Genomic DNA, 288358 nt, shown 5'->3' with positions numbered 1-288358 from the left:
CAATGCATAAGTTACATTCCTCAGAAACTGTGGGTTTTAGAAAGACTCATTATACCAGAACAAGCTGTAGTTACCTCGTAAGCTCATATTGTGTTATGACCAATATGACTTATGGAATGCCAATATGATGTTCACTAATCCATCAATCATATTATAACCAATTTGTATCATGCAAGCATACATTATAGCTGAACTATTTAGGTGTTAGTTATGGGAATCCATAAGACATGCCAGCCTCAATTTTGCTGTCAGCATTGATCTCAAGAATTAGTACTTTATCAATTGAGTCTTCCCTACTTCAGCATGGCTTTGAATATGGCACCAGCAACAGTGGTCAGATCTAAGAATTCTCATTTACAACAAACCAAGAAATAAAAAACACAGATTAGCTATTTAAATAATTTTACTGAAATGAAATAAAGAGTGAGAAAACACATGGAATATCAAACATCATGGAATTCTCTGCCCAATGAAGCAGTGGAGGCTACCTCTGTAAATATAACTAAGACAAGGTTGGATAGCTTTTTGCATAGTAGGGGAATTAAGGGTTATGGGGAAAAGGCAGGTAGGTGGAGATGAGTCCATGGCCAGATCAGCCATGATCTTATTGAGTGGTGGAGCAGGCTTGACCAGATGCCTACTCCTGCTCCTATTTCTTATATCATGTTAAAACTAAAAATTATGGAAGTGATAAGATTGTTAAATGCTGTCTTAAGGAAATGGCCATCCATAGTTTTGAGACAAGAAAAGTTGTTTATCAGTAGTCATGCCTTAGTAAGTCAGCAGCATCGTTTATTTGCCTCAAAAGGTGCAGCTTCAGTACCATCTAGGCCAACCAGCCTGGTTGATTGGCACCCCATCAAACTCTCTACACATGAATTCCCTCCATCACCAGCACGTAGTGTACCATCTACAAAATGCACTGTCATTACCCACCCAGGCCTGTCTGCCTGCACCTCTCAAATCTGTAACCACTTCTGCAAGAAGCACAACGAAGCACAGAGGAACACCAACCCTCAAAATCATAAACCATCCTGATATGAAACATGTATATAAAATTTCATGTTTGTGTCCAATGATTGACACAATTCATTTCCCACATGAATTGCATGTGGGAAAACTACAATAGCATATTTTCAAAATCAAAGTAAAATTTATTATGAGTATATACATGTCATCACATACAACCCTGTGATTCATTTTCCTGTGGGCATACTTAGCAAATCTATAAAACAGTAACTGAAAAGAGAATTAAGGAACGACAAACTGTGCAGATGCAAGTAGAAATAAATAGCAATAAATAACAAATATGAAATATTAAGATAAAGAATCCTTAAAGTGAGACCATTGGTTGTGGGAATACCAGAAATAGAGTAATTGTAGTAATCTCCTTTTGTTCAAGAGCCTGATGGTTGAGGGGTAGCACCATTCTTGAACATGGTGGTGCAAGGAACACACAACATCCAGCTTTTCTCTTTAGCCTTGCATGTTAACATCAGGATTTTCTGTTAAATTTGTAGATAGGCAGCACAGGTAGTTTTGACTTCATGACCACCATAAATACCTAGCCATTTATTTATACAATCATAACTACCACAGCTAAGTTTCTTGAACAATGTTTATTTATTTACAAGGCTGTTCTGAATGGTGTTCTTTGATTTGATGCAAGAAAACCTAGGAAATCAGATAAAAAGCATAAGCCGCAGACTGTGGTATTTAGCCTAGAAATTGTTTTGTCATCAAATGTGGGCAAAAATACAAGAGTGACTTGCAAAGCTGTTGAACGATGTCAAATTGGTCCTTTCACTTCACAGGAAAATAGAAAGAGCTATAGGCTTCTAGATCCTCAAACATACCTCACCATTCACTATCTACTGCAAGCCTCAACTCCTTCTCTGGGCAAGATCCCCATAGCTCTCAATCCTGTCTGATCTTTCAAAAATGTATCAATCTCCATATTAAATACTTCTAATGATCTCACCTCCACAACACCTGAGGGCAAGGAATTCCAGATTCACTACTCTCCATGAAGATCTTTTGCACTTCTGTTTTAAATAACTGGCCCCTTATCCTGAAAAACACACAAAATGCTGGAAGAAATCAGCAGGCCAGGCAGCATCTATGGAAAATAATTTTTCTTGTGCCTGTTATCTTGAAGCTGTCTGCTCATTTGAGATTCTCCTACTAGTGAAAACAGCTCTATTGCCCCCCCTAAGGATCTTGCATGTTTCAATAAGATTTCTTATCCTTCAAATCTTCAGAGGATACAGGTACAACCTGTTTAGCCTCTACTGATAATATAATCTGGTCATACTAGGAGTTAGCCTGGCAGATCTCCTTTAGTCTGTCTCCAATGCTATTATGCCATTTGTTGGGTAAAGGGCCCAATCTCTGCCCAGGAGTCATGTGTGACTTCAGCAGCACCTAGTACAATTGTAACAAAACTAACCCGATTTCGAACTTCCAACCCCTTCGTAGTAAAAAGGTTGAACTATTGTTTGCTGTCACAACTTGCTCTATGTGCTTGCCAATGTTTTTTTTTATCACTTATGCACTAGAACAAGAACACCTGTCTGTACTTCACTCACTTGAAGTACTTTTTCAATTAATTTATCTTCTGATTCCTTTTACCACGACCTCAAGTTTTTCCCCACTAAACTCCATTTGCTAGTTCTCACCTTCTCATTCAATCTATCTATATCCCATTGTAGAGTCACTACATCCTCATCATTTTCCCTTCCACCCAGAGCCACATGTCACACACCGCAATTGCTAATGGCAGAAGTATCAGTGAACTCAGAATGAAGGAACCGTGCCAATCAAGGTTCTGACAGATAGGTGGGGAATGGGTAGGATTGATGCTCCTCCTTGTTGTAAAATTTAGGAAAAATAATGCTACTGCATTTTTGGTGAGAAGCCACAGCAGCCATTTTAAAGTTATGGGATGGGGCAGATTCAGTTCAACTTCCAGTCAGAAACAAGTACCATGCCCTTCATTTATCCAAATGATCACATATACACCTTATTTCTCATTGCTCTGGAGATTTCTATTCTCATGTGAATTTTCCAAAGCTAGCAGCTTTCACTCTTTTCATTCATATTTTACTAAATTTACTTTGAGATTGCCATATTTAAATAGGAAACTTTCAATAATTTATACATGTATTTATTCACTTTATCAAGGGCTACTTACTGCATCTGTTGTATGAGATACATAACAAAATGAAATCAGAGAAAATCACTTCCACATAACAAAGCTTTTAATCACATTTACCAAATGAATTAAAAATATTAAATATTTGCCTTTTTGATCAGTAACAGATTTTGCAAATTAGGAAAATCTAATTCGAACAATAAACAGGTATTTATTTCTGAAGTTAATACATCGAATTCTTTGACTTCATTCAATTCCTGTACTTGGTGTGGACCATGCAGCTGCCTGGGTCGAAGTTGGTGTGTGAACGTGGTATTCAGTCTAACAGTGAGTGATTGTCTTAGGCACTTTTCTTGTGATCACAAGACCCTGTTGGACATTGGTACTGTGGAATGCTGTAAATCCAAATCATTGGTTTTTTGGCGAATGGCAGGGTGAAGCTGTTGCTGTTGTCCAGGAGAGAGGCAGTGGAATCAGTGAATGTCACAGTAGTACCACAGGACCGCTCTTCAGTGTTTGCTCGGCTGAAGACAAGCTGTACTGTGTTTGACTGAAGACAGCTGCGACATTCATGGACTCAGACTTTTTTTTTGTATCACAGTTTTGCTCAGCTGCATTCGCATATGGTTGAATGATAATTAAATTTAAACCCCACTGTTGCTACCAGAGATGTATTTTTTCTGTGGTAGAATGAGAAAGTTTCCAGTATATCGATCTAGCAGTCAGTCAGGCATATTACTTACCACAATAATCGTCCATGCAAGATTGGTTAAATTCACAAGAAGATGGACTTAATATGGAAGATATTTCTTCTAACAAGAGCAACTAAAAACTCAAGTAATGCCCATTTGTGATCTGAAGTACACCTTTTGCTGAGATTATAATGTCTTCAGTCATTAAAACTAAAATCAAGGATTTGGTCACAACTAAAGGCAGGATGGATCAAAAAGCAAAAGGGATTTGATAATACTACTTGTGCAATTGCTTATTTCTAGACATTAATTTAAATATTACATTCTTGCATAAGCAGTTTCTCATAACAATCATCGTCAAAATGTTAACCAGTTTTGATAATGCAAAGCTCTTCTGTTTCAAGTCTGGTATTTGAGACAAGAAAAAGGCAAAGAAAATCAATTTTTTTCCAGAAAAATAAAATCATCACTGTTGGAGGAATTCAGTGAGTCAAGCAGCGCCTGTGGAGGAAGGACATTTTATATTGAAACTGTCCATCAGGACTTTCTCATCATTTGGTAGTTACATTTCATCACATCAAATTGCTTTGTAAACATAGTGGGACAGTTAAGATTCAGTAAGGGTTAAATACCCCGGTATGAGAACAGATCCCATGAAGGGTGATTCAAAAAGGTTCATTTAATTTGAACAAAATTATCAATTTATACCACATGGTGGAGCTACAGCTTCAGTACTTTAGCCAAATACACCATTGCTGGCAGATACATAGTTCATTTGTCGCATTGTACCATTTTCACCATTCCACGTTGATAATTTTCCCTGATCTTGAATTTTCCATTAATATAACAGCCAAAGCTTTTAGTAGAAATGTAACTCAAATTTTTAAACCTTATAATACGTCCTTGCTTTCATATTAAGAATCTTGCCTTTTCTTCCACACCACACCACCCCCCCCCCTCCCCCCCCCCCCCGCCTCATTGGAATTCGATTCCTGACCTTCAACCTGAGAATACTGGAACAGTTAGCAAAAGGGAGAGAAGTCCAACTACACTTGTTCTGCTTTGGATCAATTCTGAGAGAAAGCAGATCCATAACTTATTAGAACAAGCTTGATGTTTTAAATATTGGGACCATTGTAATTTATTCAGATAAAAAAAGTCACCAAAAAATAGCACAGGCTAAATAACTTTAAATCTGGAACTAATTTATTCTTATTCAATTTTCTCATTTTTTTTTTAATATTGTTCCCTTACAAATACATATCCATTTTTCTGTTAATTTTTTCCATCTCAACACCTGTTAGGAATAAAGCATATTTATTTAAATCAATTTCTACCAAAATTATAAGTTTAAAATAAGCACGTCCAATTTGAAGCTGAACAGGAGGATATACAGTATATCATATATAAAATCAAAATACTGAATATACATAACCAACCAAAATGTTGTCATTAGTGCAGAGGTTTCTATAACTCTCAGGACTTAAACTTTTTTTTATTGGGGTGGTCCTTTCTGGGCAATTATTTAACCACTTTGTACTGCCAATGATGATCTAAGACCTGATGGGGATATGCCAATGAAAAGGCCAGAGATCTAGAATCAGCATTGTTTTATATCTTTTCAGATCTCCAAGTATATATAAAACACTAACATTGATTTCAAAATATAAAAAACATACTTGAGATTTTTAGAGCAAATTTTAAAACTTCATGATGAAAATATCAAAAATAATTCAATGTGATATTTGTAAACAGAAACCAAATATAGATATGGGAAATGTGACCAATATGTAAATTAAAACTTATGTAGAATTTTGGGATACAGTAAATTTAGACAGCATATGGCAATTGTATCTTGCATGCTGAGGTATCAGGTGACTTTGGACTTCTGCCTATATTACTAGAGATTGATGGTCATGAATAGTCAAGCTTTATTGCATCATGCCAGATGGCAGAATACAAACCAGATGGGCCTTCATACCTTTCAGTTCAGCAGCTTCTAGGTTTCTAAATATACTGTACCAATGTCTCTCAGTGCATCACAGCTTCCAATAAAAAAAATAGCACTCATTACAATTAGACATTTGATTATCAGGTCCGCGGGTGGGGTTAACATCTGTAAAAGGCAAGTAATATGAGAAAGGTCCTAGGAATGCTGCATTAGCCAGGCTGTTGTCCATGTGAATGAAGGATCAGCGATCTCCCATGGGCAGAGGGTTTCCTCATTAAATTACTGAGTTGTTTGCAAATGTTATGTGCAAATAGTCACAAACACATTCAAAATATTTACTTTTCAACCATTGCCATTCTTGTGTTGGAGACACAAGAGGCAGCAGCAAAAAAACCCCTCATTTATTGAAAGAAATCTTTGCCAAGTAAACAATCTTGTACAGCAAAGCTAGTTCCATGGGACAACAATAACACCTTTGCACTCTGGAACATTGTATGTCATCTCACAGCTTTTTTCTTTTGCAAAAAGCTTTTGCCAGCATCTGCCCATTTCTGAATGTATTTCTGGAAGATATCCTTACTAGTAGCAAGTTGCTCACTCTACAATTCAAATAAACACAATTTTACCAAGCTAAGAAAGAAATGGCAGGGAATTGTACTTCTCAAATCCAATAAATTCAAAACATCAATTCTTAGAGATGACCGAACTCAACATTAGAATTGACAAGTGAAGGCACACAAAAAGGAAAATATTGCTATTTTGAAAACTAACGTTAAGTGAAAATAGGATCTTCATAGACTAAAGAAATCATAATTTGGCTGGTCAGGTTTTATAAGACCTTTTGATTTATAATGACTTTAATGAATTGTGCATTTGAAGGGAAAGGAGGACAAAATGACATTTTTTCAACAATGGGTGGCCACTTTAATAAGCATCACACAAAATGGAGGAACTCAGCCGTCCAGGCAACATCTATAGAAAAAAAGTACAGTCTACATTTTGGGCTGAGACTCCTGCTGAAGGGTTGCTGAGTTCCTCCAGCATTTTGTGTGTGTTGATTGGATTTTCAGCACCTACAGATTTTTTCTTGTTTGCGATTTAAATAAGCATGTCAGTTTAAAAAAAAATAAAAAACAGAGACCTTTATAACCATGTCAAATCCCATCTTTTGAAAATGACTATTATACAAAGGATTTTCCCACCCCCATTCAATCTCAAATCTATTCACCAGAAAGTGAATTCTGTAAAAGGGACAAATCGATTGTGTCAATTCTACCATTATCAAACAGATCCAAGTATTGGTTTGGAAAAGTATTTTTCAAAATTTTAAACTTGTAATTTTAATGTCATTACTTTCTAAAACATGTAGAACTCAAGGTATATTTTTGAATACTGAGGTTGATGAATATGTCCTGATGCAGTATTTTGTTCTCCTCCCCTTCCCACCCCCCCACCCCCCGAAGACCTCTTCTCTACCTCAGCATCATCTCTTTACTTAAGTTGCAATCTTCCTCCTCCCTTTGTGGCCATAGTATTGTGGGAAACATTTTATCCAACCCTGGAGGAGACAGCTCTTTAGTGTGAAACCCAATTCTGAGAAGCTATTGCACAAAGTTACACATTACTCTATTGTTTGTAGAATGGAGGTAATACTAAACCTTGGATAGAGATAAGATAAATAGGTCAGTTCCACACAGCCATTTCTTTCACCCAAAAATATTACACATTTAATTGTATTGCATCACTTTTAGTTAATGGGTTTGATCAATTAAAAATCAGTTTGTAAATTGAATTGTTTTTTGTTTCCAATATTCTTTACCCAGATTCTCAAATTTGTTTTGTATATTTCTTTTGAACAAGTTCTGTAGAATTAAAATAGTATAGTATAGAATGAGATTCGTGCTGTCCCTTGTGTCCATTACATTAAAACTGAAAATCTGGTAAAAATGCAAAGTGAAAGATTAAAGAGTGACCTAATACTGACCCAAAATAGCATTTAATTTTCATTACTCCCTTATTTTGCTACTGTGCAGTTTACTGCTGCAACACCCAAGCTACTTTTGTACCATTGGTTTGGACCACTAGACAGAAAGCCACATTTATACTCTTAACCATGAACCATTTATCCCTGCCATGAATGCATTCTGTACATGGGTATTACATGTAAGGTTACAATGCTAGAGCATTTTCATATGTTGGCAAGTAACAGACATAAACTTATTTACAACTTCAACACCACTTGAATCTTTTGACAGACTTGAGACTAGCTCTTTAGATCTAACACTTCATTCTAGAATAAACTGGTAGTGTGTAAACCAAGCTCTGTTGCAAACTTCTGTAGGAAGTTTTCTTTTGCCACTTAGCTGAAAATTACTCAAGCAATATTGGGACAACTTGCCCATTTTATTAAAAGATGTAAAGGTGCACCCTAAACTCTTCTCTAAACAGAGTACAACTCCAGCCTTAGCTTCTAGAATGCTAAAGTAATATTTACATCAAACTACAGCAAACTTAGGAAAGGGTACTTCACACTGCAATTGTTACCATGTCCATGCATTTCTTTCAGAAATGTATCCTAGATTTATCAAATGACAATTTAATTGTCATTTACAAATGAATTATATACAAAGTACATTTAAGAATTAAATGTTATGTCATTGGAAGGAGGAAATAAAACAGGCTGGCACACAAATTAATGAATACAGGTTTATATTACAATGTGTCTTGTTCTGGTACAGTTGTGTCTGCTTCATAAAAAATAACTCATGGGTAACTTTTATTACACAGCTCATTGAAGGAGTTTATGTGGGCACAAAGCAGTATCTGCATTTTATGTATATTTTTGCAAGAAATATTAACTACATCTGAGACAGTGCATGTCAGTAAAGCATAAACATTACTAACCATATTGAATTATTTACCCATTAATTCAGTATTTTCTGTCCCATGTCATTTACCCCTTGAACAGTATATCTCTATGGAGAATAAAGGCAAGATTGGAAATTAATGTGGAAATAACTGCAATCTATGAAGGGATACATCGTAGATATAAATGATCAATAACCGTTCACCTAAATAAAGGTAATGGGAAGGAATAGGCCCAATCTGTTAAAATTTGCTTCAATCCTCAGCAACATAATATGAAGCAGAAATCAAAAAAAATCTAAAAAAGGCATGGTCTCACCCTGGTACTGTAAACAAATATGGCAACTAAACATGATGGCTGTACTGGATGTTTTAGAAAGGGAACATACATTAAAAATGAAAACAGTCACATGAATGTTAGAAAGGGAAATGCTGCATTGAAAGCCATGTGCTTTGTGCACAGTAAATCTATCATGAGTGCTAATGGTGTTCAACTGAAAGTGTATTAAAGAAAAAGATTATGAGGCAATTTCCCAAATTATTTATAAATGCAGTTCAACAATTTCACACTTGTGAGACCAGACCTTTTTAAAACAGACACGAAAATTATCCAGTCATGCGAAACTTCCTCTTAAAGATTTTGCATTTCTTTGCCAATCTTGTAGCTCAGGATTTTATTCCAGTCGATTTTGGTGCGGGTGACTGGCAGTTGTCGACGCAAGGCTTTAAATGTAGTATCTGACATGGTCTGATAGTTTTCATTGATAGCAGTCTATAAAAAGTAAACAGATTTAAGGTTCTCTGAATAAAAATATTAGACTAACAACACAATAAATGGCCAGGGCATTTACAAATTAAGTACAAATGAACATCAGAATGCATCAAAACCTGAAATTCTGATCAGTACTACCAGTTAACCAGTTTGCAAGTTATACAAGTCTGCCTTCTTTATTGCAACATACAGGTGTAGAAATCAGGAATGAGCTAAAGGTCAGATATTGATATATCTGAACTTTGCTCACTCAACTCAGCACTGAATCCAAATGTGACTCACAAAAACAATGATCTGAAGGATGGCTGACACAATGCTCAACTTATTCATCTGAAAGTCGTGTGACATAGTGGTTTTTTGTTAGCTGGGACACACCAGTACCAAGTACATTCTGGCCCAATTAGCTGAAATTTTATGGAAATAGTTAAAAAGTTACAAAAAAAGGCAAACTATTTAACTCAGCAAACATTTATGTATTTAAATGAACAGAACAAACTCTCCCGCACAGGTTTCCTGTTAACGTCAGATAACTATTACTGGCAGTGTTCTAATTTGTTCTGTATTTCACTTAAATACACAACTTGTTATACCCTTTTTAACCATTTCAATGAAACTTCAGCTAATTGGGACAACTGCTTAATGAGCTAAAGGGTACTGGTTCCCATGTGTCCCAATTAACTGGAATCCACTGTATTCTTGATGGATAACTTTACAGCAGAACTGCCTAATTCTAATGCAAATAGAATAAAACAAGTTGTATGAAATTGCTGAATTCAATATCAAATTCCAAGACTGCAATGTGCCCAAATGGAACATGAATTGCTATTCACTGGAATAGTCTAGGGTGCTGCAGCTAAAGAATTTAAGTAAGGGTGTGTCATGGAGAATTAAAGTGACAGGCAAATGGAAGCTCAGGATTGTCTGCAGACTGAACAGTGGTGCTTTTAGGTCACCAAGAGACATTAACTAATCGGCTTTTCCAGAATTCTCCTTTTGGTTTCAGTCTTCAGCTCTGAGCTGCATTTAGAGCTTTAACATGCTACCCAGTTTGATTTCAACGCAAATATAAAGTACAGCAATCCAGGAGGTTGGCATGGGTGATATTTAAATATACATTTTAATACACTAGATTTTACGACTTGTTCACATTAAATTGTAAACTGTTTTGAAAATTCAGAATTTCTTGGATAAGATCCAATTATAAACAAATCAAGCAATTTAACAAATCACCAGTTGAGGTCAAATTTAAATGCTGTCCATACTTTAAATCTGAATCCTGAAGTTAATTAGAAGCTATATAGTAATATTGAAAACAATTAGAATTGGTTTATCCCCTTCACATGTACCAAATACAGTGAACAGCCTATCTTGTGTACTATTCCATAGACTTACAATACTTGGCTAATTGATATCAGGTTTATGAAGATAATGCAGGCTCAAATTTGAAGTTGTGACCTGACTGGTGAGAAACTGGTCAACCAAAATAACTACTTAGTTATCTGGTAAATTGCTTCTTTTACCAGAAAAAAATTGAAAACCAGTTAGAGTCACAAATTAGATTATTTAGGACATATATATCAAAGTTCTGGTTTTAAAAATCCAGAGAGAGATACCAAACGTGTGCACCTGACAGCTGTAATGTCTATTCTGGTTTGATTGATTGAATTGACAGAATATTATTTTCCTGCTGATATTTACATTTTGGTGTCAAACAGATTTCCAAAGGACAATGCAAATACAGATCTGGGAATACAAGTATTTAGTTCAAAAATCTACTGGGGGGGGAAGAAAAAAACAAGTATTCAATAAAGAGTTCATACCTGATATTCATTTTCTACTACCTCTACAAGTTTTGTAAATTCTTTAGCCATCTGAGCTTCATTCTGTAAAAGACAGCAGAACAATCTAGATGTTTTCAATAAGCCACTGGATAAAATTACGACTTTGAAGGGATTTGATAGAAAGACAAGAGGAACGGAATGATTAAAACAAAACAGATGGGAATCTTAGGAGGGAAAATGAGAGAAGTGTGTACAAGTCATGTAGTAGCAATTGTGAGGAGGCAGAATCCAAACTTGTAAAAAAGGTTGAGTCAAGGCATTTTTATTTCTTTGGGAGTGGAGAAGAGGATACTCTGGAGAGAAGAAATTATACATAGACTGGAATATGGCAGCTAGCTTACGTTTTCTATTTAAGATGAGGGGAAAAACAAAGAATTGTATACTAATGAACTTAATATCTGTTATCAGGATATTATTTGTCTAATACAGTAAATTCAATTATTGAATACATTGAATGTTTTCAGTTCATGACATTTCAGCATTTCTTCCAACAAATGGCAAAGCTAATTTAATTTTTATTTTGAATTATTTGAAATAGGAGCCAGAACAAAGTCTATGGTTCTAACTTGTAAGAATTATTGGAATAGAAGTGGGGGAAAATAAAGGAGGCAAGACTTAGCTAAAATCGAACCTCAGGGAAATGAATGACCCAGTTAAGAAATCAACTAAGTAACAACTGGAATAAGTAGCTCTCAAATTTATAACATCACTAGCGGGGTCCTGCAAGAATATATTGAACTCAAACTTGTCAACATTTTATAAATCATTTAAATGATATGAAAAAGTCATATCCAAGCAAGACAAAACCAAGAGGCCCTGCAAACAGCACTGATGGAATTATATTTCAAGGAAATGTAAGCAAATCAAAATGGGCAAAACAGTAACTAATGGACTTGCGCAGCTGTTGCTCAAAATAATGTAACTGCCTTTGAATCACAAAGAAATGCTCAAATTTCTGTGGACCTCCATTCTTTACATATCTGTATGAACTGCAGTATCATGTTAAACAACAAAAGTCAACAGAATGCTAGCCTTTATTACAAGTTCTATCCCTTGTACTCATGGCTTGTCAGAAACAAAGGCCAAGTTAGATTATACCACGGATTTTGCAAGGTGCTTCACACTATGTTTTAAGTAGATGTTGCTCTTACAATGAATGCAGTACAAATTTACCATAATTAAATAAGGTTTAAATTACAAATAAAGATTATAGAAACTGGGACACATTGCTTGGAGTGTGATTTACCAAAAAAAAATCACTTGTGCAATGCTGATACAACTGACATACCATAATTACTCATTCTTAATTATTCCTGAGGTAATGAAGTATTCATAATGTTGTTGGGTAACGCCAAGCTGCAATGTTGGGGGTGGGGGGGGGGGGGAAATAGTCATTATAATGCAAACCTTTCTTTTTCCTTCTAGACAAGAGGATACAAGTTCAAGAGATGCTCTTGTTAAATAATGGCATATCCTGCAGATGGTACACAATGTATCCTCAGTGTGCTGCTGGTAATGGAAGAAAGGTGCAAGGGGTGAAGTAGTCTGACTAGAACTGCATTTATTTAACCAAGTATTTCACAGACTCCTTCGTGAGGTCTCACTTAAAGCAGTGGAAAGTAACTGAAGTTTCAGTGTTTCAAGATACCAGTTAAGTACAAAGATAAAATGTTTCTACATGCTGGATGAAATCTGGAACAAAGGAGTAAATTACTTAGTTTTTTTTAAATTTTAAAGCAGACTAATTTATTCATGACAACCAAATATATTAAACAAAATGGAAAAACATTAACAAAATGGGGCATGGACTGTTCATGATCTCACTAAATGTTAGTAGTCTCCATGGACAAACATCTATTTCTACCCCACTGTTAAAAAAAATACCCTTTGGAGAATTAACTTTATCTTTAATACAGTGTACGTGGATTTGGTAAACCAATAAGGTTTGATTAGATTAAAAGATATTCCTGATAACCCAAGTTTTATAGAGACCATTTGGTAAGATGTACTGAGTTAGCTGGTCTAAACACGGGCTCTACTCTTGATCTAACGAAGTAGTGAAAATATATGGCTACAGCTCCAATTTCCATCTGCTATTCAAAAATCCTTACTGGAATGTTCACATGATGATAGAAATGGGTGAGCCTCAATTTTTTTCCTGGTAGAAATTTTCAGCCAATACAGTGTATAGGTTTACATATCATTAACAGTCTATTGGGCAGGATTTCTGAGATCTGTTAGCATCTCTTAATGGCTGATTGTAAGATAGTGCACTCAGTAAAACAGCAAGGTGAAAGGGATAAAGCAGCAAGGAAATGTGTGGTTTGGTGGTGGGTAAATAGCCAGGATGCATCGTTATGTATAATCAATACATGCAGTACATACACTCAAGAGCAGACCGACAAACCAAGATAAAAAAGCAACTTATATTCCCCCATCAGAATGCTAAACAAAGGTCTTACTTACAGTGACAGACAAAGTTTCCTGTACATCTTTATGGCTGACCAGTTGAACATTGCCATCTTCATAATAATGAACCTAAAAATCATGAAAAGTCTGCATTTTCAATTCTAATATATCAAAATTTAACATTGAAAATCAACTTTCTCCCACCCTGCCCACACCACTATTTTAATCCATATAAAGATATACAACTTTCCAATAAATAAATTTAGCAGCAGGATAACCTAGGAACTGAAGTTAAAAGCAAACATTCAAGTCAAGTCACATTCTGTAGGGAAAAAAATTCAAGCCAATACCAGAAACCATGGATGAACAGCCTCAAAGCCTGAGATTCAGCCTTCGGGTCTGGAGACAGGGAGGCTTACAGTTCAGCCAGGGCCAACCTGAGGAGGGGAACCTCTCAGGCTAAACACACAGAGAATCAAGAAGCATTTTAACTCCTCAGACCCCTGGTGCATGTGGCACGGCATACAGGTCATTACAGACTTCAAACCACCTAGTACTGTGCCCCCTTCCATCTCTGCTTCCCTCCCTGATGAACTCAATTACTTCTACGCTCACTTTGACAGAGAGAACAAGGAGGTCACCCTCAAAGCGGATCTCTCACCCTGGTGAACTGCCTCTCTCACTTTCCACCTCCAATGTTTGCGCCACCCTGAGCAGGGTGAATGTACAGAAGGCAGCTGGTCCGGATGGAATATCTGGTTGTGTGCTCAGAGTCTGTGCAGGGCAGTTGTCCCCACAAGCTTCAAGATCGCCACCATCGTGCCAGTGCCGAAGCATTCCATTGCCACAGATCTGAATGACTTCCACCCAGTTGCACTCACGCCCATCATTGCAAAGCGCTTTGAGAGACTTGTTCTATCACATCTGAAATCCTGTCTGCCCATTACCCTGGACCCCCATCAATCTGCCTATCACACCAACAGGTCAACAGAGGACGCCATCTCTACGGTACTTCACTCTGCCCTGATCCACCTGGACAGCCCCAACTCTTTCGTCAGAATGCTGTTCATTGACTTTAGTTCAGCATTCAATACTGTGACTCCCTCCAAGCTGATCGCCAAATTTCACCAGCTTCGTATCAGCTCATCCCTCTGCAATTGGAACTTGGGACTTTTGACTCACAGACCCCAATCTGTTTAAGTTAAGACAACCTCTCCTTCTCCACTCTCACCCTGAACACCGGCATGTCTCAAGGCTGTGTGCTGAGCCCTCTTCTGTACTCCCTTTTCACCTATAACTGCATTCCTGTACATGGTTCTAACTCCACAATCAAGTTCGCAGACGACACCATGGTGGCTGGCCTGATCAGAGGGGATGACAAAACGGCCTACAGGGACGAGGTCCAGCACCTGACCGCGTGATGTGCCGATAACAACCTGGCTCTTAACACCCAGAAGACCAAGGAGATCATTGTGGACTTCAGGCACGCTAGGAGCCACACTCATGTCCCCATCTACATCAATGGAGCTGTAGTGGAGCGTGCATCCAGCTTCAAATTCCTTGGTGTCCACATCTCACCTAGTCCTTGAACTCGTCCATCCTGATCAAAAAGGCGCAACAGCGCCTTTATTTCCTGCAGAGCATCAAGAAAGCTCACCTATGTCCCAGGATACTGACGGACTTTTACCGCTGTACCATACTCACCATCTGCATCTCAGTGTGGTATGGCAATTGTCCCGTATCGGACCGCAAAGCACTCCAGCGGGTGGTGAAAACTGCCCAGCGAATTATCGGCACCCAATTGCCCACCATTGAGAACATCTACCATAAACGCTGCCTGGGCAGGGCGAAAAGCATTATCAAGGATGCATCCCACGCTAACCATGGACTTTTGACTCTCCTCCCATCTGGTAGGCGCTACAGGAGCCTCAGCTCCCCCACCAACAGGCACAGGAAGAGCTTCCTCCCTGAGGCTGTGACCCCGCTGAACCTCACACCACAGCGCTAAGCAGTACTACACCCATATTGGACAGTCTCAGTACTTTTATATTTGTGTGCTGTAGCACTTTGTAATTTGCAGTTATTTTGTAAATAACACTATTCTTTGCATTTTTGGTTAGATGCTAACTGCATTTCATTTGGCTTTGTATCTGTACTCGGCACAATTACAATAAAGTTGAATCTATTCTAATCTAAGTCGTGTTGAAAGGGCATCAACTTGAAGGGTTGTAATCCACAAACACTACCATGTACTTTCAGATTTCTGCTGCTTACTGTATTTTGCTTTTGTATTGCTGTTTTCTATGAAGAATTAAACTGCCTTTCAAATAACCTCAAGCACTAATTTGCATTGCCAAATAATCTCAGTATAGATTTATTTGCAATTACATCCTGACCACAGTACAATTTGGCCTTAAAACTAAATTGAATAAATGGATCCTTCATTGGACTTTAAAAGCTGTATATTGTGATTAAAGCTTTGATTTTAAAAAGTGAAATAGGCAACACTAGTGATTCCGTCTTATAGATGAAAGCACAAACCTCCAATTAAGAAACCAAAATTTCAAACAGTATCAATAACCCTCTTGGTCAGTTATTACCACAAGAAATCATAAACAGAGCAAGCATAAGTGCTTATTCTGATTCAACTCTGACATCCCATCTAAAAGCTAGAATCTACTCCTACCATTTTTCCATTTTTGGTAGTCCCAGTGACAAAATATCAATACAGAATTTTGAGAAGACCAAGTATAAAAAATAAACTTCGATATAAAGACAACCCGAGAAATACAGATCAGAAAGCAAAATTACAATGCTGCATATCCATGTAGCAAATCAATTTGGAACATGGGAGTAAGGAGATTCAAAATATGTAGTTTTATTAATTTTTGAAAGTCATAAATAGAGCCCTAATGCAATTGGTGCATCAATCAGATTAACTCAAAAGCATTAAAATAGTTCCTTTAGAAGTCTTGAGCAAAAATTATTTCAGTGTTTCCGAGTTATTAGAACATGAGTCATATTGCCCAGTATCAAGACCGAGTGACTCCAGCCCTCTCAATCTATTCCTATCTCACCAATGATGACCTGGTCTTTTAAAGGGGAAAACTGAGATTGGAAAATAAATAACTTGATTTCCCCATCTCTTCACTTCAACCATCCTGGAACTTTATACAATACTGATAGCTAAAACATCAAAATAAGGCAAGTCTCCACTGCAAGGGCAGTAGAATCTTATAGAGAATGGACAAAAATTGTGGAAGTATTGAAAACACCATAACTAAAACCATCAATGCTGCAACAATACACATTTTCAAATAAATGAAAGTGCCTACTTGTAACATAATAAATATTAAATGTGAAGTAAAGAATACCCTCATGGCGGACCTGGATCTTCTGGGTCATGAAAGTATTACAAAAGACAAAGTGGTCAGAGATGTTTAATCTATTACATACCATGGGAAAACAGCTCTAACAAATATGAGGAGGTATTTAACACTGATTTTTACATCTTCAGCATTAAAAAATATTCTGTTTTGGGATAGATCCCTTGATCTGGGGAAATGGCAGGAATACATACAATTTCTTTTTTCCCCTTTACTGCAACAAACACATTTACTTTAAAGTAACATACCTCGAGTTTAGTTGGATTAAGTATGCCCCAGACCCATTTAAAAGCTATCACTAACCTGAATCTTCAAAATGCCTTCCACCTGAGTTGATGAGGAAGTGATAGTAAACTTCCACTCTGATCTCCAACGTCCATTCCTTCATTAACGGAAATGAAGATAACATGCCATCAGTGTCACAAATATGCAATCTGTTATGAAATCAATATATAATACAATTTGGAGATTCTGGAAGTCAGACTTATTGTAAAAAAAAATGACTACTTGGATAGTATTCAAATATTAATAAAAATAAGGCAATAAAAATGACAATATATAAAATGAGCACAATTTTTACAGTTGTAAGAATTATCTTTCATTTGCAATCTTGCATGAGAATAATGCCCTTCACTGTATGACCTACTTACTCACCTGAAAAGGGATGAAAATTGTATTCTGCATAAACATACCATAAAGCTCTTAATAATTTTTTCCCTAGATGATCTACAGAAAGCCTACAAATGCTTTATACACAATTAATAAACAAAAAATAAAATGCAATATATAGCATAATCTAAACAGCATTCACAGGTGGTTGTATGATCAGATAAATTCCCCCATGTAGTTCCCAGTATATGCTCTACCATTCCTCCAGATTTTGTCTTAAACAGCAAGGCATTTTATCAAGAAGAATCTCTCCATCATTCTTCCTCAAGAAGGCTTACACTCAGTGGTTAATTTATTAGGTACCTCCTGTAAAGTGACATCTGAGTGCATATTTGTGGTCTTCTGCTGCTGTAGCCCATCCACTTCATGGTTCAATATGTTGTATGTTCGAAGACCATCTTCTGCACATCATTATGTGAGTTACTGTTACTTGGACATACTCCTCTAACCTCTCATTAATAAGGCATTTCCCCCTTAGAACTGCTGCGCACTGGATGTTTCTACGCCCCCCCCCCCCCACACCATTCTCTGTAAACTCTAGACACTGGTGTGTGAAAATCCTAGGGCATCAGATTTGAGATACTCACTAACAAATCATTCCATAGTCAAGGTTACTTAGATCACGTTTCTTTCCCATTCTGATGTTTAGTCTGAACAATGGAACTTCCTGACTATGACTGCATGATTTTATGCACTGAGATGCTGATTAGATATTTGTACAGGTGCACCTAATAGTGGTCACTATGTGATATTACCTTATGTAAAAAGTAATAACACTAAAACTAAATAAAGCAGTTCCACTCCGCACCCCCTCAAAATCTGGACACCCTGAGATACTGAAAGGATTTATACAAATATTTTTTTCTAGTCATTTTTATTTTGGCATTATGTTATGTTATGTTATGGTCATTGACAACATGAGCATTTTGCCCCACAGAATTTCTAGATCACACAAGAATCAAGCAGGGCTGCTTGAATATGCTTTAAATCACTGTAATGTCAATGCTTTCCAAGATGTCATTTATGGTAAGACTGCCAAAAAATAGCCTCTATCTATTCTGTCAGAATTAGACAAAACATTGTGGGATTAAGTTCAACATACCAGAAATTTTTGGGTTGAAACTGATGGCTCTCAATGCATACTATGATAGTTTGATGCCCACCAATCGTTTTCCCATATACCTGGAAAAAGAGCAAAATTGCATTTGGAATGGCTTGAATAAAATGTGAATATTACACAAAGCCAAGTGTTTTACTGAAATCCTAGGCTTTCATGATGGTTAAGTGAGCATGATGATCAAGTATTAAATCCAAAGCTGCTGGGATGCCTGAAATAAATGTTCTGCTGACAGATACATTTTGACACATTCCAGGAAAAATATCCTTTGGTGATCAGGAAAGCGAGTGGCAACACATCCAAATTCAGAAATGAGATTTCCTTCACAAAGTGTTTGATAATTTTAATTCAAGGACTTCAAATTGGATAAACTTTTTTGCCTTGGAGGCATAAATTTCAGTACAAATAATCTCTACTTTTTGAATGAACCTAGCGATAACCTAGAGACTTAAACCAAACATCATGAGTGCTGTTGATTTGAAATACAAATTACACCAGATATATGCCAGAAAATGGTGACAATACTTTGAAGTTTGGGTCTACCCATGGAGAAAAAGTTAATATTTGGGGTCAATGACTGCCATCAGTATTGCAGATACAGGTTATAATTTCTAGAAGAGTGCAAGAAGATTAAGTGACAAAGGAACTGCAGCAAAAGGAGAAAAGAACTTCTGATGTGAAAGTGGGAGAAGCAGTATCTTTATTTGAAGTACATGAGTAAGTAGAGGCTAGAAGTTAGAAATGAAAACTGAATCGTCAAAATAAATCACTATTTCAACGAGAAAGTGTTGAGGTCTCAGACAGTGGGAAGGACAAAGGTACAATGGCACATGGTACATTTGGAGCTGAACAGAGAGCCAAGTGGATAAAAGACAGCATTAAAGCAGAAGGAAGCAGTATGCAGAATAAGCAGTTACTTGGGAAAAGAGGGAAGAGGATATCATCTTAGGGGATGGCAATTTGTAAGCTGCATAGAAAGGAAGCAATATTGCATTTACTATCTAGTGAGATGAAAGACAATTTTATCCTGGTTCTCAGATGAATAAGAGAATTGCAATAACAGATGGTTGGGAGCCATGTCAACAGTGAAGACCTGATGTCAGCTGAAGATAAGGCCAGAAGCACAGGTACGAAATGGAATGATCAAACAGAGACAGAAAATAGGAGAATGGAAGGAATCGTTATAAAAGTGCAGTCAAGGTGTTGGTGGGGGGGGGGGGGGGGGCTAAGAGAGGAAAATCAACTAGCATTGGTACCAATCAACACACACAAAATGCTGGAGGATCTCAGCAGGCCAGGCAGTATCTAGGAAAAGAGTACAGTTGATGTTTCAGCCTGAAACCCTTCGGCAGGGCACAATCACTCATTTACTCCAAAAATGGAGGTAAAGTAGTAAGGAAGAAATAGCTGGACATGACCCATGCAAAGGTGCAGGATGGAGATCGGCAACAAATATTTAGATAAGGGAAAAACATCAATGCACCAAAAAGGGCTGGGTCTCAAGTTGATCAAATGTCTAGCAGTTACAGTAGGAAATCATTACTCATAGATCAGAGGAAATGACTTTTCAAGAAAGAATTTATGCAGTGCAAGAACAAGTTCAGAAGGGTAACAATAGGGGCATAGGGAAAATATAATGGGCCTTTGACGAAGACATAAAAGTCCTCCTGGAAGCTTGTGAAGGGAAGGTAAATATCTACAGTGACTGGCCACATGTAGTCAAAATGAGACTTGCAGAAGAAACTTAAAGGCAAAAGGTATCAGATATGAGTGGGAACAGACTGGGTAAGAGCAGTAAAGAGTATCAAGATAGGAAATGGGGTAAAAGGACAGTGTTGGGTCTATGAAAGCAGGCTTCAAAGTAAATTTATTATCAAAGTACATATGTCACCACATACAACCCTAAGATTCATTTTCTTGTGGGTATACACAGTCAATCCAAGAATCAATAAAATCAATGAAAGCCCACATCCAACAGGACAAACCACCAATGTACAAAGACCACTGTACGAATACAAAAAAAAGTTATAATAATAAGCAATAGAGGATATGAGAAGAAGGAATTCTTGAAAGTGAGTTCATAGTTTGTGAGAAGAAATCAGTGAAGGGTTAAGTGAAGTTATATCTTCTGGTGCAAGAGCCTGATGGTTGAGGGTTAATAACTGCTCCTGAACCTGGTGGTGTGGGTCCTGAGACTCCTGTACTTCCTTCCTGATGGCAGCAGTGAGGAGGGAGCATGTTCTGGATGGTGTGGTTCCTTGATGATAGAACTGCTTTCCTCCAACAAGGGTCCATACAGATGTGCTCAATGGTGGGGAGGGCTTTACTTGTGACGGACTGGGCTGCATGTAATCAGACAATATACTCTCCATCACATTTATAGAAGTTTGTCAAAGTTTTAGATATTAAGCCAAATCTTCGCAAACTTGTAAGTACAGGGGCTGCCATGCTTTATTCTTAATGACACTTACGTTCTGGACCAAGGACAGATCCTCTGAAATGATAACACCAAGGAATTTAAAGTTACTGACCCCTCCACCTCTGATCCACTGATGAGGACTGGCTCATGGACCCCTGGTTTTCTCCTCCTGAAGTCAACCATCAGCTCCTTTGTCTTGCTGATGTTGAGTGAGAGGTCACTGTCGTGGTACCACTCAGTCAGATTTTCAATCTCTCTCCTATATGGTGATTCTTCACTAGCTTTGATTTGGCCAATGATAGTGATGTCATCAGCAAACATAGCATTGGAGCCTCAGTCATAAGTATAAAGCAAGTAGAGCAGGGTGCTACAAGCACACAGCTTTGTGGTACACTTGTGCTGACTGAGATTGTGGAGGAGATATTTTTAGCCAATCTGAACTGACTGGCATCTGCAAGTGAGGAAATTGAGGATCCAATTGTCCGAGGTATTAAGGCCAAGGTCTTGAAGCTTATTGATTAATTTTGAGGGGATGATGGTACTTAATACTGAACTGTAGTTGAAAAAGAGCATCCTGATGTATTCATCTTTGCTATACAGATATTCCAGGATTGAATGAAGAGCCAAAGAAATGGCATCTGCTATGACAGTCGGAAAATTGGAGCAGATCCAAGTCACTATGTTTCATCATGAACCTCTCAAAGCACTTCACAGTAGACGAAAGTGCTCCTGGACAATCATCACTGAGGCACATTACCACGTTCTTAAGCACCAGTATGATTGAAGCCTGCCTGAAGCAGACTGCCAAAACGAGACGTTAAAGATATCAATGAACATTCCAACCAGTTGATCAGCACAAGTCTTTAGTTCTCAGCTAAGTACCCCATCAGGGTTGGATGCTTTGTGTGGGTTCACCCTCCTGAAGGATGCTCTCACGGCAGCCTCAGAGATGAAATCACAGAGTCATTGGGGCCGTGGGAGATTGTGAAGGGTCCTCCATGTTTTGATGGTCAAAGCAAGCATAGAAAGCATTGAGCTCATCTGAGAGTGAAGCCTTGATGTCACCAATGTCACTTAGTTTCATTTTGTAAGAGATAACAGCATTTGATCCCTGCTACAGCTGGTGAGCATCCTTCGATGATTTAAGGTTTGGTGGTCCAGAGATTCCATGCAAGTTGGCTTTCAGGAGCTAAGTATGTGGACCTCTTATATCTTACTTGGTCACCAGAACTGGCCCCCAGCAGATTAAGATTCTCATTGGTTATTCGGTGATTCTGTTTGGGAAAGAATCTGAATGATTTTGTAGGGATACACTCATCTATGACTGTTTTTATGAAGTCTATGACAACTGTGGTGTATTCATACAGATCCTCTGAGTCCTTGAACATGGCCCAGTTGACCGACTTGAAGCAATCATACCACAAACGAGAAAATCTACAGATGCTGGAAATCCAAGCAACACACAAAATGCTGGAGGAACTCAGTAGGCCAGGCAGCATCTATGAAAAAGAGTACAGTTGGCATTTCGGGCCAAAATGTTGATTGTACTCTTCCATAGATACTCCCTCACCCGCTGAGTTTCTCCAGCATTTTGTGACTGACACAATCCTATAACCACTTCTTGCCTCCCACGACATCCTCTGTTATCCTGAACTCTGGAGCCTTGCACTTTTAGTCTCTGCTTGTATGAAGGTAGGAGGAAAGCCAAGTGAACAGATTTCCTAAAAGGTGGTCTAGGCATGGAATGCTAGGCATTCCTAATTGTAATATACCAGTGGTTGAATGTGTTAGGACCCCTGGTGCTTTAAGTTATGATGATAACTGAGCAGATTTCTTCAAACAAGCCCGAATGAAGTCCCCAACAATGATTTCAAAGACTATAGGGTAGGCTGTTCCTTGCTTGCTAATGGCAGCATTTTCTATCTTGAGTGCCTGCTTAGCATAGCTGCAGGATTACTCGCTGATCCAGCAGAAAAGGAGAAAGTAGGCTGTTTGTAGTTGGGAGATTCATTAGAAACATAGAAAATAGGTGCAGGAGTAGGCCATTCGGCCCTTCAAGCCTGCACCGCCATTATGATCACGGCTGATCATCCAACTCAGAACCCTGTACCTGCTTTCTCTCCATACCCCCTGATCCCTTTAGCCACAAGGGCCATATCTAACTTCCTCTTAAATATAGCCAATGAACCGGCCTCAACTGTTTCCTGTGGCAGAGAATTCCACAGATTCACCAGCCTCAGTTTTTCCTCATCTCGGTCCTAAAAGGCTTCCCCTTTATCCTTAAACTGTGACCCCTCGCTCTGGACCTCCCCAACATCAGAAGCAATCTTCCTGCAACCAGCCTGTCCAGTCCCTTTAGAATTTTATCCCCCCCTCAATCTTCTAAATTCCAGTGAGTATAAGCCTAGTCGATCCAGTCTTTCTTCATATGAAAGTCCTGCCATCCCAGGAATCAATCTGGTGAACCTTCTCTATACTCCCTCTATTGCAAGAATGTCTTTCCTCAGATTAGGGGACCAAAACTGCACACAATATTCTAGGTGCGGTCTCACCAAGGCCTTGTACAACTGCAGTAGAACCTCCTTAGTATACATACTAAGGCAGAAATATCTCAAATTGAGTCAGGGTCAGTGACTGTTTAGAAATCTGTGCTTAGTAGTTCACACAGATATGGTGTCAAGAAAGAGGACTTTCAGATTTCAAGGTAGAGGTTAGCTTCTCCATACAACACCACTGGCCCCATTGGCAATGTTGGATTGTGCTTTGTGAATGGAATGCTACACGTTTAGGGGTGAGCTAAAGTGGTGTAAAACATCTATAGTCAAAGTAAGTTGGACAAAAACAATAATTCTGAAAAGTTAACAGCACAAACAGGGAGTAACTAGGATAAGAGGTATTAAAAAATGGTCAGCCCAGGGAAGAAAGTCTTTGTCACATGATACACAAAATCTTGGAAAGAAATCGGCTCTTGGATAAAATATTGAAAGGAAATTATCTATCCAGGACACATTTTTTGAGATGTATTACAAGATTACATTGAATAGATCTCATATCTTCAGCTTTAAAAAACAAAGACTCAAAGTGACAGATGGACAAGTTGAGAAGTGAGTTGAAGACAGAGGGAAATGGTTGTAATATAAATTCATTACTACTAACTCAGAGCAAGTACTGAATGAAATACTTACAGTGCAGACACCATTTGCATAATGTTCTTTTACATATGCTCTCATTGCAGTATCCACAGCACTTCGCCAAGATTCCAATGCATTTTCAACATCATGGGGCTTGGGATCACTTGCTTCTTTTCGTAAATGGTCAAATTTAAATGAGATCTTGTTCCTGGGATCCAAAAATCTACCATTGCCAAGATCACCATGTTCTGTTATTAAGACCTGTAGTGTGATATTATTGGCATGTTAAGACCATCTGAGGAAACTAGTATTTCCTTTCTTTAATTATGCATGAATGCATTTTCATCATGAAATTATTGATCTTGCATTAACAAAATATATTGAATATTTGGAGTATCAGCACTGGATTGATGTCAGATTTCATCAATGCATTTAGGAAACTTGAATTGAGTTTTTAAAAACGAAGGAGATTCTTGCTATAAAATAAACTGGCTACTTTGTTAAAATTTCATTCCACTTATTAAGATTTAGACCTTTCAAACAAGATCATGCCCCAATTGAGCATACATCTCAATGTTGACCTATAACAAGGCATTTTGCAGGTTATCCAGATGAAACACATCAATGTATAACATAAAACAGAAACACCCAAGTTCACAACATCAAAGAAAATTGAAAACATTCATGTACAGAGGCATGCAAAAGATTTGGACACCCCTGGTCAAAATTTGTTACTGTGAATAGCTAAGTGAGTAAAAGATGACCTGATTTCCAAAAGGCATAAAGTTAAAGATGACACATTTCTTTAATATTTTAAGCAAGATTACTTTTTTTATTTCCATCTTTTACAGTTTCAAAATAACAAAAAAAGGAAAAGATTCAGAAGCAAAAGTTTGGGTACCCTGCATAGTCAATACTTAGTAACACCCCCTTTGGCAAGTATCATAGCTTGAAAACACTTCCTGTAGCCAGCTAAGAGTCTTTCAGTTCTTGTTTGGGGGATTTTCGCTCATTCTTCCTTGCAAAAGGCTTCTAGTTCTGTGAGATTCTTGGGCTGTCTTGCATGCACTGCTCTTTTGAGGTTTATCCACAGATTTTTGATGATGTTTAAGTCAGGGGACTGTGAGGGCCATGCAAAACCTTCAGCTTGCACTTCTTGAGGTAGTCCATTGTGGATTTCGAGGTGTTTAGAATTATTATCCTGTTGTAGAAGCCATCTTCTTTTCATCTTCAGCTTTTTTTAAAAAAATCAGACTGTGTGATGTTTGCTTCCAGAATTTGCTGGTATTTAATTGAATTCTTTTCTCTACCAGTGAAATGTTCCCCGTGCCACTGGCTGCAACACAAGCCCAAACCATGATCAATCCACCCACGTGCTTAACAGTTGGAGAGGTGTTCTTTTCATGAAAGTCTGCACCCTTTTTTCTCCAAACATACCTTTGCTCATTGCAGCCAAAAAGCTCTATTTTAACTTCATCAGTCCACAGGGCTTGTTTCCAAAATGCATTAAGCTTGTTTAGATTTTCTTTTGCAAACTTCTGATGCTGAATTTTGTGGTAAGGATGCAGGAAAGGTTTTCTTCTGATGACTCTTCCCTGAAGGTCATATTTGTGCAGGTGTCATTGCACAGTTGAACAGTGCACCCCACTCCAGAGTCTGCTAAATCTTCCTGAAAGTCTTTTGCAGTCAAACAGGGATTTTGACTTGCCTTTCTAGCAATCCTACGAGCAGTTCTCTCAGAAAGTTTTCTTGGTCTTCCAGACCCCAACTTGACCTCCACCGTTCCTGTTAACTGCCATTTTCTAATTACATTACGAACTGAGGAAATGGCTATCTGAAAACATCTTGCTATCTTCTTATAGCCTTCTGCTTTGTGGGCATCATTTATTTTAATTTTCAGAGTGCTAGGCAGCTGCTTAGAGGAGCCCATGGCTGCTGATTGTTGGGACAAGGTTTGAGGAGTCAGGGTATTTATAAAGCTGTGAAATTTGCATCACCTGGCCTTATGACAGTGAACAAGCCATAGCCCTAACAAGCTAATTAAGGCCTGAGACCTTGGTAAAAGTTATGAGAGCTCAAGTCTCTTGGGGTGCCTAAACTTTTGCATGGTGCTGCTTTCCTTTTTTCCCCACTCTAAAATTGTACAAAATAAAAATAACCAATTTTGCTTAAAATGTTGAAAAGAATGTTTCATCTTTAACTATGACATTTGGAGATCAGTTCATCTTCTACTCACTTAACTATTCACAGTAACAGAAATTTTGACCAGGGTGCCCAAACTGTTGCATGCCACTGTAAATGCAAAATGCTTTGCCAATCACTGCATTGAGTGCCCAGTACAATCACCTTCTCCTCCACAAGTATACAGTAGCTATGTATCATTAGGGTACACTGCAGAAATTTGTTAGGTCATCGTCAAACAAAGCCTGCGATCGTGATGAGTTGTAAAAGGGCTGCAGATCTTTGAAAACTGCACTTGCACTCATACATTGTTCTGACTTGGAATGATACTATCCTTCCATCGAATTGGAAGCTGTCTAGATAGCTGCTGCATCGGAGCATTTGTACCACTGAGCCTGCAACAGTTTGAGATGGTAGCTTTCTGGTACCTAATGGAAGCATGTTAATTGCAGCCTTATCAACAACACCTTTTCAAAAGTGATTAAAAATATCAAACCTAGTACATAAATTTACTACTGATGATGCCACTTTCTTCCAAAGTTTTAGCACTTTTACAGGTAATAAAAGGTCCCAATTTTCTAATTTATTTTAAACTACATAAGCAACTACATGGAGTAATTATCAATATTCTAAATTCAAAAATTAGTTTTATAATTCAATATATTAATAAACAAAAATTAAGTGGAGAATCTGAAACTCTAACAATTTCATGTTATTTACTCTTAACAGCAAATTGTTGACTTTACATCTTTTAAAAGCAAAATGGTCACAAAAATAGTTAGTAAATTTTTAATATAACATATGGTTCACATTTACAAAATAATGCAGCATCTAAATTACCAAGCATGAATATTGTTAGGGAATTTTTTTTTATATAAAAGAACTGTAAACATTATCCAAGTACCTAACTCTTGCCCAAATACAACCTAAAAAGGTCACAATGACTCTAACCAAGTTAATTGCTATTAGAGTGTATTTAGGAAATTACAGCACATGCATACATCAAGATTGAGTATGGTGAGTTGGTTTTCCTTGAAACAAAAGAGGTTTAAGGAGTCCCTTGATAAAGATATATACAAAATTATGAGGTTTATAGGGCAAATATTGGAAAAACCTTCTCTCACAGCAGAGAGTGAACTGGAGGGCAAAGGTTAGGGCAGGGCTCTGAGGAACAACTCTTTCATTCAGAGGGTGGCTGGGATTGGAAATATTACTTAGTTGGTAGTTTGATAATATTTTTTAGGTCAGCATTTAAATTGCCACGGTGTAGATAGCTTTAGACCAAGTGAGATTAGTTGGTATCGGCTGAGATGCATGGTAGTTATTCAGTATGGACATTGTGGTCTAAAGAGCCTGCTTTTTACATAATAGTGTTGTATTTACAGAATAGTTCATATATTCTATCATACTAATGTCAACTTAATAGCAATTGTAAGACCAAAAGTTATTTCATACCTGATCATCATAACCATCAATTTTTGCTGGAGTAAACTGGTCCACATTATACTGTGCAAAGGCACTGAAATCAGAAGAAAACGAAGATTACAGAAAGTCCAAAATTCCCAAGTAGAGCTAAGATTCCATACGTTTATAAATTCTGTTGATGGGAAAGAATCTAATTAAAAAACTAAATTCCCATAAGATTACAATGGTCATTAGGATAATGAAGTAGGAAAAAAAAACTTTAATCCCATGTAAAGCACAGGCAATTTCTACCAAATGCATTAAAATTACTAAAAACTTTGCATTATTCTGACTTGCTGCAAAGAATTTGCTGAACTAAAGTTGATGTTTACATGTCTGCAAACAAATAACCAAAAAAAAACAACAAATGTTTACAACCACAGCACTACATGCACTGATTTCAGTGTTATCAGGAAATATATAAAGCAAAATTGAAGGTCATTTAATGCAAATTGTGGGTCTTTAGTGTAGATGATTACACTTTGCCAAAAAACAAAATTGCTGTAATCAATGTAGACTTATTTAAATGACTAAACCATAATTGTACTTACTGTGCTGTACCCTCCCTAAGAAGATTGTCCTCATTGAGCAGCAACCGCACATCTGCAGGAAAATTTTAAGGATGTGATACGTTCATTAGTGAGCAGAAAAAGACATTCAAATATAACAGGCAAGTTAAGCTAACTGACTGTAATAAGCTTTCAAATTTGTACTGTGCAATTAAACAGACTAATTTTTGTTTTCACTATTTCATGTATTGCCTAGAGCTGCACTTTCATGTTGCTGAGATGCATCCAAGGATGCAATGGGTCACATCATTAGTGAAGTAACCCAAGGTCATCAGGTGTTTGGGTCTTTCAACATCAGGCACTCTTGCCTAGGCGACCCAGCCAGGGTTGATCAGGGCGTGGCTTGTAACGTTGGTCCACAGGTCACACCACTTGATCCATAGTTATCAGGAGGCTCACTCAACAGCCTCTGTGATGGTCTTCATGGCTCTTTTCTTGGCAGTCTCCATAATGCCAAAGAGAGAGCAGGTTCTGCACAGCAAGCAGCCAGCAAAACCTCTACATCCCACCTCTATAGGCTCGCATTGTACTCTCCACCTGTCTCGGGCACCAACCCCTGGTATTTGGCTTCCTTATGCTCAAACACCATCCCATTGTGGTCTTCCCAAGGAACTGTCAATTCTACCATTACCACCTGCTTTGAGGTTTCTCACAGAATGACCATGTCAAGCCTCAGGAACTGATAATGATGTAATGAAAGTCAGGAAACTAATTGCTTGCCAAGGTAGACTTTTAGTTGCCAGTCAGATGCCTTGTCGATGAGGCCTGCTGCTGATCTGGGCTGAAGTTGTGGTTGGTCTCCAGCTTTGACGAAGGCTATGGGCTTTTTGGATTGGCAGAGGTGCCTAACTTTGTTAATGGCTGAGGGGATACTTTTGGCCACTGCCTTCAGCACCTGGTCATGCAACCAGCAGTAGCATCCCCAAGACTTCTGGGTAGTTGTGTTCCAGAGTCTCTCTTCCAGGGCAGAGGACATGATGGTACTTCACTTTCTCCCCCAAGCAAAATGGTTCGCTGGACTGGGTAGGATGTCATATACAGCCTGGATCATGAACTTGATACATTTGGGTTCTGCCTGCTAGTTGCTGGACCAGGAGATCTGCTTCAGTGCACACTCCCACTTTGTTCAAACTCCTTGCCGACCCATTCCTACCATCCTGATGACACACACTTACTTGACAGCTGCTCTCACCTCTTCCTGACAAGTTTGCATTTGAACCTGCCCTGGGCCTGGTAGAACTGCACTTTCAAAGTATCTTAAAATAAACATCCCCATCAGATTTTTGCAGTGAGTGCCTCTATATTAAAAGGGTTATATAAAGATAAAATGGATACTCTTAAGGAAAATTAATAACATACAAGAAACTAAAGTGAATGACATTTATGGTGATCTTGACAAGCTTGACAGTCAGAGTTGTTGACATACATGAACAAATATTTCTTTTCCCATGCAAAAGACCAAAATAAAAGCCAGATACTAGCAACTAACTCTTTCAACTTTGCAGAAACTAATATATCAATTTTTCCAATTTGCTTGGGCAACCAAATTCAAACTAAAGATTGAATGAAAGAACACAGTTCGATCAAAGTAAAAGAACACCCATCCTAAAATGTGCAATATTTCTATTCTGATGAGAACACAATCCTTGTTCTCTTTCAGGGAGTACAGGGTTTTGCCCTCAAATGTATAATTACACACTGCAGTGCAAAAACTAAATTGAGATCAAAAGCCTTGATGCAAAAATGTTGATTGTCTATTTTTCTCTATCAATGCTACCAATCATGCCGAGTTCTTTCAACACTTATTTTTGCTCCAGCAACTGCAGTGTCTTCTGTCTGCAAACTAAACATTATGTCCTTTTCTCACCACCAAACCCCATCCTACAAGCTTTCCTTGCTGTAAACGTTGAATAACCAGGCTGTAATTCCTTACCACTTGATCATAATTAAACGACAATGATCAAATTTTTAAATTAGGACTTAGAGAAAAAAAGTTACATTATTAGCAATTTAACAGAACTTACCATTAAAAACTTCATTGAATTCTCCTGGTGGAGCATGAATAATGAAGTTTGCTGCTATGCGCACCTGTAATTAAAAGAGCGTTTCTAATTAATTTTCATTCTCAACTTGCAGTAAGGTCAAAAATAGCTCTTTAGCCTTCGACAAATTTAAATGTGGAATTTTGCTTTAATTGGAAAAGAAAATTCCATTAAACCAACTACTTTGAATAAGTGGCTATTTATCATTTCACAAACTTCAGCAAATTATATGCAGCTTACCAAAATAAAGAGGAAAATGAATCAGGTTTAATTTAGAGGTGTAAATTAGAGCTTTCAATGCTGAAAATATTGCTCATCTTCATGCAGGATGAAAAGTACAAGGCAATACAACACCCCAAAAGGACATGTATTTTCTCAAGTGTCCAAAGCAGGCTGAAGACAATGCAGTTAATAGAATCATTGCTTTGGTATGGAGTAAACATTGCAAATTATCCACAAAATTTGGCTTTGACTGAAGTTCAAAGTTTTGCAGTAGTTTTTAATTCTAAGCAATGCATTTCTATATGTTGTTCTATTCCATTTTTGAAATCAGAGTTGGAGTTAAAATTAGTAAGAGTAATTGCCAGTTAGATATTTAGCAGAGAGGAATAAAGCAACAATTTGGCATTTCCAGTTGATAGAAATGCACTACTACAGTGCTACTGTTGGTTAGATGGTGGCAACATTGCTTACACAAATAAGAAAACCTGCAGTGTCTTGCAGCTAATAAATTACACTGTAGTTTTCCTGGAAATTCAACAACTAATTTCTACAAAGTGGAAATCTGCTAAAGATGCTAGTTAAGAGAGATAACTACTGGCCAAAACAAAGTCTCCATTCTAGTTCAAATTGCTTGCCTCCATTGGAGATAAGAGTGAAATTTTGTTCAACATATCATGCTGTAAACGTTGCACGTTCTTATAAATGCTCCAGATTACCTACACTGGCATTCACGTCTTTGGTGTAGGACTTGTACTAATTTTCTTAAAATTCAACAAACTATGTCCAAAACTCATAATGCTTCATAAGTATCCAAGTAAATCAAATTTCTGATTTCTAATTTGAAACATACATAGTACACACGTCATTTGTGAAGAATTCAATGATTCAAAGTACATTATGTATGTATTAAAGTATGTATGCAGTATACAACCCTGACATTCATCTTCCCAGACAGGCACTGAGTAAAGAAACATAGAACTCAAGAAAACATCAAATATCCAACTCAAAAAAAATTGCGCAAATGATAAAAAAAACGAGCAAACACAGAATATTAAACATCAAACTGCAGTGTCATTGAAACAGTCAAGGAATGTTCAGTTCAATTTAGCGCCGTCTTCTGTTGACTGCAAGCCACACAGCCAGTCTACCTATCAGAATCGCACCAAATAGCAGTTAAAGATCAGCAAGAAATTGAGCCGATCATGGATTCACACTCCATTAGGCTACAATTCCATTCTCAAACATGCAGAATTCCCTCAGAGATTGCAAAAGCACCAGATCGGTCAATCCAATGACACATATGACAGGTTCCAATTGCACAGATTAGTAGTAGAAGTATACTTAAGCAATTCTCAGATTAAAAGTGATTTGTTCAATTAAATCTTCAAAAGAATTCCAGATGTTTGATTTACAATTACAGTGTAACTTGAACAGAACAGATGTTGCTAATATTCATCTTGGGCTTAATCTTGTTGCTCAGGACTGATACATGCACCAAGTGTTGGAATCTTAACTATTCTGACAGGTTTCCAAGTGATTCATCCATTACTATGCTACACTACACGTGACCAACTTTATTTGTTTTTAAGAGTTGTTGATTGCTTCCAAGTATCAGGAGGATTCAAAAACACTCCAAAAGCTTTAAAGTTTTGACAATGTTGCTGATGTTGCTTTGGCATAGAGCACAGCACAGCACAGAACAGACACTTTGGCCCAACTCAACTATGCCAACCAAGATGCCCATGGAGGCCATATCCCTTTAAATGTTTGCTTATGCAAGTACATGTTTAAGTGTCTTAAATACTGTAAATACATCTGCTTCTACAGTTTCCTTTGGTGGTTCATGGCATATACCCACAAAAATCTTGGATGTACTTTGCTGACAGTGATGGAAACTATGTAAGAAGCATACCATCTACCTTAGTGGTTCCCAAAGTGGGTGACACTGTCCCTGAGGCAGTGTGAATCTCTGAGGAAAATGCACAGCAGCAAGGGGCGCAGCTGAGGGATTACAGCCTTAAATTAAGAAATGAATTACTAATTACGAGGCATTGAGGATCAAATGCTAATAATTGATTACAAAGATCACATAATCACCTTTGTAATCAATTATTAGCACTAAAGCATGTTATAGCTGCTGAAAAGCAATGTAACACTTCTGTATTTGGCACTTCATGGGAAATCTGGACTGAAAAAAACTAATTTCTGGACCTAGCCCTCATATTGCCATTCAATACTGTAGTAGTGTCAGCTAGTACGATTCCCATACTCTAACCACAATGTGATACAATTCCTGTGAATTAGGATATGGTGTTCAATGGGGTAAAGTTATGCCCTTTCTGATGGTCTTGACCACATCTCTCTAATCCCCAGCCCAACCGAAATATTGCTGCCCCACTTTATGTACCTTCAGGCAGTAAAGGTTTTGCCTGAGCCATTACAGTCATAACATTCCTCTTTACTGATCAGAGTGCTCAAGGTTGGACATAAAGAATAGGTGATTGACTGTGGTCATTAATCCATAATGAAAATAGCAGAAGCAGACCAAAAAGTGTAGTCAGTACAGTGTGGAGCATCTGAAATATAGATCTATACCAGCACCAAGCAACCATGTGTGTGAAAAATGAGGCAATGAAACCATCCAGACTCCTTGAACATTTGAAGAGAATACACTGATAAAGCAAACAGGAACCATACTTACAGTCACTACGTGAAAACTTAGAAACAAAACACAAACATGTTTGCCAGCACTTGCCGAAACAGCGATGGTTTGTGTGCTTCATGCAACATTTCATTGCTCACTGCTAAATCTGGAAAGCCCCATACAATTGAAGTACCGATTCTGTCAGCAGAAAGGGAGGTTTTGAGAACAAGTTGCATCAGACCAAATAACTAAAGTGATTCTGTTCAGCAATAACTCTGTTCGGTGAACAGATGAATGGTATGAGAACGTTGAAGACCATTGTACCTAGGACAACATAACTTGCAATGCAGTTGGACGAGTCAACTTTGCCAGATAACAAATCTTGCTTTTTTTAAAAAAAAATTTTTAGTTTTTCAAAACATTTTACAAAATTAAAAACCCCAAATCCCAATGAGGAGCATTAATACAGAGCAAGGTTAAGCATACAGTATCAATATGCTACAGAGGAAGAGAATTTAACAAAAAAGCACCTAAATTAAAGACAAGTGAGCTTAGTGTCCTCCCCAAACCCCACAACACAAGAAAAAAAACCAATTCCAGACCAACCACCACACAATATAGAGAGTATAAGTCCGGACAGTCAAACTCCCAGACTGTGAATACGCTTAGCAACAGAGGATAATAATGCCGACTACCAGAAAAGAAAGGGAGCTGAAAGCAAGGGACCGAAAAGAAAAAAAAACCCTAGTCAAGAGGAAGGTTATGAAAGTACTCGATAAAAGGCCCCCAGATCTTATGGAACTTTAAATCCGAATTGAGAACTGAATAATGAACGAATATGAGTTTTTTGGAGGAAAGCAATGTCAGCTTTGAGTTGTTTAATATGTGAGAATACCTTCCTCCTTTTAACAGGGTGGTTCAGTCCCTTTACATTCCAGCTCACAAATTTAAGTGCACTAGCCATTATCAATTACTAATGCATAAAAGGCAGCAGGCATATAAAAAATCAAGCGGTACAATAGCAGTCTGGGAGCAGAGATGTAAACATAGATTCGTAAGGTCAAAATATAAACATGTCCTAACCAATAAAGAAATGTTGGAACTGGAAAACTCACCCCACCCACACAACCCAAAACTAGACGGCTACCAAAACAAGTAGCTAGCTCTACCAAAGAAATTAACCCAAATACAACTTCCAGATCTGTGTCATTGACAGCAGTTCCGTATAAATGCTATAACAAACAGTAACTAGTTTATGCACTAGGAAACATAACTACAGATTAGAACACCTTCTGCCAAGATATACAACTTAATACAGAGAAAATCGGAAGAAAACCAAAACTAATCTACCCGTGAAATATTATAGAAGGATAAAGTAAGAGAAAGGGAAAAAAAGGTAAGAAGGAAAAAGAAAAAAAGAGGAAGGGGAAAATTGTAAATTCAAGACGAGTATTTATCAACCTTTTACCGAGAAGGGAGAAAAAAACATTCAGAGAATGGAAAAAAAAGGGGGTGAAGAAAAGAAAAAGATAAAATAAATAAGTATTTAAAACAGAGGAAAAATAAATCAGCAGTTGAACTGTGAACCGACAAACAGGGAGGCCTTCACTAAAGACTTCAAACCTCCAAAACAAGTTAGATTTAGTTGTAGAACTCTGTAGGTAAAGTTATACAGAGGTGTAAATAGATTACACACATACCAAATCCCGGGAGAGATTGTCAACAGCCTTTAGAGTTTCAGTGAATAATGTCTGAGTGATTCAAGTGAATTCCGAGTCCAGAGAAAGTGATTTTACTACGAGGAGTACTTATCCACCATTTTAGGAAGTCCGATCAGATTCCGAAGATGACTGGATAGCCGGAAGACTTGCCACAAATGCTTCGGCTTCCCTCGCTGATTTGAACCACTTGAATTCCCCGGTATTAAACTTGATTCTTAGGTCAGCAAGATTACGAAAGGAAGGTTTGAAACCACGATCAAAAAGCACTTTCATTATGCCTTTATACTCAGCGCGCATCTTTAAAGTCTGGGGTGCAAAATCTTCCACAAAGCGAATGGTTGTATCCTGGAAAGAAAAAGAGCCTCTGCGACGTGCCTCCACAATCAGACTGTGTTTTACCTGGTATTGATGGAAACACAAGATTACTGGTCGCGGACGGGTGCCCAGAATTCCGGGAGGTACGTTAACTCTGTGTGCCCGTTCGAGCTCGGACGGGTTTGGAAGCAGATCCTTCCCGAATATCTCACAGAGAAACTCGGCGAAAAACTTCACGGTTGACCCCTTCTCAGTTGCCTCTGGTAATGCTTTTTTTTTGTTATGTTTACTTAATAAAAGATGAAAACATAATTCAAGAGTTGTTATTTCCAAGGGGACTAGAAACATGAATGGGTGTCAATATTTCAGATTGTCGAGCAACTTTTCAAAGAGAAATACATCTTGCTCACTAACAAATAGGGCACCGTCAATGCCAGGATGCCACCATTCTTGAACAAGGCTGTACCTAACATATTTACCCTTCACTGTATAATTCAGAGACATCTTGTTGCAAAAAATGATCGATGGCACAAATAAATACTGTTATCACAGCAGTAAAAAAAATCAAGACCCATGCTCTTAAGTCTTAATTTTTTCAAGAGCTTTGTATTGAAAATGATTAACAGTGATGAATATTTGCGGCTATAGGGCTCTCAAAAGGAAACTTGCCGAGAAGCTTTTATGTGCATTTTGAAACTGTGATAAAATTCTTTGAAGAGTTGAATGCTTCATTCAGTAATCAACTGAAGCTGTCCTCGCTGAGTCTCAACTCCCCCCTCTGTAACTGGATCCTGGACTTAAGGCCTCAGTCAGGCCACATGGGTAGCAATGTTTCCAGTCTCATTACACTGAGCACTGGTGCTCCCCAGGGCTGTGCACAGCTCGCCACTGTTCACATTGGTCACACATGATCGTGTCTCAGGATTCAGCTCAAACCATATCACGTCTACAGATGACACAACTGTGGTTGGCTTCATCAACAACGATAAGGAGTCGGAGTACAGAGAGAAAACAGAGCGGATGGTAGACTGGTGTGAGAAAAACAACTCGTCCGAACATGAAGATCATGGAAATGATTGTAGACTTTAGGAAGGTGTAAATGAACCATCCCCCTCTGTAGTACATATATGGCTCCTCTGTAGGGAGTTAAGTGCACCAGATTCCTGGGAGTTCACATCACAGATGTCCTCATCTAGTTCTCAATGTCACTTTCCTGAATAAGGTGGCACAGCGGTTGTCTCCACTACACAACCACCCCCCCCCCCCCCAAAACTTAACCTAATTTTACAGAGGCACCTTGACAGCAACCTTACAAGCTGCATCTCCATTGGGTTTGGAAGCAGAGCATTGGAGCAGAAGTCCCTACAGAGGACTGTGAGAATGTCCAAAGGATCATAGGGGTCTCCCTATCATCCACTGGGGACTTTGACCAGGAGCACTGTGTACGTAGGGGCCGTAGTATTATTAATGAATACCACCCATCCACCCTGCATCCTCTGACATTCCATCAGACAGGAAACTCAAAGACAAGAATGGTCAATATGGGAAACAGCTCCCCCCCCCCCCCAAACAAGGCCATTAAGCTTCCAAACTCCCTGCCACATCGCATTTGAAAAATCACCAATAATTTGTATGTATCCTACAATACTTAAAGTAAAATGCAAAAATTATCTACACTCAATTCATTTGTAGACTTAATTCTTAATTTCCTAAGTTATTGTGTATTATGTGTACTATGTGCTTTACACACCGGTCTAGGGAAACACTCATTTGGTGGTATACATCTATATAGAGAAATGACAATAAACTCTTCTCAAATATTAGTCATGGCATTGCTTATTTGTCAGAAATATTTGCAAAGTTTAATGAAATCAATCTTCAATTGCAAGGAAATTTGCGTAGTAGGGGAATTAAGGGTTATGGGGAAAAGGCACATCAGTGGCGACGAGTCCATGGCCAGATCAGCCATGATCTTATTGAATGGCAGAGTCGGCTCAATGCGCAGGTGGTTTATTCCTCCTCCATTTCTTATGAATCTTATCAACGTCAATTCAGTCATCTCCATATTTCTATCAAAGTTAACCCTATGCAAGTGCAACATTGGCCGCCATGACTTTTTCCAATTTGAGTGAGTTGGGGGAGAAAGGAATACCAGATGATCTCAATGTAAACTGTGTCCAACTGTGTGAGATGCATAAAGACATGTCAGAGATTTCATGATCTTCTCTCTACCCAAATTCCAGATTGGGTAATAAATTTATTACTGAATTCTAATGAAGAGTTAACAGGAAGAATGGACGAAAAACTGATTGCAACAAAGTGACTGAACTAAAGCAGAGATACAAAAATTCATATCAGGAATTTTGGTTGCAGAAAGGAATCCCTGAACGCTAGTGCGCAATGTGGAAAAAGGTCAAAGTGTTCTTTATTGCTTTTCCAACATTCTACTTAGTGCAGCACAGTTTCAGCGTTGTCCAACTTCTTTCAAAGCAACAGAAAGACTACAAATGACTGAATGTGGGATCTGAGACTGAATGATATTCAGCTCAATGTTGAGAAGCTGATATCACTACACCAAGTTCACACATCTCATTGAAAAGTGAAAAACAATGAAGTACTGAATAGTTGCACTACTAATATAAGCTCCAAGATTACTGATGCAAATTGTTTTTTCAGAATCTGGTTTATTATCACCGGCATGTGACTTGAGATTTGTTAACTTAGCAGCAGTTCAATGCAGTACATTATCTAGTAGAGACAGAAAAAATAGTAATAAATAAAATAAATTACATATATTAAAGAGATGGTAGCAGTGAGAAAAGGGCCCTGGGTGTTGGAGGTCATTAATAATGGACGCTGCCTTTCTGAGACACCGCTCCCTAAAGATGTCCTGGGTACTTTGATGTAGCTGACTGGATTTACGACCTTCTGCAGCTTCTTTCAGTCCTGTGCAGCAGCCCCTCCATACCAGTGATGCAGCCTGTCAGAATGCTCTCCATGGTACAACTTAAGTTTTTGCATGTATTTGTTGACAAGCTAAATCACTTCAAACTCCTAATAAAGTATAGCCGCTGTCTTGCCTTCTTTATGACTACATCAATGTGTTGGGACCAGGTTAGATCCTCAGAGATCTTGATACCCAGGAACTTGAAACTGCTCACTCTCTCCACTTCTGAACCCTCTATGAGAATTGTGCTCATTAATTACATATTTAATGTGTAATTAAAGAGTTTTATTTGTAGCTTTAAATAGACATAAATAAGTTTTGCAATTGTTTGTCAGCTTTAAATTTACAGCTTCTATTTTCTTTCAAAGTGCATTATAAATCAAAATTCTTTATAGTTTTTATTTGATGACCGGAAAGGGGTGCTGGTCTGAGCTTTTAAATAAAAAGGTTTGGGAACCACTGGTCTTGATCGCTTTCCAGATTAGCTAAATTGTCCCCTCTATGATAGAAATGAAGAAAGTTATTCAGAACTTTTCTAGCTTTAGTTATCAAGCATTTCAAAATCAGGATTATTACCACTGGTGTCATAAAAAAATTTGTTTTGTGGTAGCAGTGCAGTGCAGGACAAAATTATTAAGTTACAATAAAAATAAATATTGTGAAAAATGATTAGTGAGGTAATGTTCATGGGTTCATAGTGTTCAGAAATCCAATGGCAGAGGTGCTAAAACGTTGAGTGTGTGCCTTCAGGCTCCTGTACCTCGTCCCTGATGGTAGTGATAAGAGGGCACAGGTTTTCTTCTGATTTTCGTTTCTGAAGTCCACAATCAATTCTTGGTCACACTGACACTGATTGCAATGTTGTTGTTGCGACACCACTCAACCAGTTGATCCATCTTGTTCCTGTACACCACCTTGTTGCTATACGAGATCCCATATGTAACTGGCAAATTTATAGCTGGTGCTTGAGCTGTGCTGAGTGTAGAACAGTGGGATAAGCATGCATTTTTGAGGTGCACAATTCAAGATGGCGACAGATTAAAGACTGTGTGCAGCTCCCACTTATTTAACAATTTTAATAGGTAAATTCCATCCTCGCCCTTAGTGCCCTCTTACAATCGAGTAATTTCACTTGGACTTGTGTAATCTGTTTGATGTAATTGATAGTACTACTGAAGCTTCACATAAAACAAAGATAGATTATTGATCCCAAGGAAATTGGTGTCACAGTAGCATTACAATTGGATGCACATTCACACTGTCCAGGCAAGAGTTGATAGTAGTATTGCACAGGGTGCCCACTACAGGCAGTCCCCGGGTTACAAACGAGATCTGTCCCTAAGTATGTCTTTAAGTTGAATTTGTAGGTAAGTCGGAACAGGTACATACGGCTCTTATTTACCGTCAGTCAAATGTTTGTCTTAGTAAATAGTATATATTTTACCTTTCTATGCATATAAAACACTTAAGAAACACTTCCAAATACACTAAAACATCTTAAACATAATACAATACAGTAATAAAAGTTACTACATACAGTACTGTACTGAGGAGTGTGAATCTGTGTGTGTGTGTACGTATACAGTACTGTAAAAAGCATTAAAGAAACAGTTCTTAAAACAATTTAGATAGAGAAAAAGAAAAAAGATCTGATTAAAGGTTAACACTTACTTTCATTCCATCGACATCTTGCATACCGGAAGGGCATTCATGAGGTAATATTATAATAATTGGATGATGCAGGAGAAGATGGAGAGATGGCTACTGTTGAAGATGAAGGGCCTGGTGTTGGAGAGGATGGCATATAACATTAGCCTATCCTTCGATGCCTTATGCCCTGGTGCACTTTTCTCCTCTTTTGAAATGTAGGTCCTTTCAGGCAATTTTTTCCAAAATAAGCCAGTCTTGTCTACATTAAGTATTTGGTCTGGCAAATAATCTCCCTCAATTTTTTTCAACATTTCAGAAAAATAACTCGCAGCACTTACATCGGCACTCACTGCTTCACCTTGCACTTTAATATTATGTAAATTTGCCTTCACTTTGGAACAATTGAACCAAGCCCTACTCGCAACAAATTCTTCATCACAATCACCTTCACTTGCTGCACATGCAGCTTTTAAATCATTGAAAAGGCTTTGAGCCTTTTTGTGCACTAAAGGCTAATAGGCATATTACACTGATTTTGATTGTCTAACCAAATTATCAATAGCCTTTCAGTTTCAATAATTAAACCACTGTGTTGCTTAGTAATTATTGTAGCTTTCATCGGGGCAGGGCTTTTCACATGCTCCATTACTCTCACTTTATCCTTTAAAATAGTTCCGATCGTTGACTGACGGTAGCTTAACGCTTTTCCAATGACCAATGACGTTTCACCTCTTTCCGATCGCTTTATTATTTCCACTTTATTTTCAATCATGATCGTTTTCCTTTTCTTTGATGCATCACCAGCACTTGCATTGGATTTACACTTTGGAGGCATGGTTACAAGGGTAAATAAGACAAAACTTTAAGCCAAATACAAAATTACACACTCACAGTGTTAACGGCAAAGTGATCCGACTTAAAATGGCGGACGGTGTTCTCCTTCCCTGAGCCAATGAATCGCTGAAGCTGCACAATGTTCTCAACTCAAAATTTTAATATAATAGGCTTTATGCCAGACCGTTCGTAAGTACGAGTTGTCCGTAAGTCGGACGTTCTTAACCCGGGGACTTGCTGTATAGCAATGCATGGTAAATAAGCTCTGGTAAACAGAGGTTAATAACAGTCTAATAGGAGGAGTCATCATTTCTTCAGCTGTAGTTTGACTCATTATAGAGCCTAATGACTGAGGGCAAGAAGGACCTCATATAGCGTACTTTGGAGCAGCACAGTTGTCTTTGTCTATTATTGAAAGTGCTCCTCTGTTCAGATAAGGTGGCATGCAGAGGGCAAGAAACATTGTCCAGAATTGCCAGGATCTTCTGGAGGGTCCTTTGTTCTACTACAACCTCTGGATTGTTCAGTTTGACCCCTATAACAGAGCCAACCTTTCTAATCAGTTTATTGAGCCTGGAGACATTAGGCATATTGATGTCATTGCTCCAGCACACCACCACATAGAAGACAACACACTGGTAAAACATGTGAAGGAGAGGACTGCATACTTCAAAGGACCCCAGACTCCTCAGAAAACAAAGATGACTCTGGCCATTCTTGTACATAACCCTTGTGTTAGTGCGCCACTTAAATCTGTCATCCAGGTACTTTTAGGTCCTCACCACCAATAGTAACAGGATTGGTCTTCTTAAAGTCCATCACCATCTCCTTTGTCTCACTGATGTTGAGCTGCAGACGATAGTTTGCACCATTCGACCAGGTCCTCCACCAGGGCCCTGTGTTCTTCCTCCTGTCCTCCCTTTATACACTCAACTATTGCTGAGTCAGAGAATTTCTGCAGATGACACGACTCAGTCTTGTGTCTAAGGTCCGAGGTATACAGGAAGGGAGCCAATACAGTCCCGTGGGACCCTAGTGCCACCTATAGCCATGTCTGACACAGAGCTCTGAGGCCGCACAAACTGTGGTCTGCCAGTCAGGTAACCCATTATCCAGGATACAATGGAAGGGCCAAGCTGCAATGAACAGAGCTTTTCCACGCAGCTATGAGGGTGGTATGGTACTGAAGGCACTCAAAATAAAAACACATGATCCTCAGAGTGCTGCCCTGTTTACCCAAGTGGGAGCATGCTCTGTTCAGCAGGTAGCTGATCAATGTGCTCCTGGGAGGGGATCAAGAGCTGATCGGAGCAGGGATGGGAGGCCAACCAGGACCAGCTTCAAATAAGAGAAAATCTGCAGATGCTGGAAACCCAAGCAACACATACAAAATGCTGGAGGAACTCAGCAGCCAGGCAGCTCAAAATGTCAATAGTACTCTTTTCCATAGATGCTGCCTGGCCCACTCAGTTCCAGGACCAGGCTCTCTAAGGTCATGATGTGTGAGGTCATAAAATAAGAACAGAAGTAGGCTATGTAGCCTCTAATGTGGGCCTTGCCATTCAGTATGATCATTAAAATGAACACTGAGGCAGGCTTCAAGGGCTTATTACTCTCTACTCCTCGTGCGCTAGTTGCTTACAGTCCTCAATTCTCTGATCTTTCAAAAATGTACCTGCAGCCACTTAATTACAGCTGATAACCTAACCTCCACAACCCGCCAGAGTACAGAATTCCAGAGATTCACCAGCTGCTCCAAAAAGAGAATTCCTATGCACACCACTGATCCCTCTAAGCTGCGTAAGTGCATGGCTACACAGAAACCGAGGTGCTCCCGTGCACATAGCATTTGCTGTTGCATAGTTGGAATTCTGTCAATTCTGAAATCTAGTTTTGGAATACCCTATAATTGTGTTAAATGAATATAATCTATAAATGTTCTAAATAAACATGCCATAGTCTTTACTTTGAAAGATCCTGGAGCTTCAACCTATTTACAGTGTTAGCGTTTCAAGTTACAACACTGTTACAAATTGTAACAATAAACACAGAATGGAAGTCGGTAACTCAATGGTAATAAACCACTGACCAGCGGAACACTAATGCCATCTAGTCAAAACATTTTACTTTCCCCATTGTGCCTGTCAGTTGTTTTGACTGCCTGACATCATATGTGTTGAGTCGTGGTTTATGTGAATATCACAAGAACATTTAAAATGCCAGGCAGTTTTCAGGCCGTGTAAAATTTCACGCTTAAGAGTAATGGCTGGACTGTGCAGATGTAAAAAAAAAGCGGGCACACTGGCACACCCATTTTAAGCAAGTTACCTGTTTAAAATAGTTATATTGTAACTATGACCTTTTCCAGCAGTGAAAACACTGCCACCTTTGTGTGTCTAAACAAATTCGGTATCTTTCTGTCCATTATTGGCTCTTTGATAAAGGAATACAAAGGAATTTTCCATTAATTCAAGAATTCCCTTTCCTGTCCTGGCAAAACTTATTACCCCTAGTCTATTTCTGGTTGTTAGTATCTCAAAATACCAAAGTTGATTTTATATCATTCAACAATTCTAGATCAAAATGTCTGATAAACAGCATTTTGGAGTAATTTTTGTATTAATCTATAAATGCAGGTCAAAGGGGATTGTTTTCAATTAAGACTCAATACTTGAATTTGTATACAATCCTATACCTCCTTCATTACAACCGTCTTTAAATTATTTGTATTTGTTGTCTTATCACTTCAAAAGTATAGAAATAAAACTAAAATTAATTTTAGAAAAAACCAACAATATCAATCCAGATCAGTTTGCTTTGCAAGTGCAAAGAATTCAAAAGGTCCACAAGGAAGGAAAAACCTGGGAGGATACCTCCTATGCTATTACCATAAAAAAAAATTGAGGATACTGAAGAAATTACAACTGAAACTAGTTCACCAAACATGTAGCAGGATGTGTCTACTCGTGGCTTATTTGGAAGGGGTTAAGAACTTAAAAAGGGAACAGCTATAAATAAGTTCAGGTTAAACTTAACATTTCTAAACCCAGTATTTTTACTACTTGAATATACCCAATCCTAAAATATCTCATAGCCAAATGTTAAAATGAATCTAAAATTATAGAATATGTTCAAAATCCTCAAATGTTTCCATCATTATGAAGTACAGTCACAATTTTGATGTAGAGAAATGGAATGTTGCACCCAACAAGACCTTAATCAGCAATGAGAAAATGATTAATGGTATGCCTGAGACACAATAATTGCCCTGAACATGGGCAAGTGTCCCTCCACTCTTCACTAAATAGTGTGAGAGCCTTTTCCCATTAGATGTTGCACAAAGGATCTATTTGATATTTCATGCAAAATCCAAACGCAGATACTTCCAATTTCAGTTCATTTAACTACGTCAATTTAATCAAGCAAAGTATTTAATCAGCAACCTACAATGCATAGTCCAGGAACATTGCTGGCCATATTGCTCATACAAATTTGAAGAGACCTGATCACTCGAGTGGAAATTCTTTTAATCTACTGGTTATCCAATACTTCCACTGATTGACCTATAAAACACTTTATATTTCCCAACACATTCTTGCCCCTTTCACTGGTTCCAAATCCCAAAAATCTTTGTCACTCGAGCTCTTGCCCTCTAATTTTTATATCTGTAATTCATCAAAATCAACTTATGAACTACATTCTACTTTCGCCAAAACTACACTAACTCTTCAACCAAAGTTTGAATCAAAGAAATCTTCCAATATTGAGATCAAAGATCTTCCATGATCTCAAAAATACTTTTTCTATTTATTACCGAGGTGAATAATTGCTATACCCAAATATTAAATAGAGAATTCTTACTGTATACTGGGAGTTGACTCTATGATACCTGTTCAATCAATACAACATATCTAACAAATCGACCAATTTAGGATCAACATTTTAATTAATGATGGTAAATAATGAAATTGCTCCTGCTTAATTTGTTATTTTGTTCAGGCAAAGATAATTAATTTTTAAGTCCACATCTCTATAATGAACAAAATCCATCTCTTCAGCTTGAAGGACAACACTTATCTACTTATCAATCCAGTAGAAACCTATGAGGCTCAGTCTTGTAGCATTCCATTAACCTCTATTTAGTACCCTTTACTAAGAGATCTTCCAAGATTATTTTCTCTCTTCCCCTGTTTCATACAAAGACAATTTCTAAATAAAAACAAGCATAAGTAAACCCTTCCATTCCAAACTGCTTTCACAGGTATTTGTTGAGGTGAATGACGTGAAAGTATTTGAGAAGCTGGATCGCAGTTTGTTGTGCTGATGAAAGACGGAAGTTGACATGGAGCATTAACTCTGGCCAAGATCTTCAGAAATAAATGATCTGCTTAATGATACTTTTCCCCACCCCCACAGTCTGTTATAATATATTAAAACCTTTACCAAGCATATGAACCAAAGAAAAGATCAATATTTGAAGGCAATTCCTATTTAATCATTAATAAAATTCTAAACACCAGTTCTGAGTGTTTATGCACCTACACTTATTCATTTAACTATCAAACCATCTTTCTCCATATGTTTATGCACCTACACTTATTCATTTAACTATCAAACCATCTTTCTCCATATGCCTTCCTAAGTTAACCATGAATACATCTTATTTGGCTCAATTATTTCCTGTGGCACAAAGTTCCACATTCCAATTACTTTGGATAAAGAAATTACTCAATTCCCTATTAAATTTATCAACAGACCCCATATCCTATTGACAGAACCTTATGTTTACAGTATCTAACTCTCTTGTAATTTTAGAGTCCTGCATCCCAGCTTAAAATCAAGTATTTTTAATAAGCATAATTTCAGCTTCAGCATTACTTTGTTGCTCTTTTAAGAATGGCTTTATTAAACTGTTTTCACTTCACCTTGAGTACCAATATTCAAGGTCCCTTTGCTTTCTAGCCCATATTATTGTAAAGAATAGCATGGATTCCCTCTTAGCAAAATGCACCTCAAATGAGAAACTGAAGACTATGAATTACATTTGCATTCCATAAGTTTGTCTTATTGGCCACATCCAGCATGTGATGTAAATCTTACATAAATGAGTGAAAGGTTAAGTGTAAGTGGGGAACAAGCATGGTTGCAGTACTGACCCTTAGCATCACTGGGTCATCTGCAGCTAATCTTAACTGTTAGTTTGATATTCATTCTGCTTTTGGTCTTCTGACTACACAGGTTTTGGTTACAACTGCAACTCTATGGAGTCTTCACTGGACATTTTTTGAAAAAATCTAAATATAACATTATATTACCTTGATTTATTCTCTATTTCTCCATCAAAGACTAATAAAGTTGTTTGGGTTGTCCTCTTGGAATTTGAGCCTTCGAAGTACCTTCCTCATAAAATGATCTGAGACAGCATTCCATGTCTTTTGCTGCTGGTCCTTGGACATGTACATTCACATTAGTCATTTATCATTTCTTGGGCACCATTCCCAAAAGTTGTGTGTGCAGTAACAGTTCTGCCAAATATTCACCGCAACATGAAATCCATCCTAGGATTCATACTGCTTAATAACTTCAATGGGGAAAAAATCTAGTTTTAAGGAAGAGGGAAACAATGTCCAAAGAGGCAAATCATGAAGTTACCCATGACATGAGCTCCAATGATCAAATCAGTTCATTCTTATTGCTATGCATCCCAGGTTTTTAAAGAGTTTGTATTAAAAGTTCAACTGTAATTCAAGTGTGCAGTTCAATTACTAATTCAACTGTAACCAAAAATAATAAACAGAGTGGTAGGCAGGGAATTGAATGAAGATGCGCCATTGTATTTTGATCACTATAGCAAGTGCTATCCAGAATCAGTAACACAAATAAGGAACGCCAATAATGATTCTGGGAATACTACAATTTGACAGCCATAGTGAAGGATTAATATTTAATTCTCTGGAAGACTAGTGAATTACCAGAAATATAAAGTGGGTATTACATCAATGGGTTTTGGTGATTCACCATACAAAAATGTGTATAGACAACTCAACTTTCAAATGGTCCTGTGCTTCAAATCCTACCTTACCCAATATTACAAAAGTATAGTCACAAAATCTACTTCTATCATTTCATAGTTGAAATTTTCTTGCTACAGGTTGAGTACCCCTTATCCTAAATGCTTGGGACCGGATTCTGGAATATGCAATGAGATAGCATGGGATCACTATAATTCCCAACTCTAATACCAGTAAGCAGTATTAGTCTTACACTTGTTCATCACATGTATGCACTTAACAGTAAAAATTACTTGCCATTAATATAATGAAAATATAATGTGTGCAGAGTTACAAAAACAGCACAGCAGCATCAGAATACCCAAATCAGATGCTGAACAGCAATTAAAAAATAACCAGATTTCAGTATCACCTACAATGTCATATTATGATTAAAAGGTTACAGAGCACCATTTGTATTTTACTTTAAAAAAGGTTTATGTAAGGTGTAAAAACAATTAGCATTGTAGACTTGCTCTGGTGTTTGAGTTCAGTGAAGAGTTTTGCAAACTTATCAGTGCTTCATGATCAGCAGACACTATCTTTAAAATGCTTAAGATCTTTTAAAAAATGCAATGCAGTGCCTTTTCTTAAATTTCTGCAACCAGCCTGCTGAATATTCACAATTACATTAAATTTGCAGTTTGTCAGAATAAATCTTCCCTTGTTTCATGATCAGCGTACCAATAAAGTGGCATATGTTCATTCCGACACAGACAAATGTATTCCTTCAATACACAATCGAGATCTTCATTTTTCACTTTATGCAGCAGTTTTGGATTGTTCATTAACTTCTATTCAACACACATGCAAGGTCACTTCTCAGAACAGCGTGATGCGCAAGTATCTGCATATTGCCTGGAATCTGTGCGGATTAGTGATAACATATCCTCCTACACTAGTAACACCTAGTGTAGATCAACACTAGTGCACTTCAGGGTGTGTGCTTAGCCCACTGCTCTAATCTCTCTGTACCAATGACTGTGTGGCTAGGCATAGCTCAAATACCATCTATAAAACTGCTGATGATACAACCACTGTTGATTCGCAGATGGAGACGAAAGGGCGTACAGGAGCAAGATATGCCAACTTGTGGAGTAGTGTTGCAGCAACAACCTTGCACAGTAAGATGAAAAGAGCTGATTGTAGACTTCAGGAAGGGCAAGATGAAGGAACACAGAGGGATCAGAAGTGGAGATTGAGCAGTTTCAAGTTCCTGGGTTTCAAGATCTGAGGACCTAACCTGGTCCCAACATTGATGCAGCTACAAAGTAGGCAAGACAGTGTCTATAATGAAGTTTGAACTTAGGAGTTTGAAGAGATTTGGTATGTCAACAAAAACACTCAAAAACTTCTACTGGTGTACCACAGAGAGCATTCTAACAGACTGCATCACTGTCTGGTACCGAGGGGTGGGGGGAAGGTGAGGCAGACTACTGCACAGGATCGAAAGACGCTGCAGAGAGTTGTAAATTTAGTCAGCTTCTTTTTCTATATAACATATAGCATTGAACTGCTTCCGGTGATATAAACCCAATTCTGATCATCCCAGCACCTTGCACAATTTCCCTTTCATGATGTTACATTAGTAAACAAAAATAATTTAGCTTTTGGAGATTTTTGGATTTTCGTATTTCAGATAAGGGGTACTCAACCTGATTTAGAGCTGCCAAATTATACAGCAAAGAAACAAACATGGTCAACTAGTCCAGGCTGACCATAAAGCACCCTTTTAAATTAATCCTATTCATCCCTCATTCCCAATAACACAAGTGCCATAACTTTGGGAGGAAACTGGAGAATCCAAAGTAAACTCCTCAGGAGAATGTTGCATGGAGTGTACATTGAATGAAGAATGCTGAAGCCCTCAGGATACAGCTCCACTGACAGTGTCACTGAGTAGACACACCAAATTCAGGGACTCCTGAATGACTGGAGATATTGAGACCTTGGCAGGCAAAAAGTAGGAAACTAGATATGAATTAATCCCTTGATGAATATAAAAAGTTTAAGACCAAGCTTAAGAGGGAAAACAAGAGGACAAGAATGAACTTGGCAAGCTTGATTAAAAATAATCCTAAGTGATTCTTCAGTTATACGAATGTAAGAGGGTGACTAGGGAAAGAGAAGGTCCCCTTAAAGACCAGAGCTGCCCATGTGCCGAGCCATTGGAGTTAAATCTTAGCCTCCTGATTTATGAGAATTCCTTTCCATGTGTTTTACAAGTGACTTTTCCCCCATATGCAATCTCATTGCCTTTATTTATGACAGCTTTTCCTCTCAGATAAATTATTCTGGATGATTACCCTTAAATCTGTTACCTATAGGATAGTTGTATTTGTTTAGCAACCCCATCCCACTTAGTTTAGATTCTCCGTCAATTCCTTTCTTAAAGCACATGTGCAATTTCCTGTTAAAAAAACAGGTGCCACCACCCACAGCCATAGATCAATTTCTAAACTGTCTTGCTTTGCTGAAAACAAATAGTTACGTTTTGCCTCTGGTTGCATCTTAATTTTTATCTTACAGGAACCATTTGCTTTTACTGTAATAATGAGCAACATGCTCTTGTACCCCCACATTTCCACCCCCACCCCCCACCAACACTTGTCTATTCCTGAGCACAAAGACAACAAAGCATCCAGGTCAGACTGTACCTGAAAAACAGCTAGTCCTCCTTAACTACTGCATTTCTAGCTGCATCGCTAATATTTAATCCTTATGCTCATTCACTGGTGTAACTGTTAATAACTGAAAAAGGACATGTTATAGAGTAATACTGCCCATTCAATTATTATATTGTTAGTTTTGATATCTATAATTGAATAGACGAAAGATCTAGAAATTCAAATTCACAAAAAATGCCCATATTTTTCAGCAATTGGGTCAACTATGCTCAGAAGGACTATAAATGTCACATGATATATACCAGACTAGACATAGAATACTTCTACTACAAACCCAATAGCAATTATCAAATTAATTACAGTAGTATTTTTTAATCAGTCTTTATGAAAAGTACATAGTAGGATGGAGGTAAAAAAACAATTATTCTGTTACTATTTCAGTTTAAAAACAAATGATTTTTAAAATAATGAATGAATGTATGTATTGAATTCCAAACAGTTACCTGTGAGCAATCACAAACCACCCTAATTTTGGTCACTGTGTAGGAAATCAACTTCAGTGCAGATAAGATTTATTTAATTTGTTATCTCTTGAAACACTAAATCAATCTATGGAAAACTCAGTGTCAGGCAGAGCGAGATTCCACACACCCCTCCCCTTCCCATAAAATTATCACCAAGAACAAAAACTTTTTGCTTCCTTGAGGAAAATATGGGCAAAGGATATTAGGAGAGGCTGTGTATTGGAATCTAGGCTCATTGGAGTAACAAATGACATGGAAGGATCTAACTGGGCCGAAGAAAACAAAGATGTAACTTAAAGCTATTTTATCCTCAAGAAACTAAAACAATTCATAAAGTCTATAAATAATCTTGTAGCATTCCGTTCCAACATCTATACCAGCATTTTCATTCAGATTACATTTAAACCCACAATATCTGGATCTTGAAACACAAACGAAGTATCCATAAACTTTCAATTCAGCTAAACATTTTATCACCTTACTGAATTCTTCATTATTACACAGATTATTTTGTGCATTAAACCCAACTTTGGTACAAAGTACAAATGCTCAGACAGACTTAAAAATAACCACTGTAGATTAATGCATCTTTCTAGCTGTAGTGACAGTTGGCTGAGGCAGAAATTACAATGTCATTCAAACAAACTGGTAAGTAACGATTAAAATGTAGTATAGCTAGAGAAGTAAACTCACTTCATTTGCACAGAAGTGTATTTCAGACTGAAGAGGATGAGTGGCACCTATAAAACATTCTAAATTGATAAACAGTGTATGCACACAGTTTACCAAATTCCCAGGACAACCTCCTCCATCCAAAACCTATCCTAAATATTCACACAAATGTTAATACCTATAGACTAATTTAATTTGAAAATTTCTAAATAACTACATTCCTATCACAAAACAAACCTGTGAATACGTATGTACTTGTTAATTAAAACAAATATCCTTTACAGCTTTTTGGCATATGCAGTGGATTTCAGTTAATTGTTTAACCAGGGCAGCCATTTATTTGCACAACTCAAAGAAAACTAAAAATCGAAAAAATAACTGGGATTCCCTTCATTCATTTGGGATACTATGCCACTTAATTAAGGCAGGAGACCATTGTTGAACAGTTGCATGTACATGCGTGGCCAGTAGACAGCACACCATGCCTAGAGCGATCAGTTTTAAATAGAATCAGTTGTATGTGGCTTGTGTTCAAAAAGCAATGATTATTGTCACTGGTAGTTGAAAAAATAAGCAGGAAGACAATTTGGAACCATTTTGCTCACTAAAGTTTCAGCATTCAGTTTGGAGATTCCAGAAACAGCTGGGAGTGAACTACTTCAACAAATTAGGAATTACAAAGAATTTGAAGGTATTAACAATCATTTTGAATGTTACAATGAAAATGAAGATTTGGAGGATTCAGTCTATTATCTGCACTATGTGCCTGCGCTGATTTGTTCATTTACAATCAAAAGAACATGTCAGATGAATTCTTCTGTCAATAACTATTAGGAACTAATAGAGTCACATAGTACTGAAGAGGTATCAGTGTTCTGATATGTTCTATATTCATTTAAATACACAAATTGTAAGATACATGGCAGTTTGGCTTTTTTATACCTTGTTAACTATTTCCATGAAACTTTGGCTAATTGGGACAGCTGCTAAATTGGATGAAAATGTACTGTTTGAATGTGTCCTAGTTAACCAGAATTCCACTGTCGATGACATTGTACTGAGTCACAAATTTAGAGATACAAGTAACAAACCTCAATGAAGTTGTATAGTGGCATTTCAGAAGAACAAAAGAAATAACAAGCCACAGTCTCTTAAGGTTGTTCAACCATTTAATGAGATCCCCAATCCTGCGCAACTGCCATGAGTGATAACAAATACACTAACCTGAAACCACAAACATTTCTTCAACCAAAGATGTATTTTCAGAATACTCAGTTTAATTCCACCATATCCCACTGAATTCCTTGAAAATCTAGAAATCTATCCACCTCAACTTTAAATATAGTCATGGGAAAATCAGAGCTCAAAACATCTGCTCTAAATAGCTGACCCTGTATCAGTTTCCAGGTTCTTTGCAGACAGGGATAACAGCCATTCAAGCCCTCAACTGTATATTTCAATGAGATCTCAAAGACTCAATTTGCATGAAATAGGCAATTTAATCACAAACATGAGAAAATCTGCAGATGCTGGAAATCCAAGGCAACACACACAAAATGCTGGAAGAATTCAGGTCAGGCAGCATCTAAAGAAATGAATAATCAGTTGACGTTTCAGGCCAAGATGGCATGTGCATCAATTTCTTGAACTTCTGGTAATTGTCCCCCCTTCACTATTTCCATTTCCCCATCTCACTCATTTCCTTACTGGCTCATCACCTCCCCTCTGGTGCTCTTCCTCCTTCCCTTTCTTCCATAGTGTTCTACCCTCTATCAGATTCCCTCTCTTCTACCCCTTTATCGCCTTCACCATTCTATTTCCCAGCTCTTTACTTCACCCTCCACCTCCTCAGTTCACCCATTACCTACTACCCTGTACTACTTCCTCCCCTCCCCCCCCCACCTTCTTACTCTGACTTATCTTTTCCCCAGTCCGAATGAAGGGTCTCGATCCCAAATGTCGACTGTTTATTCCTTTCCATAGATGCTGTCTGACCTGCTGAGTTTCTCCAGTATTCTGTGTGTCGCCATCCTGTGTAATATCTGTACTTTGCTATAAAACTGCACAACTGCAGCAACCAATTAAATGAATGTTTGTTACAATACCTCCAAATCTCCTTAAGATAGAGAATGGAAGTTCAAATAGTACTCCAGGTGCATTTTCAGCAAAGCTATGTAGAATTGCAACACAGCCTCCTTACTCTTGCACTTCAACACTCAATCAACACCGTTGATTAATAGACATCCAAATCAATTACTATACCTGTCTCGATTTGTCTAACAAAGTAGCAAATCAATTAACACCTGAACATTCATGATTTACAAAAACATACTGAAAGCAGCCAAATATTTATCTTCGCCAACCTGTTAATCAAGTAGTCCTTTTAAACACCTTGGTCATCTACTGTTGTCTAGTTCCCTCCCAAACCATCAAGAGAAAATGCCCATTAGATTAGACATTTGCAGATCAGAAGTCATGAAACTGTACCTTCTTCAGCAGATAGAAAAAAATTAGCTTTCGTACACTCAATCTACATTGAACAAAATGGAGGCTCACAGGTCTGCCGTTGTGTGAAATTCATCAATCTCTTTTACATCATGTAACAGGAATAAGAATACAGGTACAGACTGATTAAAATTCTAAATTATGAGAACAGCATAAGGAAAAAATGTATTAGCTGCCCTGACAATACTTGTGTAGGCCTGAAATAATTTGCATCGAACTCCAAGAAAATATTACTGTAGTGATCAATGTTGAAAAGTGAAGATGAAACTGACATGACTTCCGATAGAAAGCCAAGTGAAGTATACGGTAATGTTAAAACTCAAAGATATCACAAAGTATTTAAAACCAAAATAACTGATGCACTGGACCCAATAGAAAGAACCTTCGAAAATTATTTGTGCGCCTAGTTGTTTTGAAACTTACAAGGACGTGTTTTGAGTAAAACACTAATTCATATCAAGTTCAAACAAAATTACAAAAGTTCTGTTTTCACAGAATGAAATGTGTGATTACAGGCTGATTGGCACGGCACTCCTTGGAAAGTTAACATGATTCAAATGTAGACTGTTTACTGAAGGAGATGATTTTAAGCAGTTTATTTCTAGCAACAATGAACAAAAGACGCGAAACCTAGAGTCGGCAACAGATCATAACTTTGCCATCTTTACCAACAGGAAATGCTTTAAAACATATAAGAGAAAGATAATGAGAAATAGAGCCTGGATATTCTCTCTCTCGCCAACGCTTAAACTAACATATAGAAGCTGGTATAGCAGACTCGGGGAGGTGTTTGGACACACAATTCCTACAAAGTGAGTGCTGCGGCATTGGGAAAGGACAGCGGCGACCGGGAAGGAGGACACCGGCCATCGGTTGGGAGCTATACCGTTCTGCGCTCTGCCCTCCCCGGCTCCAGCAGCAGTGTCAGGTCGTCGGCCGAAGCTGAAACGGCGAAAGCAGCCGGAGCCAAAGGGGAACGAGAGGCGAGGGGAGTCCGGGACCCCGCCCCAGTCTCAGCCCTGGCCCCGCCCGAGCTCTGGCACCCACCCCCCGCCCGAAGGTGCGGGCGGCACAGTCGGCTTTTTTTGGGCTGCCCCAGGCACCCGCCATTCAACGACCCTACAAGGACTGCGGGCGGTTTGCACCGAGCTAAAAATAAAGCGGCCCTGCACTAGCACCGGGCAGGGCAGGGCCGAGACGCCCCGGGCACAGCCGGCGCACACGGCGTTCCTGTCGTCAACCGGCAGGGTAGACGCCGACAAAGCTAGCGCAGTGCCTACACCCGTAGCCAGTGCCTTAGAGCAGCCAGATGTCGCGAATTACCCCTCACCTTCTCCTCCTCCGAGACCTGCTCCTCATGATCCGCCATCTTGGGCCGGGCTGTAAATAACTGAGCGCTTCTCGCGGCGCATTATGGGTAAGGCGAAAGACCGGGGTGGGGGCGCGCTTGGAGGTGCGGGGGCGCGCCCAGGTTTGGGAGGGGGGAGCGGGGGAGCGGGGGAGCGCGCCCTCTACAGACTGCCCCAATAGCACAATAGGTGCAGGAATGCAATCGAAAAAAAATTATGTGTACTTTTGCATGGTCACAATCGTTATATCTAACTCTAATTAGTAATTATTCATTCCCTATACTACTCTGCTTCGAGTACACTCTGTGTCAGATCTTGCTCTTAACTCCATCTGCAACTTTGCTCAAGTTGCCACAGAAGTGGGCTATATCTCAAATACGACGAATTGGAATACTGGAAGGAAACAGAGAGCTCGGTAACATGCGTTATATTTCTGCATTCTGTTACTGTTTTAGCTCAACACACTGTGTATGATTTTTTCTCTATTATCATGCATTGCCGCTGTTAATAACTTTCATGACATTTGCTGGTGAGATAAAATCTGATTCTGTATAAACGGTATGTAAGACAAAACTTTTCACTGTACCTTGAAACATACGCCATTAATAGACCAATCACAATTCAAATTTTCCTGTGCAATCAGATAATGTAAGTTGATATAAGACCGTAAGATATAGGAGCAGAATTAGGCCATTTGGCCCATCGAGTCTGCTCCACCATGGCTGATCCATTTTTCCTCTCAGCCCCATTCTCCTGCCTTTCCTTCATGCCCTGACAAATCAACAATCTATCAACCTCTGCCTTAAATATATGTAAAGACTTGTTTTTATTTTCTTTTACATAGAATGGTGGTAGCTGGTTACGGTTTCATGAATGCAGTTGAAAATGAGCTTAGCTTTAGAAATATATTGTGGGTGAATCTCGTACCCCGCCTATGAATGAATTTGAACTATTGAAGAGTGTCACTCACAAAGAAGGCAAGTCAGGGTGTAGACCTCATCATTAACTGTCAAATGAAACATCAGCTTAAATCATTGCTCATATATATGAAAGAGCCTGTGTCCTTGATCAGCAAGTCACTGAAAGCAAGCGTGCAAGTGTAACTAGCAGATGAGGAGGCAAATGACACAGTAGCCTTCATTGCGAGAAGTCCTGAGAACAATAGCAAGGATGTCAAAAGAGAACTAATCTCGTTTTTTTGCGATCTGCATACTTGTGAGGTTGAACTTCCATTACTGAGGATATTTCTAAGTGTCACTTGGTCCCTCTCCCTGGTGCCTGTGTGTTATGAAAACTTAGGCATCTGGAAAATAAAACCTTTTCCTAATGAGGGGAAGACCTAAGTACAGAGTGGGAGCAGGGCTCAGCTCTGAGTGACAGGTGCCTTGCCTAGAAATCCATGTGGTCCCGTGGCTTCAGACTAAGAAACACCAGCTCCAAGAGTCAAAAAAGCGTGGGAATTTGTCACAGGTACTATTTGAGCCTGTGGGATTCAGGAAGCCTCCGAGTTAGGATGATGGTTGCCAGGGAGATGAATGGGATCCTCAGCAAGCCACTTCCCTCTGAACACCATTTCCACAAAGTAAGCTTAAAGCTTCCAAAACTGATATAAAACAGGAGGATATTGGAGTTGGCCTTAGTGGTGCCTCTGGTTTTTGTTACCTGTGAGAATTCTGTGCCCGCATCCTTCTATGATATCAAGGACTGCGTCTATGCAGGGTGTTAGAGAGCCGATCCCTGGAGAACTGTCTGCGGTTTGGGTTCATCTCCTGAGAATGGATATACTTAGCATCAAGGGGATATAACAGAGGTTCTGCAGACTGATTCATTGCCATTCTGGAACTGTCATATGAGGAAAGATTGAGTCAACACATCCTGTGTTCCAGAGTAGTGAAAGGCACAGTACATGATTCTGAAAGGATGCAGAGAAAATCTTTTCCTGAGCTATGGCTACATCACATTATATGATTTTGACATAAAGAACTATATGATATTTACATTAAGAAGAAGATGGTGCCAGCGAGCAACACACCCAAAGGCAATGCCCTTCAGACAGTTCACAAAACTTCTTTCAAGTATAATTCTGCTGCTATTGGAACCTATGACTTGCATTTTGATGGTGTGTTTTCGGGTCAATTGAGCGATCTGGTGCTTTGCCGTCGATAAGGTTTGGAGTGAAGTCTGTGGCCTGGAGACGGGGTGCGCACCCATGATCGACTCCATTTCTCGTTGATCTCGCAGATTAAAGTGGAGAGCAAGACTGAAATCAACGAGGGCAAGAGCAAAAGGCGAATGGATATTCAGCGCCATCTGACTGCTTTTGAGCAGTCTCTCTCTCTCACTCACTGATCAGAGGAAGGAACCAGAGACTTGGTATGATCAACATGGTTTGTGGATTGGACTCTGTAGTTCATGTTATGACGTGGTTACTCATTTTCCTTCCGCAGTTTTGTGTGATTTTGTTTGGGCCGGGTGGCTCTGCAACCTGCAATCAATGAGCGACACGGCGCTAACCTGAACTGAGCCAAACTTTACCAACATTCCCAGACCATTTCAATGGTTTGATGCTTCATATTCTCACTTTTCGCCACTTGCCTGATACGTTCCTTTCTTCTGTGTGTTGGGTGTTTGATGTTTTTCTTTGAACAGGTTCCAAGGTGTTTCTTTGTTTCGTGGCCGTCTGTGGGGAGGATGAATCTCAGGGTTGTATACTGCTTCCATACTTTGATAATAAATGTACTCTGAATCTTTAAATTATGTAATCATATCTCCGGTTATGAAGATATATGGTTAGGACAGAGATATGGAAAAATAATTCAGTGAGTGATGAACCTGAGGAATTCTCTACAGTAGAATTTTAACCTGGGATGGGGCCAGATCTGGAGAAAATGACCATTAAATTGCTGCTGGGGTCTACACCCTGCTACAGATTCACTTCAATAGTCGAACGTGCAAGTATTGACGCCTCATGCCTGGTAGGTAACCACTAAACGAGAGGTGAATCCAAGTTGCAGTCATCCTCTGGCTCTTACCCACTCAAAAAATTGTAAAACTCAATAAAACACTGCTTAACAGCACTCAGATAAAGTAAAGCAAGTAAGTGGACAGCCTTCCATGCTGTTTCTAATGAATGGCTAGATACTTTTCACTAGATTATTTTGGTGTCTTTGGAAGGCATATTGCATGTCACTTGTAGAGGAGATAATCAGAATCAGGTCTATTATCACCGGCGTGTGACGTGAAATTTGTTAATTTAGCAGCAGCAGTTCAATGCAATGCATAATCTAGCAGAGGGTGAAAAAAATAATAAAAATAAACGAACGAGTAAATCAATTACATATGTTGAATAGATTAAAAAATGTTCAAAAACGGAAATACTGTATATTAAAAGAAAAGTGAGGTAGTGTCCAAAGATTCGATGTCCATTTAGGAATCGGATGGAAGAGGGGAAGAAGCTGTTCCTGAATCACTGAGTGTGTGCCTTCAGGCTTTTGTATCTCCTACCTGATGGTAACAGTGAAAAAAGGGCATGCCCTGGGTGCCAGGGGTCCTTGATAATGGACACTGCCTTTCTGGGACACCGCTCCCTGAAGATGTCCTGGGTACTTTGTAGGCTAGTACCCAAGATGGAGCTGACTGGATTTACACCCTTCTGTAGCTTCTTTCAGTCCTGTAAAACAAAATCATAGATTGTTTCCTAGAAACACAATCATAGATTTTTTTATTAATGAGTAGTCTTCCTTGTACCTGCCCTACGGCCTTCCCTGGCACAAGGCTATGCTCTGGGTGGGAAGTGCAAACGGAGCACCTCTTGAGGAAATCACTGCCCCATTACTGAGCTGAATGGTGGCCCAGTGGAGGAGTAGATGGCCGGGTGCAACAGCGCCTGGTGGCTTTGGCAATCGTTTAGCATGATTTGTTCCATGGAACTCTACCATAGCTTGCAATTTAAATCGCTTTGCCTTGGTCTAGCTGATTGTGCTGAGACCTGGCTGGAAAGCTAGCAGAAGCAAAAAGATGGATGGCCTACCCTGCTATTCCTATTGAATGCGAGATAAATTTTTCACTTGGTTGCTCCAATGTCTTTGTATGTCACACTCATTTAAGAGGGCTTAAAAACAAAACTATAGACTTTCCTTCTGACGAAGGGCCTTGACCTGAAACGTTGACTCTTTATTCCTCTACTTGACCTGCTGAGTTCCTCCAGCATTTTGTGCATGTTACTTTGAATTTCTAGCATCCGCAGAATCTCTTGTGCTCATAGCTTGTCACAAATAGGTAGAACACAAAATAGTAAGATAAAAAGTCCTTAAAGTGAGATAATTGGTTGTAGGAACATTTCAATGATAGGGCAAGTGAGTGTAGTTATCCCCTTTTGTTCAAAAGCCTGATGGTTAAGGGGTAGTAACTGTTCTTGAACCTGGAAGTGTGAGTCCTGAGGCTCTTGTGCCTTCTACCTGATGACAGCACCGAGAAGGGAGCATGGCCTGGCTGTTGGGGATCCCTGATGTTGGGGATGCTGCTTTCCTACAACAGCGCCACACTGTCAAAATCAAGGCCGCACTGTTAAAATAAAGCTTTGCCTTTCTGGACTGAGATAGAAACAATTTTTTCACCAACAGGAAATTGGACCTTCTGAATTCCTCATTGAATACAGAGGTCATATGGATTGGATAATAAATGATATATGTCTAGTGCAGTAAAGCATTATTAAGAAATCAGATCAGATTTTATTTGAATGGTGAAACAAGCATGGGAAGTTGAAAATCTCCTATTTCTGTTACTTATCTCCTGTTTTATAGCCACAATGTCCCAACTTCTATCTACGTTTTCCTGAACAACCTTCTGTCATTCAACCTCCTCTGTTGTCACCTCAGGGTGCTTTAAACTTTTGAGGCTACAGTGGGCAAAATATACCCCCAACATTGATTTCATCAGTATACTGTAAGTATTGCAGAGTAAATAAATGATCTTTTGCAATGAATTTGCTAGAACCAAACTGCAAACTCAAGACTACTACTTAGATCAGGGGTTCCCGCCCTGGGGTCCATGGGCGCCTCATTTAATGGTAGGGGTCCATGGCATAAAAAAGGTTAGAAATTTCTGACTTAGATGATCTTTGGCAACACATTCACTGCTGCTGCATAGTTTATTTTATAAGTTGCTTTGCAGTAGTTCAAATGTAGCCTTCATCATTATATTGCCCTCTAATTTTCTTCCTCCTTCATTTTCCAGAAGTCATTCTCCATATGTCGATCCATTTCTAATGCAAGTTGATGAGATAATTGACCATGGGAATGAGCGAATCCCATAAGATTGTATGTAGTCAGTATTTGGCCTTTGTCCCATCACACTAATTGGAGCGATTTAGTTCTCCCAAATGCATTAATGCAGAAAACTCTCTAGAAAGCTGCACTCCAACTGCAAAAAAACCTTATCTTTTGTTTCTATTCCTTTTTTTGTATTATTTTTTGAAATATTGCTTAATCATTTACAATTTAGCCTTTTCTTTTCAAGAGTAGCGCCCACCCAAAACTGTACTTTCTCCTTTCTTTTAGATATCTCCACTGATGTTTATCTCCAATCCTCAGCAAACATCATCGATTGAAATAAGACCAAAAAAAATCTACAGATGCTGGAAATCTAAAATAAAAACAGAAAATGCTGTAAATACTCAGAAGGTCAGGCAGCATCTGTGGGAAGAGAAACAAAATTAATGTTTCAGATCAAAAATATCTGATTTGTAACATTAAATCTGTTTTGTTACCTCAGGTACGACCTGACCTGCTCAGTATTTCCTGCAATTTCTGTTTTCATTTTAGCTAACCAGAGACCAGTTTATCACCAGGACCCCTAAGTCTAAACTAGCCATAAGCTATGCCTTCAGTGACCTCACACTCCCAGTATTGAGAATAAGAACTAAAATTTGAATGTTGACAGCCATGAAGTTAACCATAGGTACTTTTTGCAAACTGTGAATGATAATGTTGAATTAAGTTCTAATTGGGAGGATAACCATGTCCTTAAGATTGAAATTGACAGAAAATCTTGCCCAACAGATTGCATGTGAGTGACATTTGGGTGTAGTGGCCACTTTAACCATGAGGTCTGAAGTGTTGCCAAGATTCGGCATAATTTGTTTATTTATTGACCTACAGTGCAGAATAGGCCCTTCTAGCCTTTCGAGCTGCACCGCCCAGTAATCCCCCAGCTCTGATCCTTGCCTAATCATGGGACAACTTATAATGGCCAATTAGCCTACCAGCCAGAGGAAACCCAAGCAGTTACGGGGAAAACGCACAGACTCCTTACAGACAGTGGCGGGAATTGATCCTGGGTCACCTGTACTGTGAAGCGTAGTGCTAACCAAACACGAGGAAATCTGCAGATGCTGGAAATTCAAGCAACACACACAAAATGCTGGTGGAACACAGCAGGCCAGGCATCATCTATAGGAAAAAGTACAGTCGACATTTCAGGCTGAGACCCTTCGTCAGGACCAGCATGTTTTTGAACAGAACAGAGAACAGAGAACAACTCAGAGTGGTGCAGGCTCTTCGGCCCATTATGTTGTCCTGACAATTTAACCTACTCTGAGATCAATCTAATCCTTCCCTCCTACTTAGCCCTTAGAATTTTGGCTGCTATTTTTTTGAATCTGTGTTTACTAATCATACGGTTATTCTGGAATAAAATGATGGATTTACACCATCTCTTACAGTGTACCTGTGTGTCTGATTTCAGTGTCAGATACAAAGTCCTACACATCTTTATCTGAGTAACTTTGACAGAAGGATATCCCTGCTATGATCTGACCTCCATTATCAAAATAAAAACTGGGTGGACAATTTCATAAATTTCTTAAACAGGCATCAAAATTAAAGGGGCACTGTTGAATAACTAACAACGTGCTAATCAAAATATTCGTAATTACTGAATTTCTGCGTAATTACCCCTCCTGACAGGAAATGACAAGTAGGAGCATGCACACCGGAATAAGCCAGTCCCGTGCACCATGAATTTGCCTTCAGAAAGGCAGGAAAGTATGTTACAGTCTCATTCTCAGAATGGTTTGCAGCATGTCATTAACATAAGATGATGAGAAAACGTAAAATTAAATTGGGCATGGGTAATAATTAAATAATACATGTATTTTATAATTTTTTCTTATACAATTAGTTGAGACAATATAGCAAGTAACATTTTAATATTTTGTTCACATGTTTGGCAGTGTCTTGATAGTTTATTTCATGTGAGTGGATGTCGAGCAGATACAATCACAGTCTTGAAAACAGCAATGGGAAATTCATCATGATTACTTTATGACACAGCACATAATGAGAATGTTGATGATAACCATGATTATTATCGTTTTATTCCTGTTTATTTCATTGCAGCTAAACATGACGTTCCTCCAAGAGGATCACAATCTTGTCGTGGTTTGGAGGCTTGCGTGCCTCAATGTTGGCTGGAGTCAGGGCTTTATGCTTTGGCTCTTGGTTGCGTCACCCATGCTACACAGGTCAAAGGGTAGAGGCCGGACTAAGAGTGGTCCATGTTGTCCTCCATGTTCACGGGTTCAGCTTAGGGCTAACAACCTTGATTGGTAAAACAAAAGTGTTACGGAAAGAGCAATGAAGAAATCTTCTACAGCTGAGTGCAACGGTATTCCTGGCTGACAGTAGTGAAAACTGAGAGGAATCTATTGAAATGGTGAAGAAATTCCTGAATGCCTCCAGAGATGGAGGACCTTCATTGCTGCCCTAAGCTCCAACGATGTAACGAGCAGAAAGTCAGTAGACTTGACATTGGACATTCTATCTACTAAGTGTCAAACTAACTTTGTTTTGAACAATGTTATAATTTGGAATCCACAGTACAAAAATGCTGTGGTATTGCAGCACTTTGAGATTGTTTCATGCAATGTTTAAATTTTTATCGTCTTTATTTCAGTACATCCAACTCAGCGCTGAAATAACCTCCCAAATACCAAATAGCTTTACTTGGATTTTTTAAAGTCTTTTTATTACATAGTGAAGCCTTTTCAGGTGGGAGAAATTTTCAGAAATTGCTCCTCGAAAAAGGCAGTTTCTCTTTTGCCATATTGACAACTGCAGTAGATTGCACTGCAGGCAACATTATTTACTCTCAGCTGTACCTTTTCTTTGAAGAAACTAAAGCACAGGATACCGATTTGCAATGGCCACATTTCATGTGTGCTCTGATAACTTTTTCTAGGGTCCTGACTTTGCTGGCAGATTTGTGCAAAAATGCCTGAATTACTCTTCATAAATTTCTCTACATCCTGAAGGTGGAATCTCATGTGGATAGGGTGGTGAAGAAAGCTTTTGGCATGCTGGCCTTTATAAATCAGAGCATTGAGTAATAGGAGTTGGGATGTAATGTTAAAACTGTACAAGGCATTGGTAAGGTCAAATTTGGAGTATTGTGTACAGTTCTGGTCACCGAATTATAGGAAAGATGTCAACAAAATAGAGAGATTTACTAGAATGTTACAGAGGAGATTTACTAGAATGTTACCTGGGTTTCAGCATCTAAGTTACAGAGAAAGGTTGAACAAGTTAGGTCTTTATTCTTTGGAGCGTAGAAGGTTGAGGGGGGACTTGATAGAGGTATTTAAAATTATGAGGGGGATAGATAGAGTTGACGTGGATAGGCTTTTTCCATCGAGAGTAGGGGAGATTCAAACAAGAGGACATGAGTTGAGAGTTGGGGGCAAAAGTTTAGGGGTAACACGAGGGGGTATTTCTTTACTCAGAGAGTGGCAGCTGCATGGAACGAGCTTCCAGTAGAAATGGTAGAGGCAGGTTTGATTTTGTCATTTAAAGTAAAATTGGATAGGTATATGGATAGGTTGGTGGGACTAGGTGAGAGTAAGCGTTCGGCACGGACTAGAAGGGCTGAGATGGCCTGTTTCCGTGCTGTAATTGTTATATGGTTATAAATGTGACGAAGTTTGCATTCCCTACTCGTGAGCTCAAATGTGGAAATCCAGAACGTGCTGGCAACAGTTTGATGATGAGTCCTTGAATGTGCTCTGATGTTGTCATTGTGATCAGTGGCACAAACACTGGGAAATATATATATATATAAACCTGCAGAGACTGAAATGTAAACACTCTTCGTTGATTTTTTTTGAGGAGGTGACAAGAGTGCTTGACAAGGTGAAGGTAGAGTAAAACATAGGTCCCTCACGGTAGGTTGATTGAGAAGATAGTGATGCATAGGATCCAGGGTAAACTGCAAGTTTGAATTCAGAAGTGGCTTGCCCTTAGAAGATCGAGAGTAGGGTTGGAAGGCTGGTGTTTTGTCTGGTCTGTGGCGTTCTGCAAGGATCGGCGCTGGGACCTCTACTGTTCGTGATGTACAATAAATCAATAGTTTAGTTGACAATGTAGATCGGCAAGTTTGTCAACAACACTGAGATCAAGAGCAATGAAAAGAACTATCAAAGAATAGTGCAGGATGTACAGCAGTTGCAGATATGGGCAGAGAAGTGACAGATGGAGTTTAATCTGGGCAAGTGTGTGGTGCTGTACTTTGGAAGGTTCAATAGGTACATTTAATGTCAGAGAAATGTATGCAATATACATTCACGAAAACAGAGGAGTTCTCAAATTATTTTCCATGACCTGCTGAAGTAAAAAAACAAAACTTCAAGATTCATTACATTCAACACGATACAGCAATTCTCCTTACCAGCTTGGTATTTCCATATTTCTAACAACTTAAGTGTCACTGTGCTGCTTTAGTATTTCATAAATTCCTGATATAGTTAACCTTGTCTTTAATGATCTACGTCAAGTTCAACAAATAATTTAATAGACAGTGATGTTGATGATTTTCAACCAGGCATATTTTCAAATAGTAAAGAGGAAGATAAATAGAAATAATGATGTATGATGATTTTAAGAGGTATATGAACAGGCGGGTTGGTGCAAACATCTTTGGCCAAAGGGCCTACACTTTACTGTGCTGTTCTCTATGCAGATTTATATACAGTACGTTGACTCATTTTGTTCCATGTTGTATGACGTAGGTCTTTCCATGACCATGATTGTTCTTGGCAAATTTGTCTACAGGCTTGCCATTGCTTTCTTCTGGGCAGTGTCTTTACAAGACGGGTGACCCCAGCCATTATCGATACTCTTCAGAGATTGTCTGCCTGGTGTCGGTGGACTTGTGATATGCACCAGCTGCTCAAATGCCCATCTACCACCTGCTCCCATGACTTCACATGACCCTGATTGGGGTGGGGGGGCTAAGTAGGTGCTGCACCCTGCCCAGGGGTGACCTGCAGGCTAGTGGAGGGAAGAACTGCTCTACACCTCCTTAGGTAGAGATGTATCTCCACCTCGCCACCCTATATATGTTACACAAATTTAATTTTGTAGCCTATGATTCATTGGTACCTATCCACAAGAAAGTCAGGAAGGCTGAATAATGCAATGCACAGAAAGCTGGAGGAACTGAGCAGGTCGGACAGCATCCACGGAGGGAAATTGATAGTCAATGTTTCAGGCTGGAACCCTTCATTAGGACTGAATATTGGATAACTGAATAACTTTGGACAGTCAAACCAGAGAAGAACTGACATAGTGAATGGAAAAGCACGGACAAGTGTTGTGGAACAGAGGGATCTGGGGGTACAGGTGCACAGTTCAATGAAAGCAGCCACACAAGTAGACAGGGTAATGGCGGCGGTGTTTGGCATGCTGGCCTTTACCAGTCAGGGCATCAAGTTTAGGAGTAGGGACATTATTTTGCAGTTATATAAGTCGCTGGTGATGTTGCATTTGGAGTACTACGTACAGTTTTGGTCACCCTGTCATAAAAAGACATTGTCAAGCCAGGGAGGGGGCCAAAGAGATTTCTGACGATGCTGCCAGGACCTGAGCTATAGGGAGAGATTGGCTACGCTGGATCTATATTCCCTGAAGCATAGCAGAATGAGGGGTGTCCTCACAGAAATTTATTAAGTCATAAGGGTTATGGACAAGGTGAATAGTGACAGACATTTCCCCAGGGCTGAGGAGCCCAAACCTAGAGGGCATAGATGTAAGGGGGGAGAGATTTAAATGAGACTCAAGAGGTAACTTCTTTTCACAGAGGCTAGTGAGTACCTAGAATGAGCTTGCAGAGGTGGGTACAAATGAAACATTTAAGAGCCATTTGGTTAGATACCTGGATGGGACGGGAGGGCATTGGAGGTTTATAAGCTGAACATGTGCAACTGGGACTAGCGGGGAAGATGTGGTGGGCATGCACCAGTTGAGCCAAAGGGCCTGTTCTATGCTGCATTGCTCCATGACTAATCTTTTATCTCCAATCTCCATGAAAACCTCACCCCGACTTTGCATAATATTGACCTTTGAGTTGTTGAGCTCACTGACTCTCTCCCATCTTACACGATCTTTTCTTCTGCTTTCTCATGGTTGACTCACTCTGATGACTGACTTTCAAAAAGACCAAGGCAGAGAAAATCTAAAAACTTCGAAAGAGCTGCTATTAAAATTCACTATGGTAAGGTACAGAATATGATTTATTTTAAACATACATGGTTGAATGTACATATTTAACGTGTTCCCTTCAAGACAAAGATTCACGGTGCTTATCTTGTATAAATATTTGATCATTTGTGCACACCCTCTCGATTGATGCCAGTATGGTCTGTGTTAACAGACACATGCAGTCAGCAAACCTGAAATAAAATAAACTTCCTCCAGGACGAAACTCAGTTTCATTTCTTGCATCTTGAGATATAATACTTATGTATATATAAAGCACACAGAGTGTCCATATTGAGTACATCTATATGGAGAGCCATCACAGGAAGGCAGCATCCATCATCGAGAACTCCCACTGTCCAGGCCATGCTCTCTGCTCACGGCTGCTGGCAGGAAGAAGGTAGAGGAGCCTCAGATCCCACACCACCAGGTTCAGGAACAGTTATTATTCCTCAGCCATCAGGTTCTAGAACTGTGTTTAACTATAACTTAACTCAGCCCATCACTGAACTGTTCCTAAACCTATGGACTCACTTTCAAGGATTCTTAATATTTATTGCTTATTTGTTTGTTTGTTTATCTATCTATCTATCTATCTATCTATTTATTTACCTATTAATTTATCAATTGATTTATTTATCTATTGATTACAATTTATTATCATTATCACTATTTATTTGTATATTTATCATTTTAATTAATTATGTATTATTTGTTTAATATTATCTTTTTTAATTTATTAATTGATTCATTCACTCTTTTGTATTTCAGATTCAGATTCAGTTTATTGTCATTTAGAAACCACAAATGCAATGCAGTTAAAAAATGAGACAACGTTCCCCCAGAATGATATCACAAAAGCATATGACAAAACAGACTACACCAGAAAATCCATATAACGTTCGGCAATCCCCCATCCAGAGTCCGGAGAGGCTGCTGCGTATTAATATCCCGCTACTTGTACAGTTTGTTGTCGTCTGTCCTGGTGGGTGAGGTTTTTCAATGATTCCATTGTATTTCTTCTGCTTACTGTGTATGCCCGCAAGGAAAGGAATCTCAGGTTTGTACATGGTGACACATATGTAATTTGATAATAAATTTACTTTGAACCTTGACATTCCCCTTCTCCTCTGTTTTCTGGTTTCTGAATGGTGCACGAACCCATGAATTTCACCCCTCTATTCCTCTTTAGTGCTATGCATTTATTTTTAATATTGTAACCTCTAGTGATTTCTCCTATGGCTTACACTATACTACTGCCACAAAACCCCATATACCACAACTTATACTGGAGATAAAAAAACGGATTTTGATTCTGTTTAAAGACAAGGCCTCACTTTGACCAGGCACAACTGTCAGAAAGGTGAGTTGCGTCGACAATTAAGCCTTGAAAGCAGGCAGAGATATTGTAGTCCACGACTACTCTGGGTTTACTCACTGGAACGCAGGTCAGAGTTGTGCTATTTTATTTGAGTTTGCAGGCAAGCCATTCATTGTTTGAACACATCAACAAGAAGCTGAAGGGTGTTAAATGTTGGCAGTCAGCATCTCTTCTACGTAGTTGGGATAGGTGTTGGAAATAATTTCAGAAAGATTCCTGTCATGTGAAAGAAGGAAAATGGCTCTTCTTGTCAGGGAAGTTCTGTCAAGTTCAGGATCAGAGGAAGAAGTAGAACAAAGAGGAAAGTCCTCTGCCTGTGGGACGACAGGGGCCCTTCTAGACACATGCTTGGAGGAGGCAGCAGGAAGAGATCACAGTAGATGCTGATGTCAGGATTATTGTTCCTTGAGCATGGATGTAGTGCAGAAATACATTCTCACTCTCACACAAGGTGGGTGAATTTATCCTCAAATTACACAGGCTACCACTGAGCCCTTCCACTGCTCAAACACAACTCCATTCATCTTCTATTGATAATCTCTACCCACTGGGGTGGCACAATTCCACATCCATGTTCTTCACCAATCTCTACTCCTTTAGTACGTTGAAAGGCTCACACACCCAGCTCACCCATGTCCACACTGGCAGCAATCCATCCTTAGCTGCATATTATTTAATACATTACATGATACCAATTGGTACTCTTCCAACTTCTTTAGTAGGAGAACAAAGTGTACAATGGTAGACAGCCAGTAAGAGCTGAAGGATGACCCAGCACCTGCCTTCCACACGGGAGATGCACATCACAAGGTAGCCGGTCACAATGGGATTAACCAGTGGTGATAATTTTTGTCTATACTGTCAGGATTGGACTTTATACATTTGGATTTTAATGTGTGCTATCTACAGATTTTTAATACGTGTGTGGTAGGAAAGAACTGTGTGTTAGTTGGAGATTGCATAACAGGAAAGGGTGTGGGAATGTTGCTGATTGTGATTGAGATCTCTGCATCATTCACAAAGAATCTGATTATTTATTTATTGGGATACAGCACAGAATAGGCTCTTCTGTCCCTTCAAGCTGACTGCCCAGCAACCCCCGAATTAATCCTAGCCTAATCAAGGGGCAATTTACAATGACCAATTAATCTAGTAACCAGTACGTCTTTAGACTGCGGGAAGAAATTGGAGCACTTGGTGAAAACCTTCGCATTCCACAGGGAGGACGTGGAGATGATGCTGGAATTGAACTCTGAACTCCGATGCCGCGAGCTCTGATAGCTTCGCGTGGAAGTTGGTGTTGAGCCAGGGCAGAAATAGATGGTTGGCAGTGAATTTGCCCCTTCTTTCTATTTCAGTGCTTCTGGGTGGACACAATGGGAAAGCAGTTTCAGTCCATGTGATGCCACTAGGAGTACAATCAGTGGTGTTTAGCACCATGCAGAAACCTCAGTCTGTGTAAACTCTTGTGTTGGCTATTGCCATATCAGCAACAAGAGCGAAAGATAAGGAACATGTTTCAGAGACATACATAGTCAGCACATTTTGCTCCAGTCTATGACTGAATATCAGCTGTTCCTTTTATTCACAGCAACATCCTGGAACAAGCCATGCATATAAACGTTGACTACCGCAATGACTTTGAAAGACTGGCATTACAGAACTTGCCCTGCTATGGGACTGGAAATGGGGCTGCATCTGTTTGCAGATTTTCACCACAATCAAGCATACATGCCTCAAATATTCACAAGAACGATTCCGGGAACAAAAGGGTTAACATATGAGGCGTGTTTGATAGTTCTGGGAATATTTCCTCCTTTGTAGGCTGCCTCATTATTATTTGAGATTAGGCCAATCAGTGTAGTATCATCAGCAAATTTAATTAGCAGATTGAAGCTGTGGGTGGTGACACAGTCATGGATGTACAGAGAGTAAAGAGGGGGCTTAGGACACAACCCTGGGGGGGCTGCTGTGTTGAGGGTTGGAGGGGCAGAGGTGAGGGAGCCCACTCTTACCACCTGCTGGCGATCTGACAGGAAGTCCAGGATCTTTATAAGATCCTTTTAAGATTCTTTTAAACTGGAGTTTAAAAGAATTGGGCGGGGGATCTCACTGAAACCGATTAAATGTTGAAAGGCCGAGAGTGGATGTGGATGGAGAGGATGTTTCCTGTGGTGGAGGAGTTTAGCATCAAAGGGCTCAGCCTCAGAATAGAATGACATTCCTCTAAAACAGAGATGTGGAGGGATTTCTTTAGCCAAAGGGTGGTGGATTTGTGGAATAAAGCGGAGGTTGATAGCCTCTTGATTCCAGCAGGCCAGACTACATGAACTGAGAAAGAAGTGGCAGAGCCAAAAGCAGCATTACATCCTTGCTTTTATACTCTAGTCCTCTCAAAATGAATGCTAGCATTGCATTTGCCTTCCTCACCACCAACTCAACCTGCAAGCTTACCTTTAAGGATCCTGCACAAAAACTTCCAAGTGCATTTTCACTTATGACGTTTCAGTTTTTCTCCCCATTTAGAAAAGTCTATGCCTTTATTCCTTCAACTGAAGTGACCGTACACTTCCCTACCCTACGTTCCATCTGCCACTTCTTTGCCCATCCTCCCGTCTGCGACCTCCCTGTTTCCCTGACACTTCCAGCCCCTTCACTTATCTTCATATCATCTACAAACTTGGCCACAAAGCCATCAATTCCATCATCCAAGTCATTGACTTGAAAAGAAGCTATCCGAACTCTAACTTTTCTGGAAGACCACTCATCACTGGGAGGCAACCAGAAAAGGCCCCCTTTGTTTCTACTCATTGCCTCCAGCCAGTCAACTAATTTTCTACCCATACTAGTATCTTTCCTGTAATACTATGGGCTCTTAAACTGTTAAATAGCCGTATATGCGGTACCTTGTCAAAGGCCTGAAAATCCAAGTAAACGACATCCACTGATTCTCCCTTGTCTATCTTGTTTGTTACTTCCTCAAAGAATTCCTATAGATTTTTCAGGCAAGATTTCTCCTTAAGGAAACCATGCTGACTTTGGCCTATTTAATCAAGCGCCTTCACGTAACCCAAAACTTTATCCTTAATAATGGACTCCAACGTCTCCTCAACCCAGAAGTCAGGCTAATTTCCTGATAATTTCCAATTTGCATACAAGCATTTTTTGGATGGAAAACATGCCCTGAATCCACTTTCAGTTCTTACTTACTGCTTAAGTTTGACAATTAAGCTGAAAACATAGCTCCCTATGCCAATACAACCTCCTGCTGCATGCTGCGTCTACAAACAACTTGTTCTGCTCCGTGTGTGCCTTGCAAAGAGAATGACATACCACAACTAACAGCAACACACAGAAAAAGGAAGAACTCAGAAAGCCAGCTCCCATGCTGTCTGCTTTACCCATCCATTGAGATCTTCCCACAACCAACGGTCGCACCTTAAGGACTCTTTATCTTGTTATTTCATGTTATTTATTGCTATTTATTTATATTTGTATTTGCACAGTTTATTGTCTTCCGCACTCTGGCTGATCTTTCATTGATCCTGTTATAGTTAGGATTCTACAGATTTGCTGAGTATGCCCACGGGAAAATGAATCTCAGGGTTGTATGTGGTGACCTATATGAACTTTTTACAATAAAATTTACTTTGAACTTGAGTTCCTCGGGTGTCTTATGTGTGATGCTAAACACTTACGGCATTGGTAGAATCTCTTATACTTGAGACCATGTCTAACAGCGATTTGTTTCAGCAAGAACTCTAATTGATGTGTAAAAAAAAATTTACTCTGACATTAGGCAGAAGAATCCCTGTAGAATACTGAAATCTTGAAAAGTAACATTTGGAATTTTTCTAACTGCCGGGGAAAAAAAATAAGCTGACAATATTGTGGGAACAGACACACCTCAAGGACTAAGGCAGTTGAAGAAGACATCTTCTCAAGGGCAACTAAATGCTGGCTCGGCCAGCAAAGTCCACATCCCTCAAATGAAGATAAAAATAGGGTTATCAGTTTGAGAATTATCTACGTAGTACTGGTGGGCAATTCTTTATTCTGATTTATGTGGTAATTTTAAGGTTGTAGTACCGGGCTCAAATCAACATTGCGCATTTATTGAGGTATCCGGCAGATGCTAGAAATCCAGAGCAAGACATACAAAATGCTGGAGGAAGTCAGCAGGTGAGGCAGCATGTATGGAAATGCAGAAAGAGTCGATGTTTCTGGCCAAGACTCTTCGTCACAATCCTGATGAAAGGTTTTGGCCGGAAACATCGACTGTTTATTCATTTCTATGGATGCTACCTGACCTGCTGAGTTCTGCCAGTATTTTCTAAGTGTTGCATTGATTAATGTCACAATCTTCCTGCTCTGCATTCTGCTGGCAGTCATTAAGTGCCAGTATGCATTCTCCTTTACTAAGATGAGTTGTTTTTTAAACCGTTCTTTTTTGGCGGGGGAAGGCAAATTAGCAACTTCTGAATAGATGTCATAGAGCCCAGTTTCTCTGCTGAAAATCTATATCCCAAGGCAGTTGTTTGAGGATAAGCAGGTCTATTTTCCATGCTGAATATGTCTTTTTAATCTCAAATATACCATGACAAGCTGGCAGGATCATGGATGATGCTGTCTTATCAACTTCATCTGGATTCATAACCAGATGTAAAGTGGGTATTGATTAACTCATTACTCATTATTTTACTTGTGAAATTTCCTCATAGACAGTAGCATGATAAAGGTGGATATTCTCCAATGTTAGATTGTATCTATAGCTTCCAATTACACCAATGCCAGAAACAGATTTAACATCACTGGCATATGTTGTGAAATTTGTTGTTATGAGGTGGCAGCACATTGAGACACAAAATGATAAAAATTGTAAATTGCAGTTTATGTATATATATTACAAAATGTTAAATACAGTGCAAAAAGAGAAAAAAAAGTCATGAGGTAGTTCCATGTCCATTCAGAAATCCGATGGCAGAGGGGAAGAAGCTGTTCCTGAATCATTGAGTGTGAGCCTCCTGTACCTCCTCCCTGATTGTAGCAATGAGAAGACGGCATGTCCTGGGTGTTGGGGGGGGGGGGGTGGTCCTTAATGATGGATGCCCCCTATTTGGGGCATCTCTCCTTGAAGATGTCCTGTATGCTGGGGAGGCTGGCGCCCATGATGAGCTGACTGAGTTCACAGCTCACTGCAGCTTACTTTGATCCAGACGGTGATGCAGCCAGTTCGAATGCTCTCCACGGTACATCTGTAGAAACTCGCGAATCCTTTGGCAATATACCAAATCTCCTCAAACTCTTAATGAAATGTAGGCACTCTCGTACCTTCTTTGGAACAACACCAGTGTGTTGGGCCCAGGATAGATCCTCAGTGATGTTGACACCCAGACCAGCTTAATATGCTCTGTTTTAGAAATTCACACAGTTTAAAAGGACACACGCTGGTCTGTTAAGCATCTGTATTGTCATGTCTCAATCCTTTCCCCATAAAGACAAATTATTGACTGCCAATGAAATGGAACAGAACCAACCTGAGGTGAATTACATCCAAAATCAGTTATTTTCCTCTCGTAACACAGGATTTTGAAACTCCATTATCCCTTGCCACTGGTATCCAGGATTGTGTGATTGAGTTAATAGTGTAATTACTGCTCAAACAACAGAGCAGCTGGCAAAACCACACTGTAGTCTTGTAGTATACCAATGTAGATCATGTTAATTCCATTGCACTCTCAAGGGTTAATCCACTTTAGGGGCATTGTTGAATTCAGCATTGTTTTGTAGTTAGGAAACGGTCAGCAATGTGTCTGCAGAGTTGCAGAGATCGTAATTATGTCAGTAGACTATCAATCAATGCATAGTAAACCAAGATATTAAATAATGAAGCCCTACAGTGATTGAATGATGTTATTTATCCTCCTGTTAAAAAACAAACAGCAGAGATTTAATTTTCTTTCCATTTTATTTCTCTCTGCGTGAGGATATCGGAAGGCTTTTGTTTTGCCCCAGAACACGGTAGAGATAATCTGCAGATTTAACAGTAGTAACGGAGTTGTAAAGAAATTATACCTATAAACAATAAATAATGAAGTAATACTATATGAAATAATGCACAATCATGAGTTCATAAAGAGAAGCACATTTTCTAAACATAAACTATAAATTATAGTCATTTTTAAAAGCCTCAGCGAGTTTTTTAAAAAATATTCAGTTCACATAGAACATTGGCCCCATCTAGTGGTTGCTATGTGCAGAGCAGTTCACCTATTTTAGTACCATACTGCAGTTTCACAAGTATGTTTGAAATGATTCAGCACTGAGCAATGTGATGCCCCGGTTTATGAACAAATATGTTCTTAATGCATAATCACACATTTCATTTTACTACCGATCTCCCAGCTGTACATTGTATTTTTCTTTTACTGTGGGTGGGGGTTGGAGGTGGGCAGCTGGTTAGAAATGGAACTCTTTTAATTTTTGTTCTTGGCAGCCGTGGCAGTAAATGGTTCAGTTTGAGGGCTAAATGGTCAGGCTAATTACTGAGAGCAGCAAACTAGATTGCTAGGTAGCACATGCATGTATGGGCATGTGACGTTCCTGCCGATCTTCGTGATACACCAGGAATGTTAAATTAGGTCCTGTCATAACATTCTCCATGCCATTAAGCAAATAGGTAAAACCTATTATTGAGTCATGGGTGAGATGCCCGCTCGCTACCCCACCACTAAAGAATGGTCTCTTACTTGTACCTTACCTTCAGGACCAAGTTACCATTGCGGGGAGTGGAGAGTTACAAGAGCGCGATGGCTGGGCCTGTTGGCATTGAGGTGGTATTGGTTACCTCCACCATGTTTGAGCAGATGGGCTCCAATCACCGGGACAAGTGTTGGAGTTGGACGCCTTTAAGCTCCTCGACATTACACTCAGCCTTTCTGACTGGGATAGAGAGTGCTTTAAACAATTCGCGTTTAAAGCCCATGAAGGTGCTCATCTGCACTTTTGGGAGCAAAACCCCAAAATGACCCACCCTCTGCCACACAGGTCCTTCCTTTCTCTTTTGGTACTGTTACCAGATCACGTCTGGATCCTGGTCCTAATCTGATATTTAAATCAGAGTGTTGCTAGTGATCGTGTAACAGGGTGGATCACCTCTACCCCAACATACTCGCTGGGTCTGCGGGCCCCTCGCAAGCAGGTGGGGTTCCTGCTTCTGCTCCAATTACGGGGGAGACTCTCTTCTTCAAGGTACTGAATTGATACAGGCACTCAACATCCAGCGATCTGCTGCTGTTTTCTGTGATTGGGATTCATCTTTCCAATGAGTTTGCCATGGTATAGAATTCACAAGGAAGTTCTCCCCATTAAGCTTCAAGCAATATCTCCAGGAACAACAGGCAGTCAACCAAAGATAATGCTGACTTCTTGAGGAGGCTAAAGGAAAAGGGCAGAAGGTCTCTGGCTAGGAAACTCTAACCCCTTAAGTCTTCTGCAAGTCATGTCCTTACGTGCAAGTGTCCATAAAACAATAGATTCAAAGCTTAAGGATTTGTCTAGCATTTCTGAGTAGAGTTAAATCCTTTTATCAGCCAGAGCTCCTGTACTATGCCCAGGTGGATAAAGGACCTCAAGAGTAGAGTTACTGTCAGACTCAAGTTATTATTTTAAAAAGCAAACATGAGGAAAGCTGCAGATGCTGGAAATTCAAGCAACACACACAAAATGCTGGTGGAACACAGCAGGCCAGGCAACATCTATAGAGAAAAGCACTGTCGACGTTTCGGGCTGAGACCCTTCGTCAGGATGCTGCCTGGCCTGCTGTGTTCGACCAGCACTTTGAGTGTGTAGCTCAAGTTGTTATTGTCTGGATATGTGTAATATGTGCACTATGGCCATGTGCAAAAGTTCGCTGATGACACGGCCATAGTGGGGTGTGTCAGGAATGGACAGGAGGAGGAGTATAGGAAACTGATACAGGACTTTGTGATATGGTGCAACTCAAACTACCTGCGTCTCAATATCACCAAGACCAAGAAGATGGTGGTGGACTTTAGGAGATCTAGGCCTCATATGGAGCCAGTGATCATTAATGGAGAATGTGTGGAGCAGGTTAAGACCTACAAGTATCTGGGAGTACAGTTAGATGAGAAGCTAGACTGGACTGCCAACACAGATGCCTTGTGCAGGAAGGCACAGAGTTGACTGTACTTCCTAAGAAGGTTGGCGTCATTCAATGTCTGTAGTGAGATGCTGAAGATGTTCTATAGGTCAGTTGTGGAGAGCGCCCTCTTCTTTGTGGTGGCGTGTTGGGGAGGAAGCATTAAGAAGAGGGACGCCTCACGTCTTAATAAGCTGGTAAGGAAGGCGGGCTCTGTCGTGGGCAAAGTACTGGAGAGTTTAACATCGGTAGCTGAGCGAAGGGCGCTGAGTAGGCTACGGTCAATTATGGATAACTCTGAACATCCTCTACATAGCACCATCCAGAGACAGAGAAGCAGTTTTAGCGACAGGTTACTATCGATGCAATGCTCCTCAGACAGGATGAAGAGGTCAATACTCCCCAATGCCATTAGGCTTTACAATTCTACCGCCAGGACTTAAGAACTTTATAAAAGCTATTATTAATGCTTTTTGAGATAGTGATTTAGATGCATATCATATTTTTTTACTGAGTTAAGTATTGTATGTAATTAGTTTTGCTACAACAAGTGTATGGGACATTGGAAAAAAGTTGAATTTCCCCATGGGGACGAATAAAGTATCTATCTATCTATTCAGTTCGAAGCTTGCTACTGCATGTGGAATTGTAGGGTTGTTCGCCAATCAAGATGGCACCAAGCTATGGTCTCTGACCATAGTTGTGGCTCATAGTTGAGGTTGTGGCTCGGACTTAGTTGTGTTTTAGGTTCATAGGGATGGTTTTAGGGACAGAGAGGGGAGTTAAGGGTTAGGATTTAGGGGCAGGGGTATGGAGGATTTAGAGGCTCGGCTGGAGACCAGGCCTCTGCTTCATGATCTGTGTTCTGCATTTGAAGGCCAGTGGCGTCGGACATCAGTGGATGGATGTTGGGCCGGACGAAGACCTGAGAGGATGGAGACTGGTGGCCTGCCAGATCGGCCAGTCGCCCCAGGTTGGCGAGTTCCCGGGTTGGAGGTATCAGGGCTGGCGAACCCCTAGGGTGGTGAATTAGTGAGTCTGGAATATGAGGCCTGGAGTTCAGCGTCCCATCACTCGTGAGTCTCTGGGTTGATGCCGAAGATTAAAACCCAAAGTCGGGGGTGGTTCTGGAAGTTGTAGCCCAATGGCCAAAGTCTTCAGTCTGTGAGTCTTCTGGGGAAATCAGAGGCCCGAAGCAGCCTGTCCTGAGGTTGGAGGACTGTCTATATGTGTGACTGGGTGGATGGATAGGAAGGAGGGAGGACATGGGCTTGTTATGCTGTTGCTGTTGTTTTCATTGCTTGTGTTGCTCCACTGACAAGGGGAACATGCTAAATTGGCACCGGAATGTGTGGTGATGATACACCCATACATCCTCAGGTTGCATAGCGCCCTGAGCTGTGTCAGCATTCTCAGAAACCACCCCTGCAGTGTGCGCGGCTGAGTGTCGCTCCTGTTGCCGGGGACAAGGAAGCACGTAACCGAGTGTGCGGCTGGCATGGTTGAGTAGGTCTCCAAGTGGAGAGCATGTGAGTGAGGACGTGTCTGGGTTTTCAGGTCGAGTTTGTCCATGTTTCTGCTCCCTTTGAGGAAGTATCCATGATCTTACATTTCTTGGAGCAAGTTCTTCAGCTATTATTCTGGACATTGATCTGTTAGGTCACCATTTCTGTGTAAGGGCTCCCTGGGCCCTCCAGTGACCATACCCACTCTCAGGACTCCTAAGGTGTATTAGAATGAAGTGGGGTATGCACCATGGTGCTATGGCAGCCTTGTGCTCTCCTCAAACTGTACAATCATTTCCAACAATTGTTGGATTCATTGGCCACCTGCCCTTTGAGACATACAGTGTGTTATCTGCTTGTGGTCGGTTTCAACAGGTGGACACTGACATTAGTTAAGCTTAATGTGTGGTCACAGAAGCATCAGGATTTTCACCTCCAATGTTTGCATGCTATACTGGAACAATCGACTTGTGGGGGAAAAGCCTCCTCTGTGCTGTTTAAGCAAATATATTTTTATGGGGTTTTAGAAATGTCCGGCTCACAGCCTATCTATATAGCCTCCAAAGAAAAAAAAACCTAGCCTCCCAAAATATTAAACCATTGAGATGCAAATGATCTGTGCATTTGTTAATTGTTTATATATATTTTCACATTGAGAGCAACTGTTTTGTATTTAATAATTTAATACTAGATACAGTAAATTGCAGAAACAGGAGATTGCATATACCACAGTGGTTATTTAACATCTCACTTTCACTGGACTCTGAAAAAACAATGCATTACTAGTGATCCTGGGAGAACAAGTATATTTCATTAACAGAGGTACACAGATGATGCATGAAATTAAGAAAAAGCATTAATTTATAAAAGGTTTTGTACACAATAATAACATGGTCCAGTTTTACTGTTGCTATTGATGGTTAATCAATTAAAAATAAACCTATCTTTATTAAAAAAATAGAACACTCCATTAAATTTTCAGGATGGAACTTGTCTTTAGATCTATCATGACTTTTTTTTTTCTCCTGCAGTCCACAGAACAGCCTTATTCTACAGCAGAAGCTACGGACAAGATTCCCAATGACAACAATAAAACCAGAAATGGTGAAAGAACTCAGCCAGCCGAGCTGCATCTGGGTAAAGAGAACTCATCGATGAACTCATCGACCTTCCTCAGAACTGGGTGGGGAGGAGGTGGTGGAGCCAAGTGACTGCAGATACTGAAATGTGGAGGACATAACGACCTGTTGGATTGACTTAGTGGGCTGAGCAGCACCTGTGAGGCAAAGGGATGGTCGAGACCCTGCATCAGAACCGCAGTGGAGGTCCTCACAGGTTTCAAAACAGAGTTCGGGGAAATGAGAGAGGTTCAAGGCAGAACAACAAATGGCGATAGGTTTAGAAAGGGGTAACCCATGGAAAATACTCAGCAGGTCAGGCAGCATCTATGGAGAGGAGTAAGCAGTAGATGTTTTGGGCCAGGGCTCTTCATGAGGACTGGAAAGGAGGGGAGAAGAAGCCAGAATAAGAAGGTGGGGAGAGGGGAAGGTGTACAAGTTGGCAGGTGAGAGGGGAGGGCCAATGGTGAGGAATATGAGTTTCAACTGTCAGTCAGACATTTAGAAGAAATGGGGTGACCAAGGGGCAGAGGCATGGTAATGGTAAATGATGACAGAGGTTTACCATAAGTTAGAAAATTAATTCACTGTTCATTCCAGTGCCTGGAAAGCAGACAAGATGTTGTTCTTCTGGTTTACACTGTGGCAGTGGAGGAGGTGGCAGGCAGCAGTTTGGAAAAGGGTTGGGATTGAGAATGGAACAGGAACTTCAGGACATCTCCTGACAGACTGAGTGCAGACAGTCTGCTCTGCCAGTAGCCGGTCTGGCTTCGGTTTCTCCGAGGCAGTGAGAGCCACATTGTGAAGACTGACTCGGGTGGGAGAAGAGTAAGTGATGTGCTGCTTCATGCAGAATGATTGTTTGGGTCCCTGAATGGTGAGAAAGAAGAGGTGAATGGACAGTTACAGGGGTCAGGAAGGAAGTGGTCCCAGTGGAATGTAAAAAAAGAGAGAAGATATTACCAGTGGCAGCATCATGTTGAAGGTGGTGGAAATCGGGAAAGACAACGTGTTGAATGGAAAACTGGTGGGGTACGAGCAGAACTTTATCTTTGTTCTTCTTTGGGGGAGAGGGGGTTCATTTCTCAGCAATGGCAGACAGCTTTAACTGGAGTTCATCTCTGTCACTTCGTTCTGCAGAGTTCATCACAGTTGATACCGTTGAGCCAGCAGCACATTTAATATAGGGCTTCTCCCTTGTAATGGCTGGAACAGATTTCTTGCATTCGTCTGCTGATAAAATATCCTTTCCAGAAACCCCGCCTTCCATCATGCATGGGCATCTCTGTCCTCACTGTCTTGAGATGAATAAATGGGTGGATAGGGGAATCCACTGTTTAGGTTGACATAGGTTGTATTTAACTGTATGTAGTGATCTCCAGTAATCGTGGAAAGAATTGATGACAGATTTGAAACAATTTCCAAAAATGTTGGCCGAATTTCCTGCTTTGGGTTCCAACATTTTAGCATTATTGCATACCTGTAATGAGGGAAGAAAACGAATTAATGTTCTGAAAACGTAAGTGAACAGATGCAATGCACAATGCTCACAATCAGATTTAATTTCACCGGCATATGTTGTGAAATTTGTTAGCTCTATGAAATACATGATAAATAGGTATAGAGAAACAAACTGGGTTACATTAGTGTGTGTGTATATAAAATATATATATTATATACAATATATATTAATGTAAGCTAAAATTAGTGCAAAAAAAAACAGAAATAAAAAAGTAGTGAGGTGGCGTTCATGGGTTCAATGTCTATTTATAAATCAGATGGCAGAGGGGAAGAAGCTGCTCCTGGGTTACTGGGTGTGTGCCTTCAGGCCTCTGTACCTCATTCCCAATGGTAACAGTACGAAGAGGGCATTTGGAGATGGTGGGGGTCCTTAATGATGGACTCTGCCTCCCTAAGACACCGCTCCTTGGAGATGTCTTGGATATTATGGAGGCTGGTACCCATGATGGAGCTGACTAATCTGACAAGTTTCTGCAACTGTAGCCCCACCCTCTCCCCAAACCAGACGGTGATGCAGCCAGTTAGAATGCTCTCCACGGTGCATTTGTAGGTTTTCAAAGGTTTGAGTTGACAAACCAAATCTCCTTAAACTCTTAAGCTCAAGCTTCTTCTGACATCCAAATATGAAATATTTCCTTTAATAATGAAGACTGAGAAGGACATCACTTTAACTGGGACACCACAGAGGTTCTGATGCAGGCAAACACAAAGCAGACACAATAATTTTTAGAAGCATGGTTCTCTTCTGATAAACAAACATTTAGGAATAGACACCATCTATGAACCCCTAAGAGCAAAAGAAATGTGGGCCAATAGAATTCAAAGGTCAGATGTAGGGGTAGCCAATCAGGACCGAGGCAAGCGATCGAGGGGAGAAGGGGGAGAGCTATATAAACGCCAGCAATCCCGGAGAGAAACACCAGCAACTGCACGCTGAGGATGTCATCTTCGACGGGTGATGAAGCATCTGTAAGTCATTTGCCAAGCTTGGTGAACACCACAACATCAAACACCTGTCGTAACTCCGAGCAATCTACTTACAGCGAATCCGGACAGTATTCAGGTTGCAGCAACCTTCTGCCTTGTAACAAGTAAACAGTGACATCAAATGAATCGACATCGGGATAAGGTGGTGCTCCCCGCGTCATCAGCTCCCACAGCAGTACACCAAAAGACCACTGTTGGAAACAAAATCAATATTATTCGCAAAACTCAATTTCAAAGAATGAGAATGACAATGCGGTACTTCTTTTTGAAAAAATACAGAGCTACAAAGTTCTAAGAGCAATAGATTAGCACTTAGGAAGTCATCTAGGCTCAGCATTTGACGATTCTGGTGAGGTGAAGGGTCTTGATCCAAAATGCCACATGTCCATTTCTCTCCACAAATGGTATGTGACACGTTTAGAATCATCCAACATCCTGAGCTTTGCTAAGTGTATGATATGGCCCATCGATGTTTTTCTCTCTGCCTCTAAACGTTAATCTGTTGACTTGATATTACGATGGCAAAGCGTTTTTAGTCAATGGAGCTTTGATTATATTCCTAACATAGCTGGAGAAATTTGACTTTATTTAGTCCAAAAGGAAAACTGCAGATGCTGTAAACCTGACATTGCATTTACATGGCATCATCAATGCAGCAAAACCTCCCAAGGTCATTACTAAAGAAAAAAAAACGATAGATGGAATGAGAGAGTGGTTAGCTACCTTGAGGCAGAAGCAGATCAGTGTATAGCCAGCAGTGATAAACCAATTAAAACTGAGATGATTAAGAGGCCAGAGTACAAGGTTCTCGAAGAGGTAACAACTCAAGGGTACAGAAAAAGAGAGGAGAGAATTTTTAGAGGGACTTAAAATAAGAATGAGGATTTTAAATCTCAGACAAAACCACTTAGGATCCAATGTAAGTCAATGAGCCCAAGAATGATTAGGGTAATGACTCTGGCTGGGTTTAAATTAAAAATGTCCAAATCATAAAGACAAATGTTATTTTTGTCACATATTTAGATTTTAGATTGTGAGGACACTCAGTCCTTGTTTATTGTCATTTAGTAATGCATGCATTAAGAAATGATACAATGTTCCTCCAGTATGATATCACAAAAACACAAGACAGACCAAGACTAAATGACAAAAACCACATAATTATAACATATAGTTACAACAGTGCAAAGCAGTGCCATAATTTGATACGGGCAGACCGTGGGCACGGTAAAAAAAAGTCTCAAATTCCTCGATAGCCCACCATCTCATGCAGACGGTAGAAGGAAGAAGAACACTTCTTGCCATGAACCTCCAGCGCCGCAAAGCTTCCCGATGCAGCCTCTGGAAACATCCGACCACCGTCAACTCTGAGTCCGTCCGAAAAGCTTCAAGCCTCCGACCAACCCTCCAACACCGAGCACCATCTCTGCCGAGCGCTTTGACCCCGGCCCCGGCCGCCAAGCAACAGGCCTTCCTCTCCGGAGATTTTTCGATTGCACAGTAGCAGCGGCAGCGAAACAGGTATGTCAGGAGTTTCACCAGATGTTCCTCTGGGCTTCTCATGTCTGTCCCCATCAAATCAGGATTGTGCACGGCCCCTACTTACAGATAATAGATATTCATTCCTGGAGTGGCCGCGCGCGCTGCCACTTTCTTTCTTATTGAAACGAACAGTGAAAAGCATCATGTGTGTCAAATCAGATCAGTCAGGATTATGCTGGGCCACATGCAAATGTCGCCACGCTTCTGGAGTCAACATAACACACCCACGACTCTCTAATGCTAATCCGTGCATCTTTGTTGCAATGTGAGATGCAACTGTAGGTCATGGGGAGAAGGTACAAACTCCTTATGGGAATTGAAGTCTGACTGGTGATTGGTGACGCGATGTGCTAACTGCTATGCTACCGCGCTGCCTCATGGTGCCATGTGCATTGGCAAGATTAGTTTTGTGGTTCAGTCTTGGCTTGCTCCACTGCGGACGTGCTGGACATTGTACAATCCAGGCATCATGGGGCTTTGTGCAGGAATGAATTTCTGTAATCTTCTCCCATTTTGGACGTGGCAGAGAGTTATAGGAGCAGTATTGGCCCACTGAGTTTGCTCCACCATTTCATCACGGATGATCCATTTCCCTCTCAGCCCCAATCTCCTGATTCTCCCCATAACCTTTCATTCTCTGACTTACCAAGAATCTATCAACTTCAGCCTTAAAAATACCTAATGACTTGGCCTCCACAGCTTACCTGTGGCATCAGATTCTGCAGATTCACCACTCTCTGCTTAAAGAAATTCCTCCTCACCTGAGTGCTGAATGGATGTCCCTCGATTCTGAGGCTGTGTCCTCTGATCTCAGACTGCCCCGCCACAGGAAACACCCTCTCTACATCCACTCTAATTGAGGAAAGTCAAAGGGAGGTTTGAGATTGAAGGAAGGGACAGGCCGGGATGACTTGTGACCTGGGCAATTGGGTGAAGAGATGATCTGGGTGTTATGGTCAGAGAAAAGACCAAAAAGAACGATGCGATTCATAAGTGTTAGCAGTAAAGGCGGCAGGTGCTGTGGTTGGTAGGAAGTGACCTCTGAGGAGGAAAAGGAAAGGAAAACTCATACTGGATCTCCCCAGATTATGAACATCTGACCAACGCACACACATAAGAACAATGACAATGTTTAAGAGACACTTACACGGAAAGGACTGACTCAGAGGAACGTGGACCAAATGCAGGCACATGGAATTAGTGCAGGCAGCTTGGGAAAGTCGGGATGGATGGCCTATTTCCATGCTGTCTAGCTCAATAAACCTATTTTATGTAATATCGTATATCTAGGGACTCTTGTGTCCATGGAAATGCTGACAATATTTTTTAAAGACTAATTAAGGGTAAAGATTAACTTTATTTCTCCTACATACAGTGAAATGCATTGTTTCTGTCAAGTCGAGCCAGTGAGGATTGTGCAGGGCGAGTGTCACCATGTTTCCAACGCCAACATGATATGCTGACATACTCACTAAGTATGTCTTTGGAAAGTGGGAGGAAACCGAGCGGCCGCATGAAGCCCATGTGGTCACGGGGAGAATGTACAAACGTGTTACAGACAGTGGTGGGAACTGTACGCCGATCTTAACGTTGTAATAACGTTTCACCAACCGCACCGCCCATTTTCGTGAAGCCCATCGAGAGTGCAACTTGAGAGTAGCTCCCTCAAGCAAAAAGCATTGAGCATTCTTCATTAAATATTAAAGATAAAAACTGCTCCCTTAAACTGCAGAGGAAACACACACGAAAGACAGAGTCGTTCAGGCTTCACTTCATGCTGCGTGAAAAACGACCCTTTGGTCAGACATCCATGCTGATCGAGATGCAGTTAAGCCTATCAGCCCTTGTATAATCCATTTTTCTACACTGGCTTCTCCCCCCCTCCCTCCTGCTACACTGTTATTTTGAGTCCCACCTCCCTGTATCACGAGTTTAAACCATTTGTTTGTTATGTGCTGTGTCATACAATGTGGGCAGTCTTGCTCTTTCCACGACCATAACTGTTCTTTGGCAAATGTTTCTACTGAAGTGGTTTCCCATTGCCTTCTTCTGGGCAGTGTCTTTACAAGATGGGTGACACCAGCCACAATCAGTACTCTTCAGAGATTGTCTGCCTGGCATCATAACCAGGACTTGTGACATGCACCAGCTGCTCATACGACCATCCACCTGCTCCCATGGCTTCACGTGACCCTGATTGGGTGGCTAAGCGGGTACCCATGGGTGACCTGCAGGCTAGCAAAGAGAGGAGCGCCTTACACTTCCTTTGATAGAGACGTCTCTCCACCCTGCCATCCAGCATTTAAACTATCCACTTGTAAACTTCCCTTCCAGAATGTTGGACCCCTTCCATTTTACTTGCAAGTTATCCTTCCAATTGCTTCAGAAGAGGTTCCAATAATTCAAATATCTGAAGCCATGCCACACATTTAGCTGTTTCTATTCCTACAGGGAACAATCCTGAGCACTCCTGCTATATAACATTCTACCTAACTCCCTTTGCAGGACCTCATCATTCTCCATTCCCATGTTAATAGTATCAACATAGACCACAACCTCTGGCTGCTCACCATCCCCTTTCAGAATGTTCTGCATCCACTCAGTCATCCCCTTGACACCCCGGGGTCACGTCCGCAGCCACAGTAATGCCTGCCTGTTGCGAAAGGGAGCATTTTGAAGCCTCTCCCAGTTTTCTGATTAGTGGGATTTATGTCTGCCCAAAAGGAGGTGAAGTAAAGACAGCAGCCATTGGAAGGGACAACAATTGTTTGATTTTCAGAGCATTAAGGCTAACAAGACAGAATTAGAAAAAAATTGCCTTTGTGCAAGAAAATTGGCTTTTATATTTCATAGCGACACACACAAAATGCCGGAGGAACTCAGCAGGTCAGGCAGCATCTATGGAAATTAATAAACAGTCGACGTTTCAGGGCGAGACCCTCCTTCAAGATTGTTATATTTGAAAGTCACATCAAGTTGACTATTGTATTTGATAGTCTGAGCAGAAAAGCAAACGTTGTTCACATTTATAACCACAAGAGGTTCTACTGATGTTGTAATCCTTCAGGAACACACACACACAAAATGCTGAAGGAACTTAGCAAGTCAGGTAGCATCAGTCTTGGGCTGAGAACTTCATCAGGATTTGAGGCATCGACTGTTTATTCCCCTGCCTGACTTGCGGTGTTCCTCCATCATTTTGTGGACCTTGTTTACATTTAAATCTGCTTTTGTCTCAGACATTTTCAAAATCAAATTCCCATCATTATACACCTGCATAACATTCTTCCCCCTTCAAATGCACTGTGCGTTAATGGAAGTGGTGACTTCTATGCTGATTAACCACAAAAGAAGGTAATTTTCTTTTCCATTATGTCACATATATTAGTATACTGTATTTTACAATGTGCCTATTTGAGATATTACTCGGTGAGATTGTACATTACCACATCAGACTTGGTTGTGAATTTCTGAGTCTGCAGACTTTCCAGTGCCATCCACTTCACTGGCAGTTTGGCACCACTTTTATTATTAATGCTGTAATATTCCTTCTCATAGATATCTCTTGCAAGCCCAAAATCGGCCACTTTTACAGTATAGTTCTCATCCAGCCTGGAATGGAAATATCATAGGGTTTTATATTGATGTTAGTACACAGATTTATTGCTTTGTTTCATTAATTCTTTGTCACATTTTAACATAATTACTCCCCAAGAAAGTTTAGAACATCTGAAAGTTACTCAGGTATTTTGTAAAGTGTGTGTGTGTGTGTGTGTGTGTGTGTGTGTGTGTGTGTGTGTGTGTGTGTGTGTGTGTGTGTGTGTGTGTGTGTGTGTGTGTGTGTGTGTGTGTGTGTGTGTGTGTGTGTGTGTGTGTGTGTGTGTGTGTGTGTGTGTGTGTGTGTGTGTGTTGAGTGGAGAGAGGGTGACGTGTTATCTTCAATCTAACAGAATGGCCCCTTCCGAATGGACAAAATGTGAATTTTTTCTTTTGGAACTAATTTTCATCTATCTGGAAGTCAAAAGCAACAAAAAAAGTTATTGGTTTTGTACCCTTCCTGTTCATTTAAAAAAAACTATTATGTAACAAATGTGAATTTGTGCCATTTATCCCCGTTCAGCAAACTCTAATCCAGCCATTCTCACGACATGAAACAGAGTCTATTTACAGGTTTTCAGGTTCAGGCTTACAACAGAGTTGCTTGTCTGTTTTCTTACTATGGACTCTAGGGTATAGAGAAAGGAGAGCCCACCAAGAACGCACCAACATCTTCCTTCAGGCTGTTAAGGAGTTAAATTTAAGACCATTCCCATTGTGAAAGAGATCGGCTATCTGCATCAACTTAATCCTTCTACTGAAAAAGCATGAATTATGGATGAAAGTAGAAAGTAGGACAGACATCTGTGTTATTTGTGGGAAATAACAGTCCTCAAAGTCAGTTTCAACATACCCTTAGAGGATACATTGCCAAAAGGCTAAAATCAATATTCTTCTTCTGTAAGAGTTTTGTTTTGTGTAGAGGAAGAAAAATTGCAAGTCATAGTCTATTTATCAGGTTGCAATGTAGAGCATATTAATAATTGACAGTTAGTTTAGGAACTTCTTTAACTTATTTAGCAACTTTAATAGAGGACACAAGGAGGACAGAGGGATACCGAGCAGTAGTGGAATTATCTGGGGAAACAGCTATGGTAGTTTTGGCGTGATGTAAGAAATGGCCTAAGGAGAAGCACTGGAGAGTTGGGAGGGGTGGGTGGGATGGAGGGATGAACAGGGGGAGGACTGCCCATTAGCAATGGAACTGTGGAAATATTAGACTGGAAGAACCACCAGTAGTCCAAACCACTTGAGTACGTTGAGTTGCAGGCGTCTACAAAATTAGAGAACAGTAAGCAGGAGAGTTTAATTGAAATAAATGGGCTGGGATGTGAGTCAATTGGAACAATTAGGGGAGGAGGTGAATTCTGTCGAAGGGCAAGCTTGCATTTTAAAGGAGGATAAATTGGGATGTGTCTTGAACATTTATAGGTTAATTAGTACATCAGTGTGTCATTTACAGCGGTGTAAAACTCATGCTGGAAGCACACAGTTCATCATAATCAATCAATAGCTGTCCTTGATTTGTGCTTTAAACAAACACGTGCACTTTAAACAAACACAGATGCTAGTTAAGTATAGCAAACATTTCGAGCAACTACTGGAACACAACAATAGTAGAGCCCACAGTTCTGGCAAAAGAAACGTATCTGCTGTAACATGCAAAGCATATTTGATTTTTGTACTCACATGCAGTTTCTTGCTGCAAGGTCTCTGTGAACAAACTTTTTGCTTGCGAGATATTCCATCCCTTTTGCAACATGAAGTCCAAAACGAATAAGATCCTTTACTGTTGGATTCTGTGACACAGATTTCTGCAGTTATTAGTTATAGGCAATGAGCCAAATATTCAGTGGTTTGTAATGGTGAATATTCTTAGGATTTTGTGGTTTGCTGGTCATGGTTAGTAAGTGTCTCACCTTTGAACCACATGCTTTGCATTCAAAATCAACTCTACCTGTAATTAGAGTATAATCTAAACTGGTATTTGAATGAGCCATATACTTTGCATTCAAAGTCAATTCCACCTGTTATTCCAGTATAATCTAAACTGCCATTTGAATGTAATGTAAACAAAGTTTAAGATGACTACAACCAGAGGTCATGGGTTAAGGGTGAAAGGCAAGAAGTTTAAGGGGAACATGAGGGGAAACTTCTTCACTCAGAGGGTTGTGAGAGTGTGGAAAGAGCTGCCAGCACAAGTGGTGCATGTGAGTTCGATTTCAACTTTCAAGAGAAGTTTGGATAGCTACATGGATAGTAGGGATGTGGAGGGGTATGGTCCCAGTGCAGGTCGATGGGAGTAAGCAGTTTAAATGGTTTCGGCAAGGACTAGATGGGCTGAAGGGCCTGTTTCTGTGCTGTACTTCTCTATGACTCCATGACTCTATGAGATTTTAATGCAGTACTTGGGAAGTATTCCGAGTAAGCCTATGTCAGCACTGGGATTTGTGTTCGAAGAGGGACAGTTCTCGCTGCTGGCCAACATTCTTCCTAATCCTACCTTCAGCATCAATCTGCTTGAGGAACTCGGTGGGTAGAGTAGCATCTGAGGGGGGGGGGGTGGTGGAAGGAGGTGTTGACATTTTGTCCTGGAACATCAACAATTCCTTTCCCTCCACAGGTGCTGCTCGAGTTCCTCCAGCAGGTTATATGTCGCTCCAGATTCTGCAGTCTTCCACATCTCCACTTCCTACCTGGGGTTGGAGGGCTATGTGTGTCTGGGAGGAATAGGGCTGGTTGTGTTCCATGTTCTCTGCTGACCATGGTGGGCATTCTATGCTGGTGCCAGAATGTGTGACAACACTTATGGGCTAGCCCCAGCACATCGTATGGTGTGTAGGTTGTTAACAAAAATGATGCATTTCACTGTATGCTCTGATGTACTGTACATACTGTATGATAAACAAGTCAGAATTTTGAATATGGGCAAAGCTAAAGATGGCACCAGATGGTGATTTCTCCCAGCTCATCAACAAAATAGTTAAATTCTTCCTATTCTAATGTCTGTATTTTCCTTTTCAGGGCGGCTGGGGTCCTATCAAGATCTGTGATATACAACGCCACTCAAAAGCTGTATTTCTGCATGACGGCATGTTCCTGTTCTCGGAGCTCACCGATTGCCCACGTTTCAGTATGTCCAGGTTCGGTTTGAAGTTGGGTGACCTTGGGGCCTGCGTGGCCCCGTGGACATGAATTCGCTCTCGCCAGTGTTGTGTACCGAGCCGGAACATCGAAGACAGCCAGAGTGGCTGACAAAGGATTTTGCATTCAGTAATCGATTTGCTGACTCTCGAAAAAGTGCAAAAGCAACGCTTCGGACTGACTGCGACATCGAAACAGTGACTGTTGCCTCCCCTGTCACTGTGGAAGAAGCGATATCTGTCTCTCCCTCGTTAGTGAGAGAGAAAGCCTGTGGGATGTTGGAGTAAAAGGTTAATTGTTGACAGACTATTGGCCATTTTCTTTCGTTGGACTTTGCTGTTGCTTGCAAGGTGGGTGGTAGGAATGCTGATGTTTTATGCTAGAATAATTCGGGGAGGGGAGGGGGAGGGTTGATGCTGCTTGTGCATGGGAAGGGAGCAGGGGGCTTTGGGGCTCTTACGTCTTTTTCCTGTCATTCATTCTTTGGGTTTCTTCTGTTCTGAGGGTGTCTGCAGAGAGTAAGAATTTCAGGATGTATACTGTACACATTCTCTGATATTAAATGGAACCACTGAACTATTGAAAATGATTTGCAGAATCTCGTTGAGTGTAATTTGGGAGCAGCTTCTGTTTATATTAATTTCAGTGACTTAACTGCAGAGATAACCTAAGAGGAGTGGAAACTTAATGATACAACACTCGATTTAAGCATATATTTAAGTTCAATGAAAAAAAAGTGACTTGATTCATCTAGCTAATGCCTTTCCAACCACTGAGCACATCTACATGAAGCATTGTCGTAGGAAAGCTTCATCCAACATCAAGGACCCCCACTGCCCAGGACATGCTCTCTTCTCGCTGCTGCCATCAGGAAAGAGGTACAAGAGCCTTAAGAACTGTTACTACTCTCAGCCATCAGGCTCTTGAACCAAAGGGAATAACTTCACTTACCCTGTTATTGAAATGTTCCCACAACCAAAGGACGCACTTTCAATGACTCTTCATCTCATCTTCTTGATATTTATTGCTTATTTATTTATTATTATTGTTCCTTCTTTTTGCATTTGCACAGTTTGTTGCAGCCTGCCCTCTGGTTGAATGCCCTAGCTGGATGGTTTTCATTGATTCTGTTATGGTTACTATTCTATAGATTTGTTGAACGTGCCCATAAGAAAATGAATCTTAGTGTTGTAAATGGTGACATATATGTACTTTGTGTTACAATATGCACCCAAATGCGCCAGCTTCCGGGGCTTAGATGTTCCAATACTCCAGGATATGGATACCCTTTAAAGATTCAGGCCTGCCCCGCTAATTGGCGGCCATGTTTTGGCACCATGATTTTAATATTTGAAGAGCATCAATGACGTTTGGGAGCTCAATGATCAGCTCTGCTTGGATTCTCATCCAGCACCTAGTTTAGAACCCTGTCTTTGTTTCAGTCTCGTATTGTGTCTCGATTCTAGTCTCGGACTTTCCAGTACCTGTGTCCTCACCATCCTCGCCTAGGTCCCTTGTCATACTTCGATAATAAATTCACTTTGAACATGACTATGCACACCAGATTTCAAACAAACCAGGTGTGAAGTGATATCTATTTAGTGCATTTTGTTCAAGCTTTCCCAATGCATGGACGTGATTCACTTACATGACTCTCATCTCTGATAAAGTTCCGTAGGTCACCATGTTTCATGTATGGCAGAACTACCAGAGGTGATCCTTGGCTCGGAAGGCAGATCCCAAGCAGGGAAAGGACATTAGTATGTTTGAAATCTTTCATTATTAATCCTTCCCTCAGAAATTGGGTAACTTGTTCTACGCAAGTGATTCCTGTGCAAATAGATACCATATATTAATGTTTCACATAGAATGCTTTACAACTCAAAGTGAAGAGCTTACTAGAAATTTGCAGTGTTGCAGAATATTCATTGGGAAAATTAAATTTATAGAGCAAGCAGCTTGTTTACTTACTGTTGAGGCATTTCACTGCACAATGTACATGGTTCCCATCTGGAGCAACAAGAGTTCCATGGCATACACAGCCAAAGTGGCCTATTAAATTTTGAGGTAACAAGGAGAAAAAAGCTTTATTGAATAAACATAGAGTGATTATGAGCATACTTTACTGTAGAAATACATACAGTAAGCTTCAATTTGAAGAACAATAGTTAGATGTATTGAATCACTGCAGTCTACAAGATACTTGAAAGAGCATGTTTGCCCGGAGAGCTTATCAATTCTCCAGGGAACCTAAGGCAGCCTTTACAGAGGCAAAGTTATGTCCTGTTCTGTTGAGAACAAGAGCAGTGGCAAAGTTACCCTGAGAAGCCCTGAAGCCAACTCCAGTTTTTTTTAATCAGTTGCTATAGGCGAGTATCATTAATTTCTGTCAAACATCCATCCCTAATAAGTAGATGGCAAACAGCTTATTTGCCCGAGTGCAGAGATTTTCACACGCACATCTGGGTCCGGGGTAGGGCGTGGGGACTTGCCTCGTGATCAGAATTCCCTCAAGTACAACCCTCACTGACTACACCCACATCACTGTGGGCTTTTTCACCACATGCTGTTGCTCGTTTTGAATCTCCACAGAAGTTTGATCCCGGATGGAGCAAAGGCATTTTAATTGTGTATGATGACTTTGGGCCAGGCATGGCCTTCAGAGTTCCCTGTCACAGTTACTAGATTTGATTCTGCCTACCGCCATCGTAGTAGGCTGGGAAGCCAATTCGCGCCTTTACAATTTTGGGCTGCTAGCTTTGACCAAGTAATTCCCTTCTTAAACACTGTAGCAATGTCTTTATTCTTCTGCTGTAAGCTGCAGGAAGGGGAAACTTGAATAAAACAAAGTTAAGAACCAAGGGGGATAGATGCAGGCCCAGGCTGTATGGCCTTTTTGACCCGTCTGCCAATCAGACCTGAATGGATCTTGGCCTCTAGATAGATAGATAGATAGATAGATAGATACTCTATTCCTCCTTCATGCTTGATTCTATACCTTTTGATTGGCCTGTCGTTGTCTTAGTCAATGACTACAAACAGAATTTCAGGCTTAATATTCCCTCAGCAGGCTAAAGAAATTCTGCACGCCAGTCACCTTTACAATGTTTTTTTATTGATGCATTCCATAATGGCTCGGCACGGCATCTGTTCTGTGTGTGACCGCAAGAGCTGTGGACATGGCTCAGCGCATCATGGAAACCAACCTCCCTTCTATGGACTCTATCTATACTTGTCACTGGCTCAGTAAAGCAGCCAGCATAACTGAAGACCCTACCTACCCTGGGCATTCTCACTTTTCCCCTTTTCCATTGAGGAAATGATACAAAAACCTGAAGGTCCATACCACCAGGCTTAAGGGCTGTTACTATCCTGCTCTAATTAGACTATTAGGTGGTAACCTAGTATGATCAGGTGAACTCTTAACCTCACAATCTACCTTGTTATGATCCTGCTCTTTATCGTTTACCTGTAACTGCACTTTCTCTGTAGCTTTTACACATTATTCTGCATTGTTACTATTTTAATTTGTTCTGCCTCAGTGCTCTGTGTAATGATCTGATTCATATGAGTAGTATGCAAGACAAGCTTTTCACTGTGACAATAATAAACCAGTACTTTTTCTTCTCTGCCCATTCCCCATATTTCCAGAGCAAACATGAGGAAATCTGCAGATGCTGTTAATTCAAACACACACAGAATGCTGGTGGAACACAGCAGGCCAGGCAGCACCTATAAGGAGAAGCACTGTCGATGTTTCGGCCTGAAACCCTTCATCAGGTCAGGCCCAAAACGTCGATGGTGCTTTTCCTTATAGGTGCTGCCTGGCTTGCTGTGTTCCACCAGCATTTTGTGTGTGTTGTCCCCGTATTTCCAAGTATTTTCTACCATTAGTAAAGAAAAGGTCAACAATCCTGCAGTTTGCTGCTATACTTATGGGTCACTGGTAAATGCAAACCACGTGGTGGAATTTAACCAAAAAAGGAAGTGCAAGATTTGATTCCTGATCTATGCTAAATGACCAAATCTCCACCAGCGTGCCACAAAGACAACATTTAAACAACGTGGCAGTTATTTTTACCTGCTAAAAGAAATGGAACGAGTCTAAAGACATACTAAAACATTCAAATATATTTCCCCGGTTTGCTATTAAAGTCAGGATCTGCTTGAAACTTGCCTCGTCCTATCACCTCTGTGGTGTGCATTGTGAGAGCATCGGTGCTGATAACCATGTGTTGCACTTCTTTCAGTAGTTCCGAGTCCAAGCTGCTGAAGCTGATGTTCACGTCGCCCTGCAGTAACGGCGCGGCTGCATCCAAGTCCCCACTTGACAATATGCAAGTCAAATCGGAGTGTGAAAACTGGGCCTGCCTATATGATGCTCCTTGTGTCAAGTTCTGAAAAGGATCTGTAAGTGAGAAGGCGTTAAGTTATTTTCATGGAACATAGAACAGTACAGCACGAGAATGGGACCTTCAGCCCGCGGTATCTATACTGAGCACGGTGTCAAATTTGACAGATTTTAAAAATATATTTCACAGGTATTTACTAAATAAAAGTCAGCATGATGATTTTTACTCTCTTAGCTTCAGGGAGCAATTTCATTCTATCTTTCGGCAGCATGGATTTCGCAAACCTCCCCTTAATTACAGATGGATGAAGTAATTTCATGGGTTTGGAAGCTCTGAAGACAGAGTGTTGCAACTGAATTTCTTTCAACGTTAGACATTGTGAAGGGGATTACAAATGCTTATTAATTACTGGCAGTATTTGTTCTCTGCCAAGCAAGTCTACAGTTAGCTGAAAATATTGTTTTATTATTGATACCAAGCAACTCACATTTTCTTGTGTCTCCCCCCAACACAAGGAGAATTTAAATTAATGTGAATTTAAACAGTCTGACCTATTTCCACACTGACATGTCTACCCTTGGCCTCCCCTACTGCATTTCATATTCCACCCGTGTAGTCAGCACAAGTATTAAATTCTCTAATTTCAGGTAAACTGCTCCCCCCCTCTCTTTCTCTGTCCATTCTCTGGTCTCCAGCAGGTGGTGGTAGATTTTTTAAAAATGATTTACCAAATTCTTTTCTTTTTGGGGAAATCCAGCAAAGTTTCTGACACTGACTGATATCCCGCGAATTTTAATCATAGCTTGTGTGAAGACTTGTTAAGGGAAGGGCGGGATTTCACCGGTGAAATAGCTGTATCTTCTTATTACCACATAGCAGTGCTTATACGGACATCTTCAAACGACGATGCCTCAAAAAGGTGGCATCCATCATTAAGGACTCCCACTACCCAGCACACTCTCTTCTCATTACTACCATCAGAAAAGAGGGAGAGGAGCCTGAAGACATGCACTTTACGTTTTAGGAACAGCTTCTTACCCTCCTCCATTAAATGTGTGAATGGGCAATGAAATAGCTCATTATTTTTGTTCTCTTTTTGCATGACCTATTCATGTTTTTAATATATACATATTTCTTATTATAATTTGTTGTATATTTTATGTATTGTACTGTACTACTGCTGCAAAACAACAAATTGCACGACATAAGTCAGTGATAATAAACCTGATTCTGACTCTGATTCTTAAAATGAAGAACAGTCACTTGGGTCAGGCATTAGAGAACAACTAAAAGCAGAGCATGCGTTTAAGATTTTGGTCTCCGGAGAACGCAGAAGATTGCAAAGATGTGCCTCAAATTTAATTTCAGGTATGGGCTGGATAATCATACCTTCTTGAAGGGTTGTTCGATAGTCAGAGGATTCATGAGAGATCATTTCTGCAGTGATACTGTTTCGTGCTCTTGTGTTCACAAGCCTGTCCAGGTGCAGTGTGTGCGTCCCTCCGTCAAACCGCGCAATATCTGTGTTTAGATCTATCAACAAAACAAGCTAAGCTTATAGAGTGCAAACGGAGAACCTTGCAGCTTAAATTAGCACAAGACCTTATTGGCAAGAAAGGTGATTCTTTAAAAAAAATATATACTGCTGCATGCATTAAAATTGTCCGACAATTGAAGAATGGTGTGTACCTTTCATCTGTTGCTTCTTGTACCTCCAAATAAATATTCCAAGTATCAAAAGAAGCAGCAACATTATCACGACCAAGCCAACAAGTGCAATAATGTTCTTATTTTCAAGGATAATTACTTTTCCCAAATAAATTGATGAATTCGCTTTTTTCCACTGGAAAGAAATATATTAACAAAGATATTATTTATTACATTTGAGTGAAACTGATTCTATTTGCTGATTTAATGGAAGCTGGCCTAGAACTTTATGTATCCAATGTTTCAAAAGAATAAATTTTACTTATAGAATGATACAGCACAGAAATATTTTAGTTTGCCATTACGCCCTGCATAGACATCATGGACTTAAAGGTATATTCCTGCGCTCTTATACTCTAAGACAGCTTATTAGCCTATTACATCCATGTGGCCAATCAAGTACCTATCTACACTAATCCCATTTTAACCTGCACCTGCGCTTTTATGTCTTCACTTTGGAACAGTTTGTAAAATATGCTGAGGTTTTCAAATACAATGAAAGTGGCCTCAGATCTGTTTTTTTTTTAAAGGAAATTAAAGGAAATAAGAGTTTAAAGAACAAGAGATGAAAGCTGAGGCATCCCATGATAATGCCTTGAAGGGATAGGAAGACAAGTGGTGGAAAGGCTGCAGGTGACAAGATTAGAATTAAGTTGGAAGGTTCAGTAATTCTGACAAATTAGAAATTATTCAAAGGGTTGTAAAAAAAATAGTTGCAAGAAATTTTAAACGAAACCTTAATTCTGACACCAAGTAAGAAATAGGATGCTTCTAATTTTTAACTTAAGCTCTGGATATACCAGGTGGAACGTTGTATCATGAGGACAACATTTTAAATCAGTACTTTATGGTCTTTGTGAGCAGTTTCCCCCTATTTAACTTCTCAAATCTTTAATACAAGTGTTTAACACACTGGTAGTATCACTGAATAAATTATACTTGTAATTAATGCCAGCTTCTTTCACCATTTCTTCACCGCCATGTTCAAGAGTATAAATTAACATCACACAGAGAATATAAATAAACAACTAGACTGAAGTTTCTGTCACATGATCATTATATTCCAATGGTCTGATAAAATCTAATCATGCAAGTTTGAATGTTAAAAATCTCTTACTTCTACATCAAATTCACTTCTTGAAGCCAGAAGTTCCTTGGGTATGATACAGACTAAAGTATTTGGCCTCAGGTGAATATGCTCACAGCTCCGGTTTCCAATTGTCAGTATTTTACCATCAATAGCTTCAGCTTTAATCTGTGTTCCTTGAAACTTCAAACAAAAAAATTCTAGGTAATTTGCTATTACTATTGCAAAAATGATTGGTTATGCATTAAACACTTTTGGACAGATGCACAGCTATAAACTTCAATCCACTTCTTGAGAGGAAAGCCCCAGGCATTAATCAATAGCAATGAAATCCCAGATCCATTAAAGTTCTGCTATAATGCAGCATATGAACACATCTCCCTTTGACTGCAATGAGCCACTCTTAGGGCCTTAGCATAAGCCAGTTGTTTCGTCACTGAGAGAGAAAACGGTATTTTACTACTGATCTGTTTCAAGGTGCAGGGACCAGAAAGCAGGTTATTTATCTGGCAACTCAGTTCTAGACAGAAACTATGGAAAGGGCTTTCAATTTTGAATCAATGAATGAATTAATGCATGTTGGTACTGTCCTTAGAAAGATAGGTTTTTTTCCTCTACAAACTATTTTGCCAGCCAGTGAGGAATAAAATGAACAACAACACTGCCTGACATGGATCTCCAATGCACAGGATCAAAGGAGACTGCACAGGAGCTTTCAGCTCTTTTAGGCTCAACCTGCTCTATTCTAATGAGGATAGTTTCAAGAGATGCTGTCTCAAGAAGGCAGTATCCATCATTAATGACTCTCACCATCCAGGGCATGGCTTCATCTTGTTAGTACCACTGGGGAGGAGGCACAGGAGCCTGAAGATCCACACTCCAGGTTTTATATCAGCTTCTTCCACTCTCCCCGAGATCTCTGAACAGTCCATGAACCCAAAAACACTACCTTGTTAATCCTCTCTTGCACTCTAGTTTTTGAAACTTACAGTAATTTTTATGTCTTTCACTATACTGCTGCCACAAAACAATAAATTTCACAACATATAGTATGCCAGTGATAACAGCCCTGATTCTGACTCTGAATTATGTTGGATAGTGATCAGTGAATATGCATCTGCTCAAAGTTGATTTCAGTATTTTTTGATATCTTGTAAACAGCTATGTTCCGTTTTATCTGGTTTACAGTTGTATACTTTAAAAGATGTTCCTTGTAAAACTCATTAACCACATTTCTTAGGAGTCTTTTCGAGAAACTATTTGAAAAATCATCATTTCAGAAGTAAGATCACATAAAGTCATACTCAAGTCTCAATGGTTTGTTTACAGGCAACATATGCTTAAAAATAAATGATAAACATGTTTAGATTCCATTCCACTTACTTTAATCTCAAGGGCATTACTGCCGCTCTTTTTGATCTCCTTGGGTACTTGAAATGTCTCAAACAGAGGATCTTCTGCATATCCAAAGTCAAAGGATCCCACAGTGACATTGTCAAAGATAAAAGATGCCTTGCCCTGCGTAGGCAGTGTGAGTTTAAAGCGATTCAGAGAGGGAGTTGGACAGTAGATCACCTGCATGTTAACTTCATATCTACATGCCTAGTTTTGGAACAAAATGTAACATGATTCCATGAATTAAATGGAAATGCAAAGCTTCAAACACGACCCTGCCTTTAATGACACATTGACCTGCTGATGCTTTACAGTTTTAAAAAAAAATCAGGAAACTTAATTAAATCTGAAGCTATCACTACTTCTTTGCAAAATAATTTCACGCTATCTGTTTCTGATGAATGAATCAAATGATTTCAATATCTTATCATCATCGTCACGTGCTCTGTCACAGGATGCAGCAACCATGGTCTCTCATCTTTCTTTAATCTGCCCGTGGTGAAGACCCCCTTCATGCAACACACACAAAATTCTGGAGGAGCTCAGCAGGCCGGGCAGCATCTATGGAAAAGAGTGAACAATTGACGTTTTGGTCCGAGACCCTTCAGTGATGAAGGGTCTTGCCTAGAAAGTGGAGTGTTTACCCTTTTCCATAGATGCTGCCCAGTCTGCTGAGTTCCTCCAGCATTTAGTGGGTGTTGTTTTGGATTTCCAGCATCTACAGATTTTCTCGAGTTTGCAAAACCCCCTTCATGTTTTTATTCTTTGTATCTGTGGCCATTAGTGTTCTTGGCAAATTTTTCAGAAGTTGTTTGCCATTGCCTTCTTCTGGCCAGTGTCTTGACAAGATGGGTCACCCCAGCCATTATCAATACTCTTCAGAGATTGTCTGCCTGGTGTCAGTGGTCGCATAACCAGGACTTGTGATATGCACCAGCTGTTCATATGGCCAAGTACCACCTCCCATGGCTTCACGTGACCCTGATCAGGGAGGCTAAGCAGGTGCTACACCTTGTCCAAGGGTGACCTGCAGGCCATCAGAGGGAAGGAGCGCCTTACACCTTCTTGGTACAGACACATCTCCACTCTGCTACCCAAAACATAGGCAACATTTAAAATGTGTAAGCAAACTAAAAAATGTCCCAAATGCAGTACTTCAACTGCTAAACCAAAATAAAAACTATGAATCAAAGGCATTAAACTTTATATGGAGTGACAGCCTAAAACCCCTTTTCACAGATTCTTAATATAGTTTTGTTTATTTATAAATAACTTGGAGTTGGGGCAGAGTTTTGAAGTTTGCTTATGTTACAGACCATGGCAGTGACGTAGAATGCACAGGTAGTTTTCAAGGGGACAGAGTGAGATAGCTAAAATGAATAGTGGTCTAGCAGACAGAATACAATGTAATAAGTGTGAAGTGATCTCCTTTGGTACAAGATAGTATGGAAAGGTAACATAATTTAACTGAAATAGAGTAGTGGAGCAGGATGTTGCCATGTGTGGAGGATCTGAGATATGTGGACAAATTAAACAGATTAGGACTTTACTCCTCGGAACACAGAAGATTGAGTGGAGATTTGACAGAGGTATACAAAATTATGAGGAGTATAGATAGAGTACAAGCCCGCAGGCCTTTTCCACTGAGGTTAAGTGGGACTACAACTAGAGGTCATGGGTGAAAGGTGAGAAGTTTAAGGGGAACACGAGGGGAGACTCCTTCACTTAGAGGGTCGTGAGAGTTTGGAACCAGCTGCATGTGAGCTTAATTTCAATGTTTAAGAGAAGTTTAGATGGGTATACGGAAAGCAGAGGTATGGAGGGCTATGGCCCCAGAGCAGGCCGATGGGAGCAGGCAGCTTAAATGGTTCAGCACGGACTAGATGAGCTGAAGGGGCTGTTTCTGTGCTGTACTTCTCCAGACTTTATGACTCTAATGGTTCAACAGAGGAACTGAGATGTACAATCTTTTTAAGGTGGCTGGGCAAATTTAGAAGATAATGTTCATGGAATACTTCACTTTGTAAACATAGATAACAAGTACAAAAATAGATTATACTAAGTCCTGTGCATATTTCATGTTGGCCTTCACTTTGAATACTGTGTCAAGTTCTATGCGCCACCACTTAGATAGATTTTACAGCACTAATTTCAGAGCATGGTTATCAGAATGATACCTGAGATAATAGACTTCAGTTCTGTGCACTAAAAAAAAGTTGAGATAGTTCTCTTTTGAACAGGCAATGGTTATAGGAGACCCTGACCCTAATGATATAATGTTTGTAGTTTGTTTGGAGATAGGGAAAAACTATTTTCTCTGGCAATTGAGTGAGCTTCATAGGTTATTGATTGTAAAATAATTGGTCAAGGAGCTGAAGGGATTAGGATTAAACATCTTCTTATTGAGGGTTGTGAAGATCTGAACTGTAGTGCATGATGGGTGGAATTAGCTACCAACATTTAAAGGTGATTGGATGTACTTACGCCAGGATAATTTTCAGGGCATTGAGGATAAAGTTGGGGTGCAGTATAGCTCCAAAACACACAATTAAGTATTTTCATTAATTCCTTAATTGCCTTCAGAAGTTGCTCACTCATTATCAAATGTTTGCCTGAATGAACCTTAGGTCCATTAGCTCTTGCCCCTGCCTATTCCCCATGAAAATTTTACCAGTTTGAGTCATCTAAACTTAGTCAGGTCCATCATGGGCACTAGCCTCCCAAGCATCCAAGACATCTTCAATGCCTCAACAGGCTGCATCCATCATTAAGGTCTGTCCACCCAGGATACGCCCTTTTCTCATTGCAGCCATCAGAGAGAAGCTTGAAGGCACATACTCGACCATTTGGGAACAGCTTCTTCCCCTCTGCCATCAGATTTCTGAATGGACATACAGCATATACAAAGGGTGGTTGATAAATTTGTGACTAAGGTAGAAGGAGTCAATTTTAGAAAACCTAGCACATTTATTTTTCAACATAGTCCCCTCCTACATTTACACACTTAGTCCAGCAGTCGTGGAGCATATGGATCTTGGACTTCCAGAAAGTGTCCACAGCAGGGGTGATTGATAAGTTTGTGGCCTAAGGTGGAAGGAGATGAGTTATACAGCTCTCATTACATGCACGTGCAGTTCAATTCTTTGAGTGATTATGCAGAAAGTTTGAAGTTAATAGCTTTTGTGGTGGTTCTGTTTCAGATAATTGAAAATTGCAAGTAAGCACTGTCTGAGAAAATGGACAACATCGGCCTTCGTGCAGTCATCCGCTACCTTGGTCTCAAGGGCTTGTGAAAAATAAATGTGCTAAGTTTTCTAAAATGGACTCCTTCTACCTTAAGCCACGGATTTATCAATCACCCCTCATATATACTTCTTGGGTGGCAGAGTGGAGATACGTCGCTACCAAAGGAGGAGTAAGCCACTCACTCCCTCTGCTGGTCTGCAGGTTGCCCTTGGGTAAGGTGTAGCACTTACTTAGCCCCCTGTTCAGGGTCAAGTGAAGCCATGGGAGCAGGTGGTGGATGGTCATATGAGCCGCTGGTGCATGTCACAAGTCCCGATTATGCAACCATTGAAGCCAGGCAGTAATTCTGAAGTGTATTGGTAATGGCTGGGGTTACACCTCTTCAGAATCAGAATCAGGCTTGAGATCACCGGCATATGCCGTGAAATTTGTTGACTTTGCACCAGTAGTACAATGTAATAAATAAGTAAGTATATGTGTGTATATACAAAACAGAAAAAGACACTGCTCAGAAGAAGGCAATGGCAAACCACTTGGCACAGCACATATCGATGATACTTACTATAATTTATAGTTTTTAGTATTATGTTTTGCAATGTATCGCTGCTGTGTAACCGCAAATTTCCAGTGATAATAAACCTGATTCTGATTCTGACTTTATACTTATTCTGTAGTCAGTTTCCGGTAGTCTCTCTTGGGTCCTATGTCCCATCTACTTTGCCTTTGCTCATTTTACTAGTCTACTGTGCCTTTCAGGACAACAATCTTGAACAGCCGGTACAAGTGTGATATCTTCCCAGCCAGGAGCTCTCCCCATCTTTCAATGTACATTCTGATTTTCAGCTAATAAAGAACTCAGTTCTCCTCTGCATTTGTTGACCTTGGTTGCATGGAGGACAATGATGAAACTTTTGAAATTATCAGATGGTTTTCTTTGTCCACACATAACGAGGCTGATGTCCAACCCACCCACAGTGTTTGCTGATCAACAGTGCATCTCCTCCATTTCCCAGACATCCACACTCACCCCATCTTCCCACTGCCTCAACAAGAATACAATTCCTCTTGTCCTCAGCTACTACCCAATGAGACTCCGCATCCAACACATTCTCTGCAACTTCCACCTTCTTCAACGAGACCCACCACCCAATTCGTCTTCACCTCCCCCCCCCTCCCCACAACACTTTCTGCTAGGATCTGTAATTCCCTTGAATATTCGCCCGTCCCCACTAATCTCCCTCCCGGTATTTATTCCTGCAAGAGGCAGAAGTGCTATTCCCCCCCTCACCTCCATTCAGGTCCCCAAGCAGGTTTTGTCGGTGAGGTAACACTTCACCTGTGAATCTGTTGCGGTTGTCTACTGTATCCGATGCTCCTGATGCGGCCCCCTCTACGGTGATGGGACCCGAGGTAAACTGGGGGCCCGCTTTGTTGGGCCACCACCATCTGCAAACATTGCCTGGCGGCCAAACATTTCAATTCCTATCCCCATTACTGTTGCAACATGTCGGTCCATGGCCTCACCTGCTGCCATGATGACGCTACTCTCAGGTTGGAGGAGCAACACTTCATATTCTGCCTAGGTAGCTTCCAACGTGAGTAACATGAACATCAATTTCTCCCATTTCTGATAACCCTTCCCTCCTCTCTTCCCTCTCTTTCATTTGCTCACTCTGGCCTCTTACCTCTTCTCGTCACCTGTCTGTCACCTCCCACTGGTGCTCTTCCTCCTTCTATTTCTCCCTCGATCCACTCTCCTCTCTAATGAGATTACTAATTCTCCAGCCCTTTATCTTTTCCACCTATCACCTCCCAGCTTGTCACTGCATTCACCCCATCCCCCACTCACATGGCTTCACCTATCACCTTCTAGCTTTTCCTCCTTCCACTCCCTCCACCTTCTCACTCTGACATCTTCCCCCTCCCTTTCTAGTCCTGATGAAGGGTCTTGGCCCAAAATGTCGACAATTTATTCATTTCCATTGACACTTGCTGACTTCTTCGAACATTTTGTGTGCTTTGCTCTGGATTTCCAGCATCTGCAGAATCTCTTGTGTTTAAGAAGGCAAGACAACGGTTATATTTCATTAGCAGTTTGAGGAGATTTGAAAACTCCTACAGATGTACCATGGAGAGCATTCAGAGAGGCTGCCTCACTGTCTAGTATTGGGGTGGGGTGGGGGCAGGACAGGACAGAAAGAAGCTGCAGAAAGTTGTTAAATCAGTCAGCTCCAGCTTGGGTACTAGCCTTCACAGCATCCAAGACACCTTCAAGGAGCGGCATCTCAGCAAGGCAGTGTCCATTAAGGACCCCCATCACCCAGGACATGCCCTCTTCTCATTTTTACCATCAGGAAGGAGGTACAGAAACTCAAAGGCACACTCTTAATGATTCAGGAACAGATTCTTCCCATCTGCCATCTGATTCTTAAATGGACATTGAACCCATGGACACTACCTCACTTTATTTTTAATATTATTTCTGTTTTTGCACTATTTTAATGTAACTATTTAATATACATATATACTAACTGTGATTGACATATTTATTTATTTCCCCTATATTATCATGTTTTGCATTGTACTGCTGCTGCAAAATTAACAAATTTCACAACATATGCTGGTGATATTAAACCTGTTTCGGATTCTGACTCTGAAATACTTAAAAAAATTCTTTCCCTTCTCCTTCATCAACGGTAACAACCTTGTAGCCCCTGACTCATCTTGAGCAAATTTATGCACTGACATAATATTATTTAAAAAGCTGGTCTTGGACTTGCTTATTTTTCTTGATAATCAAAAACTCCACCTAGTTACTATGCAACTGAATCCTGAATATTTTTCTTGTAAGCTCAACTGCTCAGAAATTTAACCTTTAAAGATAATTTTAAGTCATTGGGCTGTGACGGTATTTTGAGCTCTGGAATAATAGATGACAATCCTTTAATGATAAGACCAAAGGAAAATGGTAATTAAAAAGGATTTTGGAGAGGACAATCATTGTATTAATGAAAATTTCCAATAGGGTTAATCACTATTTAACATGTATTAACCTGAATATTAAGCAAGGTTAATTATAAACCTGCCTTACATTTCTCCGAATCTAGTAGATTTATTGGAAGCCCTTAAAATTGTGGAAGGTTTAACAGTGAGACGGCATGGTAGCATAGAAATTAGCACAACTCTTTACAATACCAGCGACTCAGGTTCAATTCCCATTGCTGCCTGTAAGGAGTTTATACGTTGTCCTTGTGACCAGCTGGGTTTCCTCCAACAGTCCAAAGATGTACCTGTAGGCAGCTTAATTGGTCATTGTAAATTGTCCTGTGATTAGGCCAGGATTAATTCAGGGGATTGATGGGTGGCGAGGCTCAAAAGGCTGGAAGGGCCAATTGTTGTATATCAGTAAAGAAAAGATGCAGAGCAGATAATTTTTCCTGTCAGAAATTCAAAACAAGATGATAGTTTGAATTATGGATGGGCCTTTCGAGAGTGAAAACAAAGGACATACATGAATTCTGCAGATGCTGGAAACACGGAGCAACACACCCAAAATGATGAAGAAACTCAGCAGATCAGGCAGCATCGATTGAGAGGAATAAACTGCCAATAGTTCGGGCCAAGGCCCACCTACAGGACTGGAAAAGAAGATTACACATGATTGTCACGACAATCTGGAACTCTCCCACCCAACTAGATGTGGTGGTCAATGGATACAAACTAATCCACAGCTTATTACTGGTAAAGTTCCAGGGGGGAGATGGAGCTGAGGGAGACAAAAGAGATCTGACTGCCTTTCTACCAGGACCTAATTGAATTACTGCAAGTGGTTGAAATGCAAACAATCAGCATATTTTCTTATTTTTCTTGGTAAATAGGCATGGTTTGTCAACCGGGGTGAAGGGAACACTTACCACATGAAAAGTCTTTGATATTTGTTGTACCGTGATTACCATCTGGGGCGATTGCACAAACTTCAAGTTACTTCCTTGCACTGTCACTGTGCTTCCTCCACTGTCATGAGCGAAATACAAAGAAAGCTTTCACTGTGACGCTCTTAAACAGGAGAACAGGTTAGAAAGAACATGGCTCTGTCTTACCTGCTGAACGACCAAGCTGGATGGATATTAGTGACTGATGGACTTCCCACATACGTGAAACAATCTTTGAATTCCCGGACGGCAGCATCAACTTTCAAAACTACAGAATACTTCCGCAGGGATTCATGGGCTGGAGTAACGCACTGAATCCTTGTCTCGGAAACGCTGGAACGAATAGATCGAGAGAAAACAGCAGAGCGTGAAAGGTTGGCTTTCAGAGTAGGCTCCCTGTGGAGTACAGAATACCGATACCAAAGAAAAACCACAGAATTCCAGGTCCACTTCATTGCCTGAGTTAAGAAAATCATGACTCACCAACATCTTGGGTAAGGCAGGAAAACCCCAAAAGGTTAAAAAATCTTTCGCTTTTGATGGCTGATCACTCACTTCTACAGGAAGTTGGCAGGGAAGTTGAGAGATAATGGATTTGTAATCAAGGTGATGAAGTTTTATTTGGATAAGTGACATTCTGCAATGGAACTGGGGCTATAATGATAAATGCCCTAATAGAGAAAAAGGGGTGAGAATTTATTCTTCTCTGATATGGATTTAGGCAAAATGGTTATATTGACTCCTGGGAATGAGAAGCTTGTCCTATGAGGAAAGAATGGCTTAAATTATTGGAGGTTAGCAGAATGATAGATATTCTAATTAAATGGGTACCATTTTAATTCTACTTCCCATTCCATCAGTCCAGGGTTGAAACTCTTGTATTTATCATCTTCTAACTGGAAAATATAAACTTAAACACAAGACAACCTGCAGATGCTGGAAATCCAAAGCAACACGCATAAAATGCTGGAGGAACTCAGCAGGCCAGGCAGCATCTATGGAAAAGAGTTCTCTCCTTCCTTTCCAGTTCTAATGAAGGGTCTCAGCCTGAAACATTGACTGTTGACCCTTTTCCACAGAAACTTAAGAGAGGTATTGGCAGGGGAGATGCTGAGCAGTTATTTCCTCAGACAGCTAGATGTGGAACTGGGCGGTATTACTGCAGGGGTTCCTCACCTTTTTTTTAATGCCTTAGACCCCTACCATTAACCGAGAGGTCTGTGGACCCCAGGCTGGGAACCCCTGTGTTAGAGGAAGTGATCAGTCCCATGTGACTGAGATGAAGAGCGTTGATTATCTTTGAAATCATTCATTCATGGGGCTTGCAAATGATCAGTTGCTGACTATGTTTGAGGCTAGGATTGAAAGAATTCTGGTCAAGACAGAGAACTCGGGGACATAGCCTTGAGATTCGGGGGAGTAAATTAAGGATGGCGATGAGGTGGAACTGCTTTTCCCAAGGAGTTGTGAATCTGTGGCATTCTCTGCCCAATGAAGCAGTGGAGCTACCTCAGTAAATTTATTTAAGACAAGGTTGGATAGATTTTTGCATAGTAGGGGAATTAAGAGTTATGGGGAAAAGGCAGGTATGTGGAGATGAGACCATGGTCAGATCAGCCATGATCTTATTGAATGGCGGAGCAGGCTCGATGGGCTAGTTGGCCTACTCCTGCTCCAAGTTCTTATGTTCTCATGTTCAAGGAATATTGCAATCATGGGAGAAACTGGACTCAGGGCCCAGAGATGGCATTTCCATTTTACTTTATGGTGACAGAGACACCATAAAGAGTGGAGGAAGGCCATTAAATGAACGCTGGCTCATGAAACTAAGGCATTTTCCACCAATTTTCTGTAAAATCTGTTCTCTTCATTTACCAATTAACTCCACAGATTCTATTGCTCATCCACACAAGGCAAATTCAACTGCCATAAAATCTGCCAATTACATCCCTTTGAGATGTGGGAGGAAAGTGGAGCACCAGGGGAGACTCTCACAGTGATTGAGAGGATATTTATTTATTTACTGAGAGACTACGTAGAATAGGCCCTTCTGGCCTTTTGAGCTGCCTCACCCAACAATCCCTCTGGCCTAATCACGGGACAAATTACAATGACCAATTAACCTACCAAATGGTGTCTTTCGTCCGTGGGAAGAAACGGGATCACCCAGAGGAAACCCACGCAGTCATAGGGAGTACGTATGAACTCCTTGGAGGTAGCGGAGGGAACTGAAGTCACGTCACTGGTACGGTAAAGCGTTGTACTATCCACTACGCCATCGTGCCGAGCTAGGATTGAATCTTAGTGGGGGTTGCAAAAGCCAATGGCATTGGGAATTTGAGAGTCAGGTACAAATAAAATGTGTTGGCAGGGTGGGGGGGGTTAGTTACAGACAGGATGGAGGCATAGAGAGTTGGAAGATGGCGGGCTTTGAAGTTGGAGGTTCAGCCATGTGTTCAAGAAAACAATGTGCTTAACATTGAATAGCTTTGTGGAGAAGGACCACAGTATAGGGAGCTTCTGCTGCTGACAAGGGAAGTGGTTAAATTGGGTGAGGAAGCCCCTCTGTTATTGTGGTAGTTACCACCCGGGGGCCACATGGGTGGCAAATGTTCTATTGGTTTTAAGAAATGTAATAGAACAAGACTAAAAGCATTGGCTATGAATGTAAGATGGAAAAGAGACTGCATGGTTTTTTTCTGATATGTAATTTTGTATTATAAATATACTTTATTTTGATATGGAAGTGTTTTTATAATGTCTCCATCAGACAGCTTATCAGGGATTGGGGCTGGGGGCGGTGAGTGGTTGGGCTCAGGAGCCCTTAGTCATCAGCTGTGAAGCTGGGATGACGAGTTAAAATGGCAGTGAATAATATGATACTTGAGGAAAAAAATGGGTGTGCCTGGCTCTCTGAATGCTGGCCAGGCAGTCTGAAAAATGTCTCAGTGTTCAGGTGAAGGCTCAATTTACTGTAAGCCACTTCCCAGAGATATTGGAATTTTGAACAATTAATAAAATATCCTTTGCACATCCTGGTGGGCTCTGCATTATAGGCTGGATTTGGTACATGTTTTCAAAGTTCAAAGTACAAAGTACATATATGTCACCGTATACAACCCTGAGATTCATCTTCTTGTGGGCATACTCAATAAATCCATAGAGGAATCAATGAGAGACCACAACAACTTGGGTGTTCAACCAGTGTGCAAACGAAAACAAACAGCATAAAAACAAAAAAAAAAATAACAACAACAACAACAATAAATATGGAGAACTTGAGTTGAGGAGTCCTTGACAGTGAGTCCATAGGTTGTGAGAACATTTCAATGATGGGATAGTGAAGTTATCCCCTTTGGTTCAAGAGCCTGATGGTTGACCAAAAGTGGTTGACAATGATGTTTGGCAATTGGGGTTGGGATCAAATTCAATCAGAGAATATGCAAACATGATGCATTACACAACAGAATTACCAGACCTCTATAAATAAAAACTGACAATATCCAAAAACAGCATATATTAATGACCAAACAATTTTCAAAGATGGGATTTAAAAACAGAAGCTCAATTGTGGACTACACACTAGCACACAAACAAATGCTATTATTGTGATATAAATTACAGAATACATTGTCGTGATTGCACAATCTGGCGAAGTTCAGATGTAGGCTTTCTGATCAGCAAATTAACACAGAGAAACCCTCAACCTTTATATAAAACAATGCTGTTTATTTAAATGGAAAGTAAAAGGCTTGATTTTTAAAAATCATCACTTTAACTACAATCACGAGAAAACCTTTCCCAGATAAAAGGTCATGCAGAATAAACTCTGAGCCAACAGATATAATTGATTGCTGAGGACTTCTTCAGGACACTGAAGTGATTTGTAAGTGATAAAAGTCTTCAAACTGATATGTTCTCTGTTTCTCTTTGCACAGATGTACTGAATATTTCCAGCATTTTCTGTTTTTCATTTTAGATTTCCAGCGCTATTGGTTTTACAGAATGAAAAGTATTCACCTCCACTTACCATGAGACCATAAGGATAATCTGTGAGAGTTCTCTGCTGGAACAGTAGATGGAGCCATTGGGTCAGCATCGGGTTTTCCACTTTTATATGTGGTTCCAAAGACCACAGAAGACTCGCTATCTGGCAGAACAACTTGTTATGAAAACTGCTTTGCTCTTCCCAAAATGCTCTGGTCTGCAAATCTGCATTTTTCTTTTAGTCATTTACAGCTCAGTAGGTCACATGAATATATTGTCAGTGAGTACAATGTACCGACAGCAATGAAAACAGAAATTGCTTGATACACTGGTTATAGAGAAAGTATCTTTGGAAGGACATTCAGAGTTAATGTTTCATGTCAATTGATATTTCATGGATTTTCTGAATAAATTTCAAACTCCACCAACTACAACATTGTGTTTGTGCATTAATTATACCATATTCAAATTTGTGCAAATACATAAAGAATGGGAGGCTAAAAAGTTGGATCTTGTGCTCTAAATATTTTCTTTTGGGAACCACTAAATGTTTTTTTAAATGAAGAACATACCTTTTGAGATCACACACTTTTCCTCCGATTAAAACTTCCCTTCTGCTTCCGCTGTCCAAGTACTTTCCCATGATTGTTAGTATGGTTCCTCCTGATTTTGAACCATGATGGGGAGAGATGCGAACAATAGCTGGATTCTGTTACCCCCATCCCAAAGAAAAGAAAGCTGTCAAACTTGGCATCCTTTGTAAGGAAAATTTAAACAGTTGTCAACCACATTTTTAAGAAGTGTTTGCCTGTATCTGTTCATCAGTCTTTCTACTTTTTAGAAGATAAAGGAACATGAAAGCTTGGACAAGTAGACTCCTTCCCCACTGCTATCAGACTTCTGAATCAAACTCCTCTTTTATCTCCCTTTCCTGGAGGGGCTGCCATGTTCTCAAGCCCTTCATTCTACTCTCCTGCTATGGTCACTTCAGCATTTCTCTTTTGCACCAATTCATTTTGCGCTACCAGAATTTGCACCATCATTTCTTTCTTTATTGAGATAGTGTGGGAACAGGCCCTTCAAACCACACCGCCCAGCAATCCTTCGATTCAGGCCTAGCCTAATCATGGGACAGTTTACAATGACCAGTTAACCTAATTAATTATTAAGTTAACCTACCAGCTGGTACGTCATTGGACTGTGGGAGGAAACTGGAGCACCCAGAGGAAACCCATGCAGTCGCAGGGAGAATGTACAAACTCTTTACAGGCAGCAGCGGGAATGGAAACCAGGTCACTGGTACTGTAAAGCGTTGTGCTAACCACCGTGCTGCCGTTTTGCACATGTCATTGTACTATATTGCTGTACTAGTTATTACTATGTATACTGTTTATTCCGTGTGCTTCATGTGAGTAAGGACTCTTGTTACATTCTGGTGTATATAATAATAAACTAACTTGAATCTTTTCATTCTGAAGGCTGATTATTGTGGAGCATGGATATTTGCCAGCCTCTCAGCCAAGTAACCATTCTCCTCAAGAGGATCTTTAAGTCAGTATTCATCTTGTTATTCAACAGTAGGCATCACATCCCTGGTCGCTACCATCACTGCATTTGCAGCAGGATATACTAGATGATGTCCCCTCTCCATTTCAGTGATGATGAAACTAACTGTAATGGATAAGCTCTTGCTCTGGCCTAGAACAACAAGCTTAGCCTGGAGAGGAAGTATGGCAGGTTCGGGCCTGACTACCGGATCACAGGGGTACAGAAACTCAAAGCTTTACACCTCAAATTTATTGTAAACACGTACTGATCATTCAACATGAACAATCTTCAACTGAAAATGTGTGACTATTGTAACAAGTGCTCAAAAACCAGCCAATGATACTCAAAGTCTGAAGAGAAATAAGAATCCATTGATTGATCTCTCGTGTATTGTAATTCTCTCATCCTTCTTTTGCGGCAGTTTAGACAATTTGTAGCAAAGAGGTTAATTTGGTCAAATGACAATCAGATGTTGCTAGCTTAGTGGCCGGTTCAAGCCTTTTGAAAAAAATCTATCTCACTTTGGAGGATACTTTCACCAGCTTCCAGCTGCAATATGTGCATTTTTCTAATAGGTTTCTGTTAAGTGGCGATCTCTTCTGAAGTTAGCTCATTCTTTTACTGGCAATCTTAACATCATGAGACAGGTTTGTGCTCGTTGAGTTCTGTACTCTGCATCAGATCTGCAGTATTCCAACTTGCAGAGGGAAAATAACCCATATATAAAAAATATTTTTGACGATAGCTCTGCGAGGGTTGATAGAGGCAAATACAATCATTAGACCATAAGACACACTGTAGGAGCAGAATTAGGCCATTTGGCCCATCAAATTGGCTCCACCGTTTCATCATGGCTGATGTATTATCCCTCTCAACTCCCGCCTTCTCTATTAATCTTAGCTGCCCTGACTAAGCAAGAATCTATCAAACTCTGTTTTAAATATACCATGGTCTCAACGTTAACTCTTAACTATTTCCCTTTCTTGGAAAAGTTGTATTCAAATGAATAAGGTACTATCTTGCCAAAGAAACATGGACCAGTGGCCAAATGCTTAATAAAAACAGCTTTGTATAGTCCTGCCTGCAATTAACATAATTATCAAAAGCTCAGACTGTCACATTCCAAAAGTGTAGAAATACTTAAAAAATGAAAAAAGAAAACTTTTCTTACCACAAAAGAAAAGTTGTCTGCTCGTGTTGTCAAATTTTTGTTCAGCGTTAAATTAATACGGACAGGATTATAATCTCGTGTGGTGTTAAATGCTTCCAATACGCAAAGAAGTCTTTAGAGAAAAAAATGTTAACTGACGTTACAAAATAGGAAACAAGACATACTAATATAGCTTAGTTATTCTTTATATTCTCCAACATTAACTAAAGTCATGCATGATAAACTGATTTTCATTATTTATCTGAATAAAACACTTTTTTTATTGAGTCTCAATTAGATGAGTTGGATTTCACACAACCATTACTGCAGACATTAAAGGACAAAAACAGAAGGAAAAATTAACATCACAAAAACAGAAAAAGCAGGAAAGCTCAGCCAGCAAGCAGCCCCTGTGAAAGAAGAAACACTTTGGAGCAGGGGCACTTTACCAGAACTGGGGGAAGAATAGAGAGGTTACATTTCTTGGGTGGTAATGGGCAAGAATATGGTGTATATTAGACTACTGGATATGGAGGCTAGTTAAGACCAATCTAATGCCAAGCATGAGGACTGACTGATGGGGAGACATTTTATGGAAACAAAGTGAGAAAGAGGGATAAGCATGATTATGATAATAAATATAAGTTATTCTACAGATGCTGGAAGTCCAGAGTCACACACACACAATGCTGGAGGAACACAGCAGGTCAGGCAGCATCTATGGAAAAGAATACAGACTCAACATTTTGGGCCGAGACCCTTCATCAGAACTGGGTGGTGTGGTAATATGATACTGGACAATATAATGTCAAGCCAGGATACAGGGAGATAGAGAAGAGGCTACATTTTTACACTCTCTCTGCTTCCCAAGATTTTCAGCTTTTTTGTCAAATTGAGTTCATTGTCGTGTACAAAGCATGGTGAGGTACAGGTTCAATAACAAAATGTGCTTGTAGCAGCATTACAGGCATATCAGTACAGGCAACGTGTAAAATCTAAATTATACAAGACAAGAGAGAGGGAGAGGGGGGAGAGGGGGAGAGAGAGAAGAAGAGAGAAAGAGAGAGAGAGGAAGTGAGAAAGAGGAAGAGAGAGAGTGGGAGAGATGGGCAAAAGAGAGAGAGGGGCGTGGGTGAGGGGGAGGAGGGGACAGAGAGGGAAAGAGTGGGAAAGGGAGAGGGAGAGAGAGAGAATGAGAGAGAGGAGAGAGAGAGAATGAGAGAATGACACAAACTGAGACAAGTCCATGGTAGTTCAGGAGGTGGTCTGCAGTGCTCCATTGCTAAGGTAGAGTTAAGGTTGGGCATGTTGGCTGTAAGAAAGAAGCTGGCCTGAACCTGGTGGTGTGGTACTTCTGTCTCCTGTATCTCCTATGTGATGGTGGCAGCAATGAGAGGACACGATCCCGATGGTAGGGATCCTTGATTAATGTTGCTGCCTTTCTGGAACATCTCCTGTACTGACATGGAACACGGTTTGGTAGTGACAGTATAATGGAATACATGGGTTTTGGAACAGAAGACATGTATCCTAACACAGGTAATCTGAGTTTCATTTTAATGCCATCAGGCTTAATCTGTCCCACACTCAGAAAACAGACAAGCTATGTAATGGTTATGCAGCCTAGAACAAGACCTTAGGCAGCAGGAATTTGTCAGTAAAAGTTGGAGAGAATAAACCCTTGCATTGTTTTAACTCATTGGGTGGAGGTCTATTGAAGCATGATTTAGCCCAGGACAGATGAGGCCGATAATTTACTTGTTTGACTGAGCTGAAGCCCACAGACTGCTCCAAACCCACATGAAAACATTGCATACAAAATAAAAATATAAATGTTTTAATTGCAGTCTTCTGTGATTGCATCCAAACTCCCAACAACTTTCCCTGTGGGTTCATAGTGCTACAATCTGACGCGTGGTTCCTGAAGTGCAATGGCCAAAGATGTGGTGTGTGTAACGAGTGGTCCCAATAATGCACTCTGCACTGAAATAAGTGTCAATTTTTAAAAATTCAAGCTGTGTTTTCTTGCAAAAACTATAACTAATTTATATTTATCTTGTGAAGGCTGCTTAGGGCACCTTAGCATAGCGTGACGCTATCACAGCTTAGGGTGTTCAGAGTTCAGAGTTCAATGCTGGCACCATCAGTACAGAGCTTGCAAGTTCTCTCCATGAGCACATGGGTTTCCTCTTATAGTCCAAAGACTATAATCTGTCATTGTCCTGTGATGAGGCAAGGGTTAAGTAGGTGGTTTTCTGGGTGGCACAGCTCATTGGGCCAGGAGGGACTGTTCGTACTAAGTAAAATAAATTATCTGATGCTAGTGCCTGTAATGCTGCTGCAAGTAAGTTTTTCATTAAACTTGTGCACACATGCAATTGTGCATATGACAATAACCTCAACTTTGACTTTGAACGAGCTGGTCTATATACAGGTGACACTCAATTAACTTTGGGAAGTAGATTTTAACCGTACATCACACAAACATGTGCTAGTGTTTAGTCCTGTAAATCTGGGGGAAACCAGGTAATCAGATTCAAGGGATCATTTATCTGACAGAATAGAAAATGTTATAATAGGACTGTCTTATGTATCTCATTAGAACAGTTAATATTTAGCCACAATTGCAGATTCTTAGAATACCTGTTTCTGTTGCTTTTGGATGCCTCCAATTTGCAGACAGCATTTCCAACAGTAATGGAAGTCATTTTCGGATTTATTTTACTTTTCGTTGATTCAAAATTCCTTCCACAAATAGTCAGCCTTGTTCCACCCTCCAAAGGCGCAGTTAGCGGGGAGATCTGGAAATAGTTAAAGATAGTGAAAAAAAACAGCAGGCATTTGCAAACACTTTGAGTCAACTGTTGAGAGAACTTGGCCTTTTCTCCTTGGAGCAATGGAGGATGAGAGGTGACCTGATGGAGGTGTATAAGATGATAAGCATTGATTGTGTGGATAGTCAGAGGCTTGTTCCCAGGGCTGAAATGGTTGCCACAAGAGGACACAGGTTTAAGGTGCTGGGGAGTAGTACAGAGGAGATGTCAGGGGGAAGTTTTTTTACTCAGAGAGTGGTGAGTACGTGGAATGGGCTGCCAGCAATGGTGGTGAAGGCAAATACGATTGGGTCTTTTAAGAGACTTTTGGATAGGTACATGGAGCTTAGAAAAATAGGGGGCTATAGGTAAGCCTAGTAATTTTTAAGGTAGGGACATGTTCGGCACAACCTTGCGGGCTGAAGGGCCTGTATTGTGCTGTAGGTTTTCTGTGTTTCTATGTTTCAAAAGCCAGAAAAAAAAAACAGAGAATGTCCAAAAATGTACCATTCAGAATCAGAATCAGGTTTAATACGACTGGCATATGCTGAGAAATTTGTTAACCTAGCAACAGCAGTACAATGCAATACATGATAAATTATAGAAAAAATCTGAATTAGATATGTATATTAAAGGCAGTTTAAAGGCAGAAAAAAAGTGAGCTAGTGTTCATGAGTTCAATGTCCATTCAGAAATTGGATGGCAGAGGGGAAGAAACTGTTCCTGAATTGCTGAGTGTGTGCCTTCAGGCTTCTGTACCTCCTTCCTGATGATAACAATGAGAAGAGGGCATGTCCTGGGTGATGGGGGTCCTTAGTGATGGGGGTCCTTAATAATGGACAGCGCCTTTCTGAGGAACTACTCCTTGATGATGTCTTGGATACTACGGAGGTGAGTACCCATGATGGAGCTGACTAATTTTACAACTTTCCGTAGCTTCTTATGATTCTGTGCAGTAGCCCACAGACAGTGATGTAGCCTGTAGAATTCCCAATTCTTGGGGATGCTAAATAAGTCCTTTCACATTGAATGTTCAAGGGATTAGTACAAGAAGAAATAAATATTAGTTATATAAGTAGCCTTGTTCCTTTAGTGTTACACACAAGAAACCTGGAAATTTCTAAAAAGGAATAGGTTTTTAAAGATTTTTATGTTGAACTGCACCACTCTAGAAAGTAAACTAGCCACTTTCAACACTGAATCATCATTATTTGTAATGTGCTGTGTCCATGATTGTTCTTGGCAACTTTTTTACAGAGTGGTTTGCCATTGCTACTTTCTGGGCAGTGTCTTTACAAGACGGGTGACCCTAGTCGTTATCAATACTGTACAGAGATTGTCTGCCTGGCGTCACTGGTCGTATAACAATGACTTGTGATATGCACCGGCTGCTCATTCGACCTGCCACCATCTGCTCCCACACCTGTGCTAATAGTGCAACTTTGAAGTCAGTTGCAGATGCAGACACAGGAGGTTTAGGGACGATGGCAGCAGGAGGTGAGAAGACATAGTCTGTGTCTGGAGGTGGAAGCTAGTTATACTGGTCATAGCATGATGGTATAAAACCCAAAGGGCAGAGAGAGATGGACAACAGGCCCAGTCACTGAAGTGATTACTGGATGAAATAAATGATCACTTCAAAGAGGTACTGGAAAGGGCTGCATTTTCATCTCAGGCTATTTCCCTCCTTCTGTACCCTGTCAATGCTGAAGGACACCTTCTCTGGGGTTCACTAGGTAAAACCCACTGTTTTATCTTCTTCAGCTTATTAGCAGTCCCTTGAGATCAAGAATGATTTATTTCTACTCTGCTTTTGTAGGATATGACTGCTGATACATGCCATGGAAACCAGCCTTCCCTCCATGGTTTCTGTCTTTCCTTCTCACTGCCTTGCTAAACCAGCCAGCGTAATCAAAGACCCCATCCACCCAACGTTCTCTCTTCTCCCCCTTCTATCAGACAGAAGATACAGAAACCTGAAACCACCCGGCCCAAGGACAGCTTCAAACCCATTGTTATAAAGCTATTGAATGGTTCCTTTGTACAAGAAGATGGGCTCCTGACCTCGTCATGATCCTGCACTTTATCATTTACCTGTACTGTACTTTCTCTGTAACTGTTACACTTTATTCTGCATTCTGCTATTGTTTCACCTTGTTCTACCTCAATGCACTGTGTAATGATCTGATCTGTATGAACAGTATGCAAGACAAGCTTTTCATTGTATCTCAGTACGTGTGACAATAATAAACATTGGAACCGGAGCTAATTCCAATGTGACTCAGTGCAGAAGAGGTGAGAGCAGATGTGCTTGAGATGTCCTTTTTGTTTCTGAACCGTGGCTTCCACTCTACCATGATTACCATTGTCCTTGACTGCGTCTCATCCGTTTCCCACAACTCTGTTCTCATCCTCCTCCTTCGATGGAGCAAGGTCAAGGTTGGGGTCACAGTAGCGGAGCATTTAGCACGATACTACTATAGGTCGAAATGCTCTGGAGTTCAGGGTTCAACTTTGGTGCCATCTATACGGAGCTTGCACATTCCCCACATGAACCGCGTGGGTTTCCCCTGCGTGCTCTGGTTTCCTCCCACAGTCCAAAGATGTACCAGCTGGTTGGTTAATTTGTTATTGCAAACTGTCCTGTTATTGGGCTAGGGTTAACTAGGTGGGTTGCTGGGCCAGAAGGGCCTGGTCCACACTGTATCTTCAAAAAAAAGTAAACTGCTTTATTGTTATTGTCATATGTACAGACGTACAGTAAAAAAGTAATCTCGTATACTGCCTATTCACATAGATCAATTTATTACAGGTAGTACAGGTGTCCCCCGCTTTACAAATGTTTGCTTTTCGCCGCTTCGCTTTTACAAAAGACCTACATTGGTAACCTGTTTTCGCATTACAAAGAGGATTTTCACTTTTATGAAAATTTTTCCCATATAAATTAATGGTTCTTCGCTTTACGCCACTTCGGCTTGAGAAAGGTTTCATAGGAACGCTCTACCTTTGTAAAGGGGTTGGGCACCTGTATAAGGTAATATGATCACAGAGTGAAAATAAAGTGCTACAATATAGAGAAGGCACAGTGCAGGGAGACAGCAAGGTGAAGATCATAAACAGGTAAAATGTAAGATAAGTATCCATCTTATCATACTAGGAAACCATTTTTACAGCTGGGTAGAAGCTCTTTTTGTGCCTGGTAGTGTGCGTTTTCGGGCTTTTGTATCTTTTGCATGATGTGGGAAGGAGAGGGGAGAAGAGAGAATATCCAAACTGTGTGGGGGTCTTTGAGTATCTGGCAGCTTCACCAGTGATGCAGTGAGAAGTGTAGACAAAGTCCATGGAGAGAGGCTAGTTTCCGTAATGTTCTGAGCGGTGCCCACACCCATCTGCAGTTTCCTGCAGTCAATTAATATTTTATATTTAATTGGTCACAGAATAATTTCCTTTGTATTGGAAGCATCAACAGATGATCAATTGAAAGGTTTGGCGTACTTTCTGGACTCTGTGTAATAAAGGGCTTTTGCAAAGTTTAATTCCTCTTTATAGCTTATGGCCTCTCTGCCTTTGGCCTCTTTAGAACAAAATCCAAAAAGAAATGTGAAGGCCATGATTTCATCCATAAACTCTGGCTTGACACCAATATCCCCTACATTTACATCATACGTGGGATTGCTGGTAGAGTGAAGTTTGCTATCTGATGATGAGTGGGCGAGTTGGCCATGTTTCTTAGGGTGACGGGAGATAATTGAGTATGGTAGGTGAAGATCACAAGTAGATAAAGCACCCTCTCTTTTGGAATTTTCTTTTATTCTGACCTCTAAAGATTTATTAGCAGTTTTTTCCAAAGAGGAATGTGGATAAAATTAAATGAATAAGCAAAAGAACACGAGAAATGGAACAGGGTGAGAGCCAGAGAGCTTTACATGCATGTACCCAAACTCATGGAAATTTGTTACAAATCCACACTACACAAAAACAAAAAGTTTCCAACTTAACAGATATCTTTAAAGAGTAATTTATAATGCAGTTGTTTTAAAACAAAGGCTAAAACAGGAAGGAAGTTCAAGCATTTATCTTGTGCTCTTGGACACAAAGAGATGAGGATAAATCCAATTTATTTACCATTGCAATTCTTAGATTTTGGCCTAAAGATTATTTCCTGCTGGGGACGGAAAGTTGAAATGACGGAGCACAAGAGGCTTCTGGTAGGTTCGTCCAATGACTCCTGTCAGAGAAATCCTATCATACGCAAAGGCCAATGCGTTCAACACTTTGAACACAGAGAAACATTGGCGATTTTGCCCACTGGCATTCCCACTGCGAATCCTGTCATCACTGGTGTAGTGGAAGGAATCAGAATGGCTGTGAATTGTGGGTGAGATGAAGCAGTATAATGATGGGAGGGAGGGTAGGTGGGTGAGGGGCAGCGGGAGGGCTAGAGTGGACCAGGCCAACAGATGGAGGGCCAGTGGGGGAGGAGAGTATTGGTGGAAGGGGGCATCAGTCAAAGGGGTGAAGGAGGCTGGAGCAGAATGTAGAGATAAGGCAGTAGAGAGGACTGAAGATTGTAACAGGTATGTGGTTGAGTAGCATTGGGTTAGTAACATGGCTACGTGGTGATGAGTAGTGGAGTCTGGCCATCTTGAGAGGAGATCCTGAGATACTTAACAGTCAGAATGGGAAAGAGGCAAATGCCAACAAAAATAGAGTAGATTAAAAGTTCAAAGTTCAAAGTAAATTTATTATCAAAGTACATATACACCATATACAACCCTGAGATTCATTTTCATGTGGGCCTACTCAACAAATCTATAGAATAGTAACTATAACAGGATCAATGAAAGATCAACCGGAGTACAGAAGACAACAAACTCTGCAAATGCAAATATAAATAAATAGCAATAAATAACGAGAACATGAGATAATGAGATAAAGAGTCCTTAAAGTGAGATCAAACACGAGGAAATCTGCAGATGCTGGAAATTCAAACAACAACACACGCAAAATGCTGGTAGAACACAGCAGGCCAGGCAGCATCTATAGGGAGAAACACTGTCAATGTCGACAGCGCTTCTCCCTATAGATGCTGCCTAGCCTGCTGTGTTCTTAAAGTGAGATCATTGGTTGTAGGAACATTGCAATGATGGGGCAAGTGAGTGTGGTTATCCCCTTCTGTTCAGGAGCCTGATGGTTGAGGGGTAGTAGCTTCATTTGTCATACAGTATGGACAGCAAAACAGAGAGAGAAATGCATCGCTTGCACTGGTGATGTGCTAGGGCAGCCCACAAGCGTAACTACACTTCGGTCATGAAAATAGCACCCCCACAATTTACTGAACCCTAACTTGTACATCTTTGGAATGCGGTCAGAAACAGGAACACATGGAGGAAAACCCACGTGGCCATGGGGAGAACATATAAGCTCCTTATTGACAAAGGCGGGAAAGAAACCCACTGGTTAAAGGAGGACCTACTTGTAAGACAATGAACACCTTAAGCTAATGTGAAACTGGGCTTCAGCTCTCTAGTTAATGCTTGCTTCAACATGTGTACTTAAGATGTCTGAGGGCAGTGTTGTGGAGCAAGACATTGCAAAACAGTTGAGTAGGTGTGTTGTGCTTCATATGTATGGTGAAGGCAGGGTGAATGGACAGGAACATTCCATAAATATGACGAAGGGGGTGTGCTTTGAATCCACTTTTTGTCACTTAGAGCTCAAATATGTTGCTCAATGCAACAGACATTTAAATCAGGATTTCTGGTCATAATATCTATTGTTTTGGAAGATTTAGAAGAAATCCATGCAATGCATTTTTAAATTTCCGGTCAATATTACCCAAGTGAAAGCAGCTTATTATTTGTTTCACAATAGAGTTTCTTACCTGGCTGATAACAGGAGGGCAGATATTCCATTTGTGAGTCATACATTCTTGCATTCTGGAACACCTACCACTACACCATGCACAGCCCATGAAGGAAGGAGCTGTTAAGCACTTAGTGCATGACAAGAAATAGCCACACCTTGCAGCTGTTAAAGGTAGTTTGCTTATCTGGTAAAACAAAAACACACAAATTTTTATTGTACAATTAACTCATACAAATAAGAATTGATTACATATAAAAGCCTCTCCATTCCATTAACAAAGGGGGTAAGGAAGCTATTAATCTGCTCTACATTTAAAACTGACTGGTATTAACATCCCAAATATATTAAGCTGTCAGGATCAAATTAAGCATACTAGGCCCAGCCGATGCTATCTAATTGTCAAAATCCAATCACATTTTCCATTACTTTCTTGTCACGAAGGTGTCATTCAGCCCATTGAGTCAATGCCAGCTTTCTCATCAGCCCTTTCCCTATGCGAGTGAAAGTATAAAAAAATGCAGATGATGGAAATCCGAAACAAAAACAGCAATTGCAGGAGGTACCCAGTCTTGACACAGAAGCGCAGAAACAGTCTTGAAACGGCCTCACCAGCTGAACGTTTCAAGCCTTTTCTATTTTAGTCCCTTTCACCCACAATACAATGTAGAACAGCACAGGATCAGGTCCTTTGGCTTACAATGTCTGCTTTGAACATGATGCCAAATTAAACGACCGTAATTCACTCTTGTGTGTATACAATCCATACCTCTTTACTCCTTGTATATTCCTGTGTCTAACAGCCTCTAAGTGTTACTCTCATATCTACTTCCACCACTTCCCCAGCCATCTGTGCCAGGCACGCACCATTCTGTGTGAAAAAACTTGTCCTGCACATCTCCTTTCAACTTTCCTCCATATCACCTCAAATACATGTCCTCCAGTACTTGATATATCTACTTTGGGGTAAAGATTCCGATCGCTTACCCCATCTATGCCTCTCATAACTTTATGAACTTACAATAGACCTCCCTTCAGTCTCTGATGCTCCAAAGGAAACGATCCTGGTTTGTCTAACCTCTCTTTAAAGCTCGTACTCTCTAATCTAGGCAGCTTTCTGCACCCTCTCCAAGGCTTCCACATCCTTCTTGTAAAGGGGTGACCCGAATTGCACACGATATTCCAAATGTGGTCTGAATAAAATTTTATACATCTATACCATGATTCTTCAGTTTTATAATGAATGCCTCAAATAATGAAGGCAAGCTTGCTGTATGCAGCCTTTGACACCCATTCTACTTGAATGGCTACTTTCAAAGAGCTACGGACTTGGACTCCAAGACTTCTCTGTGCCTTAGTGTATACATGGAACCTATTATCCCTCACACACCTTTCAACTCTTGTAAGTATAATACGGAGCACTATCAGGTCTTTTTGATATGTGAGGAAACTGGTGCTCCCAGAGGAAACCCATTTGGTCACGGGGAGAACGTGCAAACTCCACGTAGGCTGTACATGAGGTCAGGAGAATACACACATCGCTGGAGCTGCAAGGCAAATACTCCACAGGCCAGATCAGCCCACCAGCCTGTGCATTGCTGGCAAGGGTATATCAGAACTCGTTTTTGCATCCAATCCGGAGAAGAAACTCCAGATTTCTGCTGGATGAACTTAATACGTTCAGCAACATCTGCCGGTGGGGATGGGGTGTTGGGAAGAATTGACAATGCTTTGGGTCAAAGTCCTGCCTCAGTTGACAACTACTTTCCCCACAGATGCTGCTCGACCGAATGAATTACTTGCAGCCGATTGTTTCCTGCTTGCGTTGTTCCAGCATCTGCAGTACCGTTTGTCTTGAAATTCAAGCTTACATTTTTTAACTGAACTATCTGTTGTAAAAATTCTGTTCAACTCAGAAAGTAGGTACAGTGCACTGAAAATAGCTAATTATGTGGCAGCACTAACAGAGCATCTGGGATCCTTCTAAGGAGTGAGACCAGCATGTTAACAGACTTGCCGGTGACACTGGGCAGATGGAAAAAGAAAGTTAAGATGACAGAGAAAGAGGGTGAATTTAAGTTTAATTGGCAATGAAAGAGAAATAAGCAAAGGGAAAGAATGAATTACAAAAGTGGGAAATAAGAAACAGAAGAGAACATAGAAAAACACCTCATTAAAAAAAATTAAATCCTTAAAAAGACATTTGCTTTCCAAAGGTAATCCTGCATGGTGTGTTGTCTTGGGAGGTATAGCAGTAACCGATTTTCAGCAGGAAATGGATTTCCACATTGTTCACCTTAATTTCTGTGGCCAAATGAACAAATTCATAAAACACACACAGGAAAACTGTCGTTCTTGCAAGTGGAGATATGAAAATCATGCAGCAATTTGTGGTGACATATAATTTACAATGCATGCCTACCTACAAATTGCTGGTTCATTTACATATACATTTGACATTAACTTCCAATCAAATTACAGGTAAGAAGTATGATAAGAACATTTTTGCCTTCTGGAGAGATCAATAGGTTGTTCCTAAAAAATATGGCAAATGCTGGAGATCTGAAATAAAACCAGTTGGATGCATCAGCAAGGGAGATGAGGCTGAGTACAGGGCTACGGTGGGAAACTTTGTCACATGGTGCGAGCAGAATCATCTGCAGCTTAATGTGAAAAAGACTAAGGAGCTGGTGGTGGACCTGAGGAGGGCTAAGGTACCGGTGACCCGTTTCCATCCAAGGGGTCAGTGTGGACATGGTGGAGGATTACAAATACCTGGGGATATGAATTGACAATAAACTGGACTGGTCAAAGAACACTGAGGCTGTCTACAAGAAGGGGCAGAGTCGTCTCTATTTCCTGAAGAGACTGAGGTCCTTTAATATTTGCCGGACGATGCTGAGGATGTTCTATGAGTCTGTGGTGGCCAGTGCTATCATGTTTGCTGTTGTGTGCTGGGGCAGCAGGCTGAGGGTACCAGACACCAACAGAATCAACAAACTCATTCGTAAGGCTAGTGATGTTGTGGGGGTGGAACTGGACTCTCTGACGGTGGTGTCTGAAAAGAGGATGCTGTCCCCAAGTTGCATGCCATCTTGGACAATGACTCCCATCCACTCCATAATGTACTGGTTAGGCACAGGAGTACATTCAGCCAGAGACTCATTCCACTGAGATGTAACACTGAGCGTCATAGGAAGTCATTCCTACCTGTGGACATCAAACTTTACAACTCCTCCCTCGGAATGTTAGACACCTTGAGCCAATAGGCTGGTCCTGGACTTATTTCCACATGGCATGATTAACTTATTATTATTTAATTATTTATGGTTTTATATTGCTATATTTCTTCACTATTCTTGGTGTGACTGTAATGAAACCCAATTTCCCTTGGGATCAATAAAGTATGTCTGTCTGTCTGTAAATTGTGAAAATACATCAGCCAGTGTCTCTTAAATGTTAGGTCAAAAACTTTTCATCAGGATGAAAAGTTGCAGAGAGGGAGCGTGGGTATTAAGACAGAACAAAGAGAATGTCTGCGATAGGTTGATCTGGATGACACAGGCAGTGCTAGTGCTGATTGAGAGGGATAGCAAAGGCTCATTTATTGCAATCTGTCTGAAATAGATTGAATTAGAGGAATTCTATCTCTCTCCCTTCTTTGCAAATTTTGCAAGTTGATGCTGATTTTGTAAGTCATCCTAGTTCTGATGACAGGGCATTTATCTGAAATGGTCATTCTCTCTCTCTCCATTGATGCTGTCTATTTAAGATCATAAGGCATAGGAACAGAATTAGGCCATTCAGCCCATCGAGTTTGCTGCGCCATTCCATCATGACTGATCCTGGATTTCACTCAATCCCATACACTTGCCTTCTTGCCATATCCTTTGGTGTCCTGACCAATCAAGAAACTACCAACTTCTGCCTTAAGTATACCCACGGACTTGGCCTCCACTGCAGTCTGTGGCAGAGCATTCCACAGATTCACTACTCACTGGCTTTCTCCTTAACTCTATTCTGAAAACTCTATTTTCAGGCTGTGCCCTCTAATTTTGGATAGGAAACGTCCTCACCACATCCGCCCTATCTAGTCCTTTCAACATTCAGTATGTTTCAATCAGATCCCCCCACATTCTTCTAAATTCCAGTGAGTACAGGCCCAAAACTACCAAATGCTCCTCATATGTTATCCCCTTCATTCCCAAAATCATCCTCGTGAACCTCCCCTGGACTCTCTCCAATGGCAACACATCCTTTCTGAGATATGGGGCTCAAAACTGTTGATGATACTCCAAGTGTGGCCTGACTAGTGTCTTATAAAGGCTCAGCTTTCTCTTCTTGCTTTTATATTCTATTCTCCTTGAAATAAATGCCAACATTGCATTTGTCTTCTTTACCACAGACTCCACCTGTAAATTAACCTTCTGGGAGTCTTGCACAAGGACTCCTAAGACACTTTGCACCTCTGAATTTTGAAATTTCTCCCAATTTAGATAGCAGTCTGCACTATTGTTCCTTTTACCAAAATGCATTATCATACATTTCCCAACACTGTGTTCCATCTGCCACTTCTTTGTCCATTATTCCAATTTGTCTAAGTCCTCCTGCAAACACATTGTTTCCTCAGTGCTACCTACCCCTCCACCTATCTTTGTATCATCTGCAAACTTTACCACCATTATCCAAATCATTGACAGATAATGCAAAATGTAACGGTCCCGATACTGACCCCTGAGGAACACCACTAGTCACTGGCAGCCAACCAGAAAAGGCCCCCTTTATTCCCACTCACTGCCCCTGCCTGTCAGTCATTCCTCTATCCATGCCAGTATATTTCCTGTAATGCTATAGGATTTTATCTTGTTAAGCAACCACATACGTGGCACCTTATCAAACACCTTCTGAAAATCCAAGTAAATGACATCCACTGCCTCTCCTTTGTCCACCCTGCTTGTTACTTTTTTTGAAGAATCCTAACAGATTTCCCTTTACAGAAACCATGTTGAGTTTGACTTATTTTATTAGTCTCCAAGTACCCCAAATTCTCATCCTTAATAATGGACTCCAATACTTTCCCAACCACTGAGGTTAGGCTAATTGGCCTATAATTTCCTTTCTTTTGCCGTCCTTCCTTCTTAAAAAGTGGAGTGATGTTTTCAATCTTCCAGCCCTCCAGGACCATGCCAGAATCAAGTGAACAATGTATCTGCTATCTTTTCAGCCGTCTCTTTCAGAACTCTGGGATGTAGTCCATCTGGTCCAGCTGACCTATCCACCATAAGCCATTTTAGTTTGCCTTGCACTTTTTCTTTTGTAATTGCAATGTTACTCACTCCTGCTCCCTGACACTCACGGACCTCTTCCACACTGAAGACTGGTGCAAAGTACCCATTAGGTTCATCTGTCATTTCCTTGTCCCCTATTACGACCTCACCAGCATCAATTTCCAGTGGTCCAATATCAATTCTCACCTCCTTTTTGCTCCTTATATAACTGGAAAAACTTATAGTTTCCGGCTTTATATTATTGGCCAATTTGCCCTGTGGCGACCCACTTTCTGCGCAGGCGAACTGGCTCACAAATAGCCAGCGCACGGGAAGAGACTTTGGTAATGCACCTCTGACGTCATTTCCTCCCGGAGAGGGTGGGCGCTAGGGATTAAATGCCAGCGCCGCGAAGTTTGAATAAACTAGTCTCCAAACGACTTACCGACTGCGTGTCGTTATTTCAGCGCTGTGTGTAGCACATCGCTACAGCCCTTGTATTTTACCTTTTCCCTTCTTATAGCTTTTTTAGTTGCCTTTTGCTGGATTTTAAAAACTTCCCAATCATCCAACTTCCCACTCACTTTTTCTACTTTATATGCCCTTTCCTTTGCTTTTATGCAGTCCTTAACTTCCCTTGTCAGCCACAGTTGCCTAGCCCTGCTATTTGAGAACTACCGGTACTTCTTCTGTGCCTTGTGAACTATTCCCAGAAACTTCAGCCATCTTTGCTCTGCCGTCATCCCCACCAGTATCCCCCTCCAATCCACCTGGGCAAGCTCCTCTCTATTGCCTCTGTAATTCCCTTTATTCCATTGTGATACTGATACATGTGACTTATGCTTCTCCCTCTCAAATTGCAGTATGAATTCAATCATGTTACGATCACTGCCTCCTAAAGGTTACTTTACATTAAACTCCCTAATATGATCTGGGTTATTACACAACACCCAAGCTAAGATAGCCTTTCCCCGAGTAGGCCCAAGCACAAGCTGCTCTAAAAAGTCATCTCGTAGGCATCCAACAAATTCCCTCTCTTGCGAACCGACACCAACCTGATTTTCCCAATCCTCTTGCATATTGAAGTCTCTCATTACAATTGTGTCATTACCCTTATTACGTGCCTTTTCCAGCTCTCCTTGCAATCTCAATCTCAATCTTGGCTACTATTTGGAGGCTTAAATATGATTCCCGTAATGGTTTTTTCAATCCTGCTGTTTCTTAACTCCACCCACAAAAATTCAACATTCTCTGACCCTGTATCACCTCTTTCTAAAGGTTTAATTCCATGCCTTACCACAGAGCCACACCACCGCCTATGCCTTCGTGCCTGTCCTTTTGATACAAAGAATATATTTTGACGGTAAACTCCCAAGTATAGTCTCCTTTCAGCCACGATTCAGTGATGCCCACAACATCATACCGACTAATCTGTAATTGCACCACGCGTTTGTCAACCTTATTCTGAATGCTAGGCGAATTTAAATACAGCACCTTTAGTGCTGCCCTTTCCAGCACTATTGGTCTTATGTAAATATTCCCAATAATTATATCAAACAGCGCACATGTCAACTCTAATATTAAAGTCAAATAGTTGAAGGCAGTAAGTAAAATGCTTAAGAAGATATATACAAGCAACAAGAATTACCTTCTTCCCTGTAACAATGACTATGTAGCCTTGTTCAGATCCAGATTGTTCAACTAATACTTGAGGGGATACTGAATTAGAGTCTAGCTGTAAATTGAAGTGAGGTGTTGATCGCTCAATTCGGGAAATCACCACCTGCAAAACAAAATTTGAAGCAATTTTTAAAACATTCTTCTATTTGTTCAGCACAGAGTCACAAAAGGCAAATTCCTCGCAGCAGTAAAGTTTCTGCACAAGAGATTTTAAACCTGCTGTGGGTTAAATAGAAATTTAAGTTATTTCATAAATTTAGAATCCCAGCTCTGAATCTTGGTTAAATGTGATCATTTTCCTGTGGCCTACTGAAGTGAAGTGATCCAAATGTCTATAGGCTGTCAATGGTGAATCATGATTTCTTTTGGGAATTTGGGTTGGATGTTCTGAAAATATAAAAGAAAACACAAAATATCTTCTGCTGACCACATCTACAGGAAATTCAAAGGTCTGTGGGTACTTGAAGTGCTGGATTACCTTGGAACTTATAAACTTGGAACCAGGGTCAGAGTGGATGGAAGCCAACACCATACACACAAAGGTCTGGGGTGCATTTCAGAGAGATTTTAATTAAAATAGGGTCTGTTGGAGTAAAAATTTCTCCAAGGCTGTAGTTAAAATAAATTTTATAACTAGGTAGCATTCCTGAGGAAAGGTGCAATCATTAGAGTCTCCCCCTCTTGATGGCTATTAATCAGAGATGCTGAATCAGAATCAGGATTATTATCACAAACAAATCTGCAGATGCTGGAAATCCAAGTAACACGCACACAAAATGCTGGAGGAACTCAGCAAGCGAGGTAGCATCTGCGGAAAGGAATACAGTCGACAACCAACATCAGTTGTGAAAGTTGTTGTTTTGCAGCATCAGTACATAAAATACGATAAATTATAATACACCCCACAAATACACTAAATTAATGAAGTAGTGCAAAAATAACGCAGAAAAACCCAGACTGTATTGAAGAAATTGAATAGAAGAATACTTAACTTTCCATTACGTGGAAGGAAAGACATGGTGTACTGGGCAAATACAAGCAGCAGGCTTAAAACAGGAACCATGGAGTAATCTCAAATGAACCTCAATGGGGGACCTAATTGTGAACCTTAGTATCAATTTCGAAATTCAATGTGGCCAGCAGCAACCATAAACTGTTTCCAACCACTCAAAGACATCAAAGTAGCATCAATGAAACAGTCAAGTTTTTTTTTGTGTAATATAGTCACACTGACTTACAACACAAAAGCAGGCTCTTTAGCCTGACTCATTCATTCGTATTGAGTTTCTCCCCCCCCCCTCCCCAACTGATTCTATTTGCTGGCATTAGGTTCTTATCCTTCTATGCCTTGCCTATTAAAGTGCCTGTCGAAACATATCTTAAATGTGGTGATTGCATCTGGTTCTCATGTGGCTATCAGCTCCAGATATCAAGCATGCTTTGTGTACAATACCTTTCCTCAAATCCCCTCCCTCCCCTGGACTGACTCACAACTATGTTGTATTTACTCTATAAAAGTCCTGGAGTTTTATAGCACAAAAAAGGCCCTTCTGCCCAACTTGTCCATGCTGACTGTTAGGGTGTACTCTGGAAATTAGGATATATGGCAAATATTAATTTCAACAGCAAGCCATTCTTCAGATTTGAATGTGGATTGCAGATTGAATTTACAACACAGCTCAGGACAATGGCCTTCCTGGAGCTGCAGGCTGGGGTCAATTGCAAACAAAGAAACACTCAATTTACACTTCAGATGCCTGCCTATGCATGAAAGTGGCCCAGAGTCAATTGGGATTAACATTCATTTTGGGTGTCTGCAGTGGGAGTGTGAAGGAAGAGGTGTCTGAAAATTACATGTAATTCAAAGGAAGCATTGAAGATACATTCTAATTACAGAATTGTCCTGCTGATACCTTTAATCTTTAGCATATAAAAATGTCATGTAAAATTGGGTTGTTCAGGCCTTTCCTTGTCTCGAAAATGATGCCTGTATACTCGTTGTAATAGAATAAATGCTTCTATATCCGCTAGCTTCAGTGTCTCTCCAGAGACTTTGTTCACAGTTACAACACTGACTAAGGTCTCTTCTTGAGCTAGTCCCATTTACCTGCATTTGCCCTATATCCCTCTCCTATCTATGTACCTGTTCAAATCACACAAATGTTGTCATTGCACTCACAAAATCCTAATGCAGGAAAAGTAAGGCAGCTCCACTTGTACAGTGATAGGAAACACACCATATCTCGGGTCTTTCTTCACAGTGGAAAATGAAGATGAAACATATTTCTATGTACTTCCTTTTGGCATTTGTCCCCCTTGACACTGGGGCAATGGTGCAATCAGAAGCTGAAGCATTTCACTGACCCTGCAGCAAGCAATTTGTTTTTGTGCCATTTCATAGCGCCAAGAGTTGGTACAGATGTTGCGAATTGATGGGACTACATTTGAGAATATGAAATTATCATGGATCTGCATTATAGTAGCAATATCCATAGAGCTAGACTCATAAATCTGAAGAAGTGAACTTAGTTTCCATCTTAACAGATTGGGAATTTAAATTCAACTTGACTAGATACATCCTCAAATAAAAATTGTCAAACATGATCTCCACTTTTGTAAATCCATGCTGACTTTGATCACTGCATGCACAGCCTGCTTGCAACATTTGAGCTGGTGAATATGGCCAAAAGAGCGACAGTAATAGGCCAGAAGACACTTAAGATGATGACAGCATTTTATCTCAACCAAGCAAAATAAAACATGAATGTATTTGATTCCCAACTGTTTCTGACAGCTCTTCAGCACCAGTGCAAATTGAAGACAAATAAGAAAACAGAAAGAATTGCAGCCATTCTTCTTTCTTAAAAGGGTATGTGAAACAAATTACAAAAATGGAACAAGAAGGCTTAATGGATTCCATGATGATATTAAACAGATTTGTGTCAACTACTGGGATTCAGAGTTACAGCAATATATAGCCAATATGCATAGGTATCTCAGGAGCGTTCTGCTTGAAAGCCTATTACTAAAGCTCAGTTCCTACCCTGTTGCATTGCCCCATCCATTTTGCCCCCACCATGGAGTTGAGATTGAAAGTTTAGTCACACTTAATTGCTGGTCAGTCCTTTTAATCCTCATGGAAGATTACCTGTTAAGAACACATACTAAATCAAATCAGCAAAAATGGTCTTGAGCACAGGTTGCTTTTTCAAATTTATTATAATAAAATTAGGGCTCTTACATAACCTAACAAACCACTACACCACAGTCACTACTCCTGCTGAACTAGTCACCTCATCATTATATAATCCAACTGCATTTTTAAAATTGACCTTTCCTAAATATATAACTGATTAGTGTTTTAAGTCCATACGTTATCAGCAGTGCCAGGTGTTCTATTTATTGGTTAAAATTTGTTAGACTGCATCTGAAATTAATTTCACAATTTCCAATGCACTGACATGACTATACATTGCATTTAACATTACCAACCGGGCATCTGATTCTAGGCATAAATCTCTTAAATTTATAACCAAACACATTTAATTATTTTTATTTTACTAAATAACACTTGCAAACATCACTTCAGAACTCTGCAACTGTCAGAATATCATGTCTTTTTTTTGGGGCACAAAACATGATTTCTGAACGATTGCTTGCATTAGGTGATAATTTTTTCCATCTGTACATCAAGATTTTGATGCCCAGAATTTCTTAAGGAGGAAACAGCAATTATTTATCTGGAATCATTTGAGCTATAAAAATACAAGGCACAGAGGGAAACCATTTAGCTGTCCAATAGATCACAAATCTTGGTGTCTGTACTGTCTCATTGCAAATGGATAAATTTAATGCCACTGCTCTGCTTTCTCCCCATTGCCTACCACCTTCATCTGTTTCAATTATTTTGCAAATTCTCTCTTAAAAGATGCAGAGCCTCTGTCTTAAGTACTCCCTAATCTGTGTTCCACCATTCTCCATAACCTCTTTCCTCCCTCTGCTAATTTAAAATTGATGATCCCTCATTGCTGTTTTCTCAACTAGAGAAAGTAATTTTTCCCAACCCACTCTTTGTAATTCGAAAAGGCTCCTCTTTGTCCTATGCTATTCTCTGCTCTGGTACAAATGATTTCAGCCTCTAAAGCTCAATGGTTAGCTTTATTTGTCACATGTACATTGAAGCATCGAAAAATGCCGCGAAACGTGTTGATTGCGTCAACAGCCAACATAGTGTTGCCAGGGGCAGCCCACGGGTGTCGCCATGTTTCCCATGCCAGTATAGCATGCCCATGATTTACTAACCCTAACTCATACACCTTTGTAATGTGGGACGGAGCTGGAGTACCCGTGTGGTCACAGGGAGAACACACAAATTCCGGAAGGACCGCGCTGGGGATTGAGTTCCAATCTTACGCTGCAAAGTGTTATGCCAACCACTGAGCTATCACGCTGCCCATTTTTTATTGTTCTTATCCAAGATCGCTCTGAAAAAAATACTCATGATTTTAAACCCCTTCTCTAACAGGTTGATTCAATGTATAATGATTTAAATATTTAATTTCCAGTAGTATTGTGTTTATAAAATCCAACGTGAGAGTCAATGTTTTTCTTCATGAACTTCCCTGTAATCCATCTCTCACACACAAAACACACCTTTCTGGTGATTAAAAACTTGGATGCATTTCCTGTCTTTTCTCTCACTTCTCTTTTTCACGTCAAGTTTATTGACATTTAACTATATATATATAACATATATAACTCTATAATGTGTAGAGAAATTAGATATTTATCCAAACCAGGGTGTAAAGCACAGTAGTACACCTAACACACAATAACTTATGAAACACGAGGAAATCTGCAGATGCTGGAGATTCAAACAACAACACACACAAAATGCTGGTGGAACACAGCAGGCCAGGCAGCATCTATTGGGAGAAGCGCTGTCGACGATTCGGGCCGAGACCCTTCGTCAGGACAGTAACTTATGTAACATAACATAACTTATGAAAGTAAGGATAAAATCTGCAGGGTGAATTACGCATAAATAACAAATGGAAATGCTTAAATTAAATATTGTAAGGTATGGAACAGATTAATCAGCAACATGTCAAATGCGATGCGGCAGGGAGTGCGGAAGCCTAATGGACTCAGGGAAGAAACTGTTTTCTTTTTTTTGCATTGTCATCTATCTGCCCTGCCTTCGTCTTCTGCAGTTCTCAGTGTTATTTGTGGTCTACCATATGGCCCACTGTCAATTGTGCCCCATCCCAATTTCCCCTGACTTGTGCAGTCAGACCGGGGATGACAGAGGCGTTTTTTTAAGTGAGTGTATGGAACTCACTGCTGGGGCTGGAGGAGGAGATAGATACATTAGGGACATTTAAAAGACTCTTAGATAGACACTTGGATGAAAGATAATGATCATGAGTTGAGAGTTAAGGGGCAAAAGTTTAGGGGTGACACGAGGGGGAACTTCTTTACTCAGAGAGTGGTAGCTGTGTGGAATGAGCTTCCAGTAGAAGTGGTAGAGGCAGGTTCGATTTTGTCATTTAAAAAAAAATTGGATAGGTATATGGACAGAAAAGGAATAGAGGGTTATGGGCTGAGTGCAGGTCGGTGGGACTAGGTGAGAGTAAGCATTCGGCATGGACTAGAAGGGCCGAGATGGCCTGTTTCCGTGCTGTAATTGTTATATGGTTATATAAGTGCAGAGCTGTGTAGGAAAGGAGTGTTAGATTGATCTTGGAGTAGGGAAAAGGTTGGTGGGAACACTGTGGGCTCAATGGCCGATTCTGTGCTGTACTCTTCCATGTTCTATGAACTTCTAGCATCTTCTATTTTGCTACGGACAGACAAACTGGGCCTCAGTGATTATTGTTGAACATACCTATTCACAGAAGCAAACAACTCAGGCCTAAGCAAGGCTGTAACAGCAGAAACAGGGTACAGGTGGCACATCTTGGCATCAATGTTTCTTAGTATTGGTCTTGATGGCCTATTAGACGTCCACAATGAGAATAAGGAAGATGAATCACTAGCATTCAGAACTGCTATATGAGAAGTTGTTGATTGAGACTGATTATAGAACATTATACACAATACTGGTCCTTTGTTGCACAATGTTGTGCTAACTTTTAAACCTATTCTAAGATCAATCTAACCCTCCCCTCCTACATAGCCCTCCATTATTTTTATTATTCATATCTATCTGATGAATTTTCATTGAAGTGTCAAGAATTTAACTTTTTAATCACATAAATAAATCTTTATCCAACTATTTATAAAATTGTGTAATCCTTCAACAGATTTTAACCTTAACTGATGATTCATTTCTTAATGTACGGATTAAGTATAATTGATGAGCTGGAATGTCTGACTAGAGGTTCATCAACTCAAAATTTTGGGTAAAACATGTAGGAACTAAGTTTTGTAACTCTTCTGCTCCTTGGAGGAAATGCTTTTGTCACTTTTTTCTGAGACGAAGGAATGGGGACTTTGATGCTATTGTTGCTGTTTTTTTTCCTGCAAAGAAGGGGGTGGGGAGTTTGGGGTTTATGAGTTTTGTATCTTTTTATTTTTTGTGCCAGTGGGGGGTGTGTTGATTTCTTTTCTTTCTGTATTTTATCACTATCTGGAGAAGATGAATCTCAGAGTTGTATTGTACGTGCATTCTTTGACAACAAAATGAACTTTTGAACCTTTGACAGGGAAACTAGAATGGGAAGTGGTGAAGGTGTGGGGGGCGGGTGGTCATTTACCAGAGGCTTGAGAAACTGATGTTCATGCCATCAGGTTGGAGGCAACTCTGTTGAAATATAAGGTGCTTCACTTCTAACCTGAGTGTGGCTTCATCATGTCAGCGGAGGAGGCCATGGATAGACATACCGGAATAGGAATGGGAAGTGGAATTAAAATGGGTGGCCACTGGGAGATCCTGCTTCTCCTGGCGGATGCAGTGCAGGTACTCGGCAAAGCAATCTCCCAATCTATGTCAAGCCTCACGGATATACAGGAAGCCACACCAGGAGAACCGGGTATACAGATGACCCTAGAGACTCACAGGTGATGTGCTGCCTCACCTGGAAGGACTGTTTGGGGCTCTGAATGGTAGTGAGTGAGGAAATGTAGGGGCTGGTGTAGCACATGTTCCATTTGCAAGGACGTACCAGGAGGGAGATCAGTGGGGAGTGATGAGTGGACAAGGGAGTGGTGTAGAGAGCGATCCCTGTGGAAAGCGGAACATGGGGGGTAAGGGAAAGATGTGCTTGGTGCTGGGATCCTGTTGAACACGGTGGATGTTACGTGCTGGAGGTTTGTGGGGTGATAGTTGAAGACAAGAGGAAACCTATCCATGTCGTGGCGGCGGGAAGACAGGGAGGGCAGATGTGCACAAAACGGAAGGGATGCGAGTGAGGGCAGCGTTGATGGTGGAGGAAGGGAAGCCCCCTTCTTTGAAGAAGAAGGTCATCTAATTAATTCTGGAATGAAAAGCCTCCTCTGAGAGCAAATGCCACAGAGACAAAGGAACTGAGAGAAGGGGATGGCATTTTTACAAGTGACAGGGTGGGAAGAGGTATAGTCCAGGTAGCTGTGTGCATCAGTGGGTTCATATAAGGTATCAGTAGATGGACTGTCTCCAAAGATGGAGAGAGAGATCAAGAATGGGGAGGGAGGTGTCAGAAATGGACCAAGTGAATTTAAGGGCAGGGTGAAAGTTGGAGGCAAAGTTGATAAAGTTGACGAGCTCAGCATGGGTGCAGGAAGCAGCACCAATGAAGTTGTCAATATAGCAGAGGAAGAGCTGGGGAGCGATGCCAGCTTGAAACATGGACTGTTCTACATAGCCAACAAAAAGGCAGGCATAGCTGGGCCCATGCAAGTGCCCATGGCTACACCTTTGGTTTTAAGGAAGAGAGATGAGCCGAAAGAAAAATTGAGAGGGAGGACCAGTTCTGCCAGACGGAGCAGACTGACGGTGGAGGGGATCTGCTTGGGTCTGTTGTCCAGAAAGAAGAGGACAGCTTTAAGGCCCTCTTGATGGGAGGTGTGTAGGGACTGGACACCCACAGCAAAAATGAGACAATCAGGCCCACGGAACTAGAAGTCATTGAAAAGGTCATGAGCATGTGAAGCGTCACGGATGTAGGTAGGTAGGGACTGAACAGCGGGGGTGGGGGGAATAAAATGGAGTTAATGTTTGCAGATATAAGCTCGGTGGGGCAAGAATAAGCAGAAACAATGGGTGTACCTGGACTGACAGGTTTATGGATCTTGGGGAGAAGGTAGAAAAGGGAGGTGCAGGAGAAGGGAACTATGAGGTATAGTATACATACTTTGATAACAAATGTATTTTGAACTTTGAAGATTTCCAGCACTTACAGAATGTCTTGGGTATTTTCTTTTGTCTTATTTCTCTCTCTCTCTCTTAATCCTATCATTCTAATTATTTTGTTTTCCATATGTTATGTAACAATGAATTGAGTTAGAGGCTGTATAATCTCAAAAAAACTCTTCAGTCTGATGACTACAAGAACTGGTGTATAGGGCAACTCAGTAGTTTTGGAGAGCACCACAACTATGTCATCGTTTGGAGGCTTGTGTGCCTCAGTGATCCAGAGAACTATGCTGGCTGGAGTCAGGGCTTTATGCTTTGGCTCTTGGTAGGGTCACCCATGGCAAACAGGTCAAAGGGTATAGACCAGACTAAGAGTGCTCCACCGATTCTCCAGGTTCAGGGTTTCAGCTCAGGGCGAACAACTCTGACTGGTAAAACAAGGCTGTTGCGGAAACAGCAATGAAGAACCCGCCTACATCTGTGTGCGATGGTATTCTGGAGTCTCCACCTGGGACTTGCATGAGTGACAGTAGTGAAAACCAAGCTACTGACATGATGAAAGAAACCCTGAGCACTGCTGGAGATGGAAGACATTCATCGCTGGCTTAAATGCCAGTGGTGCACCGTGCGGTCTTTTAAAGGGGTCTGTGGGAGGAACTGAACAATACTGTCATAAATAATAAAAAGATACTTGCTAAATTAGTCTTGATAAAATTCAATATTTATCGTTTACATTTGTTCCCATTTACATAAGAAACCACAATAAAAGGAGTAGTAACATCACGGGAGGTAAAAGTGGGTAGATATATTATACATGCAGAAACAAAGCAATTTGTACAATGAAGAAAACCCCACTGATTGCAATATACCTCTAGATGTTGAAGCATCACCTTGACAGATTAGATAGTAAGAATTATTTGCATTACTGAGCAATTGCCTTATTAAGTTAATTATGTCATTTGCTTTGAAGAATGTGAAAAGCAGATATCCAACTCTTTTGATGATAGACATCCAAATGATTGGCCGTGAGAGCAACTCAGAATATAATGCATATAACATTTTAAGACCGAGCTGATAAATGGAAATAACTTGGCTTATATATCTTCTGATTTCACTCACACTGCCCTGGAATGTCCTCCCGTCTCTACCCGCTAACTTCACTCGTAATTGGTGTGGTTTCTCCAATGAGAACTTGTTCAATGAGGTTAACTCTGACCTGAAGCCCTTAGAACTCTCAGTCCTGAGTCCCTCCTGCAGTTTGTGTTTTTTTTGTTTCAGTTCTGACCTGGTTGGTGTGAAACTACACAACAATAGAGAATTCTGACTATAAGTCACTTGGGAAAACCAGATTAAGGAGGAGTTTGAGTGTCAGAAAGCCAAATACCAGGAGCTGGTAGAGCACTGCCAGAGACAGGGTGGAGGGTACAATGCGAGCCTACAGAGTTGGGGTGTAGAGTTTTTGCTGGCTGCTTGCTGTGCAGAACCTGCTCTCTCCTTGGCTTTAGGGGGCTGTAAAGAAAAGAGACACCAGGACTGTCACAGAGGCTGCTGTGTGAGAGTCCAGATGGCTATGGATCAAGAGCTGTGACCCATGGACCAAAACTTCTGGGACACAAGCCAGGGCCGATCAATCCTGGCTGGGTCACCCAGGTGAGAGAGTCTGTTATTGAAAGACCCAAAACACCCGATGACCCCAGGTTACATCACTAATAATGTATCCCAGCACATCCTAGGACGTATCTCCGCACCACGCGCATACTTTGACAGCCACAAGGCTGAAATGACTGCCAAGACTATCAAAGCTCTGCCAAACACTGCAGGAAACCACTACATGTGATAAACAATTGGATTTTGAAAATAAAAACAAAGCAAAAACTTTAAACAAACTAGAAAATACATGAAAGTAATTTATTAGATTTAAGTTAGGTTTACTAGCTCAAAAGATATTAATTACCTGCAGCTGATGGATTTCATTGAACAGTCTGGGAAGAGCTACAGGAAGCCAGCACCTCATTCTATGGGGAACCTTTGGAAAAACAGTTGTGTTCAGCAGTGAGGAAGTTTGGGATTTCTGTATTTGTATGCAGGAATCCCAAACTTCTTTACAGCACATGTTCGTTTTGCACCGCATTGCCAACCTTTCAGCACAAGCTTCCCACAAGGGATGCTCCAACAATGCAGTCCAAATCTGCAAATTCTGACTCTGATGCCTGATTTCAGGCACGTGGTTCACAACTTCCACAAGGTCATAGATCCTAATTTGGAAATGTAATTACTATCCCTTCATCCCAACTGGGCCCGAATACTTGGAGCATCTTGTATAATATTATATTATAATACAATCTGTCGGACGGAAACAGTTACGCACCCCTCAAATGGGCATTAAATAGAGTTACAGAGCACTATAGCACAGGAACAGGCCTTTTGGCCCGACTGGTCTATGCTGGCCTGGTTTTCTGCCCCACCCCATCGACCTGCAACCAGACCATAGTCCTCCATACCTCTCTCATCCATGGACCTATTCAAACTTCTCTGAATGGAATACACTGTTTGGAAATGTATAATAATGCATTTTGGTAAAAGGAACAATAGTGTGGACTATTATATAAAATGGGAGAAGGTTCAAACATCAGAGGTGCAAAGTGAATAGGAGTCCTTGTGCAAGACTCCCAGAAGGTTAATTTACAGGCGGAGTCTGTGGTAACTAAGGCAAGTGCAATGTTGGCATTTATTTCAAGGGGGATAGAATATAGAAACAAGGAGATAATGCTGAGGCTTTATAAGACACTGGTCAGGCCACACTTGGAGAATTGTCAACAGTTTTGGGTCCCTTATCTCTGAAAGGATGTGTTGCCATTGGAGACAGTCCGGAGGAGGTTCACCTGGATGATTCTGGGAATGAAGGGGTTAACATATGAGGAGTGTTTGGCAGCTTTGGGCCTGCACTCACTGGAATTTAGAAGAACGCATGGGGAACTCATTGAAACCTACCAACTGTTGAAAGGACCAGATGGGGGTGGATGTGGAGAGAATGTTTGCTCTGGTGGGGGTTTCCTGAACTAGAGGGCACAGCCTCAAAATTGAGGGGTGACATTTTAGAATGGAAGCAAGGAGAATTTCTTTTAGTCAGAGTGGTGAATCTGTGGAATGTTCTGCCACAGACTGCAGTAGAGGCCAAGTCTGCGGGTATATTCAAAGCAGAAGTTGATAGTTTCCTGATTGGTCAGGGCATCAAGGGATACGGTGAGAGGGTAGGTGTATGGGGTTGAATGGATCTGGGATCAACCATGGTGAAATGGCGGAGTGGATTCGATGGGCTGAATGGCGTAATGGTCTCATGGTCTAACATGTTAAAATTGAACCTGCATCTACCACTTCTGCTAGCAGCCCAAAACACTCCTTCCAATCCATGCCTGGACTCCTACCTCCAGGTTCTTCCGGGCCTAGACATCTCCAATCTCATTTTCATACTCTGCATGAAGCAGTTCCTGAGTTTAATGCAAGGACTGTTTAGCATGGCTGACAACTTGGGCTTCCAGTACTACTGACATTTGAAATCAGCGTTTCCACCACCGAAACTGTGTGCCACTAGTGTGTCTGGCAGTGGCCGAGGTACACTGAGGAAGCGTTGGGCAAGTGTGCTTTAAAAGGCACAACATTGCCTGTGTGATCAGATGCATGAAACTCTTTGCGGAGACTATTTTAATTTGAAAAAATGATTAATAGCTATTTTTATCAATTAATAGAATAAATCATGCCATTGTGTCCAATTCAATTACTCATGTAAGGCTTTAGTAATGTGGTCAAAGCTGCTTTTCCCCCTCATTATTTTGTAAGAATGAGGGGCTATTATTTATTGTATTAAATTGCCAATTAAGTTGATGACAGAAGGATGGTTCAGATCTGTTAAACAGTAACAGATCAGGCACCAAGCCTTGGTTTCAGCTCATTACCCAGCTTCAGAAACGATGACCTGGGTTTAGGGATTGGCCCTCATGTGAGGAGAGCTCAGGTCTTTCAATCAGGGAACGACAAGACAGAAGGTTTTGACTGGAAACCTGTCTTTAAAATGTTTCACTTCGCTTTTGTTTATCAATAAGTAACTCAGGTCACTGTTTCTCTGATAACTCCGGCCTCCCTTTAAAGTGTTTCGCTTTGATGTTGCTCAGCATACAGGTAACTCAGGTCACTGTTTCCCTGGTAACACTGGCCTCCCCTTGAGATAGTTCACTACAGAAGTTTAGCAACAGATAACTCAGGTCACTGATTGTCTGGTAACGCTGGCCTCCCTTTGAGATATTTCACCACAGAAGTTTAGCAACAGATAACTCATTGTCACTGATTTTCTCCTCTGAGGTCTTCCCGACATGCACCCTGGTACCACGTGCTTCCCAGTCTGTTGCCAGTCAGCACCCGCTTCCTGCCTGTTCTGAAGCAGTTTTGGCTTTTTACATGTTAACAAACTTGAGAATTAAATGTAGATCCAGTAGGCTGCAGAAGCAGCCAGAGATGAGATTTTGACTCAACCCATTACCTAACCATCTACAGCTAAAGACCCTGATATTAAGGCTTCTAGGCCTGAGAAATTCAAGGGTCGTATGCGAGGGTGAAATCAGTGCACTTCTCTCTATTTACTTGTGACACTGAAAGGGGCCAATTTGACCCCCTGATTTGATGCAGACTCACTGGACAATCCCTATCCTAACCTTGCTATTCCACCAACCTATTCCACCAACTTTCCCATCAACCCTGCTAGACTGTACCACTAACCCACCTACTAGGGCAATTTATAAACACAGAAATACAGCAGAAGCTGGAAATCCAGAGGAATTGACACAAAATACTGGAGGAACTCAGGTCCGGCAGCATCTATGCAGAGGAATAAAGAGTGGATGTTTCGGGCTGAGACCACTCATCCGGAGCAACTTACAGTGGCCAATTAACCTACCAACTTGCATAGCTTTGGGATGTGGGAGGAGAGCAGAGCAGCCAGAGGAAACACACACCATCATAGAGAGAATATACAGACTCCACAGACACACCATCGGAGTCAGGATTGAATCCTGATCATGGGGGCTGCAAGGTATCTGTTCTTCCAGCTGCACCAGCATGCTGCAATAGTTGCATGAAAGACTGTTTGAATTTCATTGTTTGAATTATTTTCATTTCCCGCTGCTATATTTCTAGCTGCGAAGGCAGTCCACAGGGTGTCAGCATGGATGAAGTTAAAGATGCACAAGAGATCATAGATGCTGCTTGACCTGTTGAGTTCCACCTGCAGACAACTTGTTGATGAAGTTAAAGGAAGGTGTGCAAAGAGAAACTATAGGAGCGCAGGAGATATATTGAAGAAGAAGCAAGAATTCACCCTCTTCATTGGAGTTACTGCTGCATGCGGTCATGGAAAATGGGCAGAGATCACACCTGCAAAGACAGAAGGAATCTCCATGGCTGGATTCACACTGGGCGATTCACTAGGAGTATGGAGAGTGGATGGGTGGAAGAGGTTGCAATGGTCTCCAGCCTCTGTCTTCCTGGAGGCAGAAACAGAGGAGGAAAAGGAGGAGGAAGACACTACAGGTGCATCAGCAACTTCACTGGACATTGGCAGGCATAAATCCCAAATTCTCCATACTGCCTGGAGTGTGGAGAAGCTCAGCACCATTGTTAATGGATCATTAACAAAGGGAATGCCGAACGTGGAGTGCCAGACTCCGTGGAGGCTCAAGACATGACCGCAGCCACTAAAACTTTGTGTGACAGTTGGTCATTAACAAGGTATTGGGCAACCAATCCATAGCTTTAGGTGTTGTACTAATATTAACCAACATGGTCTTGGCAGAGCTGCAGAAATAATGAGGCATAGAACCCTAAGTGATCAGTGACCATAGTCCAAGAACTTCCAATGCTTATCCTTCTCCTCTTCAGCCAATAGCCAACATGGTGTTTTAACTCCTCGTGGCTGAATTTGCCTTCCATGGGTACAGATAAAATATGTTTTACAAGGAGAAATCCAAACTCTAAGTACATGGACCTGAATAAACACCCCTACCTCTCTCTGAAGCACCGAGTAGATGGAGTCATAAGGATAAAGGGCTTGTAGAAGGATGCTTGATAAAATGTATAAAATGTTATAGTGTTGAAGAATGCCTCCAAGATGCATTGAATCACATTATTTCCATAAACTCCCTATTAGCGCCCTGTTGGCAGTCACATGACTCATATCTGATTAGGCCTTTTCCCATCCCCTTGGGAGATGGAATGCTCGAACAAATGCGACCCTGACGTGACATCAACATGCTGCCAGCAAAATTCCAGAAAATGAGTCACACAGTACTCATACACATACACAAACCTCACTGTGTTCTGATAAGGTTCAGTGATCAATCAGATAGCATGTGAAATAAACTTATCTTATTCATACCTAATATTTGTGTGTAGTTATCTTTTAGTACTTAATATTTGGGTAGTAGTTAATATTCTGGTCAGGTAAGTTAACCCATATTTCCAGTGTTACAACTGCTATTACCTGAAACCAAACGCTGGGAAGGTCAAGCTACATTAAAAAACATTTAACCCAGGAATCCTTTGGCACTGGGAAAGGCAATGTTAGAGAAGCAGTGTGTGGTAGGCCAATGTATATGCTTATCAATTCACTGGAAAGTTTTGGGCAACATCTTGCCACTGCAAAGTTCTATAGCAACACAAAGAAAGATGCGAATTGTATGACTAACGTACACAAAGAGCTTTCCTCCATTTATTCTGCCATTGTGGAGCAAGCACAGGAAAACAGTTTACAGCTAGGTGTCAGAAAGGGAGGTTCATGGGCGGGGATGGGTATGATTGGAATCTCAACAATTGAGTTGGAATGTAAAGAGGTCAAATCAGTGATTGGATGGAAGGAGAACTGTTAAGATGAGATGACATTGGAAGTAGGGAGCCAAATTTTGTTTACGTTATGGCCCAAGGGACAGGCCAAACAATAAGTTAGCTTCAAAGGGCATTTACTTAGAACAGATTCCCACTACCAGACTCTGTATGATACCACTGTCGTAGGCCAAATCAGAGGTGGGGATGAATCAGCATAAAGGAGGGAGATTGATAAACAGGTTAAGTGATGCCAAACCAGCAACCTCTTAGTCAAGACCAAGGAGATGATTATTGACTTCAGGAGGAGGAAACCAGAGGTCCATGAACCAGTCCTCATTGGGGGATTAGAGTTGGAGAAGGTCAGCAACTTTAAATTCCCCATTGTTATCATTTCAGAGGACCTGTCCTGGGCCCAGCACGTAAGTGCAATTACGAAGAAAGCACGGCAGTGCCTCTACTTCATTAGGAGTCTGTGAAGATGGGAATGACATCTAAAACTTTGACAAACTTCTACAGATGTGCGGTGGAGAGTATATTGACTGGCTCCATCATAGCCTGGTATGGAAGCACCATTGCCCTTGACCATAAAATTCCACAAAAGTTCGATACGACCCAGTCCATCATTGATAAAGCCTCCCCACCACTGAGCACATCTACACCGAGAGTGGTCGCACAAAAGCAGCATAGATCAATAGGGATCCCCACCAGCCAGGTCACGTTCTCTTCTCGCTGCTGCCATCAGGAAGGGAGTACAGGGGTCTCAGGACTCACACCACCAGGTTCAGGAAGAGTTACTCCCCTCAACCATCATGCTCTTGAACCAAAATGAGTAACTTCACTCAACTTCTCTTGCTCCTTCACTGAAATGTTCCCACAACCTATGGATTCACTTTCGAGGACTCTTCATCTCATGTTCTTGATATTTATTGCTTATTTATTTATTATTATTATTATTATTTAGTTTTCTTATAGTATTTGCACAGTTTGTTGTCTTTTGCACACTGTTTATATGCCCATTTGATGTGGTCTTTCATTGATTCTATTATGGTTATTGGAATCATTGACTATGCCTACAACAAACTGACTATCAGGGTTGTATATGGTGACATATATGTACTGTGATAATAAATTTACTTTGAACTTTGAAAAAATTCCTGAGCAAGTCTATTGTACAGTATTAAAGCCAGTTGCCTAAGCACCTGTGATATTATTCCTCAAATTCACACCATTATTGTCAAGAAGGACATGGATTTTGGGCTTATTGTTTAGGATTTCTCCTTCAGGGGTTGTAACTGTATTTCTGTTCCTTTAGTATTGATGGTCTAAATCATAAATCAGAGGTGCAAGGGGACTTGGGAGTTCTCATGCAGAATTCCCAAAAGGTTAACTTACAGGTTGAGTCGGCAGTGAGGAAGGCAAATGCAATGTTAGCAGTCATTTTGAGAGGACTAGAATATAAGAGCAAGGATGTGGTGTTGAGGCTTTATAAGGCATTGGTCAGACTGCATTTGGAGTACTGTGAGCAGCTTTGGGCCCCTTACCTCAGAAAAGATGTTCCGGCAGAGCAGGTCAACGACAACAACATTAACCACACACATTTTCTGAAAACTGCAAACAACAACTATGATGTGATCTGTCCAGGGTATTTTGCTTTAGAAGAGTATTTGATATTCATAAATTTAAATACAAGTCACCTACACCAAATTTCATTGACTTTGTCCATCTAATGCCAATGCAAGGTAGACACTAATTAATTTAAATTTTCCAGTAATACATTATAATGAGAATACAGCACCATTATTTATTTCAATTAATGTGAATTCACTCTAACCTCATCTTAACAACTTTAAAAAAAGCCAGGTCTGTCCTGGTCCACCCGCCATTTGCACAACCTCCTTCTCATCCTGCAAGCTATCTTTATCCACTACTGCACCTGTGCCATCCAGTACACAGGAGACCTCAGTGCCATAACTCTATAGCGAGGCAGGGCAAACATTCCCCAGGCGGTAGAATGCCAATGTCCCACCACTAGCTCTGTCCTGGTGACCACTGTCAGCTTGTTGCTGTCGAGGATAATTTCACAATGTTTAAATGATTCTATTGTGAGAGACACAGATAATTTTTCTTTAAATGCCAGTAGGTTTAATTATGAGTAGATTAACTTAAAACAAAGTAAAGAAAAATAATCAGAAAACTTATATCTTTCTCATGATGACATTGATCTGAATAGATCTGAAAAAATAAATAAAAATAGCTAAAATGTTTTGCATTATTTCTTGCTTTGCATTACAAGAACAAATAAATTAGAGAGAAATTAGTTTGGCATTTAATAAGATTCAAAGCCCTTCTTAATTTCTGTTTCATACAACACGTTTCCTGTTCCAAGCTTTGGTTAACCTTGAACAGATATACGTAAAGCATGAGGTTCAATATTATTGCTTGATAATATGCATTAGCTGGAGTACAGAAAGAAAGATATGGATTTATAATCACAAGAAAGTCTGCAGATGCTATAAGTATAAAGCAACATGCACAGAATGCTGGAGGAACTCAGCAGGTCAGCCAACGTCTATGGAAAAGAGATGAATCTTCTAGGGATGTCTATTGCATCCAGTTCTCCCAATGCAGCCTCCTCTACATCGGTGAGACCCACTGTAAATTGGGGAACTTTATCGACCACTCCGCATCATCTGCCACAAGCGGGAATTCTTGGCGGCAAAATATTTTAATTTTGATTCTCATTCCCGTTGATCCATGGTCTCCTCTTGTGCCAACATAAGGCCACCTTCAGGGTAGAGGAGCAAGCAACACCTTATATTCCATCTGGGTTGCCTCCAACCTGATGGCATGAATATCGATTTCTCCTTCTGGTGATAAATTTCCTCTCTGCCCCTTCCCCTATTCCCCTTCTGACCTTTCACTTCTTCTCACCTGTCTATTTCTTTCCCCAGAGCCTCTCCTCCTTCCCTTTCTCCTATGGTCCACTCTCCTCTCCTATCAGATTCTTTCCTCTCCTGCCCTTCACCATTCTCACTCAGCTCGCTTTGCCTATTATCCTTCCCCCACCTTTTTATTTTGGCGTCTTCACCCTTCATTCTCAGTCCCGAAGAAGGGTCTTGGCCCAAAACATTGACTGTTTACCCTTTTTCTTTTCTTTTGTGATTTATTTTTTTATTGAAGTTCATCATCAAGCAAGCACTTACACAAGATCGATGCTGCATGATGTGAGTTCCTCCAGCAATTTGTGTGTGTCGCTATGGATTTACAATGATGCATGTTAAATAAGTTTCATTTTGGACAATATCTGTGCTAAGCTTCCAACTGAAACCTTGGTTGAAAGCTGTGTCTGGCAAAGTTGGTCTGGCTGATTCTATTTCAAAATACTCAATATTGCTTCAGCCCTATGTATCTACTGCTCCTTTGTAATGATTACAATTTTTCCATTCAAATAGCACCTTTAACGTTGAAGAAGACATCACATGGACTAAAATACATAATCAGATTCAAATGGATATAGCGGGAAAGAAAGTGACATTAGAAGGGCATGAAGCTAGTGGAAAATTTTGTTAGATTGGTACTAGATCTTATTGGAAAGGCTTCCCATACTTTGAGAGTTGAAGTTTTAGTTGTATGAAAACTCTGAAAATTTATCAGAGAAGAAAAAAATTACAGCCTTAAACTAATATCATAAATATAAAGCAGTCACTTATAAATGCAGTAAGGAATCCAAGACCAATAGTCAGAATCTAAACAAAATATCTCATCAAATTAGAAGCTAGAAAAATACACGACAAACGATGGGCTTTTGTTGTCACAGTTGATGTGTGAGCAGCAGAAATAACAACTCAGGTCTCTTGAGCCAAATGATTATGTGAGTGTCAGAGAATTGTTTCACTGTTAACGGTGAGATGGGTTAGAGAAGAGGTCTCAAAGGAAACAAAAGTAAGCAGGAGGCAGGGACCTGAAGACTGTGGATTCTCCATCGACCATCTTACATTGAGAAAGATGGTGGACAATGGAAAAAAATGGTCTGGTTCTCAAGGTTCATTTCAAAATAGAAAGTATTTCTAACATAGTAGCTTTAAACCACTTAGGGGAGGAGAGCCTGGTTATCTGACTTGTGCATTAGGTTCAGGACAAATATACAGTATCGTTCATTCGTTATGTGCCATGTCATATGATGTGGATGAACATGGTCTTTCCATGACCATGATAGTTCTTGGCTAATTTTTCTACAGAAGTGGCAGCCATTGTCTTTTTCTGGGCAGTGTCTTTACAAGATGGTTGACCCCAGCCATTACCAAGACTCTTAAGTCAGTGGTTGCTCAACCAGGACTTGTAACACAAGTTCTGCTCATACAACCATCCACCACCTGCTCCCATGGGTTCATGTAACTTTGATCGGGGGGGGGGGGGGCTAAGCCGGTGCTACATGTTGCCAAGGGTGACCTGCTGGGAAGAAGCGTCTAACACCTCCTTTGTTAGAGACGTATCTTCACCCTGCCACCTGACACAGTAGGTGTCACAGTCACCCTGCCACCTGACTCATAAAAAATTCAGGTCAAACATGGTTAGGATGGGTATTATACATCAGCAGAGCGTTTCTGATGAGATGCATTTAGTTTGAAATGGCTATTCCAATTAAGCACCAGATATGCTTATGTCTGCAATGTTTGGACTTGTTGAAGTAAATGTCAAAGCTGTGATGGGGAAGCAACTGGGGGAATATAATGGTTTCTCTAATAAAGATAATATCAGGTCAATGGTAAAGGTCAAAAGGACTGGCAACTGGAAATAATGTGGTGAATAAAAAACCAAGATTAGATAGTGAAGCATTAAAAACTGCACTTCCAAACAATCTACTTTGTGAAATGGCCTTGTATGGGATCAAGAGCAGAACTGAACTGGCAAAGCTAGAAGTGGTGGTTGTGAACAGGGATAAGGGATTTTCAATGGAAGAAGAAAGGTAAGTTCAGAGAAGAGAGAAGGAAACGTAGAGACTGAAGGAGGAAGATATTCTTTTTAAGAAATTCAGAGCAGTGCATTAGTGAGGTTGCTGAATAAAAGAAGGATAATATATTTTAACAGTCTACCTGCATAACGCGACCATCGGCAGTTCCCAGATTTGCAACCGTCACTTTTCCCATTGTGAAGACTGCAATTGACGTTAACAAGGTGTTTTGGAATTGCCCAAGAAACAAGTCGAGCCGTTGTGCTGGAGTTGTGCTTTCCATCTGAAACCCATCATTGTTTCCTCCACAAGCCTTCTCTCTGGGTGTGGAGCTCTACAGAATTAAACCAAAAATTAGAACAGAATTGCTCAATTCGTTTTGCAATGACATTCAATGTGCTACATGCAAGTTGCTTTGTGAGAGTTATTTATTATGCAAGGTGGAGATATTGAATAGATGTTAGTAAAGCAGAAATATTCAAAATAATTTTCAAACAAGCTTTCAATCATTCTAGCTTTGTTTCCTTCTGAAAGCATCATATAGATGTCTATAACATGAGTCAAAGACTGTGGACAACCTTATTGTTATTCAAATATCTTTCAGGAATAAAACATGTTCAGTAGAGAGGAAAACATTCAGATTTTAGCTTCAATGAATAAACTGAACTTTTCAGCTAACAACTCGAGAATCAGGAATAATAAAGTTAGATGCTGGATACATTCAACAGGTCAGGTCGGGTAGCATCTAAAGAAAAAGAAGTAAGGTTAATTTTCCCTCTTAAGCCCCTTCATCGCAAGGGATAGAAAGAAAACAAGTTGACTTTAAGTTGGAGAGGGTTGAATGGAAAAGGGAGTGAGTAGGGGAGATCGAAGACCACACTAAGGAGCTGCAAAGGACACAGTCCTTTCAGAAGCAATACACAAGCTGCAAGATGACCTCAGTGGGTCGAGCAGCATCCATGAAGGAAGAAGAACCGTCAATGTTTTGGGTCAGGAATCTTCATTAGGACTTACAGAATGCTGAAAGATGATAGGAGGGCAAAACATGTCTGGTTGGAGGTGGCAGTATTTTTAAAAGATTATCTGTTAAATGTGGAGAATAGTGGAGTAGACAAGGACCAGAGGAACTCTATTCTTGTTCTATCAGGGGGATACGAGCAAAGATGTAAAAAAAAAAGTCGATGAGCTGTGATTAACTCCAAAACTATAGAGGAGAAAATGTATCTGACAGTCAGAGACACTGAACCACTGTCACTTACACTGACAGCTTTAGCAGAAGGCAAAGCTCAATCTTCATGTTCTGTCTAAGACTAAGGGGTGCCCTGTGGGTGATATCTCTGTACAACACAGCACAAAGTCTAAGCTTGACAATGGACTGGAAGGTGCTGACAGCCTTCTGCTCTGGACCACGTAGGGAGAATTAGATGGGTACTGCTGAAGGTAATTCAAGGCAGTTGGTTCACTTAGCATTGTCAGACCATCTTTTTAAATTAAATTTCTAGTATGAACATTTCATTTTAGCAGAGCTACATTACCTTCTGTATCATCCTATGATATTTTGATCAGCTTTGCACAGTGGCGTAGCTGTCCCTTTAGATGCCTGTAGACTTCAGCTTTTCATTATTTAGAAAACACTGTCTTCTACATTCACAAGATTAAAGTGCATGAACTTGCATTTATTAATATAGCAACCTATTTGCCACAGTTTTGCTGTTCAGATAATCGCTATAATTTAAGCATTCAGCTATAATACTTATAATGAAATTTCATCTTTGGCTCATTGCCAAAGGTATATTACTTTCTGAAAATCAAAGTAAAGTCTACAGTTGTTGAAAATCTAAAATAAAATCAGAAAAATCTGGAAATACTCAGCAAGTCAAGCCACATCTGTAGGATGAGAACCAAGCAATAGGATTCAGATCAAAGACCCTTCATCAGAACTTCTGAAATAACTTCACATTGATGCAGCTTGATTTGCTGAATATTTTCAGCATTTTCAGCTTTTATTGTATTTAGTTATTTCTTACCCCATCAGCTTGGTCACTAATAAATACAGAGAACAACTGAGGTCTCAGCAAGATTCCTGGGGTCATCACAAGTCATATCTTGCTAATTTGAGCACCTGCCCAATGTTCTCACTCCCTGCCTCCCTCAATGACCTAATTTGCAGCCAGATCAATAATTTACATTCTCTGTTACTTTAGTAATATTTTTTTAAATATTCAACGAGATCTGAAGCATCCTGGGAAAAATGCCAAAGCTGTTTGTAGTATGCCAAAGTAGTAGTGGCTGCCATGACAGAAGTACAAATCTATACTTCACTAATGGGTTCATAACAAAATCAATTTCAGTGCTGACTGGAGACACAATAGACTGCAGATGCTAAAATCTGGAGCAACTAACAAGATGCACGGGAGAAACTCGGTGAGTCAGGCGGCATCTGTGGAGGGACATGAACAGGTGATGTTTCAGCTTGAGATCTTTCATCCGGTCCCCTCCTTTGGAGGAATCAGAGCCGTCAGTTGCCAAACTGGATTATATAAGTGCTGTCACACTTTTCTCACTGTAATGCTGCAGTTCACCTCTAACAAGCTTCCTGCTGGAATGGAGCTAATCAAAAAGGATGAACGTGTTTCAGTGGGATTCAGGTGATAGGAAGCTGGCAGCCTGTTTCACATCTTTGGGCCTTCTTTTTCTTCCAGTGTCACAAGTGATCTTCCTCCTTTAACCCTTGATGCACCATCAATAACTCACTCTGAGACGTAAGAAGCAAGATATCAGCTTTTATTGACTGGAAGAATGAACAACACTACATCCTGGAGAATGAGGCCAGGCTCAGGCCTCAATCGCCTTTATACAGGGGTCTGTGGGAGGAGCCACAGGAGCAGTCCAGACAGGTATATGTAGTTCACCACAACCCTATTCTATCACCTGTACTGATTAATTTTGCTGGGAACATAAAAAGCTTGTTGGCTTATCACTTCTTCAAGGTATATTTGAGTTTGACATGATCTACTGCTCTTTTGCCCAAGTCCTGCAAGTGTACCTTTTTCCTCGTGTATTTCCAATTTGATTTGTAAGAAGAAACTATTAAATCAGTGTCCATCACCACTTCAAATCTTTGCAGCATGCCACAAACGCTAATTCCTTCTTCCCTCCCAAATCAGCCACGTCCCTAGTTACTGCCAGTTATTTAAAATCGGAATCCTTTGGTTACTGAACCCCCATCACAGAAGCAGTCACTGTATATATATTAAAAAAAAGTCATCATTTTGAAACTCTCTGCTGACTACTTCCCCGATTTTCTCTGCTATAGACTCTTCGGTAATTGAAATCTGTGAGACCATTCTGGTAAACCTCCTCTGCACCCTCTCCAAAGCACTGCACCCTTCTCGGTTAGTGGCGCCTGAACCCGGCACTGTGTTGAACGTGGGAAGCATGGAAGAACTGGGTGAAGATGCGGGAGGTTGGAGACTGAAGGAAGCAGTTAGGGGAAGGGTAACGGAGAAGGGGAACTAGAGTAAGGAAGGATTCAGAATAAGATGGGTTGGCAAGTCAGGAAAGGTGGCATCTATGGGTGTGTGTCTCTGTGCATGAGTAGGCTTAAGTTGTACCGCACAGCCAATCTCCTGTTGTACTGGAACCGTTTGCAATGGGCGTGTTCAGTCTGTTCATTCTGTAACCAAATATTGGACTCAGAATTGCAGAGGAAGCAAACCTTCTTCAATGCTGAGAGACTGCACAAGAAGCAGACCATCACATTAGATTACATATCGTTAGCTATGGGTAACCCGGAGGTACCTCTGCTTCAGAGACAGAAGACTTAGGGGTTCAAGTTTACCTCCAGTGATGTCAACGTAAAATTACAAGCCAATGCTCTAGACCTGCATCAGTAAAATTGCTGTTTTTTTGTGTAAACTGTAGCCTCATCTTTTTGGACTGGATGCAAAGATTCCATGGCAATATTTTGAACAGCAAGGAAGATATTTCTGCCATCCTTGCCAATATTTATTTCTTAATCAACATTATTGATAGAGATTATCTGATTATAACCACATTGCTCTTTCTCATGCTTAGATTGCTATCTTTGTTACAACAATGACATAATTCTTTGGCTGGAAAGTTACTTTGAAAGTCTTGGAAGAACCATGAAAGGCACTGTATAAATGCAAGTCTTTCTTTTCTTTAATTTATGAATACAAGCTATATTTCAGGAATGCCAGTAATATCAGGTGTCATTACTCATTGTCTAATTTATTTTGCCGCAAATTCAGCATCTGAATTTCACTCCAAAGATAAGATTGAATATGGATTTTCCATTAACACTGACCTCTCTGTCATTTTCTCTTCAGGGAGTGTGCATCAATCAATTTTATTTTTGTCAGACAGAGAATATTGGCAGTTTAAAAAAAAATATTTATAGGAATAACCACTGATCAGTGAGCCCAAGGCATTCAGCCTGAAATTACTGATTTTAGGTGCTCTCACCAAAATGTTCAAGGCTACAGATCACTGGTAGAGATGGAATTAGCAGTACGGATGATTAGATATAATCTCATCAGAAAGGAAAGAAGGAAAGGAGGAAGGAGAAAAGTTTAAGGCTTGGCTGACGTCCATCATTATGCTTCAAGCCTTGCCATTAAAAGACTGATTCACAAGTCCTAAAGTGCCATTAGGATCAAGCGCAAAAGAAATTCTCCATGATGAATAGCCCTGTTCAGGCTCCAATGTGAACACCACCTTGATGAATTTTGACTGGTAACATGCTACTTAGTTTCCCTGAAAGAATGAGTAATCTTCTCCATTAGGCGATAATTTTAAAAGGAAATTTTTATTCAAGCACTGACTGATCACAGAAACATCAGTTGCAGTGTTTACTATTAAGATTGGAATAATTATATATACAGTAGATAAACTTACTGACATGATGAATCCTGAAGGTATTTATGAGGATGCATTTTTGAACTAAAACAACTATGTTAGTGTCTTTAACACATCAAAACATTTCCAATTGTACAGAATTATCAACAGATTGAGCAACACAAGGATAGATCAGTGAGGTGGATCAAACCTTGGCCAACATGTAATAAGGGGAGAGATTCAGAGTGGTAAGACAACAATCTGCTGGAAAACTATCCGGAAATCTGAACTTGTTTCTTTTTGCTCATTGTGTCAACCATCCATTAACCAATGAAACAAGGCAGCAGCTTAATAAAAATGTGGAATAAAAAAAATACCAGAGTAGCAAATCTGGTGGGATTTCATAATACTTCCGAAAATGTACTTAAGCACAAAAATAAGCAATTTTAATTAGCCTGTCTAGCAGCCCGCTTGTGAATAATCTGATCTCAAATGACTGGAAAGGACTTAAAAACTAAATGGATTTTTACTGGAGTTCTGTTGTCAGTTTTCTAATAAATTATATTTTATTAAAAGCTTTAACATGACTTTTGCCTACAGTAATTGCTTCTTTTCATAGGGAATAAAACATATTCTATTACCAAACGTAAAATAAATTATTACCAAAGCATATAAGGGGGTGTTAGAGGAAGCCATTCAAAAGCTTGTAAGAGGAAGTGAATTTTAATAAACTGACTATAGCAGGAGAGATGAGTGATGAGGCAAGGGAATTTGAGATCTTAGGGCTTTGATGGTTGACGTCAAAATCATCAATGGAGAAGCAACTATGTCTATGATGTAGAACAACCCATAATCCGTGTCTAGATATTTTGGTAGATTAAAAGGTTATAATAGATTATGAAGGATAGGATTCAGGAAGGATTTGAAAATACGAATGCAAATCTTAAAATGAAGGTGTTGTTTGAAACAACAACAGGAATCCAAATGAGCCAATGAGCACAGGGTGAATAGGACAGTGAAAGTTAGGACTGCAGCTAATCTCAGGAGTTCTGTCTGATTCACCACTTACAGGCAGCAGTGTTTTGGATGACGCAAGTTTACTGAGAATGGAACGCAGGCAAATAGACCTATCCAGAGGTAACAAAGGTAGGGTGAAGTTTTCTGCTGAAGCAAGGCCAAAGTCAGAACTTGTTGGTAGAAGCAGGCAATTTCAGGAAATCAGGTCCCAAAACCTAAACAGTTGACACTGAGGCTTTAAATACTCTGGCACATTTTGAGGAAATTGCCAGTAGAGGGCGGTGGTGGGTGGGTGTTAGGAGGGCGAGGGAGTTGGCGATGGTGAGAGAATTGGAAGAGACTGGGGATGCAGCAAGGGAATAGAGTTTGTATTGGGCCCTAAAGGCAATGGCTCCAGTCCTCCCAGTACTTGAGGAACTTTCATTTGACCCATTTCTGGATTTGGACAGAGAGACTGTAAATTTAAAGACACTGAATGGATCAGGATAGGTGGCGATGTAAAGTCCATGTTCACCAGGAAGTAAGTGTGTGTGTGTGTGTGTGTGTGTGTGTGTGTGTGTGTGTGGAGAACTAGCAGATGAGCAGGAATGGAGCTTTGGGGAATAATGGAGGTGATAGTGAGATATAGAGACACCATGACCCATGATTACCTGGCTGTACCAGACAGGTAAGAATGGAATGATTGTGCATTTGATGGCATCAAGACAATGAAAGAGGAAAATATCAACTATGCCAAAGGCTGCAGAAAGATCAAAAAAGGTAAAGGTGGTCGGATTTTATTTTCATAATCACATTAATGACTTTGATCAGTCCATGTCAGAGGCAGAACCTGAGCTGACTGATTAGGACAATCAGTTCCAGGTAAACGGGCAATAGTTTGCGAATCCGTAGCTCATTTAAGGAGAGGAAAGGGAATTGGAGATGGGGCGGAAGCACGAGATGGTCAATGGTTGGGTTTTGAGGTACCAGTATTGATGGCAGGTGTAAGTGGGGCAGGAAACTCTGTGGTAACTGAGGAGAACAGACCATTAACAATATCAGCTGATGAGGGTCCAGAAAGGGGCTGGATCACTGATAGACATGAAAGAACTTACCAAAGGTGGGGAGAAGAGAAAAAAGACAGCCCAGAGAAAGACACGAGCTTGGGACAAGGGATATAAGTGGCAGGGGAGGTGGAAGTAAATTTGTCCTGGTAGGCTTGTAAAAGTAAGTTAAGGGGCAGAAGGACAGAATAAACAGCTTCATTCTTGATGATAAAGAGGATTATATCTTCTCATGGTGTTTTTGAAAGGTTTTGCTGACAAAGTTGTTTGAGGGTTTTAAAATGACTTGAAGTTAAGAAAAGAAGCTATGAGTTATCACTGCTGATGCTGGAATGGGTGGACCTACTGTCACTTTATGTCATCTATCAAGGCACTTCAGTAAAATATTAAACCAGTCGCTTGTCACATCTACTTAATTCTTTATCTGTTGGATTTAAAGGAGCAAAAGTGAAGACTATACCAGTAGTTTGTGGAGGTTTAAAGAAATTTAAAGTTTTAAATGAATCTAGAGTGTCAAAGCTGGAAACAAGTAGTTTGCTGAACAGTTTGAGATGGTTAGGTTTGCAAAAGTGCAACCATTATGAACCAGGAGTAAACCTTCACCAGGGACAGACAAAGGAAGAAGCTAGGAGGAATTGAATGGAGAGCAAAACAGGGAAGTAAATGAAGACAGGCCTACCAGTAAGTGAGATGATAAGAGTGATAAGTCCACAATGGACGATGTGGTGAATCAAATGAATAAGGCAGGTTGGTGTTTATGTGGAGGCAGAAAGTGAGGATAGTATGTGTGGTGAACTAGATATACCTGTCTGACTGCTCCTGTGGCTCCTCCCAAGACCCTGCTGACTACCCCTGTGGCTCCTCCCACAGACCCCTGTATAAAGGCGACTGTGGCCTGCTGCTCTCCCTCATTTTCCCCAGGATGTAGTGTTGTCCTTCAGTCAATAAAAGCCGATAATCTCACTTCCTAAGTCTCGGCGTGAGTTATTGATGGTGCATCAATATGGAAGTCAACTCCAAGGTCAGACAGTAGGTTATTTGAGATACTGGTTGAAATCATGAAGGATTAGCAGTCACACAATGGAGAGGATGATGGCAAAGAACAGTGAAACTAAGGTCTATCAAGAAGTTTAACTCAAAGAGCTTTCTTGAAGGTCTACTACAAGTACAATTAGCAGAATTTTGACAAAATTATTATTTTAGTCTGGGGGTGTGCATGCATTTGTGGGTGGGGTCGACTTCTAACCAAATTAGCATAAATCTTCAAGGAAAATCATGCTATGCATTAATTCAGTTCTACCTTTTGTTGGAAACCACAGTTTTTAAAAATAATATATATAATAAGAGTTGTATTTTTTAAAAAACTCATGTATTTTTCACTCACCGGCAGAAAGCATTATAGCAGCTACCCTTTCCAATTCTTCATTGGCTAAGTATTAGCACATTACCCATGTGAGGCAAGTGTTTCAATTATGTAGCCTAATTCATTCCTATCTAAGGAATTTTTTAATCTTATCTCTAAAAGTGATAGATTTTTCAGAGGCACCATCTTGTCTTCTTGGCCATCTTTATTTCTTTGTCTTATAACTCTTAGCATCATTTCTCAGCTCTTTATCTAGTTTGATTAGCATTCGTATGCTTGTACTCTAAAATAAACTGAAATCTTAGAATTAAGGCTACTTGTTATTCTTGGCTCATGGAAGAGCCCCAAGGATCAGAAATTAACTGAGATCCAATAACCTCTTTGATCTTTTGAGTCTGATTTCATGTAAATTCCAGGCCAGAATAAAAACAAAATTATCTCATATTCGACTCTGTTTATCAGTTTAATATCAACTACCTTTAAATAATCCTGAGTACAATAATTATCCCCGCAAAGACTACATAAATCTCACAATCAAAAAGAAATACCATATACCCATTTTGAATTTTTGCTAGATTTGGCAATCAGAAATAAACTATGCTCGTTATCAGTGTCCAATCATATGCACAGATGAATGCATTGTGCAGAGGCTGAAATTTGAAAATAATCTTTCCATGGCTAGAAGTCATAATTAGCAACAACAGAATAAAATTAAGTGCATACACTCAGAATCATAAGCTTTTATCAATGGCAGCCTTTTCACGACTTAAACATCCCCAGAAACACATGCTGTCTGCCACACTTCACACCACACAATTCAAAACCAAAGTCTATTATGCAAAACTTGCTGATCAACAGTCTCCTTGCTATATTGTTGAAAGCAGCTTTGTTCACTGACATGATGTAAGTAATAGATGAGGCTTCTATCCAAGTTTAGATCACTTAAGCGGTGAAAGTCATTGCCGCAAGCTGGAGATATTCAAGGTAGTAATATTACTTTGTATGCTCCAATATTGGACAAGGACTTATTTTAGCAAACTTCTTTATTCAAGTTTCAAGTTGTACCATGTAACAATAATGACCAAGCACCGAAAGGCGCTTTTACTGTGATACCATTTCAATGTGTGCACTAAGTTTAGAACAAACAGCTATCACATAGTACAAAAATAATATCCTTGATACAAACCAAGACAATGTCTATCATTATTAAAAACAAAACTCTGCAGTCTTTCTTTACACACCACAGAAACTTCCCATCCTAATGTAGCTTCCTGCTGTTTTTCTGCACTTGCAATGGACGGAGAGATTGGATAATCCTTCTCCTTGCCCCAGATCTCACTCAAAACTCCCTCCTGCTTTCTACCACTGGTCTTGTCCAGCTGACATGGTTGACATCTCCAAACAATGTGCGGCCGCTCCCTTGCTTTGGAAGGCTGGTATTTATCATGTGTTACACATCAGTACAGCAACTAACCATGAAGCAGCAGTGTGCTTGCCAGTCATTCAACATTCACACTCTCTATACTTGGTGCATTATCTGCAATTGTAGGAGCCGTGGATCTGTTCTCTGTCCGCATTGTGCTCTGTGTTGTATGTTTATTATGCTTATTGTGGGAACTAGTTACATGAGTGGGGGTGTGGTAAAGGCAAAGGGAATAAATTACGTATTCTTGCTTATTTTGTGGCGGTTTGTAGCTTGGGATCGGCAGAGATTGTATCTTTTGCTGACTGCTGAGAGAACACTGAATAATGCTTAGCTTACGCTTGGGTACGCTTAAATTCACTGCTTCAAGATTGTAAGTTTGCTAATTAAAGGATTGTAATCCTTTGCTAACAAAGGATCGAATAAAAGATTCGAATTTTGGAACTGGGGGTGCGTCATGCAGGTATAACAAATCCATAGGTTTGTTTTTGTTTTGGTTTAGTTTTGCTGCTCAACAATGTTAAAAATGTTTCTTCAAAACCCACTAATTTTCTGCTTGGAAGGAGAAAGGTAGAGAAACCACGAAACCCTCTACAAGTTCCCTTCAAAGTCATACAACAACTGTAGCATATCAATTGAAACTCTCGATGCAACAATGGTGGAGATACCTCCAGTTATAGAAAGTGTCCAGCTTCAAAGTGGAAACCCTGACATTCTCGATGTAAATTAATGGTAGTCTTATCATGAAAAAAACACACTTCATAGATGAATAAAACATAGGATATAAAGCAGATGCAACAATCAGAAATGTTCTGGGTTTTGTCAAAGCTGTTTTCATCAAGATGGATAATACACATATCCATTCACTATATGAGTGTTGAGATCGTATAATTAAGAAGTCTATTAGTCATTTTCATCTATTAAAAATTGTGATTAATCATACTAGTATTTCCCAATTAGCTACACAAAGCAAGTGGAAGAAGAAAATAAACTGATTACAAAAGCTTTGAGTTTTGCTTCTACTTGAGTAATTAATGTTGAATAGATAATCTTGAACTTGCAACAACCCTCCTTACTAACTTCCTCTTCCTACCAGTCTTCATAACGTTCAAGATACAAAATATGATCCATGCACATTCTGCCACAAACACAATAAATTTCTTACCTTCAAATTTTATCATCACCCTGTTCATTTGTAAACTTTCCTATTCTTGCTTTATCCTCAAAGCTTTATGCAATTCCGCTGATTCTTTTTAAGCTTCATGTTCTGAGAGAGGCTCAGCAACTTTAAATTCATCAGTGCTACCTGTCCTGGGCCCAGTAAGTGCAATTAAGAAGAAAGCAAAACAGCAACTGTACTTCCTTAGGAGTTTCCAAAGATTTGGTATGGCAACTAAAACTTTGACAAACTTTTATATATGTGTGGTGGAGAGTATTTTGACTGGCTGCATCATAGCCTAGTATGGAAACACCAATGCCCTTGAAGGGAAAATCTGACAATATAGTGGATATGGCCCAGTCCATCAAGGGTTAAAGCCCTCCCCATCATTGAGCATATCTACATAGAGCTTTGCTGCAGGAAAGAAAGCAACGTGGACCCCACCGCTCAGGTCATACTCTTTCCTTGCTGCTGCCATCAGGAAGAAGGTACCCGAGCCTCCAGACTCACACCACCAGGTTCAGAAACAGTTATTACTCTTCAATCATCAGACACTTGAACTAAAGTTGATAACTTTACTCAACTTCCCCTGCTGAACAACCTATGAACTCACTTTCAAGGACTCTTCATCTCATGTTCTCAATATTTATTGCTTATTCATTCATTTATTATTTTTTATATACTTGCACAGTCTGTTGTCTTTTGCACACTGGTTGAACGTCTAAATTAGTGAGGCCTTTCATTGATTCTATTATGGTTTTCATTCTATCGTGGATTTATTGAGTATGCCTGCAAGGAAATGAACCTCAGGGTTGTACATGATGACATACATGATAATAAATTTACTTTGACCTTTGAACTTGAACTTTGAACATCAGGCCCTGACAGTCTAACTGACCAGGTGCTGGAAACCTGTGTCAATCATCTGGCTGGAGCGTTCAGGACATTTTCAACCTCTCACTCTTGGAATCTAAGGTTGCCACATGCTTCAAAGGGGCAACAATCAGCCCAAGAAGAGCAGGGTGAGCTGCCTCAATGACAATTGCCCAGTAGCACTTACATCTACTGTTAGGAAGTGCCTTGCGAGGTTGGTTATGACTAGAGCAAGTACCTTAAATAGCTGCAATTTGCCTACTACTGCAATAAGCCTAAAACAGATGAAATCTAATTGGCTTGTAACTCTGCTTTGGAGCACCCAGACAGCAAAAAACATACATCAGATTGCTGTTTATTCATTACAGCACAACATTCAACACTATCATTCCCCAGGTATCTATACCTTCTTTGCAACTAGATCCTTGACTTACTCATTGGGAGATCACAGTTAGTGCAGATCAATAATAACAACTTCACTTCACTGACAGTCAACACTGGCTCACCTCAAGAATGTGTGTTTACCCCACTGCTCTACTCTCTGTACGCTCACGAATGTGTGACTAAGCACAGTCTAAATACCATCTAGAGATTCACAGTAACACCACTGTGATTGATAAAGTTCCACGTGGTGATGAGGAAATGTACAGAGGTCAGATATATTAGCTGGTTGAGTGGCGTCACAACAAGAACGCTGAATTTAACGTCACTGAGTTCCAAGGAATTGATTGTGGACTTCGTAAAGGGAAAGCTGGGAGAACTCGTACCTGTTCGCATTGTGGGGTCAGCAGTGGAAGGGGTGAACAGCTTTAATTTCCCGGGTGTCAACATCTCTGAGGACCTATCTTGGGCCGAACACATTGATGCAATTGCGAAGAAGGGATGCCAACAACTTTACTTCATTAGGAGTTTGAGGAGATTTGGTATAAATATATAGTACATTTAAAGTTCAAGGTAAATTTATTATCACAGTACATATATATCACCACATACAACCCTGAGATTCATTTTCTTGCAGGCATTCACAGTAAGTACAAGAAAGATAATAGAAGCAATGAAAGACAGCACACAAATAAACAAGGTGTAAAAGACAATAAACTGTGCAAATACAAAAAAGAAAAAGAAAGTAATAAATATTGAGAACATGAGGTGAAGAGTCCCTGAAAATGAGGCCATATGTTGTGGGAACAGTTGAGTACTGTGAACAGTTTTGGGCTCCTTATCTAAGAAACGATGAGCTGGCTTTGAAGAGGGTTCAGAGGAGGCTCACAATGATGATTCCGGGAATGAAAGGGTTATCATACGAGGCAAGTTTGATAGGTCTGGGTCTCTACTTGCGGGAATTTAGAAGGATGGGGAAGAAATCACATTGAAATCTTGGAATGTTGAAAGACCTAGACAGAGTAGATGTGGAAAGGATGTCTTCCAAGGTGGGGGATTCTAGGACAAGAGGGCACAGTCTCAGGATAGAGGGGCGTCCATTTACAACAGAAGTTTCTTTAGCCAGAGGGTAGTAAATTTGTGGCATTTGTTACCACCTACCGCTGTGGAGGCAAGAGATTGATAGGTTCTTGATTGGCCACAGCATCAAGGGTTATAGGGAAAAGGCTGTGGAGTGGGGCTAAGGAGGGAAAAAAAGGTTTAACCATGATCGAATGGTAGAGCAGACTCGATGGGCCAAATGGCCTAATTCCGCTCCTATGTCTTATGGTCTTGTATTTTGAGGTCCATGCAGTAACTTACACATAATCCATCATAGTATGTGGATACACAGTGTTATCTTACTTCAGGTTTTGAACTGTATTCAATTTGTAGCATTTGACAAATTAGTCCTTGACATTTGCTAATAAGACTCCAACTCTACAAGCAAATACAACAAAAATAGGCAGACACAAAAGTAAAAAGAAGTAGGCTGAACATTATTTCTAAGTGAAATAGGATCTGGCAAACATATCGTGTACTTCAGCTTGGAGGCAATTCTGAACATGAAGTGGTTTTGATTCTAGCCTTGAGCAAGGGTACAAGCCTTTTCATGTTGGTCAGCACAGCCCTAGAGTCCGCAGTGCATTTCATCCTCAGGTTTATTATGATGTTACGTGATACAGCCCAATAACCACAGAACTGCAATAGTGAATCTGTGGCAACATGCTCCATTTGCCACTTCCCTTCCCCAGCTGCTACTGTAGCATTCTTACACTGAAGTGCACTGTGGCGTTAACACCAGTTTCATGAGAGAAAACAGTCAGGTTGATATCTTCCCTTCAAAAGGAGTTGAAAAATTGTTGACATTGAACACGCACTATCATACTTGCTTCCTGTATGTAAAAACAGCTTTTATTTTACTGTATTTCAGACCAGCTTGCACTCTTTCAAAAACCTCTTTTCAGAAGGGTTGAAACTAAAGGACTATTGATGGTATTTCTTCTAGCCACACAATATAACATCTCTACACTAACATATACAAAACTAAAATCCAACTTTATATTAGCATGATGCTTCCACAATTATCACTTGTTTCAAATTAACTGTAACCTGCCATTTATTTTGTAGATATCTGGACATGTTATCTGCTAGCTGGGTGAAAATTGAGGGCAATTGTGCGATATTAACATTCAAAAAGGGGGCATCAATTAATCTTCAAGTTGTACGGATAAAAACAGGCCCTTCGACCCACTACTTCTATGCTGACCCCTTTGCTCATCTACACTAATCCCAATTACCCATATTAGGACAGCATTTCTAAGCCTTGTCTCCTTGACTGTCTGTCTAAATGTCTCTTAAAATTAGAGATAGAATCGGAATCAGAATCAGTGACATAAATTGTGAAATTTGCTGTTATGTGGCAGCAGTACATTGTGATACATAATAATAAAAACTGAGAATTACACTAAGTATACATAAAGCAAATAGTTAAATAAGTAATGCAAAAAGACAAAAAACAGTAGTGAGGTAGTGCTCATGGGTTCAATATCCATTCAGAAATTTGATGGCAGAGCGGAAGAAGCTGTTACAGAATCACTGAGTGTGTGCCTTCAGGCTCCTGTACCTCCTTCCTGCTGCTTCTTTCTGTCTCCTCTGATGTGGCTCTGATGGTTTGTTGTAGATAATGAGAGAAACAAATTGGGAGACACCGGAAAGAATGCAGATCATAAGCACAAGAAAGCCTGCAGAAGCTTGTAATCAAAAGCAACACACCAAAAAATGATGGAGGAACTCAGCAGGTCAGGGAGCATCTTCGGAAATGAATGAACAGCTGATGTTTTCAACTGTTACCCCTCTTCGGGACTGAGAAGAAAGGGGGAAGATTATAGAGCAACACAAAAATACATGGCAGAGAAATTCAGCAGGTCTGGCACCATCAATGGAGGGGAATGAACAGTCAGTGATTTGAGCTGAGACTCTTCATCAGGACTGGAAAGAAAGAGGGCAGAAGCCAGCATAGGAGGGTGGAGGACAAGCTGTCAGGTAATGGGTGAATCCAGGTGGAGGGGTGGGGCAAGGTGGAAGGTAGGTATGTGGGGGAAGGGGTGGAAGTTAGAATGAGAGGAGGTGTTAGGTGAAAGAGGCAAATGAGTGAAGATGGAAACTGATTGGAGATAGTGGACTGGAAAGCAGAGGGATAGGGGAGGATGTGCCTTGTGGTGGGATCCTGTTGGAGATAGCAGAAGCTGTGGAGAATATGTTGGACGAGGAGGCTCATTGGATGATAGGTGAGGATAAGGAGAACACTATCTTCTATGTGGAGGCAGGGGTGAGGGCAGAGGTGTGGTAAATGGAGGAGATACAGGAGAAAGATCAATACAGAAATGTCCTGGAATGGAAAGCCTCATTGTGCAAATAGATATGGCAAAAAAAGTTAATAGCATCCTTTCAAGTGACAGGGTGGAAAGAGGTGTAGGCAAGGGAACTGTGGGTTTGTATAAGATGTTGATAAATAAGGAGATCAAGGAAGGGAAGAGAGATGTTAGAGATGGACCTAGTGAATTTGAGGGCTGGCTGCTTCCAGGTTGTGGTTCCTGCTTCCCCTGGTTGTAATCTTGGTCCCGATTGCCCCAGAACAAACCCTGTCATGGTTCTGCTGAGTCCTACTGCCCCTCTGCTTCTTCCACCACTCCTCACCCATCTCTGGTCTCTTATGCCTTTTCACTGTCACATGGGTTGTTCCACAGAGCCAACTCTACAGAGCAATTCTTTCTTCATTACATTGATGACTACATTGGTGCTGCTTCATGCATCAATGCAGCGCATGGCAATTTTATCAACTTCACCACCAACCTCCACCCCAAAACATCAACTATTCTTTTCCTTCCATACAACTCCCTGCCTGCTTCAAAAAAGCAGCAATCATACAGGTCCCAGGAAGAGCAGGGTGAGCTGGTTCAGTGACTATTGCCTAGTCGCACTCACATCTACGGCGATGAAACGCTTTGAGAGGCTGTTTGTGGCTAGAATCAACCACTCTGCTTTGGAGCATTGAGACAACAGCAAAACATATGCCAGACTGCAGTTTATTGATTACAGCTTGTCGTTCAATACCATTATCCCCTCTGTATTAACCACCACGCTTCTAATCCTAGGCCTCTACAACTGGATCTTTGACATCCTTATTGGGATTGCTCAATCAGTCTGGATTGATAAAAACATCTCCTCCTCGGTGACAATCAACACAAACTTAGCCCAATTCTCTACTCACTCTATATTCGTGACTGTTGTGGCTAAGCACAGCTAAAATGCAATCTACAAATTCACAGGTGACAAAACTGTTGTTGGTAAAATCTGAAATGACAACGAGAAGGCACGGAGGAGTGAGATAGATCAGGTGTTTGAGTGGCGCTACAACAACAGCCTTGCACTCAATGTCAGCGAGACCTAGGAATTGACTGCAGACTTCATGAATAGGAAGTCGAGGGAACACTCACCAGTCCTCATTGAGGGAGGGTCAGCAGTGGAGAGGGTGAGCAGCATTAGGGTCCTGGGTGTCAACATCTCTGAGGAGCTGTCCTGGGCCTAGTACATTGACACAATCATGAAGAAGGCATGCCGTGCGCTTTCCACTTTAAACATTTCAGGAGATTTAGTATGTCAACAAAAACTCTAGCAGATTTCTACAGATGTACATTGGAGAACATTCTATTAAGGAGCTAGCAGAGTTGACACAACCCTCCCCACCATCAAAGACATCTTCAGGAGGTGGCATCCATCATTAAAAACCCTACCATCTGGTACATGCCCTTTTCTCATTACCATCAACAGGGAAGAGGTACAGGGGCCAGAAGACACACACTCAGCAATTCAGAAATGCTTTCCCCTCCCCAGGCATCGAATTTCTGAACTATTTATGAACCCATGAACACTACCTCAAGAATTTTTTTGCACTATTTATCCATTTTGTTATTTATAGTAATTTTATATTTTTGCATTTAACTGAGACTGTAAAGCAACTAACGGCTCTACATATTAGATTGTGATAATAAACCTGATTCTGACTCTGAGATGATAGTCAAACAAATGAAGGTTTCATTCCTCAAACCAGTATCTTATTACTGTATAGACACACCACCCATTCTCCTGGTATAATAATGATCAACATATCATTTCACACCATGAACTTAAAAAACAAATGATTGAACTGCTATTCAAAACTGGTTCTTTTGTTTTAAGTGGAAGTAAAACCAATTGCAAAATGAATTACATGCTCCTAATGATACAGAATTTCAAAAGTACTTTTACTCTGGTGCCTAAAAAGTGTGGATGATGAAATCTGAAATAAAAATAGAAAATAGTGAATGCATGGTACTTTGATGTTATAGTGTTGCTGAGCTTGGCAATTAGCTTGCAGACATTTCATCTTCAGTCGAGGTGACATCCTCAGTGCACACTTGTTGGAGTTTCTCTCTGGGAGTGCGCGCGTTTATATAGACACTCATTCACTTGCCTTAGTCCTGATTGGCTACCCCTTCAGCTGACCCTCGTCAACCATGGGGGTAGCCATTCAGGACTGCGGCAAGTGAACAGGGGGCTATATAAACGCACGCACTCCCGGAGAGAAACTCCAATGACTGCGCATTGAGGATGTCACCTCGACTGGTGATGACACGTCTGAAAGCTATTTGCCAGGCTTGGCAAATACCGCAACATCAAGTGCCTCAACGCGAGTTACCAATATTCACCACCATTTTACATGATACTTTAGGCAGCATTCACAGAGGGGAAAACAAGGAGGAACAATACAGACTTATGGTAATTCAAGAGAATATACAGCATTTTAGTTTTGCATCTGTGCTGACCAACCATGTCCAAATTAGAGATGTAATCCAGCTTTCATATTCTATGCATTGAGATTAAATTGAGTTTGCTAATATTAATGCTTAAGAAAAATCAAGAAATGGTCTGGTAGAAAAAAAAGTTGAAAATATACAATTCTAATTCACTGTTATTTCCAAATTAGTATTAAAGTGTTCCCAGTTAAAACTATCAATTTTCTTTACACAATACTTGTGGTTTTTGTTTCATTTGAACATTCATAGTCGAGACAAATCAATATTGATCATTACCAGACACTAGTCTCAACCCATGAGGGACACAGACTATCACAATATAAGTGCCTTCACATGCAGAAATCAATTTGCTATGTCAATTTATGTAATTAAACAATGAGGTATGGATACACTCACGGAACTAATGAATTTAACATGCACATGGTGTTCCTTCGAGAAATTTAAAGGGTTTTAATCAATATTTCTAAAAAAGAAATTGTTACTATTTTTAGCATATAATAGCATAGTCTACAGCAGGCGGATAAGTTGGCATTAACTTCTGCAATAGCTTTTCTGGTTCCCTTTTGTTTAGCAAAAGTTAGTACAGTACACACAAGATGCTACCACAGACTTTGCATTACAGATGCCATCATGTTAGCCAGCAGTTTAATCAAATTATCCCTAAAATAATGCTAATTGGAATCAGTTAAACATCTTCATAACCATTAACCCAAAATAATGGATTTATCTACATGAGTGAATAGAAGACAGAAAGGGGAGGAAAACTAGAATTGAAAAGGAGCAAATCGATGAGCCTGTTATTGTGAAGGATTGTGGAATCAAGGTGAAAAAAAAACCAGCATCAGAAATAGAGCTCTTTTGACTATTATTAAAGCTCTTTTACTATTAAACATCAGCTGAAATTTTGCACCTGATCAAAGTTCTTTTGGATGAGTGTCTTCATGTAAAATAAGTTTTCTATTTCATAGTTGAAAAGTTCAAAGAACATTTATTATCGAAGCATATACAACCTTGACTTTTGTCTTTCTGCAGGCAGCCACAAAACAAAGAAACACAATGGAGCCCACACAACAAAAGCTGTCAAATATCTGTAACCCTAGGTTCGGCTAGTGGCTTCATCTAGGGCAGAGGTGTCGAACTCAATTGCACATGGGGCCAACACGCAAAGCACACTTTAGGTCACGGGCCGAACAGGATAAACATTTATTGAACACACTAAAACTAAACATTTTTTGAACATAAATATGAATAAAAACAGACAGGAATATTATTCCAGAAAAAATAAACTAAAACTTTAAATAACTTAAATATTTTGCTCTCCATAAAAATATCTCCTGTCAGTATTATACAAGTTAGAAATATGAGCATGCTGCAAAAAAACCCTGAAAATATAAATAAAATTTGTGCTTTTCAGCAAAAGTTAAAAGAACAACAAATCAAAACACTCAGTTTTCTTTGCTCTTATGCCGTTTTGTCAGAGCTGGATGCTTGGCATCTTTTCTTGGCAATAAGTTCGTTTAGGTTTGGTGTAAAGTTCTGTGTTGTGGAGATTCTCAGGATGGACTGCAGGTGTTCATCAGTGAGACGACTCCTGTGTGATGTTTTGTTAATCTTCATCACTGAGAAAAGCTTCTCACACAGATATGTGCTACCAAACATGCACAAGGTTCGAGCCGCATGTAGACGGAGCTGAGGCATTGCTTCAGGAATGGAGCGAATAAACTGTACGGGCCCTGCAGTGTCGTACTTTGCCTTTAGTGTCCCATTACACTGCAGCTCTATTAGCTCCATCTGAATCTGTACAGGTGCAGTTTCCACATCGACGGCAAATGGGTTGCGAAGCAGCTCAAAATTAATTTTTTGTGCTTCAAAGTCACCAAAGCGCCGTGCGAACTCAGTGCGCAGAGCGCTCAGTTTATCAGCAAAGTGCGCATTTGGGAACATCATTGCGCCGACCTGGTTCGACATTACTTGGCAACAGGGAAAATGAGGCAAGTTGCACTGGTGCATTTGTGACTCCCGTAAGAGCAGCTTCACTTGAAATGCCTTCACCTTTCTCTTCGCCATTGTTAGGGGTTAGCTTTAACTTCAGAATAGCGTTGTATACAGCAACAGACGCTTGATGCGGGAATGTTCCCGGGTAGCCTATCGGCAGCTGTTGCGCTGCATTATGGGATCTGTAGTTTGTGTGTTATCAGTGCTTCATATCGCCGGGCCATTAATAATTAAAATAATAGATCTATCTAAAATGATCTCGCGGGCCGGATATAATTGTACGCCGGGCCGGATATGGCCCGCGGGCCTTGTGTTTGACACATATGATCTAGGGGAAGACAGCCCTCGGCCCAGCCAAACTTAAGAAATGTTGTTTGGGTGGATACTACGTGATGTGTTCCCCTGTTACAAATCAATACCATGAAATAACAAACAGTACACAATATGCAATTAAACAATTGAGCTTTATAATTCTTAATTTGACTATGTGGTTAGTGGATGTGGATGGCATCCGTTAGTCTCACGGGACCATTAATCTGTGCCTGGAAAGTCTTGCAAGTGTCCTCTCCAGGGCACTGGCCTGGGCAAGGTTGTATGGAAGACCGGCAGTTGCCCAAGCAGCAAGTCTCCCCTCTCCATGCCACTGATGTTACCCAAGGTAAGGGCAAGGGCCAATATATCTTGGCACCTGCGACATTGCTTCAAGCAGGCCCAAAATCTGCTCCTGTAATAGCCCAGCAAATTTAAAGCAAATATGGAATTTACTTTAAATTTTAATGCTGTTAGCTTATCTTAATGGAATGTCTTAATGGAATTATCCTAAATGGAATGTTAACAACAGACAATCCATTAAAGGAATAATACAGAAATACACATAATTCAGAAAACATTTTCTGTACTACTTATTTCTTTATAAGTGGATGAAGTTCTGACAGAGCCTGTAAATAAAATCTTAATTTCTGTGCAAGAAAGCCAAATGAGATTTTTCCCTAGAGTAACTGAATTGCATGGATTTCCTCACCAAACCCTGTTGCATCCTCACTGCTGAACGAATCCATCATGCTCCTCTTGACTACTGACAACAGCAAACTGTCTCACAAGTTACCTTTCAAAACGTGCAGTTGTGCACAGTGCACTCTGGTGCGGCACTGCCCCACAGTTCCAGTGAACTATATTCTAATCTGACCTCTGGTGCTGTCTGTATGGAGTTTGCACGATTCTGTGGCTTTTCCTCAGGGTGCACCGGTTACTCCCGTAGCTCAAAAGTAGTTCACTTGACCGCTGCTTATATCTTGTGTTTCATACTGTTCACTTCTAGTCCCATACGCGACTTACTATGTAGAGGTACGGGGAGATACATACAAAACAAATACAAACTTGATTTTTCTACTCCAAAAGAGAGCCATACGAATTGTAAATAAGACTACCGGTAGTTATTATCAGCCAACCAATCCACTATTTATTCAACTAAATACTTTAAAATTCAGAGATTTTGTAGATTTTAAAAAAATACATGTTATATATGAAGTAAAAAATGGACAGTTACCACAAAGTATCCAAAGATTGTTTAAAATGAGAGAAAGTCAACATGATTTGAGAGGAAGATGTATATTTCAAAATCAAAGGATAAGAACAAATGTAAAAAATCATTGTATTTCAATCAGAGGGGTGAATCTATGGAACAGTTGTAGTGAGAATTTAAAAACATGCACCACACTTAACAAGTTTAAATAATTATTTAAAAATAATTTAATGGACAAATATAAAATACTTGATTTAAAATGAATGGGAGTATTGTAAATAAATGATACTTGGAATTGGATTTTGTGTTAAAAGATTATGAATTTTTAAATTTTTGATGTGATGATTGATGCCAAATACGTTGCTGTATATGTAAGAGGGGTAGGAGTAATGAGCTGTAGCTTCAGCCTACACCCTTTCGGTCTGTTTTAAAGATTTTTATTATTTTATTTTATTAAACCATCATTGAAAATGATGCTTTTTGTTATGTTTGTACTGACCGAAATAAATTTTCATTCATTCATTCATAAATGGATGGTAGGCAAATTATAGGGAGTAGCTTGTATAGGCATGTGAAAGATATCAAGCTACAGGGGAATGGGATTGCAGAAAATGCACTGAGATGGAATTAATGTATTTTGTCAATGTTACAGGAGAACAGAGTAGAATTCAAACAGAACAAATCATGACATAACATGCACACTTGGGGTTTAAGTCATCAGTTTTATACAGGTTTTAGAAAAACATAATAATGTTCTCATATCATCATAGTCCAGACAAAACATGACTCACTGCTTGACGGTACATAAAGTGAGACAGCAATATTTCAGTTGGGCTGTGGGCCCAGCTAATGGTTCCCAGGTGGACAAAATTGCTACCCTGAGAACAATGGCAGTTTCTAAGGGACAAGAGAGATAAAAGGGTGGTGGGGGTACTCAGTAACAAGGGGGAAGTTGAGGGATTACAGGCTTAATTTAAGAAATGAATTACTTATTATAATCATTTGATTCTCAGTGCCTCATAATTGATTACAATGATCTCTTGCTAACCCACCTTTCTCTTAGACTTTGCTTGAAGCACATTATAGGTGTTAAAAAGCAATGGGACACTTTTGTATTTGGCATATCATGAGAAATCTGGACTGAAGATATCACGTTATTTCCAGGCCTGGCCCATGCATTACTGCCATTCAATACTGTAGTGCAGTGTTAACTAGTACTATTCCTACACTAAGTACTATTCCTATCACACAGTTACACAATTCCTACAAATTAGGGTAGGTGCTCAATGGGGTTAAGTTCAGAATTTGCCCTTTCGGATGGTCTTGACTGCATTTCTCTACCCACAGCCCAACCGAGATATCATTGCCCCACTTTAACAGGGAGTCAGTTTGTCTGAGCCATGATGATGTCATAATTTTCCGCTTTATTGATTGCTGTACTGGAGGCTGGAATAAAACAATAGTCAATTGACCATGGGTCGTTAATCCATAACAAAAATAGCAGAAGCAGAACAAACAAAAAAGACGTGTAGACAGTATCGTGTGGTGTACCTGAAATGTGGATTTATATCAGCATAAAGCAACCAACAGCAGCCAATGTGTCTGTTGTGTGAAAAAAGCTTTTTCAAACATGACAATGAAACTTGGCTCCCTGAACGTTTGAAGAGAATACATTCAGCTAAGCAAACAAAAACTTGGCTAATCTCCAGTCACTTTGTCAAAACTTATAGAAAAAAAACCTTCAAAACATGTTTGCCAGTAATTCGCAACAAAACAGTGATGGTTTGCATGCTACATGTAACATTTCATTGCTCATTGTCAAATCTGGAAAGCCTCATACAACTGAAGAAGAACTGATTCTGTCAGCAGTGAGGGATGTTCTGAACAGATCTGCCTAAGTCACCAGATCAAATAATTAAAGCAATTCCACTCAGCGACAACTCTGTTCTAAGACAAATAGATGAAATGTGGAAGTCACATTGTGCAACATATTTAGGACAACAGAACTTGCTTGGCATTTGGATGCGCCAATTTTGCCAGGCAAAAAATCTTCGCTTTTTTGTGGTAAATTGGATCAGCAATTTTCTCAATGACATCACCATTAGGGGCTCAGTGGACATTGAGGAAGGTTATCAAAGCTTTCAGTGGGATCTGGTCCATCTGGAAAAATGGGCTGAAAAATTGCAGACGGAATTTAATGCAGACAAGTGTGAGATGTTGACCTTTGGGAGGACCAACCAGGCGAAGACTTACACAGTGAATGGTAGGGCATTGAGAAGTGTGATTGAACAAAGGGTTCTGGGAATGCAGATCCACAATTCCTTGAAAGTGGAGTCACAGGCAGATAGGGTTGTAAAGAGAGCTTTTGGCACCGTGGTCTTCATAAATCAAAGCACTGAGTACAGGAATTGGGATGTTAAGTTAAAGTTATTTAAAACTTTGGTGAGGCCAAATTTGGAATGTAATGAGCAGCTCTGGTCACCTATCTACAGGAAAGATATCGATACTATAGAAAGAGCACGGAGAAAATTTACAATGATGTTGCTGGGACTACAAAACCTGAGTTATAGGGGAACGTTGTATAGGTTAAGACTTTATTCCCTGAGTCATAGGAGAATGAGGGGAGCTTTGATGAAGGTTTACAAAATTATGAAGGGTATAGACAGGGTACAGGCAAGCAGGATTTTTCCTGCCGAGGTTGGCTGAGACTAGAGCTAAAGGTCATAGGTTAAGAGTGAAAAATGAAATACTTAAGGGGAATCTGAGGGGGAGCTTCTTCACTCGGAGGGTGGTGTGAGTGTGCCAACTCATTCCTTGGTGTATCATTTCAGAGGATCTGCGCTGGGTCCAGCACATAAGTGCCATTACAAAGAAAGCACTTTCTTTGAAGTTTGTAAAGATTTGGCATGTCATCTAAAACTTTGTCAAACTTCTAAGATGTGTGGCTCAGAGCATATTGCATCACAGCCTGGTATGGAGACACCAACACCCCTGACAGGATAAAGTGGTGGATTCAGCCTAGTCCATCGCAGTAAAGACCAGCCCACCTTTGAGCACATCTCTATGGAGCGCTGTTGCAGGAAAGCAGCATCCATCATCAAGGACCCCCAACATCTTGCTACTGGTATTAGGAAGGAGGTACAGGAGTCTCAGGACCCACACTACCAGGTTCAAGACCATCAGGTTCTTGAACCAGAGGCGGTACCTTCACTTAACCCAACACTGAACTGCTCCCACAACCTAATGGTTCACATTCAAGGACTCTTCATCTCATGCTCTTGATATTTATTAATTGCTATTTTTTTCTCTTTTTGTATTTGCAGTCTGTTGTCTTTTGCACACTGGTTGTTTGCTTTATTATGTGTGGTCTTTCACTGATTTCATTGTGGATCTCTGCATTTATTGTGAATGCCCACAAGAAAATGAACCTCAGGTTTGTATATGTACTTTGATGATAAACTTACTTTGTACTTTGAAGTGGTGGATGCAGGTTTGACTGCAACATTTAAGAAAAGTCTGAATAGGTACACGGATGTAAGAGGTATGGAGGGCTATTGCCTCGGTGCAGGTTGATGGGGCTTGACAGCACAATGGAGTGGATGGGCAAAGTGCCTGCATCTGCACTGTAATGCCCTATGACACTCTGACTCTAAAATCCTGATGAAATACTTACTCATTTGGAGAGCTGGGCTGAAGAGAGTTAGATATCATTTAAGATCAGGGTTCAACTTCAAATGTGTTAAGTCATCCGCAAGCACATTACTGCCAATGATGAACTTCAGTAGTGCAGAGAGACATGGCCAAGATGCATGTCTCTGAAGTGATCAATACTGGTCAAAACAGCATGACAGTTCCCCTGTTTTTCTTGGAGTTGTGTCAGTCAATCTTTTGCATCCATCTAACTTGGGAAGATGGAACCTTAGCTTAACATGCAAACTGATGGACAGTCCCACAACACAGCCACGCTTTCTCAGCAATGTCCTGAGAAAGATAGGGGGCCAGATTTCTGGAAGGCACCCGAAGCCATGACTGTCAGACTCGGGAGATATTCAGAATCAGAATAAGGTTTATTATCATTGACATGTGCCCTGAAGTTTGCTGTTAGGCGGCAGCAGTACAATGCTCTACATAATAACCAAAACTGAATTAGCATAAATGTATATAGATTTCAAAAAAGTTGAATAAGTAGTGCAAAAAGAGGAGGAAAAAAAGTAGTGAAGTAGTGTTCGTGAGTTCAATGTCCATTCAGAAATCTGATGGTAGAGGGGAAGAAGCAGTTCCTGAATCATTGAGTGGGTGCCTTCAGGGCATATCCTGGGTGATGGGGGTCCTTAATGATGGATGCTGGATTCTGAGTTCTCAGTAAATCTGGTTGAACACCCATTTTAAAGTGGATGAAAAAAAGTGAAGAGATTTGGAAAAGACAGGTGATATACTGATTGTGTCGAACTGTCATAATGTCTTGGCAATTCATCGTCTGTCAATGGTACTAAATGTACTGCACATGTGGATCAGCACGTTACACTTTGACTTTGAAATTCATGGCATTGACTACCATGGATTGAGTTCCTGAGGCAGAGGAAAAAATACCGACAACTATCTAGCGCAGGTGTTCCTATCCTAGGATCCATGGATCCCTGGCTTAATGATATTGGATCAAGGTTGGGAACTCCAACTCCTGATCTGGAGAATTTATTGTTGTTAGACATTGAACAAATGAAGGAAATGGATCTCGAGGTGACTGGTGGACATGTGATTGAAGACATCATATCCAAGGTACTGGAAATAAAAAGAGCAAAATAATAGTAGACTTATAAAAAAAGAATAAAAATGTAAAGAAATTCTGTGTTAGAGGGTCTTCAGTGTGTGCTGGATTACCCCTTTCTGAGGGAAGTTGTGAGAAACCATGCCTCCTCAGACTTTGCTAGCATAGACGGGCAAGCACAGGGGTTGGAGGAGTTGGAGAAGATATTGCCGAAGAGAAGAGTACTGGGGCCTGGGCAGGAGACATGATTAGAGGGAAGACAGTGAGGGTTAGGGGAGATGGAAATGATGATAAATGCACAGTGAGAAGATCAGGGTAGGGCTGAGGAGTGGGGAGGGTGGAGATGAAGTCAGGGGGTTGGAGAGATAAATACAAGTGAAGGGGCAAAGATTGATGGCAGCAGGCAGGCTAGTGATTGACGTGATGGACACAGGAAAAGTTCAGTCGGTGAGGGGTTGGGCAAAAAGTATGGTGGGGAGATCCATGGGGCCACAGAGGAGATCAAAACTGAGTGGAAACCATTCACAGTAGGATGGGAGATGCTGGTACAATGTGGGATGTGAATGGGCCTGTCATTGAGGATGACAATACAGTCAGAGAAACACAGTATGGAAACAGGCTCTTCGTTGTATTGAGTCTGTGCCAATTTACAACCACCTCTTTAAACTACTTCTTAATAATCTTATTTTATAATCTTCCCCACATCTTTACAAGATGAGGACAGAAAATTTTGAACCCTGCCTTGAACAGGATTACATGAACTCATGATTTAATTTCTCCATTTCCCATAAGGGCATTACCTAAAATGTAAAAAAATGATGCAGAGATTGGTGAATACATGGAATAAATTGCCTGAGAAGGTGAGGGTGACTGTGATGGGATAGATTTTATTCGCTGATAGCAATGAATTGTATATTACTCAGGAAGAAAAAAAAATCAATAGAAAGTGTGTTAAAGGCATTGTGGAATATAGCATTATTCGATTATTCCAATGGCCTTTAGTAACTTCGCACATTCCATATTTTTATAGATGTAAAATTATTCTTAAAGGAACCAATGTCTTCTCACTGCCTTCAACACAGTACTTTAACGTCAGCCGAGCTCTTTCTACTAATGGAGGTGTTAATTAGTTTAAAGTAAACCATTTAATAGCTCGGGTAAAAGAACAGAAGAGAAAGGAAATTGATACAACTGCTTTAGGCATCCTCACAATTACATTACAGGGAACCTTTCATTTCTCCTTCCATACATTATGAGTGGGAAAAAACGATGACTCATCTATTGCAGCGATCAAACTGATATGAAAAATCCATCTGGTTAAATGCATCAGGGGCCCATTCTGAATTACCAATTTGAACACTCGTGAAAGACACATTGGCATTCTCCCAGCATTTGCCATTTAATGTATTATAATATCCTGCAGGAAAATGTGTCTTTTTTGGCTTCATAAGTCAGAGATACATCATGATACTATTATTTGAATGTCAACTTACTTTACTGATGCAGTGTCTATTGGCATCACTGTGAAAATGGTGAAGGCCTTTGGGAAGCTTTTCTTTCTGACACCTGTCAATGAACAGTTCAAAGAATTGATTGATGAACTTTACAGAAAATGCACAGACAGTTGATCTGTTGGTAAGCTCCAAGGACTCTGGTTTACTTTGTACAAATACTGCAAAGAGTACATCCTCTTCAGCAGAAACCCCCAATTGTTCAGCAAGGTCTGCACCCGGTTTGGCTACGTATGCAGCCTGAACGATGTTGAACACTTCTATATTTGAGGATCTCTTTCTTCGCTTTTCACTGATGATACATTCCAGCGGCATTTCAACATAAGAGTTCAACAAAGGATCTGAGGTGCACAGTCGAATAATTCTGGTGTGAAATGATTTAGATTGCAAACTTTCTTTCTGCACAGTTAAAAAGTACACGTAGTTCCCACTTTCGAAAGTGTAAAGATACTTAATTGGGTAGGTGTCCCTAGACTGTGGAATAACATCCATATATGAACGTTCAGAGATGAACTGAAAGCCATCTTCGGATTCCTTTATCCTCCTTATAGATACTGAATGTAACCGGGAATACAGAGGAGCAGAGCTCAGTGTTGCACCGATGTACAAATTCACAAATCGATCGTCCTTCTTTATCAACACCTTTGTACCTAGGGGGCTGGCAATACAGTCCGGGTACATGTCATGGTTATTGTTGGCAAATGAGTACATACACTGGGCATTGTTTGAAAAATTGGCAAGAGCATTTTCCTCGAGATTGTGAAGGAAACAGACACCGTTCCTTGCGCTGCCACAGCTGATAAGTTGATCTCCGTAGAACGTTTCGACAAGCAAAACCATGTTCGTATTGTTCCTCCACACAGATTCAGAGTGGTTTGCCAACTCCTCACAGTTGTCACATGGTGAACAATTCAAGGACTCCCGCACGGGGCCAGTTTTGAACTCAGAAGTCTTTTGCAGGTTACTGTTCAGGACGTAGATCTTGTTTGTTGCTCCTACGTAAATGCGCTGTTTGTGGAGGACTACGTTCTGTATGAACGTTTCTGCAGTGAAGCTGGGAAAGCTGTACTGCATGTTTAAGTCCAGCTCGACATCCTTCCTTGCATCCTCACAGTCTGCACTGCTCAGCCGAACCAAGCTCCCCAGGAGCACCAAGAGACCCCAATTTCCTGCTGGAAATCTCATGGCAGAATGCTTCATCAGCTGCAAGGCAAAGAAGACTATTTAGTACAAGTCATACTAATGACAGGGCAACTAACTGAATGTTGCAAGTTAAAAATACATGCATTATAAGTAAATATTTTTACAACACTGAAACAAATTACTAAAATCAGTATTTTTTTTTGATAATTAGGCCAGTTTATTTAATGCACAAACAATCTGTACGTAAGTGGATTCGGCCCAGTACATCTTGGGTAAAGCTCTCCCAATCATTGAGCACATCTATACGCAAAGCTGCCATAGGAAAGCAGCATCCATCAACAGAGATCTAGACCACTGAGATTATGTTCTATTCTCACTGCTGCCATCAGGTAGAAGGTACAAGAGTCTCAGGACTCGCACCACCAGGTTCAAGAACAGTTACTAGCCCTCATTCACCAGGCTCTTTAATAAAAGAGGATGACTGTACTTGATGCCCCATCATTGAGATGTTTGTACAACCAATGATCTCACTTTAAGGACTCCTTATCTCATTACCTCCTGTTCTTGTTATTTATTGCTATTTATTTATAGGTTCATAGACACAGTTTGTTGTCTTCTGCACTCTGGTCGATCTTTCATTGATCCTGTTATAGTTATTGCTCTGTAGATTTGCTGAGTAGGCTCACAGGAAAATGAATCTCAGGGTTGTATATGGTGACATATATGTACTTCGATAATAAATTCACTTCACACTTTGAAATCAGGCTAGCAATCTGACGAGTAAGTGGGAGATCTTAGGGAAGGCATGGTGGGATTGTAAGGTGTTTAAATAGAAGGAGAAAGAGGCAACAAATTACCAGTCCAGAGATTCCCACTGACTTCAGGTCCTTCCACTCTGTTCCTGTCCACTCAGTCACAATAACACACCACATAGGCTAAGGTCCACAGCATAACAAGCAATGCACAGTGATATTCAATTAAGAATCAGTAGCTTGGGAATGTAAGGTGATAAAATGATAGGAAAGAAAATAGTTGGTATTTCCTCTGACTCAAGCAACAATTCACCAAATTCCCAAAGCTCAGTTATCAGCAAGATACTTCAGCGGATGTGTGAAAGGTTATGAACCTATTTAACAGCATCAGGTGGTATTTCAATATTGACAACCATACACACAGGGTAAATTCCATGTAAGGTTACACTGGGCAGTATATGACAGCACTTTTCTTCATGCTGAAGCAAGAATGATGGGCCCAATCATGCCAGCATTCAGACATGCCCAGTAAACTCAGTCTTTGGTCTTTTCAGACTAACATAAATTCATGACCTACTGAACGGAAGGAGTTGCTACATCACTGCCACCAGAAAAGTGCCAGTAAGAGGCCAGCAATATCATTAAGGATCTCACCCACTCGCTTATGGACTGTTTGTCCCACTTCCATCAGGGAGGAGCTACACAGCACCCACACCAGGACCACTAGGCTCATAAAAAAACTTCCTCCAAGCTGTCAGTCTGATCTACAGCTCCACCTATTAACCACCCCATCAGCCCCCACCACTATTTCGTCCACGTCAACCACTTTACTATTTCCTGTCAGAGTTATGTTCCGATAGTCCTGCAGCTAGCATCACTTTATGTACAGCTGATCAGTCTATTTATATAAACTGATCTGATGTATAGGGCCACACTCAACAGTTACTTGTACATTGTGTCTTGTAGGATTGATTGTATATTTACTGTAAACACGAGAAAGTCTGCAGATGCTGGAAATCCAAAGCAACACACACAAAATGTTGGAAGAACTCAGCAGGTCAGGCAGCATCTATGGAAATGAATCGTCCACATTTTGGGCCGAGACCCTTCTTCAGAACTGAATGGAGGGGGGAAGACACCAGAATAAAAAGGTGGTGAAGGGGAGGGAGGGGATCCAAGGGGGTGGGGGGTGATAGGCAAGAGGTAAGAGGCTGGTAGGGGAATGGAGGGAAGAGGGGATGGAATTTTTTTTAACCGGAAGGAGAAATCAATATGCATTCCATCAGGTTAGAGACATAAGGTGGTGCTCCTCCACCCTGAGATGTGACTAATCTTGGCACAAGAGGAGGTCATGGACCAACATGTCGGAACGGGAAATGGAATTAGCATGTTTGGCTAATGGGAAGTTCTGCTATTTTATTGTGGTTTTTATGATTACTGTATATTCTTATGCTACATTGGAACAAGAATCGTTTTGTTCTCCCCTTGTACTTACACAAATTCGAAGAATGACAATAAAAAATCTTGAATCTTGAATCAGTCACTCTACTTAGTGGCTGGATTTCAAGTGGAATCCAGAATTGATACCCTATTTTTCTGGGAAATCAGCTCTTTGAACTTATGCTAGTTAGAATAGGGAGTCATAGCTTGGGGATTTAGAGAGAAAAAAAAACACTGTGATTAAGTTATTTATTTTGACTCATTTAATTCGGTTCTAAAGTTTTAATTCTTCAGCTCTGAGTTTTCATTAGAAAAAAAATCGTGATGATTTTATATTTGTTAACAGTACATATTAAATCATTTGCTTTATGCTTTGAAATGTTTGAATTGTCTATCACTTCAATTCCTATAGTAAAATAACCCATTACTGACGCTATTTCCCATAGTATTTGCTACAGGTAATAATGTCAATAATTACTTAAGTGTTGGCATGTGGTTCGAAGGTCACTGGTTCGAGCCTCAGCTGAGGCAGTGTGTTTGTGTCCTTGAGCAAGGCATTTAACAACACATTGCTCTGCGACATCACCGGTGCCAAGCTGCATGGGTCCTAGTGCCCTTCCCTTGGACAACATCGGTGGCATGGAGAGGGGAAGGCCTGCAGCTTGGGCAACTGCCGGTCTCCCATACAACCCTGCCCAGGCCTGCGCCCTGGAAACTCCAGGCGCAGATCCATGGTCTCTCGAGACTGACGGATGCCACCACCATACTTAAAATATAACCTTGGTGAACCTTTTACCTTTATAGCTACCTTTATTGTTCACCATGGACCTTATTGTGAAATGCGTGTGATACTGAGTTCCCACGGGATGTTGTCTTATACGAACATTATTCCCTGTAAACTTTTCTTCACATAATGCTTCATTGCAATCAGTAGCTCTCTGTACTTGAGGCTTCTGTGAACTGGCAACTACAGTTCAGCAGCAATCTTAACCTGCCTTGGGGATACAACTTTAACTGCACTGACCATAGGTCAGGGAGCAATTCCTAACCCAGCAAGTGTCTGGAAAACACACAGCTGGGCTTTAACATTTCTTAAACCACAGTTACCACAATCCCACCATGGCAGCTGGGGAATTTAAATTCAGTAATTAAATAAATCTGGAATTTTACGAAAAGCTAGTGTCCATTATGAAACTACAAACTGTTGTAAAAACTCATTTGGTTTATTAATGTTCTTCAAGATGGAAATCTCCCATCCATACTTCATCAGGCCTACATGTGATTTCAGACCCTTCCGAAATAAATGCCTCTTTTAAGGATAATGGGAAAGGGTAGCAATTGTTAATTATACCACCAAATTTCTTGGTGTTCACCTGGCGGAGAATCTCACCTGGCCCCTCAACACCAGCTCCATAGCAAAGAAAGCCCAACAGTGTCTCTACTATCTGTGAAGGCTGAGGAAAGTCCATTTCCCACCCCCCATCCTCATCACATTCTACAGGGGTTGTATTGAGAGCATCCTGAGCAGCTGCATCACTGCCTGGTTCGGAAATTGCACCATCTCGGATCGCAAGACCCTGCAGCGGATAGTGAGGTCAGCTGAGAAGATCATTGGAGTCTCTCTTCCCGCCATCACGGACACTTATACTATACGCTGCATCCGCAAAGCTAACAGCATTATGAAGGACTCCACGCACCCTTCATAAAAACTCTTCACCCTCCTGCTGTCTGTGAAAAGGCACCGAAGCATTTGGGCTCTCACGACCAGACTATGTAACAGTTTCTTCCCCCAAGCTATCAGACTCCTCAATACCCAGAGCCTGGACTGACACCTTTGTGGTGAACTACATATACCTGTCTGGACATGCCCCCCCCGCTGACTGCTCCTGTGGCTCCTCCCACTGACCGTGGCTCCTCCCACGGACCCCGGTATAAAGGCGATTGGAACCTGGGCCCTGCCCTCAGTCTCCAGGATGTAGTATGGTGGTCAATTGCTGCTTGTTCTTTCTTCCAGCCAATAAAAGCCGATATCTCGCCTCACGTCACGGAGAGTTATTGATGGTGCATCAACCTTACAGCCCTATTGGCTTGTTTATTATTTATTGTAATGCCTGCACTGTTTTTGTGCACTTTATGCAGTCCTGGGTAGGTCTGCAGTCTAGTGTAGTTTTTCTCTGTGTTGTTTTTTTAACGTAGTTCAGTCTAGTTTTTGTACTGTGTCATGTAACACCATGGTCCTGAAAAAACATTCTCATTTTTACTGTACCAGCAGTTATGGTCGAAATGACAATAAAAAAGTGACGACTTTACTTGAAGTCCACAACACATTAATAAATTTTAAAATATATATTCTTAAAGCATTTTGCAATCATTTTGGTGATTTCTGAGTTGGCATTTGAGTGCCACAGTAGCGTAGCGGTTAATACAATGCTATTACAGCTCGAAGCATTCTGGAGTTTGGAGCTAAATTCTGGCATTGTTCTGCAAGGAGTCTCTGAACGCTGCCTCCCCCCTCATGGAACACACGGGTTTTACATGGGTGTTCTGGTTTCCTCCTACAGTCCGAAGACATACCAGGTAGATTAATTGCTCATTTTAAATTGTCATGTGATTAGGTTAGGGTTAATCAGGGTTGTAGGTCTGCTCGGGTGGCGTGGCTCGAAGGACCAGAATGGCCGACTTCATGCTAAATAAAATAAAACTCAGCCTGTTCAGCCTACCATGAGCAGCAAAGCAATTTCAAAGGATAACCTTAATGCATTTAATTATGTATGTTTATATATTTTAATTTTTATTTGAAAGTGCTTAGAGCCAATTTTTTAAACTGCATCTAAAAACATCATCAGAATTTTACAGGAAATGAAACTCCGTCCCATCATTCTCTCTTGTCAAAGACTGGTGGAAGGGTTTGAAGTGGGGCCTCCACAGTAGACTACAATGATCTCTGCAGGAAGACTCCTACGTGCAGAGTGTCATAGAAATCAGACGTTGGCCAATCGACTCTTTGAGCCTGCTCTGCTATTTAATGATCATGGCACATCTGACTGCAAGTTTATCTCTTCTTCATCCTACCCCTTTCTACATCATCTCTGCAACTTCAAAATAACTTGTTTTCTCATTTCCAACAAGGGGCCTTCACTCTAACTCTCCTTCTCTTCAGCAGCTGTTGCCTGACCTGCTAAGCACTCTTGGCATTTTCTCATTTTATTTTACATTTCCCACATCTTTGGAGTTTGATTTTCCCTTTGCTGCCGCCTGATCTCTCCCCATAGTGACTATTGTTTTTGTTAAATTGCGGTTTCAGTGGGTAACACAATAAAAAAAAACAAGGCAAGCTGCTATCAATCCTATAACAATAAATTTGGCTTCACAATAAGTTGCATAGTGGTTCAGTCTTCCTTCACTGGAGAAGAGTAATGAAGCTAAAGCTTTGCTCAGGTACAAAATTAAAACCAGGTCAGACCACTCAAGTCCACTTACTATTATTTCCATACTCGAAATGACTTAACCATAGACACAAAAAAAAAAACAAATAGTGACATTAAACGAATCATCCTTAGCTGAACAAAGTACTGACTCATGTCTGCCCAAAACACTGAATATTCCATCTGGAGTCTTTCGTGAAAGTAAGTTATCCTTGGATCTATATAAATGCACTATAAATTCAGAACTTACTGAGTGCTCCATGCTGACGCAATAGCCATTCTGCTGTATTGCTGGCTTCCATGAATAGATGGAGCCAACCTGAAAACAAATCCTTTAACTGAATATGCACCTGTTTGAACTTAAACTCAATCCATAGGGTCAGATTCCTTCAGGCTCAAGACAAACTGACACTTCAACATCAGGTTCTGCAGTTGGTTGGTCATTAATTGCAACATTGGAAATATGCAGATGTTTTAGCTGTGTCTAAAATGTTTCTGATAAGAGTAATGAGCAGGTAGTTATTAAATCACAAGTCATAGATACATATAGCCCAAAAATGGGCCATTCTGCCCACTATGTCCTTGATAACCACTGTACCCATCTATATTAATCCATTTTACTCAACTATGTGAGTCAATTCATCTCACAGGCAAGGCGAAAGCCTTGTAGTCACAGAGTCATAGAAAATTACAGCACAGAGAGGCCATTCGGCCCATCTAGTCCAAACAATTTTAACCGTCTCCCACAACGCACTAGGTGGCAGCACCTACATCAAGTCTGTCTGCCTCCAGAGCCACAAAATTCCGGCACCCTGAAGGCGTGCTAGTCTTCTAGGCTGCGTCCTTGGCACATCGAAAAGAGGCTGGTCATGAGACATGGAGGTCAAAACTGAGCACAGCATACAACAAAACAACATGATTTATAATGTCAATTAGATCCTAAGTTGCCCACTGATGTAAAGCAGTAGCCACTGTGCAGCCATGCTAAAGTTACAGTGAAAATTTAGAATCACTGCAAGAACCAATCCTAAATGGAAATATTGCACATCTTCCTGGAGAAGGCATCTCACGTACGGACTATATTATTGCGGGTGTTCTTGTGGTGTATGAAAGTAATTGAAATATTCCCACATGTGGCTTAATCTTTCTGGATATTTCTTAAACTTGCAGTTAATGTTAGTAGATAAAGAATAGAGATTAGATTTTTATTTTTCACCTGTACATTGAAGCACACAGTGAAATGCGTTGTTCTGCAAACATTTAAATCAGTTTCTGGCTCCAACATAGTATGGCCATAAATTACTAACTGTATCCTATTCACCTTTGGAATGTGGCAGGAAACTGGAGAACCCAGAGAAAATCCATGCAGTCACGGGGAGAATGTACAAACTGCTTACAGGCAGTGGCAGGAATCGTACCCCAATCTTACATCTGGGAGCTGTGAAGTGTTGTGATAACGTCTATGCCATTGTGTGCCACCGTTACATACGATGCACAGTCCAGTCTCCAACTAGGTAAAGGACTCACGAGGTTCTGCAGGTGTTGGAAATCTTGAGCAGCACAGACAAAATGCTGGAGGAGCTCAGATGCTCAGTCAGCATCTATGGAGGGAAATAAACAGTCGACGTTGGTTTTCCGCTACTGTCCCCAAGTATGTCCTGATATAGAGGTGTATAAGATGATGAGAGGCATTGATCGTGTGGATAGTCAGAGGCTTTTTCCCAGGGCTGAAATGGTTGCCACAAAGGACACAGGTTTAAGGTGCTGGGGAGTAGGTACAGAGGAGATGTCAGGGGTAAGTTTTTTACTCAGAGAGTAGTGAGTGCATGGAATGGTCTGCCGGCAACGGTGGTGGAGGCGGATACGATAGGGTCTTTTAAGATTTTTAGATAGGTGCGTGGAGCTTAGAAAAACAGAGGGCTATGGGGAAATCTAGTAATTTCTGAGGTAGGGACATGTTCGGCACAACTTTGTGGGCTGAAGGGCCTGTATTGTGCTGCAGGTTTTCTATGTTTCTATGTCTGTGCACCTGAGGAGCACTGTGTCCGAAGGAAGACACTATTGCAGGATTTTCCGAGCTCAAGCCATGGACAGCAACAGGGTCAAGACAAGACAGAAAATCAACAAACTCTCCCTTTTGCCTTCATCTTGGCTTTACATTAATGGTGCATCTATAGGCTGGCAATTATAATAAGAACTCATCAGATAAAAGATTTAATATAAAACACTGCCTGTGCAAATATTTTCACTGTTAAACGTACAGTCCTTGTGAGTCATTGCTAGAGTGTCTTGTAAATGATTACTAATCAATTTCTGCATAGTATAATGCCTTTTGTGTGGTTTGGGTTATTTTCAGCAATAAATCCATTATTATGATATCTTTGTTATCAACAGCATGTAAAATAACCCTTCTTCTAGTGCCTTTCATTTGAATATATAATGCGGTTTATTATGATCCTTCGCCTTTCAAAGATAGGCTTTCACTCGTCTTAGTAATTTCCCGAGGGAACCGATCAGTGGCTTTTGTGGATCTTATGAATATTACCACAGCAAACAACCTACTGACTCATGGAAAGTAACAGTACTTGCTCTTCAAAATTACATTTCCATCCACTGATCTCGCCTAATGCTGTACATCAAATCAATTAATTTCATTTAGGCAATTATAATTCACAAATGCCCATTTTGATCAACAGCCTAAAATTAGTTTAGTAATGGAGCCCATCTTTGTGATTGATACAAATTAGACCATTTTTAGAGCAACTTAAGTTGGATGCTTCTGTAGGCTATTTATTTTCAGGCAGTGTAAATGGAAAATAAAATAGAGCTGTTTTAACTCAGGGCAAAACTAAAATTTATTTAGTTTCTGGTTTCAGGTTGGCATTGCATTCCATAATACTGCACAACAAAGATTTTGCTTCCTAAGTATTTGTGGGTGTATCTTATGAATTTTGGGCTGCTGGCCATGAAAATCAGCATGAAATGTCTCTGTCACGCAACGTTATTTTGAAATCGCCTATATTTATTATTTCCCTTCATAATTCAAGTCAATTAAAATGTTGCCCATGATGTAAGCTGTAAAGTTTTCTATCTTATCCAGGCATGCCTGGGCATTCTTAGGCAAGGCATATGCTGCATGGCAGGACAGGATTTAGAAAGGCTATAAAAGCATCATGCACACACTATTCTATGCATTATGTTTACATGTCTTACTGGCTTGCGGTCAGGCTGATGTGCATGCTCTACGTGCATAGTGTATTGCGTGTACTCATTATAATAAAGTAATTGTATTTTCCAGAGTATTTGTGATAGCAAAATGTCTTGCCAATGCTGCAACAGCCGCGATACTTCCTGTTGTGGTGAGCATACGCTTAATTCTCAAAGACAGAGCATGATTCCGCGTATCAAGAAAGCCTATGAGCTCTACTTTGGGTGTAAAATGGGCGACCAAGATAAAGCCTGGGCTCCTCACATTTGCTGCACAACATGCACTGTCAATCTTAGAGCTTGGCTCAGAGGTACTCGTAAGTCAGTGCTGTTCGCTGTCCCAATGATATGGTGAGAGCAGAAGGATCACGTGACAGACTGCTACTTCTGTCTGACCAGTGTGTCTGGTTTCCCTGTTAAAAACAAGAAATCCGCTCAATAGCCCAATCTCCCTTCAGCTATGAGACCTGTGCTGCATGACGATAGTCTTCCAGTCCCAGAGCCACCAGAGACATGGAGTCTGGAGGAACTAGGTGAAGATGCCATGGCATATGAGCCAGGAATGGAAAATGACACAGTAACCTTTATGTTGAGTGAGTTTCATCTGATAATTTAATCGGAGTTAAATGATCTGGTCAGGGACCTGGATTTCTCAAAGGCAAAAGCAGAATTACTGGGTTCAAGACTGCAAAATTTCCATGAAGGATTTCGCTACTTGAGACAGATATTTCTCAAAAAAACTGATGCCAAGATTGAGGAAGGTATTTTTATTGGTCCACAAATCCAACAGGTCATACTTGCAATTCAAAGAATTTCTAGTGGGACTGGAGAAAATCGCATGGAAGGCATTCAATGACATTGTTGAAATTTTTCTCGGCAACTATAGAGCACCAAACTACATGCAGCTGATTGACTCCATGCTTTAAGTATACAATACCATGAAGTGCAACATGTCACTAAAGATTCATTTCCTGCATTCCCATTTAGACTTCTTCACTGCAAATCTTGGCGCTGTCAGTGATGAGCACGGTGAAAGGTTTCACCAGGACATTGCAGTCATGGAGAAATGCTATCAGGGCAACTGGAATCCATCAGTGCTGACTGATTATTGTTGGACACTTAAGTGAAAAGCCTCAGACACTGAGTGCAAATTAAAATCATCAACAAAACATTTTTAGCTCTGTTGAACAATTGCCAAGCATCAGTACTGTTATGCAATTAAATGCACTATATTCAATAAATGTTAATTTTATGTTTCTCCAAATTCCAATGTGATACAAGGAGTCTGAAACTATATTTATGTTCAACTTCAAGTGGTCTATCATAACCACAATAAAAATTCTAAGGAAGCAACACCTTTGAAAAAATTTGCTGCCCTGAGTAATTATATAGGATGGACTTAAAAACCACTTTATCAAAATGTCAAAAGAAGCAATCTATTTTTAATGACATGAAAAGAATTTTGTGGGTGTCACATAAACAAGACAGGAAATTGCAAAACTACAGCAATTATAAGTCATCAACAAATTTGACACAAATTAATATAATCACCAGTGTCCATGGAGTACTAGGTTCAATGTTGTCAGATGCTATTGTGGACTAAAAGAAGAAGGTTAAATTGATAAGTTGAAAAAGATTGGTTACTGTGGACTTTACACATAAATGGCAAATTCCTTTGCTTCAGCTCAGAACCTTTTCTCAGTTTGGCGATCTACATCAAACAGTGCAACAGTTTGTCCCTGCTTCCAAGGGTTACTGAATGAAAAAAATATATAATTATTTAAATTCTACAGTGGGCACCCCTGGTCAAAATTTCTGTTATTGTGAATAGCTAAGCGAGTAAAAGATGACCTGATTTCCAAAAGGCATAAAGTTAAAGATGACACGTTTCTTTAATATTTTAAGCAAGATTATTTTTTTATTTCCATCGTTCACAGTTTCAAAATAACAAAAAAGGAAAAGTTTGTACACCCTGCATGGTCAGTACTTAGTAACACCCCCTTTGGCAAGTATCACAGCTTGTAAACGTTTTCTGTAGCCAGCTAAGAGTCTTTCAATTCTTGTTTGGGGGATTTTTACCCATTCTTCCTTGCAAAAGGTTTCTAGTTCTGCGAGATTCTTGGGCTGTCTTGCATGCACTGCTCTTTTGAGGTTTATCCACAGATTTCTGATGATGTTTAGGTTGGGGGACAGTGAGGGCCATGTCAAAACCTTCAGCTTGCGCCTCTTGAGGTAGTCCACTGTGGATTTTGAGGTGTGTTTAAGATCATTATCCTGTTGTAGAAGTCATCCTCTTTTCATCTTTAGCTTTTTTTTTATAGACGGTGTGATGTTTGCTTCCAGAATTTGCTGGTATTTAATTGAATTAATTCTTCCCTCTACCAGTTAAATGTTCCCCGTACCACTGGCTGCAACACAAGCCCGAAGCTTGTGGGAGAGGTGTTCTTTTTATGAAATTCTGCACCCTGTTTTCTTCAAACTGTGGTGAACTACGTATACCTGTCTGGACACCCCCCCCCCCCGCCCCACCCGCTGACTGCTCCTGTGGCTCCTCCCACTGACCGTGGCTCCTCCCACAGATGGAGGTGATTGGAGCCTGGGCCCTGCCCTCAGTCTCCAGGATGTAGTGTGGTGGTCTATTGCTGCTTGTTCTTTCTTCCAGCCAATAAAAGCCAATATCTCGCCTCACGTTTTGGAGAGTTATTGATGGTGCATCACAAACATACCTTCGCTCATTGTGGCCAGAAGGTTCTATTCTAACTTCATCGTTCCACAGGACTTGTTTCCAAAATCCATCAGGCTTGTTTAGATGTTCCTTTGTAAACTTCTGATGCTGAATTTTGTGATGAGGACGTAGGAAAGGTTTTCTTCTGATGACTCTTTCATGAAGGTCATACTTGTTCAGGTGTCACTGAGCAGTAGAACAGTGCACCACCACTCCAAAGTCTCCTAAATCTTCCTGAAGGTCTTTTGCAGTCAAACGGGGGTTCTGAAATTTGCCTTTCTAGAAATTCTACGAGCAGTTCTCTCAGAAAGTTTTCTTGGTCTTCCAGACCTCAACTTGACTTCCACCGTTCCTGTTAACTGCCATTTCCTAATTACATTATGAACTGAGGAAACAGCTACCTGAAAACACTTTGCTATCTTCTCATAGCCTACTCCTGCTTTGTGGGCATCATTTATTTTAATTTTCAGAGTGCTATGCAGCTGCTTAGAGGAGCCCATGGCTGCTGATTGTTGGGACAAGGTTTGAGGAGTCAAGGTATTTATAAAGCTTTGAAATTTGCATCACCTGGCCTTTCCTAACAATGACTGTGAACAAGCCACAGCCCTAACAAGTTAATTAAGGTCTGAGACGTTGGTAAAAGTTATCTGAGAGTTCAAATCTCTTGGGGTGCCCAAACTTTTGCATGGTGCTTCTTTCCTTTTTTTCACTCTAAAATTGCACAAAACGAAAATAATACACTAATCTTGTTTAAAATGTTGAAAAGAATGTTTCATCTTTAACTTTATGACTTTTGGCGATCAGTTCTTCTTCTACTCACTCAACCATTCACAATAACAGAAATTTGGACCAGGGGTGCCCAAACCTTGGCATGCGACTGTATAGGTGAGCTGGAAATACTGTAAAAAATCTCAGAAAATGCTCTATTTTAAAAATTCATACATATTGAAGTGATATACCAAAAATAGCAGATAAAACTATCCCAAAATAGGTCAGCAAACTTTCTAAGCAGGCTATCAAAAAAAGCTAAAATGATAGATCTTGTTCAGAGTTTTCCATTGAAGCATGTGCGGGATCTTTTGTCTTCATAATCATTGAGAACGTTCAGCATTCTGCCAAATCGTACTGGCTTGCTGGAAGGCACGTTAAATGAACTGTTCCTACATGGAGTCAAAAGTTCGGAAGCAGATTCCTTGCCAACTTGTGCATGCACTCCACAGCACAATGACACTGGGTCAACAGACAGAATATTTGTTCTTGGAGGCATAGTACGTTCAACAGCAATCTCATGACTTTACTTTAAAAGCCTGCTCAGATATTGAGCCAGATGATGCTGAAAGTCATCAGTTAGTTCTGTAGAGAAATGCAAGCTAACTGCAGTTCATATGCAATCTCATTCAGCATATGCATGCCCATTCACTACAGCCCTGAAACCAGTAGGCTACAACACAGAAACAGGTCCTTAGGCCCCCATCCAAACTAGTTCCATTGGCAAGCATTTGGGCCATAACCTTCTAAACCAGTGGTTCCCAAATACTGGTATGCCATGGGCCCCTACCTTTAACTAAGTAGTCTATGGACCCCAGATTGGGAACTCCTGTTCTAAACCTTTCCAATCCATGTACCTGTACAACTCCCTTTTAAAAGCTGCTATTGGACCTGCCCAAACCACTTCTTCTGGCAGTTAATTCTACACAGATACCAGCCTTTGTGTAAAAATCCCTCAGGTTCCTCTGAAATCTTTCCCCTCTCTTCTTACACCTATGCCCTCTGGTTCTTGATAACATAAATCTGGGAAAAAGACTGAGGGTATTTTCCCTATCTATGACCCAGATGATTTTAGACATCTCTGTAAGATCACCTCTCTGTGTCCTATGCTCCAATGAATAACGTCCTGGCTTGTCCAACCTCTCCCAACAGCTTAGTCTCTCATGCCCTGGCATCATCCTCATACATATTTTCTGTACGACTTCCAGTTTAGTAACATCTTTCCTATAGCAGGGCGACTAAAACTGAACACAAGTAGAGCCCCACCAGCATTAAATACAACTGCACCTTGACCTCGCAACCTTTATACTCAATGGCTTGAGTGGTAATGGCCAAGAGCCAAGTGCAATGCAATTCAACCCATTGATTTGATGGGATCAGAGACTCTCTTGTTGTACATGATGTCCGTAAACAACAGGCTCCATATCAGGGGAAGGTTAGGAAATCTGCCCTATGTTTATAGTTAAAGTGATGAAAATTAACAGGATCCTTAAGCGCGGAACTATTCCATGTTTATGGTGACCTAAATTGGGAAAATCTCCAAGGCATATTACAGGTACGTCAACAGCTGCAGAAGAGACCCGAGGACAGGAGGACAGTTTGAAAGTGCCAATTTTGTGTGTCGGGGGAAGGGATTGTGATATATATCTGGTAACTGATATGAAGGAGTAACCGGAGGTCACCTCGGGTGTATTGGAAATGATAGGGTTAGAGAGGTCACTTGCAAGGTCAAACGATGGCTTTGGCACTAGCAGAGCCCAACAGACAATTGCACGGTTGAAACTGCAGATGCAGTATCTTTTATGAGTATAGATTTTCTAATCACCACTAATCCAGTAAAAGGTAAACACCGTTGCAATTACTTGTGATTCAATATCAGTAATGAAGTTCCATCGTAAGGGAGTCAAATCTTTACAACTTTTCCACACCATAGATAATGTGTGCTGTAAACCTTGATAGATTTAATACCTTTGCCAATTACTTTTATGGTAAAATCTATTCAGGTCTCTGCTGCTTCCCTTTGGTTCTAAAAGCAGCAATAAACACTTTGCTGACAGAGCTGGTTCTACTGCATCATTAAAAGTTACCGTAGTTTAAGCTGGAGAACCGGGTTGGCTTTTGCAGCTTCCACGGGGAACTAATGTTATTAATGCATGCACGCGAGCACTCGACAATAAAAAATGGCATTGAAGAGTCCCAAAACCTTCAAGTAACGAACATGCAATTTGAAAATAAGTTTGTTCAATTCATAAACAAATCTGTCAGCCCCAGTTATTGGAAAAGCCATTATCAGATCAATGCCATGTCTTGTCACCTTACTATTGAAGAATTACAAGGAATACCCCTTAGCAATAATGATTAGTGAGGCACCAGGATAATCTGTATTAACTGACAAGCAAGTACTTCCATTGGCTCAGTTCACAAGCATGTGAATTTACATAACCGAACACCAGCTTGCACACCCTCTAGTTTTCCCTGACTCTCCATGAAGAGCCAAAGAAGAGGAAAGGTAAAATCTGGAAACAAGAGTCTATGCTAGCCAGGCATTCTTGTGGTCCCAATATGATTTCTATGCGTCCAATGCAGGATCATCCACTTCCATGATGGTTAGTCTCCAGAGTGTTGTCACTGCCCGAGCTCCCAGATCTTCTATTCTTATCCTTTTCCTTAACAGGCCAGTCTACAATGTTTCAATTTAATTGGCACAAGGTCACCCGACTGACCTGTGTCAGATTCTCATTGGATGTAGCTCAGAGCTACCCACAGTATTGTTTATGCCCTTCTCCTTCAACTTAACAAACTTCTTTTGTTCTATTCTACCCTAACTGTTTCAAACCCGTCAAGATGGATCACTCAGACATTGGATCCAATGATGAGATTACCTCTGCAAATCTGCCATCTTACACAATAAACATCTGAGAATGGTCTCATGTGCAGCTGATCATTAGCAGAAACTCCTTGCGTCCATGTACAATTGCTATGATTAACTTATCCTAAAGCAAGAATTGACACATCAAACAGTTCACAAAATGGTGGTTGCAGAGACTGTCTTACAAAATGGCTGCCTCCAATCCTGTTCACTGTTTGTAGTTCTTTCTGGCCAACGGAAGGATGTGCCGCTCATAACCAAACTGGGGCTGCTTACTCTGTACCAGCAATATAATGAGATGTCGATACTGCTGATTCATTGGCATCTTACAAAAACCATCTGTTAGGATTGAAAATACAAGATTTTTCTGCAGAGAAACTGTGGTCACCAGCTGAAATGTTTTAACTATCTTCAGATGGGCTACATGTTAATGCCATAGGGAAAGGGGACTGGAAGGGTCGAAGGACAACAGCCACGCTATACCCATAAATTAATCTAGTTCTAACCACTGGTCAGTTTAAGCAAAGTTATGATAAGGGGGTGTGTAAGAGAACCCTTTCCTTGGGAGGTGATAAGGCATTCCTGAATATTTCATTAATATTCAATAATTGATGACAGCATGGACTTCAGATGGTTTTCGTCTATTTATATATGGAATTGCTCTTCTTCCTTTAATTCTGTCCAGAGCTTTATCAGTATGAAACATTATATCATGTTGCCTTATTAAACAATGGCTACTGTACGAAAAATGCTGCTGTCGTGTCAACAAAGTCACCAGAGAGAAGTACTGGTAAAAATGAAGTAGTTTTGCTACTTGACAAAATAAGACACAGCAGACATCATTTTGAGACTCTTTTTGGAGGAAGAGGCCAGCTTGACCCAACAACACATGACATTTTATATGCTAGAGATCAAAGGACAATTCTACATTTACAAGCATTAACAATGATTCCTTTGAATTATATAGAACTTTTACACCTCCTTCTTTGTATCCACTACAGACACACAAATGAAATTTAAATCAGTATTGTATAGTCTTCCAGTTAACTGCGGTTCACAACTTTTAGGAACCTGCGGTCCAGAGCTGCATTTAAAACTTAATCTACAGCCCCATTCAGACTTGAAGATTAGTGGCTGAAGTTAGTTGCTGAAGTTATTTGTTATATGTGCTAACCCCAAAAATGCCCTAACAGATGCCCCCGAATACCAGTCAAATGAAATAGTTTCCTCTTTATATTTCAAAGAATGTGTATTCTGTACCTTGTGTGCCATGTTGTTCCACGGCATTTGCATTAATGTGTTTGTGCAACAGAATGACAACATTGACCTTTAGAAATGGCCAAGTGCACTTTCAGTCCATAGGAACCTTGGCCTCCTTTTTGACGTCAGCACAAAATGGGTGAAAATCCTGAATTCCATTTGTACCTTCTCTATCATCAGATGTCATCAGCCAAAGAAAAGGAAAAGCTAGGAATCCAAAGAGGGCACAGTTTTAAGGTGCTTGGAAGTAGGTACAGAGGGGATGTCAGGGGTAAGTTTTTTTAACGCAGAGTGTGGTGAGTGTGTAGAATGGTCCGCCGCTGATGGCGGTGGAGACAGATACGATTGGGTCTTTTAAGAGACTCCTGGATAGGTACATGGAGCTTAGAAAAATAGAGGGCTATGGGTAACCCTGGGTAATTTCGAAAGTAAGTACATGTTTGGCACAGCATTGTGGGCCTGTATTGTGCTGCAGGGTTTTTATGTTTATAAAACAATAAAGAAGAATACTGGAAATGTTGTAGTGATCTAGTTAAAAGAGCATGGAAACAGGTCAATGAGCCCTCTGAGTCTATATTGAGCATCTTCTCAGTCCCTGGTCTAAGTAAATCCCAAAGACTTTGGATTATGGATCAGTGATTCAATATCTGTGTTCTATAGACAAACACTATTTACACAGCCCACGATAGGAATTCAGCTCATGCAATGACTTATTGAAATTAGCCAAAATACAAAGATTTACGCCCTTTGCGTCAGAAGATTGTGGGTTCAAATTCCATTTGCCAAAATATTCGGTAATACTTTACTGCAATGCAAGACTCTTCCATGATTAGAAGACCCACTGTTTAAAATGAGATAGTATGTGGTGGATGTATCCATTTCTTTCTGGAAGATCTGACAGATCTTTATGTTTTGAAGGAACCATTATCTCAGCTACTGTTAACCTACAGTCAACATGACTAGTAAATGATTACATAGGCGTTTGTTGGAACCTGCTGCATGCAAAGTACCTGATATATAACCTCCACTATAAACCATAGGCTGCTCTTTCTTTGGAAGTTTGTTTTCATATGTAAACTGACATCTGAAGGTTGAGAAAACACTGAATGAAAAGAAGAATATTTAACTCATTATTCAAATCTTACACAATAATCCTGTGAACAAAGGTATCACACTACATCAGTTCTCAAGTAGACTAAAGCAAATCATTCATCTCTGGAAATGTACAGAATTTGCATGTAGGATTAAATTAATCACTGACATTTGATTAATTTCAACTTCCCTTTCTTTCATTTTTCCAACTTGACCTTGAGAACTGGACCTCAAATTTAAGTAACTTTGTTTACAACTTTCATCAGTCCACCCAGGACTACTATTCAGTTGTCCATCACTGCACCATTCCCCCCCCCCCCCCCCCCTTTCCCCCATCTGGCCATCACCTCACCTCCTTTCACAAATACCTGGATTTCTTCTCCCTTGGTTCAGCTTCCCAATTCCCTTCTTCACTGGATTCCTTCCGCTCGTCATGGCCACTTTATCTGGTTCCACCAATCAACTACAAGCCACTGTCTCTCCATTCCCTTCTTCCCTACCCACCCAGGTCCTCTGTCTAACAGTGTTTTTTTTATTATGAGCCCACCTCGACACTATCCCTCCAGCTGGCTCTGTCTGTCCATCATTCCCACACCCCTCATTTGATTATTAGCCATCTCCTACCAGACTCTGCCTCACTCCTCTCTCACTTCTACGAACAGGCTACCGTTGGATACAACTGTTTAAAAATATAAGTATCTGCTTGTATTTTAATTAGTCTTTATAAGTGTAACAGTTTAATATGCCCCTAGTGTAGGGGTTCCCAACCTTGCTTAATGGCATTGGTCCATGGCATAAAAAGGTGAGGAACCCTGCTCTGATGACTATACTAAGCATAATTCTGGAAGTATTGTTCCTCATTAAGTGAATGTGTTTTCTCATTTGCTATTTTTTACTGCAGTATTGAATAAGTATTTCAAATTAGTCTTCTTATCTATAGATATGAATTGAATTTTTCTTATCTATTGGCATAAAAGCAGTTGTTTTATGCTACGTGCCATCTTTTGTTTCTCTTTTCTTTAAGTAGTAGAGGTCTCTCCCTGTTTGTTTAACTTCCTTTTGTTCTATCAACTCTTAAGAAACTGATCATGAAGCAACAAGTATTGTGCCTCCTTCCTGAACTCTAAAGGAACCTCGGACTTAAACAGCAAAACCCAACTCTACCTTCCCTCTACGTTCTCAGTCCTGATGCAGGTTCTCAACCCAAGACATCAGCCACCCCTTTGCCTCCACAGTTTTTGCTATTTTATATTTAGGGATACAGCACAGTAACAGGCCCTTCTGGCCCAATGAGCCTGCACTGCCCAGTTACAACAAATGTTCAAAGTCCAAGTGCAAAGTACATTTATTATCAAAGTATGCATACATTATACAACCTTGAGATTCATCTCCTAACAGGCAGCCACGAAACAAAGAAATCGCAAGCAAATAGCATTCTGAACTGAAGTCCACAAAGAGAGTCATAGACCCTGAGTAACCTGTACGTCTTTGGGATGTGGAAGGAAACCGGAGCAACGGGAGGAAAGATGGGGAGAATGTACAAACTCTTAACAGACAATGGCAAAGTCAAACGCAGGTTGCTGGTGCTGTAATGGCATTGCACTAGCCACCACTCCACCGAGTCGCTTGACCAGCTGAGTTCTTTCAACAGTTTACAATCACCTCAGTTTAAATACGCTGTTTTGGGCTATTTTGAGTTTAAGAAGGTTAGTATTTCATTCCTCTGCTATCAAGTTAAACAATGGCCTTAGATTTAAGCAAGATGAGAATGGAGCAGGGAGAAAGTACATGGAATTCAGAATCTTGATACCTGTCATGAATGCCTGACAAAAAGTACTGAGAAACAGCCAGTGGTGGGGCATAAAGGGGCTCCAGGAAAATGATGCTTCTGGGCACAGGCATGGAGGCGGGGGGGGGGGGGGGTAAAAAAGAACTGCACAAAGTGAAGAGTGGAAAATAATATAGAGGGAGTGGGAAAGGGAGAATGGGAGGGAAAAGGGAACAGCCCTTCAGGACAGAGATAATGAGAAGCTTTCTCACTCAGTCATTATGGATACATGGAAGAGGGGTGTGAGATTCAATCAGTCAGTATGTTCACTAGACTGTAAGCTTAAATATTAAGGGAACCAAGGAATATGGGGTTAGTGTAGAAAAGTGATAATCAGTTATGATCTCATTGAACAGCACAGGATAAATGGTCCAGCCTGGTGTTTATTTCTTAATTATGTTCTCAAAAGTGAGGTGTGTTAAGAGGCAGAATTAAAAAGTGCTCATGGAGAGGGGAAGAGTTGCGAAGAGAGAATATGGTGGGAAAAAGAGTCAAAGGATAAACCATTCAGTTGATCTGTTGTAGTGACTCTTCATTCATAGAAAAGTTGGGAATTATAGGGGTTCACTGCTGCTTTTATGGCACACTTTCAAACGTAAAGAGTCTGAACAAATTGCAAGTGAACAATGTGGCTCACTCATAGTTCAAGTCTACCCTGAATATAGTTTGTATCGCAAGGCACCAATATGATCTTTGGTCTTATCAGTCCCATAAAAGGTATAAAAGAATTGGCTCTTTCCCAAAGCAGTTGGAAGCAAAAAGTGAAAGTTCCGATCAAATCACATACTACTTTGATCAGAACACAAGATGAAGTCAGTGTGCAGTTCGAAATGCAGAAGTACTGACAGAGGTTGAATCCACTTTCCTTATGATTGCATCCATCTGCTGGGCCCAGGACATGTCATTTAATTTGTTAACACCCAAGAATTTAGAGCCGGCGACTCTCTCCACTGCCAGTCCACCGATGTAGACTGGCATACATTCACCTTTCTTCCCCTTCCTGAAGTCAACGATCACCTCTTTAGTTGTGCTGATGTTGAGGATTGCTCTGCTGGTGAGGGTACAGTCCATCTTCCACGCACCTGCTTTCTTAAGTCAATACTGTAACTAGTTTTTTTTTGTCTTGCTGATGTTAAGGGCTAGGTTCAGACAAGTTGTTCAGACATCATGACACAAGTTTGCAATCCCTTTCCTGTGCTCTGTCTCATCATTGTTGCCGATCAGCCTATAATAGTGGTGTTATTAGCAAACCCGAAAATCAAATTGGTGCTGTATGTGGCCATACAGTCATGGGTCTAGAGGGAGACTGAGCAGATAACCATAGGAAACACCATTCTTGAGGGTCAGGGCAGATGAAATATTATGACTAATTCTAACTGATTGAAGTCTATCAGTTAGAAAGTTCAGAAATTAGTTATAGATGCTCCATCATCCCCAAGGCTAATGTTCAAAAATTTGGTGATGAACTTATTAGGTATAATGGTGTTAAAGGGTAAACTGTAATTGGTAAAGGGTTAGGTGTCATATTGCTAATAGTATTTATTGCTCAATTGTTCCAACATGGGAACTAGCCTACGTAACATCCAGGACACCTTCAAAGAGTGGTGCCTCCAAAAGGCAGCATCCATCATTAAGGACTGCGTCACATAGGACATGCTCTCTGCTCATTGCTACCGTCAAGAAGGAGGTACAGAAGCCTGAAGGCACATACTTCAGGGTTCAGGATAGCTTTTTCCCCTTTGTTATCAGATTTCTGCATGGACATTGAACCCATGAACACTACCTCACTACTTTTTTTTGCACTGCTTATTTAACCTACTGTTAAAATTTTATATATTCTTACTATAATTCACTGATTTTATTACTATGCATTGCAATGTACTGTCTCTGGGTAACAACAAATTTTATGGCATGTGCTGGTGAGATTAAACACTATTCTGATATTTTATTATAACCATATAACAATTACAGCACAGAAACAGGCCATCTCAGCTCTTCTAGTCTGTGCTGAACGCTTACTGTCACCTAGTTCTACCTACCTGCACTCAGCCCATAACCCTCCATTCCTTTCCTGTCCATATAGCTATCCAATTTTTTTTTAAATGACAATATCGAACCTGTCTCTACCACTTTTACTGGAAGCTCGTTCCACTCAGCTACCACTCTCTGAGTAAATTATTATTAATTTATATTAATTAAAAAACTCTTGAGTTTATTCTGACATTCTACATGTTGTCTTGCTCAGGAAAGTTTTGCCAACTATCTGACAACACTGGAACTTCTCCTCCTCCTCAGTGACTCATATCGTTGAAAATGTATTTGCATTACTGTAACCAGTGGCAGCTCGTCTGTGTACATCATTACGTACCACCTTTGATTCAACATCTCGCTTCCACAGCCACAATGTCCCCAATTCATTGTCCAGGCATTGCTTTTGAATTACTTACTTTCAGCTTATTCAAAACGATGTGGCTGTTCAATCCTCTGCTCCACTCCCGCTATACCTGGCACCCGCAAGGTTCACTGCACACACCCACTTCCTTTAACAAGGTACTGGTGAATCACCTTTCTGAGCCGCTGCAATCCACTTCAGTATGATGAAATCATGACTATGATGCAAGTAGGTAGCAAATTACAAGGTTTTGTCCTAGCGGCCATCTCCCAATCCTTAGCTTTCTAGAAGGAGGAAGAGTATGCATTAAAGACGGTGAACAAGCGGTCAATCAAGGGGTCTACCTTCTTCTGAATAGGGTCCATCTTCTTAAGTGTCATGGGAGCTGAACTCATGTATTCAACACACTCCTTATTTGTGCCTTGTGAATGATGAAATAATTTAAGAGTTTGGAAGGGAATTATTGATTATAGAATTCTCTACATTTCATCTACTCTTATAGTCAAATTATTTATAGGGCTGGTCCAATTAAGTCCCTGGTAAGTAACGATTCAATTGGCTGTTGCAGGTGAGAGTTAGGGGAAGCAATGCATTGAAAACTAAGGGGAGTTCGTTTCTATTGACACTCAGGATGATGAATTGCTATGGAAATGTCACTGAACATAGAGGTGTGGTGGTTAGACTTACGTGCTGTGTAGAGACATGGAACGCACAAATGTTACTTGTCGTTTATTGGCCCATGCCTCAAAAGTCTTTGATGTCTTGTTGTATGCAATAATATTCTACTCTAATTTCAATTTGAGCATTCAGTGCAAAAGTCTTATTTTTACTTTCATCTTGCTGAGCTAGACACCTGGAGGAAATTAAAGGTTATTCTGTTTTATTTCCAGTAAGCTTACTTTGATGTAGAGTTCAGTCATTACCTTAATCATGCTTGAAACATGCTAAAGCAGTTAAATAAAGGAACTTCTGATAATTGATACAAATTACAACCTTAGTCAATATGATTTGAAGTATAATGAAACAAAAATAATTTACAGTTTCTGGTTTCCCGATGACATCCCATTTTGTCATTTGAAATCCAATTCCTGGAGCAGGAGATCATTCATTCCATTCAGATTATGTTAGCCCATTAATCTAATTCCTGTACATTTTTAATTAATTATTCTTTCAGATGTACTTTGATTCCCTATCAAGACACCTACATAGGGGTGATTTAAAACTGCAATTAGCTTATGGCCAACAAACTATGGGAACTTGGAAGAAGCTAGAGCAACCAAGATAAAGAAATGGTCAGAGGGAGAAGGGACAATCTTCACACAGACAGCACTAGAGATCGGAATCAAACACTAGCTTGCTGGATCACCAACACGAGAAAATCTGCAGATACAGGAGGTCCAGGTGAAGGGTCTCAGCCTGAAACGTGGACTGTTTACTCTTTCCCATAGATGCTGCCTGGCCTGCTGAGTTCCTCCAGCATTTTGTGCATATTACTAGGTTGTCGGAGCCGTGAGACATTTCCTGCAGCATCATCATGCGATCCAAAAAGGCAGGATTGCATTTATAGAAAGTGAATTGCTTGCTCTGACTGGGATTTGAACCATGGGAAGTGTGGGCAGAACACAGTACTCATGAGCAAGGGCAAACAACACAATTACAGCACACCTAGGTGACTACAGACTATCAACATCAATGCTGACTTTACTAGGAAATGCAAGACATGGCTGATGAGTGCACAATTTGAATAACAATAATTTACGTTAACAATTTACTCCAGGGAGCTCACTGCTACTCTATCCTCATTAGTGACATCCTCAATACTAAGTCTACTTTCTTGAAAATTCTTTTGATCACCTATGCCATTATCTTGTGTCAGATCTTGTTTGATGATGCTTGTGTTCTTGGACGACTTCCTTACCTAATCCTTAACTAATTATAATCTTTTGGTTGCTCCTTTATTAAAGGCACTCTATAAGTACATACTATTGCTAATGTAGATTAATGACTCAAATTCGTAGAGTAGAAGTGATTGATGGCATAAATTGGAATCATGATCTGCAGGCAATACGTAGTATAATTCTGCTCAGAATTGCAATGCTAGTAAGAAAGCAATCACTAAATCATAAAATCATACAAAATTCATGAGACAGGAGGTGGCTATTTGGCCCTTTAAGTCTATGCCAGTTATATAAGAGCTTGCTAGCCTAAACCCACTTACAGAGCCAGGGTTTTGTCCTGCAGGTTATGGATCTCTAATTAGATTTCCAAGCTTTTTGTATACAATGAGGGTTTCTTTCTTTTTTATCCTTTCAGCCAGTGAATTCCAAAACTTTGTGAGCATTTTCCTCATCTCCTGTCAAGTCCTACTAAAAAGATTTCAAGTTCATGTGGCTTGCATTGTGTATTTTATACTTCAGTGATCTTGTAAGTATGCTGTTGGTTAAGCATTCTTTGTTGATTTAAATAGTTATGGGTTATAGGTAAAAGAACGTGAATTACATACGTCACTCTATGTGTGATACGTGCGGGCCTCGTTTAAAGTAAATCCAAAGGTAGACCCCCATTCCTGGACTCCCATGCCTTCCTTTGAATCAGCTCAAAGTTTTTAAGTTACAAACCACAACAGCTTGGTTTTGAATCCTGTCATGAAAATTGGATCCTTCCCATTTACACTATCCAATAGACTCCTCATGAATTTATTTACTTTCAAATCTCCTCTTAGCCTCCTCTGTATCTGAGAAAACGATCTTAGATTGTTTTAGCTCATGGCTATAACTTTGTCTATCTGGTACACTCTTCTTACTCCTGCATCCCTTATGTGTGATCATATTATTCTTGTAACATAGTGACTATAACTATATTATATAGTTTTATAACTATATGTACCAGAAGTTATGGTTGAAATGACAATAAAAAGTGAATTGACTTGTCTTGATTCTGTACTCAAGCTGTGATATAAAGCATCTTATGATTAAAGTGCGTTCAGTATATTATATTGTGGTTAAAAGAAATTACCAGAAATGTGCTTGCCCATACATGGTCTTTAACCTTATACCTCCATCACCCAGGATATACCCTGTTCTTATTGCTACCATTAGGAAGGAGGTACAGAAGCTTAAAGGCACACACTCAATGATTCAGGCTCAGCTTCTTCCCCCCTGACATCCAACTTCTGAATGGACATTGAACCCATGAACACTACTTCACTGCCTTAATTTTTGCACTACTTATTTAATTTAACTATTTAATTATATATATACACTGTACTTCACAGTTTTCTTTCTACTATTAACTATTGCATTGTACTGCAACCGCAAAGACAGTAAATTTCATTACTTATGCCGGTGATACTAAACCTGATCCTGATAACCAGAGGTAATTTCCTCAAGATAACATCAATAATATTTATTGGTCGCAAATGGAGAAATTTGGTGCCATTATTATACCGTAAATGTAGTTTTTAGCTACTCATAAAGTGTTCCTATCCCTACCTAGGTTTGAAAGTGTTTTGGGGTTTTCAATGGAATATCACCTCCAATGGTAAAATTGTAGATTAGCGATCAAACCACATCTATGGGAAGAGAAGCAGTCAATGATTGAGGTTGACATTCTTCATCAGAACGCTCTGACCTGAAACATTGATTCTGTTTTTCTTCCTACAGATGCAGGAATTATTTCCAGCATTTTCTATTTTAATTTCAGATTTCCAGCATTTGCAATTTCTTTTAAAATTTTCACTAATTTGTTCACTGTGTGCCTGGGTGTGAGAAGACTCCGAATACTTCAAATTACTGCTTGCAGTGAAACTGCACTTTCCTGAACAAAAAAAAACTGTGGCACACACAGGAAATCAACTCCCCTCATCAACTCCATCCAGGGCTGCCAAAAAGAATGTGTGGCATTTAGTTGAATCACCTGAAGTGCAATGATTTCGAATTTTCTGAATGCCTCTGTAAGTTATTTTATTCTCTGACAGAGTTGTGTTTTTTTTGTATTAACAGTGAGTCTGTGTATGAGTCCTGATGAAGGGTCCTGGCACAAAATACTGAGTGTTCATTTCCCTCCATACAAGCTGCCTGGTTAGCTGCCTAACCTGCCAAGTTCCTCCATTTCTTTATCCTGTCAATTTTCCTTACAGTCTTACAGAGAGAGTGAGCAATTTCAAATTCCTGGGTGTCAAGATCTCTGAGGATCTACCTTGGTCCCAACTTATCAATGCAGCTATAAAAAAAAAGGCAAGGCAGTGGCTCTATTTCATTAGGAGTTTGAAGATACTTCATTTGTCACCTAAAACACTCAGAAGCTTCTACAGATGTACTGTGGAGAGCATTCTGACTGGCTGCATCACTGTTTGGTATGCGGGGCGTGGGGGTGGGCGGGAGAGCTAATTCATGAGAACCGAAAGAAGCTCCAGAAAGTTGTAAAATTTGCCAGCTCCTTCCTGGGTACTTGCCTCCATAATATCCAAGACATCTTCAAGGAGCAGTGCCTCAGTAAGGCCACGTCCATTGTTAAGGACTCCCAGCACCCAGGGCATGCCCTTTTCTCATTGTTACTTCAGGAAGGAGGTACAGAAACCTGAAGGCACACACTCAGCGATTCAGAAATAGCTTTTTACCCTCTGTCATCTGATTCCATGAACACTACCCCACTTCTTAAAAAATATATACTTCTTCTGTTTTTGCACTATTTTTAATCCATTTAATATACATATATATATACTTACTGTAATTGATTTATTTTTTCGTTCTATATTATCATGTATTGCATTGTACTGCTGCTGCTAACACATTTCACCACACATAATAAACCTGATTCTGATATATTTCAATAAGAGTGCCTTTCATTCGTCTAAGCTCCGAAACAGTCCTAGCGTATACGGTTTATTCAACTTGCCACATAGGACAGTTCCTTCAGACCCAGGATCATCGTTTGAGCTTGATTAGAGTACATCTACGACTTTGACAATGGTAGCATAGTGTTTAGCGCAATGCTTTACAAGTACCCAGGACACAGGTTCAATTCCCACCGCTGTCTGTAAGGAGTTTGTACGTTTTCACTGTGACTGTGTGGGTTTCCTCCAGATGCTCCAGCATCTTCCCACAGTCCTAAGACATACCAGTTGCTTGGTTAACTGGTCATTGCAAATTGTCCAGTGATTAGGCTCGGGTTACATAGAAATCTACAGCACATTACAGGCCTTTCGGCCCACAATGTTGTGCCCACCATGTAAACTACACTGGAAACTGCCTAGAATTTCCTTAGTGCACAGCCTTCTATTTTTCTAAGCTCCATGTACCTATCTAAGAGTCTTTTAAAAAACCCTATTGTATCCACCCCTACCATCATCACCAGCAGTACATTCCATGCACCCACCATTCTCTGTATGAAAAAATTACCTCTGACGTCCCCCTTGTACCTACTTCTAAGCACCTTAAAACGATGCCCCCTCATGTTAGCCATTTCAGCTCTTGGAAAAAACCTCTGGCTACCCACATGATCATCTTATGCAACTCTACCAGGTCACCTCTCATCCTCTGTTGCTCCAAGAAGAAAAAGCCAAGTTCACTCAACCTATTCTCATGTCATGATCTCCAATCCAGGCAACTTCCTTGTAAATCTCCTTGCACTCTCTCTCTCTATAGCATCCACATTTTTCCTGTAATAAAATGAGCAGAACTGAACACAGTACTCCTAGTGGGGTCTAAGTAAGGTCTTGTATAGCTGTAACATTACCTCCCAGCTCTTGAACTCAATCCAAAAGTTGATGAAGGCCAACACACCATATGCCTTCTTAACAACAGTCAACCTGTGCAGCAGCTTTGAGTGTCCTATGGACATGAACCCCCTAGATCTCACTGATCCTCCACACTGCCAGTTTGGGGTTTGCTGGATGATGTAGCTTGAAGGACCAACAGGGCCTATTCCAGGCTGTATCTCAATAAATAAATAAAATGCTGCCCAAAACCTGAAAAGATTGAAAAGAAGGTGAAGATGCCAGAAATCTGAAATAACATTGGAAACATTCAACAGGGCAGATAGCATCTGTGAAATGTGAATAGAATTCATGTTTCAGGTCATCACCAGCCTTGGAAGGGAAGCATATTTGTGCATAAGATCATGGTAGAAAGAATAGCTTGGTTCCCAACTTTCCCTACCCTCAAAACAAAAATTGCTTTGCTTTGTTTGGCTTCTTGGACAATCAGCTAACTTTACTCCAAAGGAGCTACGTCCATCAGACTATCCAAAACAAGCTACAGACTCTGTCCGAACTTGTATAACTTCTGTTTAAATGTTGTTTTTTTTCACATCTCCATAGAAACCATGGTATTCTCAGATTACAGCTAAGCAAATGTAAGTTAAAGACGCAATGCTCTAAATCTGAAATAAAATGGAACATCAGTGAAAATACTCTTCAGGTCTGAGTAGAGAAAAAAAACCCAGAATTAACTGCTAAAACAGCAATAGGAACAGAAATAGGCCATTCAGCCCCTTAAGCTTGTTCCATCATTCATTAAATTATGGCTGATTCAAACTTACTCAAGTTCACTTCCTGATTTAGCTCCTTGACTCCATTACTGATTAAAAATCTATATCAGCTTTAAATACATCAAGAACTCAACTGTCACAGTTTCCTGGGGCAAGTTCAGATGACAGGCATCCTTTTAGAGAAGAAATCATTTCCTCATCTCTGGTTTAAGTGAGCACTCACTACTGTTGCATCTCTGACCCCTGGCTCACCCAGTGAAGGGAAACATCCTCCCGGTATTTATCCTGTCAATTTCCCTAACAATCTTTCACATTTCATTGTTGACTCCCATTCTTCCGAACTCCAACACAATCCCAACATTCAACCATCCCACACAGGACAATCTCTTCAGATCCAGGATCATTGTTTGAGGTTGGTTAGAGTACATATTTGACTTTGCCAATGAGGCCCAGATCGTGAAAAGGATTGATAAATTAAAACAAACTGAGTAGAATTTAGAACTGAAATGCTATTCTGTTTCCTTCTCCATCGATGCTGTATGACCTGTTGATTTTTTCCATTGTTTCTGGTTTACAATGATGGTAACATTCTTAATGTGCTAATTCACATATAGACTGACAAAGGAATTGGATCATCAAACACGTACAGGACAGCATCTGGCGTTTAGATAACTAGAAAACTCATAACTCAGTAACATGCGTGTAAAGTTCCTGTTATGACTCTCTGAAAATTATCTAGCCACTCTGCTGCCTTGTTAATACTTTCATGGTAGATCAGAAAAAAGCATCTAGTGGGCAAATGTAACCCCCAGGATGAATGTTGTCCAAGCCTAAGATATGTGGATCACTGATTGTTGGATATAAAAAAGCTGTAAAGTAAACGTTTGCAGTGTTGCTCTCAAAAAAACTTCGAAGGGATATACCTGACAGTTTCACTTCCACTTAGAGAACTGTAATCAAAATGATTACAGGCCAATTAGTAGACTGAGGGACCACAATATAAATATTCTTTCTAGAACATACATATATATTAGCTATTAAGGTGATTTATTCAATAAGATAGAAGTAGGTGCATAGGGGAGGGGGGAATGGTTCTGGTTTCTTACAACCCATATGATAGAGGGGAGGGGAAACTTACCTGGAACATATAAGTTTTCCCTCCCCTCTATCTTTTGTGAACATGTATGACCATTGCATTGCTGGAGCTCTGGTATCCATTCACTGGGACAGTCTAGATAAGACAAGGAGGGGGGCAGAGAGGGGAAAGAGGGGGAGGAGGAGAGGGGGAGAGGGTGAGAGAGCGGGCAGAGGGTGGGGCAGAGAGTGAGAGATGTAGACAGAAAGAGAAGCAGTGTAGATAAGGTTACTGTTACCATTATCTGACTGCTAGACAAATGGCTGGACATAGACTACAATCTGGCATTCCCTCTGTGCCAAGGGCCATACAATCCTTTGTATCACTCAGTGAATTCATTAATTTATTGTATTTTTGCTCAATCTGATATACAGCAATTCATTAGGGTATTGAAGAGCCTCCGTATCAAACCTCTTGAAAAACATCCACACCAGTTGATGTTTCCCTTGCTTGTACAGTTCAATATTTCCCTTCTATAGTGAAACACTTCACTTACTCAACAGTTATAAAAAAACAAATACAATTTGGCAAAAGTCAATGTTTAGAGAACATTGCTGGAATTTGATCAGTTTCACAGCAGATAAACAAAGGTGTCTGCTTAGCTTCTGACTATAAAACAGATTGCTTATTTTTCACTCAATCCTGTACATTCATGTGGCAATGAAAATTGTTCTGGTTTTTCATTTAGTGTGTGAGAAAAGTCATGGGCATAGAGAGGTATAACACAGAAATGGGTCTCTCCACTACGATGCACATGACAACAGTTATGCACACTTAAACCGTTCCTACTTGCCTGCATTAGGTCTGTATTCTTTTACGCCTTTTTTATTTAAAAGTCAGTCTGAGTGTCTCTCAAATGCAGAGATTGCATCTGGTTTTGCCACCTCCTCTGGCAAAATGATCCAGATAAAACCACTCTCATGCTATCTACTTGTGGTTGCAACTTCCAGGAAACTGGGGACTTGAACCGTAAGCTCACTAACATTCCTTGACACCTACCATGAACTGTACATATCATATAACCACATAACCATATAACAATTACAGCATGGAAACAGGCCATCTTGGCCCTTCTAGTCCGTGTTGAACGCTTACTCTCACCTAGTCCCACCTACCTATACTCAGCCCATAACCCTCCATTCCTTTCCTGTCCATATACCTATCCAATTTTTTTTTTTAAATGACAAAATCGAACCTGCCTCTACCACTTCTACTGGAAGCTTGTTCCACACAGCTACCACTCTCTGAGTAAAGAAGTTCCCCCTCGTGTTACCCCTAAACTTTTGCCCTTTAACTCTCAATTCATGTCCAATTGTTTGAAAAAGCCTATCCACGTCAAATCTATCTATCCCCCTCATAATTTTAAATACCTTTATCAAGTACCCCCTCAACCTTCTACGGTCCAAAGAGTAAAGACCTAATTTGTTCAACCTTTCTCTGTAACTTAGGTGCTGAAACCCAGGTAACATTCTAGTAAATCTCCTCTGTACTCTCTCTATTTTGTTGACATCTTTCCTATAATTTGGTGACCAGTACTGTACACAATACTCCAAATTTGACCTCAACAATGCCTTGTACAATTTTAACATTACATCCCAACTCCTATACTCAATGCTCTGATTTCCTATTTGATTTCCCAAATGCATCACCTTGCTCTTGTCAAAATTAAACTCTATCTTCCAGTGGTCTGTCCAAATTTCCACCTGGCCTGTATCCTACCTTAAGCACCCTTCCTCACATTACACAACAACACCAACTATCAAATTGCTTCCGATCTACTTTCACCCGGTTTTCTCTGTTTCTCCTCCTCCTGGTGATAAGGGGTCAGACAGGAGTGAGGTAGGTCAGCTGGTTGAGTGTTGTTGTAACAACCTTACACCCTATATACACATCTATTATGTTAGAATATTTCGCAAACTACAATCCCAGTACTGCTCTGGGTCACAGATTTCCAAACAGAAAAACATCCATACACCACTACCTTCTGCCTCCTATCTCTAAACCAATTTTGGATCCAATTAGCTAACTCAAATTGGACCTCATATGCCTTAACCTTCAGGACCAGTCTACTATGCAAGACTTTGTCAAATGCCTTATTGAATGCCATCTTGACCATATAGATGTCTACTTCCCTCCCTTCATCAGTCTTCGTTAACTCCTCCAAAAGCACTATCAAATCGGTGGGACAGGACCTTCTCCTCGCAAAGCCATGCTCACTATCCATGATTACTGCCTGCTTTCTAAATGTACATGAATTCTATCCCTTAGGGCTTTCTCCAATTATTTCCATAACATCGATGTAATTCTTACCTAATAGCCCTGCTGCCCTTCTTAAATAAAGCTATCCTCCAGTCTCCAGTACCTTCATCTACCATTAACAAAGATGCAAAAATCTCTGAAAGTGCCTCAGCTTTCTCCTCTCTTGCTTCCCATACCAACCTGGGATACACCCTGTGGATTTATCAATATTTCCCAAAGGACACACTCAATTTCAGATGTCAAAACCCGTCATTTGCTACTTTTATATCCTGATAAAAGCTTCAATATACTTTGTCATCCAAGATTTCCACATCTTTTCATCTTTGCTTTTCACCATCACTGGATCACGCTGGTCCTGAACTACTACCACCTCTCTTTTGAATAACTCCCTCTTGCTGGCTGTCCTTTATGCACAAGCCTCTGCTCCCAATCTACTTTCACCCGGTCCTCTCTGCTGCTCCTCCTCCTGGTGATAAGGGGGCAGACAGGAGTGAGGTAGGTCAGCTGGTTGAGTGGTGTCGTAACAACCACCATGTCAGCAAAGCCAAGATACTGACTATGGACTCTATGAAGGTAAAAATCAAACAAGGAAACAAGCACCAGTGCTCACTGAAGGCTCTGCAGTGGAAAGGCTGAGCAGTTTCAAGTACTGAATGTCAGTATATTGGGCCAGGCATATCGACACCACCATGAAAGCATTCCAACTGGCTGCAACACAACCTGGGATGAGAACCTACACCAGGTTACAGAGAGTGGTGGATTCAGCCAGTTCCATCATGGGTTCCGCTCTCTCCACCATCAAGGTAATCTGCAAAGGGCAATATGTCAAGAAGGTGACATCCCTCACTAAAGACCCCCCCCCCCAACACCCCTCTTGCCGTTGCTGCCATCAGGCAGGAGATATTAATGCCTGAGCATCACACCTCAAGGTTCAACAACTTCTTCCCCACTGCCAGCAGGGTTCTGAACCAAAACCTGAAATACCCTAACACTATCTTGGACTATATTTCCCTCTTCTCCGTAAACATTAAGGTTGTCATGGTTAGTTTTGTTTAATTTGATATGCTGGATAGGTATATTTTATGTTAATCATACACAGCGCTGCTGCTGCAAACTGCTCATTTTCAAGACATCGGTACCCTGAGTATATACCCCCATGGCAATAAAATTGAACCAGAATTTGCTAGGGAAATCAGCTTTCCACAAATTCATGACCAGGTGGAAGTAGATTAGGAAGGGAATAAGACCTCATACTTTTCCTCAACTGCCCTTAAACTTTGAACATTGAAATGAACTACGGTCATTGTGTTTCCTCAGCACTCACTGTCTACCCAGCCTGGCTCTCAAGGAAAAGGGCGATAACATCCTTGTACGATGAAAGCTCTATTCAAATAAGGTTACACAACATAGCCCAAACCTAATTTATTTTTGAAGAATTAGTTAACTAACAAGCTAAAACAATCATTCGTTTCAACGTAAATGACTCTTCCTGTTCAGCAGAGCAAGCTGGGATTGTTTGGATCTGCACAAAATCGGTAACACTTTCACCGTTCCACAAGCAATGATCACAGAAAGATGAATCACGCTGAGCACATGATCTAATCCCACAACTGATTCTTCAGTTGTAACAGTTGGTGTAAAAATCAGGCAATCTGCAACGTACACAATCTGAAGAAAATCAAACGTCTTCAAACGCCGTACAAAGTTTTTATAACTACAATCCATCCGAACTCACGCATCCTTAAAATTTAAAAAAAAACACGAAGCTGAAAGTTAACAGATTGCTCAACCGCACAGAATCCGCACTGGCTTCATACCTGAACCTGCCCTGAAGTTAGACTCGGAACGATTTTTAGATGTTCTTTAAAAGCCGGGGCAGAGCTTCATCCACTCGCTCCAATGCACTTCTCGCATTCCTCCTTCGTTGCCAGAATTTAATTAACAAATCCCTCCGGACAGTTGCTGTAGGAACAGTTTCCTCTCCTATCAGATGTTGCGATTTTATCGCTCCTCTCCTTTCCACAATGTAGAGTCCGCTACCACCGCCAGACTTCCCTTGTGCCCCGCTGTCCGATCATGGTCAGCTGACGGGAGCCACCCCTCTTGCCCCTCAGGTGAGCGGCGTCCCTGTATAACAGCACAAAGTAGATGTCCTGCGTGAGACCAGCGCCAGTCTGAGAGTCCCAGGGTGAGTAACCTGCTACTGCTGACGCACTATCTAATAATCTTGGCGTTTACGCTCCGCCCTGGGGAATGTTCACGCACCAAGGTGCGCGGATCTGTCCCGTTCCCTGTGTCCAGCGGCGCAGAGCCGTCCGGCGCCCATGTTTGCAAAGTCGCCTGCGCACAGAGCACCCGCTTCCCCCAGATTCAGGAGGGCTGTCTGCCATCATCCAATCACATCTACGGGTTGCATGATAGTGCTGAAAGGTGAGAACCTCAGTACTCAGGCTGCCTTACTAGACCACGTCTTTAGTATAGAGTCCATACTCGGCCAGATCCTCAGTACAGACAGTCCATACTCGGCCAGATCCTCAGTACAGACAGTCCATACAGGGCCAGATGCGAAGTACATAATGACCATAAAGGACCAGTTCCTTTGTACGGAACCTGTCTATAAAGGACTGGATTCCCTATATACTGGACCAGATCCTTAGCACACAGTCCATCCATACAGGGCCAGATCCTAAGTATGGAGTCCGTCCATAGGCCCTTCCATTCGTACAGGACCAGATCTTCACCACACAGTCCGTTCAGATAGGGCAAGATTCTCACTATGCTGTTTGCTCAGAAGAGTTCCCTGGAGCATAGGAGGGCAAGGAATGGCTTATGGAGAAAATAAGATCATGAGGGGAAGAGATAAAGTGGATAGCATATTTCACAGAGTTTAAAACTAGAAGACAGCATTTCAAGACAAGAGAAGAAAAAATTAAAATGGATCTGAATTTTTTTTTAATACAGAGGCCAAGAGTGTATGAGAGAAGCTGTCAGAAGAAGCTGTAGAGGCAGGTAAAATTACAATGTTTAAAATACATGTTGATGAATACATGGATAGAAGAGGCTTAGAGAGGTATGGGCCAAATGCAGACAAATGGGACCAGCTCAGATGGAGATCTTGGTTGGTATGAAGGGGTTGGGTTGAAAGTCTGTTTCTATGAATCCATGGCCAGATCTTCAGTACTGAGATTGTGTGTTGGCGCGTGGTCAAGTGGTTAAGGCGTTCGTCTAGTGATCTGAAAGTTGCTGCGTCGAGCCTAGGCTGAGGCTGCGTGTGTGTCCTTGAGCAAGGCACACGTTGCTCTGCGACGACACCGGTGCCAAGCTGTACGAGTCCTAATGCCCTTCCCTGGACAACATCGGTGGCGTGGAGACTTGCAGCTTGGGCAACTGCTTGTCTTCCATTATTGCCCAGGCCTGCCCTGGAAACTGCACTACTAATGGAGACTAACGGAGGCCTACACACTGAGATTGTGCATACATATGATCAGCAGAATGTCTATGATATAATAATAACGATGAACATTGATTGCAATAATGAACACTGGCCTCTACTCTTTTGTTTTGCTAAACTCCCATAATGCTCAACTCACTCAGCTTTCAAATATTTATCTATCTCCACCTTAAATATGGTCTATAAATAATTTCAGAAATTCACCACCCTTTGAAGAGAAGAAATTTTTGCAGACCTCAGCTGTAAATGTCTGACTTTCTATTTTGTAACCATGTCCCCTGGTTGGGGAATCTCTCACGTGTATAAACACCTCAACATCTGCCTTATCAAGCCCCTCCCCTCAGGATTTTATATGTTTGAATAAGGTCATCCTTCATTCTTCTAAACTCCAAAGAATAGTATCTTCTCATCCCTGCAGAGAGCCTCTTGAATCTCCATTTGAACAGCTTCCAGTACAGCTATTTCCCTTTTGTTTGGGGAGGTCCCAAAAACTTTGCTGCGTTCCAGGTATAGAACCCTACATGACTGCAACAAACCCTCACTATCCTTAATCTCCGAGCTCATTGAAATAAAGAACAAAATGAAACTTTGCCTTCATAACTAATTATTGGACCTGCCTGCTAACGTTTTGCAATTGATGCACTAGAATTCCCAGATTTCTCTGAACTCTACTGATTGGCAATCTCACTCTATTTACATAACAATCCGCCTTTCAATTCAAGTGCAAGCTGTTATACTTCCCCACAATAAATTTTATTAGTCAGGTTTACACCCATTCTTGTAAGCTATCCATATCCCATTGCAAAATCATAATGTTCTTAACACAACATGCCTTTTCATTTATTTCCCATATTATTGGGTAACTTGGAAACATTACATTTTTTTTGTAATTAATTTTTTTATTGAGGTTCATCATCAAACAAACATTTCCATAAGATGTATTTCAGACATTGTACATATATATCATATAGTCATATATATCACAAATCTCCACAAAGTATTCATCTGAGGTATACACTTATAGAAAAGAGGGAAAGAAAAAACAAGCAAAAGGAAAAAACTATGTACAAGTGGGGAATGATTTTTTTTTACAACATATTCATTGATTTCTGAGAATAAAATCAGGCCTATGAGGCAGAGACATTACATTTTAATCATTCCTCCAGCTTATTAGTGTAAACAATGAATGATTCAGGAGCAAGAACCAATTCCAGTTATGGAGTTGCACAGCACAGAGTGTGTAACCCACTACATATGCGCCAACTGTTATGCCCATCAATACTAATCTCATTTGCTTGCGTTAATTACTTATCCTGCTATGCCTTGCTCAGTCAAATACCAGATGCCCCTTAAGTGTTACTGTTTCCACCACCACCACTCATTCTAGCAGCTCATTCCAGATACCAACTATTCTTTGCATGAAGTATTTGTCCCTCAGATAAATCTCTCTCTCAACTTAAACCTATGCCCAGTACTTTTAGACAATGCTACCATGGGAACCAGGCTCTGACTATCTGTCCTACCTATGCTCCTCTCAACTTTGTATATCACCTTACCTCCCAGCCTCCTTTATCCAAGGTAAGCAGATCCAGCTTTTCCAATTTCTCCTAATAACTCAAGTCCTCCAATCCTGGCAACATCTTAGTGAATCTCTTCTTCACCCTCTAACCTATCCACTTCTTTGTTGTTGTGTGGTGATCGGAACTGTACACCATACCCCAAGTGTGACTTACTAAAACTTTGTTCAACAGTAACATGATGTTCCAACATTTGTACTCAATGCCCTGGCCAACAAAGTGTGCCAAATGCCTTCTTCACCATCCTTTCTACCTGCGCGGCCACTTTCCACAAGGGAACCACGTACTTGCAGCCAAAAGTCTCTCTGTTCAACAACACTGCCCAAGGCCGTTCACAGTGTATGTCCTGCTCTGATTTAATGTTCCAAGATGCACCAATGTACATCTGTACATTTAAAACCCATCTGCTATTCCCTTGCCCTCTTTCCCATTTGGTTTACACCTTGTTGTAAACAGACAAGCATCTTCACCAACTATTATACAATTAACTTTGATGTCGTCTGCAAAGCACCAGTCTCAAATGTGGCAACTCTTTTACTGCCTACTGGAGATCTAAATACATTATTTTTACAGGTTCCCCTTTATCAACTCTCCTCAAAGAATTTGGGCAAATTTGGCAAACATGCTTTACCTTTCATAATATCATACTATAGACGTCAAACAAGTTGACTTATATTTGCTCCCCTTCTGTTTTCACCAAAGTTCGAATAAGGCAGTCACTTGACTCTTGCTATTTTCTCGTCATCTCCCACAACTTGGCATGTTTTGAAAACTTCCAGCCAATATGTCCACCATCTGCAACCACCTCCATTAAAAAACCCTAATGTGCAGGTCATCGTGATTGTTGATTTGTTTGCTTTTAGCGATGTGAGTTTCTCAAATACCACTCAGAACAGAGATGGGGCAGGATTCCTTTGGCCAGAGAGTAGTGAATCTGTGGAATTCATTGCCCCAGGTAGCTGTGGAGGCCAAGTCATTGGGTATGTTTAAAACAAAGGTTGATAGATTCTTGATTAGTCAGGGCATGGAGGGTTACAGGGCGAAGGAGATTGGGGCTGAGAGGGAAATAGATCAGCCATGATGAAGTGGCAGAACAGACTCGATGGGCTAAAAGGGTTAATTCTGCTCTTGCATCTTATGGTATTTTGGCATTGGTCATTTTTGCCATGTTCTTATTGCTATGACATGGGCAAGGGAAAGAAAGTAATAATGAAAATAATAATCAGTTGACATTGTTTGATTTATTTGTTGGTGATTAGATGCCGGAGCTTACAAAATGGCCACAACAGCAGCCCGGAAAGGGATGGAAACAGAACAGCTGCATTAAGAGTACCAAGCCCATAGGGTCATAGTGTCAGGGAATTACACAACAAAGTAACAGATCTTTCAGGCCACCACCCTATTTCGACCATCTTTACTAATTCCATTTACTAGCACTTGTCCCCTAATTTTAGACATCCCTGCAACGGACGAAAATTTCTTACTGTCTACTTTATCTATGCTGTTAATAATTTTGTAGAATCAGGTCCAACCTCAGCATTTTTCAATTCAATTCAAACAAACCCAATGTATCTAAACTTTTCTCATAATTGGAATGTTCCATCTCAAGCAATATGCTGAAGAATCTACTCTGTACCCTCTTCAGTGCAACTCTCTCTTTCCTCCAGCGCGACCAGATCTTCACACATTACTCCAGGTGCGACCTTACCTATGTTTAATAAAGTTGTACTGAAATCTCCTTCCCCTTATATTGTATACTGTGGAAAAGTGATTCTCTCTTGTATTTTTATCATCACCTTCTCTGTCTGTGGTGCTACCTCAAATTATCCTAGGAGTTGTGTTCCTATTGTTAACTTTAGATCTCATGGCCCTTAATCATCTGGCTTATCCCTGTTGTCCTCTTTGAATGAAGATAATACAGTTCTGAAACTTAGCCACAGCGGATCCCTTCTGCATCTGCAGTGTGATGGGACAACTAGAAATTAATCTCCAATTTTTGTTAAGAAGTCATAGTTTATCTGAAAAGTGCTAATTTCAGGAGCAGTTCAGACTGACAGTTATCCATTAGTTTTTAATCATACGGGAGGTATCAATATCACTGGTAATGCCAGTATTTACTATCTATCGGTAATTATTATAGAGCCAAATAAGAACCAGGAACGTTTCTGTGCCTGTGGTCACCTGGAAGCTAGACTAGGTAAGGATGGCAAAATCAGTGGTTAACTGGGCACGGGTGTGGTGCAGAAGTGCAGGAAATTAAGAGCTGCTTCTCAGTAAACTTAAATTTCTTTTCAGCATATTATGGAGACTTCGCCACATGACACTAGCAGGAAATTAAATCATCAATTCTATGCATTGAGCAAGATGAGCAAGGAGATTCCAACATATCCATCATAACTGATTTTGGAGAGTGGGATTTTCAGCTTTGTAAGTAATATTATATGTCCACAGAAGCACATGATGCAATTAAACTTTATGGTTATATATTGATTTGGACACAAGAGATTTTGTTGAGAATCATTTACTTATTTTCGTATTTTGGTAAAATCTATGCAAACGAAGAATCATTGAAGACTGAAATCTCCTGATAATACTGCATTAGGAGTAAAGATCACTAATGGAATTTCAACACACACACTGAAATGCAACGCAATAAGAATAATATGTTCCTATTAGTAGACCAACTATTCCAAAAAAGAGACACAGTCACTCAGTAGTTTATAGTAATCACTTTCATTCCAAAAGCAAATTCATGCTTCAAGCAGAATAGTTATATTTAGTTTGCATGTATTAGCTAATAGCAATCCCGAACATTCTCCTGTCTTCTGCAATGTTTATGGTAATGTGAAAGCTCCCTGACTGATTAAAATACTCAGTCATTTAGACCAGCCACATTCCCTTATTCCAGTATAAAATATGGCAAAATTCTTGTTGTTATGATAATGATAATCCAAGATTGCAATCAGTCATTTAAGAGAGCCATTTGTGACTAATAAGTTTGAATCATGTTATTATATATGGTATAAAATGATGATCCCTGTGCCTATCTGTTACTAAAAGATAGCTCAGCTTTACAAAATATGCCAACTATAAGTCAAAGTAATATTGCACAATCAAAGAGATTCAGCTAAATAAACCACACAACTTGAATCAATTATAAAGCATTGGTGTGAATTACGATAATCAGAACTATTTTTATGCTCTCAGTTGTTGCACTAATTTCAACACATTTTGACCAAATAACTCTTGAGTCTGAAAGCTGTTCTGACTATTTTTCCACGCGTCTGTCAATATTAGCATTTTCCACTGCAGATGAAATATTTACAGTTTTCAGTCATTCCACCATTGCCTTTTGTTAGTTTTCTAGAAAATATCTACACAGAGATCCATGGATGGATTTTCTACTGGCAAATTGTCAGTTCATCAACGTCAGTCTTATAGATCCATCTGTAAGAAATGCTTAAAGAAACATTTGACAAGTGCCCTGCTTTTCCTCACTGTTTCTGATGAGCATTGAATAACCTCAGTGGTATACTGGTGGTATATTTGAGGAGCATATTAATTATGTGGACATGTTGTCTGCTGTTGTCCATGTTATTGTTGCTTTGCCTGCAATCTTGATGCTCAGCGATCCTATAACAGTTTCCTCCCAAATTCCAAAGACATATCAATTAGTAGGTTAACTGGTCATTGTAAATTGTCCTGTGATTAGGCTAGGGTTAAATCAGTGTGTTGCTGTGTGATGCAGCTTGTTGGGCCAGAAGGCTTAATCTCTAAATAAAACTAAAATAAGTGAATAATCTAAGAACAGATTGAAAGTACAATAACTTCCTTTAGCAAGATGGTGGGGAATCCAGGTATCGGATATACTAAAAACAGAGATTGGTAGGTTCTTGATGAGTACAGGGTGTCAAGGGTTTCGGGGAGAAGGCAGGAGAATAGGGTTGAGAGGGATAGTAAATGAGCCTCAGTCGAATGGTGGAGCAAACTCAATTGGCTGAATGGCCTAATTCTGCTCCTATCTCTTACACACATGTAATTCTTAGAAAGGCCAGCAGCAGCAGAAGTGCCTCCCGCGATGTAGCAATAAAGTTCAAACCTACAGCTCTTTGCTGGCGGTCACTGCATGCCCAGACCTCCGATTCACTGGCCAACCAAAATGAGCTCCAGTTGACTGCACCCATGGGTAAATACAATTCGACTGGGCAATTCAGCTTATCCAGGTAACTAGCCCACATAAGTACAGCATAGATCCCATTGTTAGGGTGTAGAGAGATGTATCATATATATATTAGAGGGTATGTAGTTAATAGCAGATGTATAAGAGAGGGCATACTTATATGGAAACTACTGATATAAGCAAGAACCCATCTATAAACTGTGTCAACTGAATTTCTATATTGTATCATAAAATTTTATTGATTCTTACAAGCAGTGAACAGCATTGAAGTCACTAAGTACTTGTGATATCTCATAGACCACACTCAACTAGAACAGCAGCTGCATACAATTGATCTAGACTGTAGCCACTTGAGAGTAACCATACAGTGTGTCTACATAGCAAGCAGCCACTTGGCACAAGTGCTTCTGGAAAGGAATCGAGCTACTTAAACATTACAATTGTTTCCTCAACATGCCCGTGTTTACAAATACTGAAACAGAGTAATGCTGACGTGATCGTGAGGATATTTGGTCAAATGGTGACATAGAGGGCTATGTCGAGACGGAGAAGTCTCAGAGCTGTGCCATATCTTCACAGCCCGATCCAAATGCCAAACCACAGCACATCAGTGAGATGAAGAAAAGGAGAAACAATAAATCAGGGTACTATAAAAAGATGTGGATTGTACTAGATGGATGAGAACAGTTGCTGATAAACAGCCGTCTAGGTGTTAGCCATTTGGGCTACTATTTATTTTAAAATTAAGGTATTTGGCACCATGAAGACATAGGTAGCAAGATGAGCTGCTTGTCTCAAAATTAAGCATGATACCTTTGGGTGGATTCAAAACAGCTACCTGACCCTGCCTGTCCTCACCAAAAGTGGCTACAGCCACATCAGATGGGTAACTATCATCTGTCCCGAACACAAGTGATTCTGGAGATGCTGGAAATCTCAAACAACCCACACAAAATGCTGGAGAAGCTCAGCAAGCCACGCAACATCTTGGAGAGGAATGAACTGTCAATGTTTCGGGCCAAGACCCTTTATCAGGACTGGAAAGGAATGGGGCAGGACCCATAATGCGAGGGGAGGGGAAGGAGTACAAGCTGGCAGATGAGAGGTGAGACCAGGCAAGGTGAAAGGTGGCTTGGTGTGGGAGGGGGAATGAAGTAGCAAGCTGAGAGGGGATAGGTGGAAGAGGCAAAGGGCTCAAGAAGAAGGAACATTAACAGAAGAAGAGAGCTGACCATGGAAGAAAAAGGAGGAGGAGAACCAGATGGAGTTGATAGGAGGTGAGGAGAAGAGAAAGGGTAACTGGAATGAGGAATGGAAAAAGGTGGGAGGGGAGAAATAAACAAGTTAGTGAAATCGATGTTCATGTATCAGGTTGGAGTCTATCCAGATGGAATATGAGATGTGGCTCCTCTGCCTGTCATGCATTCTTATTGTATTTAAAATTATAGCATGCAAAGTATTTAGATTCCCAGGAACCCTTTGACTCGATCTCCCTTGCATATATGCTTGTACTGAGATTGATTGAATAAAGGCTTATTGCATCTACATCTCTGGTCTCCAACTATCATTGAACCACAACATGCCTTGTCTGCAACTTTTAATGCTTGGAAGAGACAGAGGGATCTACTGGCCAGTCTTTCTTTAGATGATTAGTGGTCCTCCTTTAAATAATATTAGCTGTTGTGTCACTTCCTTTAGGTGAAGATGAGTGAGGAGCCAGTACCTGAAAAGGGCATCAAATATCCTTCATGTTTATGTTTGCCCTGTGACTAGAAGGAACATTAACTCCTTTTTCCTCCCCCCCCACCCCACTCTCACAACAGGCTTTATAAGGTAGCTTCTAGACCTGGGGTCCCTAACCTGGGGTCCATGGACCCCTCGGTTAATGGTAGGGGTCCAGGGCATTATAAAGGTTGGGAATCCCTATTCTAGACCCTCTGCTGCAGTTCCTCGTCCTCTCCCCATGACTCTCGCTTTGGTATCAGCAGAGGCCACTAACTTGCCTTGCCTGATCCAACCTCACTCTGTTTTAAAAGAAATTTGCATTCAGGATTCCCATCTGCTCCTGCTCCTGCTGACCTTCTGTGAAGAGTTAATATTGGGACTGATTCTTTTTCCCCTCTGGTAGTATAGTTATGTATCCACACTTCATCCAAATCTTCTGTGTAATGTATCCATTTCAACCAATTTCTGTTTGAGTAGTGAATATTTTTTAACTGAATGGAAAATTATGTGGTACAGAAGGGAAGTGATTAATACATAAAGAATTGGGCTAGTGATTGATGTTGCTGTAGATATTAGTTTGTCTGATCAGAGGAGCTGCCTCATTCTGAGATTACACTTTGATATACTTGGATCCTTTCAACAGTTTTTTAATGCTTAAGAATGCTTGATCGAAGAGGCACGATAATAGGAGTGTCGTACACCAGGATATGAACTTTTATGAACACACCAGATTGTCTTGGATACAGCTAGGTCATTATCCTTGTTTTCAAACCTCCTTCTGTTCTCTTACATCTCCCTGCCTCTGTGATGTCCTTCAATCACTGATATACCCACACCTGAGATCATGCTATGAGAGTATCTTTGAATTTAATATCCACTATTGATGGCTGTTCCTTCAGCTGTCATGGCCCTCAGGTCTGGAATTCCTATCAAAACCATCTTGCCTCTCTACCTCTTTTTCACTTACCTCTTTAACCAAGTCTTATACCTCCTTATGTACCTGTTGTGACATTTCCACCAGATGAAGACATATCCTGTGAACAGGTTTGCCCAGTTCTTTTTTAATTTACCCATGCTGCTGTCAAGGAGGAAAAGGCAGGCATATCAGTTTTTTTATGCCTTTGAGCATAAATTGTTTGATGATATCCTGAAATACAGCCACTGTAGCAGCCAACTGGGGCACAGCAAGTTTCTACAAAACAGCAATGTGATAGTGACTAGATGACCTTTCAGTTTTATTTTGACACTGAGTGACAAATATTAGGAAGGAGACCACAGAAAACCTAATGACTCTTGATCAAAAGTTCACGTCTTTGGACCTTCTATGTTGACCAAGATTGCCTCTTCTGAAAGAAAGGTCTGGAGTATTAACACCAATTTTTATGCTCATCTCAATGGCATGAGTCTTGAATCTGGAGCCTTCTAGTGAAAGGCAAGAGGGTGAACTACTAGGCTTGAGGAGTGTTGACTTGAAGAAAGACTTGAGATCAGGTAACGTGTCAACCCAGCTGATAGGGTTGTGTATTCAACCAGACATCCTGCCTGTTTTGTTTCACTATAGGCAGTCAAGTAGATATTTCCTCATAAGATTGTTGTTCTTCTTGTCATCTCACTGACTGCCAACTTCAGCCGATAGTTTTGATCCAGATCCTTTTCTTTCTTCTGGGCTTCACAATCTGAATAAAGATAGAAGCCATTGGTAGTACACATATCTATCTAAAAATGTGAAAGCTGCAGAGAGTCATACAAACTGGACCCAGGTTTCTGCCAGCCATTTGTATTAATCCCAACTTCTGGCAATTGGCTTGTAGACTTCTGTGCCATAGTGATTGAAGTCAATGTTTCAGACTGAAACCCTTCATCAGGACTGATGAAGGATCCGGACTCAGCCCAAATCGTCTACTCTTTATTTCCCTCCATAGCTGCTGCCTGACCTACTGAGTTCCTCCAGAATTTTGTCTGTGTTCATCAAAATGCTTATAACAAGGAAACTTTCCCAAATGTTTTACTAAAGGCAATTCAACCTTTATCTTCAGTGAGTATCTCTGGTGGTTGGAGTATGCTGTGCTTAAGCTCCAACCAATTCCACACTGAAGAACTCTGAGTCTGTTATTGGATTCCAATTTCCATATCAAAAGTTGCCTTTCTATTATAGTGCAGTATTTTGGATACCCAGTGATCAAGCCCTCTAAATGTGAAACAGCTGTGTTGCTCATGTCAATGAAGACTGTTATTGCCTGTTAACACTACTGTAGATGAAAGCAGAGAAAGTTGACCTATGGCTTTTAATCCATGAGAGATAGTGAACTAACAGGACCACAACTTCAATAACTTCTCTTGACACCTTCCAAGAGATTCTATTACACTAGCTGTTTTGCATGAGATTTGGGACAAATGTTAAAATAATTATGAGTTCAAAGAGGAGTTTGGGGCAATTTTCATCTATCAAACGGGCACAGTGACAACAGGGGATTTCAGGAAGGGGGAAAAAAATAGAAAAATCAAGCAGCCCAGAAGAGACACCTGAGGTTATTTCCAAGCAGGCCTTGAAGTGGATGGTTGGTATGGCACGCCAAAGAGGTGAGGAACTTGTTATGCTCCTTTGCCCTGCATAAAGGCTTTAGCAATATAGCTAAATCCTGTTCAATTACACTAGCTTAAAACAGGTGTGAAATCAATCCCAGAGCTTTAGGCAAAGCACAAAATAATCCATTTGTTTTGGTTTTTTCCCCCCTCATCATTGAATTCTTCAAGTTTTATAAATCACACTAATTCAAGTTCTGTATTTACTGTTTCCTTAATTAAATTCTTGTAGTTCAGTCACATGAAAAATGATTACAAGCTGTGCCTAACATGCATAAATCAGAGGGAGAAGACTTGGAAACTAAATTTTGTACTGAAATGAATAAATGGTGTGAATTCAAGCAGTTTTCATTTGTTTTAAACCCATTTATTTATCATATATTTTAATTTATTGAGATGCAGTGCAGAATAGGCCCTTCCAGCCCTTTGAACTATGCCACCCAGCAACCCTGATACAACCCTAGCCTAATCATGGGACAATTTACAATGGCCAATTAACTGACCAACCGGTAAGTCTTTGGACTGTGGGAGAAAACTGGAGCACCTGAAGGAAACCCATGTGGTCACGGGGAGAACATACAAGCTCCTTATAGGCAGTGATGGGAATTGAACCTGGGTCACTGGTACAGTAAAGTGCTTTGCTAGCCACTGCTCTGAACACATCTGTACATTATGGTGCTTAGTAATGAGGTTTGCAGGAACTTGAAAGTCAATATTACAAGTACAGAATCAGGTTTATTGCCACCGACAAATATCATGAAATTTGTTGTTTTATGGCAGCAGTACAGTGCAAGGCATAAAAATTACTGTTTGCTACAATAAAATAAATTGTGTAAAGGAAGAATAGTGAGGTAGTGTTTGTGGATTATGCACTGCTCAGAATTCTGATGGCAGGGGGATAGAAACTGTACCTGTAAATTATCTAATCAATTTATTTTTAGCCAGATTCACACTTAAAGTATTCACCAATTTCACCATTGTAGAGTTAGCATTCTTTCTGAGACTATAGACCATTGGTTGGTTCTTCTGTATTAAAATATGACAAAAAAACAATTAAGCACAATAAATTTATCAAAGTTGCTGAGCAGCACCTTGTGTGTAAGCCTTTTGACAATTGCGTCTGAAGATTTTTGACTATTAAGCTCACTCTGAACAGCTTCAAGCAACAGAGCGATGCACAAAATGAGCAAAAAATCATGAAGTTATACTTCCTCCCCATTCTCCCATCCTCAACCCTCACAGATTTGCGGTAAAGTTTCCTTATCTCCATAACAAAGGGGAATTATAACAGCGTTGACCTATGCAGAGCTGCCACTTACATTAATGTTTAAATACATTTGATTGATCTTTCAGACTCTCCCTATTGAATTGAGAATTCAAACTGACAAGTAGCCAGATTCAATACCTAACCAGGAAAGTACTGGGGAATGTTTTGTGAGATAGACTGATGTTAATATCATTAAAATAAATATATAGGAACATAATATTACAACTGTGTCTTATTGTAGCAAAGTACTTGTGAATCATCTTATTATGTGTGCTAAAGTATATGCAGTCACATTGGGCCACTCGTTTCAAGGTATATTTTGGTTCCTTGGCATGAACTCAAGGTTTGCTTTACTATTTTTGCTTTGATTTTGGTGAGGGCATTCACATTGGCGCCTCTGATTCCCGGGAGACTAGTTAATGTGATGATGTGGTGATGTTACACTGCCTGTGCGAAGAAACGTTTTGGGTAATTTTGCAGCAATTAAACATATTTTTCATATTATTATGTCCAGGAGGGGCAACTGATCAGGGAGAAGTCTAATGTATTTACAAAGTTTTCTATGTCTGGCTTTGGCTTCAGAAACCTAAATTAAGAAGACGTCATTTATATTGTGATCTGAGAGCTGTAATTCAAATCCTAATCCATTAAGATGCTGGTGTCTGGAGATGGAATTGATTGGCAATTGACCCTGAATAAGCACCAAATTCAGCAGCATTAACCCTCTAAATGCTGTCACAAGAAGACAGGAATAAACAGCAGTAAATTGCATTAGAGACAAAAATGCTTTGTTTTTTCCTATGCTGCAGGAGCTCTGGGTTTTAATATGCCATTCTGCTAGGATTTAGGAGATTTTGTCCTTTTTGCAGACAAAAGAGATTTGTCACCAGGACTGAGGAGCAGTTCTGAAACAAGATTTTCATTGGCTTCATCCACTTAAAGAACAAGTTACAGTGGAGAGGACACGCTGTCTAAGGAGGGACATCATCACTTCGATGACACTCAAGTTCAGTAAGGTGAAAAATTAGTGCTTTTCATGGATATCAGGATCCTGGCGGCACACATAATCTTGGCCAGGGGCAAGGACAAGCATTGGGGTCACACAGAGGCAACTGTCCCTGAGAAAGATCAGATAATGCAACAAAATGAAAAACACAGGGTTATATGCACAAACATGTTTGCACCAACATGATGAATATACTCCAAAATGAGCAGATTTAAAACTCTATGCATGTCGATGGAGGTGGGGGGGGGGGGGGGGGGGGTGGGGGGGAGGGGGTAAAGAGGTTGGAACGTTCGGGATCATTCAACTCAGTTGTCTATTTTTTGCCTCATCAAAGGGCATTGAGAGACCAGGTTCAATCTACAAACCCACTGAACAAATGAATCACAAACCACTATAATGAGGATGGCTTTGATCTTGGGCGCTTTGCATGTTGAATCACAGAAATAGGAGGCACCAGTCTGAAACCACCTCTTTCACTTCATTAAAATATCAAAGTTGTTTAAAATATTTAAACTTAATTTACATCTTCGACTCATAAAATAATTTATTGTTATTGGAAGTTAAAATTACTCCTTGCTGGTGGTCTGGTGGAAGTTTCAGCACTGAAGAATCCTGAGCTTTGCACTCTCCCTCAAGCAAATTGACAGGTTGAATTAACCAGACGTTCTAGCATCCGAATACGGAGCCACCAGTTTACAATGGAGAAAAGAAGGAATTTCTGTTTTCAGTGTGTCATGAATCTTTGCAGTTTTCTACTATAGAGAGCTGAGGCATTGAATACATTTAAGGATGAGTTAGATTTGTGGACCAGAAGATGAATGTGGGTTATGGAGAGCAGGCAAGGAAGTGCTGAAGTTAAGTTCTGATCAGTCTTATTGTAACTTACAGTAACTCCTAGCAAAATGACAAATTTCACAACGTTTCTCAGTGATAATAAACATGATTTTGATTCTGATTGTGACTGAATCAATGGCACCTGTGTAGAGTGCTCCTTCAGCCGACATCTTCTAGATAGATCATGAAACCATATATTTCACTTCTTTTCTGTCTTTTCCATCTGTTTTTCATCTTGAATGTGATTTAATCTGGAATTGATGGAGCTGGTGATTTGCAGTTTGGAGATCGTTTGGGTGTTTCAGGCTCTGAGACGATTCCGGGAGGCAGAGGCAACGTATGGGAACCTCGTGGTGAGAAACCTGAGAGCTGATGTCCAATTGCATTTCGCTGATTAAAGCTATGAGGGAGATCGAAACATCGAGGTCTATGCAGAAGGTGAGCGCTAGCTATCTGCCTTTTTATCTGCTGCCGGAGAAGGGAGACTGCCATTTGATTGCTGGTGGGATCGCTCTACTACCAGCGAGGGGAAACTGCCTTTTGATCCCTGGGAAAATTGCTCTGCTGCTGAAGAGGAGAGACTGTCTTTTGATCTCTGGTGGAATCGCTCATTGGCAGAGAGGGAAAGGGCTGCCACTGTGCCTGGTTTTCTGTGTTTTGGATAGGGACTTGAACTATAGACATTTTTTCAGTCTTACAGTGTTTTATATTTTGTGTTTTTCATCCGATCTTTCTCTTTTTTTTTGTGTGTGGGGGAGGAGGTCAACGTGCCTGTTCCATTTTTGTTCATTTTTTTTGTCTGGTGGAGGGAATTGGAGCTTGATAATGCTGCCATGCTTTTCTTTCTTGATTTCATGGCGATCTGGAGAAGAAGAATTTCAGAGTTGTATAGTTTGATAATAAATGAACCTTTGAATTATGGAGCAAGCTCAAGGGAACTGATGCTTAACAATGCTCCTTTTCTTTATCTTCTAGTCTTCTTAATTGATTGATGACCTCTGGTCATTAGTGTGATTAGCCCAGAATTAGTCAAGTTTGTGGCTTGCACAATATTTTTGACACCCTCTAATCTTCAATTACTTATGCAACAGAAAATGTTAATCAAGGAACCATTAATTTCCATAAGACCATAAGACATAGGAGCAGAATTAGGTCATTCAGCCCATCGACTACTCTGCCACTCTATCATGGCAAATTTATTATCCATCTCAACCTTTTTGCCTGCCTTCTCCCCATAATCCTTGATGCCCTTACTAATCAGAACACTCCAACCTCCATTTTTCTTGGCGATCTTTTAAATCTCTGCCTGAATTTTAAACTTCATGGATAAACTGAACAGAACTTTTTTTAGGCCCTGAGGTTATTGGAACATTGGCATTGCATTGCTTGTTATCTTAGACCATAAGACACAGGAGCAAAATTAGGCCATTCAGCCCATTGAGTCTGCTCTGCCATTTCATCATGGCTGATCCATCTACAGAAGTCAGATAATATCGAAGCATGGACAGGGCAGCCGTGCTATCACAGTAAGTTACCTACAAAAGATGAGGTTTTGCCACAACATCGGGGCATTCCACCTGTGCTCTCACCAGCTTCTTCATTATACATAGAAACATAGAAAATAGGTGCAGGAATAGGCCATTCGGCCCTTCGAGCCTGCACCGCCATTCAGTATGATCATGGCTGATCATCCAGCTCAGAACCCTGTACCTGCTTTCTCTCCATACCCCCGATTCCTTTAGCCACAAGGGCCATATCTAACTTCCTCATTTATGATAAATGATACAAAATCATTTATCTTTAATTAGTGCTATGATAGCAGCCAGGCCTCGTGAAGCTGAAATGTTTCATTGCTAGCAGATCTTGGGAAGAAGAAAAGACTGCTGGGAATTTGATAGCGAGTGAAGGAAGGATCACACTCAAAGGCTTTCCCTTGTATTTTAGAAGAAGCAGAACAGGAATCATTACAGCACTGGACAGACCATTCAGCCCACAATGTGTGCTGAACGATACTAAATGTTCTCCTTAGTATCATCCCCACCAGTCCATTCCCTTCATATTCACGTGTCTATCTAAAAGCCACTTAAACTCCACCAAAATGCCTTCTTTCACTATTATCCCAGGTAGCACCCCTCTACTACTCCAGGCACCAGCACTCTCTCACCTTAGAAGTACATCCTTTGGTGTTTGACATTTTTACCCTGGGAAAAAGATTCTGACTGTCAATTCTATTTAAAAAACCCCCATTGAGACTCTCCTCAGCCTCTGATGATCTAGAGAGAACAACCCAAGGTTGTCCTTGTAGCTCATATTGTCAAATCCAGACAGTGTCCAGGTAGACCTCTTCTTTGCCGTCTCCACAGTCTACACATCCCTCCTACAATGACCAGAACTGTATGCACTACTCCAAGTCTGGTCTGACAAAAGTTTTATCTAGATGCAGCATGACTTCCTTATTCTTACACTCAATACCCCTACGAGTGAAGGCAAGCATGCCATATCTTGCATTAACCTTGTGTTTAACTAACATCTTTTTGTTTTTTGTTTTCACTGTATTTTGTTTGTACTTTTATCCTGTTGCAAATCACTTTGAACTACATCACGGTGCTCTATAAATAAAGTTATTATTTTTCATATTATTGTACAACTTTTTACCACTTTATCCACTTCCATAACCTCTTTCAGAGAACAATGGGACTAGATTCTGCTGCACTTTAATTGCCCTTAAGGGGTCTGCCATTAACTGTATACTTTCCACTTTAACTTGATCACCCAACAGCTCGCTCTTCTTTGTGGAACTCCATCTGCCACTTCTCTGTCCATACCTGTAACTGATCTACATCCTGCTCTATTCCTTGATAGTTCATTACGCTGTTCACAATGCCACCAATCTTGGTATCAAATACAAATGTATTAACTCACCCATTTACATTTTCATCCAAATCATAGATATTGCAAATACATATCTCAAATAACAGAAGTGCCAGCACCAAACCTTGTGGAACACCACAGATCATAGAGCTCCTACCGAAATAACTGCCTACCAACACTATTCTCTGTCTTCTATGTGCAAACCAGTTCTGAATCCCAATTTACAATTCACCCTGATCCCATGCATCTTTATCTTCTGAATCAACCTACCATGAGAGACATTATCAAATATCTAACTACATGTAGGTGTGACACAGTAGCTTTATGGTTAGCATAATGTTTACAGCACTGGCTATAGGAAGATTGAGGTTCAGTTCCCACCGCTGTCTGTAAGGAGTTTGTACTTTCTCCCCATGACTGCATGAGTTTCCTCCCAATGCTCTGGTCTCCTCCCACATTCCAAAGACATACAGGTTCTGATTACTATGTTATGGACATGCTACGCTGGCACTGAAAGCGAACACATTCAGGTTGCCCCATCACATCCTCGGCTGTGTTGGTCATTGACACAAATGATACGTTTTACCGTACGTTTTGATGTACATTTGCAAATAAAGCTAATCTTTATAATAACCACTGTCATACTCTTACTATGTTCCTTTGTCACCTCCTCAAAAAACTCAACCATGTTTGTAAGGCCTGACCTGCTCTGCAGAAAGCCATGCCTCTACAAATGCACATAAATTTGATTCTTCTTCTTCTTCTAATTAAAATGGTTTCCTTCTGATTTTTCTTTAAATGGATTTGAGTTGGTGGATTGATGTTTTTTTTTAATGGAAGCTAGTATGATGTATAGCTCCGAGGTTATGCTCCCAATGGGGTTTTTTTTCCATTTTTTTTCAGTTAGTAGGGGTTCTTTTTTCCCTTCTGTTTTCTTTCAAAAAAAACCTCTTAACACTTTATTTTTTTCTAATTATTATTGGTATATTGCTTAGCTTTGTTAATCAGTTATTTGATAATTTAATTCTTCATTGTACATAGTGACATATTGACTTAATGTATCTTTTTTTGTTGATCTTCAATAATTAATAAAAAAAGATTTTTTTTAAAATTAAAAAAAAATTTGTTTCTTCAGTTTCCTATCCATTGATTTGTACGTGAGGCTCACTGGCCTCTAATTATCTGAATTATCCTTATTTCCTTTCTTGAGCAAAGGCAAACAATTGCTGCTCTCCAGTCCTCTGGGACCTTGCTTGTTGCTAGTGTAGACACCCTGGGAATTTATCCTCCCTGTTTTTCAGAAGACCCAGCACCAACCCAGCTCCTCAATCTCAACATGTTTCCGCCTACTCTGTGTGCCTACTCAGTTTTCAGTATACTCCAGTTCCTCCTCCTTGGTAAATACTGACACAAAGTACTCACTTAGTACCTAAGCTGCTTGTTCTGACTCCAAGCACAAATTACCTCCTTCATCCGTGAGTGTGCTTGTCCTCTCCTAAGTTTACCTTCTTTTTCTTATATAACGTATAAAATGCCTTGAAATTCTTCTTGATCCTGCTCACCAAGGATATTCCATGGCCCTTTTTGGCCTTCCTAATTGGATCCTCAAGCATTTTCCTGCTATCTTTATATTCCTCAAGGGCCCAACATGATTTTATCTTCCTAAACCGAATGTATGCCTCCCTTTTCTTCCTATACTTCCCTTTTCTTCCTGACTAAATTTAGGACTTCTTGGGTCATCCATGTTTCTCTTACCTTACTATCCTTGTTCTTACCCATTAATAGACCATGCCAATCCTGAACTCTGCTCAGCTGCTCCTTACATAGCTTCCACATGTGAGATGTTGGCTTGTGCACCAGCAGCTGTCCCAATCAACATACATCAGCACAAAATGCTGGTGGAACACAGCAGGCCAGGCAGCATCTATAAGGAGAAGCCAACAGGACGAAGGGTCTCGGCCCAAAACGTCGACAGTGCTTCTCCTTATAGATGCTGCCTGGCCTGCTGCGTTCCACCAGCATTTTGTGTGTGTTGTTTGAATTTCCAGCATCTGCAGATTTCCTCGTGTTTGCATCAGCTCCTGTCTTATTCTGTCGTGATGTGCCTCAATTTAGTACCTTTCTGCAAGGTCTGATCTTCCCCTTATCCATAACTATCTTTAATGAGTTGTGGTCACTATTCCAGAATGTTCACCCAGTATCAGGTCTGTCACCTCTCCTGGCTCCTTTGCCAAAACTAGGCCAAGTATGTACTCTCCTCTAGTTGGACTCTCCACATCCTGCTTCAAAACTCGCTGATTCTGGCTCCTTCTGCGATTTACCACTTCTCAATGGTCCCTATTACCACCTTCTTTACTTATCAGTGTCCAACTCCAATAGCTCTCTGTGTTTTAGTTTCTCTCTCTCCGTCAGCTGTCTCAAATCTTTACACATCCCTCTTCCCACCTTGTTCCATAGGTGTCTCAATTATCTTTTCTTTCTCTACCGCAACCTATCATTAACCTATCTCTCCCAATTCCACCTTCACTCTTGTCCACTACCTGCCTGCCATCCCATATTTCTCAATCTACTAATGACCTCAGACTCCTGTCTCACCACTCCCTTTGTCCTCTTTATACTGGGAATCTTGCTTCTCTACTCTCAACACAGGCACAGGTTTTCTACTCGAAATATTGACAATTCCTTTCCTCCCATGGATGCTGCCTGATATGCTGAGTTCCTCCAACAGATTGTGGCTCCAGATTCTAGACTTCGTGTCTTGTGTCTCAGTTGTGAACTTTAATTATGAGATTGATAGAGTTTTATCCCTTCAGAGATCATCGGATTTGCAGAAAAGTTGGGAATAGGAATTTGGACATGGAGTGCCTATGGCCTTATTAAATAGTAGATTAGGTTAAAGGAGCTAAATGGCAGTTTTGTATTCCTATTTATTTCTAAGCCAACATAGAAGAAGGAAAGCAAGTCAGTTTATAGTTACACATTGGAAGAAGGAAGAGTTTTAGATTTAGTAATTCTACCGGTCAATAAATGAGTCACAAACCACAAACAGCTTTCTTGTAGCCTTTGCTTCCAAGATAACCCCTGCTTCATGTGGAAATGATTAAAAATCTGTAAGTATTATTGAAGGCTGAGGAAGTAGTCAGAAGCTGGCAAATACTTCAGGAAAAGTGTGTGGGGAGCATGCGACATCATGTCATGGTGACTATATGTGGCTTGCTTTGGTAGGTTCAATAACAGTTGCTGATTGCTTGGATTTAATGACTGGAATTTGTTGTCATGATATTTGAGCCAAAATGCTCTTAAGTTTCCAGAATTTCAATGGCCGATTACCTTTCAGCAGCAGAGTTTCTATCATTTATCTCTCTAAAGTGTAGATGGATATTGATTTTTTTTTTTGCTTCTACAAAAGAATGGTTCAGATTGTTCCTACTTTTAGCCAGTGTTGCTGTGGGGAAGATCTGGTAATCATCCTCTTCCTGATAGGTCAGATGAAATCATAGCTAAAGGAATGAAGTAGGAGGAATCGTCTTCGGTTGTCTCTCCTAACCACCAAACCTTCCCCCTCAGCTATCACTTGCCAACTTGTACTCCCCTACCCCCAGCCTTCATGTTCTGGCTTCTACCTCCACCCTTTCAGTCCTGATGAAGGGTCTCATCCTGAAATTTTGACCGTATATTTCTCACCATAGATGTGGCCTTACTTGCTGAGTTCCTCCAGCACTTTGCGCATGTTGCTCAAAATTTCCAGCATCTGCAGAAGCTCCTGTGTCTTTATATTAGTGGTGTTGCCTGGGAGCAAATCTTGGCTGTGAGAATGACTCTATATTATCAAAATAAGCTGAGGTCCATCTGGGATAGAGGTTCCTGACCTGGGGTCCATGGACCCCTTGGTTAATGGTAGAGGTCCATGGCGTAAAATAGGTAGGGAACCCCTGATCTAGGTGATAGTGCTGGATGGCAGGAATATGTCCCTTTGCAATCACTACCACCACTACCAGCTCCAGAGTGCCAGTGCTTGGATACTAATATTGGAGAATGTAATGCCCTGCATTGGTATGTTAATAACAGTTGCTGACTGCTTGGGTGGAAATAGAGGAATTGTCACTGGGGGAGTATTTTCGAGAAGCTGACCGTAACTCCGTGTTCATTAAAGTGTTTACAGAAAAGGATCGGGTTGGACCGCTAATTAAAGTCTTAAAATGGACTAATGCCAATTTCATTAACCTGAGGGTGGACTTGATAAAGGTAGATAAGGAGCATTTACTTTCAGGCAAGACTACATCTGCACATTTAAAGGGAAAATAACTAGAGTTAAAAGTCAACACATTCCTGCACAGGTAAAATTCAGGGTAAATACGTATAGGGAACCAAGGATGATGATAGATATTGAGAGCTGGATAAATAGGAGAAAGGAAGCATAGGCTGGTTATTGGGAACGAATTAAAGAGGAGATACAGGTGCTGCAGATGCTGGAATCTTAAGCACCAATATGCTAGAGTAGAGATTCTCAACCTTAGGGCCATGGACCCCTACTATTAACCAAGGATTCAGTGAACCCAGGTTGGGAACCAGTGCGCTAGAGGAATTCAGCAGGTGAGCAGCGTATATTCACCCATGCCACAGATGTACTTGTGAGTCAGATATCAACTTGGATCCTTTCTTTTCCAATCAACGTGTACTAGAGATACAGATGCATTAACATAATGGGGTGTAATGTTAAGGCAACCACTTTGGTAGAAAATATAGAAAAGCAGATTAATTTCTGAATGACAAGAGATTAAATCAGTGTCCAAGGTAATATGGGTGTCATTGAACACAAAACACTGAAAGCTAGTATCAGGTACAGCAATCTATACGGAAGGCAAATTGTGCTTCTGTAATAATTAATTGCTATTTCCATGCACCCTGCAATTTACCTAGACAATATTTTTTGAATTATGTTGATTATGACCTGGAGTCAGCTATGGTAAGAATGTTTGAGATTTAAGCCAAAGTTAAAGTTTAACATGAAGAGAGAAAAGGTAATTGTATAATATGTTTCATAACCCAAGGATTATTCAAACATATTCTGAAGAATAAATGCAATAGTAAAAATGTCAATGCTTTTATATCATGTAAGCATGAAAACAGTTCCCAGGGCTGCCTGGAAGGAGTTTATACATTCTCCCCATGACCGCATGGGTTTCCTCTGTGTGCTTAGGATTTTACCTACAGTCCAAAGATGTACCAGTTGGTAAGTTAATTGTTGGTTGTGAATTGTCCCATTATTAGGCAAGGGTTAAATTGGGATTTGCGGAGTGAAATGGCTTGAGGGGTGAAGGGCCGTTTTCATGCTGTATCTCAATAAATAAATACAAAACCAGTATGAAATTTGAAATGTTTAAAGGTACTTTTCAAAACATTCCTTTTGACAGAAAAGACAGAAAATAAAGTTACATTTTCAGATCACCTTGTAGTGTCAATTAATTACCTCAAATTATAATTACTTTAATTTGTAACCAAACTTATTCAAGCGATTCAGCCTGGGAAAATTATTCTGCTAAGCCATGGATACATAATTATAAGCAGGAAAAATATTAAGGCCCTCACTTTGGTAGAAAAAGTAGGAAGTGGAGAATTTTCTAAATGTCGAGAATTTAAATACGTTGGAGTCCGATTGATCTGGATGTCTTTACTTGCAAATCATTGAAAGTTAATATGGAGGTATAGCACTCAGCTTGAAAAAGCAAATTGAGCACTGGGCTCCGACTGCAAGAATGAAGATGCTATTCTGAGATTATGTACAGTGTAAACACGAGGAAATCTGCAGATGCTGGAAATTCAAACAACACACACAAAATGCTGGTGGAACACAGCAGGCCAGGCAGCATCTATAAGGAGAAGCACTGTCAGCGTTTCGGGCGGAGTCCTGATGAAGGGTCTCGGCCCGAAACGTCGACAGTGCTTCTCCTTATAGATGCTGCCTGGCCTGCTGTGTTCCACCAGCATTCTGTGTGTGTTGTTATGTACAGTGTGGTGTGTCTGGAATATGGTGTAAAGGAAGGATACACTTGCAAAAGTGGGAGTACAGCAAACGTTCAGTCGATTGATTCCTGAGAAGGATACATTGTCTAAGGAGAGATTAAGTAAACTAATTCTATGCTCTCTGGAGTTTAGAAGATTGGAAGGAATTTAATTAAAAACTGACGGAATTTGGCGAGAATTGAGTGATATGAGGCAAATGCGTGGAAATAGTTCTGATGTGAAAACCTCAGCTATGACATTTCTGAGGTAAAAAAAATCAATCATGGATGTTGAGGCAGGACTTTTAAAAATATTTCTTATGCTGTCATGTAACTCCATTTTGAAATGGGAACACTAAGATAGCCCTCCAAAACAACAAGCACTGTTTAAAGAAAGTTTTCTTAAATTCGTTTTTCAGCTGTCCTATACTGAATGGTAACTGGAACACTGCTAGGAAGAAAGCATAAGAAATAGGCATTAAGTCAATAATAGCACCTTTATTTTTGGATATTCTGTGGTTGAAGCTCTGACTGGGATACAATCCATAGATCATGTTCATCAAAGGAGTCGTGTGCTGAGTCAGACATGAACACAATTGTGGAAGCTGGTGCCTGGAGCAATTCCTGCTATATGAGACCTTCACTCATTTCCCTTCATTTTCCTGTTCATCTTCTTCTGAATGATTTTCTTTTGGCAATTAAATCAAAGAGGCCATATCAAGGTAGCTTTTAAGACTAGCATCCTAAGGAACAGTATGGTTTGTCGAACAAAGGAAAGAATGGGAGACAGATCTGTAACAAAACTGGCAGTTTGTTCTAAAACCAAAGTATTTGAATTTATCAGAATGCCTGGAGTAACAGAGAGTTCTTTCATCAGTGAGGTGGCTTTTAAATCCAGATAGCTTCCAGAGTCTTGATCTGAAGTTGATTTTGATGTCTGCTCTGGATACTGCTGGTGATGTATGGGGAATGGTCAGGGATTTGGGACCGATATTATACCTGAGCTGAGGTGATTAAAACAATTGAGTATTTTTCATTTATAGATTTTAATTTCCTTTCTCTATACTGAAGCTAGACTATAATTATTTTACAAATATGCTGCTCCTAAAATAGAATCCAGACCTAACTGGGGAAGTAAATCTTTCCAGGCCATTTTCTAGTGTATGGTATGAGAAGCTGTCAGTCCAGTGGAAGAGGGAATAATGGTTGGTGATGTCTTTCCATCTGTGCTAGACAGTGGATGTGCACACTCCAAAATTTGATGGCTCCACATCAAGTACTGCATTTTCATTGATGACGGCAAAAGCTGATTTTGGAAAGACAGAGCTGGCCATGTAAGTCACAACTTAAAATGCCATGGCTGATGAAATGGGACAATATATAGTTCATGGTCTTGGTTTATGAAAATCATTGATTCTGTGATGGGCTCCCTAGCTATAGCCAAGAATGTGATTCAAGAATCACATTTTTGCCAAGTCTTTAACTTTAGGACCACTACTGGTTTTTTGGCTTTGCCCTTCCCTTAGAGTAGGGGTTCCTAACTTTTTTATGCCATGGACCAAAGCCATTAAACAAGAGGTCCATGGACCATAGGTTAAGAACCCCATGCTTAGAGTATATCCTTCCAGTTGTGTCCACCTTCCACCCTGCTCATGTAGCTTAATGAATACAGATGTTTCTACGAGCACTATTGATTTTGGAACGTTTTCCTTAAGATGTCAAGGCGATGTATCAAAAGTGGAAGCTATTTTGCTCTCTTTCTTGGCAGTTGATGAAAATGCAAGGTTGCTATTAAACGAAGTGGGTTAGAGTAACTCAATTATTAGAGAATTCAATCAAGGCTGCATGCTTTGGACTTTGTAATCAGTTTAGAGAGAGTCATATTTGGCATGAAACAGGTCATTTAGCCAAGTTGTCTATCTGAGCTTAATCCAATTTGCCCGTGGTCCCCTTGACCTTAGCTCCCTATGCATAACCTATGCCTCCATCTTTTTCCTGACCTAAGCCTCATTATCCCTCATAAAGGAGAGTTCCCTAATTTTGGCAAACTTGATCTTCACTCTAATGGGAATATGCTAGCACTGAACTCACTTTTAAAAGGCTCACACTTGCCTTATGTGGTTTTACCAGCAAACAGCAAATCCCAATCATACTTTGCAAGCTGCTGTCTAATGCCATCAAAATCCATCTTGTCCCAATGTCGGTCTTTGACTCGTGGAACATTCCTATTTTTTTCTGTACCTATTTTAAAACCATTAAGTTATGGTCACTGATCCCAGGTATTCCCTATTGGCACTTCAGTCAATCGCCCAGCCTCTTTTCCCAATAGGAAGTCCGGAGTTGCCCCTCTCTGAAAGGACAATCTACATCTTGCTTGGGAAAATGTCATTGTACAGTACTAATGTGTACAACTACCTATTTGCTGCTCCCCCTGCCCCTCAAGAATGTTCAGCAGCACTCATGGCATCTTTGAAACTGGCACCCTGGAGGCAGCACACCATTCTGGAGTCTTGCTCATAGCAACAGAAGCTCCTGTCTGTCCACTTCTCTATTAAGTGTCCTATCACTTACAGGTCCCCTTGCCTCCACTCTGCCCTGCTGTGCATCAGAACCGGTTACTATGCCACAGACATGGCTGCTGCTGCTGTTCCCCTCTGAAAGATCAGCCGGCTCAACAGTATCCAAAACAATGCACGTATTAGTGAGGGAAATGCCCAGAGTTGAATCTTGCACACTTTGCCTTCTCTCTCTTCCCTTTCCAGTGTTCACTCAACTACCTGCTGCCTGCACCCTCAGTGTGACCGCCTCACCAAAACTCATGTCTATGAAGCTTGTAGCATCAGACTCCAAATACAGCTCTAGCTGTACAACGTGGTCAGTCAGGAGCTGCGGGGTGGACACACTTCCAACAAGTATGATCGCCAGGGATACTGACAGATACCCCGATCTCCCATATCTTGCAGGAGCTGCTCTGACTGTCACCTCTAAATCACCAAGACTGCCCCGTAGTCAGCCAAATTGACAGCATGCCAAGTCAGAAAGCCTGCAGTATCAGATCAGGCAACAGATCTTAGCTTATACTCATCAGCCTCCATTCCGAAGCCTTTTGAGGCAAAGCCTCAGCATTTACAACTCAAACATAGCCACTCTCATGACAGATGTTCAAAATACTCCTTTTAAATTCCCTCTCCAGGGTCTGCTTGCTACACCTGTGGGGACCAGAAACCAAAAATATGTGATGTTCTTTTCAGTATTGTTTGTGGATCAGCTAGCCCTGGGGTGCTTCTCACAAGCATATCTCTTCCTGGTCCTTTCCTTCCAGTTGGACCTTATACAACACCTGTGCCTCATTCTCCGTGCAAACTCCTGCCTGTGACCTCCTACTGATACTGGCATTTGTCCACAATCAATCTTCCCCTTTGATTTGTTCCTGTTGTGATCACTGAACTGCTGTGGTCCCTTCTCCAGGATCATTCTGCAGTCTTAGATGCTTCATATGTGAGCTCCATACATCTGATCTTAATTCCCATCAGGATCTTAGACTTCCACAGTCTTTTACCCTTCATGGCCTCTTCCTCAATGATTCTTCCACCACAATCACTTCTTCCCTCCTGTATCTTCCTTCGGATCTCTTTGCAAATATCGCCCCTGAATGCCTTACCCCAATGCCTTGTCTCAGCTCAATTCTCATTCCAAGCTTCTCATCCTTCTCGTGCTAAGACCTTTGCCTGCCTGATCTGATACTGCAGTGTTTCTGACTTGGCATGCTTTCGATCTGGCTAACTACCAGGCTAAAAAATCATGTAGTTGTTAAGTTCAGCTTGCCATCCCAGGCTCTGGCCTCCCTAGATTCCCCAACTACAAACAGCACGCCTTCCCCCTCCTCACCTCCCTGTAAATACCGGGGACCTTGTGCCCGAAAAAAAAAACATGGAATACGTCCATGTGGGAGGAATTGATTAACTTGGAAATAAGCACTAATTGCTAATCTATCACAACAGTATAACCATGACAACCCAAGATTTGTCAAATGTCCTTCTTAAACAAAAGTAAACATAACTACAGCAGATGAAGGAAGAGAGAGCCATCATGAGTTAGATAGAAAACGAGGTTTACCACACGACAATAAAATGGTGGATTATATTATAAATGCCTGAAATACATATCCTATAATGATACTATTCTTCAGTGTTGGATTGATAATAATTAATTGTAATAGTTATGCTGATGGTACAAAACACCTTGAGCTGTTATAAGGATGAGGGTGGAGCAAAACAATTGCAAGAAAGATTAATGGCTGCACATTAAAGGAAAGAACTTGGATGTAACTCTCTTCCAGTTTCACTATGATATGGCAATTAGTAAGAGCAGCAGCATGAGAAGGCACACTGCCAGGCCTGTAGGATTCCAATCTACTGACATTATGTTAACTTGGTACAGTGCATTAAAAAGACTGGACTTAGAGTAATGTGTTCATTTTTGGTTATCATTTCTCCACTGGGAGATCAGTACATTAGAAAGAGCAGAGGAGAGTAATCGAGAAGTTCCAGACATCAATTGCCTTCGCTTTGAAAATAGGTTAAAGGAACAAAGAATATTTCTTCAGCAAAAACAAAAGATCAAAGGAGAGCCAACAAAATTTTAAAAAATTAATGAGATGTGTAGACAAAGCAGAAACTCTGGGGACCTCTGTAAAGGTCAAATGCCCTGCGTTGACAGCAAATCCCATTAAATGAATTGAGAACAGAAGACAAAAGGGAGTGGATTTGTATTTAAGAAAAGCATTAGCTGAAGCAAAAATCTGTAAGTCCCCTCTCGCATTAGCTTGTCACAAGTGGAATGACCTGCCCCCTAATGTACTGGAGGTACTATTGTTTAATTTTGCTATCAAGCCACGGGATCAAAAGTTGTTGAATTTGGAGTGCTGGGAGCAACACCTGGCACCTAAAATTGAAACGGTAATGCATACAGACCAAACAATCAAAGCAGTATGCACCAGACAGAATTAGGCATTCTCACCGCCAAGGAGCTGAGGCTCTACAGTAATACCGTATCTAGACATGGTTGGCAGTGGGCAATGAAACAGGAGCTTGGCAAACATTCCTATCCTTTTGATTGTAGGGGGGTCAGCACACCATTGTGGGCCGAAGGGCCTCCTCCTGTGCTCATCAACAATGTTCTAAAAGCAAAGGCTGAAGCATTTGCAACCGTGTTTAGATCTGTATAGTGAGTAAATATCATTTCAGCTTTCTCCTGAATTTCTCATAATCACGGAAGCCAGTCACCAGTCAATAGAGAACAGTACAGCAAAGGAACAGGCCATTCGGCCCACAGTGTTGTGCTGAACCAGCAAAAAAGCAAATCAAAATTGTTCAGACACTAGTCCTTCCTACCTACACCATGTCCATATCCCTCCATCTTCATTTCATCCACGTGCCTATCCAAATGTCTCTAAAAGGCCTCTGGTATACTTGTCTCTACCACTATACCAGGCATCCACGACTCTCTGAGTAAAAAACTTACCCCTCACGTCCCATAGAACCATAGAACATTACAGCACAGAAACAGGCCTCTTGGCCCTTCTTGGCTGTGCCGAACCATTTTTCTGCCTAGTCCCAATGACCTGCACCTGGCCCATATCCCTCCATACACCTCTCATCCATGTACCTGTCCAAGTTTTTCTTAAATGGTAAAAGTGGGCCCGCATTTACCACTTCATCTGGCAGCTTATTCCACACTCCGACCACTCAGTGTGTGAAGAAGCCCCCCCATGTTCCCTTTAAACTTTTCCCCCTTCACCCTTAACCCATGTCCTCTGGTTTTTCCTCCCCTTTGAACCTGTCCCCTCTCACCTTCAATGCATTCCCTCTGGCATTAGACGTTTCAACCCTGAGAAACACATACTCTCTCTTCCACTCTATCTATGCCTCTCGTAATCTTGTAAACCTCTATCAGATCTCCCCTCAGCCTCCAGTGCTCCAGAGAATTCAGCATGTCATGATAGCACATGCCCTCTAAACCAGGCAGCATCCCGGTAAACCTCTTCTGCACCCTCTCCAAATCTTCAACATCCTTCCTACAGTGGGGTGACCAGAACTGTCACAATACCTCAGATACGGTCTAACCAGAGATTTATAGAGCTACAACATAACCTCCTGTTTTTTGAACTCAGTGCCTCAACTAATAAAAGCAAGCGTTCCATAAACCTTCTTAACCACCTCATCGACCTGTGTAGCAACTTTTAAGGAGCTATGAACTTGGATCCCAAGATCTCTCTGCTCATCAACATTGTTAAGTATCTTGTCCTTAACAGTTTACTGTCTCCTTGAATTTGCCCTAGCGAGGTGCAACATCTCACATTTATCTGGGTTTTACTCCATCTGCCATTTCTTAGTACATATCTACGACTGATCTATACTGTGCTGTATTTTTTTTGCCAGCCTTCTACATTATCCACAGCTCCACCAATCTTGGTATCATCAGCAAATATACGAACACGCCCATCTACCTTTTCATCCAGGTCATTTATGTAGACACATCACAAACAGCAGAGGTCCCAGCACAGATCCCTGCAGAACTCCATTAATTCCAAACCTCCACCTCGAACAAGTCTCTCCAACCGCTACCCTCAGATTTTTCTGCTAAAGCCAGTTCTGAATCCAAACAGCCAATTTGCCGTGGACCCCATGCATCTTAATCTTCTGGATTAGCCTTCTATGAGGGACTTTGTCAAACACCTTAGTAAAATCCATGTACAAACCAGTCACTGCCCTACTCTCATCAATCTCTCGTCACCTTGTCAAAAAGCTCAATCATGTTGGTAAGACAAGACCTGCCATGCAGAAAGACATTCTGGCTCTCCCTAATTAGGCCATGAGTTTCCAAATGCTCATATATCCTATCCCTAAGAATTTTCTCCAGCTATTTCCCTACAACTGATGTGAGATTCACCAGTTTATGGTCCCCAGGATTTTCCTTTGATCCCTTTTTAAATAGAAGTACAATATTCACCACTTGTCAGTCCTCCGGGACCTTGTCTGTGGCCAGAGAGGGCACAAGCCCAGTGATCTCGTCTCCTACTTCCTTCAATAACCTGGGGTAAATGCCATCAGGCCCTGGGGACTTAACCACCTTACTACTCATTAGGAGGCCCAACACTTCCTCCTCCTCGATCTCTAAATGCCCTAACATATTTATGTACTCAGCACTGATCTCCTGGTCCTCCATAACCTTTTCCTTGGTAGATACTGAAGCAAAGTACTCACTCACATTTTCTGCATCCACTGTCTCCCTAGTTATCCTCTTATGCTTGATGTGTGTATAGAATGCTTTGGGATTTACGTTAGTCCTACCTGCTGAGGACTTTTCATGGCCACTCCTGGCTTTTTAAATTCCCTTCTTTAGTTCCTTTTTGGTTTCTTTATACTCCCCATGTGCTTCATTTGATCCTAATTTCCAAAGCTTTACACGCTTTTCCTTTTTTTTCTTGTCTATATTCTTCATCTCTCTGGACATCCAAGGTTCTCTTATCTTTCCATCTCCGTCCTTCCTTCTAACAGGAACATCCCTTTCCTGTGCTCTGTGCGATTGATCTTTAAACACTCTTCAAATTTCTGATGTGGACTTGCCAGATAAAAGATGTTCCCAATTAACGCTTCTTAGTTCCTGCCTAAATCCCTCGTAATTTGCCTTATACCAATTTAAAATTCTCTCACAAGGATCGACCCTATCCTTATCTATGGCTGTCCAGAAAGTTAAGGAGTCGTGGTCACTGTTCACCCAGTGAAAAGTCAGTCACCTGGCCAGGTTCATTACCCAACACCAAATCCAGAATGTTCCCTTCTCTCATTGGACCATCCACATATTGATTTAAGAAACCTTAACAAATTTTACCCTATCTAAACCCCTTACACTAAGAAGGCCCCAGTTTATATTAGGGAGTTGGATTCATTCCAGGTGGTATTAACAAACAGCTGAGAGAAATGGATACTGCAAAGGTGCGATCACTCAAGTTGAGCATAATGTTCTCCCAAATGCCTGGAGGATGATCTATGGGCAGCTCACACAGTCCATGACAGATTAGGTTCAATATCTAGGGGCATAGCATCCAAGATGACTGGGGACTCTTCACCTCACCTTCGCTGCCTTTGTGATGTGTCATAATCTTCTGCCAGCTCCACCACTGCGGTTTTGGTTAGATTACTCTTTGTCTGGAACATTCCCCTTGACCTTACCGCCAGGAGTGATCCTACCCAGAGCTAAGCTCCAGACGGCATCACTATCGGGATCTCAGGAACTTGCAAACCGCTCCATCATGACAAGCTGATGATCTTCGCAGAAGAACAATGGTTATTTGACTAGACAGCAGGTAGTACTAAGGACCTGTGTTCCATAACGAGCTGCACCTCTGGCTAAGCTGTTTCAGTACAATCACAACACAGGTATCAAACCGAACAATTTGGAAAATTACCCAGATATGTGCAGTTCACAAAAGAAAGATTACTACTCAGCCAGTCTTCTGCTAATCATCAGAATAGAGACAGTAGCTGTTACTGAGATCACAAGCAAAAGACTCCCATTTACTGATAACCTACTCAACAATGCCATCTTTGGGTTTTCACCAGCATCACTTGGCAGCATTTGACTGAGTTTGGCATCAGGGTGCCATGCTACAGATGAGCATAATGAGCATCAAAGATAGGAATCATAGCTTGCATTGATGAATAGAGTTGGGGGTAAGTCATTTTAGATGCCAATGCAGAAGCTTGAAAAAAGCTGCAGAGGATTGTAGACCTAGCCAGCATCACCATGGGAACTAGCCTCCCCAGCATCGAGGATACCTTCAAAAGGCAGTGCATCCATCATTAAGAACTCTCACCATTCAGAACATGCCATCTTCACATTACTACCATTAAGGAGGAGGTACTGGAGGTAAGTTGAAGACACACACTCAACTTTTTAGAAACAGATTCTTCCAAACCGCCATCAGATTTCAGAATGGTCCACGAGCACTATATCACTATTTTGTTCCTTCTACTTTTAAAACTATTTATTTCTTTTTTTTATTGTAACCTATAGTCATTTTTGATGTATTGCTCTGCTTGGCTGCCACAAAACAAGAAATTCATGACATATGTCAGTGATGATAATTCTGATTCTGAAATTAATTCTCTCTTCAATCCATATAGCCACTTACCTGGTGTAGTTCACTTCCTCCAGATTCTGCAATGTTTATTTCAAAACAAACAGATAAAATAATTATTTCCAGTATTAGTAGAATTTTTACTTCCTCAAGATATTCAGAAGGCAGATTCCTGTGACACTAACCTTTATGGATCACAATGTACTTCGTTTAATCCTGATCTTTTCCGAAGAGTTGTTTTTAGAACAATCTGAAATAATGAGACTAAAGATCATTTGATTTTTTTGGCGATTCACAGGCTATCTCGGGGAAAGTTCATTGTGGAGGGAGCAGGTCATTTGTTCAAATATTTGGGGCATTCAGTGGATAAACAGCAAACAATGGACGTCCTTATAGTTACATAAAAGTACTCAACTAAATTAACAGCTGCCGAAGTGCAGTGTACAGACACGGGGCACAATGAAATGCTAGTAATCCCAGCTGTCCATTTGGACTGAGGGAATTCTCCAGCTATCCTTGACTCAGAAGAATGTGATTTCACGTTTTATTAAAAACTAATTTGAGTTCCCCACTGGTATGTGTGGATGAAATAGGGCTTCCCGAGCTCCTTAATTATCTTTGTCCTATTCACTTTTTAATTTTTCTAGCTTTTCTTCATTCCTCTATTTTACAATATTTCATATCTTCATCCCAGCCATTTCCTTGAACCAGTAATCAAATAGGCGCTGCATTGATAAACCGTTGGGAAAAGAGACCAGAAGTAGCCCTGGTCAGGTGGTGTGGGTACCACTTCAGATTCGCCACTAGATGGCGCTGATTTACAGCAACCCAAGACATTTTGGCTCAAAGCATTTGGGTAGTGAAAGTGAACACAGTTGCTCTAGATTCCCAGCACATGCAGAATCTCTTTTGTTTAGAATTGTTTCCCTTTTCTTTCCATTCCCAAAACATTCCCTTTGATGTACTTTATAATAGTTTTAATAATGCAAATGATAACAAAATGCATTTTGGAATCAGAATCTGATTCTGATTCCAATATTAATGAGTAACCTTATATTGACTCTCCACAAACAGGGGGCTGCGCAGGAATTAAAGTATACTTGCCTCTGTTATGGGGGAGATTACTCACACATCTTTAATGTATTGATGATAATGGCATGTGTCCAATGGAACAGCACTGGAGTGACCTCTCCAGGGCACAAGTCCGGGCAGAAAGTATGGAGATCCTGGGATGCCCAGTGGTCAAAACCCTTTCCCCCCCACCCCTGGCCCCACCAGTGTAGTTCAAAGGAAAGCTTATGAAGCAATACGTTTGGCACCTGCTTGGTTGCAGGAGCTGCTGGAAGGATGTTCAATGACGTCCAGCTGCCTTAGGGGCTCCACTCCGGATTTGCTGTCTGTGTTTACTGCCGTAGCTTTCGTCTCTCCTGAAGCTGCCCACAAGGCAGTGGGGTATTTACCCATAGCTGGGGATCTGGTCCACGAGCACCAGGGCGTCACTTGTAACAGGGTAAGCTTATCCGTGTGAGATCCATAATCACACATGGCATTCATCTTTTAAGCATGATGTTTGGGGTGTCCATGTTCCTATTTGGTCCAGGTCAAATGTGCTCCTAACGACAACAAACCACATACAAATAATTTAATTGGCATCAGTGTCTTAGGTTGGGGTAATCTTTCAAAAGATGCACAAAGGAATGAACTCAGTTTGAAGATCAATTCTAAACCATGAGGTGAGATCTTGCCACCTTTCAGAAGCTCAGGGCAGTTGTGGGTGTGAGAACCTGTGTAGAGTAGTTCAACCTTAAACCAGAGTATAGACTTGTAAAGACTACAAACATAAGAGATTCTGGGGGAAACTCACAGTGCATTTTGAAGGTGTGAATGATTGTGCAGTGGTCACCTGTAGATGAAATGTAATCTTAATCTCAGTCCTGATGCAGTGTTTCAATCCATAATTTCGACAGTTCCTTGCCTCACACAGACACTACGAGATCTGCTGAGTTCCTCCTGTGGATTATATGTTGCTCCAGATTCCAGCATCTGCATTTCATTCTTAATCACCCAAGAAATATTCCCTTTCCAACTTTTGAGTGCCTGCTGTCCTTACCCACATCTGATCCTGGTCCTTCCATAGTTTAAACTTTACATGTGTTTTCTTTTGATCAGGTAAAAAACAGGAATGTTTGCTGACTTCTTTTTCCATAACTTGGTGAGGATGGGGGTAAGCTTGTTGAAGTAAATTGTAGCCACCACAGTTGATGTTAACAACTCATCTCTGCAACTTACAACATGAGCAAGGGGCAAGATATGGGGAGTTCTTTAATGCAATAAGTATTGATTAGGAATGTACAGTAGTAGACAGTGGGAACAGGTTTCTCTGTAGTTTATTCAATGCTCTTTTGCAATGACCGTTGTTTAGAGGTGGGGTCTTTCTTGTCATAAAAACATAAGAACATAAGAAGTAGCAGCTGGGGTAGGTCATCTGGTCCATCGAGCCTGCTCCGCTATTCAATAAGATCACGGCTTAAAATTATGAAAGGGATAGATAAGATAGAGGCAGGAAAATTGGTCCAGGTGACTTATCTACCTTCAGATCTAACACGAGGAAATCTGCAGATGCTGGAAATTCAAACAACAACACACACAAAATGCTGGTGGAACACAGCAGGCCAGGCAGCATCTATAGGGAGAAGCGCTGTCGACATTTCGGGCCGAGACCCTTCGTCAGGACTAACCGAAAGGAAAGATAGTAAGAGATTTGAAAGTAGTGGGGGGAGGGGGAAATGCGAAATGATAGGAGTAGACCGGAGGGGGTGGGATGAAGCTAAGAGCTGCAAAGGTGATTGGCGAAAGTGATACAGAGCTGGAGAAGGGAAAGGATCATGGGACAGGAGGCCTCAGGAGAAAGAAAGGGGGGGGGGAGCACCAGAGGGAGATGGAGAACAGGCAGACAACTAAATATGTCAGGGATGGGGTAAGAAGGGGAGGAGGGGCATTAATGGAAGTTAGAGAAGTCAATGTTCATGCCATCAGGTTGGAGGCTACCCAGCCGGTATATAAGGTGTTGTTCCTCCAACCTGAGTTTGGATTCATTTTGACAATAGAGGAGGCCATGGATAGACGTATCAGAATGGGAATGATCTTTCAGTTTCCCAAGAACCTTCTCTCTAGTTATGGTAGCTTCACACACTTTATGCCCCCTAACTCCTGGAACTTCCACCATACTGCTGGAGTTTTCCATAGAGAAGATTGATGTAAAATACTTGCTCAGTTTGTCTGCCATTTTGTTGTCTCCCATTACTACCTCTCTAGCATCATTTTCCAGCAGTCCAACATCCTCTCTTGCCTCTCTTTATCATCCAACAATCACATGGTTGAATGAAACCTTCCTTGTCTGTGTTTATAGGCCCTTTCTTAAGCATTTACCACAACAGCTTGTAGAATACGTACCATCAAAAAGATGTTACGAAACATAACAGAAACATGCTTAGACCAAAATTAACAAAGGATTAATATCAGAACCACATAAACAGATGGAATTACCAGCTGCTGGGAAAGGGAAGAGGGGTAAAGGTGTTTGATGCTGAGGAGATGTGAGCGGCAGCCTTTGAATAAATTTGACAGAGTTGAACTGAAGGAGTTTCCAGCTCGTCAGCAAATATGTTGTTGCATCAAGATGAAACACTGGTCAAACACTCTAGCCAAGGGAATTTGGGAGGAGAAACTGGAAAATTGTTTTCCTTAGACAACTGGCCTTCTGCAGGTGTGAGAGTCTGGTCACAGATGAGTTCTGCTGGGCAGTGCCTGATATCTACAAAGTTGCATCCTTTCCAATGAAGAGTTGGATTAGAGTTTCCACTGTATGGAATTGCTGCATCCCTGTAAGAAGCAGCTGCCTTATCTCCTGCCACATGTTCAACAAGCCGTGTTATTTAAGTAATTATTTAGACTCTTTCATCTAGCAGAGGAATATTGGTTACCGTGAAAGAAAATCTGAATTATTAAAATATGAACATTTCCAAAGCAACAAGGAAAAAACAGTTGAGCCTCTGCAAAGATCTCTGCTCTCCATTTCTATTTCAGCTGCTCTTCAGTCTCAGACTGAAGTCAGTCAAATGGAAGTCAGACTTCAAAATTAATCAGAGCCTCTTTATATTCATTTGAACCACACCACTATTAGTTACTGCTTACTCATGAGAATAATAATACAATCCCATTTTCCATCAGTATTAAGTCAAACCAATAATGTATGCAGAGAGCTCAGCATGTTTTTTGAATTAGCTAGCTTTTGAATAGCTGTCAAGAATGCATAACTGATCCATCTATTTATGGTCAATGGAGTAAGTTAGCGTGTAAGAGTTTTTCTCCTCCTTTTGCACTTGTGCTTTAAAGTTGCAGAAATATTAGTTTTAGAAATTTTGAACCAAGTTTACAAATATTGTTTATTCCTAAAAAAAGACAAAAGTTTAGGTCTTTGAAAATAAAAAAATGTTAATATCTTTAGCAGTAATTGCTCAAAACAGTTATTTATTTAAAGGTGACTCTCATTGTGCTTCATTAGCTGAGTCCTACTGGGTGAAGGAGAACGATTTGTCTCACGGTGTCACTCAGTCGTTATATAATTACGGTATATAAAACAGTTATATAATTACGGTAGGTTCTATTGGCCTGGATTTTCTGGTCAGAGGGAACTTTGGCTGGTGACCTTGAAGAAAGCTTCATACAGGGATCTAGCGTGATTTGTGGCAGGGATTCCCCGTTCTGAAATAATTTTAGGTGTGGCACCTTTCAATATGGGACTGCATCCTACATTGGCAATGTCAGAGCAGCCAATTAAATTAACAAGCTCCCACAGACAACAGATCAGGAATAAAATAAAAACTTTATTTAAAATAAACACAAAAAAGTCTACAGATGCTGGAAATCAAAGCAATACACACAAAACGTTGGAGGAACTCAGCAGGTCAGGCATGTTGTGTGCGTTGCTTTTTATTTAAAATAACATGTTTAAACATTTTCCAGAAAGTGAAATAAAAGTTGGGACGTATAAAGGATAGAAGGTGAAGGATCAAAAACGAGAATCTTTTGAAAGACATTGTTTGATATTATCTCAATGACCTTGGAATATTTATTAAGTACTTCTGAGGAAACAATGATGCATATATGTAAGTTTAATTTTCAGACCCAGAGATATTTTTTCATGATTGGTTTTTGGTGAGCTATTAAAATCTTGGTTAGGTCATGTTTCGCAAGATTTAATATTTTCAGTGGATAGATATTTGTATAAATGTCTAAAATGCAGGCCAGATATCTAATTCTGGACAATCCCAACTAGTCATCTTTTGGCAGAGCAGAGCATCATTAACATGAGCTCACATACTCATGCCAGAAGCTCCTGTCAATTTTGCAGATTAAATACTGTGAGTACTAACAGTTTTGCAGTTATTACAAGAACAAATTCCATGCCATTTAGCTAATCTCAATACAAAGGAGCTACAAATTAACTATCAAAGACACCAAGTTTTATGACATAGATTTATTGGCTAAAATAGTTTTCTGGAAGAGTTAACATCTACCACCTTGAGCTGATCTGAAGTTTATTTTTTCTCGAAGAAGCTTTCTTTATTTCCCATAGATTGTTACATAGAAATTCATTGAATCTTCTCCATCAACGAAAATTATGAACCAGAGTTCCATGTACAATCCCAGAAATGTAGAGATTGTGGTTAACTTTAATCTGGTCCCCACTTTGTAATGGCCAAAAGTAAAATTTTGGTAAATCACCATCGGAATTTTCCTTATATCCCATTATTAATATCTGGGTGGAATGCAGTTCAACATCTCCATTTGATGTCCCCATCCAAATGGTCCTGTTACGGTGTGTGCTCTTAGGACTGGGCCCAAGTGCGGAGGAACGGCAGACTCTGTCAGTCATGGTGGTCACTGGCACTGACTCAACTCAGGTCGGAGGATGGCAGACTGTCACAGGGAGCTCTGGCAATGGCTTGGTCCAGAAGAGGAGAAACAGCAGAATTCCCCTGAAGAGTTGGAAACCAGAGGATAGACACAGGAATATCAACAGAGCATTGTAGGCACGACTGAGTGACACCGTTCTCCTTCACAAAGTAGGACTCAGCTTATGGAGCACAATGAGAGTCCCCTTTAAATAAGCATAGAATGTGGGAAACATGTGCTGGTCACAATCAACCCAGCAAGACCAAACCGAAATCTCCTGGGCTTAATAGCGCTAACAATTAGCAAATACAAGTCCTCAAGAAATCCAGAAGCCCAAAGCTCAATGGCAATCCATAGAGGCCCAAAAGACAAAAGACAGACCCCCGTCTCATAGATGCCCAGTAAATGAATGTCAACAATAGTTTACTCTAAGTGCAGCCACTCTTGACCCATATTTGCTCACAAACACTTTCAACCAAGTTCACTATGTGAGAAATGAAAACAGGAACATTCATTCTGCTCCTAGAGATATGGAGTATTTCAAAGTTAAAAGTTCAAAGTAGATTTTATTATCAAAGAACATATATGTCATCATGTACAACCCTGAGGTTAATTTTCTTGTGGGCATACTCAATAACTCTATAGAAAAATAACTATAACCATAACTGCCCAACTAGGGCACTCAACAGAGTGCAGAAGACAACAAACTGTGCAAATACAAAGAGAAAAAATAATGATAATAAATCATTAGCAATAAATATCGAGAACATGAGATGAAGAGTCCTCGAAAGTGAGTCCATTGGTTGTGGGAACATTTCATTGATGGGGCAAGTGAAGTTTAACACTTCTTTAACTAGCCACTGAGATCAACCTGTTCAACTAGGTGATTGAACTTGGATCCATCCCTCTACAAGGCTGTGCCTGCCACTACACAACATTGTTGTGCCTTTGACGAGGTTACTAAATTACTCCTTTAATAAAACTGTCTGGACCGATTGGACCTTTAAAGAAATAGATGCAAGTTCAGTAAGTATCTGCTTTTGTGTGTTGCTGCTTGTTTTGTTCTCTGTTGTTCTGCCGAGCATAGGCATGCTATGTTGGTGCTGGAATGTAAGGTGACACTTGTGGGCTGCCCCCAGTACATCCTCAAGTGTGCTGGTTGTTGACAGAAGTGACACATTTCACTGTAAGTTTTGATGTACTCATGATAAATGAACTGGAATCTTGAATCTTTTGTTTTTGGAATGCACAAATCTCATTGCCCTTCCAGCTCAGGTTTAAAATTAAAAACACTGCTCAGTAAGAAAATCTTATAGATCCCTGTCAGTAATTGCTTTCCACATGCCAACTCCATCCTTCTTAACAAATTATAGTCCTGTAAGACCTCTAGAATAGGCTTTAAATTGCTGCATTTAATTTTTACAACACACTATATCTCGTAGTTCGAGTTTTTTTCTGTTACTTACTACTCTGAAGAGTGGTTTAGAGATTTGGAAACCAAGCTGATACTAAGCTGACGTAAACAGGTAGTTTATGGGTATTGGCTAGAATCCTGCTGAGACTGCAGTTTCACGGCAAGCAGCACCCGTTCTGACTGCGACTGTGTGCTTCCTTCACTTGCGTATCTACTGGGGTCATCTGTTGGATCTGGTGCTCCCGATACACCCTCCTCTACATTGGGGAGACCTGATGTAAGCTGGGAGACTGGAATTTCCCAGTGGCCAACCATTTCAAAAGGTATCCCCATTCCCTTTCTGACATGTCAGTCCATGGCCTCCTCTTTTGCCATGATGAGGGCCCACTCACCTCATATTCTATCGAGGCAGTCTCTAACCTGATGGCATGAATATTGATTTCCTCTTTTGGTAATTTTTTTCTTTCCCCTTCCCTCTTCTTCTATTCCACACTCTGACTCTTACCTCTTCTGCTCACCTGTTTATCACCTCCCCCTGGTGCCCTTCCTTCTTCGCTTTCTCCCTCAGTCCATTCTTCTCTCCCATTACATTCCTTCTTCTCCTGCCCTTTAACTTAACACCCACCTGGTTTCACCTTCTAGCTATCCTCCTTGCCCTCCCCCACCACTTTTTTATTCTGGCACCTTGCCTGTTCCTTTCCAGTCCTGAAGAAGGGTCTTGGCCCAATACAGCAGTAGGCAGTTGTCGATCCTAGGGGATCATGAGTTTGCGCCTCTGGTGGACTGTGTCCTCTCCAGGGTGCAAGTCTGGGCGGAAAGATTTGAAGGACCGGCTGTTGCCCACGCAGTGGGTTCCCCCTCTCCACGTCACTGACGTAGTCCAAGGGAAGAGCGAGCACTGATACAGCTTGGCACCAGTGTCATCGCAGAGGTTGCCAGAGTGAAGTTGTGAACAACATCAAACGACCTTAGGGACACCGGCTCCAGATTTCTTCCTCGGGGTTTACTCCCGAAGCCTTTCCCATGGGTGGATATGGCCAGAAAGCAGTGGAGGCTTAAGATCAGAGTTTTCCTTCTCCTAGGTGGGCTGCCGTACAAGGCTGATGAGCTCCACCTGGCCGAAGCAACTGGTTTTGATGTGCCAGTGGTCCGCTTTGCCCCTTCTCTTGTCAGTAGAAACAGTTCCACCAGGCCTAGTAGCTAAGCCACACATGAGGGCCGAGAGTTGGACTTGGTTGTGAGAGGCTGTTGGAGTTGCAAGCTATCTGGAGCACTTTATAGGTAATGGGAGCTTATCCCCACTACCACCCCTGGCTATGACAGCCTTAGGCCCAAAACATCAACTGCTTAATCATTTCCATCGATCTTGCTTGACCTGATGAGTTCGTCCTGCATTTTATGTGTGTTGCTCTGGATTTCCAGCATCTGCAGAACCTCGTGTTTTTAAAGAGTATTTTTTACAATGAGACTGTTTATAATGAGTCTTTTATAATGAGAATAAAGGGAATCAAGAGATCTGTTTTACTGAAAACTCCGAGCATGCATTTCTGGAATTTGAACCATTCCAACCAGTTGTGTGTTTTCTGTGTAAGTACAACTCCAGAACACATTACTATTGCCCTTTAGCTGCACTGCAACATGAACAGACAAATTGTGCATTACAACAAAAATTATAGTCTATGGGATGGAAACCTCATAATTACAATGCTTATTATAATGCATGACTTAATATTTATGTACATATATAAGTGAATTCTGCTTCATTCAGTTCCATTGAAATTTGTTTTTTAGATGCTTATACAGCCTTTGAATATTTATGCCTTCTATAGATAATAATATGGTTCAATGTCTCGTTTGCATTTGTTCTAGATCGCAGTGCTCCTGTCACTTTATGGGAGGAATATTTCAGGCAGGAGAGGTCACATTCAATAACTCAGGACCATGGTATTACAGCGGTTCTTTGTTGAAGATTGTTAATCGGATTCCACTATTCAATTCACTTGAGCACTTGATGTAGTTCTTCTCTTTCTTCTGAGGCAATTCTTGGAGTTGAGGATGACTAAATTCTGGGATGCAGAAGAGACCTATGCGGGATCTACATATTCTCTTTCAGGTATGCTTAGTGCAGGTGGGTTCTTTGAGACTTTACTGCTTCACTTGGCTTCAGCTGTTTACACTGTGGAGACTTGAAGAGTAGAGTGCCTTCACTACTTTTAGGGCTTCCGTTTCTGGAGAAAATGAACGGCATATTGTCACAGATGAAGGCAGAGAAATCAAATCCTGGTGGGTTTTATGATCCAGGGAGTATGACACTCGCTTATTAGGTGAAAATCTGAAGGTCACACTTTAATCATGCAATAAAGTAGGGAAATACCTGAAAATCAGAGTAACCAAGAGTGCCCTGCTGGGTGGGGAAAACACAATGATATGTCACAGCGTCATCTAATGGTGGAAGGACTAGCACTACAGCGTGCTGCAGCATTGACACAGGAAATTCTCATTGAAACATTTGCTAAATCCTATTTTTTCCCCATTAAATGTCAACAGCAAAAACAGCATTACATTGTGCCAGAAGGAAGCGAGATTACTGAGCAGATTAATCACTTTGCCTGCCATGTCAGCCTTTAGATAAGGTAGATAGTAAAAAATCACATGAACAATACTGTAAAATAATCAATTTGATGATTAATGGCTTGCCTGAAATAGATTGGCCATTTCAAATGCACTTAAATTTGTTAGTATTTTATGTTAATTGATCAGGAATTTATTAGTATTTTATGTTAATTGATTAGGACATTGTCCGGTGACGTGCATAAACTTCAAAGTATGGTAGTGTATTGCAGGCATGATAGAATGACTGTGAGTGTGGTTGGTGCGAAGAAACATCTGATTTTGAAAAATATTTATACCCTCAATGGGCTGCTTGTTTCTTTGCAATCAGTGACATTACTGACATTTCACCATGCGTGAAGGCTGAATATTGTGACCGTTGTTAATTGCTCCACAAATGGATGAACAGCTGAGCTCAGATCAGCCCAGAGTCTAAAGTAAAAGAATACATCTGTTTTTCATCCTTGGAGAACGAAGAACAACAGCAACTGGCAAAGGGGCTCTTTGATCCAAATTGAGCCGTCAGGACTCGAGAACCCTGAACGTGCTCTTCGTTTTTGTTGATTTTGAAGGAAAACTTGGCAAAATTGTCACAGAGGAGAAGAATAAAAGTCAAGTTAAGTATAGAAGTATATATTCAAATTAGTTCAGATCACCTAAAATGCTGTTGACTTCAATATGTTCTGAAGAAATGAGGTTAATACACCAATGGCTGGGCCTTTTCCTGTTTGTGATGCAAACCTTTATCACATGTCAGCATAGCTGGCCACAGCACAAATGATTCCACTGTTAATGGGAGGCAGGGAGCAGCTAATTGATGTCAAGCAAATTTCTCAAATGTTCTTCCATTCTGTTTTTTCCAAGTATTTCAACCCACCACACCCAACAACTTCCCATCTGTTAGATCCCACTTGAGTCCCAGATCCCACCAGCACTTCTTTCCAGGTAAACGTTGTGTGATGGTAGTCACCTTTGGCCGTCTGACCTATACAGTTTATTACCAGCCTGTTCATTTCAGCAGAGAAGAGGTTTTACTTTGGGGCTTTGTTCTCATTTCATCTTGGTGGCCAAATTGTAGAATCTCAAAAAGGCATTGCCACTCAGCTTGCCAAAGTGCTGACTGAAAACTGGGCTAGTGCAGCGGTCAGAGAGAACAGCAAGACGTGAAAGGGTCATGGATGTGATACATCATATGAAGATAGATAGATAGATAGATAGATAGATAGATAGATAGATACTTTATTCATCCCCATGGGGAAATTCAACATTTTTTCCAATGTCCCATACACTTGTTGTAGCAAAAACTCCTTACATACAATACTTAACTCAGTAATAATATGATATGCATCTAAATCACTAACTCAAAAAGCATTAATAATAGCTTTAAAAAAAAAAAAAAAAAGTTCTTAAGTCCTGGCAGTTGAATTGTAAAGCCTAATGGCATTGGGGAGTATTGACCTCTTCATCCTGTCTGAGGAGCATTGCATCGACAGTAACCTGTCGCTGAAACTGCTTCTCTGTCTCTGGATGGTGCTATGTAGAGGATGTTCAGGGTTTTCCATAATTGACCGTAGCCTACTCAGCGCCCTTCGCTCTGCTACCGATGTTAAACTCTCCAGTACTTTGCCCACGACAGAGCCCGCCTTCCTTATCAGCTTATTAAGACGTGAGACGTCCTTCTTCTTAATGCTTCCTCCCCAACACGCCACCACAAAGAAGAGGGCGCTCTCAACAACTGACCTATAGAACATCATCAGCATCTCACTGCAGACATTGAATGACGCCAACCTTCTAAGGAAGTACAGTCGACTCTGTGCCTTCCTGCACAAGGCATCTGTGTTGGCAGTCCAGTCTAGCTTCTCGTCCAACTGTACTCCCAGATACTTGTAGGTCTTAACCTGCTCCACACATTCTCCATTAATGATCACTGGCTCCATATGAGGCCTAGATCTCCTAAAGTCCACCACCATCTCCTTGGTCTTGGTGACATTGAGACGCAGGTAGTTTGAGTTGCACCATATCACAAAGTCCTGTATCAGTTTCCTATACTCCTCCTCCTGTCCATTCCTGACACACCCCACTATGGCCGTGTCATCAGCGAACTTCTGCACATGGCAGGACTCCGAGTTATATTGGAAGTCAGATGTGTACAGGGTGAACAGGACCGGAGAGAGTACGGTTCCCTGTGGCGCTCCTGTGCTGCTGACCACTGTGTCAGACCTACAGTCTCCCAACCGCACATACTGAGGTCTATCTGTCAAGTAGTCCACTATCCAATCCACCATGTGAGAGTCTACTCCCATCTCCGTTAGTTTGTGCTTTAAGATCTTGGGCTGGATGGTGTTAAAGGCACTAGAGAAGTCAAGGAATGTAATCCTCACAGCACAACTGACCCCATCTAGGTGAGAGAGTGATTTGTGCAGCAAATACGTGATAGCATCCTCCACTCCCACCTTCTCCTTATACGCAAACTGAAGCGGATCCCGGGCGTGCCTGGTTTGTGGCCTCAGATTCTGTATTATCAGCCGCTCCATGGTCTTCATCACGTGCGACGTCAAGGCAACAGGTCTGAAGTCATTCAACTCCTTTGGTTGAACATGGACATAGAAGACCTTCATCAGTTTTATTGCATTCTAGTGGTTTACATCTTCTCCACTAGCACCAAAAATAAGAAATTCAACACTTACCTCTAGATAGCCCGTATGGATACAGATCTGAGGTAGCTCTGTATCTACACCAATCAAACTCCAATTAGTCTGGCCTAGGATGTTTATCATTTACTCACATCTCAATACTCATCTTCCACATTCTAAGCAGCTCAAAGCATGAAACATCCAGGAGTTTTAAACATCTGGCTGTAAACTGCTTTGAAGATGAAGCTGGCCATATTAATGGCATGATCTTACTGATTCTGAGGAAGTTTTACAGGTGTGACGAGATGATTCCTCTTGTGGAGGCATCTAGAATCAGAGAGCATAGATTCAGATTGTGGGCAGCCCCTTGTAGGCTGATGAAGGGCTTTTATTTTCCTTAGAGAAAATGGACCTTTGAAATTCTGTGTACCAGAGTCAAAGGTTATATTCAATGCTGAGGTGTGCAGACTTTAGGGGAATTAAGGGTTACATGTGCTGTTGAGGACAGGTTCATCAGTATGGTGGTCAGGCTCAAGTGACCTTCTCCTTTGCCTTTTCCTTTTATTCTTCATTAGCACTGAGGTCACTAACACACATTTGAGGTCAGCAGTTGTCCCTCACGCCAGCTGCGGCCAAGTGGTGAAATACCATGATTATACTGGAGGAGGCGAGGTAGCTGGAGAGGAAACTAAATTTGCAGGGGGTGGGGATCCAGAATGTGAGAGAGGATAGCGAGAGGGAGAATAAAGGACAGGTGGGGACTATACGGTTCCGGAATATTAAGTGTGTAGTAGAGAAAGGTGAGGCGGAACAAGTGATAAGGAGGACACATGTACAGAGGGATGGTCTGACGGAACATGGAGTTAAATGTGTTGAAAGAATAAGTAAATTTAGGAAGGACAACAAAATTCTAGGGGTGTATAGCCCGATGGGAGTTCGGGGAGCTGCGTTAAGCACAATAGGCAGCGATTCAAACAGAGAGAGGAGAAATGGGCTAAAAATTCTATATCTGAATGCACGAAGTGTCAGAAATAAGGCGGATGAGCTTGAAGCTCAGGTACGAATGGGTAACTATGATGTTGTTGGGATAATGGAGACATGCTGCAGGGAGATCAGACCTGGGAAATGAATGTACAAGGGTATACGTGCTATCGTAGGGACAGAAATGTGGGCAGAGGGGGTGGGGTGGCCCTGTTGGTGAGGAATGAGATTCAGTCCTTTGCAAGGGGGGACATAGGGTCAGGAGAAGTAGAGTCTGTGTGGATAGAACTGAGGAACAGTAAGGGCAAAAGGACCCAAATGGGTGTTGTCTATAGGTGTGGTGAACTACATATACCTGTCTGGACTGCTCCTGTGGCTCCTCCCACAGACCCCTGCTGACTGCTTCTGTGGCTCCTCCCACAGACCCCTGTATAAAGGCGATTGAGGCCTGATGCCCGGCCTCATTCTCCAGGATGTAGTGTTGTTCATTCTTCCAGTCAATAAAAGCCGATATCTCGCTTCTTACGTCTCAGAGTGAGTTATTGATGGTGCATCAATAGGTCACCAAACAGTTGCATGGATATTGGGTGCAAGTTGAAAAGGGAGTTAACATTGGCATGTGGCAAAGGTAATGTCGCAGTAGTTATGGGGGATTTCAACATGCAGGTGAACTGGGAGAATCAGGTTGGTGCTGGACCACAGGATAGGGAGTTTGTAGAGTGCCTACGGGATGCATTCTTGGAACAGCTTGTATGAGAGCCGACCAGGGACAAGACTATTCTGGATTTAGTGTTATGTAATGAACAGGATTTGATAAGCGATCTTGCAGTAAAGGAGCCATTGGGAGGTAGTGATCATAATATGATAAGTTTTTATCTGCAATTTGAGAAGGATAAGGGCAGCTCGGAGGTGTCAGTGTTGCAGTTGAACAGGGGAAACTATGGAGCCATGAGGGAGGAGCTGGCCAAAGTTAACTGGACGGATATCCTAGCAGAAAAGACAGTGGAACAGCAATGGCAGGTATTCTTGGGAATAATGCACAAGGTGCAAAATCAGTTCATCTCCCAGAGAAGGAAGGATTCAAAGGGGGGAAAGGGGCCACAGTGGTTGACAAAGGAAGTCAGAGATTGCATAGCATTAAAAAAAAGGAAGTATGACAGAGCTAAGGTGAGTGGGAGGACAGATGATTGGGAAGTTTTTAAGGAACAACAGAACTTAACTAAAAAGGCAATACGGGGAGAAAAAATGAGGTACGAACGCAAGCTAGCCAGGAATATAAAGGAAGATAGCAAAAGCTTTTTTAGGTATGTGAAGAGAAAGAAGATAGTTAAGAATGATGTTGAGCCCTTGAAGAATGAATTGGGTGAAATTGTTATGGGAAACAGAGAAATGGCAGAAGAATTTAATAAGTACTTTAGATCTGTCTTCACTAGGGAAGACACAAGCAATCTCCCAGATGTATGGATGGGCCAAGGTCATAGGGTAACAGAGGAAATGAAACAGATTGACATTAGGAAGGAAACGGTGATGAGTAGACTGATGGGACTGAAGGCTGACAAATCCCCAGGTCCAGATGGTCTGCATCCTAGGGTACTAAAGGAGGTGGCCCTGGAAATTGCGAATGCATTGGTAATCATTTCCCAATGTTCCTTAGATTCAGGATCAGTTCCTGAGGATTGGAGAATGGCTAATGTTATCCCACTTTTTAAGAAAGGAGGGAGGGAGAAAACAGAGAACTATCAACCTGTCAGCCTGACATCGGTGGTGGGGAAGATGCTAGAGTCCATTATTAAGGATGAAATAGTGGCATATCTAGATAGCAGTGATAAGATTGGGCAGAGCCAGCATGGATTTACCAAGGGTAAATCATGCTTGACTAATCCATTGGAGTTTTTCGAGGATGTAACCAGGAAGTTAGACAAGGGAGATCCAGTGGATGTAGTGTGCCTCGATTTTCAGAAGGCATTTGATAAGGTCCCACATAGGAGATTGGTGGGTAAAATCAAAGCTCAGGGCATCGAGGGGAAGACATTGACATGGATAGAAAACTGGTTGGCAGATAGAAAGCAAAGGGTAGCGGTGAATGGGTGTTTCTTGGAATGGCAGGTAGTGACTAGTGGGGTGCCACAGGGTTCGGTATTGGGACCACAGCTGTTTACGATTTACATCAATGATTTAGATGAAGGCATTGAGAATAACATCAGCAAATTTGCTGATGATACTAAGCTGGGTGGCACTGTGACATGTGATGAGGATGTTAGGAGAATTCAGGGTGACTTGGATAGGCTGGGTGAGTGGGCAGATACTTGGCAGATGACGTTTAATGTGAATAAGTGTGAGGTTATCCACTTTGGGAGTAAGAACAGGAAGGCAGATTATTATCTGAATGGTGTAGAGTTAGGTAAGGGAGAAATACAAAGAGATCTAGGAGTCCTTGTTCATCAGTCACTGAAGGTGAATGAGCAAGTGCAGCAGGCAGTGAAGAAGGCTAATGGAATGTTGGCCTTTATTACAAAGGGAATTGAGTACAAGAGCAAGGAAATCCTCTTGCATTTGTACGGGGCCCAGGTGAGACCACACCTGGAGTATTGTGTACAGTTTTGGTCTCCAGGGTTAAGGAAGGACATCCTGGCTGTAGAGGAAGTGCAGTGTAGATTCACAAGGTTAATTCCTGGGATGTCCGGACTGTCTTATGCAGAGAGGTTAGAGAGACTGGGCTTGTACACGCTGGAATTAAGGAGATTGAGAGGGGATCTGATTGCAACATATAAGATTATTAAGGGATTGGACAAGATAGAGGCAGGAAATATGTTCCAGATGCTGGGAGAGTCCAGTACCAGAGGGCATGGTTTGAGAATAAGGGGTAGGTCATTTAGGACAGAGTTAAGGAAAAACTTCTTCTCCCAGAGAGTTGTGGGGGTCTGGAATGCACTGCCTCGGAAGGTAGTGGAGGCCAATTCTCTGGATGCTTTCAAGAAGGAGCTAGATAGGTATCTTATGGATAGGGGAATCAAGGGATATGGGGACAAGGCAGGAACTGGGTATTGATAGTAGTTGATCAGCCATGATCTCAAAATGGCGGTGCAGGCTCGAAGGGCCAAATGGTCTACTTCTGTACCTATTGTCTATTGTCTATTGAAACACAGTCATGAGAATTTTTAGAAGGTCACATCATTAGGTGGATACTTTCCACCATTTACCTGACCAAAGCCATATGACCTAGATCACCAATTTGCAATTTGACTTTATCTTCTGGTAGAACAGGTTTAAAATTAACCTGGAAAGAAAACACAGGAATATTCTGGAAGCCTGATATTAGGACCCTGAGATCAAGGAATGTTCAGGAAACATTGTGAGGAGGAGTGGTTGTTCTGGGGATTCATATGATCAGGAGTCATTGAGTTTCAGGTTAAATTCTTATATTTCACGTTGGGAATGGGAGTGCACAATTGAGCATGGGAAAGTTTTCAATAATCAATCATCAGGTCTCGGGTAAACTTCATCGACTATGATACTGTCACGGGGCAAAAGTCGGGCAGAACGGTGACGTAGCGGTTAGCACAACATTTTGCAATCGGGTTTGTAAGATCGGGTTTCGATTCCTACTGCTGCCTGCAAGGAGTTTGTACATTCTTCCTATGACTGTGTGGGTTTCTTCCCTCATTCCAAAGACCTATGGTTAGGGCTGGTGTGTCGTGGTCCTGCTCTGTCGGCACTGGAAGCAAGGGGAAACTTGTGGCTGTAGAGCAAATCCTCGCTGATAGGATTTGATGCAAATGAGGCAATTCACCTTTTGCACATGTAACAAATAAAGCTAATCTTTAACATATTCTTGTGCTGGGATTAATGTGTAAATTGGACACTTCAGTAAAAATCAGATTTGGGAAGCCAATATGCATGTGGAATGCTTAAGTGGGTTACACTCAAACCAGAAGAAATGAATTATTTCCGGATAATGGATACCAATGGAAGAAATGACATTGGATTTCATATAGTGCTACACCCCAGTGTAGCTTAACTTCTCTCTGCTGCTGTGTTGGGTTCTGGACAGAAATCTGTTTTCTCTGGGGCCAGTTTGAATTTCGCTGCTGGCTTCAAGCCTTTAATTGCTGCTATGTTACAGCAAGGCTGTATACTGAGCTGGGTATAAAACATGCTTCCATCTTGTTCTCGTCCACAACCAGCAGATCCAGAGTCACCAACCCTAGCACACAATCCTCCACCCTCATTCCATGTAATCCCCCACAGATGACTAACCACTCTGAGGTGTGACCCTTCCAAAAAATCATCGGAGCTTTGCAGTTGTCCCTCTTATAAACCTGTGGCATTTACACAGTACTTGTACTGGGACACCTGCCTACAAACCAGCACCAGCTTTGACTTTGTTAATGGAGAATATCAGTTCTAAGGGAACAGAATGAGTAAAAGGATTGTTCAGGTTTGTTTAATTATTGAGGTTTGTTAATTGGATTTGATTGCATTTAAACATTTCTGAATGTATGCAGCCATTTCCAGGTAGAACAAAGTCCATCAGAAAATTGGTTCTGGCATATTCAGGTCCGATCCACGTTAGTATATCTGCTCTTTTCCCAACATTAGGCACGTCTTCAGAAGGCCCAAATTTGCCCTTAGCAAGTTACACTGAGCAGAGAGCTGTAACCTCAAAAGAGAATTTTGTTATGCATTCTCAACAAAGCAGTTAACAAAACCCATTGGGATCAGCAAGGAGGAATGAACTGAAGGATCTCTATTCTCAAGATATGAGCTGTGTCTTCCATACCTGCTGTCATAGAAAGTGTAATATTGAGATCCGAAACTCTTCTCAGTGGTCATTTTAGCCAAATCCGGCAAGTTGGGACAGCAGGAAGGACTTGGGTTGCGGTTTAGTGTGGGATTCAGGGTGGAAATCACTTTAATGCCATTTATAACATCTCCATGTCTATTTTCCAGCATCTTTGCAGGTCACCTGATTCAGTGTTAGCGCTGTATACTTCGGCTGTTTGGTTCATCAAAAATAGTGAAGTGCATTTTCTAGGCACTATAGCTTGTGACTGGTTTGGCAGCCAGAGGGCATAGCCTAGCTGGATATGTGAGCTTTCTATACTGTTTCTCATGCAGGCCTTGTTTTATTCCAAACACCACCACCCCAGTCGTCCTTTACCCAAATCCACTTTCAACATTTTCCATGATATTTGTGAGAGAAGGCCCAGGGCTCAAACATTTAGGATTGGGGCAGTCTTAGTCAGGACATTGATCAGTAAAAGGAAAGTCTGTACTGATGGCACAGGCTAGGAGCTCGCCATAAAAATAAATTTGGGGCTAGAAGTGATTGCATTCATGTTCTGTCTTTAAAGAGACTTCATCCTGGCCCTCTAAGCTACATACAGTGGTAGTGTAGACCATTCCATGGTCATACCTTAAACATAACTTCTATTATGCTGGTACCTTCTTCCCCGTGTACGTCTCATTGTTCTATTCATTGCAATTTTGCAATTCCTCCCTTAGTTTATCTGAGCTAAAATTAATTTCTGAAATACCTTCCATCCTTTCCTCCTCCAGTTTTTGCACTCAGTGTCCCCTCGCCCTCGGTGATTTCTGTCTCCCTCTTACTTTCCCTCGCTTCTCACTTCTAATATTGTGAACATTGCAAATTGTTTCACAAACGAGCAGCTGCACCCAGCCCAGGGATGAGTGTAAGAAAAGACATCTGTTTTGTACCCTAGAGAAGCTAGAACAGTGGCAGTTGGCAAAGTTCTTTCCTGGAAAGCACCGAGCAGTCAACTACCAGGAGCCAAATAGATGAAGCAACAATTTCTCTTCATGTCTGCTGTTGCTGCCATTTCAATTAACGCACAGAAAATTATTCACATTAAGGAAGAATAAAAATCAATTTAAATAAGATGGTATATTCAGATTAATTACCTCAAGTTACTAGGAGTAAACATTTGCAATATCCTGGCTTGGTCCAACCCCATTGAAGATTTGGCCAAGAAAGTTTCATCAGCACTTTGACTTTTTCAGGAAGCTAATATAATTTGATGCTCACCGTTTTTTATTATTACACCAAAGGAATCATCCTGTCTGGATGCATTGCAGGTTGGTACAACAACTGCTTTTTCTATGACTGTGAGAAACTGCGGAGAGTTGTGCAATCTGCCCTCCACGGACTCTATCTGTACCTTGCTGTCTCAATAAAGAAGCCAACATAATCAAAGATCGCACCCACCCCAGACATTATCTCTCAAACATCCCTCCCTTCAGCAGAAGATACAGAAGCCTATGGACTCACTTTCAAGGACCCTGCAACTCATATGACTTTGGAGAGTTTAAACTAATTTGGCAGGGGGTTGGGAACTGGAGTGATAGGGCTGAGGATGGGGCAGTTGGTGTACAGGTAAATGCACTGTGTAGTGAGACTGTGAGGTAGGACAGGCAGATGACAGGGCAAAATAGCAGCCAGCGGGATGAGTTGTAGTGTAACATGGGGGGAAAATGAAAAGGGTGATGATTACAGGATTGAAGGTGTGATATCTGAATCAACACAGAATACGGAATAAGGTAGATGATCTTGAAGCACAGTTAGAGATTGGAAGGTATGATGTTGTGACCATCACTGAGTCGAGGGCTGAAAGAAGATCATAGTTGGGTGCTTAACATCCAAAGGCACATATTGTATCAAAAGGACAGGAAGGTAGGCTGAGGGGGTTGGGTAGCTCTCATTTAATTTTTGTTTAAAAAAATGAAATAAAATCCTTGGAAAGAAGTGACATAGGATTGGAAGATGTAGAATCGTTACGGGTAGAGCCAAGAAACTGTAAGGGTAAAAAGACCCTGATGGGAGTTATATACAGGCCTCAGAATAGAAGCCAGGATGTAGGACACAAATTACAATGGGAGATAGAAAAGGTATGTAAAAAGGGCAATGTTACGATAGTGATGGGGGATTTCAATATGCAGGCAGATTGGGAAGCACCAGTTGGCCCGAAACATCAACTGGTTATTCATTTTCATAGAGCCTGCCTGTCCTGCTGAGTCCCTCCAGCATTTTGTGGGTGTTGCTTTGGATTTCCAGCATCTGCAGAATCTCTTGTGTTTATGTCTTTGATAATAAATTTACTTTGAACATTGAACGCATGTACCACCACTCATGGAGAGCTTTTATCCTAGACTATAAGACTATTGAATAGTTCCCTAGTACAGTAAGATGAATTCTTGACCTCACAATCTACCTCGTTATGGCCTAGCACCTTATTGTCTACCTGCACTGCATATAAATGTGACACTTTTTTCTGCACTCTGCTGTTGTTTTACTTTATACTACCTCAATGCACTGTTGTAATGAATTGATCTACGTGAACAAAATGCAAGACAAGTTTTTCACTGCACCTGGGTATATGTGACAATAACAAACTAATTCTGGTCACCCAAATTTAAGTCTAGTCTGATGAAACATGGTTGACGTGTCTCTCAAATGTACTTCTTATTGTGACAGAGGAAATACGGAAAATAGTTGTGCAGAAAGCAAGTTCCTATTAGCTACAATGTGATAATGATCAGAAAAATCTGCATTTGTCAGTTTGATTGAGGGATAAATAATAGACAGGACACCAGGATTAACAACTCAATTCCTCTTTGTGAACGTCTTATTCAACTTTTTCCAAGTGTACGTATTGAAATAAAAAGGAATTTAAATTTTCCTTCCATTCCTACCTTTATAGATGTGTGGATCAGGAAGTACACAGTTTTTGAATCACTCATCTATAAAGGTAGGAATGGAAAGATAGTGGAAAAAGACTTGCCGGGAAACTCTATTTTTTCCTAGTTATTGGTTTCTGTTTCTATCTGGCCCACATCTCAAGTAAAGAAAATGATGCAGGCAAATTCTTGCAGTTGACCAAGTTTCAAAGGAAACATTGTAATTTGCATTTTGTGCTCAGCCAGATTCTGGCTATCAAGAGAAAATCTGCAGATGCTGCAAAACTAAGCAACACATATAAAATGCTGGAGGAACTCAGCAGGCCAGGTGGCGTCTGTGGAAAAGAGTACAGTCTCGGCCCGAAATGTTGACTGTATGTTGTTCCATAGATGTTGCCTGGCTTGCTGAGTTCCTCCAGCATTTTGTGTCTGTTGGGTAGAAATTTACAAGTCTACAAGAGCCAGGGGATTAGTAGATCATTCACCTAGCTGATATTAGACCATAAGATATAGGAGCATTATCAAGCCATTTGGCCCATCGAGTTACTCTGCCATTCTGTCATGGCTGATTTATTATCCCTCTCAATCTCACTTTACTGCCTTCTCTTGATGCCCTGACTAATCAAGAACCTATCAACCTCACTTTAAATATACCCAATGACTTGGCTTCCACAGCGATCTGTGGCAATGAATTCCACAGATTTACCACCCTCTGGCTAATGAAATTCCTTCTCAGTTCTGTTCTAAATGGACATCTCTCTATTCTGAGACTGTGGCTGTGCCCTCTGGCCCTAGAATCCCTTACTTGGGAGATATCCTCTCCACATTTACCATGTCTAGATCTTTCAATATTCAATAGATTTCAATGAGATCCTCCTCATTCTCTAAACTCTAGTGGGAACAGCTCCAAAGCCATCAAGTACTTTCACTAATATTCCTGGAATCATTCTTTTCAACCTCCTCCAATGCCAACACACCTTTTCTTAGTTAAGGGGCCCAAATCGGCTCACAATACTCCTTGGACAATACTCTTTGGTCTAACCAATAGCTTGCTAAAGTTCAGCATTACTTCCTTGATCTTATACTCTAGCCCTCTTGATATGAATGCTAACATTGCATTTGCCTTCCTCACCACCAACTGAACCTGTAAATTAGCCTTTAGGGAATTCTGCATGAGGACTCACAAGTTCCTTTGCAGCACTGGCTTTTGAATTTTCTTCCCTTTATTCCCTCTACCAAAGTGCATGACCGTACATTTCCCTACACTATATTCTGTCTGCCACTTTTTTGCCCATTCTCCTAATCTGTCCTAGTCCTTCTGCAGGCTCCCTGCTTCCTCAACACTTCCTGCTTTCCACCTATCTTTGTATCTTTGTGAACTTGGCCACAAAGCCATCAATTCTTCATCCAAATCATTGACATATAACATGAAAAGAAGTGGTCCCAACACTGACCATTGGAAAACATCACGAGTCACCAGCAGTCAACTAGAATAGGCCCCTTTATTTTCACTCTTTACCTCTTGCCAATCAGCCAATCTTCTATCTATGCTAGTATCTTTCCTGTAATGCCACAGGCTCTTATTTTGTTCAACAGCCTCATGCATGTGACTTTGTCAAAGACCTTCTAAAAATCCAAGTAATGAACATCCACTGACTCTCCTTTGTCTATCCTGTCTGTTATTTCCTCAAAAAATTCCAACAGATTTGTCAGGTAAGATTTTCCTTTAAGAAAACAATGCCGACTTTGGCCTATTTTTTCACGTGTCTCCAAGTATACCAAAACCTCATCCTTAACAATGGACTCCAACATCCTCCCGACCATTGAAGTCAGGCTAACTGGCCAATAATTTTGTTCTCTTCTGCCTCCCTCACTTCTTAAAGAGTGTATTGACATACGCAATTATCTGTTCCGCCAGAACCATTCAAAAATCAGTGATTCTAGAAAAGTCACTACCAACGATTCAACAGTCTCTTCAGCTACCTCTTTCTGAACCCTGGTGTGTAGTTCATCTGGTCCAGGTGACTTATCCATCTTCAAACCTTTCAGATTCCTAAACACCTCCCTTGTAATAGCCACTACACTCACTTCTGCCCCTCTGACACCCTCAAATTTCTGGCAGTCAGCTCGTGTCCTCCACAGTGAAGCTAAAACCTGTTAAGTTTGCCCGCCATTTCTTTGTTACCCCTCCCCCACCCCCTTACTACCTCCAGCATCATTTTGTAGAGGTCCGATATCAACTCTCACCTCTCTTTCACTTTTAATATATCTGAAAAACTTTTGTTATCCTCTGTTATATTATTGCCTGGCTTAACTTCATGTTTCATCTTTTCTCTCCTTGTGGCTTTTTCAGTTGCCTTCTGTTGGTTTTTATAGCCTCCCAAGCATCTAACCTCTCACTATATTATATGCCTCTCTTTTGTTTTTATGCTGTCTTTCACTGCCCTTGTTAGCCATGTTTGTCTCATCTTCCCCTTAGAATACGACTTCTTCTTTGGGATGTATCTATCCTCTGCTTCTGAATTGCTCCCAGAAACTACAGCCATTGCTACTCTGCCATCATCCCTGCTGGTGTCTTCTTTTGTAAAGGATTTCTGATATTATTCAGAAAGTCTTTACAAAAGCTAGCAGACAAATTTTAAAAATGCATCGCTTGTTTAATAATAATAATTTACATAATACATTAGGGTGCCCAGGGAGAGATAGCTTCTCTGGTGAATTGGCTTATAATGACCAGTCTGGGGAGCTCAGTCTCCTTTGAGCTTCACTGGGCACTCAGCCCTCCCCTGTGGCTCTAAGTAGCTACTTGCATGTGACAGCAGTCTCACCTTGGCACACTGCTTCGACAGGTGGGCCAGACCAGGCGAGGATAGCCGCTGGCCTAACACCCCTGTGAGATAGGGTCCTGCCTGTCCTGGCATGTGCAGTCAGCTCTGGCTGACTGGGTGGATAAGATCTAACGGCCAGGAAGATGCTTCTACAATGCACTATGGAGAGTGAAGGACATGATGAGGCACGGAAGTCGCCATTTTCATCCACTGCAACCAAAGACGACCCCAGTTGGGACAACCACACGTACCACTGGAGCCAGACTTCCGAGGCAGGAGAATGGAACTGGCGCAGTGCAATGGCTTTTACACTTAAAACATTTTCTGCGCAGGTTTCCTGTCATCTTCAGATATGACAAATAACCACCATATAACGTATTGCATATATACAATCTATCGAAAGGTTTTGGAGACTTACGAATGTGGAAAAGTTCGGATCAATGTTGTCCTCTTTTTCAATTGCTGGATATGCCTGTCGAAGTGAGGTTTCTCACCTGGCAATGAGATACTTGGGCTGTTTTCTGATGTGAAATTATGACTTACATTTTCTATGTGGTCACAGGAACTAGCCAATGCACTTGGGTGACATAACAAGAAATAATATTATCTACTTAATTTAAATATTTACCTTTTAAGAATGGTAAACTAATGTAGTTTTATTCTTACATCTGAAACTGAGTTTAGCACAAAATATGCAATTTTAATGCGATTGTCTAATACAAAACCTGTGAATAACCTGACTTTAATATAACAGAAATGACACTGAAGCACTCTGTACAGCGAATTATCAGCTCTTTGCACTACAATGAACTGTTTCCTCATCTTTTAGATATTTCTTAATGCTAAGCAATTTTAAAAAATGTGCGCACTCAGCTTTGGGTCTAAAATGAAGTTAATTTGAACAATAATTTGCAAATGGAAGAAATAGGAATAAAAGTGGCGTGTTAATTATTTCAATTTAGGAACCTGGTCAGTCTTGAGGGAAAGGTCTGTCTGATAGCTAACTCCTTATCATAGCACTGACATTTTCAGAAATCCAGCATCTAAAAACTTAAAATTATGTGAGGTTTCCCATTGGTGTGGGTGAATTAAGTTGAAATATGTGAAATAATCAGTGCTCCACCCACATTTTTCTATCAGGTAGCCATTTCCTAGATTTCAGCTGGTATGAAAACTTTGTTCCTCGTTTAACAACTGGGAAAGTTTCCTTCAGATTTTGTCTATTCTCCACAGCTTCTGTTGAATCTAAAATTAGTACTGCAATCTCAACAGAATCCTCTCCCAGCTACTCTGCTGTCACCATTTCTCAGACAGTCTGAAATTGTTTGAGCGTATGTCTGGAATTTTTGGCACGTAGTTCTCTGAACATCTTGAATGATCTTTTACTTCACATGCTCATGAAAATAGATTGCACTTCCATTACTTTAGTCTGCAAATTATTTCTTATTTGATAATGTAATTGTTTGATCGCAAGTTTGTATTGCTTTATGTTTTTCCTTGCTCTTATCTCTGTCAGAGCATCATGAAGAATCTCATGCAACAATGCTAATCAGACTACGTCACTCCTAATGTATCTTTACTAATTGCTTGCTTACTTGGATCCTTAGCTCCTTGTGGAAAATAGGCCATTGATGACCTCCCTTCTCCATTACCCTCTGAAGTCGATGGCATGGTTGGAGTTCATTAACACTTATGGTAACCCATTGCATCCACTGTTCAGGGGAATGGCCTGCACAGCTTCACCAGAGCCCTTTTGACTGGCCTTACTCATTTCCACCTCTCATGACGGGGACGTAGGGTTGGACTTGAGCCCTCACAAACCAAACTGAGAATAAGGGAAGTGTCCCCGCACTCCTGGTTCTCCCAGCACTTGATTCTGCCTGAGAATACCTCTAAGTTGTGATCTTATTGTGGTGAACTACATATACCTGTCTGGACACACCCCCTGCTGACTGCTCCTGTGGCTCCTCCCACAGACCCCTGCTGACTCCTCCCACAGACCCCTGTATAAAGGCGATTGGAGGCACTGCTCCTCCCTCAGTCTCCAGGATGTTGTGTGATGGTCTCTTGCTGCTGACAATGCTTTTTCTCACCTCACGTCTCCGAGAGTTATTGATGGTGCATCACTTATGTTGGCCATGTCGTACTTTATTGAGCTGAATTTGCAATGATTTAGCAGTGTAAGAGTTACACATATATAATGCTGCTGTACCCTTACAACGCTATTTGTTCTCCACATATAATGGAAATATTCATCTTTGATGTAACTACAGATTGCATTTCTGGTAGCTTATTTGTACAGATTTCTGCAGTGCTTACAGTCTGAGGTAAAATATTTCAAATTACTTAACAGATGTACTAAGAAAGATGTATACACAGGATCAAAATACTGTACTTGCTTAAAGCTGAGCTATAAACAGGAAATACTGAAAGCATGCAACAGAGCAGACAGAATACGTGGAGAGAAAACTCCACATAATGCCCCCCACTTCACCATTTCCCATCTCGTTTTCCCTCTCTCATGTTACCTCCTTGCCAGCCCATCGCCTCCCTCTGGTGTTGCTCCTCCCGTTTTCCTTACTTCTATGGCCTTCTGTCTCTTTCACCAATCAGCTTCCTAGCTCTTTGCTTCATCCCTCCCCCTCCAAGTTTCACTTACAGCCTGGTGTTTCTCTCTCCCCTGCCCCCATCTTTCAAATCTACTCCTCAGCACTTTTTCTCCAGACCTGCTGAAGGGTTTCTGCCCAAAACATCAACTGTGCTTTTTTTCCCATAGTTGCTGCCTGGCCTGCTGAGTTCCTCCAGCATTTTGTGTGTGTTGCTCGGATCTCAAGCATCTACTGATTTTCTCTTGTTTGAAACTTTTGTAGTTGATGATCTTTTTGTATGTTAGGAATCAATGGGAGAGTAGTGACCATTGGGTACACATGAAAAAGCTCTTTCTGTGTGCTGTGTCTGTAAATGTAAGTGCAACTTTAAGAAGTGAAAGTATAATGGTATAAATTTGATACTTTTGTACTAGAAATTACTGTTAGTTCTGACTTGACTGCCTCTAATAAAGGATGCTTTGTTGATAGCTCTTCCTCTGCTGTCCAACCCAAAAGAGCCTACAGGCAATATATTACATTGACTTTTGATGCAATGATCAGCTGGGATTAAATGTGTCGTTACTGGATTTACACAACACTCTCATGAAGTCTGGGCAGATTGGAAAGTGGATGAACAATACGTTCCTTTTTTAATTCAGACCACAATCAGCTCATGCGATAAGCTGGAAGGTAAAGGGGAAAGGAGCAGTTCAAACGCATGCAAGATGTCTTTCTGGAAGTACAAGTCTGCCTGCTATGGGGGGGGGGGGCAGTTAGGGGCAGGGACACTGCACAGGATTGAGAAAAGCTGCAGGTTGGAGTAAACTCAGTCAGCTCCATCATGGGTACCAGACTCCTCAGCCTCCAGGACATCTTCAAGGAGCGATGCCTCAAAAAGGAGGCATCCATCGTTAAGGACTCCCATCACCCTTTCTCACTGCTACCATCAAGAAAGAGGTACAGAAGCACACACTCAATGATTCAGGAATAGTTTCTTCCCCCTCTGCCATCAAAATTCGGAATATACATTGAACCTATAAACCAGCGCCTCTTCCCCAGGGCACCACTGCTCAGTACAAGAGGACATGGCTTTAAGGTAAGGGGAGGGAAGTTCAAGGGGAATATTAGAGGAAGGTTTTTTACTCAGAGAGTGTGTGGTGTGTGGAATGCACTGCCTGAGTCAGTGGTGGAGGCAGATACACTAGTGAAGTTTAAGAGACTACTAGACAGGTATATGGAGGAATTTAAGGTGGGGGGTTATATGGGAGGCAGGGTTTAAGGGTCAGCACAACATTGTGGGCAGAAGGGCCTATACTGTGCTGTATTGTTGTATGTTCTATTACCTCACTACTTTTTTCTCTTTATGCACTACTGTTACGTTCCCCAGTAACCGGGTGACTTACCAGCAAGGAGGGGGCTGAGGTCATAACACTACTTACTTACTTAACTTTTTCTTATGTGTACTACTGTGCTTTATTGTTACGTATTGCTGTTGCATAACAACAAATTTATGGCATATACCAGTGATATTAAACCTGATTCTGATTCCAGTTTTGAAGTAATAACAGGGATCTTAACTGAATTCTACAGTAGCACCATTGAGAGCATCCTGACAAGCTGGGTCTCCATTTGGCATGGGAGCAGCCGAGCACTGTGTCTGCAGGGCCCTTAGTATTACCAAGGATCCCACACATCCATCCAGCATCCGTTTTGACTTTCTACCATCAGGCAGGAGACTCTGATGCACAAAGACAAGGATAGTCAAGATGGGAAACAACTTCTTCCCTCAGGCCATGAGGCTTCTGGATTCCCTGCTGCACCACATTCAAAGTGTCACTGGATAATTTGTACTGTGCCCTATAACATTTAATTTATGCACTTTACGTTGTTTAACTATGCGTAATTCATTAGTTGATTTGATTCTTACTTTCCTAAGTTATTGTGTGTTACATATGTGTTATGTGTACTACTGCGCTTTATACCCTGGTGGGGAGAAACTTTGTCTTGTTTAGCTGTACACATGTTTATAGTTCAATGACAATAGACTTGACTTGACTCTAAACTTCAATAAGGAGAGACACTAAGAGTCAAATTTTAATTGTGAGGTTGGATTTCGGTTATATTTTTGGCAACTGATTTTAACTTAGTCATTTTAAAAATGTGTAATTTCCCAGTTGTCATTCATGATTCTGGAGTGAGCCGTAGGGACAATTTACCACACTGAAAGGTAAACTAGGCTGAGATTTCTCAGCCCGAAATGTCACCTGTACTTATTCCTTTAGATGCTGCCTGGCCTGCTGCGTTCCACCAGCATTTTGTGTGTGTTGCTTGAGATTTACATGGTCAGTGATGTGAGAAAATAACTATTGTGAGTGGTATCCAAATCTCTGAGGTGGCTGCTCACATTCTATATATATTGTAGTTATCACCAAATGAGCATATTCTATTCACAAGTAAAAATACAGTTGCTACTTATGTATGTTGCTGGTTTATTAATCCTTTCTCATCCCTCCTGCATATTCCGTACTCATTTGCATTTCTTCCATCTTCTCTGCTAAATTTCCTGTGGGTAAGCAGAAAACAAGACAATAATTTAAAATCCTCTGGAACTTTGTTACAGTTTCCGAGAACCACCCTGCAGATAAGCAAGTTAAAACTCGAGCTCTCGGCATTCCTGAGAACTTCATTTTCAGTACAGAGCAGGCCCTTTAAAGTCCCAAAAAATTCATTAAAAATATAAGATTATATAAACCAATAAGGCAAGTGACTGGGTAGGATGAATTAAACTCGGCATAACATCTGGTAATTTATATTGTGCTTAAGAATGTATCAAGTCATATGGCTAAGTGAAATCTTGTGCTATATTTAAGTTAATTTTTATAAATTTAAATTTAATAAATTAAAACTTTAATGAAATGTAAGCCTAGCTCTCTTTATACAGTAAATATTTCTTTAAAAGTATACTCTATGCCAGTTGCATATATTTAAAATACAAAACAAATATACAAGAGCTGATTATTTGCAATGAATGCTTTTGTGACATTTTCAATGTAGGAACATAGTCAAGCTATGGCCAACAGATGGCAGCATCAGGCACTCTCTGTCACCCTGCCCCTCTCAACCACCCCTCCACCTCCATAACCACAGAACCAGCAAATTAACTGTTGTCACTGAACTTCAATGCTCAGAAATAGTGACCATTTTGATGATATTGGAAATTCAGGATTCTATTGTGGAGCAGGGGAGAAAACTGATGAAAAAAAACTTAAAACTAGGAGTTGAATGTATTTGTTTCTAAGTGAAATTAGGAAACTGTTTTATGAATCGCCGCACTGTAGGAAAGACAAGTTTAAGCAAGGCAATGTGCAGAAAATACTCACAAGGATGTCACCTGCATTGGATGGTTCAAATTGCTGAGAGTTTGGATAGGCTGGGTCTGTCTGCATTGGAATGAAAGAGGCTGAAAGGTGACAGAGTTATATAAAATTATGAGAGGCATCGATAGATAGTCACTGACTGTTTCTCACAGAAGAGGTATCTAAAACTACAGGCATAGCTTTAAGGTGAGAATGAGGAGTTTTAAAAGAGAGTTGAGGAGTAAGATTTTCACACAAAGAGTAGATGGCATCTGGAATGAGCTGCCAGAGGAGGTGGTGGAGGCAGGAACAGTAACAACACTTAAGAGGTAGCTGGACAAGTACTTGAAGGAGTAGGGCCTTGAGCAGGGGTTTCTAACCTGGGATCCTGGGACACCTTGCTTAATGCCATTGGTCCGTGGCATAAAAAAAGGAACCCCTGGTAGAAAGGGAAATAGAACTAATGCAGGCAAATGGTATTACAATGGATGGATAAGCATGATGGTTGGCATAGATATGGTGGTCCAAATTGCCTGATTTTATGCTGTATAACTTAAATGAGCAATTATAGAACACTACAGTCCAGTTCAGACCCTTCGGCCCACAATGTTGTGCCAACCTTATAACCCACTAGGAGAGATCACAAGTCCATTAACTGGCTGACTAGAAATCCTCTAGTCAGCCAGACATGAAATATTTTTCATATCTTACCAAATGTAATATATTAAATATATCTGTTGGTAAGGTTTGCACTTATTGTCCATCTCCAACTGTACTTGTGGTGGTGAGCTGCCTTCTGATAAAGGCATTCCCACAGAGCTGATTGGTGGGGAGTTCTAGGGCTTTGATCCAATGGTGACGAAGGGTCAGGGTGACTTGGAGGGGAATGAGCAGGTGGTGGGGTTTCTATGTGCCTGTTGTACTCTTCTTGGTGTTAGAAGTTCCTCTTAGCCCAAAACCTTTTTTATTACTTTCGGGCTCCTAATTTAATTCTAGCTTACACCATTTCCCTCTTGATTTTCTGTTCTTTCTCAATTTCTCAATAATTAAAGCAATGAACTGCTAGCCCTCTCAGATGACTTAGATGTCAAATTGGAAAGTGAAGCCAAAAAAATCAGGGGGACATCTGTCAAAAACTGGGATACACACTCAGAGACTGTTTCCTCCATTTCTCCTAGGGACATGGCTGATATAGCCCAGCCACAATACTTATATCTGGTTGCTGGATGTATCAGGATGCTTCCTGGATTGTAGAATGCGGCTCGTGAGAAAAGGATGAGCAAGCAAGTGCTTTTCTCTTTGGAGAGGAGGAAGTTGAGAGGCAACTTCATAGAGATGTATGAGATGATAAGAAGCTTGGCCAGCCAGCACCTTTCTCCCAGGGCGCCAATGGCTAATACAAGAGGACATACTTTTAGGGTGATTGGAGGTAAGTATAGGGGATGCCAGAGGGGTAGGATTTTTACACAGAGAATGACAGGCACATGGAATGCACTGCCAGGGTGATGGTAGAGGTGGATACATTAGGAGATTTAAAAGGCATCTAGGTAGGCACATGGAGAAAAAAAAAATTGATGGGCTATGTGGGAGGGAAGTGTTAGATTTACCTTGGAGTAGTTTAAAATGTCAGCCTGCATCATGGGCTGAAGAGCCTGAATTGTGTTGTAATGTTCTATGGTTCTAGAATCTAGATATCTGTTAATTGCTACTACTCTATGACAAGAAGACAGGATCGATCATAATTTTATTAAATTGCAGAGGTGGCTCAAGAACCACAAGGGCCCACGTCCAGTTTTATTTCCAATGTGCTTACACTTAGTGGCCACTTTATCAGGTGCCTCCACCGTGTGTACGTTCTTGACCTGCTGTTATAGCCCACCCACTTCACGTTTTGATGTGTTGTGCATTCAGAGATATCTTTCTGCACACCGCCACTGTTGTAAGACATGGTTTTCTGAATTACTGTCACCTTGCTGTCAGCTTGAACCAGTCAGGCCACTCTCTTCTGACCTCTCTCATTAACGAGGCATTTTCACCCACAGAACTGTCACTCACTGGATGTTTTTGTTTCTCGCACCATTCTCTGTAAACTGTAGAAACTGTTGAGTGTGAAAAACCCAGATGATTCATAGCTTCTGAGATATTCAAACCACTCCATGGGCACCAACAATCATTCCACAGTCAAAGTCACTTAGATCACATTTCTTCCCATTCTGATGTTCCGTCTGAACAACAACTGAACCTCCGGATCATGCCTGCATGTGTTTATGTATTGAATTGCTGCCACATGATTGGCTGATTAGATATTTGCATTCACGAGCAGGTATACAGGTGTACCAAATAAAGTGGCCACTGAGTGTATAATTATTAATGAGCAACGGCAATTTGTAATATAAAGAATGTCAGATGACAGATGAGGAAAGAAACATAACAGAATAACATGATCTTGAATGTCCTGTTGCTGCAAGTTCAAGAGAAGGGGTTCCCAACCTTTTTTATGACATGGACCAATATCATTAAACAAGATGCCTATGGACCTTCGGAGGAGAGTTGTTTCAGTGTGGGTTATCCCGTGCAGAAGATAACTTCTACTCTACAACAAGAGGTGGAGGTTAATGAACATCAGGACCCTAATGAACATGGACAAGAGTGGGTAGAGTAAAATTAATATTGGATTATGCTTATTAATATCATAATAGAGCTGGCCTTGGCTGATTCAATTTTGTGACTAAAAGCATCAGCTTGCCTGTTTATTGGAATGTTAGATTTTTAAATGATTTTGAACTCTTTCACTGTATTCATGTGATTTTTTTGTCTTGTGATGCTTAATTCAGTTTCCCTCCAAGCACTTTGCTTTCTCCTGTCTGGTATTCCACAAAAAATATTACAACTATTTAAGTTGGCATAATTAAACATTTTAAATAAACCACAATATCAATTAAACAATCAAGAATGATTTTAATTAGTCTTCAGACTGCATATAAGAATCATCTCTTTCTATAAAGTCAACTTTTCTCTTTTTACATTCTTTCAGAGACTGTGCTGTCCAATTCTAATTGCCATTGAAATGAGTCACCTTTTGGACCATTTCAGAGACTCATAAGATTCAACATACTGCATTGTGTCAGGAGTGACATATACGCCAGAGTGCATAAGATGAAACTGGTGAACTAGATTGGTTTTGACAACAAATAGTTGTTTCATTGTCATGATTAATAATTCTGTTTTGTAAAATTGAAGATTAATTTAATTAACTAAATTTAAACTCTCCAGCTGCTGTCAGATTTGAAGTTATGTCACTGAATCATTGGTCCATATCACTGGATTATCTCCATATCTCATTTCTACACTTTCTTCATGTTATCTCCTGTAATTTATCTGCTTGTTACTAGACTCCTAGATGGAAATCCATATCCTACATACTTGATTGTCATCCAGGCCAAAATTTTAAAAATAAATGCAAACAGTTGGGAGATTGCAAAAACATTTTAATTACCCTGTAGAGTACCATTTTAACACAGCAAACTTCTTAAAAACATGAGGAAATCCAAGCAACACACACAAAGTGCTGGAGGATCTCAGCAGACCAGGCAGCATCTATGGAAAAAAGTGAACAGTCGATGTTTCAGGCTGAGACCCTACATCAGGACTAGTTGTTGATGGTTTAAAATTGTTAAAAGCTAACTCTTTGTTTAAATTAAAATTAATTAATGCAGCATTTTTTTAGAAAGTGACTTTTAGTTTAAATTAATTTCTACTTGATATTTTCAATGATGAATTCATTGCAAAGCCCTAGAAAACAGACAGAGATAATTTTATTACAGAATATTGAAATGAATATTGATGATCTTGTAGTTTTACTGGGTAAGGTTTATAAGAAGTATGTAACTGGATTTACTTCTAATGCAATCATATTTTATAACCAGGAAAATTGTATCAGTAAAAACCAAAATTTTATTCTATATTATCTGTCTGTATTAAATTGAATTCATTTTTAGTCCTTAGCATATTTAGTGTCAGTCCTGAAATAAAAACATTAAAAAAAGCAGGAAATCCTCAACAGGAATTTTGTGTTATTATTTCTAATGAAACCCCCTGGTTTCCTTGGCTACGCAAGTCTGGGGGAGATACTCTGCAGTTCCGCCAAACTCGTGAGATTGAGATAGCTCTCCCACCCCAAACCCCGGATTCTGTGGATCAACACGTACAAACAAGCTGGATGAACTCAGCAGGTCGGGATTCTGTGGATGCTGTCTAATTTGCTACTGTTACAAATTAATGCCACAAAATAACAGACTGTTGCACTGCATACAATTAAAGGAATTATATTTATGAATCTTAACTAAAGGATTAGTAAAGAAAAACTAAAAGAAAAGGGCCCATTTTAATTAAACAGTCCAACGTGCACTAGTCGGAGTTCAACGTTTCACTATATTTACCAATCCTCAATCGATCTCGGAACTTGGCTATCTGGGTTCATGGTCCCGCACGGGGTTGAATTCTATGATCTGTTCTCTCCAGCATCTTCTCTCTTCATCTCCTGCTGAACAAAAGCTCCAAGCCCAAGCTTACTGCCCCTTACCATAAAAACCATCCTCTAGTTCTACCATCCTAAGTGGATGGCACACATTTCTCATCATCAACAATAACCCAAACAGACTGAAAGCAGAACAGACTGCTCTTACAGAACTGCTAAATTAAATACCTACAAGATAACAGCAAAAAAATGTGAACTGGGGCATTACACCAATTTCTAGCAACTAGAAGTTTTGATTTTTATTGTCTCTATCTGGTCGAGGAGTTTTTGTCTCTCTATATTAAGAAACAATTTCAGTGATTACAGATTATTTCGGCGGACTCTCCTGTACCTTTAATCTTTTTAAGTAGCTGTGAAAAAGTGATGTGAACTCTATATCTTTGCTTCTCCACTAGCTAAAAGTTGGCCTGTCGAAAGTTTCTGCTGGTTGGTTAAAATGACAACTTAAGTTCAGAGTACATGAGGTCAATGTTGGCTTTTATTTGGCGAATCCTTTAAATCCCTCTTTCTACTTTGCAACTGAAGCTCATGTCAAGAATTCAGTGCTCAGTGAAGTAACTTCAGGTCACGTGACTGGCTCTATAAATGTGCCGTCCTATGCCAAAAGAGGGCGAGCTGTTCTTTAACACGATCACAATAACTCTACTGAGTTCAAAGTCTCAACGGTGAGAAACTTCAGTCACAAAATCCCAGCCTCGTTGTCTTGCACTTGCATAATGGAGGATACGCCAGGGACATGAGAGACAAAGTGGTTATGGGCATCTTCATGGAAGGAACCCAATTCATTGTCAGTAACTACGGAAGGATCTCCCTGCTGTTTGGCACGAAAGGGTCACCAATCAGGGTCCACCTCAGTTGTCTCAGTGGCTGAAAAGCTGCTCCTGAATTGCAGTATGGACCCTGTCCATCTGGAGTACTTGATCTTCAATGCATGACCACTCTGAGAGAAGTGCAGGTCAATCAGTGTATGTGGCTTTCATTCCTTACTGGAAATTTTGGCTCCTTCAACAAGGGGAGAATGTGGTGTACATTCTCTCAGGTTTGGCTCCCCATAGAAATCTGTCTCAAACTCATTTTACTTTCATGATAACATGGTGCTAACCACAGCATCAACTCAGAAACAGAACCAGAATAGGGCACGTTATCCTCAATCCTGAGTGGTTACCTGAGAAGAAGCAACAGCAGGGGATGGACGCTTGAGGAAAGAAGGAGGAAAAAGGAGAAATGAAATTAAAACAATTTTTAAATAAAGATTAATATATATTAATGAAAAAGAATTAAAAACAAGTAAAGACCAAAAATGAAAATCGATATCATGCAGATGCTGCAAATCTGGATCAAAAGCTGAAAATACTAGAAGCAGTCAAAAGGACAGGCTAGTCAGAAACTCAGTTTCACTTTCCACTGATACTGCTGAGTGCTTCCAGCATTGTCTAATTTCATTAATGGACTAAAATAAAAAATGTGAAACGTAAATGTAGAATCTGAATTAAGGGAATGCAGTGAAGTGTCTCAAAATAATGGAGAGTTTTTGATCAAAATAAAAACAGAAAATGCTAACCAAGCAGCATCTGTGGTGATGGAAACAGAGTGAATATTTCAGGTCAGTGACAACTTCAGCCTTGTTGCTCCATTAATCACACCTCTGCTCTCACTGTCTCCTCCCAGACAGAGCAAGGATAATATTACCCTTGTCTTTGCCTTGTACTCCAGTGTTCGATGTTCAAAGTAAATTTATTATCAAAGTACACAGAGGTCACCATATACAACACTGAGATTCCTTTTCTTGTGGGCATACTCAACAAATCTCTAGAATAGTAACCACAACAGAATCAATGAAATACTGCCCAACCAGGGGATTCAACCAAAGTGTAGAGGACAACAAACAGTGCAGATACAGATATAAGTGAATAGCAATAAATATCGAGAACGTAAGATGAAGAGTCCTTGAAAGTGAGTCCATTAACTGTAGGAACATCTCAGTGATGGGGCAAGTGAAGATGAGTGAAGTTATCCCCTTTTGTTCAAGAGCCTGATGGGGTAGAAACTGTTCTTGAACCTGGTGATACGAGTCCTGAGGCTCTTGTACGGTATCTTCTTCCTGATGGCAGCCAAAATGAGAGTACAGCCAGGGTGGTGGGGATCCCTGATGATGGATGCTGATTTCCTACGACAGTGTTTCATGTAGATGTGCTCAATGGTTGGCTGGGCTTTACCCACGATGGACAGGGCCAAATTCACTACTTTTTGTAGGATTTTCCATTCAAGACATTGGTGTTTCCATACCAGGCTGTGATGCAGCTAGTCAACATACTGTTGTTGTGTGAATAAAATTGTCGGAGAAAAGCAGTGGTAGATACAAAGCAGTTTCTTTATTCGACAAAACAAGGTACAGCAGGTATCATATGGAGACGCTTTTAGTGGAAAGGTCTGCTGGCTCAATGTAGGGCTCGATATTTATTTACTAAACACAAAGTACAATTCCATATTTACAAAGTATAGATGATGCTTTCTTTGAAACTACATCTAGCGTCTGGACTGGGATCCACAGCTTTTAGGAATCCATTGTTCTAAACGGAATCCACAATACATTTACTTAGTATTGTATGTGCTAAGCATAAAGTACAATTCCATATTTACAAAGTATAGATAATGCTTTCTTTGAAACTACATGCCAACTTCACACCTTCTGATTCGTATCTGTCCCACAGAGGCCAGCATCGTCTGTAGACTGGGATTCACAGCTTTTAGGAATGCATTGTTCCTAATTAAATCCACAACACAAAAGACCGGTAGCCAAAGCCATTTGCTAAATGTAAATAACCTAAACCGAAAAATCATTCTAGCACATACTCTCCACCACACATTTATAGAAGTTTGTTCAAGTTTTAAATGTCATACCGAATCTCCACAAACTCTTAAACAGAAGCTTGGCTGTGCATTCTTCATAATTGCACTTATGTGCTGGGCCTATGGCAAGTCCTCTGAAATAGTAACACCCAAGAATTTTGCTAACTCACTCCACCCCTGGTCCTCTGAAGCAGACCGGCCCATGGACCTCTATAATCAGTTCCAGCGTTCTCTACAGTGAATCATCGGCCATAATTTTTGTCTCCTACATTAAGTGTAATTTATAGTAGTCAATTAATCTACCAACAAGTACATTTTTGAGAGGATGATCAGCATTAAGGAGCTGGAGCTGGAACTGGATGAATTCCGGATCATTCGGGAGGCTGAGAAGATGATAGATAGGACACCCAACGTACAGGGCATAGGAAACTGGATGACGGTAAGGAAGGAGAAAGGGATCAAGGAGCCAGTGCAGAGTACCCCCGAAATGTCTAATACCAGTGGGAATGCATTGAAAGTGAGAGGGGGTAGGTTCAAGGGGTATGGGAGGGGTAATTTTTTAGTGAGAGTTGTGGGTGTCTGGAATGTGCTGTCTGGTATGGTGGTCGAGACAAGTACATTAAGAGACGCTTGGATAGGCACATGGATGTAAGGAAGATGGACGGATGTGGACATGGTTTGGGTGGGAGGGATTAGTGTTTGGGCGTTTTTGATTTTCTTTTTAGCTGCTTTGGCACAACATTGTGGGCTGAATGGCCTGTTCCTGTGCTGTTCTCGTCTATGTTCTACCACGAGTGCCCTCCTTTGACTTCGGATCATTCCAAATGTAACAATATCCCAATTTTTGAACAAATACTAGGAATCTATCACATAGACAATATAACATGACTCTTTAGTTTGGCAGTCACAATGCCTTAATTGTTATTTTGTACATTTTGAAAAGTGAGATCATGACTAATTTTCCATATAGGACATGGCATTGCTCCAGCCAAAATAAATGTAGGAATAGACATTTTCTTCTGAATTTCACAAATCTTGTGAGCTGGAAGCAAAAGTACAATCTAAACCCATTACTGTTGTTCCAGCTGTCAGAGATAAAGTTGTAAGTTTAGATATCTGAGTCATTTTATCTCAGCAAAATATCTTAGTAGCTGTGGAAACCAGGGACCTGTTTTGTTCAAAACATTAGGAAAGAGGAAATGTTATTCACCCTGATCAGGAGAGGATTACAAAGTAAGGTCATTAGTTCAGGTGTCTTGACCATGTTGATACTGATCTCTTTATGCGAGTTGACTCATGTTAAATTCACATTTCAAGTTTCTCCCTCCACTATTCTCATTGGTATTTTAGCCCAACATTATTCAGCTGCACCGCTCAAAGTCCAGCCCTATGTCACTGTCATGAGAGGTGGAAATGGGTTAGGCCAGCCAACAGGGCTCTGGTGAAGCAGTATAGTCCAATCCCCTGTTCCATGGATCCAGTGGATTACCGAAACGTTGATGAACTCCAAGGGAGGTCACTGATGGCCTATGCTCCACTGGGAGCCCAAGGAGAAGAAGATAATACAGTTCAGAGACTATGAATTGATCCTGATCTCCAGTGGCGTCAGTCGTATGTTTCCCCAAATGCTTCTATTTCCTTCCACATCCCAAAGGCATGTAGACTGGCAGGTTGAAAACTGCAAATGCTGGGAAAGTTCAGAAGGTCTGGCCACACCTGTGGGAAGAAAAGCATTTTAGGTTGAAGACCCTTCACTATAACTGTGGAGGCAAAGGAAGCAGGTTTGCTAGGTTAATTGACCACTGTAAAAGACCCACAAATGTGGATGGAAGGTAGGAGAATCAGGAGTTGATGGGAAAAAATGATGGGGAAGTGAGTGGAGGAATGGGATTGATGGGATTGCTCTGAAAGGTGGCATTGACTTGATAAGATAAATGGTTTACATAAGCTGATATGAGAATTAAGTTAGGCAGGCTCCCAGAAATTTAGGCCAAATGATATCAAGAAATGTAGGAGCAAACACGAGGAAATCTGCAGATGCTGGAAATTCAAACAACAACACACACAAAATGCTGGTGGAACACAGCAGGCCAGGCAGCATCTATAAGGAGAAGCACTGTCGACGTTTTGGGCCGAGACTCTTCGTCAGGACCAACTGAAAGGAAAGATAGTAAGAGATTTGAAAGTAGTGGGGGGAGGGGGAAATGCGAAATGATAGGAGAAGACCGGAGGGGGTGGGATGAAGCTAAGAGCTGGAAAGGTGATTGGCGAAAGTGATACAGAACTGGAGAAGGGAAAGGATCATGGGACGGGAGGCCTCAGGAGAAAGAAAGGGGGAGGGGGGAGCACCAGAGGGAGATGGAGAACAGGCAGAGTGATGGGCAGAGAGAGGGAAAAAAAACAAACTACTAAATATTGTCAAGGATGGGGTAAGAAGGGGAGGAGGGGCATTAATGGAAGTTAGAGAAGTCAATGTTCATGCCATCAGGTTGGAGGCTACCCAGCCGGAATATAAGGTGTTGTTCCTCCAATCTGAGTTTGGATTCATTTTGATTGTAGAGGAGGCCATGGATAGACATATCAGAATGGGAATGGGGTGTGGAATTAAAATGTGTGGCCACTGGGAGATCCTGCTTTCTCTGGCGGACGGAGCGTAGGTGTTCAGCGAAACGGTCTCCCAGTCTGCGTCGGGTCTCACCAATATATAAAAGGCCGCACCGGGAGCACCGGACACAGTATACCACACCAGCCGACTCACAGGTGAAGTGTTGCCTCACCTGGAAGGACTGTCTGGGGCCCTGAATGGTGGTGAGGAAGGAAGTTCCACCAGCATTTTGTGTGTGTTGTTCAAGAAATGTAGGCATAGCTTTGAGAGTTACGAATGATGTGCAGAGCAACCAATGAAAATGGAGAGCAAGCTAGAAACTTGTCCTCTTCTCCTCTCACACTTCTCTAGAACTTTCTGGTTATTTTATTCCTAATCTTCCCGTTCTGAGGAAAGACTTGCATAGTATTTCCAAAAAAGTAAACTACCCAGACATTAAAACCAATAATCTATGTCATATCAGTGATTTGTGTGTCTCAGAGTACCCAGAATACCCAGCACCCAGTACTCAAAGTACCCAGAGTGCTTTAAAGCCTACTCAGTTCTCATTTTGAAATGTGTTAAGTTAGAAACATGGCAGCCAGTTTTTGCATAGTAATCTGCCGCAAACGGCATTGTGGTAAAGACAAATGAACATTAGCCAGTACACTGGAGACCACTACATGATAAAAGCAGAAGGTTTGGTAAAACTACAAAGTCTTCAGCTTCTGGCTCCTGGTACGAGTTTTGAAAGACAAGCTGGCTGGAAAAGTGAAATGGTGTCTACTTGGTGTCATTATCTTGGGGGCAAAAACTGGAATTACGAGTGTGATCTTCAACTGGAAATGTCGGTGGGGGTGTTCTGGAATGATGACCAGAGGAAAACTGGGAAGAATTAAAGACAGTAGGTAAAGCAAAAGTACAGATTTAGTACTAATTTATCAGAGCTTCAGTGATATGAAGTTAAATTTGGAAAAAAAACAGAGAACATAGAACAGTACAGCACAGGACAGGCCTTTTGGCCCACAATGTTGTTCCAAACTAATTAAATTAGTGATTAAATGCTTAACTAAGCTAGTCCATTCTGCCTACAGTATCCATATCCTTGCATACTCTGCCCATGCATATGGCCATCTAACAGCCTCTTAATCATCTCTCCCATATTTGCCTTTACCACCACCCCTGGCAGTGCTTTGCAAACACTCACCATTCTCTTTGTAAAAAAAAAATTGCCCCATTCATCTCCTTTGAACTTACCCCCATATCTTCTTAAATCTATGCTCTCTAGTTTGAGACATTCCAACTCTGGGAGAAAGACTCTGGTTATCGAATCTGATAAGTTTCTATCCAGTCTTCCCTTGGCCTTCGCAGCTCCCAGGGGAGACAACCCAAGCCACTCCAGGCTCTACCCATAGCATAAGCCTCCTAATCTGGGCAGAATCCTGATAAACCTCTTCTGCACCCTCTCCAAAGCCTCCACGTTCTTCCTATAATGGGACAGCCAGAATAGAATGCAATATTACAGCTGCAGCCTAACCAGAGTTTTATAAAGCCACAGCATAACTTTCTAACACTTGAACCCAATTCCTTGAAAAGTATATACTTCCTTTACCAGCCTATCAACTTGCATTTTCAGACAGTTACGGACTTGGAGCCCGAGATCTCTCTGTACATCAATGCTGTTAAGGGTCCTGGTATTATCGGTGTACTGCCGCTTTACATTTAATCTCCCAAAGAGCAACGCTCACACTTGGGAATAATTAAGAGAAATTAATTAGTATCATAATTATGTGCAAATTAAACAAAATAAAAGTAAATGGGGAGATCATAACAGTAGAGGAGGTGCTAGATGTCCTAAAGGGTATGAAGGTAGACAAGTCTCCAGGGCCTAACCAAGGCACTGATGGAGATAGAGAGCCTGTCTGAGATACCAGAGTGCTGGGTTATGGGCTGTAGTTTTGATTGATTCTGGATCTAGGTCTCTTTGGGGACTTTTACTGTTGGTTGCATGGTGGGGGGTAGGGGGTCAGTGCTTCTACTGGAACAATTGGGGTGAGGGGGAGGGTCAATGCTGTTGCTTGTGTGATGAGTGGTGGGGGGGGGGATGGGGACTCCGGGGGCTAATATTCTCCACAGTGCATCTGTAGAAGTATGATTTTTCCTGAAAATTCTAATGAAATACAACCACTGGTATGCTTTCTTTGTAACTGCATCAATATGTTGGGCCCAGGATAGATCCTCAGAGATGTTGATATCCAGAAAATTGAATTTATTCACCCTTTCCACTGCCAATTCCTCGATGAGGACTGGTGCATATTCCCTCATTTTACCCTTGAAGACTTCTTCTTGTTTTACGGCAGTTGGCACCCAGCTTAATGGCACATTACCACCACCTTCTGTTCTGGAGTGTAGATCAGATGATAGACTTACATTCTAAACCCCTTCACCCATACACACACACACACACACACACACACACACACACACACACACACACACACACACACACACACACACACACACACACACACACACACACACACACACACACACACACACACACACACACACACACACACACACACACACACACACACACACACACCCTAATCTACACTTTCTTCCTGCTTTGTCCATCCTAGTACCCTATTCCTGCTCATCCATCATATCCTATAAAAAAACCCTGTATCCCTTAAGAAAGCTAAAAGTACCCTGACCTATGCTCTCACCCATCCCCAGTAACCCTTTTAATGTGAATTCCTGCACCCCCAAGTCCCTTAGATTAATTCTCATCATCTCATCTCTGTATCATATACTTCCTGCAACTCAGAATTACATGTTCTACTGACTCCTCTCCTTGACATTCCTCACACAATCCTATCTGGTGTTTCCCTATCACTTTCAATGTTTTGTTTAGTGCACAGTGCCCCAGCCTTAACCTAGTCCACACAGTTTCCTCTCTTCTGTATCCACTGCCTACCCTAGTACCTGTAACACTCTTTTGAATTTGATATAAATGCCTCCCTTTCCCCTCTCTGTCTCATCTTTCTTGCCACATGTGGTTGATTTTCCCCCAGATTACACACTTAGCCTCTGCTTTACTGATACTAATGTGCATTTCTATATTTTCTTTTTTTTTAAATGCCCTCTTTGCCAACTCATCCACCCTCTCATTCCCCTTCACCTCTACATGAGCTGGAGCCCATAGAAATTTTACCCTTGAAGTCCACAATTAATTCCTTGGTCCTACTGTCATTGTTGCTGTGACACCACTCAAACAGCTGATCTATCTCACTCTTGTACGCCTCCTCGTCACCATCTGAAATTCTGCCGACAGTAGTTATCCCATCAACCAATTTACAGATGGCATTTGGGCTGTGCCTAGCCACACAGTCGAGGATGTAGAGAGAGTCGAGCAGTGGGCTAAGCACACATCCTTGAGGTTCACCAGCGTTGATGGTCCGCATAGAAGAGACATGATTTCTGATCCATACAGACTGTGGTCTCCCAGTGAGGACGTCAAGGATCCAGTTGCAGAGGCCCAGGTTTTGGAGCTTTTTGATTAGGACTGAAAGCATGACAGTGTTAAATGCTAAGTTGGAGTCAATAAACAGCAGCCTGACCTAAGTATTGTCCACGTGATCCATGGCTGAGTGGTGATCCGGCGAGATCGTATCTGCTGTAGAAATACATTATTTCCAAATTAACACCTACATTATCATCAATTCTCTCATGTTCTACCACTCACCTGTTAACAGGGCCAATTTACAGTGGACAATTAGCCTCCCAACCCACACATATTTGGGATGTGAGCACACGGAGGAAACCCGCATGTTAGGGTAAACATTAGATAAATGCTGTCGTTATGATTATCGTCATGGTGTATTTGACCAAACAGCATGGAGCCTTGAGTTTGTTCTCAAGCATAACACAATGCATAGATAAGAACTGAAACAGGACCTTTAATCCATTGAGTTGATACCGACCTTCACACACTGATTGACATTAGTCTTACACTAAAGCTGTTTATTTCTTCCACATTTTTCATCGGCTTCCCCAACCTCAACCACGTACTCAAGGTAATTCACAGCAGTCAATTAACCTACCAACCTTCACAGGGAACTTTTCTCCACTCCATGATAATTTCATATTCTGTATTTCCTTACAACATAGAAAGAATCCATTCACTGTCATCCGGTGAGTCAAATCTGGCTCTCAACGTTCCCATGAGTCCCATTCGCAGACTTCCGCTTCCTCTTTTCTCTCTACTGTCCCACCCTCTTCATTCAGATTCTGTCGCTCACTTGGAATGAGTTAAAGTGGACAATCTACCCGTCAATCCATAGGGCTTTGGGATGCGGGGTGGGGGGTGGGGGGGATGGAAACTAGTGCAGCTGGGGAAACCCACAAGAATAAACTATGAATTCCACACACACAGCAGTGGAGGTCAGAGCTGTGAGGGTGCAGATCTAATTACTAGGTACAGTGCCACCCTGGCTATTTACCTTAATTGTCACCATGCCTTTAAGTTCAAGTTCAAGTGTAATTGTTATTCAACTGTACATGAATACAGCCTAAAGAAGCAGTGTTACTCCTGGGTCAAGGTGCAACAGTCACACACAGCACAATGCAGATACAGCATATATAAAATAACAAGCACATACAAGATATCAGTAAAATACAGTCACACAAAAAATATAGTCCAAGACTCTGAGTTCATGAATGTTGCAGAACTCTGCAGTCGACCACAATACAGCTTGTCTTCTGCCAAGTGAACACTGGGGGGCAGCACTGACTCCAGCTTGGATGCGTGCCACACCTCCCCCGGTGGAGTGCACCGACTCCGCTGCATCTCTCCTGGGAGGCTGTAAACGGGCAACACCGCAGCTTGAGGCCTCGTCCTCACTACGATTGAGGTCGCACAGCTCCACCACCGTCCACCAGTAAGTCAGTCAATCAGACTTGCAGCATTCCACATTAACATTGTCAAACAGGGTCTCGCAGTCAGAGAAAAAGCAACTTCAACGATCACTCGCTGTTAGACTGCACTCCGCCTTCATGCATTGACTCCGCCAATGCCTTTCTGATGCGGGCACTAGCACGGTCTACACAAAGTCCAGCTCCTTCAGTTTCTCAGCAAACGAGCGACTCACTGATGGGGTGGGCCTGCTGTACCTTAAGTTCTTACTGCCCAGCAGGGTTTGGCAAATGTAAAAATGCGTTTAAAAAGGACAGCACCACCTTTGGTGGACCTCGTAGAAGCCGCTGCAATCAAACATGCCACCATCTTACCAGAGGTTTACAAACCGTGCAATTTTTTTCTTCTGCAATTGGCATCATCTCTAGGCCAAAATGGAGCTAAAGGATTACCGTAGATTCCGGATTTTAAGCCGCTACTTTTTTCCCACATTTTGAACAGCTTTGAACTTTGCGGCCAATAATCCGAAGCGGCTAATGCATGATTTTTTTCATGCGGCCTCGTAAACATTTTGCCTCGTAACAGTAGACCAATAAAATTGATGAGTAGTTCACAGAGGTCCAATGAAATTGTACGATAAATCAAGCGCACTTTCACAATTAAATTATTGTAAATCAGTCATTTGTACTCACCCTCATCAACATGGAAAACACTCGAAGCATTGTGCTGCCTACTTAGTTTAAACTATATTTGTTTTCTGTACTACATCGCGGGATGCTATGAC

The 288358-nt window shown here is 40.7% G+C and overlaps 2 protein-coding genes and 1 long non-coding RNA gene across 4 annotated transcripts; 1 reads left to right on the top strand and 2 right to left on the bottom strand.

Moving 5' to 3' along the window:
- Positions 1 to 8489: 8489 nt before the first annotated feature.
- LOC140734875 (F-actin-capping protein subunit alpha-2) lies at positions 8490 to 54807 on the bottom strand. The gene is made up of 10 exons (XM_073059521.1): positions 54704 to 54807; positions 30645 to 30708; positions 28603 to 28654; positions 28043 to 28106; positions 24461 to 24667; positions 18842 to 18921; positions 17374 to 17452; positions 13742 to 13813; positions 11255 to 11317; positions 8490 to 9434 (listed from the first exon to the last, which is right to left on the bottom strand). Exons 1-10 carry the CDS (start codon positions 54740 to 54742, stop codon positions 9294 to 9296), a joined length of 861 nt encoding a protein of 286 aa, XP_072915622.1. The 5' UTR covers positions 54743 to 54807; the 3' UTR covers positions 8490 to 9293.
- A 23142-nt stretch (positions 54808 to 77949) lies between these two features.
- Positions 77950 to 210196, bottom strand: met (MET proto-oncogene, receptor tyrosine kinase). Of its 2 annotated transcripts, XM_073059508.1 has the most exons (21): positions 209802 to 210195; positions 175183 to 176403; positions 147534 to 147725; positions 127204 to 127338; positions 120308 to 120475; positions 114254 to 114411; positions 111632 to 111743; positions 109485 to 109621; positions 105094 to 105258; positions 104908 to 105007; positions 97736 to 97954; positions 96383 to 96535; positions 95248 to 95401; positions 94948 to 95091; positions 93384 to 93614; positions 91178 to 91258; positions 90855 to 91036; positions 87752 to 87861; positions 85912 to 86077; positions 80978 to 81114; positions 77950 to 79895 (listed from the first exon to the last, which is right to left on the bottom strand). In XM_073059508.1, exons 2-21 carry the CDS (start codon positions 176398 to 176400, stop codon positions 79685 to 79687), a joined length of 4173 nt encoding a protein of 1390 aa, XP_072915609.1. In that variant the 5' UTR covers positions 176401 to 176403; positions 209802 to 210195; the 3' UTR covers positions 77950 to 79684. The 2 variants fall into 2 exon arrangements, with proteins under 2 accessions (XP_072915609.1, XP_072915610.1); XM_073059509.1 differs by lacking the exon at positions 94948 to 95091 and having other exon boundaries at positions 209802 to 210196.
- LOC140734873 (uncharacterized) lies at positions 210039 to 223973 on the top strand. Its single transcript, XR_012100633.1, has 4 exons — positions 210039 to 210172; positions 210946 to 210993; positions 215308 to 215439; positions 223637 to 223973. It is a non-coding gene; the product is annotated as an uncharacterized lncRNA (long non-coding RNA).
- The last annotated feature ends 64385 nt before the right edge of the window (positions 223974 to 288358 follow it).

The sequence above is a fragment of the Hemitrygon akajei genome, chromosome 10 (genome assembly GCF_048418815.1).
Source record: "Hemitrygon akajei chromosome 10, sHemAka1.3, whole genome shotgun sequence".
Classification (NCBI taxonomy): domain Eukaryota; kingdom Metazoa; phylum Chordata; class Chondrichthyes; order Myliobatiformes; family Dasyatidae; genus Hemitrygon; species Hemitrygon akajei.
Note: the sequence above shows the minus strand (reverse complement) of the source record. Positions and strands in the feature narration are given on the sequence as shown.

Coding starts and splice junctions, on each gene's coding strand:
- LOC140734875 (XM_073059521.1), bottom strand. CDS start 54,742: ATGGCGGATCATGAGGAGCAGGTCTCGGAGGAGGAGAAG. Junction 30,709..54,703: donor AGGTCTCGGAGGAGGAGAAG/GTGAGGGGTAAT, acceptor TTTTAATTACAG/GTGCGCATAGCAGCAAACTT. Junction 24,668..28,042: donor TTGATGGTTATGATGATCAG/GTATGAAATAAC, acceptor ATCACACTACAG/GTCTTAATAACAGAACATGG.
- met (XM_073059508.1), bottom strand. CDS start 176,400: ATGAAGCATTCTGCCATGAGATTTCCAGCAGGAAATTGGGGTCTCTTG. Junction 127,339..147,533: donor CCGATGGTCGCGTTATGCAG/GTAGACTGTTAA, acceptor TTTGTTTTGCAG/GTGGTGATTTCCCGAATTGA. Junction 96,536..97,735: donor GTAATGCCCTTGAGATTAAA/GTAAGTGGAATG, acceptor TTTTGTTTGAAG/TTTCAAGGAACACAGATTAA.